The 230,801-nt window shown below is 37.1% G+C and overlaps 3 protein-coding genes and 1 pseudogene across 9 annotated transcripts; 2 read left to right on the top strand and 2 right to left on the bottom strand.

Annotated features, from left to right (window-relative positions):
- The first annotated feature begins 31,653 nt into the window (after positions 1 to 31,653).
- Positions 31,654 to 40,853, top strand: KCNMB3 (potassium calcium-activated channel subfamily M regulatory beta subunit 3). Its single transcript, XM_049709845.1, is given in 6 exon segments — positions 31,654 to 31,715; positions 32,505 to 32,696; positions 34,158 to 34,207; positions 35,987 to 36,052; positions 36,055 to 36,185; positions 40,561 to 40,853. Coding segments are annotated over 6 exon segments (570 nt in total). The 3' UTR covers positions 40,630 to 40,853.
- Positions 40,854 to 45,726: 4,873 nt separating this feature from the next.
- PIK3CA (phosphatidylinositol-4,5-bisphosphate 3-kinase catalytic subunit alpha) lies at positions 45,727 to 151,961 on the bottom strand. Of its 2 annotated transcripts, XM_004270521.4 has the most exons (21): positions 151,824 to 151,961; positions 77,678 to 78,105; positions 76,932 to 77,141; positions 73,700 to 73,950; positions 71,730 to 71,975; positions 70,923 to 71,008; positions 65,993 to 66,098; positions 65,357 to 65,509; positions 65,126 to 65,260; positions 59,772 to 59,896; positions 58,889 to 58,970; positions 57,888 to 58,052; positions 57,574 to 57,677; positions 55,999 to 56,170; positions 53,708 to 53,814; positions 53,070 to 53,191; positions 52,153 to 52,231; positions 48,670 to 48,840; positions 47,945 to 48,062; positions 47,436 to 47,587; positions 45,727 to 46,625 (listed from the first exon to the last, which is right to left on the bottom strand). In XM_004270521.4, the coding sequence occupies exons 2-21, from the start codon at positions 78,027 to 78,029 to the stop codon at positions 46,355 to 46,357; spliced, it is 3,207 nt and encodes a 1,068-aa protein (XP_004270569.1). In that variant the 5' UTR covers positions 78,030 to 78,105; positions 151,824 to 151,961; the 3' UTR covers positions 45,727 to 46,354. The 2 variants fall into 2 exon arrangements, 1 of the variants encoding a protein (XP_004270569.1); XR_004483628.2 differs by lacking the exons at positions 45,727 to 46,625; positions 47,436 to 47,587; positions 47,945 to 48,062 and adding an exon at positions 51,204 to 51,857 and having other exon boundaries at positions 48,726 to 48,840.
- LOC117201610 (uncharacterized) lies at positions 91,055 to 91,153 on the bottom strand (annotated as a pseudogene).
- A 39,519-nt stretch (positions 151,962 to 191,480) lies between the features above and the next one.
- ZMAT3 (zinc finger matrin-type 3) lies at positions 191,481 to 224,177 on the top strand. Of its 6 annotated transcripts, none has more exons than XM_004270522.3 (6): positions 192,181 to 192,319; positions 195,834 to 196,160; positions 211,635 to 211,754; positions 214,462 to 214,628; positions 214,745 to 214,845; positions 216,777 to 224,177. In XM_004270522.3, exons 2-6 carry the CDS (start codon positions 195,891 to 195,893, stop codon positions 216,986 to 216,988), a joined length of 870 nt encoding a protein of 289 aa, XP_004270570.1. In that variant the 5' UTR covers positions 192,181 to 192,319; positions 195,834 to 195,890; the 3' UTR covers positions 216,989 to 224,177. The 6 variants fall into 6 exon arrangements, 4 of the variants coding, with proteins under 4 accessions (XP_033285383.1, XP_004270570.1, XP_033285382.1 ...); XM_033429491.2 differs by lacking the exon at positions 192,181 to 192,319 and adding an exon at positions 192,495 to 192,584 and having other exon boundaries at positions 216,780 to 224,177; XM_033429487.2 differs by lacking the exon at positions 192,181 to 192,319 and adding an exon at positions 192,495 to 192,584.
- The last annotated feature ends 6,624 nt before the right edge of the window (positions 224,178 to 230,801 follow it).

The following is a 230,801-nucleotide window of genomic DNA, read 5'->3' as shown; positions in this document are numbered from 1 at the left end:
TCAAGTCCGTTCTCTAGGAGGTCTGCGTCTTTATTCCTGCCTTACCCCTAGGTTCTTCATGACATTTTTTTTCCTTAAATTTCATATATATGTGTTAGCATACGGTACTTGTCTTTTTCTTTCTGACTTACTTCACTCTGTATGACAGACTCTAGGTCTATCCACCTCATTACAAATAGCTCAATTTCGTTTCTTTTTATGGCTGAGTAATATTCCATTGTATATATGTGCCACATCTTCTTTATCCATTCATCCGATGATGGGCACTTAGGTTGTTTCCATCTCTGGGCTATTGTAAATAGAGCTGCAATGAACATTTTGGTACATGACTCTTTTTGAATTTTGGTTTTCTCAGGGTATATGCCCAGTAGTGGGATTGCTGGGTCATATGGTAGTTCTATTTGTAGTTTTTTAAGGAACCTCCATACTGTTCTCCATAGTGGCTGAACCAATTCACATTCCCACCAGCAGTGCAAGAGTTTTCCCTTTTCTCCACACCCTCTCCAGCATTTATTGTTTCTAGATTTTTTGATGATGGCCATTCTGACTGGTGTGAGATGATATCTCTTGGGTTTGTTTTTGTAGGTCCTTTTCTTCTCTTGTGTTTCCCACTTAGAGAAGTTCCTTTAGCATTTGTTGTAGAACTAGTTTGGTGGTGCTGAATTCTCTTAACTTTTGCTTGTCTGTAAAGCTTTTGATTTCTCCATCGAATCTGAATGAGATCCTTCCCAGGTAGAGTAATCTTGGCTGTAGAGTCTTCCCTTTCATCACTAAGTATATCATGCCACTCTCTTCTGGCTTGTAGAGTTTCTGCTGAGAAATCAGCTGTTAACCTTATGGGAGTTCCCTTGTATGTTATTTGTCATTTTTCCCTTGCTCCTTTCAATAATTTTTCTTTGTCTTTAAGTTTTGCCAATTTGATTACTATGTGTCTCAGCGTGTTTCCCCTGCGTTTATCCTGTATGGGACTCTCTGCACTTCCTGGACTTGGGTGGCTATTTCCTTTCCCATGTTAGGGAAGTTTTCAACTATAATCTCTTCAAATATTTTCTCGGGTTCTTTCTCCCTCTCTTCTCCTTCTGGGACCCCTATAATGCGAATGTTGTTGTGTTTAATGTTGTCCCGGAGGTCTCTTAGGCTGTCCTCTTTTCTTTTCATTCTTTTTTTGTTTATTCTGTTCCACAGCAGTGAATTACACCTTTCTGTCTTCCAGGTCACTTATCTGTTCTTCTGCCTCAGTTATTCTCCTATTGATTACTTCTAGTGTATTTTTCATTTCAGTTATTGTGTTGTTCATCTCTGTTTGTTTGTTCTTTAATTTTTCTAGATCCTTGTTAGACATTTCTTGCATCTTCTCAATCTTTGCCTCCATTCTTTTTCCGAGGTCCTGGATCATCTTCACTATCATTATTCTGAATTCTTTTTCTGGAAGGTTTCCTATCTCCACTTCATTTAGTTGTTTTTCTGGGGTTTTATCTTGTTCCTTCATCTGGTACATAGCCCTCTGCCTTTTCATCTTGTCTATCTGTGAATATGGTTTTTGTTCCACAGGCTGCATGATTGTAGTTTTTCTTGCTTCTGCTGTCTGCCCTCTAAACGTAATTTTAAGAGAGCTGATGAACTGTCCCTGCAATATAATGACTGATAGTTTCTACATTTGAACATTTTTTCTACCCAAAGGATTAACTTATTGAGAATTTTTTTTAAATAATACTTGAGCTGGTTGTAATTTTGCAAGGCATCATTTCTTAAATAAAAAATGTAATTATAACTTTTGCTAAGCTCTACAGGGGCAGAGTTTTGGGTCTCTTGTATTCACCATTGTTTTTTCTGGAGGCTAGAGCAGTGCCTGTTACATGGCAGGCCCTCAAATATCCATTGAATAAATGGATGAATAGGTGATGGATGTTGAAAGCTGATAGCCTAGTAACAGAAGGAAACAAAGATGATGCTTATTATTATGTGAACACATGCAGGCATACACACTCAGTACTTTAGTTTGACTATATTTATGACTTTACAGGGAAAAAGATGCAAAATTTCTGCCCTTAGAAAGATAATGCATATAAATAACTAACGAGCATGAGAATAGTCATAAAACACAACCAGTAAACTTAAAGGTAAGGTCTTAGTTTTTGAGGGCAAAAACTTTTTCTCCTCTTTTATTTCTTAAGGATCTTCTGACTTAGAAATGCCTAATATAGGCTCTGTACACAGAAGGTTCTCAAATAAGTATGCAAAGGGTAAATGTTGTTTCAACACAGTTTACCTGGAATTAGATTTTTTTTTTTTTTTTTTTTTTTGCGGTACACGAGCCTCTCACTGCTGTGGCCTCTCCCGTCGCGGAGCACAGGCTCCGGACGTGCAGGCTCCGGATTCGCAGGCTCAGCGGCCATGGCTCATGAGCCCAGCCGCTCCGTGGCATGTGCGATCTTCCTGGACTGGGGCACGAACCCGTGACCCCTGCATCGGCAGGCAGACTCTCAACCACTGCGCCACCAGGGAAGCCTTGGAATTAGAATTTAATTCATTGAAAATCAACACATTCTTTGCAGCATTTTTGCTTGTTGGAAATAAGCTCTGAATCAGGATGTGTGTGGGTTAGGCAGCAGCATATTTGTCTTGGTGTTCTTAGTGCATGTCACCTGGGATAGGACTTGGTCATGTTGCATGAATAAATCCTGTGAAGAAGAGTTGAGGGCATTAAGGATGACTAACTTGAGAAGGAGAAGTCTTTGGGGAGCTGGCAAAATTGCTGTCTTTGGATATTGGAAGGCCTAACCTGTAGCAGAAGGAGAGCCAAATGAATACACTATGTGGGTGCTTCCAATAGGCAGATTTTTATTTGTCACATGTCAGCAGAGGAACAACACCATCTTAAAACCAAAACCTGGAAGAGAAAAAAGTTGCATTCCTTTTCTGGTTTTATTTTTTTCCAGGGCATCTTTATGGTATACCTCCTTCCCCCCTATTTTTTATTCCCTTATTTTCTCCAAGGTTCACTGTATGAGTTCCCCGATTCAGCAGGATCAGAAAACTCCAGCTTTCTATCAGCATATCTACTTTCTGGGGAATGATGATTCTCTCTGGGCCATTACATGCATAATTCAAGGCTTAGGATTCCATAGCTACAGTCAGTTAAGAGCAATATATGGTTCTACCTTTGCCCATAAAAATGAGATATAAGACCTGAGGTAAAACATAAATCAATTTTGGGCCTACCTAAACCTCCACAGCATTGCTCCTGATGAGTGTCATATTGCTAAGGACTCCTCACAAATCAGCATGAAAAATTAGTCTCTATACACAGTGCTGTGTCTGTTGCCCTTTGTATTATTTGTGTATTACCTTATTGTTAACATCTATGGTATCTTGGATTAAATATATTAGTTTTACCTCGATTTTTGTTTGGATGATAAAATCTCAGTTATTGGGCTATTACACATCAATCTTTTCTCTTTTAAATTCAGACCTCATCCCTTGTTTGGAAAATGCAAGTAGTTTAAGAGAAGTGTTATGACTTAGAGAGATAGACCCAGAACAGGAATAGAAAGTGTCCCAACCTGAAGTCTGCTTCAGAATCCTTATATAATCTTAGGTAAATGGCCCAACTTCTTAGTATCTCATTTTTCTACCCATAAAATAATGTTAACAAGGGAAATTTACCATATTCTTCCTGTTGAAGAATGAGGTATGCTTAAAGATTCTTGGCATGTAAATATTAAATTGTCCCTGAAAAGAAATAGTGTAAAAATGACTAACTTTGAGTCACTGTCATATTGTTTTTTTGTTTTTATTTTAAATCTTTATTCATACTTCTAGCCTTCTTTACAAATAGGGCTGTGTGGGACCTGGCTTTGGGGTACTCAGTGGCTGATGTTTACAGAGTGAATCATGGTGAAGAAGCAGGAGTCACCATGGTGAACTTGTCCAAGAAGGGAGAGAGCTGGGATGGACATGTGTTAGTTTGAGGGATGACCCCCAAAATGCCAGCAAATCACCTACAGCAGCCCATCAGTTCAACAGTGCCTCACTACCTTGGTGTGGTAGAAAGGTCAGTGTTGAGAAGCTGGGGTTCATTCTGGCTCAACTACTAACTGGCAATAACCCTGAACAAGTCACTTAACCCTTTCTGAGCTTGTTTCTTTGTCTGTAAGTCTAGGGGGATTGGGCTAGATCTATATTGTCCAAAAACAGTAGCTGCCAGCCACATGGGGCTATTGAGCACTTGAAATGTCGCTAATGCAATTGATGAAGAGCCAACATTTTAATTTAATTTAAATGAATTTGAATTTAAATTTAAAAACGGGAGCAGTGTAAAATATTTTTCTCTTAAACACAACATTATAACTTTGGTAGGACTACATTTCACTTAAATGGTTGAAAATGTAGCAGCCTTATTGGGATATGTTGTAAGTGTAAACTACACCATATATCAAAGGCAATATGAAGAAGAGTATAAAATATCTCATGAATAGTTTTCTGAATTGGTTACATGCTGAAATGATAATATTTTGAATATATTAGGTTAAATAAAATATCTTACTTTAAAATTTCACCTGTCTCTTTTTTACTTTTTATAATGTGACTACTAGAAAAATTTGAATTACATATAAAGCTCACTTTTGGATAGTGCTTGGCTAGATGATCTCAATTACATCTTCCGACAATAAAGCCTATTGTTCTAGGTAGTTATTGTGAAAGTTCAGCTCTGAGGGGCTTTGAGCATGAATTTTAAAGTAGAGAGTGTGAATTATAAGGCCACTTGATAGCTGTGTGATTTTGGACAAGTTATTTAACCTCATTGGGCCTCAGTTTCCTCATCTGAGGAACAGAGATAAACACATCTACCTCACAGAGTTGATGAAAGGGTTAAATGAAATAGTCTGTGCAAGGTGCCAGGCAAAGAGCCTGTGACCATGTTGAAATAAATTCTCTCTGATCTTCTTGTCTCTTTGATTGTAATTTTTAATACCCATGAGGACCAAAAGAGGAAACCAGGAAATTGACTCAGAGAAGTTAGAAAAATTTCCAGTAATACACAATGGTATCAGGACTAACATTCAAATCCAGGTTTTTTCCGACCCCAGAGCTTATTCTCCTCATCAGTATGAATAATCAATAATCAAACTAAAACTTGTGATGAATAAATATTGATCAAATAAAACTATTGTATGCCATACATCTGTTATCCTTGACACTTGGGATTGCCCCATTTCCTCAAGCAAGTTTTCTATAGACCTTGCCCTTTTTATGTTTCATCATCCTGTCTGGGGACCTTTCTTGGGAGTTAGGGTGATGGGGTGGCTATGAGGAGCCCATACCAAGTAAGACAATATTGACACCTGCTACAAAGTGTTTTTTCTCACCTGCGTCCTAGAAACGTCCATGGTCCACAGCGATAGCCAGGAAGGGAGGGGGACATGTCTTCTTTCCCAAACAGTCTGAATTATGTCTTCCAACATATCTACTTCCTGATAGCAGGAAGCTTCAAAAGCCTGGAATATAACGAATTAGAAAGACTGTGAGGGCAGAAGGGGAAGGGAAAAATGAGACATGAGCATGTCTGGCTAGAAAGTGGGCCAGTGGATCACATCAAGGATCAGACCTGAACATGGCTGATTCATGGTAACAAAGCTACATGTTTCCCATGACCGCCTAGACCTCTGCTTACTTTGGCTCTTAATAAGACTGGTGCTTGTGCTAAAATTCTCATGTCCCGGTTTCCTCTTTTGGTCCTCATGGGTATTAAAAGTTACAATCAAAGAGACAAGAAGATCAGAGAGAATTTATTTCAACATGGTCACAGGCTCTTTGCCTGGCACCTTGCACAGACTATTTCATTTAACCCTTTCATCAACTCTGTGAGGTAGATGTGTTTATCTCTGTTCCTCAGATGAGGAAACTGAGGCCCAATGAGGTTAAATAACTTGTCCAAAAATCACACAGCTATCAAGTGGCCTTATAATTCACACTCTCTACTTTAAAATTCATGCTCAAAGCCCCTCAGAGCTGAACTTTCACAATAACTACCTAGAACAATAGGATTTATTGTTAGAAGATGTAATTGAGATCATCTAGCCAAGCACTATCCAAAAGTGAGCTTTATATGTAATTCAAATTTTTCTAGTAGTCACATTATAAAAAGTAAAAAAGAGATAGGTGAAATTTTTTAAGTATTTTATTTAACCTAATATATTCAAAATATTATCATTTCAGCATGTAACCAATTCAGAAAACTATTCATGAGATATTTTACACTCTTTTCATATTGTCTTTGAAATATGATATAGTTTACATTTGCAACATATCTCAATAAGGATGCTACATTTTCAACCATTTAAGTGAAATGTAGTCCTACCAAAGTTAGGTGGATAGAGCCACCTCATTACTTGACCAGGTTCCCATGGCCCCTCACCCCTACCTTTATTCCTGCACCTGTCACACGTAGTTATTCCTTTACAGCTCTGTCACTGATTGGAATATGAATGCCTCTGGCAGAGTGGTAAACTCCCAGGGACCCCATTCACACAGTAGCTGGTATGAATGGCACCGCCTAGAGGTGTGCCACATCTAGCCTGAGCAGCCCCTCCGTAGTGCAGGGGCTCTGCCTGGGGATCGGGTGGAGTGGGTAGTTAGCAAATTGGCCCTGTACATTTTTTCCTGGCATCTGGTACATGGTAGGTACTCAACAAATATTTTTTGAATGAATGACACTGGTCTTACAATTTATTTTAAGTTGATTTGATCCATTTTCCTAATATGTGGATCTTTTCATCTAGACAATTATCTTATTATTATGAGATTCCTGCCCCCTCCATCTAGGAAAGTGCCTCAGTTTTAAAGGATTGATGTTATTGATGTTTCTTGTGCATCCAGCAGAACTTCTAGAGAGGTGAGCTCACTGTGGAGGAGCTGGGTGTGTTCAGGCTGCTTGGTGCCGCTGGGGTCTTGACTGCTGGGGTGACTGGGCCTGCAGGACTCATGTGGTCCGTGCTCCACCCACTTTCAATGCTGAGAAACAACTCAGTGACCTTCTGGCCTCATTTTCAATGTCATAGATATGGCTCTGGAAAAGAAACTGAGTTTATATTTTCAGCATATAATAGCATTGAGTTTGGGACACAGCTGCAGCAAAATCAACCAGAAACAGATAAACAATATGTAAACAAAGTGGGGATGAATTTGATCCATTTTCCTAATTTGGAGTGTGGAGCTGGTTGGCTGCGGGGAGATTGTGGGGGGATTATCTGTCTTGGATTCTTCTTATTGCTTGAATTCATACTTCAGCGAGGAGAAGTTTAGCCCAGAATGCTAATGGTACCAGGATGGAAAAGCCTCTCCAGTTCAGGTGGATAGACAGTCACGGGGCACTCACTGTGTGTCAGGCCTGGGGTGGCCGGGACAGTTACTTCCCCCCAGGTCCTTTGATTGCGCACTGCCAGCCTCATGTCCTAGGGGAGAAGAAAACATATCCTTTTTATGGTTTTGAAGAAACTGAGCTGCCCAGACCTGAGTTCACCTGATTTGCTGCTTCCTTTTTTTTAAATACATTTATTTATTTCTTTTTGGCTGCATTGGGTCTTCGTTGCTGCCCACGGGCTTTTTCTAGTTGTGGCGAGCAGGGGCTACTCTTCGTTGCAGTGCACAGGCTTCTCATTGTGGTGGCTTCTCTTGTTGCAGAGCACAGGCTCTAGGCACACGGGCTTCAGTAGTTGTGGCATGTGGGTTCAGTAGTTGTGGCTCACGGGCTCTAGAGAACAGGTTCAGTAGTTTTGGTACACGGGCTTAGTTGCTCTGCGGCGTGTGGAATCTTCCCGGACCAGGGCTCGAACCCGTGTCCCCTGCATTGGCCGGCAGATTCTTAACCACTGCACCACCAGGGAAGTCCCTGATCTGCTTCTTTGTTGTTAAAAAGGAACATAAAGACATGTAGGAAACCCTTTTTTCCTGGCCAAGCCTGCTTTTCAAAATCTCTTGTGCTGCTGCAGACCCCAAAGTCACATATTTGGGTGTCAGGAACTGAATATGGAGTCTTCTTCTCTTGACATTCCTGCTGGGAAAATCCTATCCCCTTCTCTGTGCCCAGGTACCCCAGAGAGTTGTATGTCTCTGCCTGAGTAGAGAGAAGATCACACACATGGAGATGCAAAACAGGAAAATCCATTAATATATTTTAAAAATGCTTCCTGTGATAACAGAATTCATGTTGAGACAAGAAGCTTCACAAATCCTCAGCTTCCCAGAGGACAGAAAACACTTCATGGGGAAAATGGAAAGAAACCCAGTACCAAGTGTTAGGACATGAGGATATGGTTTTCTCTCAAATTTCCCAGGCAGTTTGTGCTGTTGTCTTACGTGTGACCCCTCACTCTACCCATTTCACCTACTTCCCCGACAATGGAAGCATAGCAGGGCACATACCAGGTTTGTGAAATCAAGCTTCTATAATTCTCTTTGTGAGGAGCAAATGGAAATAAATCAAGCTAATTAATATAAGGGTTTGTAAGAACTGACAGGCCATGATGTAAAACACAATTTGGAAAAGGGGAAACAAATCTTTGCATTTGGTGCTTAGGATCCAGTCCAGGATAGTGACATGGGGTTTCCTTTTCAGCTTTCTTCTTTCTTCTTTTTAACTTGGCAGGGAAATGTGGCCTAGATATTTCAGCTTGGATGAACCAGACGGGGTGATCCATGGAGTTGCTGATCATTTTTGCTCCATGTGGCTGCAAAGCCAGGCACCTAATTGTGTGCTCTGGAAATAATCATGGTGTAACACGTCCTTTTAAAAGGGAGGCTGGTTTCCTTGCTGCCAAAATGACGGATGTCTGGTAATTTAACTTTGCCAACATTGGTAGATAGTTATTGGCTTTAATTTATGACTAATAATTGGCACAAAGAAAAAATTTGATTTTCTAGCCTATTTGCTCCTTCATAGATCCTTAGGCATTTAAAGTGGGTGAGTTGATGTGTACTGTTCTCTTCATCATCCTTCCACGTTTCCACGTGACTGGGTCAGGTTTTCTATCAAGGAGAGCAGAGAATAGGAATACTTACTTTAATATTCTGGTGAAACTTTTTCCTTTTACTGAATGGCTTAAAAATTGACTCTTTTTTTCAGAGACAGATGACAGAAACTCAACTCCATCTACCTTGAGCAAAAGAGTGAATTTATTGACTCATATAACAGGAAAATGCAGCCAGCAGTGGATTAGCTTCAGGCACAGCTAGATCTAGGGGTTCAAACATTATCATCCAGGCCATTTCCCTCTCTCTACCTTTTTGTCTGTCCTTGTCTGTTCTATAGGCAGGTTCCCTTCATGTGGTAGGCAAGATGGGTGACAGTAGCCCTAGGCCCATACTCTCCCACTTAGCAACCCCGAGTGAAAATAGAACGTTTCTCTTCCATCGTCCTGACATTGCCCTCAGAGAAAGTGCTCATTTGCTGTGCTTGGGCCATGAGTTCATCTTTGAACTCGTCCTTGTGACCGGGGGTAGGTACACATGAACTGGAGAGTCTGTCCAAACGCTCATCCCTGTGGTGGAAATGGCAGGTCCTAACCCCAGAAAAAGGTCCTTTATGTCTAATTGGCTGTAATTCAGTTACATGGCCAACCCTGAATCACACACCTGACCAAGGGGATGTGGTGCTCTGATTGGCCAGGCCTGAGTCACCTGTGTCAGCTCTGGAGATGGAGACATAGGACAAGAACTGAGAGTGAAGAGGGGCGGGGGTGCCCCAAGGAAATTGGGGCACTGACAGAGGGAGAGCAGAAGTTGGCTAGCTGAAACAAAAACTATGAAGAGACTACTTCAATAACAGCTTGCACTTACTGTCTAAACCTTTGGAGGTTGGATTTGTTTTTTCTGTGACACTATATTGAAACCTAAGGAAACATAAGTTTACCCTGGTTACAAATCCCTATATTTAGAGAGTGTTTTTGATTTTACACAGTTCTTCCCCCAACCCTAATAACAACCCCATGGAGTTTGTAACTATTCCCATTCTACAGGTGAGGAAACTAAGGTACAGAGAAGTTAACTAACCCCACACTACACAACTAGCAACCAGAGGAGCCAGTGCTCAAACCCAGGCTGACCCTACAGCCCTTGCATTTTCCACCCTGCCCTGTGAGAGAGAAAGACGGCTCATAGAAAGCCGTTCCAGTGTGAATACGAGCAGGGCACAGATTCAACAGACAGTTCAGAGGAGCTGTTAGCAGTAGACTCTGGTGACTCACTGATGGTAGGTGGAGGCGGAGGTGGAGGTGAAGGAGAGGAGGTGACTCAGCCTTCAGCTTGGGTGACGGCTGGGGTGATGCTGCTGCCATTAATTTAGATAGAGCTCACAGGCTGAGATGATTCCCAGCTTCTCAGGTACATCCCCCCTCCCCACTTCATTTCTTGAGCCATTCCTGATGACACCCAAGAGATGACCACCTCCCTTTTCCCTGTGCCCTCCCCTATCTTGTGGGGCTCCTTCTTCTAGGCCTGGGATCCAGTGGTCTGGCTAGATTTGGCTTTTACGGTGGTCTAGTGGTCTGGCCTGTATGTCTTCTCTCAGAGTTCTCCAGGACTCAGGCTCCTTTGCTGCCAAAGGGACGCTGAGAGTGAATCCTGGTGATTGGGTGGCCTGAGTTTCAGCACACAATACGCTACCTCAGTTTCCCCTCCTTAGTCTCAGCCCTCCAGCGCTGCTTGAGGACCTGTCCAGTGGCTGAGCCTTGGTGTCCTACTCAACTCTTGCAATCCCCTTCTGTCTGATTTTCTGGCATGTTGGTTACGGCCATACCTCACATGGACAAACATCTCTCAGGGATGATCTATCATCCTGACTCCTGAATATTGGCCGCAGTCTGGATGTCCCAGAGCATTGCTCTGCTGGACTGTCTACCTGGCCGGGGGTCACTGGGCTTACCTCTTCCAAGAGTCTTAGATGCTGCTTCCCCATGTTGGTGTCCTTGCCAGAGGTATTAGTCTATTTCTGTTCCCTTTGCTGATCAGACTCTTCCCACCTTGGAGCTTTTGCCCTGGCTGCCCCACTGTCGGCAGTGCTCTGCTCCCTAGCCTGGTTGGCTTTTCCTTGCCATTCAGATTGAGCTTAAACGTCATGTTCCTATTCAATGTTGCCTGTCCTCTTCCCGTCTCTTTCTAGATCCTCACCCCATTTCTTGTTCCTCATCACACTATATATTTGGAATTCTTTTATTTGGGTCTTTGCTTCTTATCTGTTTCCTCATTAGAATCAAAGCTCCTGGAAGGCAGGGGTCTCCCCTCTTATGCTCACTGTTATATTGGAAGACCTGGAACAGGCCCTGTGATACAGGAGGTGCTCAAGGAACTACTTATGGAATGTTACTGAATGATTCTTGATTGCTGAGCTCATATCATGTCTATACCAGTGGGAGAAGATGTGATGGATTTTGTGTAGGCCAAATTGGAGGACTCCACTTGGAGCTGTCTAACGCTCTCTGCCGGGAACTGTCCACCTGGTCTATCAGGCAGACTCCTGGATTCAGCTTGGAATTGCCCTCTCAGAAACCTTCCCTTGCCCTGACTCCCAAAGCAGTACTAAGGTACCTCTTCTTCCTTGCTCTGGGAGCACCTCTTTCCAACCTTTAATTATCCACCTGTCACACAGCATTGTATACTTGTTTGCTTACCTGTATTCCTCCCCTGTTAGACTGTGACCTTTTTGCCAGCAGGAATTCTGTGGGGTTTGTCTTTGGACCTGGTGTCTCATATAGAGTTACAATTCCATTCCACAGTTATTTGTGTGGGAATATATAAGTTGGTGAGTGTGTTAATAAACTGGATGTAGGAATCTGATATTCAAGAGATAAGTCAGGGTTAGTGATGCAATAATAAAATCAAGTAATTAACAGCCATTTATCCAAAAACAATGTCACTGAAAAACCTTTGAAACTTTGGCCAGTCATGTGCAGAAGAGCTCAAGTCATCATTATTGTGTCAAATTAAGTCCATCTGAGCCATTCTCCAATCACATGCTCCTATTCATAAGCCTAGAATAGAAATTCAGAATTGTGTCCTGACCCACTGGAGGTAACTCCAGAGTCATGGTTGCGACATTCTCAGCTCTTGAACAACTCTATTTTCATCTACCCTGAGTTATAGTCACTAGCTCTTGAGAGTCTCAGCCTCATTAATCATAAAAGCGTCTGTGCAGGGGAGGCACCTACCTCATCCTGCCCACGTGTAGATTAATGACGCAGAACATGAGGGTTAGCTCAGGCTCGTTCTTTTCACTTTTGATTCATTGATGGGCTTATTCTGTACTTGACTCACTGTGTTATCACAGATTTAAGACCTAAAGACATAATTCATTTGGTAATTTTATGTAATGTCACCCCTGAGATGAAATTTTCATTGTGAAAGAAAATTCGTTGTTTATTCACCAACCATTTTTAAGTTGTGTATTGTATCGCAGGCATTGTGCTAGGGTTTGCGGACAAGGATGAGTATGATGCGTCCTTGTCTTTGAGGAGCAGATATTCTGAAGGGCGATGCAAGACAAGAGGGCAGATGCTTTCGGTCTCATTTGGTGAGGGCCACGGTAGGGTAAAGTCTTGGGGGATGAATACAAGCAGGTCAGATAAAGGATAGAGGGCAGGGAGGGAATAGCAAGAACAAAAAACAGAAAAGCATAGACTGGGAGTGGCATGAGACCAAACCAGAACCGTCTGGACCCCGTAAGGCACTTGAATTTTAACCTGTAGACCAGTGTTTTTCAAAACATATTTGAAGGAATACTTGTTCTGTGTGATGATAATTGCTCTTGCATGGTAAAAGGGTTTCCTGGTTAACCAAGTTTGGGGAACACTGATTTAAAGGACAGTATTAATACTGTTCAGTTTTCTGTTTTTCTGTTTTTCTCGAGTGCTGTGCACCATCCTGTGACAGGCGAGGGGGACAGAGGGAAACAATACATACAGTCCCCTGCTCATGGGGCTTGTAGGCCAACGAGGAAGACAGGAATTAAGCAAATGGCTACAAATGATTTCTTAAGTCTATACAAGTAGGAACATCCCAGAAGGGAGTTTGTGTTATAGGATATAAGCTAAGAGGTTAATAAGAACAAGAATTAACATTCTTTTAGCCCATGCTATCAGCCAGACATTGGGCTTTTTTAAAAAATTAATTTATTTATATTTTGGCTGCATTGGGGCTTAGTTGCTGTGCGCAGGCTTTCTCCAGTTGCATCGAGTGGGGGCTACTCTTTGTTGCGGTGCGCAGACTTCTCCTCGCGGTGGCTTTTCTTGTTGCAGAGCACGGGCTCTAGGTGCGTGGGCTCAGTAGTTGTGGATCGTGGGCTCTAGAGTGCAGGCCCAGTAGTTGTGGCGCACAGGCTTAGTTGCTCCATGGCATCTGGGATCTTCCCGGACCAGAGCTTGAACCCGTGTCCCCTGCATTGGCAGGCGGATTCTTAACCACTGCGCCACCAGAGAAGTCCCTGCACTTTCTTAACAAGGAGGACAGTAGTGTTCAATCCTTTCAGACCCAATGTCCCCTTCATAGCAAATATCAATACTTTACTATTCTGAAATGAGATCTATAGATGATATAACCTACCTACATATGTTTAAAAAATATAATGCCCGAACTATATTATATAGAAGAAATTAAAGTTGAGTAAATTCCCATTAAGTATGTAATTCTCCATGCGAATTCTTAGGCATGGCCACATCAGTGGTACAGTGAAGTACACATGCTGACATTTATATGGATAGTCACATTGGATGTGACAGCTGAAAACATAGGCTGATTTGGGTTTTATTATATTGGTAACTCAGATACCACGTGCAGCTTTGCTGATGGTGATATACGTTTCCAAAATGGTGAAGAACTTTTGATGAAGTTCTGAACAAAGCAAATACACATTTCTCTCAATTTTCACAGTAGGTGCATTTTGGAAAATTCAACAAATATTGAAAAATGCAAAAGCCAGTCAAACACAAGATATTTTGTGTTCGTATGTAAAACAGTGTTTGATTTTAGCTCAGATCTTTATTAACAGACTTTTCATCTACATGAATGTCCAGCGGGAACGTGGAAAGTTCCATGGCACTCAGGGCAATTGTTTGTTGTGTGGGACTTGCCTGCAAACTACAGGACATCTGCCACATCTGGCTGTCCACTCCAATCATGGTGACAGCCAAGAAACACCTGACAAGTTTCCAAAATGTCCACCGGGGGTGGCTCTGTCCCCTTTGAGAATCACTGCTGTTTAATATGTGACTATAATTGAACTCTACACTAAGAGAAGCTCACTAAATGCTTGTTGGATAGAATGACTAAGAATCTTGCAGATCCTCACAACCATCATTTTGAACTTTAAGTCCCACCATGGAAAGGCTGTAGATATAAATGGAAGATGTAGATAGGAATAGCCAAATGCTTCAGTCTTGCAAGCCTATCCCAACTGGTTGGAAGTGGTTGCCTTTAACACCATCCACAGAATAATTTCTGAGGTGGTGTCCAGCTTGTTCAGTCATTCAGGAACTATTTCTCGGGCATCTGTGCTAGGCACTGTTCTAGGAGCTGGTGGTACAGTAATGAATAAAACAGACAGACTCAGACCCTCATGGAGCTAAATTTTTCAGCTCACAGGGAATGGACATTAAAGGTGTCTGCAGTGGGATCAGAAGTCCACTAGCCAAAAATTACCTGAACAAGGAGAGTGATCTGTATCTCTACAAACGTAGGAACTCTCCTGGAATTTTAAAAAATTAAGTGTCTCATATAAGTTCATTTTCATATACTTCGTTGTCTTCTCCTCGGAAAGAGAAACAGGAAACAAAACAAAACAAACAACTTTTAGTTAATTGAGAATTCTGATTGAGTTTTTGTTAACAGAGTTATTCTATCATTTTATAGGATGCATTAGAATTAATGACCACATATCACTTGACAAGAAATGAGGGCTTGGTCAAATCAGAAACAAGAATTTATCTAAAAGTAACTAAGACACCCGGACCTATCAAAACTTATGAACATCCTGTCTCTGTGAAGACCTGGTCACCAACATTCCTGGGCAAACCTTGAGAATAAGGCACATGTCCCAAGCCACTGAGTGAGAAGGCAGACTGTTAGTAAAAGCTGGGCTTTGAATCTGATCTCTTCTGGAGTCCTGGACCTGCCCCTTCTTGCTGTGGCTTTGTGATTTGGGTCTCTGTGTCCTCATCTGCAAAATGAGTGAATACTTACCTCCTTGGGTTATGTGACTAAGGGAAATAACGTTCTCAAGGCACTGAGCATGACACCCGGTGCAGCGTTGCTCAGGGTGCCTAAATTGTTATTACTTTTCTAGGAGAAGTAGGTTGAGGGCAGTTGGTTGGGTTCCCTCTTTTCTAGGTGAGCACTGTCACTCAGCAGCTGAGGTGGCCTGTTCTTGCATTATTGTCACTCCAGGAGAGAACTTCTCCTTGCAAACTAACTTATGGTTTCACATACTTTATTGGATCTTAAAGATGGAAAGTACATTAAACATCTGTTCCAATCCTCTCATTGCATAGAGGAATAAGCTGAGTTCCAGAGAGGTCTAGTGATCTGGGACTAGAAACAGGGTTTAGGATCCCAAGGACCAGGCCTCCAAGACCTATTAAACCCATAACATGACCCAGGGTTTTCCAATGTATGAATGTAGGACCACCTGTATTAGGATCACATGAGGAGCTTTTCAAAATGCATGTTCCTGCATGCTACACCCCAACTATTTGATCAGAATCTCTAAAGATGGGGCCTGGGAATCTGTATTGAATAGGTCACACTTGGAATCAAGTACCATTCAAGCAATGATCAGTTACCTTGACTTACATTATTATAAAATATGTCTGTGCCCAGTGCCACCCGGTGAAGACTTGGTCACAGTGGATTTCAAATGGGACCATAAATCAAGGGCTCTTGAACTCTCTAACAATTTCAGCTATTGTTTCTATTAGTTTCTGCTTCAATTATCCAATGAGCTTTTTCTATGCCAGGTTGGACCAGTTCTGTGGCTCTTGTGAGGTTTTGTAACTCAGTGTAGCTCTCTGCTCTTAAAAATGCCCAAGAAGTGAATTAATGCATGTAAAGCCTTAGAACCATGCCTGGCTCGTAGTAAGCACTCAGTAAACGTTAGTCATTAGTATTATCACTCATCAGAGCAGGGAGACCATCTGCAGAGAGGTGACACTGGTTTCTCTGTCATGAGCCTAGGTCATATAGGGTCAGTGGCCATTTGATTAGCACAGATGTCTGGAGTTAGTCATTATGATAAAGGAAAAGGAAGATACCATCTAAGACTCTGTAAATGTGTAGCACAAATTATACTCCCTTATTGTTTGTTTTTCCTGCAAAGAGAACGTAAGATCACATATTATTCTACTTTTGACAGTTTAAATTGCTGCTTGCACCAGCAAAAACTATTCATACCAGGATGATTGTTCAGTTAGAGGTTTATTTATTCTCCTACAAATAACAGAGACAGACAAAGAACATAAGCTGTTGTATACTTTTTAGGTTGTTGTATATGATTTGTACATCTCCATATTTGAAGTTCTCATACAGTTCTCATGATCGTGGAGAATTTCAGCTACCAAAGAATTCGTAGAATTCATATTACCAAAGAATAAGTAGTATGTAATTGAGAGAATATGAAAATGAGTGAGGAAGTGGTTTCTCTAGCCTGGTGAAAGGGAGATGGTTCTTTTTTCCCTTGAGTAAAGCACCTGTTCAGTGCAAAAGAAAAAGTGGAGCCAAGACTCCATGACGCCAGCATTTGGCAGTAACATCCCCTTTCATCTTCAGATCTCACAGCAGTTTATGGGCACTGGTTAAGTTACATCACACTCACACAACTCACACTGAATTTTTATTTACTTTCTTTTTACTAAGGAAAACCAGGGCAGAGAATGTATAAACTGTTACCTGAAGTTACAAAAGTGGGATTTGAACGCAGTACCCAAATCCTCTGGCCCAGAGAGGGAGGGGGCCCAAATGGTGGGCTTGATGGTTGACTCATGGCTTTTGTGGAGTAGGAAGTGATCTCCAGCAGCTCTGAGAGGAAAGAGTAAGCTGGGGACTCAGGGACGGTCTGAGGGACCAAGGGTGGGGATCAGAGATCCTGATGTACAGTGAAAGTCTGTGCACCTGGCGTCTCTTACCACCACACTCCTTCTGGCTTAGCTTGTGTGTTCCTGAATGGATGCATTGGGACTGCAATTCATAGCAATCACTCTAGGTTCTTCTTGAGAGGTAGGCTGTGAGCCTTGAGTGGAGTGTGTGTGTGTCGGGCACTTGTCGTAAGGGTGAGAAGGGAGTGGTCTGCTACTGGTGGACCGAGAGGCCAGTCAGTTACCAAGTGAAGGGGCACCAGGAAGAAAATCAAAGGGTAACAGGTTAAGTTACTCTTTCCCATTTACCATCATGACCCTATGTAAAAAGGAAGAAAAAACCAAGCATAGGCTGGGTCTGAGGTCAATCTCAGATGGCCAACTATGCCAGCTACTTCTAAGACATACCAGACCCAGACTTGTCCAGGACCCAAAATAAATCTGTCTGGACCTATCAGAACTTTTGAATTGGGACTAAAGGTAATTTAAAATAATGCACTTTTTTTTGTTCACACCCTCTTAAAATGAATTTTTAAAGATTCTGCATGAGTATTTTCACTTAGGTGGAACTAGAATTATAAAATGGGAAGTCCCAGTAAAGGCGAGTGCAAATTCAAGTAGGGGGTCTTAGGGGCTCAGAAAGTAACCTATTTCTGAGGTTGAATCAAATACATAAAAATAGCAGAAAACCAATCATTTCTTCAACGAGAGTTACATACCAAATTGCAGGGGAATTTATTAGCACATCTAAATCTGAAAAAGAAGATTTATTATATATTTAAAGGCTGTTTCAAGTAGGAAGCAGAAGGAAAAAATTCTAGTTGGTATCAGTTCTTATTCCAAATTCCATCAGTTCATTAAAAACAAATAATTTACAAAGGAACTAGTCTATAACTCTAATAGAAAATTAATACAAATCATAAGTATATAAATATGTTTTTTTATTAAGTGATATTAATACAGCTGCAAGTAACAGTTAATAAATATGGCTCTATATATATGATGTTTATAGATGAGATCATGCTTACCTTCTTGCTAACACCCATGTTTTGGAAAATGTTAAGATAATACTACCTTTACTAAAAAACATGCAGCAAAAGTAGTCTACCTAACATTCTATCATCGTTTCGGTAAGCTACAATATAATAGTAATTTATGTTCATGATTTCGTGGTATCGAAAGATCCCGCAAATGTCTTTTAGTTATCAAAGAAAGATAAAGTATCATTTGATACAGTTTTTTTAAACTTTGTTATAGTTTTAATGGTGAGTTATTTTATGACCCTTTGAGTCTTGAAAATTTGGGAAATCACATATGGTATAGAAATGAATTCTCTTAATCAGAACATACAATTAACCAGAAAAAATCCATCCTCTGAGCTTGCACTCTAACAGAAAATTTATGAAAAAGGAAACGTGGCCAGGGCAAAACATTTCCTCTTTTTATAAACCTTGAACTGCGTATGTCCTTCGCAAATTATACAGGGTCCCTTGGGCCTCAGAACTTTCCACAAGCGTTTAGGTCTCTATGGCGATGCACCGGCTGCTGAAGCAGAACCCAGGTGATAAGGCAGCGGCAGGCATCGGGCGACCACGGGGAGAAGGTTTGGCTGCAGAAAACCACTTAGGGCCTTGAGCCTTTTGGACGGACCGCCCTGCCTTGCCGGGAATCTGCAGAACCCCCAGACAGGCCAGCCCTAACCCCCCACCTCCCCAGGAGAGCGGGCACCGCACACCACCAGCTGGCAGCTCTGGAGGCGCAGGTGCTTCCGATGGCTGCCTGCGCCGGGGACTGGTGGCTCCCTGGGACCCCACTTCTGTTGATGTTTAAACTTCACCCTTCTGGTGCCCTCAGAGGCTATGGCTCAGGTGGAAGGAGTCCATTTTGCCCAGCCCCCTGGTCTCATGCCGCTGTTCAGCATCCCTATGCAAATTAAACTCCAGGGCGGCTGGAGACGCCAGGGGAGGTAAGTTACCACCAGAATCTCTCAGCTTTCATGGGCATCTCGCTGAACAAGTGGCTAGAAGAAGAGCGGCCATAAGGAGTTTGGAGGTTGAGTTTGGTCTTCATCCTCTGAGGGTGTCCACTTGTCATGCCTCCCAGGGGACCTTGGAGGCTTCCCCAGCAGCACTGATATCCAGGGGTTGCATTCTTTCTTGTTGGCTTCCTCATCTAGGCTGCAAGTTTTTGGAGGCTAGGGATCTTTTTAAACTCCTCTCTGGCTCCCCAGCAGTAGAACATGGCCCAGCACATAGTTGGTGCTCAACAAATGTCTGTTGGTTAAATGAAATTACTGCCAGCATTTGTCACATTGGTGAAATCTGCTTGGGTCTTGGAGTCACAGCCTAGGTTCAAATCCAGCTCCATCACTTAAATAGCTGTATGACTGTGGGCAAGTCACTTAGCCTCTCTTTGCCCCATCCTCTTGTCTGCTGATGGAGATAGTAATGGTCTCTGCATGCCTTAGCATACTCTCTATGTACTACTTTCTATACTATTCCATTTCACATTTTAGCTGTGGTTATTAACCACCAGCCTCTACTATTTAAGGGGGAAGTGAGACAGGTTATCTTGAGGAGCAGGGGAATGCAAAGCAGAGGGGCTGTACTTCTGCCTGCCCCCAGGCGTGGGGCAGTGGGGCATTGAGAAGTGGGCACCAACATGGAGAGAAGAGCAATGCCTGAGGGTGTTTGAGGAATGAGATATTAAAACTTGCCAGCTTACTCCTGGGAGGGTACATTTCACAGCTAAGTTCACTCTATCTGGAAACCTGGATGGTTTGTTAGTGGCTCAAGTGAAGCTGGGAGCTGAGAAAGTGGAAACAGTAAAGATCGTAATGGTCATCACATTGCCCACTCCCATTGTTCTTTAACTACACTCATGAGTCTTTATGTATTTGGGAGAAAGAATGCAGGAGAGTGAGAGGTAGGGGTTTGGACGGAGGTTGGGGCTGGAGGAAGAAGGAACAAACCGCAGAAAGAGATAGAGGCAAAAACATTTCTCTCCTACAAGTGAACTAATGCTTTTGTGAGAAGACAATCAAAGTGAGTCATTGTATGGCAGAAGATCAAATGACAAACATGCAAGGGAACAATTTTTAATGCCCCATTCATAACATAATTAACTAGCTAGCAGAGCAGTTGTGTTCTCCCCAAAGCAATACAGCATCCCATTTTCACTTCTGAAATGCACAGTTGGATCACCCATCTTGCCTCTTGCTGAACTACATGAACCATGTTGACTTTTCTCAACCTCCTTTGCTGTTTCAAAAGAATTTGTTAAATAATTTTGTAATTAAAAAATAGAAGGGTAAAAATAATTACCCAAATCTCTGCAACACAAACAAATTACAGGGAAATATTTATTTAACATACCCAGCGCTTAGAAATTACATACACATGTGAAATGAATGTCAGCTGAATTATCAAGCTTTCATCAACCGCAAAATCCTTCTAAGGAACACTCTGCCCAAGTTACAGTGTTGGAGGAAGAGGCTGCGGGCCTCCACAGGGATCACAGATGAACGTGTTCAAGCTCTTTGAAATTGAGTTTGCCTCACGCTAAGCCAGAAGGCACCTGTAGCAACTGCGGTAGTCAGGGCTGGTGGGAAAGTCAGTTCTGTCTGCAGGGGAGCAACAGGAAGGGGTGGGTAATGCCTTGACTATAATAAAATGCCTCCAGGTAACACATTGGTTAGAAGTGAAGATTATTGCTGGCAAAGAGGAAGGAAAATGCTATTCACTCATCTCACTGGCTGGAGAATAAAATTAGATCACTCTTAAGCACTTTCAGGTCCTTTGATGAAAGGTGCTTGTAAATACCACAAACTTAATTACAGGACTGTTTATGAACTCAGAAAACTGGAAACAACCTCATATTCAACTGTAAGGAAATGGTTAAGGAAATTATGGTATATCCAATTCATAGAATATTATGTAGCCAACAGAAGGGTTACAAAGAATTGCTACCAACATGGGAAAGTGGTTATTATGTTAACTGAAAAATACAAGCTTAAAAAAATATATATATCCAGTGTGTTCTCATTCTATTTAAAACAATATAGACGAGGGGAATAACCCAGTAAGTGAATAATAATTCTCTCTGAGAGGTAGAACTGTAGGTGATTTTTATTCTCTTCTCTAGACTTACCCATATTTTCAAAGTTTCATAAAGTGAGCATACAAAATAAGTTCATTACTGTTACAAATCCTTTGACATTTATTGATGCTTTCTTTATGGCTTAGTTTGTGGTTAGGTCTCAAATATTTCATGTATGTTTGAGAAGATTATGTATTCTGTAGGGGACAATATTCTACCTTTATCATTTAGAAAAACCTTGTTAATTGCTTTGCTCAATTCTATTTCCTTACTGATTTGTCTGGTTGAGCTATCAGTTACTGGGGGAGTATGTAAAAATATGTCAGTCTGATAGCGGATTTTGTCTATTTCTTCCTATCGTTCTGTCAGTGAGGCAATGCTATCAGGTACATATAAATTAGTATCATTATATCTTCCAGGTGAATTGAACCTTAAATCAATGTCATTACCTTCTTTACTTCTAATAATGCTTTTTAACCTTAACGTTCATATCACCTTTTCATAGACTTTGCCTAACAAATTTCAACCTTTCTGTATATCTGTGTGTTTTATTTATTTTTTTAACATCTTTATTGGACTATAATTGCTTTACATTGTTGTGTTAGTTGTTGCTGTATAACAAACAGAATCAGCTATACATATACATATATCCCCATATCTCCTCCCTCTTGAATCTCCCTCTCACTCTCCGTATCCCACCCCTCTAGGTGGTCACAAAGCACCGAGCTGATCTCCCTGTGCTATGCGGCTGCTTCCCACTAGCTATCTATTTTACATTTGGTAGTTATATATGTCAGTGCTACTCTCTCACTTCATCTCAGCTTACCCTTCCCCCTCCCCGTGTCCTCAAGTCCATTCTCTATGTCTGCGTCTTTATTCCTGTCCTGCCCTTAGGTTCTTCAGAACCATTTTTTTTTTCCAGATTCCATATATATATATGTTAGCATATGGTATTTGTTTTTCTCTTTCTGACTTCACTCTGTATGACAAACTCTAGGTCCGTCCACCTCACTATAAATAACTCAGTTTCGCTTCTTTTTATGGCTGAGTAATATTCCACTGTATATATGTGCCACATCTTCTTTATCCATTCGTCTGTCGATGGACACTTAGGTTGCTTCCATGTCCTGGCTATTGGAAATAGTGCTGCAATGAACATTGTGGTACATGACTCTTTTTGAATTATGGTTTTCTCAGGGTATATGCCCAGTAGTGGGATTGCTGAGTCATATGGTAGTTCTATTCTTAGTTTTTTAAGGAACCTCCATACTGTTCTCCATAGTGGCTGCACCAATTCACATTCCCACCAACAGTGTAGGAGGCTTCCCTTTTCTCCACACCCTCTCCAGGATTTATTTTTTGTAGACTTTTTGATGATGGCCATTCTGACCAGTGTGAGGTGATACCTCATTGTAGTTTTGATTTGCATTTCTCTAATAATTAGTGATGTTGAGCATCCTTTCATGTGTTTGTTGGCAATCTGTATATCTTCTTTGGAGAAATGTTTGTTTAGGTATTCTGCCCATTTTTGGATTGGGTTGTTGTTTTTTTTTTTGATATTGAGCTGCATGAGCTGCTTGTATATTTTGGAGATCAATCCTTTGTCAGTTGCTTCATTTGCAGATATTTTCTCCCATTCTGAGGGTTGTTTTTTCATCTTGTGTATGATTTCCTTAGCTGTGCAAAAGCTTTGAAGTTTCATTAGGTCCCATTTGTTTATTTTTGTTTTTATTTCCCTTTCTCTAGGAGGTGGGTCAAAAAGGATCTTGTTGTGATTTATGTCATATTCTGCCTATGTTTTCCGCTAATAGTTTGATAGTGTCTGGCCTTACATTTAGGTCTTTAATCCATTTTGAGTTTATTTTTTTGTAGGGTGTTAAGGAGTTTTCTGATTTCATTCTTTTACATGTAGCTGTCCAGTTTTCCCAGCACCACTTATTGAAGAGGCTGTCTTTTCTCCATTGTATATTTTTGCCTCCTTTATCAAAGATAAGGTGACCATATGTGCGTGGGTTTATCTCTGAGATTTCTATCCTGTTCCATTGATCTATATTTCTGTTTTTGTGCCAGTACCATACTGTCTTGATTACTGTAGCTTTGAATTATAGTCTGAAGTCCAGGAGCCTGATTCTTCCAGCTCCGTTTCTCTTTTTCAAGATTTCTTTGGCTATTTGGGGGTCTTTTGTGTCTCACATACAAATTGTGAAATTTTCTGTTCTAGTTCTCTGAAAAATGCCATTGGTAGTTGATAGGGATTGCATTGAATCTGTAGATTGATTTGGGTAGTATAGTCCTTATCATAAAGTTGATTCTTCCAATCCAAGAGTATGGTATATCTCTTCATCTGTTTGTGTCATCTTTCATTTCTTTCAACAGTGTCTTACAATTTTCTGCATATAGATCTTTTGTCTCCTTAGGTCAGTTTATTCCTAGGTATTTTATTATTTTTGTTGCAGTGGTAAATGAGAGTGTTTCCTTAATTTCTCTTTCAGATTTTTCATCATTAGTGTATAGGAATGCAAGACATTTCTATGCATTAATTTTTTATCCTGCTACTTTACTAAATTCATTGATTAGTCCTAGTAGTTTTCTGGTGGCATCTTTAGGATTCTCTATGTATAGTATCATGTCATCTGCAAACAGTGACAGTTTTACTTCTTCTTTTCCAATTTGGATTCCTTTTATTTCTTTTTCTTCTCTGATTGCTGTGGCTAGAACTTCCAAAACTGTGTTGAATAAGAGTGGTGAGAGTGAGCAACCTTGTCTTGTTCCTGATCTTAGTAGAAATGGTTTCAGTTTTTCACCAGTGAGAATGATGTTGGCTGAGGGTTTGTCATATACGGCCTTTATTATGTTGAGGTAAGTTCCCTCTGTGCCTACTTTCTGGAGGGTTTTTATCACAAATGGTTGTTAAATTTTATTGGAAGCTTTTTCTGCATCTATTGAGATGATCATATGGCTTTTCTCCTTCAGATTGTTAATATGGTTTATCACATTAATTGATTTGCATATATTGAAGAATCCTTGCATTCCTGGGATAAACCCCACTTGATCATGGTGTATGATCCTTTTAATGTGTTGTTGGATTCTGTTTGCTAGTGATTTTTTGAGGATTTTTGCATCTGTGTTCATCAGTGATATGGGCCTGTAGTTTTCTTTCTTTGTGACATCTTTGTCTGGTTTTGGTATCAGGGTGTTGGTGGCCTCGTAGAATGAGTTTGGGAGTGTTCCTCCCTCTGCTATATTTTGGAAGAGTTTGAGAAGGATAGGTGTTAGCTCTTCTCTAAATGATTGATAGTATTCCCCTGTAAAGCCATCTGGTCCTGGGCTTTTGTTTGTTGGAAGATTTTTTTTTAATGAATTAATTTATTTAATTTTTGGCTGCATTGGGTCTTTGTTTCTGTGTGAGGGCTTTCTCTAGTTGCGGCCAGTGGGGGCCACTCTTCATCGCGGTGCGCGGGCCTCTCACTGTCGCGCCCTCTTTTGTTGCGGAGCACAGGCTCCAGACGCGCAGGCTCAGTAGCTGTGGCTCACGGGCTTAGTTGCTCCGCGGCACGTGGGATCTTCCCAGACCAGGGCTCGAACCCGTGTGCCCTGCATTAGCAGGCAGATTCTCAACCACTGCGCCATCAGGGAAGCCCCTGTTGGAAGATTTTTTAATCACAGTTTCAATTTCAGTGCTTGTGATTGGTCTGTTTTTATTTTCTATTTCTTCCTGGTTCAGTCTCAGAAGATTGTGCTTTTCTAAGAATCTGTCCATTTCTTCCAAGTTGTCCATTTTATTGGCATATAATTGCTTGTAGTAATCTCTTATGATTCTTTGCATTTCTGCAGTGTCAGTTGTTACTTCTCCTTTTTCATTTCTAATTCTGTTGATTTGATTCTTCCCCCCTTTTTTCTTAATGAGTCTGGCTAATGGTTTATCAATTTTGTTTATCTTCTCAAAGACCCAGCTTTTAGTTTTATTGATCTTTGCTATTGTTTCCTTTATTTCTTTTTCATTTATTTCTGATCTGATCTTTATGATTTCTTTCCTTCTGCTAACTTTGGGGTTTTTTTTTGTTCTTCTGCAGTAGTTATTTACACTATTTTATTCTCCAGGTCACTTCTCCATTCTTCTGCATCAGTTATTCTGCTATTGATTCCTTCTAGAGAATTTTTAATGTCATTTATTGTGTTGTTCATCATTGTTTGTTTGCTCTTTAGTTCTTCTAGGCCCTTGTTAAACATTTCTTGTATTTTCTCCATTGTATTTCCAAGTTTTTGGATGATCTTTACTATCATTACTCTGAATTCTTCTGCCTATTTCCTCTTCATTTGTTTGGTCTGGTGGGTTTTTACCTTGCTCCTTCATCTGCTATATTTTTCTGTCTTCTCATTTTTTTTAACTTACTGTGTTTGGGGTCTCCTTTTCGCAGGCTGCAGGTTAGTAGTTCCCTTTGTTTTTGGTGTCTGCCCGCAGTGGCTACGGTTGGTTTAGTGGGTTGTGTAGGCTTTCTGGTGGAGGGGACTGGTGCATGTGTTCTGGTGGATAAGGCTGGATATTGTCTTTCTGGTGGGCAGGACCGTGTCTGGTGGTGTGTTTATTATGATTTTAGGCAGGCTCTCTGCTAATGGGTGGAGTTGTGTTCCTGTCTTGCTAGTTGTTTGGCATGCGGTGTCCAGCACTGGAGCCTGCTGGTCATTGAGTGGAGCTGGGTCTTAGCATTGAGACAGAGATCTCTGGGAGAGCTTTCACTGTTTGATATTACGTGGGGCCAGGAGGTCTCTGGTGTTCCAGTGTCCTGAACTCGGCTCTCGCACCTCAGAGGCTCAGGCCTGACACCTGGCAAGAGCACCAAAACCCTGTCAGCCACACGTCCAGGTACGTGGGGAGTTTCTTGCCTTTTGGGAAGTCTGAAGTCTTCTGCCAGCATTCAGTAGGTGTTCTGTAGGCGTTGTTCCACATGTAGATGTATTTTTGATGTATTTATGGAGAGGAAGGTGATCTCCATGTCTTACTCCTCCACCATCTTGAAGATCCTCCCCATCTGTGTGTTTTAGATGTAAAAACATATATTTAAATCCAGTCAGACAGTCTTTATCTTTTAACTGGATCATTTGATCCATTTAGATTTATTGTAATTACAGGTGTACTTAGTTTTATTTTATCATGTTTTTGTGCTTTCTATCTGTCCTGTCTTTTCCATGAGTTTTTCTTTTTCCCCTTCTCCCTTGCTTTCTTTTGGATTGATTTTTTCCCCCTTTCATTCTTTCTCTCTCTACTGGTTTGGAAGTTATATCACCTATTTGTACTCTTTTAGTGGATACTCCAACAATTTTAGCATGCAGACTTGAACTTATCAAAGTGAAATCAATATCTTTATCATCTCCTCAAAAAATATTAGTAATTTAGAACACAGTAACACTGTCACCTCCTATAAGGTACGTGCTCTTATAATGTATTTGTCTTTTCTTTTAATCCCACAAGATGACATCATCACCATCACCATTTTAATTAAAAAAATTTAAATATTTAACTATTGAAGTTTTATTATTATTGTTATTTTGTAAGGTTTGTATCTTTACTTACCTATTTACTCCTGTAATTGCTCTTCATTTTTGACTAAATCTCAGCTCTTCTACCTGGATTGTTTTCCCTCTGCCTGCAGTAAATATTTGACCTTTTTCTTTAGTGAAGGTCTGTTGATGGCAAACTCAGCCTTGTATGTGTCTGAAATGCCTTTATTTCATACTTATTCTTGAGAGACTTTTGCAGAGTATAGAGTTCTGTTTTCTCTCAGCATATTGACAATATTCCTGTCTTCTGGCTTCTTTTCTTGTTATAGAGAAGTAAGGTTTCAGCCTAATTGTCATTCCTTTGAAGTTAATCTGTCTTTTTCTCTGGCTCCTTTTAAGAATTTCTCTTGTCTTGGTGTCTGTGCAATATCTCTGTGATGTATGTAGGTGTGGGTTTCATTTTATTTTATCCCACTTGGCTTCTGGAATCTGTGGACTGGGTCTTCAGCAATTCTGTAATTTTATTGTTTTTTTAAAAATATTGCTTGGCTTTCTTCTCTTCTTTTTCTGGAATTCTGAACAGACTTTATGTTAGAACCTTTCTATCTATCTTCCACACTTCTTAACCTTTCTTCAATATTTTCCATTAAAGAAATCTCTGTATTATACTTTAGCTAAAGTATATTTAGCAATATACTTTATTTATTTTGCAGGTCCATCTATTTACTAATTATCTTTTCAGATGTATCTAATCCAACTGTTAAATCCATCCACTGATTTTTTTATTGAAGTATAATTGATTTACAATGTTTTAGGTATACAGCAAAGTGATTCACATATATATATATATATATATAAAATATATATTATATGTATATATTCTTTTTCAAATTCTTTTCCATTATAAGTTATTACAAGATATTGAATATAGTTCCCTGTGCTCTACAGTAGGTCCTTGTCGTCCACTGAGCTTTTTATGTCAATTATTTCATTTTTCATATCTAGAAATTCTATTTGGTTCTTTTTAATATTGGCTTGGTCATGTTTTAGAGTCTTTTGCTCTTTCTGATATCCAATCCCTCCTTTATTTCTTCAAGCATATTGTAGATATATTTTTATATGTTGTCCAATATCTGAAGTATTTTTTTGGATCTGATTCTGTTGCTTTTTCTCACTCCAAGGTCCTTATTGTGTGCTTTATGACTTTAGAATGAGAGTACATACTCCTTGAAACTTTATAGGATTCCTTCGAGACCTAGGTTGAAGGTGATCTCCTCCAGAGAATATATATCTTTGCTTCTGCCAGCTGCCAGAAGGCACTAACTACTTGAGATAAGATTAAGTGAAATTCTTAGCTTGAGGGTTTTAGATTTCCCAGGTAGTGTGAATTCTGGCTATAAACTCTCTTAAGGAACACCTTAAGGTTATGAAATCTCAGGGGAGATTATAGTTTTCCTCCTGTACTCAGTGTCAGGTTAGAGTAAGGTATTTTCCTTGCAGTCTCCTAGGGAGTTGTGTGTGGGAGGTGGCTACTTCCAATTCAGCCTTACACTGAGTACAAGGTCTTATGGGTCCCAGCTCTCGTGGAGAGCATTACCTCCCACACCTTGGATAGGCCCTGGGCATTGTCTCCTGTCTCTGTGTCTCCCGCCACCCCCAAACTGTGAGACTGAAGCTCAAGGTCACCAAGTTCTTCAAATGTCCTCAAGGTTAAAATTTACTCCAGTCTGCTTTCCCTTCTGGGTTCCTACTTTCACATAGTTTTTGTCCTTTGAGTATTTCAAACTCTTTTTTTAAGTTTTGACCAGAATTTTTATGTTTACAGTTAAAGTGGGTATCTAGTCCATTTTGCTGGAGAAATAGAAGACTATTATTATTACAATAATAAAAGTATAGCTGTGTGGGCTTCCCTGGTGGTGCAGTGGTTAAGAATCCGCCTGCCAATGCAGGGGACATGCGTTCGATCCCTGGTCTGGGAAGATCCCACATGCTGCGGAGCAGCTAAGCCCGTGCGCCACAACTACTGAGCCTGTGCTCTAGAGCCCGCCAGCCACAACTACTGAGCCTGCGCACTACAACTACTGAAGTCTGTGCGCCTAGAGCCTGTGCTCTGCAGCAATGAGAAGCCTGCACACCGCAATGAAGAGTAGCCCCCCCTCCCTGCAATTAGAGAAAGCCCACACGCAGCAACGAAGACCCAACACAGCCAAAAATAAAATAAAAATAAATTTTAAAAATATATAGCTGTGTATTCATTTTTAGCAATTCTTTTGTATTATCTTTCCCTCCAAACATGAAATAACTTCTTCACAAGAGGTCTCTGAGGTTGTCAACTTTTCATGAAGCCTTGAAACAAAGTGGACAGAAATATTAGAAAGATAAAACATAGTCTATTATACTACGAGGTCTGTCTTATTCCTAAATGAGATCAGAATTAAGTTATGTCAGTTATAACTGGGTATGTTAAATCATACAGTTATAACTGGGTATGTTAAATCAATATGTCAGAAATTGCAAAGAGGCCTCATAATCACCCTCTTGGTGCATGGATTTGATGGATATCTGATGATAAACCTCCGGATACTTTACAGTGCAAAGCAACTAAAAGCCCAGTTTCAGAACACGAGGGAAATGCTGGGTGTTGGGTATTGGGAACCTACAAAATATCCAAACCTTCCTTTAGGGCTAAAACTCTTAATCAAGCTATCATATTTGTTGAGAAACTATAAAATATACTGGCTTAACTTTCGTTACATTTTTTATTTGCCTTCCCATTCTCTGAGGGTGGGATGATAGAAGGTAAAATATCAAAGGAGACTAAAAATCCCCAAACCAGGTCCTTGATTCCCAGAGTAGTTTAACGACACTGTTACCATCTCCTGAGAGCAGTGCTTCCCAGACCAGGCTCCTGGAATACCCTGGATCGCCCGACATTGCCTTCGCTCTCTTTGGACTCGAAGATACTGCTAGGGAGAAAGGGAATTGGGGAGAGAAAGGGGGAAGGATGGAGGATAAACTATAAAATATGCTTTTGGAGGAAAATGATTCCCTTGACAGGGTTTTTGCTCACCTTCAGAATTTGGTAAGCTTTTTACACAGCTTGATGGACCCTGAATTTTTACCCTGCATTTGTTTGGCTTAAGATTTCGTTAGGCTTCTTAAAATAGAAGTACCTCCAGGACACAAATGCCTGCTGAACAGGGAATAGCAAATCAGTGACAGTGACCACAGGAAGTTGTGGGACTGTTGCAGATTGGAGAAGACACCCCTGTCCACAGGGGCAGCCTCTACTCGACTTGGCCAGCTGTTCATAGGCAGGAATGTGGACCTTGTGATGTTTTTTCAAAAGTAGAAATCAGGGCTTCCCTGGTGGCGCAGTGGTTAAGAATCTACCTGCCAATGCAGGGGACACGGGTTCAAGCCCTGGTCCGGGAAGATCCCACATGCTGCAGAGCAACTAAGCCCGTGCGCCACAACTACGGAGCCTGCGCTCTAGAGCCCGTGAGCCACAACTACTGAGCCCACGCGCTTAGAACCCATGCTCTGCATCAAGAGAAGCCACCGCAATGAGAAGCCCGCTCACCGCAACAAACAGTAGCCCCGCTCGCCGCAACTAGACTGCGTGCAGCAATGAAGACCCAATGCAGCCAAAAATAAATAAATAAATTTATTTAAAAAAAAGTAGAAATCAGCATCTTTGTGAGAAATTTCATGATTTTTAAAGTGTTAGCAACGAATTCCACATTAAAAAAAAAAAACCACACACACAGAAAAGGCCAAACAGAACACATCTGTGGGCTGGATACTATCCATGGGTCACCAGTTGGCAACCTTTGTTTTGGACTTTGATCCCTGGATGCCCCCTTGTGAAAGAATTTATCACCTCCTTTGCTAGAGCAGAACAGAGAGAGGGAGAGAAGAGGCGTAGGGCCACTTGTGTGGAGCTGTATGAGGACAGAGGAGAGGTGGGCGAGGGAGACGCCTGCAGCGAGGCCCTCACTGTTCTGAACGGACTGGGCCCTGGGCCAGAAAGCCATGTGGTGGATGTGCTGCCTTCTCAACAGCTGGATATGAAAGAACAAGTCAGATCCTACTTCAGGATGCTATTAATTCCAAATGTGAGCTTGCGGAGTCATTCTTTCCATATGGAATTCATAAAAGAATGTAAAAAACATTTTCAGGGGAAATATGCAATTTCCCTGGAAGATAAGTAAGTTTATAACACTATTTACATAAAATGAATGAAAGCTACTTATAGGTAATTCTTTCCTCGTCATTGATTAAACAGATCTCTAAAGACTTAACCCAGGCAACATTCCTTAGTTTTGTTACATGAAAAAAAATTTTATAACACATCATTTGAGCTTGTTTAGATGGACTTTTAACCATGCTCTGAATATAAGATCTCATTGTGTTGCATGAAGCCTGCTTACAACCCTCAGGTGGGCGGCAAATGGTATAATCCCTCCATCCCCCATGGGTTGGTAAATGTTCCCACTTTTTTTTTTTAACATTTGTCAAAAAACGCTTTATGACTGAAATATGACAAATGGCACATATTTAAAGTGTGCCATTTGGTAAGTTTTGACATGTGTGTGTACCAGTGAAGCCATCACACAATCAAGATAAAAAACATATCCATCACCTACTACCATGGAAGTTTCCCTGTGTCCTTTTGCATCTTCCTCCAACCCCCAGGTAACTGCTAATCTGCTTTCTGTCACTAAAGATAAGTTTGCATTTTCTAGAATTTTGTAGGAATGGAATCATACAGCGTGTCCTCTTTTGTTTGGCTTTTTTCACTCAGCGTAATTATTTTGAGGTTCATCATGAGTACTGTGTTTATCAGTTCTCTTGCTGAGTATTATTCCATTTTGTGAATGTAAGAGTTTATACTTGTTGATAAAAATTTGGGTTGTTTTCAGTTTTGGGCTCCTTACAAATGGGGTGCCATGAACGTCGGTGTACAAGTCTTTGTATGATCATACGCTTTCAGTTTGCTTGGTAAATAAATACGTAGGAATGGAACACCTGGGTCATATGGTCCCATATATCTTTAACTTTTTTAGGAAATACCAACTGTTTTCCAAGGTGGTTATACTGTTTCATATGCCCATCAGTAGTGTAGGAGAGTTCCAGTTCCTTCACATCATCTCTAACACTTGGTATTGTCTGTCTTTCTGGTTAAACCCATTCTAGTGGGGGTGAGATGGTATCTCCGTGTGGTTTTAATGTACAAGTTACTAATGAGCATCTTTTTATGTGCTATTTGCTCTTTATATAACTTCTTTGAAGTGGCTGTTGAAATCGTTAACTGGATTGTGTGGCATTACTGAGTTTGAGAGTTCTTTATGTGTTCTGGATTCAAGTCCTTTATCAGATAAATGATTTCCCAGTATTTTCTTCCAGTCTGGGCTTGATTTTCATTCTTTTAACAGTGTCTTTTGAAGAGCAGAAATTTAAAATTTTGATGAAGTCCAATTTACCAGTTTGTTTTCTTTCAGATTGTGCTTGTGTGTTGTATCTAAGAAATATTTGCCTACACCAAGATCATAAAGGATTTGTTTTACGTTTTCTTCTAGAAATGTTAGAATTTAAACTGAGGCTTTTAAAAACAAATAGTTTATTTGTTTAATTTTTAAAATTGAAGTATAATTGACCTACAACCCTATGCTAGTTCCAGGTAGGTGTACAACATAGTGATTCAATATTTCTATATTCCACAGAATAATCACCACTGTTCCCAGTTCTTTATGAGCTTACTGAAATATCTCCTTCCCTCTTCCCACAAAGGACAGCCTTTTCTACCTTGAGGAGGAAGAGAAACATAGACTACAATGACGGAGAACCGCCAGATGTGCACAGGAAGCTGCCATCCAGTGCTGCAGAGGACTGAGCCATGCTGCTAGGGTTTGCAATGATAGGCTTCTCTGTCCTAATGTTCTTCTTGCTTGGAATAACCATCCTAAAGCCCTTCATGCTCAGGTAAGAAACAGAGAGAGGAGACCTAGAATTTCCAGTTCAAATCAGGTGCAAGCACAGTGGTAGAGGAGGGGAGGGGAGGCTGGCTTTGGTTTCTCCAGAATCCCTGTTCCTCTCTCAGTGCTGGGAGGCAACTGGGTGTGGAGGAAGAGGTGGTAAGAAAGTGGAAGATACTCCTTTGCCGCTCCCCTCCTCCAATCTCAAAATTCTTTCAACAATGGTCCACATATTAGATATTTCTGTAGGTAGTAAAGTCTTTCTTTAACATGTAGATATCCCAGGGAAGGGGATGAGCATGAGCTTTTGCATGAGCATAACAAAAGTTTTTTGAGTCTGAGTTTTTTGAGTTTGCTAATAGCTACCTGGCACATGGTATTTGCTCAATAAATATTAGTTTTCTTCCTTTTAAGTAGTTTCCTTAGTAAATACATGTAATAATTTACCATTTATTAAATATATATGTCAAATATATATTTTATCCTATTTAAACCTATAGCAAGTCCATGATGGAAGTATTATTTTATTACTTAACTTTCATTTTATGAATGAGAAAGCTGAGGCTCAGAAAGGCCAAGTAGAATACCCAAGGTCATATAGCCAGTAAAGAATCTGCCTATTCATTCTGATATAAGACTCTTTGCCTCCTGATACTTAACTGAAGTTTGCTGCAGTGAGGAGGATGGGAGTGTTGATTAGGGTTGTAGAGGAGCTGTTTAATTTTGGGGACAGGCTCACACAACATGGGGTACTTTGGAGGAGGGTGGCACTGGGTAGGGGGTAAGCAAGGTATACCTCCCCTTTGGCTAGCCGAAGAGCAACAGAAGGCCCAGGGGGTAGAGGAAGAGGGAGGCCTAGGAGTTCAGTGAAGAAAAAGGTCATAGGAAAGGAACTGTATGGCCTGCTTTTGTTATTCTGATATCAGATTCATCTCCCACCATTCCTGAGTTACCATTGTTAGGGCAATAATATGGAGGTTATCCTCCACTATAGCACACAGTGCCACCATTGGAAGGATTCCAGGGGAATTGTCTCTCTGATATTAGCAGCAGGAGAATCTGTTCTGCTCCTGATCAACCAGTTTGCTTTTATTCAGTGGACACCAGGAATCTTTTATCTGGTTGTGTTTCCTTCATTGCTTTGGCTGCTAGGAAGCTCAGAGCCAAATTTGTGGCCCAGCTTTTATAACTATAGGGGATCTTATGGTCTGGAGGCTACATGTTTGTACCTTACTCTTGCCTTCATTCTAGCTTTCTACCTTCCTTTTCCTGTTACTCCATTTTCCATCTATATATCTATATCTGCATTACATACATCTACATAAGTTCAATAAATGTGTGAGTGTGTGCATGTGTGTGCAGGTCAGATTATTTTTTTTAAATGTGATATATTTGGGAGATGGTTTGAAGTTACCTTCTGTAAGCTAGTACCAAACTGTTACTCATATTTAAAACTTACTTTTCTAAGCATTTCTGGAAATAGTTTGCTGGAAGTAATTAAGGGAATGTTTAAGAGTGGTGAGTTCTCATCTCTCTTGCCTTGTGATCTTGTGCCACCAGAGAATAGTTTTGCTTCATAAAAGATGAAGGTTTTGCTTCATAACAGTTGAGAGGCTTGGGTAGCTCATACCTATCCCCACTCCCTTATACGCTCATTTCTCAATCAAACGATGGAATTTGTCTATTTGTTGACAAATAGACACACAATACTATTGAAAGAACATGCTGAATGTTTCAGCCTTAAATACGTTCCTGGTTCTACCTGAAAGCCTCTGGCCTGGCCCTTGTACATAGGAAAGAATATCCCACTCTCTATATTGGAGCTTCCTGAAATCTTCAAGGAAGGTTCAAATCAAACTCTGTTTGGCACTTGGTTAGGATTTAGAGAGTTTTAAGTTCTAACACAGAAAGGCAGACAACTCTAAATACTTTAAGATGCCTGGTCTAAATAAGTAGAGAAATTAATTTTGTGAAAATCAGGCCAGTGCTAAACCTGTGAAGGAACCTTATTTTCCATTTTTGCATTTTCACTTGCCCAGTATTTTATTCCTCTAAGGCCATATCTAGTGATTTTTTTTTTATGCCCTGGGCCTTGAGATCACATTAAAATGCAGTGTGTCTCAGTTTGTTATGTTAATAAAGAAAAATGATTACATACAGTCCAAGATCTTAATGAGAGTGCAGTCTGAACCTAGCTAAACAATGCTTTTCAAACATTCTGGCTTTAGAATTTGCTAATCTAACTTCTTGTGTTTAAGGCGCAGGGAAATAAACACAAAGACTCACCTAGATGTGAGTGTGAGGATACATGAGGAGGTGGACCTGTGCATTCAATCGGAGCCTTTCCTCTCACTCTCGTTTACTTTATCTTGGACCTGTTCTCTAATTATTTTATACACAAGTGTCCTTTCTCTTCAACACCACCGCGAAGTCTTCATGGGCAGGAATTTTGTCTGCCCCGTCTCATTGCACCTGTGACATTCTGTATATGCAGTCCATGTGTAAATTCTCAAGGAATGTTTAAAATTTAATTCAGTACAACACGTATTGAGCTTATACTGTGTGAGAGGCATTGTGCTTTATGCTTTGAGGAACGTAAAGACGAATAGGATATAGTTTTTGACCTTAAGGAAATTACTAATAGTAAAAACATGGCAAGTTTTCTAATGAGAGATTCCTCATATGATTTGCATTTGCCTCTTTGGAAGTAGAGTGGAATTGTACCTTGTTACCACAACTTTCGGAGGCTATGTTGTCTAAGAGCCGTGTGGTTGGACTTCTTCCAAAGGCACATTTTCACCAGGACAAGCTAGTGGGTGCATCTTGAGATGATGAGGCAGGAGAGAGAAGATTTCTGAGTGTGAATCTTTGTGGTTACGGTATTTAGGATAATATTGCACAAAGTGTGGTTCTCCAAATACCTGCAACTTAAATACTATTAAATATACAGATTCATGGGCCTCAACTTGGATCAACTGAACCCGAATCCCTGGGAGTGAAGTCATAGAACCCACGTTTTAACAAATTCTTCATTCTATGAAACCCACTCAGGTGATTCTGAAGTTTGAAAACCATTGATCTATAGTGAGAAACATGCAAGGAGGGTCATAATTGAGATGGAACTTGGCACTTTGCTGCTGTTTGTCCCATTGCAAGCTTCTCCATGCTCCCAAATCATTAGATGCCTTCTGTAATCATCCTACATTGCTCTGAAATAGATGCCTTGGGTTACCACATTAGAAATATAGGACTAAATTTTCTAGGGGTGAAAATCATTTATTTTTTTCCAAATTGAAGCACTCAAGAGAGAAGAATCTAACTGCACTATCATCCACACGCACATCTTGGACGACTGGATGGACTGTCTTTCACCTGTGGTGTGGACTGCCAATGTCAGGGCAAGTACCCGTGTCTGCAGGTGTTTGTGAAGCTCACCCATTCAGGTCAGAAAGTGCTCCTACATTATAATGAAGAGGCTGTCCAGATAAATTCCAAGGTAGTGTAAAGTTCATGTAATGAAACAGTTCTAATTACAGCAACTTTTCCATGGCAGACTGTCCCTAGCAAGGTGCAGCAGCCATCTCCAGATAAATCTGTTTTCTTCCAGTGAACATTGTGACAATGACCCAATCAGGATAAATGAAGCTAAAAGCATTCTTGGAGGAAAATGGGGTATATAGAAAAGAGAGGTCATATTGGTGTCTGGAATTTAAAGACTGGGCCAATGAACAGAATTATTCATCATTCTTATTTTTGGCAGTCTTATTTTTGGAGGTCCCATTTCCCATCATATCGAAAACGTTAAAATGTACTTACAGTCCACCTTAAATCAAACAAGTAATTTTTCTTATCAAAGAAATTTAAAGATTATCCTTTAAAGGATACTGAACAGGTTCATATGATTTAAAGGGTACATTTTCACATAACTATAAAAGTTGAGCTATATTAGATTAGTTGACATTTTACACTTTGTTGTGTTTACTTAAGCACTAATTTCAATCTGATGAGTTTGGTTTTCTATTTTGGATGCAGTAATCTTTAAGGTCTCATACAGTTTTGTGGCCCTTGGCACAGTGTCGTGAGTGCTTGGTGGATATGGCGATAAACCTCAATGTCTTTATTCCCACATCCTGTTTAGTGCTCAGAAATGGCCATTTCACTATTTGCCCTCCTGGCAACCCTTCCCCATGAGCTATGTAATAGGTTTCATCACCTTCTGAGATTAAAACTCCTCATAGCTTCAGTCTGAAGCGATTTCAGAATTAAAGCTTTTGTTTAAGTGCTTGTTTTCAGAGACAGTGCCCTCACCTTTCTTCCTCCTCCATATTCCTAGTGCTTCTATACACCTAAGTGCTACTGGGATAGAAATGATTTGCTCGACAGTGCTCTGAACATAAAGGAATTCTTTGATCACAAAATGGGACCCCCTTTTCATGCTTCCACACTCCAGACAGCCGATCCGAAGATGTCATTCTCATAAAAAATATGACCAAATGGTTATCTTCCACTGTTTATTTTGGCCTTCATGACTGATAGATGGTGCCCTGATAGTTGGCATGGTGAGATTAACACAATACCTGTCCCTCTTATGTGAAAAATATAGCACTGCACTCAGAGACGAGGTAAGTGCAAAGTTCCTTACATGGCACAGCATCAATTTAAACTGTGGACTGTTGGGAGGAGCAAAGGAAGGAGCAGAGAAATCTTAAGATGGTGGCCAAAGTCCGGGCCTTCAGATACCTGCAATTTCTGCACTTGAGGACCTAATTATGCCTGCTTGCAAACTAACTGCGTAGAAGCAAGGTATGACATTTCATGTGGGAAAGAAAAATCTCATTAAAAAGTCTCATTAGGTATTTATTTATTCTATAAATACATATAAATTCACCATCTTTTTTTTACTCCAAATCTCTCCACATCAGCCGGGAAGCATTTTTTGTTTCCACAGGGCAAAATGAGCTCACAGTCATTGTGCTTCATCTAATATCAGCTCTAGCTAGAACCTGTCATTGTGGAAATAAATGAGGAGGGTTTCTAAGCTATTGAGCACTGAACAGCCAGTCTAGTTCTATGCAACATAGTTCACATTAAAACATTTCTCAAGTCTTAGTGAAGAGCAGTTCATTCACTATAGAAGATAATAATCTGATAATTTCAGAAAATGTGGACCTACTGTTTTACCTCACCATCCATGAGAAAGGAGGAAAGCCGCTGCCTAGGAAGTTCACTAAGCTTAGCCTTATTTGTACTTAACCTTGCCGTGTACCATGTGATTTTTCTTTGAGTGACAAGTTTTTCTAATTATGCTTTCCGTAAGCGCATTTTGTTCTTTGTGTACATTCTGGAGGGAGTGAGAGATAGACTAGAAATGTGTTATGAAGTACGGAGAAGCTGTACTGGATGGAATTTAACATTCATCTCAGGTAATCCGCATCATAGAAAAGTCCCACATGGATAGTCAACAATTGTCCATACTTTAATTAATGAATCAACCATGGTTATTAAATACTGTCACAAGACTCTCCGAACAAGTGCTTTCCAGGTTAAGGTGAATATGAGTTGAAAACAGAGTTCGTTTTGAAACCAGTGTTCCTCAAAGTATCTTTACAATTTTACTAAAAATGTTGTACATCATGGACAATAGAAAGAATGACTTTTGAAACAACTTTTATACGTAGATGTAATCAAAACAGAAACTTTGACTCTAAGCCAATTTAATTCTTTTTAGCAAATAAGTGCAAGTCACACATTATTAAATAAAATGAATAATAGAGCACTATTGACTTCACCAGCAGTGAACAATTTTGGTGTTTTCTCCTCTTTCTAGTGTGGAATAGTGGCGAGAACATGTATCTCAGAGTACAATTTTTTTGAATTTGTAGGCCATAATTACAACTTTTCAGATATGTATCCTTGGGCAATTCAGCTGAACTGTTTGAGCCACTCTTATCTATAAAATGGGGATGATCTCTTCTTTCATGAGGTTATTTTTAGAGAAGAAACAAGGAAGAGTATGTAAAACACCTAGCTTAGTTTCTGGTACGTAGCAGAGGTGCTCAAAAATGTTTGTTAGTAGATAACAAAACTTTTGCTAAGTTTCAGTTTTCAGTCAGCCTTATCCCTCTTCTGGGTATATACCCAAAGGAAATGAAATCAGGATCTCCAAGAAATATCTGCATTCCCATGTTCACTGCAGCTCTATTCACAAGAGCCAAGATATGGAAACAACCTAAGTGTCCATCAACAGATGAATAAATTGTGATATATATATATATGTATATGTGTGTGTGTGTGTGTGTGTATAAATACATGCAATGGAATATTTTTCAGCCTTAAAAAAAAGGAGATCCTGCCATTTGCAACAACATGGATGAACCTGGAGGGCATTGTGCTAAGTAAAATAATTCAGACACAGAAAAGAAAAAACTGCATTTCACTTATATGTAGAATCTAAAAAAGTCAAATACATAGAAAGCAGAGAGCAGAATGCTGGTTACCAGGGGTGGGGAGGTGGGGGAAATTGGGAGATGTTGGTTAAAGGGTACAAACTTTGTTATAAGATGAATAAATCTCGAGATCTAATGTACAGCATGATGACTATAGTTAATAATACTGTATTGAATACTGGAAATTTGCTAAGAGAATAGAGTTTAGGTGCTCTCATCACGCACACACACAAAAGGTAACTATGTGAGGAGATGATACGTTAATTGGCTTGACTGTAGCAATCATTTCACTATGTATATCAAATCATCATATTGTAAACCTTAAGTATACACAATTCTTATTAAAAATAAATTCAAGCGGTCTTGGTACCTTTTGTTGGACAGCTGGGTATAGGGGCTGGGGTAGGGAGCTGCAGGAAAGGATTCCTCCCCACCTTCTCTTGGCTAAATATCATATGCATTTAAGGTCCAGAACATGATGTTTAAAAGGTCGTAATAAATTATTTTGTATGCCAAAGACTTCCCCATAATAAAATATATGTATGCATACACACTTTAAATCATTCTGCAAATTGAGATTCTCTAGATTTCTTAAATTAAGGGCACATATCTATTCCATTTCTTAGTAAGTTTGACACCCATCTAACAATATGCAGTTCTTTGGATTTTTCTTCTAACAAATTCAAAACAGTCTGAAACCTGAAGTGCATGAAAGTGTGAAACCTAAAGTGTTTCAAATACTACAATTTTCCATTTATTTAGTGGCTACTTGGTCCATCTCAGGAAAGAGAGACATTATGCTTGAAGAACAAAGTCAGTTTACAACAATGTTAACTCAAAGTCACTCTAACCATTTGGAAAATAAACAAAATTTTAGCAATTATTTGCTGTGAATTGCTTAGAAGTACTAAATATCAATGCCCATGTGAATTACTGGTCCAAGAAAAGCCCAGACTTACCTTTTGCAAGGTTTATGATAGCTGAATGCAAAACCAGTTTGCTTCTAGCTGAACTTCACTTTTAGGTTCTAGTCATCAACTGACTTGGGAAAAAGTCTGTCCACACATACAAACACATTCATACATGTATGTGTACACATATATTTCTGCTTAAAATACAAGCACATAATTCTTCATGCGTAAAGGAAGTTAATATTTAAACAGGTATTTCTCTAATATTCATCACTTTACTGGGACAGAAAAATTGGCTTTTAAGGCATAATAGTTTCAGGTTTTTATCAACTATACTTAGTCATTATTGACAAGAACTCAAATTCAGCTAAATTTTGATTATTAGCAACACTGGTGTGCTGTTAAGTATTAAAAAGAAATGGCAAAATATAATTATCACAGTTTTTTGTTTAACATATAGTACACTAAGGATGTTTGGACACAAGTCAAAGTAATATTTTTTTTTAATAAACAGCGTGACGTTACAGACTGCAAAGTTAAAGTAAAGCAGACATTGACAGTTTCTGATGAGCATAAACAGTAAGTGCAGTCACAGGCCAAACTTCTTGCCAGGAACAGCAAGACTGGGGAGAGGTCTTAAATTTAGTGACACTGTATTATTCTATATTCTCAGTACAATAACACATGCACTTGCTGTGTCAAATACTTTTTGGGCCATCATTAAAAGAACATTTAAAAACATTTTCCTCCTAACTAATGCAGTATACCACAGGACTCCAACTCATTGAATGACAAAATATAGTGAAATAGATTGCTACAATAAATCGGGCTAAAGAGGGTGATGGGAACTCCTTTTTGAAGCTTCCAAAGTCAACAGTTGATGTATCAGTACTCTAATTTTGGTAGTGCCACATTCCCAAGATGTTACGTTCTAAAAGCATACATTCCTTTAGATTTTATTCAATCCAATAAAGTCTGAGGACTGAGTCACATTGAAACCATTAACTGCATTAGAAACTTTGGTTCCATAGCCAAAAACATTTCTACAAATCAGATGAAGGCCAAGCTGTCCAGTACTCTTAGGAACATAAATCTGATAAGAGGATTTTTCTTATGAAATCAGTGGATAGTGACCACATTTGGAAATTTATACTAGAATTAAGGAGTTTAGCCTTATTAAAGATATTCTGAGAAAATAATAAAACTGTGAAGGTTTTCTGCCTCCTTGCTATCCTAGGATTAACAAAATAAAGAATCACCTAAAAGTATACATGGCTCTTAGCATAACCACAAAATTATTGTAGTGAGAGATTAAATAACGTTTTAGATAGATTCATAAACTTAATTTAATGCTTACAAAATGCATTACCCTCCCCATACTTACCAACATGAGGACTGGAGTCTACTGTTGGTAGTGAAAATCAGCTACCAAACTACACTAATATGTACAGTGGACTGATTTTACTTTTTTCTTCCCTGCTAAAACTCTTAAATGTAGTTGTGTAAAAATTAAGTCGTTAAGATTTTCTTATGGCTCGTAACTATCACTTTATGCTACCTAGCATGGCTGAAATATGAACATATCTAAAACCAAGCAAAAGGAATGGCGCTGCATTGATAAAAAGTGCAAAACCTTACTCAAGTGGAGTACTTGAAGGAAATAAGCTTGTTTAAAAACTAACATCCCAACTTGGGAAACTCCTTATCAATTTTAAACTCTTCTGAATTTTAGAACCTTGATGTTTACACCTTTTATAAAGGATGCCTCTTGACTAGGGCTAGCAAGCACTGTGTATACAAATAGAAATGTCTGCAAATATACACACACCAATTTCACTAATAATAAAGAAAACAAAACTAATTTCAAATGCCGAATTCAAGAAGCCAGTACCATGAACCTCCTGGCACTACTGCCTTTTCCTAATGGTTGGAGCAAAGATTAAATTTTAACACAAATTTTTTCTTAATGTCTCCAATGCCATTAAAAACAAGGCATGCCAACTCTGACTTTATAAATCTAAAATACAGTGCCCTGCAAATTTCTGTCGTATCAGAGCCGGAAGTACTGAATTATTGACTCATCTATTTTTTTTCCTTATTAACCTTCTGAGGTAGAGTTACCCATCCAATTTTATCAGGACCATAGTTATCGTAAGCTAAACACTATATTCTTTTCAGAAAGTGAAAATAACTTTGAAGAGAAAAGAAAAAAGGCTTCCCAGGCCATGGCACATAAGATACATTTACAATTTTTAATGTAATAATTAAAAAATAAAAATGGTTTGTCTTTATATTTTAAAAAACAGCCCAGCTGTATTATTCTCTGTCACCAAGAATTATTGATATTGTCTGAGGATTCTATCAGTGCTAAATTATATCGTTCAGCCTTCACAATCCCATCCTTGATGAAGAGTTAATTCTCTCATGTACGCACAATATACTCTCACAACTTGCAGCCATCTCTTAGTGCCCGATCTGAGCAGGATGGATATGAAGGATGTAATTCATTCAAGCAACTCCTCCCTCCACATTCCCCTCTTCTCAAAAACATCTGAAGTATGAAAGTTGTTTTTGAATGGTAGAAGCACCACAATCCATAACACCACATATGGTCTTTAAACTGAAGTATTTTAGTGATGTCTTGGACATCAAAATCAATTTTTAAGGTGGATTTTGAATGTGTGGGTCCAGCCCAGGTCTGCAGTTTGTGCAGATACAGAAACAAAAGGAACTTATAACATTCAGAAAAAGTTAACTTGCTGATTTTAAAATAATGCTGGAAATTAAATTTCTTCAAAAGTTGGCAAGCATGAGCTACTGGTCATGATATGAATTAAATGGATTTACAAATCATTAAGAAACCCAAGTTTATGTACTGTGAAATTTCCATGGTGCCTTTAAAATAGGCTGCTCATAATTTTTTTAATAAATGCCAAATCACTAGATTTTTGATGGAAAAAAAATACAGATGGACTGTGTTTTACCTATTTGAAAATCACCAATCCATTTAAAATAAAATCCAAGAGGGTATATACATTCTAATCAAGTAATTGATTATTTTCCTGATTAATAAGAACTACACTTTACACAAAATACTTTATCAGCAGCTGTTTTCTTCAAAAAACCAATAGTCATAGTTTCACAGTTGAAAAAGTTACACATTAAAATATTTTACAATTCATTGTATATTCACCAGGTTCCCATTTCCTAAAGGGCTTGTAATATAAAGCAGATTAGAAGGGAAAAACCTCAAAGTTGATTACTTTGACACTAAGTTTTACAGAGGACACTAAGAACCACAAAAAGCTTAGGTTCTATCGTAAAATAGTGACCAAATTCCATTCTTCTTTAAAAAACCCAATTAGAAACATCTTTTTAAAAAACCAAATTCCACAACATGAGTAACAGATTTTAAATTAACAGCATTCTAAAAATCTTCAAAATAAATGATTTTATATAGCTGAGAATGATAAAAAGTTAAAGCATGATTTTCAAATAGTTGATTATTTCTTGCTAGAATGTGCTTAAATTAGTTTTATTTTCTTTAAACCTGATTTTCTTCTTTTCTCCAAAATAGTCATTGAAGGAAATATTGCTCAAGTGACCAAATGAAATTGTTGAGCCAATACTCAGTTATACCACATTCAATGACAAGGATGGTCAGCCACAGAAACTGACCAACTGGAATTGATCTCTGATACTCAAGTACCTGGAAGTAGCTATATTATCACTGACTTGAAACATATCCTAGTCACCCCATGTAGCATTTAATTCAATTTCTGGTTCCTTGCCTTGAGTACTACCTATCCATTTTCCCTTATTTTTAAGGTTGTTTACATAAACTCTGCTTGGATTTGTTTGAAATGTACTTTGCATTTAGCTAGTTCATTTAATGTATATTCTTTATAGAATTTGTCTACATTTCTTCAAACGGAATTAATTTGGTTGTAATAACTTAAAAATAAACGTAAATGATAAAAGTTATGTGGCTTGTGTTTTAATGGTGGAGAGGTCCTAGGGGAAGGGGAACTATCTGGACTGATGTGAAAAATGCAAAAATTGTATAAACTTTGTGCAAGGAAGCTCAAAGCTTTTTTGGCACTCAGTAAAACACAGTTCTCTGTTAAAAACTTCAGATTCCACCATCAAAGCTTCAGATTTGTACCATTTCACTGAGTTTTCCTGTAATTAATCCCTGATATAGAAAATACTGGGATGTTAGTATGTATTAACTGAATAAATCTAAAAGACACTAATTGTTAATCATGAAATTTTAATGTTATGAAATCTGTATCTGCAAAAGAATCTATCTGGTCTCCTGCTTAAAACAAAGTTTAAATTCTTCTTAACTATTCTAAGACAGTTTAGGGAAGTAAGTTCCCTAAATAAGTTCCCAAATTTATTTTTCTTGCTGGCAATATTATGTACATGCTTTAGTGAGGTACCTAAATCTCCAGTAATTATGCCCTTTAAGGGTTCTAAAATAGTCAAATATTAAGAGTATTTGTATTAGAGTCCCGTTCACTATTCAAGACTTCTACTATAGGTAACTGATTTCATAAATGAATATTTTTTAAGTGATGCTGTATAAAATGTGCAGTCTTCATAAAGTTGTACTCCAATAATATGCCTAGTCTAGAAAACTGTCAGTAAATTATTGCACTTTTTCTGGTGTGGCACCTGGACATTTGCTAAAGCTATGTCCTAGGGCATTAATCATTCATTTGAAATACTGAGTAAAATATCAGATTGTAGAGTGATAACTAGCCTTAGCCCCTACATCTTGGGTTAATGTTTTTCAAAATGTTTAAGAATGTATCCTGTGCTCAAATGCAATTTAATAAAGTTGGAGAGTGAGTCCTGACAACTCGGAAATGGGACATGATCTTAAAATGGTTTAAGGCCCTAATTTTATTATGGAGATACTGAATAAATAGGCTAAAAAGGTAAAAAGTTCATGGTTTCTATTCCCCCTATTATAAAGTATTATTCATGAACATACCTTGGTAGAGGGGTTAAGCAATCAGGAAGACAGTCTAAATTGTGTTAATTTTGGTAACTAATTTCATATGGTTGAGGCATTCTCAACTATAAAAGAGGGTGGAAGATGGGGGATTCAAGTGAAAACAGAAGAAAATAAAAGGAAAGAGGAGGAACTTTCATCTGTTTTCCTTAAGTAGTTATACACTAGTCATTGGTATAAATGGGATAGTGCCTGAGCCTCACCCACAGATCAAGAGAAACGCTGACCATGCTGCTACAAACAATAAAAAATTTGGGGTGCAAAACAATGCATGACTATGGGACAGATCATGTAAATAAAGAATATATATTAATGATAGTTTCTATAATATAAATAGCCTTTAATAAAAAAAATAATCTTTTTAATAACATTAATACTCACTTCTATTTTCTGGAAAACATGCATGAAAAATGTATTCAATTCATTGCAAAAGGAGAAAAAAAAATCTAAGGTGAATACTGTACAATTCTGGAGCAAGAATTATTCCTGCTCGTTCTTTCTCTATGATGATTATTTACTTTGTGGGAGCCCAGAATTTCCCTGGGAAATAAGAATCAGATTCTTGTAAATACTGTCCAGAAAAAAAACCCCAAAACACCACCTTATAACAGGTCTCATTTGTGACTGCTTCCCAAACTTTGCAGATAAGACCCCAAATCATCAAAAGGTTTGATTTATTAAAAAGGAAAAGTCTCTGATGAAATCTCAAGAGTCCCTTACACCCCAAGCATTTTTCTTCATCAAACAAGGAGTCAAAAATCCACTTCAAACTATAAATTGAACAGCAATGGAAAAATAAAAATTTTCATTATTTTCCAATCTTAGTGTAATTTAACATCAAACTCCAGTTTACTTGGACCTAATGCAATAATAGATTTTGTTGTGTCCACATTTCAAAACATAAAACATTTGCAAGACAAAAAAAGAACATCATTCTTTTTCCTTCTCCATCATTTCTATATATTTTGGGTTTTTTTTTGTTTTGTTTTGTTTTTTAAAAAAAGATACAAACAATCTTTAAAGTTTACCTTTTTTGGACTTAAGGCATAACATGAAATTGCGCATTATTCTAAAGCTTAATTTTGAAATGAACTATTTTAGTGCTATCGAACCCTGTTTGCGTTTACATTATTTAAATTATATAGTATTTTATTTCTGTTCCTGTTGTAAATTCTAATGCTGTTCATGGATTGTGCAATTCCTATGCAATCAGTCTTTGCCTGTTGACAGTTATTAACAGTGCAGTATAGAATCCAGATACTGAGCTTTCAGTTTCTTAATCATTTCAGTTCAAAGCATGCTGCTTAATTGTGTGGAAGATCCAATCCATTTTTGTTGTCCAGCCACCATGATGTGCATCATTCATTTGTTTCATGAAATATTCCAAAGCCTCCTGCTCAGTTTTATCTAAAGCTAGGGTCTTTCGAATGTATGCAATATCATCAAAAGACTGTAGTTCTGGCATTCCAGAGCCAAGCATCATTGAGAAAAGATTTATGAAGAGATTGGCATGCTGCCGAATAGCTAGATAAGCCTTGTAACACATCTCCTGAAACCTACAAGTAATAAGAACAGTTTGGTTAGTATGGAGTAAAACGTGTTAATACCTTCAGGTCTCTGCTCAAATGTCACAAAGTTAGAGAGGCCTTCTTGGACAAAACTATAAAATACAGCATTCTTCTCCCTACTCCTCTTACCAACACTTTCTGTTCCCTTTACCTGACACCAGAATGTGAACTCTGTGAGTCCATAAGCACTTTGTTTACTCTCTATCATCAGCTCCTAAAAGAATGCCTGGCACATTAGCAATTTAATAAGGATTTATTAAATGTATGAACTGGTCCATACTAAAGCCTCTAGGGATTAGGTTAGGGCCAGGACTGAGTTATAGATAAAAGAGAATTTTATAAAAGGTTTTTAAAAGTACTTTAAGGTTTAAGATAGACTAATGATACCCCATATGGTGGTTAAGAAAAATTATGAATAAACATGGTATTGATGGTTGACTGAATTCCTCAGATTGTATGACTAAAAAGTGTTGTTTGAAGCACTATACATGATTTGTTAATAAAGAGAAGGTGGAATCCAATTTTTAAACGGCAGTGAACAAAAACTTTTAATGTACTATGAAGTTTAAGGATCACTTTCTTTTTAGGCCTTAACTAAATCAATAAATTAAACTGGTTTTTCTTTCCATTTCCTTCACAGCATTACACAATAAATAAATAAAAATAAACACAATAAAATATCCAGTTTATGCTACAATGTTAATAAAACATTTATTTTTAAATTGCTTGAAAAATATCGATTGTTTTGGTAGAGCAGCAAGAATTCTTTATTTTGTGCTTTTGATGTCTTGAACTTACCTCTCAAATTCTCTTGTCTTTGTGCATTCTTGGGCTCCTTTACTAATCACTATTAAGAAATCTTGTGTCAAAACAAATGGCACACGCTCTCGTTTATAACCAAATTTTTTCTTCTTGTGATCCAAAAAGTGTCCAAAATCTATATGAAACAGCTTTCAAAAATAAGAAATTATGTTATAGTTTGACAAATGCAGAAATACAATGTCCTGAATTAGTAAATTTAAGAATGTCGAGGGACTTCCCTGGTGGTCCAGTGGCTAAGACTCCGTGCTCCTAATGCAGGGGACTCGGGTTCGATCCCTGGTCAAGGAACTAGATCCCACATGCCACAACTAAAAGATCCCTCATGCTGCAACTAAAGATCCTGCATGCCACAACTAAAAGATCCCACATGCCGCAATGAAGATCCCGCATGCCACAACTAAGACCCAGTGCAGCCAAATAAATAAGTAAAAAAATAAATATTAAAAAAAAAGAATGTTGACACATTTAAAAGAGGAAGCTATTACTTGTCCATCATCTTTAACCATGATGTTACTATTGTGACGATCTCCAATTCCCAAAATGAAGGTAGCAACACAATATCCAGCACATGAACGTGTAAATAGATCGATGGCTGCATCATATCTACAAAGAAGAAATAAACACCTTTGAGTTAGTATGGAAATACAGAATGATCCAGTCCAAACTGGGAAAAGATGGTCAAAGTTTTTAGTAAAGTCTGTATTAAAACAATGAAAACAATCACTGACATTAGGGGGAGGAAGTAATTATGTTTGAAGATCTGAGGAACTCTGGGATTCTCAAGTGTTCAAAGGTTTTTAAGAAAATTTCTAGATATTCTCTGACCAAAGCATAATTCTTATTATAGTGAAAAAATACTTATGTCATTAAAATAAATTTTTTCTAATCATTTTAACAATGAATTAGGAGTAAAATTTTTAATTTTAATTAATTTAACCTTAGCTTTTAAAAAAAGAATAAGCACTAAGAAAAACACATTTTAGATTCTTAAGGTGAATGTACAGGATTTCACCAAATTATAAGCAATTCTGATCATTTAAACTCAATAACCTCAAATATTTCAAAGGTTGAACATATCTTTTTCCAATGTAAATACAGTTTTTTTTTTTCTTTTCTGGTCTAACTCAAAGAAATATACACAACCATTAAAAATCTTGTCTATCAGATACAAACTTATACTAGCATAGAAAGAAAAGAATAATAAACTCACATTTCTCCCTTGTTCTTGTCTTTGAGCCACTGATGTAGTGTGTGGCTGTTGAACTGCAGGGCACCTTTCAGGCCTCCTTTACACTGAATTTGCATAATAGTGTGAGAATTTCTCACCACCTCAATAAGTCCCACACAGTCACCAATGGACAGACAACCATAAGGTAACATTCTGAAAAAGGAACAAGACTGCAGTTAAATGATGGGATTTTAAAACAGCAAATATTTTATCTTTTTTTTAATGTGAAGATCTAATTGGTTTTATTAGGAGATTGATGAATCGAGCATCATTCCATCTAGCAACTCGAAGGGCGCTCCCTAAAATAGCAAGGCTAATACAGGAATATTCTATTTGCAAATTTTTCATGCATGACCTTTACTCCTTTAACCTAGTTTTACTTTTCTTTTATTACAACATGACAAATATTCCTAGAAAAATCAAATTATCTGCCATCATTTATTATAACCTCCAACTGTGAAAGCATTTAATTGTATATGAGAAAAGCATGAAGAAAATTATTGTGGCTATTCAAAGTTTATAAACATTTATGACTTTAAAAATAATGGGTGAATTTAAAGATGTTTAACTGACATCTAAACAATACCTTAGGGTAGCAGTTCTCAAGTTTTTGGTTTCAGGACTCCTTTAAACTCTTAAAAATTATCAAGGATACCAAAAAGCTTTTATTTATTTGGGTTATATCTATTGACATTAGACATTAAAATGGAGAAAATTTTAAAATTAAAATATTCATTAATTCATTTAAAGTAATATTTATACTCATTTATATAAAAAATACTATCTTTTACAAAACAAAAACCCTAAAAACAAACAAAAAAAACTTAGAAGAGTGACATTGTTTCCCATTTTTTCAAATTTCTTTAATGTCTGGCTTAATAGTATGCAGCTGGCTTCTCATGAATGCTTTTGTATCCAATCTAATGCAATGTTTTGACTGAAGCATATGAAGAAAATCTGGCCTCGCACAGATATGTATTTGGAAAAGGGAGTAATAGCCTTTTTCAGATAATTGTACATATTTTTCTTTCCTACTGTTCCAAAACTTGACAAGAGATAGTTTCTTAAGTTGCAATGTGGAATGTGAAACCATAACAGTAAACTTTTCATACTCTTGTTACATGAAGACCCATTTGTTTATCTTGCCTCTGAATGGAATTTCTACCCATATATGACTTTATAATATCCTATATTGGTCATTTGGAAGATATTAGTTCACTGAGTTATGGAGATCTTCCAAATGTTGATCTCCTTTTCATTATACCAACTAAAAAAAATCACAATTGTTAACATTATCACTGATCTCATCAGAAAAGTCTTTAATTTTGGGGAAGCTCATAGCAGTAGATACAAGGTTTTCAAAATTCTAATTTTTACTTGAAAGCTTAAATTTGATTTTTGACAACAAATACTGTCAGTTGTTCTCCCTGAAGAGTCTCATATTGTTCATTTTCAAGAAAATGTTTACCAAATATCCATGTCTGAATAATCATAGCTTGTCTGTTAGTTATTCTTTAAGTAAAAATGATGTTCCATGATAAAAGCAGTTAGTTTAGCCCACAACTCAAATAACCCACCAATGATTTTTCCTTGATACAACCATACTTTGGTGTGCAGTCGAAGTGCTTTATGGGTATTTCCCATTCATCACATGTAATATTAAAAAGGACATGTAATCAAGGGTAGAGATGTGAGGATTTAAAGAGACAATGGAAAAAAAGCACCTAATATGCCCATTGGCACATAAGTACTGAAGTATGGTTTTTCTTGCTCTCCTGTTCTCATATGCTACTGTCCATTCTTTCCACCTTTCCTGTACTTCCTAAATTCCTAAAAGAGTAACAGTCTAAACTTAGTTTTCTTTTCTCACTTAATTCCTTGTAGCTTAATTTCTATCACTCTACTGACTCAACTCTTCTTAAAGCTAACCATGAATCATCAAATCCAAGGCCTTTTTCATAGTTCTTATAACTCCTGAAGCACCTGATACTGTAAACTGTTTGTGAATCTCTCCCCTTTTCTGGGTTCTGTGAATCACTTACTCTGGTCTTCCTACCCTTTTGACCATTTTCCTTGTGGAATCTTTTCTTCTATCTGCTCTGGTAAATAAAGGAATTTCTTAAGGTGGTACTCCTGAGCATTTTCTCTTAATTTTATTACTGTTGAACATGCTCATAGTTTAAAGCGTTACATAGTCCTACAAGCTTATTATTAAAGATATTAAACTTTATAAAAATTTTAAATTTACTTAAGTTAAATTTACTTAAGTTTAATTTTAAATTTAAATTTACTTAAGTTAAAATTTAAATTTATATTAAATTTATATTTAATATTTATATTAAATATAAATTTAAATTTAAATTTACTTAAGTTAAAAAACGTAACAACTTTCCAAAGATACAACTTACTTTCCAACGATCTAGCTCATTTAACTTTAGATACTTTTTTGTATAGCTCATTTAACTTTAGATACTTTTTTGTATAGCTACTAATTTACAATTAAATATTGTAATTACCAGAGTTACAGACAAAAGTACTTTTGAAGAGGGTGGACTTTGCCTGAATTTGCAAAGGGACAAGTAAAAGAAGGATAAAATATTAGACACAAAAATGACTAGGAGAAGATGTGGCAGGATAGAAAACTTGGAGATGATGCTGATAACTGGGAAGGTTGGGCAGAAACCAACAAAATGGCAAAAACTTTAAGATTAGTTGCTTTCATAAATTTTGCTGAAAAACTGACTCAAGATTAGAGAATTTATAAAGTTTTAGAATTAGAAAACTTATATAATGAAAGAAACCTTCTTTTAAACTCTTTAACTTCTGAATAAAAAATGGGGCCTTTTGTGTCTCTTGTCTCCTATGTCCTGTTCCTAAATACAGTTGGCCCTCTATAACTGAGGATTCTGGATATTCGGATTCAACCAACTGCAGATGGAAAATATTTGGGGAAAAAATCCAGAAAGTTCCAAAAAGAAAAACTTGAATTTGCTGTGCCCTGGCAACTATTTACATAGCCTTTACATTGCACTAGGCATTATAAGTAACCTAGAGATGACAAAGTATACAGGAGGATGTGCACAGCTTATATGCAAATACTACGCCATTTTATATAAGGGACTTGAGCATCCGTGGACTCTGGCATTGGCGGTGGTCCTGGAACCAATCTCCTGCAGATACCAAGGAAAGATTGTTAGTGACCAGTTGCAGAGTCTTTATCAGCTTATTGGAAATAGCTCTTCTTACCTAGCTGAATCTCATTAGCTATTCTAAGCCAAGGAAGAAGAGGACAAATAGAAAGTACCACAGTGTAATCAACTAGTGTTAATTATCACTCCATACATTTATTTATAGATATATGCCTCTATATTGTTTATAATTAATATATTTTACAATTAAAATTTACTAATGGTTTACTTTTTCAGGATAACTTTCAGCATACATGTTGTCTTATTGGTTACCTACCGAAGATCAAGACCTTGATTTTGCCATATATTTTCCATAATGCGAATAATCTGAAGTGTTAGCATATCTTGCCGTAAATCTGAAATTCAAAGAATATGTATACCAACACTTAATGCCACAAGCACAAATTTGAGTATCACTTCATCACAATGTTTTCAAACAGAAAATATACAGAACTATGTTTGCTCTTCAAAATAATCTGTAAGGAAGCAATAATCTTAGTCTTTAACCCATTTCTAAAGTATCTGCATAAACACATCTGTATAACAATGTAGGATAACGTGGCATGTATTTCACAAAAAAATTAAATTAAAATATTTAAATTACTTATTTTTCTGAATCCTTAAACTTGAACATGTTTATATTAAAATATTTGGATTAACAGAATTCAGCGCTGAAAGGTCATTTCCTAATGAAAACCCATCAACGATACATTTGTTTAGTATATAAAAATGTATTCCCCCACAGCCTGTTCTCCAAATAAATTAGGACCTTCTTTTATGATTCCTCAGCAGACTACACTTTTCCTTTGTACCAGGGTTGTAATTTTGTTTTTGTAGTTATTTGTTTAATGTCTCTTTTCCCTGCTAGACTGTAAACTCTATAAGAGGGCAGGGATTCTGTTTTGTGTATTCTTACAACTTCAGGGCCTAGCATGTCAAATATTTATGGAGTGAATGGATACACAGCTGAACAAAATGATTTTCAGGCCTTCTGATTCTAAACCTAGTACTTCTTTCCTTTTCAATAATTATAAATACATATTCTAAAGGTTAAGACATTTGCTTAATATTATATATTTTACCACATGCATATTCCTTAAATGGCTTTCAATAATCTTCAGGGTTCATAAATATCCTGTGTATAAAAATATAACTAAATTCATGCATCATAAGTCCATTAATATTCTTCCTTACCATCCCCATTTTTAAAGATGATCTCATTGTTCTGAAAGAGTAATTCTGACATGATGTCTGGGTTCTCCCAATTCAACCACAGTGGCCTTTTTGCAGAGGACATAATTCGACACTCTTCAAGCCTTTAAAATAGTTGAAAAATTTACTAGGCACCTTAGCTTTGTTATTCTTTGTAGCCTCAATTTATTTTAAAATATATATACTATACAGCTTTTTGAAGTGTTATAACAATTTTAAACTTTCTCCTCAGTTTTATTTATGAATTAATTTCTGAGGTAGTATAAAGAAAAAATACATATTAAGCTTAAAAATTTCTTATAAATGGAATATGAATTTTCCACAAATATAGGGACATCTCATTTGTTTTACAGCTATTACATTCCATTTCTTATCCAATGATACCAGAAATTCTGGCCATAAAAAGTTTTAAATTCTATTATTAAAGTAGTAAAAACTCATTCTGAATAAATGCAGGTCTGAACTTAAGAAAATTTTACTACTCTTATTTTGCAGGGTAGGAAAAGGAGAGAGACAAGCATATATTATTGAACACAATGACATTCTGACTTTTTCAAGACGTTCTCCAGAGAAAGTACTTGTTTAAATGTATCAATAAAACTTCCAATAAAGTACCTTACCTGAGATTTCCCAGCTGATGAGCAGGGTTTAGAGGCGACAGAAAGCCCTGTAGAGCATCCATGAAATCTGGTCGCCGCATTTGCTCAACTAAAAATTTCATCTGTACCTGATAAATGAGCATAATCATGGTTAGAAGTTGATTTGATAAAGGTAAAACTAATTGCTAATCTCTTTTATACACTGGAACCTCATTATTGTGTAGTCTTTGAATCCATATCCTGGATTGGCTGCATTCTAATTAGAAGGGTTTCTATAACACAGAGCTGCACAACTCAGACAGAGAGGTGAGAGTGACAGTACTGTGCACTTTCCTGTGACAAAAGCTCTGCATGCTGACCGAGGCAGTGTTCTGGCTCTAGAGCAGGGCTTGGTCAACTATGGCTTGTAAGTCAGTTGCCAGTTTTTGTAAGTCAAATTGCCTTAGAATATAGTCATGCCCATTCACTTAGATATTGGTGCTTTCACACTAGAATAGCAGAGCTGAGTAGTTACAACAAACTGCATGGCCTACCAAGTCTAAAATATTTACTATCTAGCTTTTTAAGAAAAAGTTTGCTGACCTTTGTTCTAGAGGAAAAACTGTGGAGATATCACATTAGCTTAATAACCTTACTTTTAAGCTTTGCAGAAAACACCACATTCTCTGTTCAATAAAAAAGGTCTAGTGAGTCTAAAAGAAATTGTTGGGAAAAGTCTCATTCTATACTCAAGGTTCTAGTACATAAGTGGAAAGAAACATCCTTTTTTAATCACTTTTTTAATCCACTGTATCACAGCCAATCTGTGATATGAAAACTTCACTTTAGAAGAAATGCTTATATTTACAAATTTAACTAATATCTAATTTCTTTTTTCTTACCTTAGTTACAATATAATAAATTTTATTATTTCAAAGCAGTCTAATTTCTTCTTGCTCACAATTCCAGCAGCAGAAACAATACAATTATTTTCTAATAACCTGTATTTGAACTTACATACCACAATTTCAATAAAATCAACTCAGTCACATACTGTATGACATTTAGATTAACACAGTAACTTTCTTTTAAAGTTGTTTTTTTCTTCAAGCAACATTAATGAAAATGTTGAAAAAATGTATTCAGTACTACTAATTTACATTGTCTGTCCTTTGGGGACTCACTAATAAACTGGGATTTTCTTTTTTCATTTCACTAGAGGTGAGGAATGATCTCACTTTTTACTGTAGGGTGTGTTGGACTGAATAAAGGATAAGGAGTAGGAAAAGGTCATGAAAACCTTTACATTTCATGTTCCTCAGGTACACTAAGCAAGACTGCAGGTGACTCAAGTGTGTGATATATTTACTGTGTGACTAAGAGTCCATTTTAAACTTAGAAATATAGAAACTAATTTCTTTCCACTCATTTTCAGGGTCATTATTAAAAGAAAAGAAATGACACAGAGTAAGGAAAAATCATTTTTAAGACTTAGGGCTGGGACTTCCCTGGTAGCGCAGTGGTTAAGAATCTGCCTGCCAATGCAAGGGTCACAGGTTTGAGCCCTGGTCCAGAAAGATCCCACATGCCACAGTAAAACTAAGCCCATGTGCCACGACCACTGAGCCTGCGTGCCTAGAACCCATGCTTCGCAGCAAGAGAAGCCACAGCAATGAGAAGCCCACACACCACAACGAAGAGTAGCCCCTGCTCGCCACAACTAGAGAAAGCCCGTGCACAGCAACGAAGACCCAACACAGCCAAAAAAAAGACTTAGGGCTAAACAACAAGGTCCTAATGTATAGCACGGGAACTATATTCAATATCCTGTGATAAACCATAATGGAAAAGAATATAAAAAAAGAATATATATATGTATATAACTGAGTCACTTTGCTATACAGCAGAGATTAGCACAATATTGTAAATCAACTATACTTCAATAAAAAAAATAAAAAAAAGACTTAGGGCTATATAAAAGAGAAATGAAGGGAAAGAGGAGGGAACTAACATTTACTGGGCACCTCCCATGTTCTAGGGACTATGAGAGGTGCTTTGCATATCTTGTATGATTTAATTCTCACATCAACCCTATGAGGAAAGTATTATTCCCATTTTACAGATGAGGAAAATGAATCTCAAGAGACTAAATAATGTGTCTAACATTACATTGCTTGGATCCAAATCTTAATCTGCCTAATTCTAAGGCCCTGCATATATACTGGGCATATATACTGGGCTCTCATATACTGGGCTCATATATACCGGGCTCTCAAATAACCCTGCCCCACTGCAATGAAGGAGTCTGAAAAACAAACTGAAGAGTCACATACCTTTTGTGTTTCATCCTTCTTCTCCTGTTTGAGAATGTCAGTTAAGTTAATGAGCTTTTCCATAGCCTCAACCTGCCTATTCAGGTGCTTCAAATACATCCCACATGCACGGCAATAGGACTCCAAAAGCAGGCCAAACCTCTGACTAACTGTTTTATTGTGCATCTCAGATCTAAAAGGTCAGTGGGGGAGAGAGAGAGAGAGAGAGAGAGAGAGAGAGATTTTAATGAGTATACACAATACCTTTTTTAAGAAACCCATTTTCTAAATTCAAAAAATGTTATAATCATGTAACTAATACTAACTAATACAATCATACTAACGAATGACAGGTTTTAAATCATTTAAAACCTATCATTTAGAAGCAAAACAATTAAGAGTTTCAGGTAGTTCCTGGAAATATAAATTTTAAAAAAACTAGATTTTAGGTTTATTTCAACTACTTTTCATTTACTAATCTTAGCACAAAATACATAAACATGAAAAAAGGAAATTAGGCACAAAAATAATACAATGAATAGAGAGGGAGTGAAGAGCTCAGTGAACACTATTTGACTCTTCTGGCATACATGTCCCTTTTCTGTACTGTGTCTGAATTTAAGTTATTCTTAAATTTATTTTATTTATTTATTTTTGGCTGCATTGGGTCTTTGTTGCTGTGCACAGGCTTTCTCTAGTTGTGGAGAGCGGGGGCTACTCTTCATTGCAGTAGGCATGCTTCTTGTTGAGGTGGCTTCTCTTGTTGCAGAGCACGGGCTCTAGACGCATGGGTTTCAGTAGTTGTGGCACGAGAGCTCAGTAGTTGTGGCATGAGGACTCAGCAGTTGTGGCACGAGGGCTCTCGGGCTCTAGAGCGCAGGCTCAGTAGTTGTGGCACACGGGCTTAGTTGCTGCATGGCATGTGGGATCTTCCCGGAGCAGGGATCGAACTGGTGTCCCCTGCATTGGCAGGTGGATTCTTAATCACTGTGCCACCAGGGAAGTCCCTGAATTTAAGTTATTTTAAACCTAGTTTCTAGATTCCATTTTAAATTTATTTTAACATTTAAAAAATCATGTTAATTACAAATCTGTTTCTAAATTTATAAAAAAGTGCATGGTTTATGACCTCTCACTTTGTGTATCAGATATAGCATATTCTGCAAAATATTTTTTATTCTTAATTAGCTTATTTTCTAGTAAGAAACTTGGGATATTTGTCATTATTGTTCTGAATTCCAAGGCAAGATTTTTTGGGGGTGGGGGGATATCTTAATCCACACATATGGTGAAATCAATTGCAACATTAATCTGGACCTAGCAAATTTTACTTTGCTTAAAGTAGAATCAAAATCTTTAAAAATATTTCAGCTCTCATTCTTGTATAAAATTTAGTTTTAATTTTACTGCTTACTTAATGTTAAAGAGAAAAGGCTGAGGGAAGTTCATCACTGGTACAATATACTTTCAGTATGGAAAACTCTTCTAGACAAACAAAAACAACAGTATATAAGTAATACATATTTATACATCAACTGAGAATACAAGTAATATATATATATATAAAGAATTAAATGGGAAAATAATTTGACTTACTTTAAATGCCAAAAGAAAAAGTGCCCAATCCTTTGATTAGTCAATGCTTTTTTGAGTAAAAACCTCACAAGTAGGTTATCCAAATACTGTTCATATTTTAGGACCTATGTGATTAAAAACAAACAAACAAAAATAAAAACAACTCTACATCAATCAAGGTCAGTTTCTGCATGGTTGGATTTAAAGAAAAATTTTTTAGGAAGAAAACAGATACTACTGGTAATAAAACTGACTTTTAAAAATGCATAAACCCAGCTAATACAGTAGGTGTTGGAAGGTGCATGGATTTAGAATACATTATTTTTCTATTTTACCTGTACTAGCTGAATTAGGTACTGAGAAAGTTTGTCATCTGTTAAATATTTTTCTAAGCATCGAACAGCAAAACCTCGAACCATAGGATCTGGGTAATTGCAGTCCAGAAGCTCCATAGCCTGTTCAGGTTTGATTGGAGGCCAATCTTTTACCAAGCAGTACATCTGTGTATGAGTGAGATAATAGATCATATTTAAAAACCAAAGATAGTTGTGAATGAACCCTCTTAAGACATTGTCTTAATTTCTTATTTTAAAATTAGATAAAAGCCCCCCTTATGAATTCAGTGCTTAAAATGTTTAGTTCTAATTAATTTTATCAGTGGAAGTTATGTAAACAGTATTTTTCTCTACTATACAGATCTTCCTCGACTTACAATGGGCTTATGTCTTGATAAGCCTATCATAAGTTGTAAATATTTCAAGTCAAAAATGCACTTAATACACATAATCTACTGAACATCATAGCTTAGCCCAGACTACTTTAAACATGCTCAGAACACTTACTTTAGCCCACAGCTGGGCAAAATCATTTAACACAAAGCCTATTTTATAATAAAGTGTTGAATATCCCATGCAATTTGTTGAACACTGTACTGAAAGTGAAAAGGAGAATGGCTGTATGGGTACAGAATAGTTGTAAGGATACTGGTTGTTTACCCTCATGATCATCCGGCTGACTGGGAGCTCTGGCTCGCTACTGCTGCCCAGTATCAGGAGAGACTATTTTACCACATATTGCTAGCCTGAGAAAAGATCAAAATTCGAAATTTGAAGTATAGTTTCTACTGAATGCATCTCACTTTCTCACCATTGTAAAGTAATAATATCTTAAGGTGAACCATGGTAAGTCGAGGACCATCTGTATTATCATTATTAATTAATTTAAAACATAGTCTATTTCATTTCTTATACTTATGCAGACTTTCTGAGAAAAAACAATTTGAATGACACACCATATTTGTGCAACAGTTATTCAGTAATCTCAAACATGCATTTACCTGAGCTACTTCATCTCTAGAATTCCATTTAACAGACAGAAGCAATTTGGGTAGAATTTCAGGGATAGTTACACAATAGTGTCTGTGTGGAAAAGACAAAACAAAACAAAACAAACATTCTTACATGTTATTCAAAAGGCCTAGATGTCTAAATTTGTGACTATGCAATCTTTAAGAAGTTCCAAACACTTTTAAAACTTCTTACCATTACTAGCCTTCTTTAAAATCAAAACAAACCTGTGTTTAACACTATAGCTGCACATATATGTACATAGATACAGTTATAATGGCATGGAAGACTAAAGGAAAACCCAAATGGAGGACAGGTATTTAGGGAAAATTATGAATTTATGTTATAACACTATATAGCCCCTATTATTCATCTACTTATTCGGCATGAACCATGAGAAGAGTTACCACTTCTACTGTGGTCACTGGACAAAATTTATGTTTAAATGAACTTTCTGCAGAAATGCACTGCAACTGCCTTATTTAAATAAACCAGGGTACACTTACCAAGTTGCAGGATAATTTCTTCAGAAGTGAAAATAAGTATTACTTTAAGGAAGTGTAAGAAAAATGGAAGGAACTCCTAAAAATGAAAATATCTAGACCAATTAAATCACAACTAAATTGATCTAAAACTAAGGATTCAGAATTTTAAAAAAGCCTTCAATCTGCAAGGTTATTACCAATGCAGCATGATTTTCTAGAAATACTGATCGATACCCACAGTTCAAAAAAGGATAATGTTTGTAATTAAAAATCATGTAAATTATGCTTTATTTACTCTAATAGGTAATGGCAGAAGCATGGCAAGATCAGCCAAAGTCAGTTCTTTCTTCTGAAATAGAAGGAACAGAGACTCTATCTTAACACTTACCTGTGGCTCCACAGAAAATCCTTCTCTTGCTCAGTGATTTCAGATAGAGGATCTCGTGTACAAATTGCTCGGAGCTGTTCTTTATCATTTTCTCTTAATTCATTGTCTCTAGCTAGTCTGTTACTCTGTAAAATAAAGTAATATCTTATATAATTTTCTTTGCCATACCCCCCCTCGATTCATGAGTGATCTGCAAAAAAAGAAAATTAATTTTCAATAAACTTTACATTGCTTATTAACTGTTAAAAAACAGTTTATTCTCATTGCAAGACTTTATTTTCAGGGATGGGGAGAACAAACTTCAGACAGTTATTTGTGGAACAAATCCAATAATTTACTTGGTTAACATTACCACCAACCAAAGAACAGTTAAGTGCCAAAATCAATCAGGGATAAGGCTAGATTTGGATACTAGGGGGTGGTAGTGAACAATTTACTTCTCTTCCTGATGAGGACCCTTCCTAGTATCCTATTAACTAATCTGCTAATGTTTCTGGAATAAGACAGAAAATTAAAAAGTAAAATAATAAAATAAAAATATAAATTCTTTCATAATCCTTCCCTGAAAATATCCTTATAATCACTTGCAAGGCTTTCTAATTTTAAAAGTAAAAATAAGGGAAAAAAGGAGAAAAAAAAAACATCCACATTAAAACACTGCACATTGAATGTTTGGAAACGAAAAAGAAAATACCATAACTTTTGGTGTAATTCCAATATTCCAGGTAATGTATTTATTCCCTTTAAATACAAATTTATTAACCGCATAGTGAATAATTATGAATGCATATTAATGTATCATGCAAAACACACACCCCTTAGGATGAGTTACACATATTCCGATTGGCTAAAAATGAAAGCAGACATCCATGCTACTTGGTTTTTATACATTTAAATATTGTTAATTTATCCAACAGCATAAAGAAATATTACTGGCACATATTCACTCAACAAATCTTTATTAATACATGTACTGTGAACCTTGTCCTGTTCTTACTGTTGGGCTCAGAAAATAGTAAAACACCCTGTATTAACAGAGCCTCTATTACAGTGGGAAATTAAATGAACAAATAAAAATACTGGAGTAGATATAGATAAGATACTCTGGGTGTTGTGACAGAGAAGGACTGAGTGGCTACTTTAGACTGGGTGTTCAGGAATGGCCTTTGAGAAGGTAATATTAATTTGTGATCCAAATGACAAGAACGAACCATCCACACTAAGACCAGGGAAAGACTACTGCAGATGAAGGAAACAGTGAAAGTGCCCCAAGGAAAGAATGAGTTTGGTGTGAAGGAGGAACAGGAAGAAGACCAGGGCGTCTGAAGTCCAGTAGATGTGGGAGAGGAGTGACAGGAGGTCATGTTCAGAGAATGTAAAATTTGCAGGTCAGGGTAAAAGGTCTGGATTTTACTTTTAGCAAAGCTATTTCAAGGATGAATACTATTACTTGATTTACCTTTTATAAATATTATTCTGGTTGCTTTGGGGAAAGCAGGAGACCAGTTAGGAGGCTACTGCAATAGTCCAGGTAAGAGAATACTTAACCCTCAACTCATCAGAAAAAGTAGTCATTAAAACTTATCATCTGGGTTCCAATGGACTCTTAGTTCTTTTACTTACTGATTTTTGTTTATATTTTTAATACAAAATAATTTAAAGAAGAATAAAGTGATGGTGAAAAACAATTTTATTAGACATCCTAATAAGAATATAAACACAGTAAAACCAAATTTATAATCCAAAATGGGCAACATACGTTGAATGCAACAAACTTGCTCATCAACTGTCATGTGTGAGCCTGAATATATCCATCTTGTGAATACTGATTCCAGATTTCAAATACATATCTAATAACTTCTAGTTTATCATTACTTCTGGTATTTCTTCTCACATTTGCATTGTCAAAATACTTTTGAAAACTTTGATGACTCATAATTTTATTGAAGAAAGGACAACCATCTTCTTTGCTTCATAACTGCAAAACATTTCTATTTTTTGTACTTACAGATATCAGAATAATCAATCCAAGGATTTAAAAAATTTCTACATCACCTTTTTCCTTCCAGTCATTTTTATACATAACTGCCTGCAGCATTTATCTACTTACTAAGTAAATTCTGATGCACAACATCATAAAAGATGGAAAGAATACTGCAAAAGATGAAGTGTGGGCTGGGTTCTTGCTAAGAAATACTGTGTGATAAAGTCATTCCTGCAGAATGACTAACTGATGTTAGTCATTTTTTGTCCTTGGAGATATACTGTTCACTCATCGTTTCCTGAGTTTGAGAAAAATTCATCTAGGATATTGTCATCTGATATTTCACTTACATGAACAATTTTAACATCATCATTCAAGCCTGGAATAGTGTGGTTCTCAACTGGGGTGATTCTGTCTCCTCTAAGAGGAACCTTTGATACTGTTTGGACACATTTTTGATCATCACAGCTTGTGGCGGTGGTGGTGCTGGCATCTAGAGGGTGGAGGCCAGGGACGCTGCTAAACATCCTGTAATGCACACAACAGGCCCTACAACAAAGGAGTTTTTGGCCCCAAATGTCAGCAATGTCAAGGCTGAGAAACTTTGCTTTAAAGTGCTATTATCTGTCTCTTTGTATTCATACTCTGATTTGCTAATAATTATGAAATATTTTCCTCTGTCAATTTTCTTCTCTTTGGCATTATCAGTGGAAAGGGAAAAATTCTGAATTATTAACAGTATTCAATTAAAGCCTAAAAAATAACAGCAACAAAACACTACAAAGATGGTGTTTGTAGACTTCTTTATACATCTGGAAAGATGATGCAAAACGCTGGGCTATGCAATAAGAAGACTGAAGGATGATGTACTAGTGATGATTTATCTCACTACTGTATCATCCTTCTAGGCTATTTTATCCTTTTATATTTTTATATTATTTTAGTCTTTTTTTTAGCATAGTTGGAATTAATGAATAATGATGAAATAGTAAAATGTTTTAAGATATTGGAAAACTAAGATCCTATTATTGTTTCTAAGAGTTATAAAAGTTTTCAATAGATCCAAAGGTAACTGAAAGATAGAGTCAGTTTTATTCTATTATAAAAATAAACAAGGACTTCCCTGGTGGTGCAGTGGTTATGAATCTGCCTGCCAATGCAGGGGACACGGGTTCGAGCCCTGGTCTGGGAGGATCCCACATGCCGTGGAGCAACTAAGCCTGTGTGCCACAACTACTGAGCCCGCATGCCACATCTACTGAAACCCACGTGCCTAGAGCCCGTGCTCCACAAGAGAAGCCACTGCAATGAGAAGCCCACGCACCGCAATGAAGAGTAGCCCCCGCTCACCGCAACTAGAGAAAGCCAGCACGCAGCAACAAAGACCCAACGCAGCCTAAATATAAATAAAATTAAAAAAAACAAAAACAATGGATAAGGGTTCCAATTTCTCCACATCCTCACCAACACTTGTTATTAAAAAAAAAAAAAGTTTTTCATTTTTCTTTTTGAAATAAAAAAAATTCTTCTAAGGAAGAAAAAGTCATAAAGTATCAATCCTTACAGAGTTAGAACTGCTCAAAAAGGAAACTCAAAAGCTAAAATTGGCTCCAACAAGCCCTGATGGCAAACTGAGTTCAATGGCTGAATGTATGAATAAAATAGGAAATAAATGAGTTTCCAAGTATGTGACTTGACTCTTGTAATTCAGTTAGTTTAAAGGTATAAATAATTGGATAGGGTTATGGACATTTTATGGAAATGCTCATCAGTATTTTACCCCCAATTTCAAAAGTAAGGAATTCCTGTCTAGTTAGAATGGTTAAGAGTAAAAGACAATACTAATTAAACAGTGACACTGGATAACTTATTTAAACTCCTTAAGCCTTTTCCTTACTGGTAAAATACGAATTATAATAGCACCTACCCTCATAGAGACTGCTTTTAAGATTAAATGAGGTAATACGTGAAAAGTAATTGGTATGGCATTTGGTATATGGTAAGCACTTAATAAATGTTAGGTATATTCAAAGAATTAAACTTACAGAGTAGGGTTTTTCAAGAAAGAGAATCCCTTTTTAACGTCAAAAAAGCTAATTGTTCCTTCCGTAAATGACAGAATTCAGTAATGATTTTAAATTAATTTCTACTTAACAAAATATCTTCTACATAGTTCTGAAAGTACACAAGCAGGAAGATTATTATTACTATTATTATTATTCTGTTTACAAAAGGGATTGGTAAACTCCTTACTGAGAATACAACTAATAAAGTTAAACTAATAAAGTTCCTAAGCATAGAATTCCAGGCTACCCCAGGGTGCTACTATTACTGTTACTGGGGGTAGGCCTATCTCAAGACCCACATTCATTGAATGGTCTATCTATAACCTTTAATTAGGCCAAAGAAAATGGTGATAAATTAGAAAACTGGGGAAAGAGACAGCAAAGAACAAAAATACCTCTTCTCTCAGTACTGACACTTTTGCCCTTGAGAAATAAGGGAGAGTTTATGATCTTATTTATTTTTTTAACATCTTTATTGGAGTAGCATTGCTTTACAATGGTGTGTTAGTTTCTGCTGTATAACAAAGTGAATCAGCTATACATAAACATATATCCCCATATCTCCTCCCTCTTGTGTCTCCCTCCCACCCTCCCTATCCCAGCCCTCTAGGTGGACACAAAGCACCGAGGAGAGTTTATGATCTTTGAACGCAGTTATACTGCGGTTCAAAAGTTACAGCCAAGATCAGACAAATAGATCAATATTTAAACTCCATTTTATATATATTCTTTTCTAGCATGTCTGGACTATACTGGTATGCTATTTCCTCTGCTCCCTTGCTCAACTAACAACATACTTATACCTTGATTTCAAGTTCAAGGTTATTATCCCAGAGAGGTCTTTCCTGAACCCAAAATACATTAGCCTTTCTCCCCAAAGTCCTATGTTAGTCATTCTTGACATACTATTGTTTCCTTCATGGCACTCACCATGATTTATGATCTTATATTTCTGCTTTTACCAGTTTCAGGCCTATTTTCACCATTAGACTGTATAATCAGTGGAGGTCTCTTTAGGTCACAACTTTATTACCTGGTACCTATCGTATAATAAATATATACATATAGTCAGTATTCAATAAATATTTGTCAAATGAGGCAGGCTAAACTAAGAAATGGCAGAGCTGCAGTAAAAATATTAGCATACAGTATTTTATTTTATTGCAATACTGTTCTAGAGCCTGAAGTATCTATTTGAGTGTGACTAAAACACATGAAACCTTCTCTATACAAAGAGTAACAGTATGTAGCCAAAAGCACTGATTATGACTGATACTTAAGGAAGACTCAGTGATTTGCCTTACCAGTCCTGCATGGGAATAACTAAATCCTGCTTCTCGGGATACAGACCAATTGGCATGCTCTTCAATCACTGACATATCTGGAAACTTTACCACACTGCTGAACCAGTCAAACTCCAACTCTAAACATGGAGTTTCCTAAGAGATGGAATAAAAGTTATTATACATATTACATTTGACTGTCACACACACAAAAAAGAAAAAAAATCTTATTTATGATAATAAAAAGCTTACTTTATTTGGATTTGATCCAGTAACACCAATAGGGTTCAGCAAATCTTCTAGTCCATGAGGTACTGGCCAAAGATTCAAAGCCATTTTTCCAGATACTAGAGTATCTGTGTAATCAAACAAGTTTATATTTCCCCAGGCCAATGGACAATGTTCCTTAACAAAACAGAAAAATGTTCACTACTCTGTAGATTAAATTATAAAATGCATTTCAAAATATTGATACTCTTCTTTCCCAGAAAGGAGAAATCAACAACTGTCTTTTTCATGGTATCTATTAACAAGTCACATTAATTTTTTCAAAGTATAAATAGTTTCTTTCCTTTTTCCCATTTGAAATTACATGTATTTTTTAATTATAAATAGGAACTATGAACCAAAGCAAGCAAGACAGATATTTGTATGTAGTCACTCTGCAAGTTTAAAAATTTTATCAGTATGAACTCAGGACATATTCATCATAAAATAAATTCTGGAAGCTCTATCAAGCTATTCTTCTTTAAATAAATATATTATTTTAAAATGCTTATTAATTTTTTAAACAAAGAAAAAATAATATCCATTTCTTGAAAAAGTTCAATCAGCAGTATAATTAGGAGTTTTTAGAGGTGAATGATTGTTCCTTTTGAAATACTTTACCTCTTTAGCACCCTTTCGGCCTTTAACAGAACAAATAGAAAGGCAAAGTCGAGCAGCACGAGGAAGATCAGGAATGTATATATCGTAATTCAGCCATTCATTCCACCTATGAAAAATTAAGAAAAAAATAATTTACCAAAAAAGACTTTATCTAGAGTATATAAATGACCCCTACAAATCATCAAGAAAAAGATAAATCAAATGAAAACCAAGCCAGAGATTGACTGGAACAAAGACTTCACAAGGTCATATTTAAATGGCTAATACACATGAAAAAGTAGCCAATATCAGGACTTCCCTGGTGGTCCAGTGGTAAAGAATCTGCCTTACAATGCGGGGGACGTGGGTTTGAACCCTGGTCAGGGAACTAAGATCCCACATGCCGCAGGGCAACTAAGCCCGCAGCCACAACTACTGAGCTCACGTGCCCTGAAGCCTGCGCGCCACAACTAGAGAAGAGAAAACCCTCACGACACAACTAGAGAGAAGCCTGTGCGCTACAACTAAGACCTGCAGCCAAAAATAAGTAAGTAAATAAATAAATGTTTTAAAAAAAGTAGTCAATATGTCATTCAAAAAATGCAAAATAAAAGATATCACTATAAAAAAGAATGGCTAAAACTATAAAGACTGATGATACTAAGGGGTGGTAAGGAGGTGCAGTAACAGGAAATCTCATACATGCTAGGGGAGGTGTAATTTGTACAACCAATTTGGAAAGCATAATCGATTAAAACTGAACCATGACTCAGCTCCACCTCTAGGTATAAAACCACAGAAATGTATGCATTTTTGCACAGAATGTTAATAGAATTATTTACAGTATCCCCAAACTTCAAAAAAATTCAAATGACCAACAGTAGAATAAATGGTAGTATATTCATATAATATATATGCCATATATAATGGCACACTATATATCAACAGAAATGAACACCAGTTATTTACAATATGGATGAAATATTACAAACATAATATTGAGTGAAAGAAGCTAGACACAAAAGAATATCTACTCCTTCAGTCCATTTATATAAAATTCAGGAACAACCAAAACTAACCAATAGTGTTAGAAATCAAGATAGTAGTTATCTTTGGGGAGGAGAGAAGATTAATGGATTGGGAAGTAGTGTGAGGAGGGGTTTTTGGAATGCTGGTAAATGTTCTAATTCTTGACCAGCACAGTGGCTATATAGGTATTCTCACCTTGTGATAATTCACTGAACTGTGCAATTATGATTTATGCATTTGTGCTATATTTCAGTAAAAATAAAAAACAAATTAGCTTATAGAAGAGGCAAAGAGAAAAGGGAAACTAAGTAAGATAAAATTAGATTTCCTGTTATGATTAAAATTATATTTAATTACTTTTATATATGATGTAGTTTCATCCAGAAGAGCCCATTAATTTAAATAAGTCAGTATGTAAATAAAATAAAGGATACGTAAGGAGAAAGTATGTAAATTTTAGAGTAACTAACTACTTCACAAGAGGTAATAAAACTTGACATTCATAATAAGGAAAGCATAAGAAGCTACTACAACAAGTGATGATAAAAATTATTCAAATTTTTATGATAAATTCCCTTCAATTTATTGGATGTTACATGCGAAATTATGTCTATATTTGGTAAACATACTGGTAAAGAGCGAAGTATAATAAGTAGTAGTTTGTTTTTTTTTTTAATTAAAATCATTATAGTAATGGCTAAAAGCTTGGACTCAGAAGTCAGACTACCTGGAGTAAAGTCTTGTTTCTACTATTTTACTATATGTGTAACCCTCACTTTGTGTAACCCTCGCTTTGTCTGTTTTTTCATGTGTGAAATGGGACTAATAATATTACCTACTCTCAGAGAGTTGTTTTGAAGATTAAATGAGATAACATAAGTAAAGCACTTAGAACAGTAACTGGTCCATGTTAAAAGCTCAAGTGCTAGATATTAACTTTGAAAACTTTTCAAATGGCTTCTTTATAATTCTGTTCTGTTTTCTGATTATAAATAAAACAAGACTTAATTAACAAAACAGTATAAGAATTCTACTTTTAATTAGTCAGACTAAGTTATAAAACCATCAGTAAAATAAGTTCTATTTATTCTAGTATCTTTGCTTGAGTGTGGTCAAAGATAAAAAGAAATATGTTGTCCTTTTATACAGAGAAGACATTTAAAATGCGGGAACTTAGCTAGAAGGAAATCGAAAGGGAAAGGAGACAACAAATGCAGGGAAAAGAAATACTGTGAGATTTGATAAGTCCAGAGTAATTCAAGAAAAATTAGAAGATGTATCTCAAATGTACCTAGTACTTTTTACTACTCTGAAATTTTTAGAATTGCTCATAATTAGTGAGAAATTTTCTACACACTTTCTAAGAGAACTGTGTCTTATTAATGTATTTCAGTATTATGTTAACCGAATAAAGCATGCTCCTTTCACACACACACCCCACCCATACCCAATTAGGTTCTTTATTTTGGCAATGGTTTTATATATATATTTCAAATTGATTTTGACATTGGGAGATAACTGGTAACATTTATAAGAAATTTATTTAGTATATAGAAAGAACAGATTTAGAACAATCACTTAATCTCAGTAAGAATTTTAAAGATTCTTTCTAATAACTTAATACACTTTTACCTCTGATCTTTTCTGTAAATGCAGAAAAGTTTTAAAATTTTTTTTTTGATTTTTGATTTTTTGATTTTTTTTTCATTTTAACATCTTTATTGGAGTATAATTGCTTTACAATGGTATGTTAGTTTCAGCTTCACAACAAAATGAATCAGTTATATATATACATATGTTCCCATATCTCTTCCCACTTGCGTCTCCCTCCCTCCCACCCTCCCTATCCCACCCCTCCAGGCAGTCACAAAGCACCGAGCTGATCTCCCTGTACTATGCGGCTGCTTCCCACTAGCTATCTACCTTACGTTTGGTAGTGTATATGTGTCCATGCCTCTCTCTCGCTTTGTCACAGTTTACCCTTCCCCATCCCCATATCCTCAAGTCCGTTCTCTAGTAAGTCTGTCTTTATTCCTGTTTCACCCCTAGGTTCTTCATGACATTTTTTTTTCTTAAATTCCATATATATGTGTTAGCATACGGTATTTGTCTCTCTCTTTCTGACTTACTTCACTCTGTATGACAGACTCTAGGTCTATCCACCTCATTACAAATAGCTCAATTTCGTTTCTTTTTATGGCTGAGTAATATTCCATTGTATATATGTGCCACATCTTCTTTATCCATTCATCCGATGATGGACACTTAGGTTGTTTCCATCTCCAGGCTATTGTAAATAGAGCTGCAATGAACATTTTGGTACATGACTCTTTTTGAATTATGGTTTTCTCAGGGTATATGCCCAGTAGTGGGATTGCTGGGTCATATGGTAGTTCTATTTGTAGTTTTTTAAGGAACCTCCATACTGTTCTATATAGCGGCTGTACCAACTCACATTCCCACCAGCAGTGCAAGAGTGTTCCCTTTTCTCCACACCCTCTCCAGCATTTATTGTTTCTAGATTTTTTGATGATGGCCATTCTGACTGGTAAAATTTACTTAAATCTTTATACTACTACCACAGGGATTTTACCTTACAGATATTCTTAAAGGAAAGACAATAAAATGTAAGTCCTTTATGAATAGCTATTTTAAGATATTAAAATTTTAACAGTTTAATCTTATATTATTAAATAAATTTACCTTTTACTTTTCTAAAGCCTGTTTATTCTTGGTACTTGAAAGAACTAGGATAAATCTACCCAACTGTATTTTGTGGTCTTTGCTTGGGGCTTGTTGAATTCCTTAGATTGTTGGTTTTATAGTTTTCACCAAATTTGGAAAATTTTGGCTATAATTTCCTCAAATATTGTTTTTCTGCTCCTTGCACAACCACCCACCTAACCTGTGACAGATATGCTGTGTGAGTGGAAAATAAACATTTGTTGTTCTAACAAAAAATTCAGAAGATTCTGGTATGGTCTGTTGCCACAGCATAACTTCTAACCCGAATGATGTATTGATACTTTCTGACCTATGATGGTTCAGGCAGGGCAGGGAACTATTTCCCTTCCTCCTGGTAGAGAAGGCTACCATCTCTTTGAACTTTACGTGGGCTCTCTCACCTCTATCAATTTAATTACAACACCATAACTTTTTCTTGACTCTCCTAGAACTCAGTCTGAATTGATTATGAAATTTACTTCTGGAAGATCCACTAGTTAGCTCTATTGCTAGTCTAAAAAATCCATCTTTAACATTTAATTCCAATTTGAGTTCTCTTAAAATATTACTATTAATTTCAAGAATAAACTTTTATCCCCAAATGATTCTATACAGAGAAGCAAAGAAATGGCAGGATGTCAAGCTGTTGAATTATACTACCTTTTATTTCTTCATTTTATCTAGGCAGTAATCATTTAAAAATGTTCCCAATAACATCCCCTCCCACTAAGAAACTGGTTTGTGCCCCAAGATTCTTTATTTGAATGTCATAAATATGTATTCTTGGGAGTACTGTAAAGAAAACTGCCTCAGAGTAGTCCAGCTCTAAAGTTGTTTGCCAACTCTCACTTCTTAATGGAAATGCAAATGGAGATAAAAAAGGAATAAAATGCTAGGTTTATGGATCTAATGTAAGGAATAATCAGCACAAAACTATAACCACATTCTGTTCTCTCCTTGACACAATGAGAAGAGAGGATCAGAAAAACCCTTCCGATAACGTTTTAGGGAGAATCAATAAAGTGATCCTGTGATTGATACTCATTAGACGGAATGTCCTCATGTTCTATATGTAAATGTCTGGTAATTATATATGACTTGTATAAAACTAATGATGTAAACTATACTACTTTTATTTATTATACTGCTAAACACTAATATGACTTTTGGAAATATAAACTCATATATACTTCCTTACCTGGGATTGGAACAAGGTACTCTTTGAGTGTTCACATTATCACATAAGGGTTCTCCTCCATGGTAGATACCTGTTCGAACATAGATCTAAGGAAAATAAAAAGTTATGTGTATACACATACATATATATATATATATGTATATATACACACGCACACATACATACTAGACCAGACCAATATTAAACATTATCAAAACAATGTAACTGATAAGAATGAGAGAATCAACTAAAGTTTCTGTTCAGATGTAGCTTTTCTTTTCTCTTTTTCTTCACATGTATAGTAAATTAATACTGATGCAGATTCTTCACCAAAATGTACTGCTGCCTTCAGGTGGACTTACACTATTAAAAATCAAGATAGGCCCACAATCCCTTTAGGCCAGGTATGTAATTCAGAGTTTTTCATATTTTAGAAAGATAAATTGGTACATATACTAAATATTACTTAGTACTCTTGGCAGTTAAAGCAGCACTCCATAAAGAAATTAATATTTCTGCAATAAAACATTTGGATATTTACACTAAGTGGGATAAATAAAGACTGTAAAAAACCTCGCTTCAGGTTAGGTCAGGTTTTCCTGCCAAATGAATTCTGTAAAAGTTTGGTTTTAAGAGCTTAGAATTATGGGTATTAGAATTATTAAAATTAGGGATATTAGAATTACAGAAAATGATTATAAGCTGAGGTAGATGTTTTCTAGCCAGCTGAAAACATACTGCAGGTCAACAGATTATTATATACTTCAATAAAAAAGATTTATATAAAATAATTTATATACAATAATAAACATCAACACTTGACCTTACCTTGTCAATGTCTCGAATATTTACATTCACATAGGTTGCACAAAGAATTTTTATCCTAAGTGCACTATTTATAACCCAAAGGGATTTTGTAGATGTTTCTCCATTCATATATGGTGTAGCTGTGGAGATGCGTCTGGAATAAGATGGCATTGTAAAACAGTCCATTGGCAGTTGAGAGTAGAGGCTTTCTTTAGCCATCAGCATCAAATTGGGCATCCTCCCAAGCATTATACAGCTTCTTATATACTGTAAGAGATTAAGGTGGGAGGAGAGAAGGCATTTCTTGTAAGGTTTTTCATTTTAAAGGCAACATATAAGAGTACTATGAGAATTTACATACTAATCTGCAAAGGTAATTTAAAAAATCAAACATTATAGACACATTTCTTAGCAGTTGCTATATTTATAACATTTTAAAAACTAACATTTGGGAGTTAGGTTTTAGCACAGATAAACCAAACACATCTTGGAATATAAATTGTATAAAAGAAAAGAAAAACAAAGGTCAGCTTTTTAGACTGTAGTTCTACCTTTAACTGGAAGGAAAAAGAAAGAAAAGAAAAAAGGAATTAAAAATAAGGATAAGAAGATACTCATTATGAAAACACTAGATATTAGAATTACAGAAAAGGACTATAAGCTGAGGTAGATGTTTTCTAGCCAACTGAAAACATACTGCAGGTGCTTGTTAAAGGAAAAGCAACATCATTTAGGAAGCCTCTGCCATTCAATCTATTAAGTCATACTGATGTCAAATCCAAGAGCTGCTGCCCACTTGTTCTTCTGTCCCAACATTTCTTGAGAAATATTTGTTTTGTTAAAAAAAAAACAGAACAAAAAAACCCAAAAACCACAAAGAGAGGAGACTAATAAAATTATGGAATATGTTTTAAAAAATATTAAAATGCATTGGTTTGAACTCTGAAATGGTAGTTAGGATAGATTTTCAAGCAACTGTACACATATTACAAAAACCTATTTTCTTACCCATAAGCCCTACTATACTGTAAGCAACCTAAAAGCCAGAACCATGTCTTGCTTGGTATTGTAAATCAGCACTTGACATATGCTTGGTACAAATACAGTTGCTTCTTATAGGTATTTATTTAATGAATAGAAATAGAGAGTAGGGAAGTATTTATAGTACACCTTTATCAACTATAGATCATGGATTTTTTGAAATGTTTATTTTAATTCCTTCTAGTGCCACTGCTTGGGAGGGGATAAAAATCATTAAATACCCCATATTTGGGGATTACTATAACTGCCAACTTTTTTTTTTTTTGACAAAGAACACATTTACCTTATTGCTTACACTGCCTATTCAAATGAACACAACAAACCCTTTTTAAAAAAAGTAAGGCACATGAAAAGCCTTTTGGGCAAGTTCCATGTTATTTAAAATTCCTATTGGCTATAAAAGTATTTCCACTATAGAACTGGACCTATCCAGAAAAGCACACGATGCATTTTTTGCATGTAGAATACCTGAAGCATTATTATATCTTACCTCATGGCACAATTAAACAGTCACCAAATCAAATGTTTGTATCTGAATAATGACATATCTATTGTTACAATTGTAAAACATTAATCAGCTTACCCATATATGTAGTCAGGTCCCCAAATATTAATTATATAAAATCTAAAAGAATAGCATCTGTCGTCTCAAATTCATCAGTCTCTCAAATTAAATATAGTGTAAAAAATAAACTTATTGATCTATTTACTAATATTAATTATTTAATTTTGGGAATTCCCTGGCAGTCCAGCGGTTAGGACTTGGCACTTTCACTGCTGGAGCGCGGGTTCAGTCCCTGATGGGGGAACTAAGATCCCGTAAGCTGTGCAGCACAGCCAAAAAAAATTTGTTTTTAATTTTCAAAAACTATGTCCTAAATACAGATACCAGTTCCCAATGTGATTACCTTTTAAATTTAAAAGTAAGATCTTTGAAACTTGTTACTCACCTTATACTGACTCAGAGGATATTTTTCTAGGAAGTATTCGTCACATCCACACACTTTTAAAATATACTTGCCCTGATATTCTAAAACACAGAGTTTTAGTTGTTCAGATGATAGCAACATACTTCGAGTTTTTTTCCTGATTGCTTCAGCAATTACTTGTTCTGGCACACAGTCATGGTTGATTTTCAGAGTATACTTCTGCTTGTCATTATTTGGAGAAACTATTACCCAAATCACCACTATTATTTGCCCTATAATAGGAAAATAATATTAGATGCAGTCACCACATATATTTCATTTTTCAAGAGACAAATTTCCAAAAGTATGCACTAACCATAATGACTTATAATCAACCTTAATTAAATACAGGTAAATATCAGGTAGAATGACCAAATCTTCAAATCTGATAGGGCTGCCAAACCATGCCCAAACCTCATGTTTTAAGGCAAGCACACAAAACTGTGACTACTGTGTGTCTCAATTACCTGAGACCAAGCTAATTTCCATTCTAAACTACATGACATACTTCACAGATACAACCCCTGTGAAGAGTGACTTATGATGGCATCAAAGGTTCAATAGTACCTTAAGTAGAAGAGTTTCTGGGAACTGTGGGAAAGAATCATGGAGATTTAAAGAAAGATGCTGAATCAGAATGAGAGAAAAGATGGGGGAGGAAGGGGAAAAAAATAAATTTTCTATTTTTTTTCCTTTTAAGAAGAATAATTAAGCTTTAAGCTGGGGGACCAAAAAAAAAAAAAATAATGAAAATGAAAAGATTAAAACTATGTTAGAGTCGTGTAGGTATCCAGAGTAAAATTCTTTCAAACTTTCTATATGTTGGAAATATTTCATAAATAGTGGGGAAAAATAAAAAGAGCATTCCATTTTAAAAAGTATGCTAAAGTAGAAATGAATTTTTAAAAAATTTCTTTATTTTCTTTATTTATTTTTGGCTGTGCTGGGTCTTTGCTCTGTGTGCAGGCTTTCTCTAGTTGCGGCGAGTGGGAGCCACTCTTCGTTGTGGTGCGCGGGCCTTTCACTGCAGTGGCCCCTCTCATGGAGCACAGACTCCAGGCACACAGGCTTCAGCACTTGCAGCCTGTGGGGCTCAGCAGTTGTGGCCTGTGGGCTCCAGAGCGCAGACTCAGCAGTTGTGGCACGTGGGCCCAGCCACTCTGCAGCATGTGGGATCTTCCCGGACCAGGGCTTGAACCCGTGTCCCCTGCATTGGCAGGCGGATTCTCAACCACTGCACCACCAAGGAAGCCCAGAAATGAACTTTTAATGAAGACCTTATGTTATATAAGCATTAAACTACTTTGAAAAATATGTCTAAAATAGTGATAAGATGTCTTAATTTATTCTACTGAGAGAATATTATATTTAATAGTGTATTAAGTTAACCTATTCTATAACTTTCAATTAAAAACTTCACTTTGTTATTCTGAAAAATACAAATATTTATCTGACACAATATTTTTATTTCTAAAACAATTAGTTTATATATTCTCATGTACACTTAATTCTAGAAATTGATATATTGTCAAAAGTCGACATATATTATCATTCACTATGATCAGAGTTAAATACTGCATCTAACATTAAGATTAGGAAATTTACTTTTTCTTTGCATATAGTAAGAATGTGTGACATTTCCCCAAAATTTCATAAAATATTTCTATTTATACTTATTTTTATTTGTAAAAAGATAATCAGCTATAATTCTGTAACAGTGAATTTCAAACTCAATGCTTTTTTTTTTTCAGTTTTATTCTGAGATAAACAATTCACCAAGGGATCAGCACCATATGCACACATTCATTCAATCAATCACTACTTACTGCACACAAGTTGTGTACCTGAAAAAAAAGACAACCCTCAGAATGGGAGAAAATATTTGCAAATGAATCAACGGACAAAGGATTAATCTCCAAAATATACAAACAGCTCATGTAGCTCAATATCAAAAAAGCAAACAACCCAATCTAAAAATGGGTGGAAGACCTAAATAGACATTTCACCAAAGAAGACATACAGATGGCCAAGAGGCACATGAAAAGATGCTCAACATCACTAATTATTAGAGAAATGCAAATCAAAACTACAATGAGGTATCACCTCACACTGGTTAGAATGGGCATCATCAGAAAATCAACAAACAATAAATGCTGGAGAGGGTGCAGAGAAAAGGGAATCCTCTTGCACTGTTGATACAGCTACTATGGAGAACAGTAGGAAGGTTCCTCAAAAAACTAAAGAAAGAATTACCATATGACCCAGCAATCCCACTACTGGACATATACCCAGAGAAAACAATAATTCAAAAAGACACACGTGCCCCAATGTTCATAGCAGCACTATTTACAATAGCCAGGTCATGGAAGCAACCTAAATGTCCATCGACAGACGAATGGATAAAGAAGATGTGGTATATATATACAATGGAATATTACTCAGCCATAAAAAGGAATGAAATTGGGTCATTTGTAGAGACCTGGATGGACCTAGAGACTGTCATACAGGGTGAAGTAAGTCAGAAAGAGAAAAACAAATATTGTATATTAATGCATATATGCAGAATCTAGAAAAATGGTACCGAAGAACCAGTTTGCAAGGCAGAAATAGAGACACAGATGTAGAGAACAAATGTATGGATGCCAAGGGGGGAAAGTGGGGGATGAGGGTGGGATGAACTGGGAGATTGGGATTGACATATATACACTAATATGTATAAAATAGATAACTAATAAGAACCTGCTGTATAGCACAGGGAACTCCATTTCGCTGTACAGCAGAAACTAACACAACATTGTAAAACAACTATACCCCAATAAAAAATAAGTAAATAAATTCAATTATAAAGAAAATACAGCACACAAAGTATTACACATTTCATGAGGACACACACAAATAAAATAATTCAAGATTTAAAAAAAAAAAGTTGTGTACTTGGCACTCAGCTATATGTTGTCAGTAAAGCATTCCCTGCCTTCAAGAAGCTTATCATCTAGCTAGGATAAAAAGACTGTACGGGGATTCCCTGGTGGCGCAGTGGTTGAGAGTCCGCCTGCCCAAGCATGGGACATGGGTTCGTGCCCTGGTCCGGGAGGATCCCACATGCTGCGGAGCAGCTGGGCCCCCCCCCCAAAAAAAGACTGTACAAAGATATACGCACAGATAAAAGTTTTCACTACAGTGACCAATTATGGTAGATTTACAATTTTCTTACCTTTATCCAATTTATTATATATGTGCTTTGGCAGTTCTGGTGAAGATTCTACATTTGGAGGATAGACATACATTGCTCTACTATGCGGTGAATTGAGATCCCTAAGATCCACAGCTTCTTTACAAACATTGAGAATATTTCTTCGGAAGTCCTGTACTTCTGGATCTTTAACCATATCGAATTCACACACTGGCATGCCAATAGCAAAACCTTAAAAAAATTATATAGAGAATATAACATTCTGTTAAACACACAGTAAGACCATGTTTATTGTAAATAGGGAACTTGGTAGGTATGGAAGATCACAATAAAGAAGTTTCTCTTTGTTAATAAAATTTTTGATGAATACATATAGTAAGAATTGACAAGATCGCAAATACTTTTAACATATAAAATATGATCTGTTTGGCAATTTGGAGCAAAGGTAGCAAACATTATTCATATCAATTATTTTTTAAAAGACAAAACAAAACTGGGATATAACAAATATAAATCGTCCCTACAAATGATACTTCTTAAAGAAAACTTTACAGAATAATACCAAGGTGTTAAAAACAGTTCCTCAGCCTAACAGTCAAAAAAACTTTAGATTTGTCATGATTTTTATTTTGAAATCTATTTATTTAAGATTACAAAGGTAATTAACCAGTTCAGACAAAATATTTTACTAATGAGAAAATAGTTAAGCTTCATAGTTATTTGCATTTAGAATAGAATGACAAGGCCATTTCAAAATTTTATCATACCAATTTCTCGATTGAGGATCTTTTCTTCACGGTTGCCTACTGGTTCAATTACTTTTAAAAAGGGTTGAAAAAGCCGAAGGTCACAAAGTCGTCTTGTTTCATCAAAAAATTCTTCCCTTTCTGCTTCTTGGGTAACACTTACGAAAATGTAAGAAGATTCATCTTGAAGAAGTTGATGGAGAGGGTATTTTCTCGCTTCTTTAAATAGTTCATGCTTTATAGTTATTAATGTAGCCTCACGGAGGCATTCTAAAGTCACTATCATCCCATTTGGTAGTAAACATTCTACTAGGATTCTTGGGGGCATCAAGTGGATGCCCCACAGTTCACCTGATGATGGTCTTGGAGGCATTGTTCTGATCCTTTACAAGTTTTACATATAAAAGTACTTTAAGGAATTAGATGCGTGGCTGTCCCAAAGCAGAAATCTAAACCAAAGAAAGAAAACATATGTTAAAAGAGAAACAACCATCAAAGAATACATTTATGGTATTACTAAATGCAAAAATTCATTTTCTGTAGTTTGAAATGATTAGGGTAAGTAATTACAATTCATCTTAGATTGTTGCTCCTAATTAGGCTAGAAGAACTGATTCCAAAGCAGAAATTAGAAAAAAAAAAAATCACTTGTATTTAATAAATTCATTCAATAAAAAAAAGTTTTATTTGAATGGACTTTTAAAGTCAGTTCTTAACAAGACAGAGCTGGGGCTATGGAGAGAATAAATAGTAAGTTGCAACTGAAACCAAAATTCCCGTAATATATCATTCTTTTCTATTTTATGGAGCAACAGAATTTGGGCTGGAAAGGCTCTTTTAGATCATGGGTCCATTGTTTTTATTTTACAGATGAGTAAAGTAAAGGCTAGAGAAGTCAAATCCTTTTGCTTTTACACCCCTACTTCCACCCTATGGTAACTAGAATTTACATAGCTTAGTCTTTTTTTCTTTCTTAAGAAAGAAAAATCATTGTAATTTCCTTTTTTGTATTGATTATTGTCTAAGTGATATCTTAGACCATATCTAAGTTTTTTTTTTGTTTTGGTTTTTTTCGGTACGCGGGCCTCTCACTGTTGTGGCCTCTCCCGTTGCAGAGCATAGGTTCTGGACGCGCAGGTTCAGCGGCCATGGCTCACGGGCCCAGCTGCTCCGCGGCATGTGGGATCCTTCCGGACCGGGGCACGAACTGGTGTCCCCTGCATCGGCAGGCGGACTCCCAACCACTGCGCCACCAGGGAAGCCCTAAGTATTTTAAGTATAATTAAATTTACTTAAGTATAAAGCTTAAGTATAATAAGCTTTTAAGTATAATTTAGTTATATATTCACTATAATGTAAAGTGTCATCAATGCATTTTCCTTGATATAATGATGAATTTGCAATGATCCATCCCTTTTATCAAATAACCCAGTCCTAATACTTCTGATTGAAATGAACTGATCTACATATCCAATGACTCTTTTTGTCAGTATAATGTTCCAACACACTGTGTTAAGCACTTATATTATTTGGAAAAATATTAAGTATTATTACAATCTGAAGCCCTCATTTATTTTAGATGTCAACAACCTTAGGGGTTCCTTTGGAAGATACTGTCAAAACCCACAAAACAAAATTTTATTTCTTGCTGTTTATATTTTCTTTTATTCAGTAAGCTAAACTGTAAAGATATAAGAAAAAATAAGGTCTGAGATATTAAGAAAATAAAGAAGAAATAAAAGTTAAGCAAGAGGAATGAATCAAAAAAGAGCCCAGATAACTTACGTATTCAATTACTCTATCAGGCACTGTAGACAATAGCTATAAATGACACTTTGTTTATTCACCAAAAATGTATTGATGTTGTCCCCAGGACCATGTTAGGTGCTGGGAATATGATGATAAGTAAGACAGGCATGGCCCTTGCTCTCACAAGACAAAGTCAAGAGTGTGAAGGTTATGTGTATATGGGTGTGGGGTAATAAATTCACAGGTACAAAACAGAAAAAAAATGTTCTCATGAAGTGCCAGGTGCTATAAAAGCACATAGAGTGGTCACCTAACTTAATGGAAGTTGGAGTGGGAAAGTTTTCCATAGGAGGTAACATATAAACTAAATTCTTTAGGGATAAGCTGGAGCTGAACAAACACAGTGAGAAAGAGGTGAGGAGCACGATATATCTAATCCAGAAACCTATCTCTGACTCCTTTATGTCATGCTCACCAACAGCTAATCCATCAACCAATTCTGTTAATTCTATATCCTGAATCTCTTAGTACCTTGGGTCGGGCCACTACTATTTCTTGTCTGGACCACTGCAAAGGCCTAAATGTAAGTCTTACTACATCTACATTTGCCCCCTACAATCCATCTTTCTCCTCACAGGCAGTGCAACCTAGAGACAACAATAGAACCTATTTTGATCAGACATTTCTGCTGTACCCATTCTCAGTTGCAAACAAGTGTTTATGCTTCAGAGTTATAACATATGAAGGAGGTGAGGAGTGGAAATAGGAGAAATTTCAAGCCCTCTCCCTACCTCTGGAAATACAGAAATCAATTGAAAGACAATAAGGAATAAAAAATTATTTTTTAATACCTGAAAATATTTTCTTCAAATTTATAAAAGGGACTCACTGAAGTTATAGGATTTAAAATATAATTATCCTATTTTCTATACTCTTAAAAGAAAATTCATTGGCTAGCAAAAAGACCAGATGGATCAATCTGAGTGCATAATTATAAACTGACTTAAGCTAAGCTTTTTAAAAACATACAAAAAAATCTGAAGAATGCAAGGGAAAATGCCAAATGACTACTTTTAAATGATGATCTGCCTGCACAAAAAAGTTCAAACAAAAACAAAACCAAACCACAAACCACACTAAAACAGCAGCTGTGTTTATAGTTTTCTTTGTTGAATGGCACTAACTGATCTATGTTACGGAATCATGCGGGCAACTATTTTATATATAATAAATAACAACCCCCAGAGTCCCATATGTTTCCTAAGAATTAGCAAAAGAGAAGTCTAGTACAACAGGAGATCACTGATTCTAATCCTTATTCTACTATAGTATATTTATGGGCAATTAACAACTAGTAAATACTCAAGACATGCCCTTCTCATTAAGAGAATAAATGCAATCACAGCTATAAAACACTTGGCGGTCCTGGAAGGCAGGCACTGGTCGACACTCTGGTAGTACTATACAGAAGAGAGAGGAAGCTAACTTTGTCTTCTTCTGCCAGGCCTTATTCTGTTCAAACCACTACCTCAGAGCTCACAAGAACAGAAGTGTAGAAGAGGCAAATGGAGCTAACACTTAGTATTTAGTATGCATCTTGCACTTATGCAGGCAATAACCCTTTTGGTGTAGGTAATAACCATTTTACATATGAGAAAACCGAAGATCAGAGAAGTAAAGTTATTCGCCACCAGTAAATGTTAGATACGGATTTTGAATCCAGGTCTAGATGATTTCAAAGTGTACATTATAACCATGCTGCTATTTGGGCTTCAGTTATGGCAGGAATATTCACTGGTGGTAAATAAGAGAATGGGCTCTGAAGTTACACTGGATTCACATTCTGTCTGCCTTAGTTAATAGTTGTATGGCCTTGAGCAGTTTAATTCATCTCATGGCACCTTATATCACTCCCCACCCCTGCCACCCACTGCCCCAATTTGTTATGTTGGGATAATGGCATATACTTCATCAAACTGTGGTATTAGATGAGGTAATATATGAAAAACATGTAAGCAAAGAGACTGGCACACTGTAAGCACTCAAAAATGTTAAATATTATTAATAAACCTGTTAAGTATACCCATATTATCTTTTCAAGCTATTATGAATTATTCAGGACGAGCATCAGTTAGGGATGGGAAAAAGGAGCTTGGGTTCTTTTACAGAGGGAAGCAAGTAAATAAGGAGCTTCAGCTTCATAAAGCAGCGCCAGTGTCAAGTGCTGAAACTTGAAGGTAGCACTGGTATTGCAAGGCTCACAGATGAGTTTAGAATGTGGCTCAGATGCTGGTACTTTTGCAGCTGCTTCTAGTTCCCCAAACCCCTAGTATCCCCATTTAATTGGTACAGCTATTTATGGCTTAGGTGTGAGGAATCCTCCTTTTTGGAGAAATACTTGCTTGTGCCAGGTTCTAGGTTAAATAGTATGAAAACAATGGTAAATAGATGCTTTCTCTTTGGTTGTTTAGTTTACTGGGGAAAGACAAGACACAGGAACAACTTTAACAATGGAAAATTGTTATAAGACAGAATATGAACTTTGGAAAAGTCACAGGAAATCTCCAACTGCCTGAGGAGGCTAGGGAAGGCATCACAGAGGTAAAGTCTGAGTATTACAGATTAGTAGGGATTTTGCAGAGAAGAGGTGGCTTGGACATGGGAGAGCTAGACGAGGAGGGTGTTTTAGATTGCCACAAGAGTATGTGTGCAAAGTCACAGACCATGAAAGAATGCACCTTTTACCAGCAATACAAGCTGTTTTTATTACTTGAGTATGAAGTGCATGAGAATAGGTAGGATATGTGATAAAGAAGGAGGGGTGAGAGGTAGGCAGGGGCCAGAAAGGTGAGCAGACTCCATTTTAAGGAGTTTAAATTTTATGTAGTACACTCTAAGTAAAACAGAGTCTCTGAAGTATTTTGAACACAAGAATGACATGACATTTTTTTCATGATTTTTAAATTCAGATTTCTTTAAAAAATTGTTTTTAAATATAGGATATAACCAAATAAACATTAAACCAAGGTGTAAAAACTTTATCTTCTCAATTTCCCAAATTTGGAGGAAAATCCCTTAAGTTAAGAAATCAGAGTACGTAACGTTTTAAATAAATGGCCTTTACACTACAGAAAAAATTAAATGTTGATAAAGAAGGTGGAATTATCCAAACTTAAGGGCATAACCTATTTACAAAGAAAAACTTATCTGAAAAGCAGTAGAGGGGGATAAATCACTCTAAGATTAATATTTAAAATATGAATCTATGCAATTTGGAGGTCTGAGGTGACAAAAATGTATTTGTTAAAAAGAAAACACTTTAAGAGTCAAGGAACTACTCTATTGGGCTTTGGAGTTCAGAATGCCAGGACTAAATAGTCACATATTGACAAATCACAATTATTCAGAACTGTTAGGAAATAAATTGGTTTTGCTTATCCTAATTTTTTTTTAAATTTTATTTATTTATTTATTTTTGGCTGTGTTGGGTCTTCATTTCTGTGCGTTGACTTTCTGTAGTTGCGGCGAGCGGGGGCCACCCTTCATCGCGGTGCACAGGCCTCTCACTGTCGCGGCCTCTCTTGTTGCGGAGCACAAGCTCCAGACGCGCAGGCTCAGCAGTTGTGGCTCAGGGGCCTAGTTGCTCCGCGGCACGTGGGATCCTCCCAGACCAGGGCTCGAACCCGTGTCCCCTGCATTGGCAGGCAGATTCTCAACCACTGTGCCACCAGAGAAGCCCTATCCTAATTTTTAAATATATCTAATAATGAGTTATTTCAACTGGGGCAGTTCTGTTTTCCTAAAAGAGTATATATAAATATATTTCACAACTTACCCTTTTCTTGATGAATTACAGTCCTCATTATAAAATGAACACTGTGCTATACGAAAATACAAGATAGCAAAGCTTTTCAGTATTACTGAGGAGTCTGAGGGTATTTCTGACCCTAAAACCAATGATCCCAGGGTGGAGACTGATTTAAAAACGCTCTCATCCCCTGGTTTTCTAGCAGTCAATGGTCACTTCTCAGCTGTGGCCAGACTGCCTTATGAGAGTAGCCTCCTGTTCTTCTGTTATTCATTTCTACTCAGCATCCACATTTGACCATCGTTTTCTAACAGTCTATTAGCTAAAGGCCAACAGACCAAATGATGATATGAGAACCTCTGCTTTATGAGGTTAGAACAAAACATGTAACAGATACCTTGCTGATCAGGGACTTCTGTTTACTTCCTTGTTCTGGTATTAAAATTACTGTTAAAAATTACTGTGCTTGGGCAGGAGGCACTGAAAGTCTTTTTTGTTCTTAGAAGGACTGAACCTGCATTTATGTCTTGGTAGGGGTTGGGTCTGTCTGCATTAGCAGTCCATGCGGGATGGATGAGATTGCTCAGCAGGAGTAAACACACCTTTAAGGACAAAATATGCAGCAGAAATGAACAGTAGAAAATAGTCTCAGACTCTCCACTGTCACTTGACCTTTATAGTGAAAGGCTTCTTACTTCAATGGGCAATTCAGTATTTTGAACACTTAGTGTGCACTTTCAGCCCAAAAAGACAATGACATTTTGACAATTTGTTTTTAACTCCTAAATTGAAAGCCTTTCTCCATTTATATTAAAATGTTATTTCCAGATTTCATCATTTAAGGCAAGGGTTGTCAAACTATGGCCCACAGGCCAAATCCAACTCACCACCTGCTTTTGTAAATAAAGTTTAATTGGAACACAGCCAATAAACCATGTTTACGTATTGTCAACGATGCTTTGGCACTACAACAGTAGAGTTGAGCAGGTGCTACAGAGACCATGTGGCCTGCAAAACCTAAGATATTTACTATCTGGCTTTTTACAGAAAAAGTTTGCTACCTCTGAAAAGGTATCAGAATTACTTGATAGCAACTGGAGAATTTTCTAAATGTACAATGGCTAATAAGTCATCCCAACCCTACCTTTACAACCACAACCCTATACTTTCAATCTAAGTACTTTGAAAACAAAAACAAAGACATTAATTTTAAGCCAGTGAAGTTAAAATCTTGAAATGCTGAAGTATCTCATAAGTCACTTAAATATTTTCAGTGTTAGGAGCTCACTAACTGATGTAGAAGTTTTTGTGAAGCACTTCTAAAGTTATTCCTAAAGGTTGTTATTCCTAAACTTCTTTATTCCAACAGTTCTGCCTTCTCTATCTCTGAACATATTGACAGAGATTAGAATTTTCCCTAGGTCTTTTAATCCCAATTCCTTTAACCATAATTCAGGTGAGACAGTTTGTTGTCATCTTCTTTGCCATCACTGGATGTGTTCTTTTGCTAATAATATTCATCTCAAAATGCAGCAACCAAAATCTAGTACAATACTCTAGAGTCAATATCACCAAGGCAGAGTATAGAAAACTATTAGTTGACTGTGGATTATGAGTCTCTATAAACACTGGCTAAGACAGCAGAGACCTTTTCTAACTTGATTACTTTAAAATATACATAAAGCATATCTTATATATTTTTAATTCAGATTTTAATTTCAGAAGTATATTATGTTTAAAATAGTTGTTTCTAAAATATCAATATTACATCTGCATCAGAAAGTCATTAAAAATAAGAAAGCTATTTTTAAGCGTACACTTGCAAACTTAGGGGATATCTATATGGACTCGATTGCAGCTTAATCACCCCAAACAGCCACAATTTGCTAAAATAAGCACCTTGTATTTTCTAGATATATAGGTCCCACAAATATAGAAGCTGCATAAATGTTGAATGACCAAAGGTTTTACAAACACCATTTTTTTATTTAACTGATACATTTAGCAAATGTTATCTGATTTCACTGACACATTTACAAATGTGTATCTGTTTAGACATATGTTGACATGATATTTTCTACCCTCATTCTCAGATAGGTCAACAGGAAAACATTAAAGTAGTTTTGTGGCTAACTCAGTTGCCACCGCTGCATCCCAGCTGCATCTATTTGCTCATTAAAACTTTTCTGTTTTTTTAAAAAATTACAAATGAACCTTTAGTTTATTTAGAACAAGAGAACAAAAACTTGCCTCTACACTTACTACAGAAATAACATGATTTAAATCTCAATAATTCCATGGTTTGATTAATCTCTTTAATATTTATTTCCAGAGTTAATTACTTCCTTTCTTAATGTTACCCAGCCTCTTATGTATTTCTATAACTGTACCTTAATACATTATTATTATATTATCTACATCCATGTTTGACTTCCTGATAGACTGTGAACTTTTCCAGGATAGGGTCTTTATTTGGGTCACTATAATCCTACAGCATAAATGAGTAAGTAGGAAAACTAATTTGTTGAAATTATCCCAGGGAAAATGTAACAAGGCCCTGAACAAAAGAGTGGTAGCAACAGTAATAAGCAAGAAAAGAGATAGACGAAGATACCTTGTAAAGGAAAATCAAAAGCACTGAGAGATCAATTGGATTTAAGGGATAAGAAACCATTTTAAACAAATTTCACTGCAGTGGTTATGCATGGGAAGCAAGTGTCTTTCAGTACAATTATTCTGAGCCCCAGTTAGGGCCTCTAAAATTCTCTTCCTCTAAGAGTCACTGAGCTGTTGTTGGAGTGAGTCCAAACAGACAGCTGTAATATACACGAGCTCTGGAAGGATGCGTATTATCCATTTCTTTCAAAGTGCTGTCCTTCACTAACCTTTACAAGCAGATCATGAGAAAACAGATTTAACTCATTATTTTAGTGATTCAGACAGACCTTAACAACTTCGGGTTGGAAAATCAAGTTCTCATGACCAGGATATAGAAAATTTAAATTCCTTTAGAAGGTGATGCAATTCATTTTCACTATTAAATTTGTAGTGCTATAAAAAAGGTGTTATGAAAATACATTTCAGAGATTTAATGCATTATATAACATAAGCGTTCCCTAACATGAGGTCCATAGATGGGCTTAGGAAGGGTCTTGCTAATGGATTTTTAAAATAATGACAATTAAGGTCTAGGTCAGCAATGTTTATACTGATGTTTTTTTTTAAAAAATAAATTTATTTTTGGCTGTGTTGGGTTTTCGTTTCTGCACGCGGGCTTTCTCTAGTTGCAGAGAGCGGGGGGTACTCTTTGTTGCGGTGCATGGGCTTCTCATTGCAGTGGCTTCTCTTGTTGCAGAGCATGGGCTTTAGGCATGCGGGCTTCAGTAGTTGTGGGACGCAGCCTCAGTAATTGTGGCTCTTGGGCTCAGCAGTTGTGGCTCGCAGGCTTTAGAGTTCAGACTCAGTAGTTGTGGTGCACGGACTTAGCTGCTCCGCGGCATGTGGGATCTTCCCGGACCAGGGCTCAAACCCGTGTCCCCTGCATTGGCAGGTGGATTCTTAACCACTGCACCACCAGGGAAGTCCCTCTACTGACAGATTTTTGATTATCAATAAATGTGAACAAATGTGTAGCAGAATCAAATGTGGTAAACAGGGACTTCCTTAGTGGTCCAACAGTTAAGAATCCCCCTTCCAATGCAGGGGACATGGGTTCAATTCCTGGTCGGGGAACTAAGATCCCACATGCCATGGGGCAACTAAGTCTGCACTGCAACTACTGAGCCCGTGCACGCTAGAGCCTGCGCGCCACAACTAGAAGAGAAGCCTGAGCGCTGCAACGAAGAGCCCACGTGCCGCAACTAAGACCTGCCGCAGCCAAGTAAATAAATAAAAAAACGCTTAACTAAAAAAAATGTGGTAAACAAACATAAGTCATTAATAAGGTGAAATACAGATTAATAAATATTTGATCTTAGATTAAATTATAATTTTCATATTTTATATAGATACATAAAGAAAACATACCAAATCTCAAAATATAGTCACTAATTTTCCCAATTTGAGCTTATAAAAATTCAAATTTTACTGTGTGATAGGATAAATTAAAATTTCTTAAAATTTAAGCTCAAAGGGGCCTAAATATTAATAGAGGTGAAAATTGGAAGGACAGGATTATGAAGTAAATATAGTTAAACAATGTGGAAAATACAGTAAGAGATATTTCATAGTAGCACACAATTTAATAGGACAAATGATTCCACACTGACAAAGTTTTCCAGAAAATATTTTTCTCATCTTTGTGAGGGAGTCAAGACAGATTATCACAGCTTCATGTAAAACAGGCAGCAGGCAGTCAGAAGTAAACTGTAAATCAGGTAACTCTAGAATTCCCATTCACTTAATGAATAATACTTCAAATAAAAAATACATTAATAGTTTGCCTTGTTTTTCTATTTGTAGAAAAGAGTAGTAAATTCCAATTCTTTGATTCCTCTTTATTAATCAGGCCACCTTGTGACTAATAGCAAGCATTGGTAACACAGGTGGACACGGTTAAGGGTGCCTCCTTCTGCCTAAAGAAACGAACAAAGCTAACCATTCCATAAAGAGAATCTAACCAGGTGACTTAAGCTTTAACATCTTAACACCTGTAACAAATGAATAACCAAGGAACCTGAAAATGTTTTAGAAACCTCTACGTTTTTTCAATTATGGTATTATTCAGTATTTAGTAGCATATATGAAAACAGTCTTATTTTAATGGCAGAGCAGAAATGGTCTAACCTGAGGGTTTTGCTTTGGTTCAGATCACTGCTCGCTCCATCACCCTCAGCTCTGCTGACCCTATGAAGAACTCTGCAATTATTAAGACTTCCCCAGGAGAGGAAATTTCAGTTTCTTTATTTGCACAAAGTGAAAAAAAAAGTTACTACCTCATAGTGATGTTATAAGAATTAAATGAGATAATACATGTAAAAAAATCCTTAGTATAGTGCTTGGAGCATAAAAATTCAATAAAGGTTCCCTCTTCTTATCTATTGGATCAATGCTATCTAGATCCACGTGTCCAGAAAGGGACACAACTTTATTGTTTCAGGCCTATTGTAAGGAGATGAAAGATATTTTTTTAAATGATTTAAAAAATATTTTTGATGCAGAATATTTTATTGATATATTTGATATCTGTACAGATGTCTCTGTCCCCATCTTTGTATTTGTCTCTGTATTCTTACTGAAACATGAAATTCCTAAAGGATGAGGCCTGTTTAACTCAGTCCGTACATTCTCAGCAGAGCATAAGCATCAAATGGTCATCTAACATATTTCAATAATGATAAAACACAAGAGACATAAGACAAAAGCAGCTGGAAATACAGAAATTCTTATTTTAGAATTATGCTATACATAATTTGTAAAATCTACTTCTTTAAGTTTACACATGAGATTCTACTGGTTTTTCTCATTTAAAGAAAAAGGAGGAAAATTGCAATGAATAATAGAAATAAAAATTCAAAGTCATGGTAACAAGTATTTTTGGTTCTTTGGACTGAAAAAAAATAATGACCAGTGAGGGAAAGCAAGAAGTAAAGGGGAATAAAATAGACCATACTATACCGACTTTCTCTTCATGTTAAAATAAATGCCTTTTAATTATATCTGGATTGACTGGAAATAAGCAGTGATGATCGATGATCTTTTGGGGCTAAAAACCAACAACATAGCTCATGTACATTTAGTAAGATACTATTTAGTTCACAGAAGCAATACTTAAAGGAAATTTGGTATAATGTAAAGGGTAATTTTTTAATGAGAAAAAAGATACTTTCCTTGAAAAATGGTTACAAAGTAGTATCTTTTATATACAGAGAGAAACAACTCTATATTTAAGTTTAGCAGCTGTATTTACATTTAAGAATCAAGAGTATACTTCAACACAACAGTGAAAACAGAAGCCTAATTATGCACCTGATTGCCTCCATGAAAATTTAACCAATGTGAGATCAATGAAGAGAACAGCCCAATAAGGAAGCATGGCCTACTACAAAGAAATGCAAAATATGGAGCAGTTCTTGAAATGTTACTCCAATTTCCTGGTAAGCAAAAATTTTAGCTCCCATGGAAGATGAAAAGAAAAGGTCCTGAAAGCTTAATCTCTTAGAAGTCAAAGTTTATAACCAAACTTATTACTGATGATAACCAAAAAGTAGGCCTCACAGTCCTTTCTAATTCCCCTTTACAAATGAGACTCATGTCCCATATATTTCAGAAAGAAAGTCTATTTATTACTATTTATTACTTGGAGTTATATAGATGATGCTAACTACACACTGTTCCTTTCTTGATTGATGGGTTCATTTAAAAAAGTATAAAAGGGATCTACTTTCCAACTTAAAGTCAGTATCAAAATTAATTCTCCCCTCTTTTTCTTTCCAAAGTCTGGGGCTTCACAAAACATAACTTCACTCTTTTTTACACTAATGAAGCTAACACCTATCCGGGACTTGGATGTACTCCTTTGAAGAGACAAAAGAGTACATCATCCAGGGCCCATCTAGATAAATTCATTAAAGAGTTTAAGAATATCTTCAGTAAACATCTTAATTAAATTAAAACATCTAGAAAAAGGTAACACTAGCAATGTGTCTTCTAGCTCACTTGACTTGATTCTTTTAAAGACCTGTAATAAGCTGAAGGCAAGATGTTTCCGTAAGTCATCAGGAATGAGAACTTCTCTTCCTGAAGTTTACAAATGGCTTTTCCTCTTTTATTTTTGTTTCTTTCTGGTTTAGCATAATGCCCTCATAAGCCTTTCCATGGCTTTGAATATCTCAACAGTCATCTTTCAAGTTCTCCTGCTACTATGGGTGAGGGCAGATGAACTTTTGGAAAACATTTGCTTCACACTGTTCTTTGTCTTTTCTTCTCTTTATCAGGAATGAACAGCTACCTTATTTCCTTATGTCAGAGGATGAAGACATAATTTGGTCACTATTGGGACTTCTAGTCAATTACTATTCCTTCTGGTGGCACCTCTCTAGTGTCTAGATGTATTGAAACTTGTCTGCACCCCACTGATTAACCTTATGGTCTTTCCTGACAATGATGAAAAGATGAGTCCTGCATAACAAGTCTTAAGCTATCATTATAAACAAAGTGAAATTTGTGTCAGCTACAGATTTCTCAGTAAAATGAGTTGCTCTATCCTCCTTGTACAGAACAAGTAGTTAGTATCCATAGAGAAAGGAAAAAAACACCCTAAATACCAACACAGTAAATTTTCAGTCTAGTTTGATCCAATAAAGTTGGAGCTAGCAACTCTGACTAGGGGTACTAGCAGACATAATATATTCACCTAATTGCATCCAGATATATTTCATAGAAAGTCTCTTTACTTTGGTAGTATTATTTTCATTTTTTACCAACTTAACATTCCAAATTTTATAGATTGTACTATCTGTCACAAGGCCAAACTTATCTAGGAGAGAGAATGAGGGGCCAATCATAAAGCTTCATTATGGTCTACAGTTTCCAATGGATTTCTCTACTTCCTGAGTTTTATGCAGTGTCATTAAACTTAAGCTATAGTGTCTGTAATTATTATTACATACTACCACACACAAATAATGAACAAAGCATATATTTATATATCATTGCTGTAACTGGCTGCTGCAAGGACAATATTTTCAAAATTGAATGACAAGGTCTGGAATGTGCTGCAATGATCATGGTGGTGATTCTGGGAATACTCACAGGCTAAGAAGAAAGTACAACTGGACTCCACCAATTTCCTTTATGGCAGGAAAACAGCCTGCTGGTGAGTCAAATAAAAACATTAACTTAAAAATATGGAGTACTTCTTGAATGTGTGTATCAGCCTTACACAGGGACCATGCTAGTCTTCTGCTGTCATTCTAATTTTAGTATATTTTCTGTGGAAACAGGTACTATCCAATGAACTTTTACTAAAAATACTAGAAGGGCCTTACCTTTAGCTTCATTCATCCTAAGGCATAGTCCCCAATGGCTGTATTACAAAATTAAGCATCAGTATAATACAGTGTCATGAAAATATATTTTAGTTTTTAATTTAGATTAGACTGGGGAAATCTGGCCGAAGATGTACTGCATAACCTTGGTTATCATATCAATACATAGGTCCCTGACATTTTTGTCTAGTTATTTATCTGTCCTTGCTATTAACCTTTAGTCCCAATATCACAATCTCACCCTTTTCCTTGAACTGGTTACCTTTCTTAGAGGCCATTATAGTAATCTCTTCAAGTATTCTTTCTTTTATGTCATATCTATTGATATATTACTGGCATTCTACGAATAGATACAAAGCATAGAATGCATAGGGCACTCACATTTTACTTCATTAAATTTCACTTAAGATGATCATATAATGTCTATTTTTAATATGCTTATTTCACATGCCAAATTTATTGGCCAAAACAAGCAGTCCCTAGTTTTACTGAACTTAATCAAATAAACCTATAGAGAGCTACTTGAAAATATGTTCCATTTTCTTCAAACTATACTCTAATAAATGTAATAAATGTAATACTGTATTATTTGTTCAATGAGTGCCACCCAAGTCTATCTACAGGTAACAATACAGTTCAAGAGGGATGCTACAACACTGGATGAAAGACATGAAATACAGTAGAAACTTGATTTAAAAATTTTGCTTTTTCAACGATAAAGACCAAACAGTAATATTATATTCTGATGTAACTCCTTGCCATCTGCTCCATTTTCTGGCAATAACAGAATACTTTAGTATTATACTAGTAATAGTGAAAAACTCCCCTGCAAGCAATTATTGACCATATTTAATAGTGATTTATCATACTTCAGTATTTGATATCTGGTAAAAAGGGCTACTTCACTAAAGCAAAATTTGGAGTAATACAGGATAGCTGTCTGGCAAGCAAAGGAATGCAGATGTCCCAGAAGTGCAATCAGAGAGAGGGTAGCTTAACCGCAGCACAAACATCACCTAGTCAAGATGTGAAGAGAAGCAGTCCTACGAATGATAACAAAAACAATGTGTAGTCATGTAAGCATAGGTATTTTTTTAAAAACTCAATTTTTTAGCCAACACAATATGGGTAAGATACTTTAGAATCCATTTAATGATGGAAGAGAAATATTAGTAGATGGGTTTCACTTTGCCTTTTCAAACACTATTCATGTAGACTTGATATAGTACAATGTACCAAGTATCTGGGAAATCATGGTTACTATACCTTAACATGAGAGCAATGAGAATGACAAACTGAAATGGGTGTAACTGTGTATAAACAGCAAAATAAGTGATCAGTAAGTAGAATATTTCCATTTTATCCACTGCTGCTTAATATGTCATCAGTTGATCACCTAAGGCATAAAGTTAAACAATAAATTACCTTATAATTCAATAAGTTAAAGTGCTTCTTTAATACGTATCAACTGAAACTTTAAAACTGGTTACTGAATGTAAGTCATTAAATTATTATCCCAACAACTGCTTCACATATTATGATTCATTAGTTAATTTTGCTGAAATTAAAATAAATGCACAGAGGGAGCCATAAGAAAGTTTGAAAAAGGAAACTTAAAGAGCTAAAATTCTAAACCTTCACTAGGGAGTAGTATCTCAAGAAAGAGAACGATTGCAAAGATTAAAGTGAAGAGATACGGGACAGTTCCTAGGTTGAAGAGAGACACTGTGGGGGACATTAACAGAGACTTTTGTGTATGTGCTCAATAATGGTTATTACAGAAATGGACACATTGGAGAATCCTGATGTGGTGAAAATTCAGCATGAGAGCTTTTATTACGGCACATAAAGAGCACGTTTAAACCTCTATTTCTTAAATTGCAAGATTAAGGTTAAACTAAAACTGGAACATAAACTTTTAACTTATCTAGTCAATACTAATAATCTCTATTATTTGATAGTTGCTTTATGGTCTATGTGATTATAATTTGATACTCTCATACCAATTTTCAGTGATATAAGAAAAGAATGCACAGAAGAAAATAAAGTATCTCCACTGTCTCTACTGGAAGTCAGAAATTTACCTTCTGTCACAAAGTCTTTAAAACAATGAAGTATTTTTTTTAAAAAAGATAAAAGTATGTTCTATTTTTATAGCATAATCAACAAAATCATGATAACTAGCTTATTAGTTTTTATTTTTAATCGACTTTTACATCTCTAGGAATCAGCTAATTAAAGCCTGTGCTTGGTTCCTTTGTTACAAGTGGCCTTACAATACTAGTGTTCTTACCCATCACTAGTCTACTCACAATAGTATCATTAACACTAAGATCCAAATAACAGTGCTGTATTTATGACTGCACTTTAGTTTCCACAAAAGCAAAACTCTGAGAAGAGCATGAGTCATTATCCCCAGGGTAAAAAAAATGTTTCTTTGGTCAGAATATGAAACTTATTACTGAAACTAGTAATTTAGCCTAGAAATTCATTTTCTGAATAAAAGGAACAGAATGTTTCTTTTCTCTATTAGAACACTCCAAAACTAGCACAGCTGTCCATCTGTCTGCTTTTACTACTCCCATATCTGCTGTGTGGTGACAGAAAAGCAACCTTTACTCTAGCTATTTTCAATACTGTTCTTTTGTTCTTCTGTCCTGTCAGGATGTCATTTTCCCAGGACAAAATACAGACACATACACACATGTGTTCACTCACACATTCTCTACTTCTCTCTCGCTATTCAAGCATCTATTGCAAAGTCACTACAATACAGTATACATAGAGAACATTCTAAAAGTGTATATTTCTACAATGGTAAATGTCAAAAAGTTCTCAGGTTCATATGTTATATCTCATGTTAAAATACCTTCAAAATTAAAAACTTAAAATTACAAAGGTAAGGAACTATTAATATTATAAATGATTTAAAGTTTTTCCCCAAAGTTTCCTCAATAAAAAGTCAAAGTAATCTTTCTGTGGTATTTTTCTGGACTCCTTTAATTGTTTCTTTTGTTGGTACCTCTTACTCTGCTTATTACTCAAATGTGCGGATTTTTCATGACATCACCACTCTCTCAATCTCCAAGGTTAGAACCTTTGGAATTCTCAACTCCTCTTGCATGACGTCACTTCCATCCACTAAACTGCCCTCAAATTCATCTTTTTTTTTTTTTGGCCATCTTCTCTATCACTATTAGGCCTTAAAGAGTTCTCACATGGAACAATGACTTGTTTATAATTCAATGAGCATTCATTAAGCAATTGCTTTCTATAAGATGAAATGAAAAGGATTTCTGACAGGTACAGAGGGCACAGCAGGTTAAGTGGGCAGTATAAACTAAGGCAAAAAGCCCTGAAAACATACACTATTTAATTTTTCCGCTTCCCAATTCATTATCCACAGTGTCACTAGAAGTGGCTACCTAAAACACACATCTAATTATACCATTACTCAATTAAAATAATATGATGAATCTCTAGTATCTACAAAACAGCTCAAACTCAAAGCCTCATGAACCATTACAACAATGGTCTGCCTTTACTGTCCCCCTCCTGACCCACACTCCAAACTCTAATCCTATTGGATCAATCTTTTCTCTTCAGTCTTCTTTGCATTTGTAAATAGGGTCCATGATCTTTCTTCAATCTCCATTCCTATTCATTGCCATTTCAATCATTCTTTAAATTCAACCCAAATGCCTTCCCTCTAGTCCCTCACAGTATCATTAAACTTGACTTTCAATTCCAGATGAACTTTAGAATCATTTTGTTAAGTTCAAAAACAGCTCAAAGCAAAACCTGGTCATATTTTGATTAAGAACACCTGATTTATGCTGAGATAGAACTGACATGTTTACAAAATAATCTTCCTATTCAAGTATGTATTTCCACATCTATTTTTCAATGTTCCTCAGTAGTTATTTTAAAATTGAATTATAATTAACATACGATGAACTGCTTATATCGTAAATGTTGTTTGATGATTTTTAATAGCTTTTTACACCTGTGTAACCACCACACAAGACACAGAACATTTCTATTACCCCAGAATGTCCCCTCATGCTCTTTTCCAGTTAACTTCTCTCTATGCCCCAATCACATTTTGATTTCTGTAACTATAGATTAGTATTTCTGGTTCTTGACTTCATGTAAATCAAATCACACAGTATATACTCTTTTGTACTTGGCTTCTTTTCCTTCATTATTTTTGAGATTTATCCATGTTGTTAATGTATCACTAATCAGTTCCTTTAAATCACCAAGTAGCATTCCAAAATATACTACAACTTGTTTATCTATTCTCCAGTTGTTGGAGCTATTCCCAGTTTTGGCTATGGACGTTCTTACATCAGTTTTTATTGTTTTTGTTTTAGTGTTTTTGTTTGGTGAATACTTAGGAGTGAAATGCTGGGTTCTACAGAGTATAGACTGACTGCTTATCCTTAAAAAGTTCTGCTTGCAAAGCTAGCCCTTGGTTAGTGTCTGGGAATTTGGATGTTGGATACTGGGAGGATTTCCACCCCCTAACTGATAAGAGTGGCTCACTGTACCTGAACTGTTCATTGGAAACAATATGGTTTACTTCTAATGCCTGCTTTCCTTCTGAAATTTGGGTATGTGCTGGGCAGAGGGATCAGCCTCTAAAGCTATACTTGTGCAGCACTGAATCTCTAACAAGCTTTCCTGATTGGCTACATTTCACATGTTGTCACAACTCCTTGCTGGGGAAATTAAATGTACCTTGCGTGACTATACTGGGAGAGGACCCTTGGAAGCTTGCACCTGGTCTCCCCTGGGTTTCTCCCAACGAACCTTTTCCGTTTGCTGATTGAGCTTTGTATCCTTTGCTGTAATAAATCACAGCAATGAGTATGACTACATGCTGAGTCCTGTGAGTCCTCCTAGCAAACCATCAAACCTGGTTTTAGTAAACTGACACATAAGGTAAATGTTATGTTTAACTTTATAAGAAACTGTCTACTAGTTCTCCAAAGTGGTTGATCATTTTGTATTCCCATCAGCAATAAAACAGAGTTCCAGCTGGCCTATATCCTCATAACTATTTAGTGGTATCACTTTTTAATTTTAACTATTCTACTGGGTAGGTAGTGATAGCTCTACAAATTAAAACACTATTGTTTTAATTTGCATTTACTAATGACTAATGATGTTGAAAATCTTTTCATGTGTTATTAGCCATTTGTATATCTTCTGTGAAATGTCTATTTGTGTCTTTTACCCATTTTTATTTAGTAGTTGATTTTTTTTTTTTTTGCGGTATGCGGGCCTCTCACTGTTGTGGCCTCTCCTGTTGCAGAGCACAGGCTCTGGACGCATAGGCTCAGCGGCCATGGCTCACGGGCCTAGCCGCTCCGCAGCATGTGGGATCTTCCCAGACCGGGCACGAACCCGTGTCCCCTGCATCGGCAGGTGGACTCTCAACCACTGAGCCACCAGGGAAGCCCCATATAGTTGATTTTTTTAAATGTTGATTTCAGGTTCTTTATATATTCTGGAAATAAGTTTTTTTTTCACTTGTAAGTACTAAGAATATTTTTTTCAATTCTGTGGCATGTCTACTCATCCTCCTGTTGTCTTTTGATGAGCAAAAAATGTTAACTTTGATAGTCCTATTTATCTAATTTTCTTTTATGATTAGTGCTTTTCGTATTCTGTTCAAGAAATTTTTGCCTTCTCAGTAGAATTTTAAAAGATTTCTTTATGTAAGTTCTGTTATGGCTTATTAACAGGTAACGGTTACAGATAACAGATAACTGTTTGCAGATAAGTGATCTTGTTAATTTTGTGAATGGGTTCTTCTTTTCCATTATATAACTGGTTATTGTTCATATAAAGGAAAACTATGGTTTATTTATATATTAATGCTACAATACTGAAAAGTCATACAGAAAAAGATAGAGAAATATGACTAAAAAGTCAAAGATTTTTTGGCAAAAGTACCATAAACCAAATTGTAAGACCATGGGCAAACTGGGAAGATATATTTGCAACATATATGACAAAGGGCTAATTTTTTTTTTTGTAATTTACAAATAGCTCAGACAGGGGAATAAAAAATGGTAAGTCAAGTAAGGAATATTAAATTTAACTGTCTATAGATAATAAGCAAGCCAATTCTCACAGAACCTCAGAAAGGTTCAGGACCAGGGAGGGGAGGAGTCAAGATGGCAGTGTGGAAAGATGCAGAGTTCACATCTCCCGACAACTAGGGCACCTGCTGGATGCTGGTGGGTGACCCCGACGCCCAAGGAGATAGGAAGAACCCCCAAGCAAACCACCCCATGCGGCTTGTGGGATCTTGGTTCACAAGCCAGTGGTCAGGCCGAAGCTCCTGCAGTGGGAGCTCTGAGTCTGAACCACTGGACTAACAGAGAACCTCAGACCCCAGGGAATAGTCATCATCTCAGCACCAAGACCCAGCTCTACCCAACAGCCTACAAACTGCAGTGTTGGAAGCCTCAGGCCAAACAACCAGTAAGACAGGAACACAATCGCACTCATTAAAAAAAGGGAAAAAAAAAATGAGATGGCAAAAAAATATGTCACAGATGAAGGAGCAGGGTAAAAACCTACAAGACCAAATAAATGAAGAGGAAATAGGCAATCTACCTGAAAAATAATTTAGAGTAATGAGAGTAAAGATGATCCAGAATCTCAGAAATAGAATGGAGGCATGGATTGAGAAAATACAAAAAATGTTTAACAAAGATCTAGAAGAACTAAAGAACAAAGAGACAGAGATGAACAGTACAATAACTGAAATGAAAACTACTCTAGAAGGAATCAGTGACATAATTAATGAGGCAGAAGAATGAATAAGTGAGCTGGAAGACAAAATGGTGGAAATAACTGTAAAAGAGCAGAATAAAGAAAAAAGAATGAAAAGAATTGAAGACAATCTCAGAGACCTATGGGACAACACTAAACGCACCAACATTCGAATTACAGGGGTCCCGGAAGCAGAAGAGAAACAGAAGGGGTCTAAGAAAATATTTGAAGAGATTATAGTGGAAAACTTTTCTAACACAGGAAAGGAAAGAGTCATCCAAGTCCAGGAAGCATAGAGAGTCCCATACAGGATAAACCCTAGGAGAAACACACAAAGACACATATTAACCAAACTAACAAAAATTAAATTCCAAGAAAAAATATTAAAAGCAGCAAGGGAAAAGCAAAAAATAACATACAAAGGAAGCCCCATAAGGTTATCAACTGATTTTTCAGCAGAAACTCTGCAGGCCAGAAGGGAGTGGCAGGATATACTTAAAGTGATGAAAGAGAAAAACCTACAACCAAGATTACTCTACCTAGCAAGGAGCTCATTCAGATTTGAAGGAGAAATCAAAAGCTTTTCAGACAAACAAAAGTGATGAGAATTCAGTTCCACCAAATCAGCTTTACAACAAATGCTAAAGAAACTTCTCTAGATGAGAAACACAAGAGAAGAAAAAGACCCACAAAAACAAAACAAAAACAATTAAGAAAATGGTAATAGGAACATACATGTCGATAATAACCTTGAATGGAAATGGATTAAATGCCACAACCAAAAGACACAGACTGCGGGAATGGATACAAAAACAAGACCCATATATATGCTGTCTACAAGAGACCCATGTCAGACCTAGGGATGCATACAGACTGAAATGAAGGGATGGAAAAAGATATTCCATGCAAATGGAAATCAAAAGAGAGCTAGAGTAGCAATAGTCATATCAGATAAAATAGACTTTCAAATAAAGACTGTTACAAAAGATAAGGAAGGACACTACATAATGATCAAGGCATCAATACAAGAAGAAGATATAACAATTACAAATGTTTATGCACCCAACATAGGAGCACCTCAATACATAAGGCAAATGCTAACAAACATGAAAGGGGAAATTGACAGTAACACAATCAGAGTAGGGGACTTTAACACCCCACTTACACCAATGGACAGATCATCCAAACAGAAAATAAATAAGGAAACACAAGCTTTAAATGACACAATAGACCAGATAGATTTAATTGATATTTATAGAACATTCCACCTGAAAGTGGCAGAATACACTTTCTTCTCAAGTGCACATGGAACATTCTCCAGGATAGATCACATCTTGGGTCACAAATCAAGCCTCGGAAAATTTAAGAAAATTGGAATTGTATCAAGCATCTTTTCTGACCACAACGTTATGAGACTGGAAATCAATTACAGGAAAAAAAACTGTAAAAAAGACAAATACATGGAGGTTAAACAGTGTGCTACTAAATAACCAAGAGATCACTGAAGAAATCAAAGAAATTAAAAAATACATAGAAACAAATGACAAGGAAAACACAATGACCTAAAACATGTGATGCAGCAAAAGCAGTTCTAAGAGGGAAGTTTACAGCAATCAATCTCACATCAAGAAACAAGAAAAATCTCAAATAAACAATTTAACCCTACACCTAAAGCAACCAGAGAAAGAAGAAGAAAACCCAAAGTCAGTAGAAGGAAAAATATCATAAAGATCAGAGCAGAAATAAATGCAATAGTAATGAAGAAACAATAGCAAAGGTCAATAAAACTAAAAGCTGGTTTCTTGAGAAGATAAACAAAACTGGTAAACCCTTATCCAGACTCATCAAGAAAAAAAGGGAGAGGACGCAAATCAAGAAAATTAGAAATAAAAAAGGAGGAATCACAACTGACACCGCAGAAATACAAAGGATTATAAGAAACTACCAAAAACAACTATATGCCAATAAAATGGACAACCATGAAGAAAAGGACAAATCTTGGAAAGTTACAATTTTCCAAGACTGAACCAGGAAGAAGTAGAAAATATAAACAGACCTATCACAAGTAATGAAATTGAAACTGTAATTTAAAATCTTCCCAACAAACAGAAGTCCAGGACCAGATGGCTTCACAGGCAAATTCTACCAACCATTCTGAGAAGAGCTAACACCCATCCTTCTCAAACTCTTCCAAAAAACTGCAGAGGAAGGAACACTCCCAAATTCATTCTATGAAGCCACCATCACCCTGATACCAAAACCAGAAAAAAATATCACAAAAAAGAAAATTATAGACCAATATCACTGATGAACATAGATGCAAAATTCCTAAACAAAATACTAGCAAACAGAATCCAACAGCATATTAAAAGGATCATATAGCATGATCAAGTGGGATTTCTCCCAGGGGTGCAAGGATTCTTCATGATACGCAAATCAATCAATGTGATACACCACATCAACAAATTAAGGAATAGAAACCATATATGATTATCTCAATAGACACAGGAAAAGTTTTTGACAAAATTCAACACCCATTTATGATAAAAACTCTCCAGAAATTGTGCATAGAGGGAACCTACCTCAACATAATAAAGGCCATATATGACAAACCCACCGCAAACATCATACTCAATGGTGAAAAACTGAAAGCATTTCCACTAAAATCAGGAACAAGACAAGGATGTCCACTCTCGCCACTCTTATTCAACATATTTCTGGGAAGTCTTAGCCATGGCAATCAGAGAAAAAAAAAAATAAAAGGAATACAAATTAGAAAAGAAGAAGTAAAACTGTCCTGTTTGCAGATGACATGATACTATACATAGAAATTCCTAAAGATGCCACCAGAAAACTACTAGATCTAATCAATGAATTTGGTAAGGTTGCAAGATTCAAAATTAATCCCAGGAATCTCTGGCATTCCTATACCCTAACAACAAAAGATCAGAAACAGAAATTAAGGTAACAATCCCATTTACCATCACAACAAAAAGAATAAAATACCTAGGAATAAACCTACCTAAGGAGGTGGAAGACTTGTACTCAGAAAACTATAAAACACTGATGAAAGTAAGCAAAGATGATATAAACAGGTGGAGAAATATACCATGTTACTGGATTGGAAGAATCAATACTGTGAAAATGACTATACTACCCAAAGCAATCTACAGATTCAATACAATCCCTATCAAGCTACCAATGACATTCTTCACAGAATTAGAACAAAATATTTCACAATTCGTATGGAAACACAAAAGACCCCGAATAGCCAAAGCAATCTTGAGAAAGAAAAACGGAGCTGGAGGAATCAGGCTCCCCAACTTCAAACTATACTAAAAAGCTACAGTAATCAAGACAGTATGGTACTGGCACAAAAACAGAAATACAGATCAATGGTACAGGATAGAAAACCCAGAGATAAACCCACACACATATGGTGATGTAATTTATGACAAAGGAGGCAAGGACATACAATGGAGAACAGACAGCCTCTTCAATAAGTGGTGCTGGGAAAACTGGACAGCTACATGTAAAAGAATGAAATTAGAAGACTCTCTAACACCATAAACAAAAATCAACTCAAAATGGATTAAAGACCTAAATGTAAGACCAGATACTGTAAAACTCTTAGAGGAAAAACACTCTTTGACATAAACCACAGCAAGATCTTTTTTGACCCACCTCCTAGAGTACTGGAAATAAAACAAAAGAAACAAATGGGACCTAATTAAACTTCAAAGCTTTGGCACAGCAAAGGAAACCATAAACAAGACGAAAAGACAACCCTCAGAATGGGAGAAAATATTTGCAAATGAAACAATGGACAAAGGATTAATCTCCAAAATATATAAACAGCTCATGGAGCTCAATATAAAAAAAACAAACAATTCAATTAAGAAATGGGCAGAAGACCTAAATAGACATTTCACCGAGGAAGCCATACAGATGGCCAAGAGGCACATGAAAAGATGCTCAACATCACTAATTATTAGAGAACTGCAAATCAAAACTACAATAAGTTATCACCTCACACTGGTCAGAATGGCCATTATCAAAATATCTACAAACAATAAATGCTGGAAAGCATGTGGGGAAAAGGGAACCCTCTTGCACTGCTGGTGGGAATGTAAATTGATATAGCCACTAAGGAGAACAGTGTGGAGGTTCCTTAAAAAACTAAAAATAGAACTACCATACGACCCAGCAATCCCACTCCTGGGCATATATCCCGAGAAAACCATAATTCAAAAGGAGTCATGTACCACAATGCTCACTGCAGCTCTATTTACAATAGCCAGGACATGGAAGCAACCTAAGTGTCCATCGACAGAGGAATGGATAAAGAAGATGTGGCACATATATACAATGGAATATTACTCATCCATGAAAAGAAACAAAACTGAGTTATTTGTAGTGAGATGGATGGACCCAGAGACTGTCACACAGAGTGAAGTAAGTCAGAAAGAGGAAAACAAGTAATGTATGCTAACACAAATATATGGAATTAAAAAAAGAAAAAGGTACTGATGAACCTAGTGGCAGGGCAGGAATAAAGATGTAGACATAGATAATGGACTTGAGGACACGGGGTGGGAGGGGGAAGCTGGAGTGAAATGAGAGTAGCATTGACATATATACACTACTGAATGTAAAACAGTTAGCTAGTGCGAAGCAGCAGCATAGCACAGAGAGATCAGCTTGGTGCTTTGTGATGACCTAGAAGGATGGGATAAGGAGGGTGGGAGGGAGGCTCAAGAGGGAGGGGATATGTGCATATATGTATGCATATGGCTGATTCACTTTGTTGTACAACAGAAACTAACACAGTACTGTGAGGCAATTATACTCCAATAAAGATCTATTAAAAAAAGAAAGAAAGAAAGGTTCAGGACAAGGAAATACCTGGAACTATTAGAACTTCAGGTCTCCAACTCCTCTTAGTGTAGTCAATGGCTTCCCAATCCTTCGGAAATCAGAAGGCATAGTTTCTGGAAAAACTAAACCCCAAAGTCTTTGGACTTAAATAGACACAGAAATAGCTAAGGGTAAAGTTGTGACTAAAACCAGAGGATTATTTGAAAGTCTAATGAGATTCAAAGCCCCTTTCTTCAGTAAATCTCTAGAACATATAAGTAGCCCCACATAAGAGATGGTAGATTTTTCTCCAGAAAAGAAGCCAAAACTGACTAACATAGAGTAAGATCATGACATTTAAGGATTTCCTACAGCACAGTCCACTAACAGACAAGAGCTCTGCCCTCAAAGTCAGAGCTTTTTATCAGCTTTTAATACTTTTTAAATATGAATGACAGCCAAGGATCTTTATGCTTTTGAGGAAGCCTCCAATATTAAAGACAGAGACCAAAACAAAACAGGAGTGCTGAGAAACAAAGAGAATGATGGGACAGAAGAAAATGTCAAAGAAACTAATTAAAATATTCTCAGATAAGAGAAGATATTGCATCATTAACCAGAAGAGGAACCAGTAAGAAAAAAAGAATCAGAGAATAAGAGCTGAAAAAAAAATTCAATAAAAGTTTAAAGTCAAGGCAATTTTCCAGAAGGCAGAATAAAAAGAAAGAGATGAGTAATAGGGGGGAAAGGTAAAAAACTAGAAAGAGCAATTCAGGAAGTCTAATATCTGACTTGTAGGAATTCCAGAAACAACAATGAAAACAGAAGAGAGAAAATATCAAAAAAGAAAGGCAAGAAAATGTCCAAGAACTGAAAGATGTAAGTCTGCAGAAAGCAAGGACCTACTGAGTGCATAGCACAATAAAGGAAGAGACCCACACCAAGATACAGTGCCATAAAATTTCAGAACACCAGGCCTGAAGGGAAGATAATAATAACTTCTAAAGACACCCCCCCACCCCCCCAACCCCCCACACAAGCCAAATAAAAGATCAGGAGCCAGAATGGCACTAGATCATGCAATAGCAAAACGGGAAGCCAGAATATATTACAGCAGCAATACTTTAAACATTCTGAGTAAAAATGATTTTCAATCTAGAATTCTACACTCACCAAAAGTATCCACATAACTACAGGAGTAGACTATGACATATTCAGGTATGTAAAATCTCAAACAATTTACCCCTCAGTTATCCCTTTTCAGGAAGCCACTAGAGAGTATGGTCTTGTAAATGAGAGGGTACACCATGAAGGTATGGGACATGGGAAATCAAGCCTCCAACACAGGAAGCAGGGGTAGGGAATTTCCAGGATAAGAGCAAAGAGAAGTCATAAGACAACAGCTGTGAAACAGACCTAAAGGGCAGTGAAGATTAAATCAGAAAAATTGAAGGCTCTAGGAAGGTATCTTAGGAAAATAACCAAACTAATTATCCTACAGGTGAAAGTTATTATTACAAAGATGGTTTGAAGCCTCTGGGAAGACAGACTCAGATGCAACCTTAACTAAGCAAAATTTTAAACTGACGTAATTATTTAATTGAAACAGCAACAACAACAAAAGTTGTACAAGAAAAGACATAATCATATGCGCTGTTTGCTTCACTGTTGAACAATACTTTTATGGTCATAATAATGAAAGCACTAAGTATGGTTAATGAAAGCACTAAGTAATAGTTAAATACATCAGGATGACAAGATAAGGTGAAGGAAGGCATTGAGAGTTAAAATCATGTTATAAGAGGAAATCAATGTATGTTAAATATTGGTGGACCAAGAGACAGGAGTATATATACCCCATTATTATAAGGTGGTAAATAGAAAAAGTAGATAAAATAGTTGAAAATGGTTTTTCTGAAGAATGACATGGGACAAGACAGGTTAGGGGGACAGGACAGGAGAAACGAGGGGTAGTAAACTGCTGTTTTTATTAACTTTTCATAGTATTTTTAAAATACATGATTGTATTATTTTTATTTCAGCTTTATTTGAGGTATAACTTAAAATTCAATTCGAGGAGTCTTGGCAAATGTACACAGTTGCGAAAACTACCACCACAATCAAGTTAAAAACACTTCAATTACTCATCACGAAAAGTTTTCTTACTTTACAGTCCATCTCCACTCCTACCCCAGGTCCTCGGTAACTACTAACCTGGTTTCTGTCACAATAGCTTTGCTTATTCTAGAGATTTATATAAATGGAATCATACAGTATGGAATCTTTTGTGTCTAGCTTCTTTCGCTTAGCATGATTTTTTTTTTATCATTTATGTTTAGGTCTAGGATCCATTTCAAATAAATTTTGGGGTTTAGTGTTAAGAATTTAAAAAATTCCTCCATATGGATATCTAGTCATCCTAGCACCATTTTTTGAAAAGATTATTCCTTCCTCCTTGAATTACCTTGGTGTCTTTGTAAAAAATCAATTACATTAAGCATGGTTCTATTTCTAGACTCTCATTTTCCCCCCATCCATCTATATGTAAATCCTTATGCCGATACTGTACTATATTGACTACTGTAGCTTTACAGCAAGTCCAAAAAGTCAGGTACTGTTAAGTCCTCAGATTTCATACTTAAAAAAAATATTTTTTGGCTGCTTTATGTCCTTGCACTTCCATATAAATTTTGGAACCAGTTTTCAATTTCTATGAAAGACTGACAAGATTTTGATTCAAACTGCATTGACTCTATAGATCAATTTCATAAGAACTTCCATCCTAACAATATTCAGTCTTCCAATTCAAGAACATGATGTAACTCTCAATTAATTTAGATCTTCTTTAATTTCTGTCAGCAAAAATTTGTAGTGCACAGGCTTTGCATATCTTGTTAAATTTATTTCTAAGTAATTACATAATGCTAATGTGGTTTTGTTTTTTAATTTCACTTTTGGATTGTTCGTTACTGGTATATAGGAATATAATTAATCCTTGTTAATTATCTTGTATCCTACAGCCTTGCTAAATTGATGCATTAGTTCTATAATTTTTTTAATGCAGATCCCTTAGAACTTTCTACACACGTGCCAGCTGTGAATAAAACAGTTTTACTTCTTCCTTTCTATTCTGTATTGTCCTTTCGTTTCTTTTTCTTATCGCATCAGCTAGGACCTCTAGCATAATGTTGAATAAAAGTGGTGAGAGCAACATCCTTGCCTTGTTCTTGATCTTAATTGGAAAAACAAAATCATTCACCATGAGGTATGATTTTAGTTGTGTTTTCATAGATATTCTTTATCAAGTTGAAAAAGTTGCCTTCATCCCAGTTTGTGTTTGTGTTTGTGTTTATGTTGAATTTTGTCAAATACTTTTTCTGCATCCACTGAGATGATCATACAATTTTTCAACTTTATCTTATTAGCATTATGTATTACACTGAATTGATTTTTGGAAGTTAAACCAGTCTTTCATTGTTGGGATAAATCCCACATGGCCATGATGTATTATCCTTTTCATATATTGCTAGATTTAATATGCTGATATTTTGTTAAGGATTTCTGTGTCTATGTCTATGAAGAATATTCACTGCTAGTTTTCTTTTCTTGTGATGTCTTTCTTTGGCTTTGGTATCCAGGTAATACTGGCCTCATAAAATGAGTTGTGATGTTCTCCTTACGCCTATATTTTCTGAAAATTTGGGTAGGAATTATATTTTTTCTTTTTTCAGTGTTTGACAGAATTACCAATTACGCCACTGGCCTGAATTTTTTTGTTGTTGGAAGGTTTTTAATTACTAACTGAATTTCCTTATTCTATATAGGTCTATTTAGATTTTCTAGTTCTTCTTGAGTCAGTTTTTGGTCATTTATATTTTTCAGGGAATTTGTCCATTTCACCTAAGTTGTCAAACTGGTTGGTGTAAAGTTGTTCATAATATTCTTTTATTATCTTGTTAAGTATCTATGTATCTGTAATAACATCTTTTCTTTTATTCCTAATATTGTTAATTTACATCTTTTTTCTTAATTGTTCTAGTTAAAGGTTTATCAATTTTACTGAATTTTCTAAGAATGAGATTTTCATCTCATTGGCTTTCTCTGTTTTCCACTTACCTGAGTTCTGCTCTGATCTTTATTATTTCCTTTCTTCTATTTACTTTGGGCTTAACTTACTATTTCTTTTCTAGCTTTTTTTTTTTTTTTTTTTTTTTTTGCGATACTCGGGCCTCTCACTGCTGTGGCCCCTCCCGCCGCGGAGCAACAGGCTCCAGACACGCAAGCCCAGCAGCCAAGGCCCACGGGCGCAGCCGCTCCGCGGCACGCGGGATCCTCCCGGACCGGGGCACGAACCCGTGTCCCCCCCATCGGCAGGTGGACCCCCAACCACTGCGCCACCAGGGAAGCCCTCTTTTCTAGTTTTTTAAGGCAAGAGCTTAGATAACTGATTTTACACCTTTCTTCTTTTCTAGTATATAAGTATTTAAAGCTATAAGTTAATTTCTTAGCACTGCTTTAGCTACATACCAAATACTTTGATATGCTGTATTTTTATTTTCATTCAGTTTAAAATATTTTCTTCATTCAGTTAAAAATATTTTCTAACTTCTGTGAATTCTTCTTTCACCCATAGCTTACTTAGAAACACATGATTCAATTTCCCCATATTTGGGAATTTTCCTTATTTCTTTCTGTATTGACTTTTAGTTTAGTTCCTTTAATTTAATTCATACTGCATAATTTCAACACACTGTAATTTCAATCCTTTCATATTTACCAACAAATTTTATGTTTGTGGGCCATTATATGGCTCATCCTGATGAATGTTTCAAATGCACTTTGAATGTGTTGTTGGGTGTGGTATTCTGTAGATGTCAGTTAGGTAAAATTGGTTGATTGCCTTATTCAAGTCTTCTATGTATCCTGTTTTTCTGCCTACTTAATCTACCAATTGTTGAGAGAAGAGCACTGAAGCCTGCAACTCTAAATGTTTAACTGCCTATTTCTATTTTTGATTCTGGCAGTTTTTTACTTCATGGATTTTGTGTCTCTGTTGTCAAGTGCACATATATTTAGAATTTCATATTATGCTGCTGTGTTCATTTTATAATTTATCTCTAGTATTACTCTTTGTTTTAAAATATATTGGCTGATATTAATACAGTTACTCCAGCATTCTTATACTTATTTTCTACGAAGGGGAATCACCCAACCTCTTCACACTGTCATTACTGGAAGATACATTTATTTTGATGATGAAAATTAAAAACTTAAAAGGGGAATACAGGGCTTCCCTGGTGGGGCAGTGGTTGAATAAAAGAATCCGCCTGCCAAGGCAGGGGACACGGGTTCAAGCCCTGGTCCAGGAAGATCCCACATGCGCGGAGCAACTAAGTCCATGCGCCACAACTACTGAGCCTGTGCTCTAGAGCCTGCGAGCCACAACTACTGAAGCCTGAGCACCTAGAGCCCATGCTCCGCAACAAGAGAAGCCACTGCAATGAGAAGCCCACACACCAAAACGAAGAGTAGCCCTCACTCACTGCAACTAGAGAAAGCCAGCACACAACAATGAAGACCCAACACAGCCAAAAATAAAATAAATAAAAATAAATAAATAAATAAGAGGGGAATACAACGACAGACTCAGAAGATATTTGAAAAAAGAATGTTGATTATAATTGTATACTAATAAAACTAAAAACCTGGATTAAAAAGTATTTTACATAAATATATATTCCTATATCCCCTCCCATGTCGCCCCCTAAAATTAACCACGTTATTAACATTGGCTACACTTTGAGGAGCAGGATATGAGTGGGCAGTGAGGACAGAAAGTAAAGTTTGCAAATAATAATTTGTCTTCTCCTTTCATTATACTTGTTTTCTTTCCCTCATTTAACTGTACCAGTATTGTACACCAACACAAAAAAAGGTGAGAAAATAGCTGATTGTTCCTTATGTTATTCATAACACGAATGGAATGTGAATCTTTCATTATTGAGCTTGAGCAAAGCTTCTGGCTTGGGACAGCTATTATTTAATACATCAAGGAACAGCTTTCTATTACTATTTTACTAAAGTGTGTGTGTGTGTGTGTGTGTGTGTGTGTGTGTGTGTGTGTGACAGAGAGAAAGAGAGAGAGAGAGAAAGAGAGGGAGGGAGGGAGAGAAAAGGAAAGAATATGTGTGTTTATAAGTGTTACAGATTTCTTAACATTAAAACGACGCCTGTATTTCTAGAATAAATGCATTTGATTGTGGGGTGTGAGTGCATGTGTACATGTATGTGTATGTTTTAACAAACTTTGAATCTGTTAGCTAATACTTTATTTAGAATAAATACTTGAAATGAGAATGGTCTGTAATTTTCTTTGTGTGTGTGTGTGTGTGTGTGTGTGTGTGTGTGTGGCTCCAGAACAGTTTAACAAATTTTACAATAGCTTTTAACATACTGAATATTTGAAAGAAGAATAATGAGAAGAGACTAGCCTTAATAGACATCAAAGCCTCAGTAACAAAAATAGTATATATAGTATGGGCCTATGTAGACCCAAGGAACAGAAATGAGTTCAGAAATGAACCCAAGTTATTGCTGCAATTTTGTATAGGAAAGAACCCAAAATCTCTAATTAGGGTACTAGGATAAATTACTTAATAAATGGTCCTGGTAGAAGTGACCAGACACTTGGAAGGAAAAAAAAAGTTGAATTTTTACTGCCTTACTTTAAGATATATAAAGAAAACTTTAAAATGTTCCTGAGAAACATAAAGGACTTGAAGAAATGGAAAAAAATACTACATACTTAGTAAAGAAGACTCAAATTCATAAAGATGTCAACTGTCGCTTAAATAATCTGTACACTGAACATGATACCAATAAAGTATCAATATGATTCATATGTATAGAATTAATCATGCTGACTATAATGTAAAAAAAATTAAAATAGCAGGAAACCCGGGAAAAATTGGGGGATGGGAAAAATCAGGGGGAGAGAAGGGTCTAGCCCTACCAGACATTAAAACATATAATAAAACTACAATAATTAAAATGGTAAGATACAGCTTATGAAGAGTCAGATTAATAGAATAGAACAGAAGGGACTTCCCTGGTGGTGCACTGGATAAGAATACACCTGCCAAGGCAGGGGACCCAGGTTCAATCCCTGGTCCAGGAAGATCCCACATGCCACGAAGCAACTAAGCCTGTGCGCCACAACTACTGAGCCAGCACGCCACAACTACTGAAGCCTGCATGCCTAGAGCCCATGCTCTGCAACAAGAGAAACCACTGCAAGGAGAAGCCTGTGCACCGCAACAAAGATTAGCCCCTGCTTGCCACAACTAGAGAAAGCCCGCGTGCAGCTATGAAGACCCAACCCAGCCAAAAATAAATAAAATTAAAAAACAAAGAAGAGAAAATTTAAAAATAGACAAAGAATGTATTATACGATAAAGGTGTCACTTCAAATTAATAGGGAAAAGAATTTGGTACAAGTATCTGGAAACTTGAAAAAAAGTAAGAGTGGGTTCCCAATTTACAACTTACATTAAATAAATTCTACTTAGAATAACAAACATAATGTAAAAATAAAACCATAAAAGTACAAGAAAATATGAGATGATCATTTTTAATATGTGTAAGTTTCTTCTCAGTAAAATAGAGATGCCATAAAAAGAAAAGACTGATAAATGCAACTATATAAGAAACAAAAAATTCCTGTATGTAGGAAAAAAACACCAGAGGCAAAGACAAAAGAAAAAGTAGTAAAAACTATCTGCTATTCATATAACTGACAAAGGGAGAAATCCCTACTGTATAAATAAAACAATATAAAATGGACAAAAGATATGAACTGAGAGTTCATAGAAAAACAAACACAAACAGTTAATAAACTTATGAAAATTACTCATCTTTATTCATAATAAAATGTAAACTAAATGATGAAACACTGGAATTTCAAAATTAAAAAAAAACTGCTAGAACATACAGTGAAAAGACATACATTGAAAACAAGGGGTGGGGGGAGGGGGAAGACATGAGATGTCCAATAACCAAATACTTCTTATTTTAGAATAAGAGAAAAATGGAAGAAAGGAAATTAAAGAAATAAAAGAAAAATATTTCTGGGCTGGAGAGACTTACATATTCAGATTAAAAGGGACCACTGAGCAGAATAGGTGTAAAAAAAAAAAACTATACTAGACAATAAAAGATAAAGATAAGAGCCTAAAGGCTTTCAGAGGGGGAAAAATAGGTAATATGGAAAGGAACGATTATCTGACTGACAACTCTTCTCATCAACAACAATAGGAGTGAAAAATTAGGCAGTAATTAGAATCTGTTGGAAAGTGTTTTGATCCGGAATTTTATACCCAGCAAATTATCATAGGTAAAGAAAATATAAAGTATTTCCATGGGTTTTACCTCCTATGAACCAATTCTAAGGCATGTGAGTTATTACTCAAGCCAACCAAAAATGGAGGTCAAGAAAGAGGAAGATATATGCTAGAGATGGCAGAACTGACTCAGAGGCCAAATCACATAAATAAATAAATCTTATTTATTTAAGAAAAAGCAATCCTAGGGAAAGTTTTACATCAATCATAGAAAGTAATAAGCCCAAACCAGAATGAAATCTGTGTGGCCAAAGTAAAAAGTATTCAGAAAAAAGAATACAACAGCTTCTAAGCAGCAGATAAAGGAACTGAGGAGTCACGAAGTATTAATGGCATGCTGAATAATGTACATGCTTATTTTCACAACAGGAAAAAAAAAAACAGGCAATTTGAAACTTTAGGGGAAAAAACAACAAAAATGTATAATAAAATCATGCTCAAAATATGAAGCAAAACAGCACAATTTTCAGCAACTTGTGGAGTGTATAAAAAGAGTAACCATGTGATCTAAATGCTAAGAATATTCTCTGTGTGGTTCATGATGTTGAACATATAAAGAAATCTAATCCTAGCACTCTACATGGTCATGGAGTGAAACATTTTTAAATAATCATATTAATGTAAATACTACTAGCATAAGCTATTAAAATCCTCCTATAGTCAAAACAGAAGAGGATTTAAGTATGGTCATACTGATAGAATAGAATGTAAAAGTTATCGTTACTTGCCAATATAAGTAACTGTATACATAACGTGCTGTGGAAGAGTGGGACAAAACTTAAAAGGAAAATAGGGTACTAATACCACTGTCTAATGGTGGGATATCAGGAATATTAAAAGTTGATGTGATAGAAAATGGACATTTGAGTATATTAAAAGCAGAAAGTAACGACAAAAACTAAAGAAAGAGAGAATGGAAGGATAGTGAGATGCTGATTAAACAGGTAACAAAATTAACAGTAGCAGGAAATTTTTTAAATGAAATTAAAATGCTCAAATTTACTTTAGTAATCTTCATGTCCAGTGACTATTAAGAAAGGCAATTCTTCAATTTCTCAAATGCTATTATTTACTAATGTATTGTATTTCAGTTTAATTTTGGAGGTTATTATACATTCTTCCTTTCTATAAAATGTTTTGAGACACTGACTGAGGAACTCGGAAATCTTTATAAGATATAACTGTTTTTCAAGTGTTTAGTGTATTTCAAAGTGTGGTACCCTAATTTCCATTTTCTTGATTTCAGTTCCAGAAATATTGGCAGAAAAAGTAAAAAGATGACAGCTGGGTGTAAGGATATTACAAGATGACTCTAATTATCTAAAATGTTTCTTTTAAAAGAACAGTTGCTACTAAATATTTCATTGCTAACATTTGGTTTAAGCCATAGCTAGATGTATTCTATGCCATACTGGATCTGAACTTTGCAGCTGGTCGTTGATTTCCATCAACACATCAAGACTGAAATCTATAGCAAGGCTAAACACAACTAAACTTTGGAAATTGAACTTTAAAAAATACAACGCAAACCCACTTGAATACTTATCTATGTACTATATATGTGTGTATTTATTTATATAGTTTTTTGTCTTAATTACTGCAGAATAAAATGCTAACTACATAAATGTCAGCTGCATTTAATTAAACTATTTGTGGACACCCCATTAGGTACTATAATATGGTTTCTGAAAGGGATACAAAGCATCACAAAGCAGAGGATAGGAGATTGGACGTAACACTGAGAGACAATAGCTTAATATCCAGTAATCAGTTCTTGCCCTAGAGGAATAGATATTATTTATAAATTGTGACATATGATGAAAAAGTTTATTAAAACACCTTCTCCCCCAAACATGATAAAAGATCAACTAATACATAAACAGGAAAAAATGCTTAAAAGGTTGTGTGTGTGTGTGTGTGTGTGTGTAATTTTACAGTGACAGTCTAACTTTCCTGTAAATACTAAAACCAGAAAAGCAGCCAAATATCTTGGGGGCAAATCTCAAGTCTATAGTACTAACAAGCTGGGTAACTGGAAGCAAATATTTAACTTTTTAAGACCTCATTTTTCTCTCTGAAAAGTGGGACTAATCATTCCTCCCCTGCCTTCTTTACTGGACTGTTATTCACATGACAAACATTTATTAAGCAATTATGTGCCAGGCTTATGCTAGAGATACAAGATAAATAAAATGACATCCCTTTGGGACATCCCTGGTGGCGCAGTGGTTAAGAACCCACCTGCCAATGCACGGGACACAGGTTCGATCCCTGGTCCAGGAAGATCCCACATGCCGTGGAGCAACTTAGCCCGTGTGCAACAACTACTGAGCCTGAGCTCTACAGCCCACAAGCCACAGCTACTGAGGCCATGCACCACAACTACTGAAGCCCACATGCCCTAGAGCCTGTGTGCTACAACTACTGAGCCCCCGTACCGCAACTACTGAAGCCTGTGTGCCTAGAGCCCGTGCTCCGCAGCAAGAAAAGCCACTGCAATGAGAAGCCTGCGCACCACGATGAAGAGTAGCCCCTGCTCGCCGCAACTAGAGAAAGCCCACGCACAGCAATGAAGACCCAATGCATCCAATAAATAAATAAATAAATAAATAAAATGACATCTCTGACCTCAAGAGGCTCATAGTCTATTGAGGAAGACAGATATGTAAATAAATAAGCATAACTTAATATGTGTGTGTTGCAATGAGTAGAGGCTATGGAAGTACAAAGGAGGGAGAGGTCTACTCTGCCTAGGAGTGTTGAGCCCAGGAATACTTTACACAGAAGCTGAAGAGAGTGTGCCAGGTCAACAAGTTATTGGGTAGAAGGAACCATAGCAAAAGGAGCTCTGAGTAGGAGGAACAGCATGAGAACAAGCACAGGAGTCCAGAAAGGCCTAGGTGACTCTGAGGCAGTTCAAAATGGCTAGATTGCAAGATGTTCACCAGGGACAGTGTAGAAAATGTGTACGAAAAGTGGGATGGTGCCAAATTGTGAGAATTACAGTAAATGAATGAGACTGCACTTTATTTCGAGGTCAGCGTTCCTTAAAATCTTGTCTTGGGATCACATGCAGGAGGCTCAAGAGCAGAAATCCTTGTTAAAATGCATGTTCCCAGGCCCAGAGCTCCACCTAATCAGAATTTCTAAGCTTTGGGTAATTCATATTTTAACAAGTTCCCCCTGGTGATTCTAATACACCTAAAGGTCAAAAAGCAGCAATGTAGGTCACAAGGAATTACTACGCTTTAAGCAGATCAATTTTGTATTTTAGGGTGATATTTTGGCAGTGTCAATCTCTCCCCTGCTTACTTCCATAAAACCTATTTATTATAGCACATATACGAAATTCTGCTGATTATTTACATGTCTGATAATTCTGGCAGCAGTGTGGAAAGTAAAACAGAGAGGAGTAGAAAAGTGAAGAGACTTGTTGGGATACTTCAGTGACACAGGAAAGGACTAAACTAAGGCAGTGACTATGAGAACAGATAAAGATGAAATCAAGAGGCATTTCGAAGAAAAATATCCAAGATTTGGTGATCAGTTGGATTTGATAGGTCAGAGTCCAAGGTTAACAGAAATTTCTAGCTTAGGCAAGTAGTGATATTATTAACAGAAAAGGATCACATAAAATAGAACCAGGTTCCTTTTTAGAACACTTCCCACACCCTCCTTAACTTAGATGTGGGTTGTATTCATATTTCTTTCAAAGTAAAAGTAACTCATGCTTATTATAGAAGTTCATTCACTTAAATACTGACTGAAGTGTCTATTAAGAACCTGAGACTGTGCTCGAACTACATACTCGAACTACAGGGGTACATGAATGAATGAGGAAAACAAAACAGTGAAAAATGTACCTAAGACAACTATTATTACCATTTTTCGATGTAGTCTCTTACAGATTTTTAATATGCATATTTTTAGTTTACTTCATTGGTTTATATAGTTGTGCTCATATGATTTTGTATCTTGCTTTTTTCACTTCAAAAAATTTCCTCAAATTTTTGTAAATTCTTCATAAACGATAGCCTTCTGACTGCTCATTTCCATGAAAGATATAGCACAGCTTACTTGTATACTTCAGCTGTTTTTAAATTTACATTACTAAGAGACCTTCAAGATGGCGGAGGAGTAAGACCTGGATATCACCTTCCTCCCCACAAATACACCAGAAATACATCTACACATGGAACAACTCCTACAGAACACCTACTGAACGCAGGCAGAAGACCTCAGACTTCTCAAAAGGCAAGAAACCCCCCCACGTACCTGGGTAGGGCAAAAGAAAAAAGGAAAAACAGAGACAAAAGAATATGCATGGGACCTGCATTTCTGGGAAGGAGCCATGAAGGAGGAAAAGTATCCACACACTAGGAAGCCCACTAGGAAGCCCCTTCACTGGTGGAGACAGCAGGTGGCATGGGGGGAAGCTCTGGAGTCACGAAGGAGAGGACGGCAACGGGTGCAGAGGGCAAAGCGGAGAGATTCCCTCACAGAGGATCAGTGCCGACCAGCACTCACCAGCCCAAGAGGCTTGTCTGCTCACCCGCCAGGGCAGGTGGGGGCTGGAAGCTGAGGCTCTGGCTTTGGAGGTCAGATCTCAAGGAGAGGACAGGGGTTGGCTGTATGAACATAGCCTGAAGGGGGCTAGTGCGCCACAGCTAGCCAGGAGGGAGTCCGGGAAAAAGTCTGGACCTGCCTAAGAGGCAAGAGACCATTGTTTAGGGGTGCACAAGGAGAGGGGATTCAGAGCACTACCTAAACGAGCTCCACAGATGGGCACGAGCCACGGCTATCAGTGTGGACCCCAGAGACGGGCATGAAATGCTAAGGCTGCTGCTGCTGCCACCAAGAAGCCTGTGTGCAAGCACAGGTCACTATCCACACCTCCCCTCCCGGGAGCCTGTGCGGCCCGCCACTGCCAGGGTCCCGTGATACAGGGACAACTTCCCCGGGAGAACGCACGGCGCGACTCAGGCTGGTGCAACATCATGCTGGCCTCTGCCGCCGCAGGCACACCCCGCATTCCGTACCCCTCGCTCCCCCAAGCCTGAGTGAGCCATAGCCCCCTAATCAGCTGCTACTTTAACCCCATCCTGTCTGAGTGGGAACAGACACCCTCAGGCGACCTACATGCAGAGGCGGGGCCAAATCCAAAGCTGAACCCCAGGAGCTGTGCAAACAAAGAAGAGAAAGGGAAATCTCTCCCAGCAGCCTCAGGAACAGCAGATTAAATCTAGACAATCAACTTGATGTACCCTGCATCTGTGGAATACCTGAATAGACAACGAATCATCCCAAAATTGAGGCAGGGGACATTGTGTGATTTTGTCTGCATAGCTTTGCTTTTACCATTTGTCCTATGGTTATGTCTGTCTGTTTTCTTAGTATAGTTTTTAGCACTCGTTATCATTGGTGGATTTGTTTTTTGGTTTGGTTGCTCTCTTCTTTCTTTTTTCTTCTATTACTTTCTAATGTTTTTTATTTTAAATAATTTTTTAACTTCTTAATAACTTTATTATCTTTTCTTTCTTTTCTTCCTTCCTTCCTTCCGTTTTTTCCTTCTTTCCTTCTTTCTTTCTTCCTTTTCTTCTGAGCCATGTGGCTGACACACTCTTGGTGCTGCGGCCAGGTGTCAGGCCTCTGCTTATGAGGTGGGAGGGCCGAGTACAGGACATTGGACCAACAGAGACTTCTGGGCTCCACATAATATAAATGGCAAAAGCTCTCCCAGAGATCTCCATCTCAACGCTAAGAGCCAGCTCCACTTAACGACCAGCAAGCTACAGTGCTGGACACCCTATGCCAAGCAACTACCAAGAAAGGAACACAACCCCACCCATTACCAGAGAGGCTGCCTAAAATCATAACAAGGTCACAGACACCCCAAAACACACCAACGGACGTGGTCCTGCCCACCAGAAAGACAAGATCCAGCCTCATCCACCGGAACACAGGAAACAGTCCCCTCCACCAGAAAGCCTACACAACCCACTGAAACACACAACCTTAGCCACTGGGGCAGACACAAAAAACAATGGGAATTATGAACCTGAAGGCTGCAAAAAGGAGACCCCAAACACAGTAAGTTAAGCAAAATGAGAAGACAGAGAAACACAGAGCAGATGAAGGAGCAAGGTAAAAAACCACAAGACCAAACAAATGAAGAGGAAATAGATAGTCTATGTGAAAAAGAATTCAGAGTAATGATAGTAAAGATGATCCAAAACCGTGAAAACACACTGGAGAAAATAGAAGAAACGTTTAACAAGAACCTAGAGGAACTAAACAGCAAACAAACAATGATGAACAACACAAAATATGAAATTAAAAATTCTCTAGGGCTTCCCTGGTGGCGCAATGGTTGAGAGTCCGCCTGCTGATGCAGGGGACATGGGTTCGTGCCCCAGTCCGGGAAGATCCCGCATGCCGCTGAGTGGCTGGGCTCGTGAGCCATGGCTGCTGAGCCTGCACATCCGGAGCCTGTGCTCCGCAACGGGAGAGGCCACAACAGTGAGAGGCCCATGTACCGCAAAAAAAAAAAAAAGAAAGAAAGAAAAAAAAATTCTCTAGAAGGAATCAATAGCAGAATACCTGAGGCAGAAGAACGGAAGAGTAACCGGGAATATAAAATAGTGGAAAATAACTACAGCAAAGCAGAATATAGAAAAAAGAATGAAAAGAATTAAGGACAGTCTCAGAGACCTCTGGGACAACATAAAACGCACCAACATTCATATTATAGGGGTCCCAGAAGAAGAAGAGAAAAAGAAACGGACTGAGAAAATATTTGAAGAGATTATCATTGAAAACTCTCCTAATATGGGAAAGGAAATAGTAAATCAAGTCGAGGAAGTTCAGAGAGTTCCATACAGGATAAATCCAAGGAGAAACACGCCAAGACACATATTAATCAAACTATCAAAAATTAAATACAAAGAAAAAATATTAAAAGCCACAAGGGAAAAGCAACAAATAACATACACATTAAGATTAACAGCAGATCTTTCAGCAGAAACTCTGCAAGCCAGAAGGGAGTGGCAGGACATATTTAAAGTGATGAAAGTGAAAAACCTACAACCAAGATTACTCTACCCAGCAAGGATCTCATTCAGATTCAACAGAGAAATAAAAACCTTTAGAGACGAGCAAAAGCTAAGAGAACTCAGCACCACCAAACCAGCTTTACAACAAATGCTAAAGGAACTTCTATAGACAGGAAACATAAGAGAAGGAAAAGACCTACAATAACAATCCCCAAACAATTAAGAAAATGGTAATACGATCATACATGTCGATAACTACCTTAAATGTAAATGGATTACATGCTCCAACCAAAAGACACAGATTGGCTGAATGGATACAAAAACAAGACCCTTATATATGCTGTCTACAAGAGACCCATTTCAGACCTAGAGACACATACAGACTGAAATTGAGGGGATGGAAAAACATATTCCATACAAATGGAAATCAAAAGAAAGCTGGAGTAGCAATTCTATCAAACAAAATACACTTTAAAATAAAGACTACGACGAGAGGCAAAGAAGGACACTACATAATGAGCAAGGGATCAACCCAAGAAAAAGAAATAACAATTGTAAATATTTATGCACCCAACATAGGAGCACCTGAATACATAAGGCAAATACTAATGACCATTAAAAAGGTAGATCGACAGTAACACAATCATAGTAGGGGACGCTAACACCCCACCTTCACCAATGGCCAGATCATCCAAAATGAAAATAAATAAGGAAACACAAGCTTTAAATGATACATTAAACAAGATGGACTTAATTGATATTTATAGGACATTCCATCCAAAAACCACAGAATACACTTTCATAAGCGCTCATGGAATATTCTCCAGGATAGATCATATCTTGGGTCATAAATCAAGCCTTGGTAAATTTAAGAAAATTGAAATTGTACCAAGTATGTTTTCCGAACACAACGCTATGAGACTAGATATCAATTACAGGAAAAAATCAGTAAAAAATACAAACACATGGAGACTAAACAATATACTACTAAATAACCAAGAGATCACTGAACAAAAAGAAGAGAAAATCAAAAAATACCTACAGACAAATGACAATGAAAACATGATGACCAAAACCTATGGGATGCAGCAAAAGCAGTTCTAAGAGGGAAGTTTATAGCAATACAATCCTACCTCAAGAAACAAGAAACATCTCAAATAAACAAGCTAACCTTACACCTAAAGCAATTAGAGAAAGAAGAAAAAAAAAAACAAACCCAAAGTTAGCAGAAAGAAAAAAATCAGATCAGAAATAAATGAAAAAGAAATGAAGGAAATGATAGCAAAAATCAATAAAACTAAAAGCTGGTTCTTTGAGAAGACTATCAAAATTGATAAACCATTAGCCAGACTCATCAAGAAAAAAAGGGAGAAGACTCAAATCAACAGAATTAGAAATGAAAGAGAAATAACTGAACACTACAGAAATACAAAGGATCATGAGAGATTATTACAAGCAACTCTATGCCAATAAAATGGACAACCTGGAGGAAAGGGACAAATTCTTAAAAAAGCACAAACTTCTGAGACTGAACCAGAAAGCAATAGAAAATATAAACAGACCAATCACATGCACTGAAATTGAGACCATGATTAAAAATCTTCCAACAAACAAAAGCCCAGGACCAAATGGCTTCAGGGGGAATTCTACCAAACATTTAGAGAAGAACTAACACCTATCCATCTCAGACTCTTCCAAAATACAGCAGAGGGAGGAACACTCCCAAACTCATTATACGAGGCCACCATCACCCTGATACCAAAATAAGAAGAAAATGTCTCAAAGAAATAAAACTACAGGCCAACATAACTGATGAACACAGATGCAAAAATCCTCAACAAAATACTAGCAAACAGAATCTAAAAGCATACTAAGAGGATCATACACCATGATCAAGTGGAATTCATCCCAGGAATGCAAGGATTCTTCAATATATGCAGATCAATCAATGTGATAAAACATATTAACAAATTGAAGGAGAAAAACCCTATATGATCATCTCAATAGATGCAGAAAAAGCTTTTGACAAAATTCAACACCCATTGATGACAAAAACCCTCCAGAAAGTAGGCACAGAGGGAACTTACCTCACAGAATAAAGGCCATATATGACAAACCAACAGACAATATCATTCGCAATGGTGGAAGACTGAAACCATTTCCTCGAAGATCAAGAACAAGACAAGGTGGTCCACTCTCACCACTATTATTCAACATACTTCTGGAAGTTCTAGCCACAGGAATCAGAGAAGAAAAAGAAATAAAAGGAATCCAAATAGGAAAAGAAGAAGTAAAGCTGTCACTGCAGATGATATGATACTATACATAGAGAATCCTAAAGATGCTACCAGAAAACTACTAGAGTTAATCAATGAATTCGATAAAGTAGCAAGATACAAAACTAATGCACAGAAATTTCTTGCATTCCTATACAGAAGCAACGAAAAATCTGAAAGAGAAATTAAGGAAACACTCCCATTTACCCTTGCAAGAAAAAACCTAGGAATAAACCTACTAAGGAGACAAAAGACCTGTAAGCAGAAAACTATAAAACACTGATGAAAGAAGTTAAAGAGGATACAAATAGATGAAGAGATATACCATGTTCTTGGACGGGAAGAATCAACACTGTGAAAATGACTATACTACCCAAGGTAATCTTCAGATTCAATGCAATCTCTATCAAACTACCAATGGCATTTTTCACAGAACTAGAACAAAAAATTTCAGTTTGTATGGAAACACAAAAGACCCTGAATAGCCAAAGCAATCTGGAGAAAGAAAAGCAGAGCTGGAGGAATCAGTCTCCTGGACTTCAGACTATACAACAAAGCTACAGTAATCAAGACAGTATGGTACTGGCACAAGAACAGAAATATAGATCAATGGAACAGGATAGAAAGCCCAGAGATAAACCCATGCACATATGATCACCTTATTTTTGATAAAGGAGCCAAGAATATACAATGGAGAACAGACAGCCTCTTCAATAAGTGGTGCTGGCAAAACTGGACAGCTACATGTAAAAGAGTGAAATTAGAACACTCCCTAACACCATACGCAAAAATAAACTGAAAATGGATTAAAGGCCTAAATGTAAGGCCAGACACCATCAAACTCTTAGAGGAAAACATAGGCAGAACACTCTATGACATAAATCACAGCAAGATCCTTTTTGACCCACCTCCTAGAGAAATGGAAATAAAAACAAAAATAAACAAATGGGACCTAATGAAACTTAAAAGCCTTTGCACAGTAAAGGAAACCATAAACAAGACCAATAGACAACCCTCAGAATGGAAGAAAATATTTGCAATTGAAGCAACTGACAAAGGATTAATCTCCAAGATTTACAAGCAGCTCATGCAGCTCAATAACAAAAAACCAAACAACCCAATCCAAAAATGGGCAGAAGACCTAAACAGACATTTCTCCAAAGAAGATATACAGATTGCCAACAAACACATGAAAGAATGCTTAACATCATTAATCATTAGAGAAATGCAAATCAAAACTACAATGAGATATCATCTCACACCAGTCAGAAAAGCCATCATCAAAAAATCTAGAAACAATAAATGCTGGAGAGGGTGTGGAGAAAAGGAAACACTCTTGCACTGTTGGTGGGAATGTAAATTGATACAGCCACTATGGAGAACAGTATGGAGGTTCCTTAAAACACTAAAAATAGAACTACCGTACAACACAGCAATCCCACTCCTGGGCATATACCCTGAGAAAACTATAATTCAAAAAGAGACATGTACCAAAATGTTCATTGCAGCTCTATTTACAATAGCAAGGACATGGAAGCAACCTAAGTGTCCATCATCGTATGAATGGATAAAGAAAATGTGGCATATATATACAATGGAATATTACTCAGCCATAAAAAAAACGAAATTGAGATATTTGTAGTGAGGTGGATGGACCTAGAGTCTGTCATACAGAGTGAAGTAAGTCAGAAACAGAAAAACAAATACCGTATGCTAACACATATATATGGAATCTAAGAAAAAAAAAGGGTCATGAAGAACCTAGGGGTAAGACGGGAATAAAGACACAGACCTACTAGAGAATGGACTTGAGGATATGGGGAGGGGGAAGGGTAAGCTGTGACAAAGTGAGAGAGTGGCATGGACATATATACACTACCAAACGTAAAATAGATAGCTAGTGGGAAGCAGCCGCATAGCACAGGGAGATCAGCTGGGTGCTTTGTGACCACCTAGAGGGGTGGGATAGGGAGGGTGGGAGGGAGACACAAGAGGGAGGAGATATGGGGATATATGTAAAGGTAACTCACTCTGTTATAAAGCAGAAACTCACGCACCATTGTAAAGCAATTATACTCCAATAAAGTTTTTTTAAAAAAATAAAAATAAAATTTATATTATTATTTTAATGACACAAATTTAATTAAGAGATCAAAAGGGATGTTAATTTTAATGGCAAGAAAAAAAAATCGCTGACTTGCTTTCCAGAAGGGTTGAATCAATTTCGACTGCCAATAAAAATACAGAAGCAAGGACATTTCACAGCACCTCAACCAGGAACAACGTGAGAAAAAATTTCTTGCTAATTCAGAAAGTAAAAATATATCACTGTATCTTTTAGTTTCACTTCTTTACCTTTCTGGGAAAAACATTTTCCCATATGTTTTTATTTTTTCTTTAGTTTTTTCAAGTTCTTTGCTCATTCATTTACATAGATCACGGTGTTTTTAGAAGTATTTGTATGAACACCTTAAAACTTAAACATCTCTATATTACATTTTTGCAAATTTATAATCCTGGTTTGCACATCTTTCAGTTTGTTCACTTGTATTGGGAAGTGGAGTAGGAGGGGAGGTGGGAGAAATAGACAGAATAAATGTCAATGTTTTATTTGAGAGTCAAATGTAATAAACTTTCCCATGGCAATTCTTTTATGTTTGAAAGTTATTTCCCCATCCAGATAAATATATTTCTTAAATGAGATTAGCATAAGAATATTTACTCTATTCCACTTCACTCTTCAATTTATCCAGAATTTATTTTGGTACATAAGATGAGCTAAATATCAAATTGATTTTGTTTTTGTAACTATTTAATGCTCTCAAAAACATTTATTGACTGTCTTCCTTTCTCTAATGATTTTTGAACTCCTTTTTTATATTTAGAATGTCTGTTTCTGGGATCTCTATTTCCTTTTACCGACTTTCCTATGAATGCTTTTACCAGTATCCAACTCCTTGATTTACTATAATTTTATAGTATGTTCTGATATCTGATAAGCCTACAGGGTTAGCTCTCTAACACTGTTCTTGATTTTTCACTTAAAAGTTATCCCATTTTATCTGTTTAGTCTCTTTGACAAAATCAAGAATTATCTTGTTAATTTCTCAAACACATATTTTAAAAGTTAGGACTATGTTAAATCTGTAAGTTAACTTGAGAAAAACTGGTATTTGTAATAGTTGGACTTCTCTCATAGGAACATGACATTGTCCTCATTACACCTGTATTCTGTCCATATCCTAATAGTTTTTAGGTTTCTTCACATGGGTTCACACATTTCTTATGAACATAATTTAACCTTTTTCTGTACACTGTTAAAAATGATTTCTTTTCTATTATATTTGCTAAACAATTATTGCTAACATGAAGGAGAACCACTGATTTTAAACTATTTGTCTTAAATCTAGTTACTCTATATTCTTATTAATTCTAGTAATTTCTCAGTTGGTTTTCCTATGAATGCAATTATGTAACACTGAAAATGGGACTGTGCAGCTTCTTTTTCAGTATTTATTCCTCTTCTTTCTAATTCATGTCTTATTTTATTGGTCAGAACTTCCAGAACAATGCTATGTAGTAATATAGTGATAATGGTTTCCAATTTTTTAAAAACTGTTACTTTTTCACCATTAACCATTATTATAGCTTTCAGTTTGATATACTTTTTAAGAAAATTCTCTTTGTTCCTGATTTTGAGACAAAAGGCAATTATTAATTTCTTTTCCATATTTACTGATATGATCTTTATTTCCCTTATTGGATTTATTGATCTATGCATTATAAAATTTCATATTAAGCCATCTTTGCATTCTTAGAATAGTTCCTACTTGGTAATCATAAAATAGACTTAATATACTGTTGAATTACTCTTGCTCCTATTTTATTTAGAGTTGCTATTTTATTTGAATTCTACATTCTTATTTGAGTTCTACATTCTTAAAGTTTGTTTGCATAAGCTCATTTCTGGAACACAGTACCCTGGAAACATCTCTTTCAGTCACTAGCCATCCAGTATCAACTTTTCAGGCTTATAAAACGTAAGTGGCTCATTCAGTGTCACGTAGTTAGCAGGCAGGTTAGATATTCTGGTTCTGATCTAGAATTATAAGCAAATGACCTGTTTCACTGCATCAAACCTTTCCTCCCCCACCACATGGCAGCTCAGCTCTTTCCAGGGACCTAGGGGAAGTTCTCTTTCCCTACACAAATCAGATAGGAATTCAAAAAGTATTTGTACAAAGGGAATCAATATTACATAAGGAGGTGAGAATAACATGTAGATTTGTCACCTTATTTACATTTTCTATCCTTCAGTCTTTCCAGTTCTTTAGGTGAAAGAGCAGAAACCCATTCAGAGTTTTCATAAAATAAATTTTGCCTAGTATAATTGTACTTCCTTTAGCAAATCCATATACATATAAAAGAACAGAAAGGAGAAAGGAAAGAAACATAAATAACAGTTAAGTCTAGTGGTCACATTAGGACCAAATGTGAGATAGTTGTTATTTCTAATATTCTATTTTCTGGATTGTTCTAATATGACTTAAGATTAATCCATCTGGGGAATAAAGCAGATGTTTCAAAAGTGCCTTCAAAATCTGGGCTTAGAAAATGTGATCACCATATATATATTTGTAGTTTTAAAAAAATATGTAGCTGAATGATTAAACTTATTTGCCCATTTATTCAATAAACCTTGTACTTGGTTACATGCTAGACTCTGGGTATATAGTGGCAAACAATACATACATAGTCTGCAGATTTACAGAGTCAACATTTTCCTTGAAAAGAATCTCTTAAATCCCCCATAAATTACAATGTACATTTTTTTTACCACCTTGTATAGAAATATATTTTGTGTAAAGATATAATATATATACAGCAATCTAGAACACAATAAATTTATATATGGAATATATAAAATATATGTCGTATTTAAAATGGTGTGGATTTATGCAGGTGCAGGCATGTACCAGAGAGAACGCACATGCATAAATTCTTGTGGGCACAACTGCAAGGCCACCTTGGAAATCACCACAATTGCTCAACCAATCTAAAACAGCAGTTTTTCTTCCAACACTGGAACAAATTGCTGTTTCTTTAGTTCAGCACTAGAGAATTGGTACTGGAGGCCATGTTGTATGAACATTACATATGTCTGAATAACAGAATCATACTCAACACAGTGAGTTCAGACCTACACACTGAGACCTGTTGAGGTGACAGCAAATGCACATCTTTAATCTCACATCTACTTTAAAGCAAACGCTCAGTAGTGGGATGTGATTGCAATATTTATGATTACTTTTGCCATGTTTTTACTTTTGGCTGAGTATATGTAACTGAATTCTTGTAAATTAAATGTGACGGGACTCCACTGTACTGAATACATGTGGAACTTCAATTTCCTAATCTGAGATGGAGAGGTGATGCGTATTGAAGTGTTACTGTGAAGATTAAGGGATATAACATATACAAAGTCCGTAACCTTCCCCTTTCCCAGATTCGTGAGATTTAAAGTTTGGTTTTGAGGTAACTCAAAAAAAAATATATATATACACACATACATATACACACACATGCACACACACACTAACAGGTACACTTAGAAAATCGAGCAAATTTTCTCCCACATTCTGTCAATAAATTCTTTGTCAGTTCAAGGGCAGTCCACTGTTGTGTTGTTTTGTTTTCATTATGAATATCATCCCCCCACCCAAAAGATACAAAATTCTATACAGTTTTACATGCATAAGAAATGTTTGGGGGCTTCCCTGGTGGCGCAGTGGTTGAGAATCCACCTGCCAATGCAGGGGACACGGGTTCAATCCCTGGTCCGGGATGATCCCACATGCTGTGCAGCAATTAAGTCCGTGTGCCATAACTACTGAGCCTGCACTCTAGAGTCCGCAAGCCACAACCACTGAGCCCGTGCGCCACATCTACAGTGATGAACAACACAATAAATGAAATTAAAAATTCTCCAGAAGGGATCAATAGCAGAATAATTGAGGCAGAAAAACGGCTAAGTGACCTGGAAGATAAAATAGTGGAAATAACTGCTGCAGAGAAGAATTAAGAAAAAGAATGAAAAGAATTGAGGAGTCTCAGAGACCTCTGGGACAACATTAAACGCACCAACATTCGAATTATAGGGGTTCCAGAAGAAGAAGAGAAAAAGAAAGGGACTCAGAAAATATTTGAAGAAATTATAGTTGAAAACTTCCCTAATATGGGAAAGGAAATCGTTAATCAAGTCCAGGAAGCACAGAGAGTCCCATACAGGATAAATCCAAGGAGAAACATGCCAAGATACATATTAATCAAACTGTCAAAAATTAAATACAAAGAAAACATGTTAAAAGTAGCAAGGGAAAAACAACAAATAACACACAAGGGAATCCCCATAAGGTTAACAGCTGATCTTTAAGCAGAAACTCTGCAAGCCAGAAGGGACTGGCAGGACATATTTAAAGTGACGAAGGAGAAAAACCGACAACCAAGATTACTCTACCCAGTAATGATCTCATTCAGATTTGGTAGAGAAATTAACATCTTTACAGCCAAGCAAAAGCTAAGAGAATTCAGCACCACCAAACCAGCTTTACAACACATGCTAAAGGAACTCCTCTAGGCAGCAAACATGAGAAAGAAAAGACCTACAATAATAAACCCAAAAAAATTAAGAAAATGGTAATAGGAACATACATATTGATAATTACCTTAAATGTAAATGGATAAATGCTCCATCCAAAACACACAGACTGGCTGAATGGATACAAAAACAAGACCCATATATATGCTGTCTACAAGAGACCCACTTCAGACCTAGGGACACATACAGACTGAAAGTGAGGGAATGGAAAAAGATACTCCATGCAAATGGAAATCAAAAGAAAGCTGGAGTAGCAATTCTCATATCAGACAAAATAGACTTTAAAATAAAGACTACTACAAGAGACAAAGAAGGACACTACATAATGAGCAAGGGATCAATCCAAGAAGAAGATATAACAATTGTAAATATTTATGCACCCAACATAGGAGCACCTGAATACATAAGGCAAATACTAACAGCCATAAAGGGGAAATCGACAGTAACACAATCATAGTAGGGGACTTTAACCCCCCACTTTTACCAATGGACAGATAATAAAAAATGAAAATAAGGAAACGCAAGCTTTAATTTAAATGACACATTAAACAAGATGGACTTAATTGATATTTATAGGACATTCCATCCAAAAACAACATAATACACATTCTTCTCAAGTGCTTATGGAACATTCTCCAGGATAGATCATATCTTAGGTCACAAATTAAGCCTTGGTAAATTTAAGAAAATTGAAATTGTATCAAGTATCTTTTCTGACCACAGCACTATGAGACTAGATATCAATTACAGGAAAAAAACTGTAAGAAATACAAACACATGAAGACTAAACAACACACTACTTAATAACCAAGAGATCACTGAAGAAATCAAAGAGGAAATAAAAAAATACCTAGAAACAAATGACAATGAAAACACAACGACCCAACCTATGGGATGCAAAAAAAGCAGTTCTAAGACGGAAGTTATATAGCAATACAATCCTACCTTAAGAAACAGGAAACATCTCAAATAAACAAGCTAACCTTACACCTAAAGCAATTAGAGAAAGAAGAAGAAAAAACCCCGAAAGTTAGCAGAAGGGAAGAAAACATAAAGATCAGATCAGAAATAAATGAAAAAGAAATGAAGGAAATGAAAGCAAAGGTCAATAAAACTAAAAGCTGGTCCTTTGAGAAGATAAACAAAATTGATAAACCATTAGCCAGACTTATCAAGGAAAGAAGTGCGAAGACTCAATCAATAGAATTAGAAATGAAAAAGGGAAAAGTAACAACTGACACTGCAGAAATACAAAGGCTTATGAGAGATTATTACAAGCAAGTATATGCCAATAAAAGGGACAACCTGGAAGAAATGGAAAATTCTTAAAAAAGCACAACCTTCTGAGACTGAACCAGGAAGAAATAGAAAATATGAACCAACCCATCACAAGCACTGAAATTGAAACTGTCATTAAAAATCTTCCAACAAACAAAAGCCCAGGACCAGATGGCTTCACAGGCAAATTCTATCCAACATTTAGAGAAGAGCTAACACCTATCCTTCTCAAACTCTTCCAAAATATAGCAGAGGGAGTAACACTCCGAAACTCATTCTACGAGGCCACCATCACCCTGATACCAAAACCAGACAAGGATGTCACAAAGAAAGAAAACTACAGGCCAATACCACTGATGAACATAGATGCAAAGATCCTCAACAAAATACTAGCAAACAGACTCCAACAGCACATTAAAAGGATCATACACTATGATCAAGTGGGGTTTATCCCAGGAATGCAAGGATTCTTCAATATACGCAAATCAATCAACGTGATACACCATATTAACAAACTGAAGGAGAAAAACCATATGATCATCTCAATGGATGCAGAGAAAGCTTTCGACAAATTCAACACCCATTTATGATAAAAACCCTCGAGAAAGTAGGCATAGAGGGAACTTTCCTCAACATAATAAAAGCCATATATGACACACCCACAGCCAACATCGTCCTCAATGGTGAAAAACTGAAAGCATTTCCACTGAGATCAGGAACAAGACAAAGTTGCCCAGTCTCATCACTCTTATTCAACATAGTTTTGGAAGTTTTAGCCACAGCAGTCAGAGAAGAAAAGGAAATAAAAGGAATCCAAATCGGAAAAGAAGTAAAGCTGTCACTGTTTGCAGATGACATGATACTATACATAGAGAATCCTAAAGATGCTACCAGAAAACTACTAGAGCTAATCAATGAATTTGGTAAAGTAGCAGGATACAAAATTAATGCACAGAAATCTCTTGCATTCCTATGCACTAATGATGAAAAATCTGACAGTGAAATCAAGAAAACACTCCCATTTACCATTGCAACAAAAAATAAAATATCTAGGAATAAACCTACCTAAGGAGACAAAAGACATTTATGCAGAAAATTATAAGACACTGATGAAAGAATTTAAACATGACACAAATAGAAAGATATACCATGTTCTTGGATTGGAAGAATCAACATTGTGAAAATGACTCTACTACCCAAAGCAATCTACAGACTCAATGCAGTCCCTATCAAATTACGAATGGCATTTTTCACAGAAGTAGAATACAAAATTTCACAATTTGAATGGAAACACAAAACACCCCGAATAGTCAAAGCAATTGAAAAAGAAAAACGGAGCTGGAGGAATCAGGCTCCCTGACTTCAAACTATACTACAAAGTTAAAGTAATCAAGACAGTATGGTACTGGCACAAAAACAGAAACATAGAACAATGGAACAGGATAGAAAGCCCAGAGATAAACCCATGCACATATGGTCACCTTATCTTTTATAAAAGAGGCAAGAGTATACAGTGGAGAAAAGACAGCCTCTTAAATAAGTGGTGCTGGGAAAACTGGACAGTTACATGTAAAAGAATGAAATTAGAACACTCCCTAACACCATACACAAAAATAAATTCCGAATGGATTAAAAGACCTAAATGTAAGGCCAGACACCATCAAACTCTTAGAGGAAAACCTAGGCAGAACACTCTATGCCATAAATCACAGCAAGATCCTTTTTGACCCACCTCCTAGAGAAATGGAAATAAAACCAAAAAAAACCAAATGGCACTTAATGAAACTTCAAAGCTTTTGCACAGCTAAGGAAACCATAAACAAGACCAATAGACAAACCTCAGCATGGGAGAAAATATTTGCAAATGAAGCAACTGACAAAGGATTAATCTTCAAAACATACAAGCAACTCATGCAGCTCAATATCAAAAAAACAAACAACCCAATCCAAAAATGGGCAGAAGACCGAAATGGACATTTCTCCAAAGAACATATACAGATTGCCAACAAACGCATGAAAGAATGCTCAACATCATTAATCATTATAGAAATGCAAATGAAAACTACAATGAGATATCTTCCCACACCGGTCAGAATGGCCATCATCAAAAAATCTACAAACAATAAATGCTGGAGAGGGTGTGGAGAAAAGGGAACCCTCTTGCACTGTTGGTGGGAACGTAAATTGATACAGCCACTATGGAGAACAGTATAAAGGTTTCTTAAAAAACTAAAAATAGAAGTACCATACGACCCAGCAATCCCACTACTGGGCATATACCCTGAGAAAACCATAATTCAAAAAGAGTTATGTACCACAGTGTTCATTGCAGCTCTATTTACAATAGCCAGGACATGGAAGCAACCTAAGTGTCCATCAACAGATGAATGAATAAAGAAGATGTGGCACATGTATACAATGGAATATTTCTCAGCCATAAAAAGGAACGAAACTGAGTTATTTGTAGTGAGGTGGATGGACCTAGAGACTGTCATACAGAGTGAAGTAAATCAGAAACAGAAAAACAAATACCATACGTTAACACATATATATGGAATCTAAAAAAAAGAAAAGAAACGAAAATGTCAAAAGAACCTAGGGGCAAGACGGAAATAAAGATGCAGACCAACAAGGGAATGGACTTGAGGATACAGGGAGGGGGAAGTGTAAGCTGGGACTAACTGAGAGAGTGGCATGGACATATACACATTACCAAACGTAAAATAGATAGCTAATGGGAAGCAGCCGCATAGCACAGGGAGATCAGGTCGGTGCTTTGTGACCACCTGGAGGGGTGGGATAGGGAGGGTGGGAGGGAGGGAGATGCAAGAGGGAAGAGATATGGGGACATATGTATATGTATAACTGATTCAATTTGTTTTAAAGCAGAAACTAATACACCACTGTAAAGCAATTATACTCCAATAAAGATGTTAAAAAAAACAGAAAAAAAGTGTGTGGGTTTTATTGTTATTATTAACCTGGTACATGAGAGAAATAGACTATGGGATCATCAACTTGAGAAAAATAAGTTACGTTGTATGACCATCAAGGGCAGTCTGGTGAAAACTGTTAAAAAGTAAGAGGTAAGAAAACATAAATTCACATATAGTTAGCAAAAACTTAAATATGAACTAACAGTCTCATTTATATAAGGTGCCAACCACAGTACTGAAACCAGGTACAGTAAGTCCCCTATATACAAACAAGTTCTGTTCCGAGAGTAAGTCCAACAAAGTCAGCCTCGGTACCCAACTAACACAATCAGCTATATAGTATTGTACTGTATTAGGTTTATAATACTTTTCACACAAATAATATGTAAAAAACAAACAAAAAATGAAGAAAACATTTTTAATCTTACAGTACAGTACCTTGAAAAGTACAGTATAGTACCAGCTACATCACCGCTGCTTTTACACTTGCTTCCAGACATCCTGGGCTTGAAATAAAGATACCGTACTGCTGTACTCTATACAGTACTGTACAGTAAAGTACACAAAAGCACAACCACACGCACGTGACAATGTATGCCAGTCACGTGAACTAACTTATGTGATTGGACATGCGAATGCACGTTCTCACATCTGAAAGTTTGCAACTTGAAGGTTCGTGTGTAGGGGACTTACTGTAGATGATGCCATAGAAACTTGCATCAATGATGCCAGGTAGCATCATTAGTGATTAAGGCAAAGACTTAAGAGACTGAACTGATGAAAATATTCAGCATACATGGCTGATTTCCTTATTTTCACGTAACTTGTAAGGTTTACACAATGCCCAGTCAGTGTAAACTAGATAACAAACAGAATGATACACAAAAGAGTTAAATCTGTATTCATTAAGACTTCATAGCAGGTATAATAGAGAAGTGAAATAAAAGCAGCTTTAAAACATGACATGAGAATTCTACAAAAGCCATGTAACATAGCAACTATGTGACAATATGACACAATTACCACTTAGTGCATAAAGAAAGACAGGGAAAGGAAATACCCAGTAGCATGAAACAAGTACTGCTTCAATGGCAGAGTGCTATTAAGACAGCTGCTGGAGGCAAACAGAAGTCCAAGACCAGAGGGCTTCACAGAGGAATTCTACCAAACATATAAAGGAGAGCTAACACCCATCCTTCTCAGACTATTCCAAAAAATTGAAAAGGACAGAAAACCCTCAAATTAATTCTATAAGGCCACCATTACCCTGATACTAAAATCAGACAAAGACACTACAAAAAAAGAAAATTACAGGCCAATATCTCTGAATGAATATAGATGCAAAAATCCTTGACAAAATATTAGCAAACAATTCATCAATATATAAAAAGGATCATATACCATGATCAAGTGGGATTTATTCCAGGGATGCAAAGATGATTCAGTATCTGCAAATCAATGTGAAACACCACATTAACAAAAGGAAGGATAAAAACTACATGATCATCTCAATAGATGCAGAAAAAGCATTTGACAAAATTTGACATCCATTCATGATAAAAACCCTCAGTAAAGTTGGTATAGAGGGAACATATCTCAACATAATAAAGGCCATTTATGACAAACCCACAGCTAATATCATACTCAATGGTGAAATGCTGAAAGTTTTTCCTCTAAAACCAGGAACAAGACAAGGATGCCCACTCTTGCCACTTCTATTTAACACAGTACTGGAAATCCTAGCCACAGAAATCAGACAAGAGAAAGAAATAAAAGGCATCCAAATTAGAAGGGAAGAAGTAAAACTGTCACTATTCGCAGGTGATGTGATACTGTATATAGAAAACCCTAGTCTCCACACCCAAACTATTAGAACTAATAAATGAATTCAGGAAAGCTGCAGGATACAAGATTAGTTTACAGGAATCTGCTGCTTTTTTTATACACTAATAATGAACTACCAGAAACAGAAAGCAAGAAAACAATCCCATTTAAAATCACATCAAAAAGAATAAAATACCTAGGAATACACTTAACCAAGGATGTGAAAGACCTATACTCTGAAAACTCTAAAACACTGATGAAGAACATTTAAGATGACACAAAGAAATGGAAAGATATCTTGTATTCATGGACTAGAAGAATTAATATTGTTAAAATGTCCATACTATCCAAAGCAATCTACAGATTTAAGGCAATCCCTACCAAAATACCCATGACATCTTCCACAGAACTAGAACAAACAATCCTAAAATTTATATGGAAACACAAAAGACCTCAAATAGCCAAACAATCTTGAGAAAAAAGAATAAAGCTGGAGGTATCACATTCCCTGACTTCAGACTACACTACAAAGCTACAGATATCAAAACACTATGGCACTGGCACAAAAACAGATCTTTAGACAGAATAGAGAGCCCAGAAATAAACTCTTGTGCCTATGGTCAATTATTAATCTACAACAAAGGAGGCAAGAATATACAATGGAGAAAAGACAGTCTCTTCAATAAGCGGTGCTGGGAAAACTGGACAGTTGCATGTAAAAGACTGGAATTAGAACATCTTCTCATACCATATACAAAAATAAACTCAAAATAAATTAAAGACCTAAGAAACTCCTAGAAGAAAAAATAAGCAGAACACTTTCTGACATAAATCTTAGCAATGTTTTTTTGGCTCTGTCTCCTAAGGCAAAGGAAACAAAAGCAAAAATAAACAAATGAGACCTAATTAAACTTAAAAGCTTTTACACAGCAAAGGAAACCATCAAGAAAACGAAAAGACAACCTAAAGAATGGGAGAAAATATCAGCAAATGATATGACTGATATGGAGTAATATCCAAAATATATAAAGAGATCACACAACTAAACACCAAAAAAACAAACAACCCAATTAAAAAGTGTGCATTAGACTAAATAGACACTTTCCCAAAGAAGACATACAGACAGCCAACAGGCACACAAAAAGATACTCAAGCTTGCTAATCACCAGAGAAATGTGAATTAAAACCACAATGAGATACCACCTCACTACTGGCAGAATGGCTATCATCAAAAAGACCATAAATAACAAAAGTTGGTGAGGATGTGGAGTAAAGGGAACCCTTGTACACTGTTGGTGGGAATGTTAACTGGTGCTGCCACTGTGGAAAACAGTATGGAGGTTCCTCAAAAAACTAAAAATAGAACTACCATATGATCCAACAATTCCACTCCTAGATATACAGCCAAAGAAAACAAAAACACTAGTTCAAAAAGATACAAGCACCCTAACGTTCATAGCAGCATTATTTACAACTGCCAAGATATGGAAGCAACCTAAGTGTCCACCAACAGATAAACAGATAAAGAAGATGTGGTATATATGTATACAATGGAATATTACTCAGCTATTAAAAAGAATGAAATTTTGCCATCTGCAACAAAACTGATGAACCTCAAGAGTATTATGCTTAGTAAAATAAATCAGACAGAGAAAGACAAATACTGTATGTAATCACTTACATGTGGAATCTAAAAATTAAATGAGTGAATATAACAGAAAAAAAACCACACTCACAAAAATTGAGAACAAACCAGTGGTTACCAGCGGGGAGAGGGAAGTGGAGGGAAAATATAGAGGTGGGAGATTAAGAGGTACAAATTAATAAGTATAAAATAAATAGGCTACAAGGATATGTTGCACAGCATACGGGAGAAAGCCAATATATATATATTTTTTTACATCTTTATTGGAGTATAATTGCTTTACAATGGTGTGTTAGTTTCTGCTTTATAACAAAGTGAATCAGTTATACATATACATATGTTCCCATATCTCTTCCCTCTTGTGTCTCCCTCCCTCCCACCCTCCCTATCCCACCCCTCTAGGTGGTCACAAAGCACCAAGCTGATCTCCCTGTGCTATGTGGCTGCTTCCCACTAGCTATCTATTTTACGTTTGGTAGTGTATATATGTCCATGACACTCTCTCACTTTGTCACAGCTTGCCCTTCCCCCTCCCCAAATCTTCAACTCCATTCTCTAGTAGGTCTGTGTCTTTATTCCTGTCTTACCTCTAGGTTCTTCATGACATTTTTTTCCTTAAATTCCATATATATATGTGTTAGCATACGGTATTTGTCTTTCTGTTTCTGATTTACTTCACTCTGTATGACAGACTCTAGGCCCATCCACCTCATTACAAATAGCTCAATTTCATTTCTTTTTATGGCTGAGTAATATTCCATTGTATACATATGCCACATCTTCTTTATCCATTCATCTGATGGTGGACACTTAGGTTGTTTCCATCTCCAGGCTATTGTAAATAGAGCTGCAATGAACATTTTGGTACATGACTCTTTTTGAATTATGGTTTTCTCAGGGTATATGCCCAGTAGTGGGATTGCTGGGTCATATGGTAGTTCTATTTGTAGATTTTTAAGGAACCTCCACACTGTTCTCCATAGTGGCTGAACCAATTCACATTCCCACCAGCAGTGCAAGAGTGTTCCCTTTTCTCCACATCCTCTCCAGCATTTATTGTTTCTAGATCTTTTGATGATGACCATTCTGACTGGTGTGAGATGATATCTCATTGTAGTTTTGATTTGCATTTCTCTAATGATTAATGATATTGAGCATTCTTTCATGTGTTTGTTGGCAGTCCGTATATCTTCTTTGGAGAAATGTCTATTTATGTCTTCTGCCCATATATGGATTGGGTTGTTTGTTTTTTTGTTATAGAGCTACATGAGCTGCTTATAAAATTTGGAGATTAATCCTTTGTCAGTTGCTTCATTTGCAAATATTTTCTACCATTCTAAGGGTTGTCTTTTGGTCTTGTCTATGGTTTCCTTTGCTGTGCAAAAGCTTTGGAGTTTCATTAGGTCCCATTTGTTTATTTTTGTTTTTATTTCCATTTCTCTAGGAGGTGGGTCAAAAAGGATCTTGCTGTGACTTATGTCATAGAGTGTTCTGCCTATGTTTTCCTCTAAGGGTTTGATAGTTTCTGGCCTTACATTTAGGTCTTTAATCCATTTTGAGCTTATTTTTGTGTATGGTGTTAGGGAGTGATCTAATCTCATACTTTTACATGTACCTGCCCAGTTTTCCCAGCACCACTTACTGAAGAGGCTGTCCTTTCTCCACTGTACATTCCTGCCTTCTTTATCAAAGATAACGTGACCATATATGCGTGGGTTTATCTCTGGGCCTCCTAACCTGTTCCATTGATCTGTATTTCTGTTTTCGTGACACTACCATACTGTTTTGATTACTTTAGCTTTGTAGTATAGTCTGAAGTCAGGGAGCCTGATTACTCCATTTCCGTTTTTCATTCTCATGATTGCTTTGACTATTCAGGGTCTTTTGTGTTTCCATACAAATTGTGAAATTTCTTGCTCTAGTTCTGTGAAAAATGCCAGTGGTAGTTTGATAGGGATTACATTGAATCTGTAGATTCCTTTGGGTAGTAGAGTCATTTTCACAATGTTGATTCTTCCAATCCAAAAACATGGTATATCTCTCCATCTATTTGTACCACCTTTAATTTCTTTCATCAGTGTCTTATAATTTTCTGCATACAGGTCTTTTGTCTCCTTAGGTAGGTTTATTCCTAGGTATTTTATTCTTTTTGTTGCAGTGGTAAATGGGAGTGTTTCCTTAATTTCTCCTTCAGATTTTTCATCATCAGTGTATAGGAATGTGAGAGATTTCTGTGCATTTATTTTGTTTCCTGCTGCTTTACCAAATTCAATGATTAGCTCTAGCAGTTTTCTGGTAGCATCTTTAGGATTCTCTATGCATCATGTCATCTGCAAACAGTGACAGTTTTACTCCTTCTTTTCCAATTTGGATTCCTTTTATTTCTTTATCTTCTCTGATTGATGTGGCTAAAACTTCCAAAACTATGTTGAATAATAGTGGTGAGTGTGGGCACCTTTGTCTTGTTCCTGATCTTAGAAGAAATGGTTTCAGTTTTTCACCATTGAGAACGATGATGTGGGTTTGTCATATATGGCCTTTATTATGTTGAGGTAAGTTCTCTCTATGCCTACTTTCTCGAGGGTTTTTATCATAAATGGGTGTTGAATTTTGTCAACAGCATTTTCTGCAACAATTGAGATGATCATATGGTTTTTCTCCTTCAATTTGTTAATATGGTTTATCACACTGATTAATTTGAGTATATTGAAGTATCCTTGCATTCCTGGGATAAATCCCACTTGATCATGATGTATGATCCTTGTAATGTGCTGTTGAATTCTGTTTGCTAGTGTTTTACTGAGGATTTTTGCATCTATGTTCATCAGTGATATTGGCCTGTAGATTTCTTTCTTTGTGACATCCTTGTCTGGTTTTGGTATCAGGGTGATGGTGGCCTCGTATAATGAGTTTGGGAGTGTTCCTCCCTCTGCTATATTTTGGAAGAGTTTGAGAAGGATAGGCGTTAGTCTTCTCTAAATGTTGGATAGAATTTGCCTGTGAAGCCATCTGGTCCTGGGCTTTTGTTTGTTGGAAGATTTTTAATGACAGTTTCAATTTCAGTGCTTGTGACTGGTCTGTTCATATTTTCTATTTCTTCCAGATTCAGTCTTGGCAGGTTGTACATTTCTAATAATTTGTCCATTTCTTCCAGATTGTCCATTTTATTGGCATAGAGTTGCTTGTAGTAATCTCTCACGATCTTTTGTATTTCTGCAGTGTCATTGTTACTTCTCCTTTTTCATTTCTAATTCTATTGATTTGCGTCTTCTCCCTTTTTTTCTTGATAAGTCTGGCTAATGGTTTATCAACTTTGTTTATCTTCTCAAAGAACCAGTTTTTAGTTTTATTGATCTTTGCTATCATTTCCTTCATTTCTTTTTCATTTACCTCTGATCTGATTTTTATCATTTCTTTCATTCTGCTAACTTTGGGGGTTTTGTCTTCTTTCTTAAATTGCTTTAGGTGCAAGGTTAGGTTGTTTATTCGAGATGTTTCCTCTTTCTTAAGGTAGGATTGTATTGCTATGGAATTCCCTCTTAGAACTGCTTTTGCTGCACCCCATAGGTTTCGGGTTGTCGTGTCTCCATTGTCATTTGTTTCTAGGCATTTTTTGATTTCCTCTTTGCTTTCTTCAGTGATCTCTTGGTTATTAAGTAGTGTATTGTTCAGCCTCCAGGTGTTTGTATTTTTTACAGATCTTTTCCTGTAATTGATATCTAGTCTCATAGCGTTGTGGTCGGAAAAGATACTTGATACAGTTTCAATTTTATTAAATTTAGCAAGGCTTGATTTGTGACCCAAAATATAATCTATCCTGGAGAATGTTCCAAGAGCACTTCAGAAAAATATGTATTCTGTTGTTTTTGGATGGAATGTCCTATAAATATCAATTAAGTCCATCTTGTTTAATGTATCATTTAAAGCTTGTGTTTCCTTATTTATTTTCATTTTGGATGATCTGGCCATTGGTGATAGTGGGGTGTTAAAGTCCCCTACTATGAATGTGTTACTGTCGATTTCCCCTTTTATGGCTGTTAGTATTTGCCTTATGTATTCAGGTGCTCCTATGTTGGGTGCATAAATATTTACAATTGTATCTTCTTCTTGGATTGATCCCTTGATCATTATGTAGTGTCCTTCTTTGTCTCTTGTAATAGTCTTTATTTTAAAGTCTATTTTGTCTGATATAAGAATTGCTACTCCAGCTTTCTTCTGGTTTCCATTTGCATGGAATATCTTTTTCCGTCCCCTTACTTTCAGTCTGTATGTGTCTCTAGGTCTGAAGTGGGTCTCCTGTAGACAGCATATAAATGGGTCTTGTTTTTGTATCCATTCAGCCAATCTGTGTCTTTTGATGGGAGCATTTAGTCCATTTACATTTAAGGTAATTATCGATATGTATATTCCTCTTCCCATTTTCTTAATTGTTTTGGGTTCGTCATTGTAGGTGTTTTCCTTCTCTTGTGTTTCTTGCCTAGAGAAGTTCCTTTCGCATTTGTTTTAGAGCTGGTTTGGTGGTGCTGAACTCTCTCAGCTTTTGCTTGCCTGTAAAGATGTTAATTTCTCCATCAAATCTGAATGAGATCCTTGCTGGGTAGTGTAATCTTGGTTGCAGGTTTTTGTCCTTCATCACTTTAAATATGTCCTGCCAGTCCCTTCTGGCTTGCAGAGTTTCTGCTGAAAGATCAGCTGTTAACCTTATGGGGATTCCCTTGTGTGTTATTTGTTGTTTTTCCCTTGCTGCTTTTAATATGTTTTCTTTGTATTTAATTTTTGACAGTTTGATTAATATGTGTCTTGGCGTATTTCTCCTTGGCTCTATCCTGTATGGGAGTCTCTGTGCTTCCTCGACTTGATTAACTATTTCCTTTCCCATATTAGGGAAGTTTTCAACTATAATCTCTTCAAATATTTTCTCAGTCCCTTTCTTTTTCTCTTCTTCTTCTGGAACCCCTATAATTCGAATGTTGGTGCGTTTAATGTTGTCCCAGAGGTCTCTGAGACTGTCCTCAGTTCTTTTCATTCTTCTTTCTGCTCTACAGTAGTTATTTCCACTATTTTATCTTCCAGGTCACTTATCCGTTCTTCTGCCTCAGTGATTCTGCTATTGATCCCATCTAGAGTATTTTTAATTTCATTTATTTTGTTGTTCATCATTGCTTGTTTCATCTTTAGTTCTTCTAGGTCCTTGTTAAATGTTTCTTGCATTTTCTCTCTTCTATTTCCAAGATTTTGGATCATCTTTACTATTATTATTCTGAATGCTTTTTCAGGTAAACTGCCTATTTCCTCTTCATTTGTTAGGTCTGGTGGGTTTTTATCTTGCTCCTTCATCTGCTGTGTGTTTTTCTGTCTTCTCATTTTTCTTATCTTACTGTGTTTGGGGGTCTCCTTTTTGTAGGCTCCAGGTTTGTAGTTCCCGTTGTTTTTGGTGTCTGTCCCCAGGGGCTAAAGTTGGTTCAGTGGGTTGTGTAGGCTTCCTGGTGGAGGGGACTAGTGCCTGTGTTCTGGTGGATGAGGCTGGATCTTGTCTTTCTGGTGGGCAGGTCCACGTCTGGTGGTGTGTTTTGGGGTGTCTGTGGACTTATTATGATTTTTTAGGCAGCCTCTCTGCTAATGGGTGGGGTTGTGTTCGTGTCTTGCTAGTTGTTTGGCATAGGGTGTCCAGCACTGTAGCTTGCTGGTCGTTGAGTGAAGCTGGGTGCTGGTGTTGAGATGGAGATCTCTGGGAGATTTTCGCCATTTGATATTATGTGGAGCTGGCAGGTCTCTTGTGGACCAGTGTCCTGAAGTTGGCTCTCCCACCTCAGAGGCAAAGCGCTAACTGCTGGCTGCAGCACCAAGAGCCTTTCATCCACACGGCTCAGAATAAAAGGGAGAAAAAGTAGAAAGAAAGAAAGAAAGAAAGAAAAGAAAGAAAGAAAGAAAGAAAGAAAGAAAGAAAGAAAGAAAGAAAGAAAGAAAGAAAGAAAGAAAGAAAGAGGAAGGAAGAAGGGAGAGAGGGAGGTAGTGAGGGAGGGAGGAAGGAAGGAAGGAAGGAAAGAAAGAAAAAGAAAAGATAAAATAAAATAAAGTAAGACAAAATAAAATAGAGATATTAAAATAAAAAATAATTATTACGAAAAAAATTTTTAAGGAAAAAAATAAAATAAAGAACGGACGGATAGAACCCTAGGACAAATGGTGGAAGCAAAGCTATACAGAAAAAATCTCACACAGAAGCATACACATACACATTCACAAAAAGAGGAAAAAGGGAAAAAATAATAAATCTTGCTCTCAAAATCCACCTCCTCAAATTGGGATGATTCGTTGTCTATTCATGTATTCCACAGATTCAGGGTACATCACGTTTATTGTGGAGCTTTAATCCGCTGCTTCTGAGGCTGCTGCGAGAGATTTCCCTTTCTCTTCTTTGTTCACACAGCTCCTTGGGGTCAGCTTTGGATTTGGCCCCGCCTCTGCATGTAGGTCGCCGGAGGGCGTCTTTTCTTCGCTCAGACAGGACGGGGTTAAAGGAGCAGCTGCTTCGGGGGCTCTGGCTCACTCAGGCCGGAGGGAGGGAGGGGTACGGAGTGCAGGGCGAGTTTGCGGCAGCAGAGGCCAGCAGGACGTTGCACCAGCCTGAGGCGCGCCGTGCGTTCTCCCGGGGAAGTTGTCCCTGTATCACGGGACCCTGGCAGTGGCACGCTGCACAGGCTCCCCGGAAGGGGGTGTGGATAGTGACCTGTGCTCGCACACAGGCTTCTTGGTGGCGGCAGCAGCAGCCTTAGCGTCTCATGCCCGTCTCTGGGGTCCGCGCTTTTAGCCGCGGCTCACGCCTGTCTCTGGAGCTACTTTAAGCGGCGCTCTTAATCCCCTCTCCTCGCGCACCAGGAAACAAAGAGGGAAGAAAAAGTCTCTTGCCTCTTGGGCAGGTCCAGACTTTTCCCCGGACTCCCTCCCGGCTAGCCGTGGTGCACTAACCCCCTGCAGGCTGCGTTCAAGCCGCCAACCCCAGTCGTCTCCCTGCGCTCCGACTGAAGCCCGAGCCTCAGGTCCCAGCCCCGCCCGCCCCAGCGGGTGAGCAGACAAGCCTCTCGGGCTGGTGAATGCCGGTCGGCACCGATCCTCGGTGCGGGAATCTCTCCGCTTTGCCCTCCGCACCCCTGTTGCTGTGCTCTCCTCTGTGGCTCCGAAGCTTTTCCCCTCTGCCACCCGCAGTCTCCGCCCACGAAAGGACTTCCTAGTGTGTGGAAACCTTTTCTCCTTCACAGCTCCCTCCCACTGGTGTAAGTCCTGTCCCTATCCTTTTGTCTCTGTTTATTCTTTTTTTTTTGCCCTACCCAGGTACGTGGGGACTTCTTGCCTTTTGGGAGGTCTGAGGTCTTCTGCCAGCTTTCAGTAGGTGTTCTGTAGGAGTTGTTCCACTGTAGATGTATTTCTGGTGTATCTGTGGGGAGGAAGGTGATCTCCGCGGAGGAAGGTGATCTCCACGTCTTACTCTTCCGCCATCTTCCCCGGTGATCTCCACCAATATTTTATTATAACTTTAAATGGGGTATAGTCTAGAAAAATACTGAATCACTATGTTGTATACCTGAAACTAATTTAATATCATAAATCAACCATACTTCAACAAAAAAGAAAAAGGACATCTGAGGATTCTGAGATTCCAGGAGTGGACAGGGAAAAACAATCCATAGGAAGCTCAGACTAGGTGTGAAAAATGTACGTCCATTTACTTAATTCCCTTCTGTCCACTAAACCTTCATTCCGATCATGCTAAATTCCTATATGCTAACTTCTCTTAGGACTAGGTATGAAATAGAATTCAAATTCCCAGAGTGAGAATGAAACTTTAAAAAGTTGTAATAGAACAAAAAGCAAGCAGTAATGTCAAGAACCTTGTTAGAAAGGAACCTTACCGTTCACTCTCCAGAGAAAGGATTCATTAGTAAATCCTCAAAATGTACAGGGTTCAATTCAGTACAAAATGTTAAAGCCCCCAAATAAATCGATGAATATGACATGGTTAGTGCTCTCAAGTAGCATACAGATATTTATTAAGTGCTTACTATGTACTAGGCACTGTTCTAAATGCTTTCATGTATTCGGCATTTAACCTTCATTATAATATTATGATGTAGGTATTGCTATTATCCCTTTTCTACAAATGAGGAAATACGTATTAACCCAGAGAATATTTAACCCAGACAGGTTAAATAATTTGCCCTCAATTACAAAACTAGAAATTTTGACAGTCTTGCTTCAGAGCACATGCTCTTAGTCATTGTGACATATATTTAGGAAAAGAAAATTAAAGAAGCCTACATACACTGACCATATTTTGTGTATTTTCTAAGACTGTTCTGACTTCAAATATTCTGTACTGTTGTCAGATTACTTGCTCCCATTTTGGCTGGGGAAAAAAATTATTTGCAGGAGGAATGTACATAACAAATTTATATATCTGATATTTAGACTCAACAAAACACCATCACATGATACATTTAGCTGTGCTTCAGTCGTTGTTCATTACTACATCATTTAGCTGTATATTAGTAGTGTCTGTGAACAACACATGGCTGTAAAAAGAGCCATTTCACTGCATAGAAATAGTCAAAATTATTCACAGTGATTTTGAGGAAATCTTAAGTCCTACAATATCACTAAGAAATTTGAAAGTTGGTCACTTCTAGTGAAAACAAACTACCAGTCTCCGAACCATAAAATCACTAATATTATAAATTGCTTTGGATTTTACTACCATTGTAATTATCAAGACTAGTACAGAAACTGCTTTAATAAAGTCATGTTCAACTTTTACAACTGGTATATACTTAGAGAAAAAGAGTACGAATATCACTTTCATAAATACTTTAAGATGCTGCCTATCAAGGTCTCAACTGCAAATAATAGCCATTAGATTTTAAGGAAATCTTCATAGGAAAAATAACTTTAAAATGATGTTACTGCTAATACTTCAATAAGTATAAAAATGACAGTGTGAAAATACAATTTTTCCTTTCTTTGCGGTCATATATGATTTGATTTCAGATCGACTTTATAGTTGTGCCTAATTTCAATCTTTTTCCTGACAATTTTTCCCATTAATGCTGCTTTACTTTTGATCACATGCCCCATAAATTTATATTCCAGAAAGGCAGCTTATTTAGCAGAAAACTCCAAGGTTTTTGTACTTGTCAAGAAGTTAACCTCCTAAGGAAAAACCAAAAACACACACACAATTTACTTGCTTTTAGGCTAAAGGCAGTCAATTGTTTCAAAATGCAATAGTACTTTCAGGTCTAGACCTGCAGTAAGTCCATCAGAAAAGTACTTGGAAAAGCATGATCTGTCAAAGAAAAGCCACAGAAATCTGCTTAGCTTGTTGAAAAATGAGTACATACTCAAAATAACTCTAAATAATATCTCATTACCTGAACAGTTTGCTGGTTAAAAACTATTCAAAAGTTGAAGGTAATTTGAACATTCATAGAAACAACAAATCAGTAGCATACACACCATTGCTTTCTGACAAGGACAATTATTTTTGTCATCTTTTCATATATCTGTATATATCTGCAAAATAGAGGATACATCTAGAAAAAAGAGGGTTACTATGCCTCTGGAATTATGTTTCTAAGATTAGAACATATTTTCTGAAAACCATCTAGTGGGATGGGTTACCAAAGGAAAGTATGGAACATATTTTCCTAGAAGTCTTTAACTAAAGTAAAGATGGTTGCCAATGGCTATTAAGGGTGCTGTGACAGGTTTTCTGGCCTTCATAACCCTGGCAACTGGTGTGCAATGGATGATCTACTCTCAATGCCTGTCAGTCGCTTACTGGCAATGCCTTTGCCAGTAACCAAAATGGCCATGCCTGTACAACTTTGATCCTTCAAAGTCACTGAAGGTTTCAGAAACAAAGAAAGAAAATCTTTCCAGTCCATTCTTTTCTGATGGCAGCTTTTCTCTGTCACAGAATTTCACAAAGGGCCTTCAAATATGTGCACATTTATAAAAAGGCAGAAAAAAAGATTTTTGCTTCCGAAGATACAACAAACTGAGATAGGACCATCTTCCCTCTAGGGAGTGGCTTAACTTACTCTTCCCTGAAATCAGAAATAGGCTTTAGGACTTCCCTGGTGGTGCAGTGGTTAAGAATCTGCCTGCCAATGCAGGGGACACGGGTTCAATCCCTGGTCCGGGAAGATCCCACATGCCACGGAGCAACTAAGCCCGTGCACCACATCTACTGAGCCTGTGCTCTAGAGCCCGTGATCGCAACTACTGAAGCCCATGCGCCTAGGGCCTGTGCTCCACAACAAAAGAAGCCACTGCATTGAGAAGCCCATGCACCACAACGAAGAGTAGCCCCTGCTCGCCGCAACTAGAGAAAGCCCATGTGCAGCAACAAAGACCCAACACAGCCAAAAAAATAAATTAAAATATTAAAATAAAAAAAAAGAAAGAAACTTTAAAATGCTAGGAATCTCATAGCATTTTGGAACTGTAAAGAACCTTAGAAATTTTGCAGGTAAAGAAAAGTGCTAAAAGGTAAAGATCTAACGCCAAAGAGCTAGTTAATAGTTCAATATAGAACCTAGATTTTCAGACTCTTGACCCAATGTTCTTTTAGGACACGGCTTCTCCTAATCTATCAATCTTTGTTAAAAATGTCTACAAACATCAGTAGAAATATGCACTAGTTAACAACTTATAGAAATGTGTTTCCTATCTACTTCAAATCTATATTCAGTAAATGATCAACTAAGACTGACACAGCAATTTATATACTTTTCAGATAGTTTAAAATATATAGCTACTAATTGATAGAAAGATATGAAAAGTGTTTTGATTCCCAATTATGATTCTACTGCAAAAATATCACTTACTGATCACCTACTTTTGGGTACTATGCTACGTGCTGAGGATATAAGAATGAACACAAACATGGTCTCCTCCTGTTAAAAAATTTATGCTTAAAATTATCTTCATAATATTGCTTTAAATCTCTACAGTACTTTATAAGATGTATCTCTCCACTGAATCTTACTAACTCTTGGTGAGTATGGCAAGAGAGTTATGATCAGAACAGAATGATTCTATCCTAATGTAGCTTTTTTCACATCACAACACTGACTTATTTGGCTTCCACTACACAAATATTTAAAATCTGAAGTGTAGCAGATAAGTATGGCCTGTAAAAATTCTTACTTTTTTTTTCTTTTTAAATCCCACACTTATTTCAAATGGCAATGCTGGCCCTGATACAGAGACTCCTTTGTAACAATTCCAATTATATACTAAAAGTTACTAAAACTTAACCTCTTATAAATGAGTGCAATTTAGATAAACTGTCAAGCTAACTAGCAAAATGATACAGAAGAAATGAGTGTTTAATTGTCAGACCAAATATGAAATATGTTATTCTTGTACTAGGTATAAATTTAAAATAATGATTAATATGTACACATTTTCCCATGAATAATTTTATGCAATTTGGATCATTTAAATTATGTCATTAATTATATGAATTATTAGCAAGCAACATATTATAATTCCTATTGTATCATTGCAGAAAGAGAGGCAAAGATGTGATACAGTCTGCCTCCTCTCCCCCTTACACAAATACAAAGTAGCAGTTTGGGATTGGAATTTAGTTTTTCAGCCATCCAGACCACAGCACCATAATCCATACTAAAAACAGTTTCACTGTAAGAAATACTAAACTTGAAGAAAAACTCTAAACCACCACTTTTACTATAAATTTATAAACTTTTTGTTGAAGCATTTTAACTTTAAACTCCCCAAACTGTATAGTTGAGGAGAGGGAGAGAGAACATCTAAAAATTCCTTAACCAGCATCAACTGATTCATGTTAATAAAGGATTAAATGTGAATAATATAAATGTCTATAAAACGTTATCAGTATATCTAAGGTTGAATAACCTTTCTGAATGATGGAAATCTCCAGCCTTTAAATCGAATCCTCAGACTCCACTGTGTGTTCCCTCATGCTTCTTTTTTTACACCCTTAAGACTTCAGTTTCTCCTACCCGCTATTTTTAATTTTTATTACAGTACTTTCTCTAAAAAGATAATAAAGTTCACTTTAAACATAAACTTAAGGGAGAACTCAGACAAGTCAATTTGCTTTATACAAAAATAAGACTTGTATCCAGAAACTTCAGCAGAGATACTATTACATTGTATGTAAGGTAACTCTATTACCAAATAAATGAAGGTTAAAATAACCATATAAAATTAAGATACATGGCTCCCAAATAGAGAAAGATATCAATAACTTCAGTCTGCTGATATCTGTAACCACTTCTGATATTGAGAACAATATTCTGAAATTGGTCCTGACCAGAGGTATACTCCCTGTATCTCCTAGAAATTACTAAATAAATGTTCCTGAATTTTAAGGTCTGGCAAACAGAGGTTTCACCAAAATCTCTGGGTCTTCTTTTGTAAATCATCCTTAGTTTTAATCTGTCCATTCTTTTGGAATGGTCAAATCTGATTTTACTTATCTTTGGAGATGGCATAAGGTCATCAGTTTAGATTCTTCCTTCCTCCATATTATGTATTATGGATGTATAGATAGCTTGACACTTGCTATCCTGTCATGGTTCAAACTTCTAGGTATAATTCTTTCCCAAGCAGGTTGACTAACACCTGGATGTTTTGACAGTGGAATAAGGTTCTAAGAAAATGAAACTAAAAGCCACGTGGTTTTTGGTCCCTAGTCATATCTGTAGAGCTAGCAGTCAGCAAAGTGGAAAACAGGATTTATTACATAAACTGTCTTTTTTCTTATCTCAGATAAGTCCAATCATGAGATCTAACACCTTTTAAGGGGAAAGGAAATGAACATGTTTTAAACATCTGATCCAGGACAAAAACTTTCTTGGATCTATATTATCTCATTTAATTCAACAACAACAACAACAAGTCTGTTGAGTAGTAATTACTCCCATTATACACATTAGGAAATCTGTCCAAAGTAATCCTGCCAGTAAGTATAGAAGCCAGGTTTTGATCCAAGCAGGTTCAGATTTTCCAAAGTCAATATTTTTAGTACTCATAGGATTTTAAGGCAAGATCACTGAGTACCATGTAGAACATTCAGTACAATTCCTCTATGTTACAGATGAGGAAACTGAGGCCCCAAAAGATTGAGACTTGCCCAAGGTCACACACTTGTGGTGAGGCTGGGATTTGAATTCATATCTCCTGATTTCCAGCACAGTTCTGTGTATAATTATTTGTGTGTGTGTGTGTGTGTGTGTGTGTTTGAGGTTGAGTATCACTCTTGATATAATTTATATGTAATTTAGAACATCTCAACTGTCTCCAAATAAAATTCATATGTGTGGCAGGTGCAGGGATGTACATATTTAGTGACCAAAAATAATAAATGTGTTTGGCAAGAATAAAAGCTTAATTGGCATTTATAAATTATTACATGTTGTAAAGAAGTCTGTTGTCAATATATTTATTTATTCAGTGAATAACTGCCTATTATGTACTGGCTACTGTGCTTGGCAATGAGAATACAACTGTATATAAGATAGAGACCCTATCCTTCTCATGATTTACATCTTGATGGAGGATACCAACAAATAAATTGGCAATTACCAATGCAGTGAGTCAATGCTATGACAGAGGAGTACAAGATATTATGGGAACAGGAAGCAAGGGCACCTAACCCAGACTAGACTTTTCAAAGGAGTTGATATGAAAGAAGAGTAGGAGTCAGCCAGTTAAGGAAAGGGTATGAAATATGCAAATGTTTCAGGAAAAGCAAACAGCATTTGCACATGAAGCAGGAAAAGGCCAAGTGAGCTGTAGGAGGAGGAGGAAGAGATGAACCTAGAGAGAGAAGCAAGAAACAAATCATATAGGTCTTCGAAAGCAAGGGCTTTACAATCGTGTCTATTAGAATTACCTGGGGAACCTAAAAACAAATAAACAGATGTCTGGGGTCCCTTTCAGACCAATTAAATCAGAAACTCTAGGAATGAGACCCCGGCACTGATATTTTTAAAAAGCTAACTAGATGATTCTAATATGTGGCCAGGATCAAAAACCACTGTTTAAGCTATATGGGAAATTAAACATATACATTTATTACTGCAAATAAGGGAAAAGGTGATCTTAGTATCTCTGGGCCCTAGTTTCTTAACCTATTAAAAAGCAGGCTGGAGCAGGTTAGAGGTAGCATGATAAAATGAAAGAAGTCACAAAGCATTAGTTTTGTCAATGAGTTGTCACCTGACACCTGTCTGACCTTAGATTAAAATGTCATTTCTCAGAGACAGTAATACTGCCTTCTCTACAGGGCTGTTGTGTAGCTCAAGATAAATATATTTAATAAAATAGTTCAATAACTATGCTAATAAAATATAAACCATAGTTTTCCAAGATTTATGCTTCTAAAGTTGCACAATTTTAAAGATTATAAATATTTTCACCAGAGATAAAATCCTTTATGATGCTTAAGAAACACATTTCATTTAAAGAATCACCCCTACCTTGAAGTTCAAGATATTTAAATAATAGAGAACTGATCCTTTTAATACTATTTTAGTTTCTAAAGAGATCAAACGGGATTAAGTTAGCCCTTTGCAAATAAAGAGATCAACAGAGCAAAATGCCCTTTAAATGGTAATAGCTAATGTTAAAAATTCTTTATTCAGTAAAGGGCACTAATAAGGAAAGTTATACACAAAGTAAACTGTTTTAGGAAATGTATGATCTACCTTATCATATATGTATTTAATTTATAAATTTACTTTTTTTTTTAAGGGAATACTTATTTGGGATGGAGAGGATCTTCCCCTGACAGGAAGGAAGCTCTGCCTCAAGAAGGGCTGTTCCATCCAGAGCCAGGCAAAGCCACTGCTCTTTTATAGTCTCACTTTCACATATATCTTGCCCATGAGAATATACACTTTCACGTGGTAATTTGGGGGTTTAAGTACAGCATTTGTATTTAGTGTTATCTCTTTAATGCTCTACCCAATTTACTTAAAATTGAAAAAAAAAAACTTTAGACATATAAAAACACTTCTGCATTTATATGTGGTTCATTTTTAACTCTTCAACTGAAACTGATAGGAATGCCTTTCAAACTTTATATTCATAGTCAATGATAAACTATTAATATTCATTCACCTTCATTTCATGATGCTATTACTATCACGATGTGCTATCACTTCTTTCAATGACCTATTTTGTGATTTTAATAGGAAAGCACTCTATTTTACAATGATGAAAAACCCACAAGAAACTTTTGAAAAAAGTTATGGATGAAATTTAATTTTATCCAAAAACGTGAAATGAGAAAACTTAGAAAACAAAACAAAACACCAACACACACACACACACACACACAGGGCCCTCTTCAGATAATTTTGGCTGATGACACTGCAGAACAGTTAATCTGATAATTAAAATTTTCCAGGACATGTGATGTTTAGATAGAGATCTATGCTGTCAACCAGAATTCAATGCTTCAGTTAAAAAATGTTAAAACTTGAATACACAGACATATTAACAAATTCTTACATTGCAATTGCTTCTGGAGTCCATTAATAAATACGTGTTCTGATTTATACAAATTAAATTAGCAACATGGTATCTTAAGTATTTTGCAGGTCTTTCCTTAACAACACGCAATCCAGCAAATAAACAAATTTTGTACGGTGCAATGTAAGCAAATACCCAGAGAACCCATCTTCTGAGCAGGAAAACATGCGATCAGTACTGCCCACCGTAGTTCAAATGTGGCCGCAGTTAACTACCGACGACTTGAGTTACTAGGAGTTCACCTACCCAAGTTTTCTAGGGGTTCTCCCAGGCCTCACAAACTACGATTCAAAACATCATCTCGCAAACCCATGTCCTGCATGTGCACAAAGGCGCAGTGCTGGAATGAGGAAGCTTCACCAAACAAAATCACAACTCTACTTCACTAAAGGATATGTAGGCTGTTTTTACAGAGCCCCCTCTTGTTGCGCTCCCCTTACCCTTTATATAACTACGTAAACAGCTCCCCAATTACTGACATCCAAGAAAAGAGCTTTCGATTCCTAAGTCTGGTAACTAGCCACCATCACCACTATTCCTTTTGCATCCTAAAATAAACCCCTCAAACCGCGATCAAAACACACTGGCCGAACGTCTGGTGTTGACACAGCCCAATCCTGGGCGCTACCCTACCTTTCCGAGCCACTTAGGAGCTATGAAGCAGGCACCACATAATAGAATTAGTAAAGGCACAAATCACGAGACAACGTCTCAGGTCTATGAATGAAAGATCCAATACGTTTGACTGTCTCGGTTAAGACGAAAACAACAACTTCGAGAGGAAGGGTGGGAGGGGAACAGCAGGGTGGGGGGAGGTTTTCCTTCCAAGCCCCAGCCGGGCGATTTAAACCCAGTAAGAGGCAAACGCAGGGTCGCCGGGCTGGCGGGGCCGGAGTCCTCGGGCGTGACAGCCCCTCAGGAACAGCTCGCGGCTCGGCGCCGGAATCCCTCACGCCGCGGTGCTCGCGGGCCGGGTGGATGTGCAAGGGCGAGGGGGACCGAGCCACCGCGGCCGGGGCGGCGGCCCTGGGCGCACTTCCTCAGTCCTAGCCGCCCCATCCCCAAAAATGGGAGAGGAAGGAAACGAGGAGCGAGGCTGCGGCCAGAGGGAGAAAAGAGGGAGCGGCGAACCCTCGCCTCTGCATCTGGGTGAGGCCAGCAGCAGGCGGGGGAGAGGGAGCGGCGATCGCAGGCGAACTCCGATGCGGGCCGACGCTGAGAGAAACGACCGGCAGGCAGCCCCCGCCCAAGACGAGCACCCACCCGGCCCCATCCCGACCGCGCCCGCTCCCGGCCAGTCCGCGTTCTACTCACGCTTGGGGCTCCTCGAGGCTCCGCGGCTCTAACCGCATTGGGTCCCAGCCCCGCGGGCGGCGGCGGCGGCGGCGGCGCCGAGGGAGAGGTAAGCGGGCGGCACAGCCCCCGCCTCCCGGCCCCTCTCCCCCGCCGCTCCGGAGCTGCCCGGCCGGGCCCGAGCCCTGCCTCGCCGGCGGCCCCAGCCCCAGCGGCCCGGCGGCAGCAGCCCGAGACCTCAGCGGCCGCAGCGGCGGCACCGGAACTGCCGCTTTCTCCTTCTCGTTGCCTCTCCTCGCTAGCCCCAGCCACACGCCCCCGCCCCCGTCTCCTTTCTCTGTCACCCCTGTTTTTTTCCTTTTGTTTCCAGAATAAACTTTATTGGTCTCTTTTTCCGCTCACATCGTGTAAACAAACAACGAACTCTTCCCCACCCCCTCGACTCCCCCTCCTCGGGCAGAGGAGGTTAAGAGCTGAGGAGGGGCCGAGCCTACTATGCCCCGGAAGCAGATGAGCAAATGAAGGGAAGTGAAACTGCGGAGACCAGGAGTGGGAAGTGGGTAAATCGGGTAACAGTGTGCCAGTGCGCTTGCGCTTTGGTGTTGTTCCTGAAGGTGGGGTGGCGTTATGGGTGCTTTTCTGGCGCGCTGGTATTTAATGCTGTTGTCTTTTGCAGTAGTGAGGCTGTTTCGTCATCCTGTGGCGGCATATGTGTCGTACATCTGTTTCTACGAGCGAGAGTTACAGAGAGGAGTATTGGGAGGAAGCGGGTCCATTCACTTTTACGCCCGTAGAGGAAATGAGATTTTCTCTAGTTTAGGGGCGAGGGAAGGGGATGTGGTGGCTAACCGCCTCTGTCAGTGGCTAACCAGAATTGGATATCAATACTAGAAACAAGGCCTTTTACAAAACGTTGCTACGCGTCCTTCTGCCAACGTAAGGTTAAGTTATAGCCCATCCGGAAAGAGGAATGCACTGCCACATCCCACCGCAATTCTTTGACTCACTCGGGGAGACCTTTTGCAGGGGAGACCTTTTGCAATGTCCTTTTTTCCCCCAGATTTGAGTCAGCTTGTAGGATTCATTTCTGACTATTCAGAATACGTGCTTTTTTCGCGTAGCGCCCACGGAGACTGCAGAAAAGCCATTTCGGTTGCAGATTAGATGCAAGGTGTTTTGGTACTGCGTACCATAGAAACCTCTCTTTGCTTGAGAGTAATAGGATCTGTTGCCTTTTGAGATCACAACTGATAAGGATGCGCTTTTCTGCGTGTTTCTCCCCCTAGTGGCCTTTCATTGTATTGAAAAGGCGTAGGAACGGTGATAGTAGAAATCTGTGATACAAGTCCTCAAACTAGGGCTCTCCCTTGAATTTTAAGGAGCAGAGGACTTGGAAGTGACCCACTCTAGAGATGTTACAGTCCAACTTGTCATCCAGAGCAAAAAGCTAACCAATAACCAGTTTTTGCTGGAGCACACATCCATACCCAATCTTAAATAAGATCCATTCCTATATGTGGTCATAGTTTCATTTGACTGTATTTCTGTATTTACTGTGCTTTCTTTTCTTAAGCTCTTGTTTTCATCTCACATTTCAGGGGTCTAAGTTTATAAATATTTTTCTTGAACCAGTGTTTTTCAGCACTTTCAGAACACTGTGTTACTCAAGAGCAGGGAATTAAAAAAAAAAAAAAAAAAAGCAAGCGTAAGGCAGCATTTCCCATATTGTGTTTCCAGGCCCAGAGTTTAGTGAGATATTAATAGATAGTCCTTAGTGAGGAAAAATTATGCTAGGTATATAATTTTTCTAAAATTAATTTTTAATAGAAAAATGCTAATTAAATGATTTTTGTTATGTGATAATCTGCCTTTAAGAAACCATGTGTCACAGCAGAAAATGCCATAACTGGTACTTGAATGTATGATTACTCAGAGGTGCAGGATTAGCATTTACTGCCCAATTCACGATTGACGTATTTGATTTATTTGGTGACCATTGATCTGTCATGTGTTTTATCTTGCTTCCGAAGGTGTTTGCCCTGTAATTCAGTGTTTAGAATATGTTAGGCATCTGTATCAGCAGTCCCCAACCTTTTTGGCACCAGGGATGGGTTTCATGGAAGACAATTTTTCCATGGACTGGGGCAGGGGGGATGGTTTCAGGGTGATGCAAGTGCATAACATTTACTGTGCACTTTATTTCTATTATTATTACATTGCAATATATAATGAAATAATTATACAACTCACCATAATGCAGAATCAGTGGGTGGCTCTGAGCTTGTTTTCTTGCAACTAGATGGTCCCATCTGGGGGTGATGGGAGACAGTGACACCCGAAGTGTGTTGCTTATGTCCAGTCAACTCCGTAATCTTGTTTTGGTTGCTGTCACTGCAGAAAACCCTGTTTCACAAATATAGAATGTTGGAAATGGAAGCAGGCTTTTCAGGCAGTCTCAGGCTATTCTGCCCTGACTTTAAGCCAGAAAGTATGGAAATTTGAAGTTGTCTCAAACATACATTTTTTTCTTTTAATATCTTTATTGGAGTATAATTGCTTTACAATGGTGTGTTAGTTTCTGCTTTATAACAAAGTGAATCAGCTATAAATATACATATACCCCAATATCCCCTCCTTCTTGTGTCTCCCTTCCACCCTCCCTATCCCCCCGCAAGGTGGTCACAAAGCACCGAGCTGATCTTCCTGTGCTATGTGGCTGCTTCCCATTAGCTATCTATTTTACATTTGGTAGTGTATATAAGTCCATACCACTCTCTCACTTCATCCCAGCTTACCCTTCCCCCTCCCTGTGTCCTCAAGTACATTCTCTATGTCTGCATCTTTATTCCTGTCCTGCTTCTACGTTCTTCAGAACCTTTTTTTTTTTTTTAAGATTCCATATATATGGGTTAGCATACAGTATTTGTTTTTCTCTTTCTGACTTACTTCACTCTATATGACAGTCTCTGGGTCCATCCACCTTGCTACAAATAACTCAATTTTGTTTCTTTTTATGGCTGAGTAATATTCCATTGTATATATGTGCCACATCTTCTTTATCCATTCCTCTGTCGATTGTCACTTAGGTTGCTTCCATGACCTAGCAATTGTAAATAGAGCTGCAATGAACATTTTGGTACATGACTCCTTTTGAATTATGGTTTTCTCAGGGTATATGCCCAGTAGTGGGATTGCTGGGTCATATGGTAGTTCTATTTGTAGTTTTTAAAGGAACCTCCATACTGTTCTCCATAGTGGCTGTATCAATTTACACTGCCACCAACATTGCAAGAGGGTTCCCTTTTCTCCACACCCTTTCCAGCATTTATTGTTTGTAGGTTTTTTGATGATGGCCATTCTGACTGCTGCGAGGTGATACCTCATTGTAGTTTTGATTTGCATTTCTCTAATGATTAGTGATGTTGAGCATCCTTTCATGTGTTTGTTGGCAATCTGTATATCTTCTTTGGAGAAATGTCTGTTTAGATCTTCTGCCCTTTTTTGGATTGGGTTTTTTTTTTTTTTGATATTGAGCTACATGAGCTGTTTGTATATTTTGGAGATCAATCCTTTGTCAATTGCTTCATTTGCAAATACTTCCCCCATTCTGAGGGTTGTCCTTTCGTCTTGTTTATGGTTTCCTTTGCTGTGCAAAAGCTTTTAAGTTTCATTAGGTCCCATTTGTTTATTTTTGGTTTTATTTCCATTTCTCTAGGAGGTGGGTCACAAAGGATCTTGCTGTGATTTATGTTATAGAGTGTTCTGCCTATGTTTTCCTCTAAGAGTTTGATAGTGTCTGGCCTTACATTTAGGTCTTTAATCCATTTTGAGTTTATTTTTGTGTTTGGTGTTTGAAGTGTTCTAATTTCATTGTTTTACATGTAGCTGTCCACTTTTCCCAGCACCACTTATTGAAGAGGTTGTCTTTTCTCCATTGTATATTCTTGCCTCCTTTATCAAAGATAAGATGACCATATGTGTGTGGGTTTATTTCTGGGCTTTCTATCCTGTTCCATTGATCTATATTTCTGTTTTTTTTTTTTTTTTTTTTTTTTTGCGATACTTGGGCCTCTCACTGTTGTGGCCTCTCCCGTTGCGGAGCACAGGCTCCGGACGCGCAGGCTCAGTGGCCGTGGCTCACGGGACCAACCGCTCCGCGGCATGTGGGCCCCTCCCGGACCGGGGCACGAACCCGTGTCCCCTGCATCGGCAGGCGGACTCTCAACCACTGCGCCACCAGGGAAGCCCTATATTTCTGTTTTTATGCCAGTAGCATATTCTCTTGACTACTGTAGCTTTGTAGTATAGTCAGGGAGCCAGACCTCCAGCTCCGTTTTTGTTTCTCAAGATCACTTTGGCTATTCGGGGTCTTTTGTGTTTCCATACAAATTGTGAAATTTTTTGTTCTAGGTCTGTGAAAAATGCCATTGGTAGTTTGATAGGGATTGCATTGAATCTGAAGATTGCTTTGGGTAGTAGAGTCATTTTCACAGTGTTCATTCTTCCAATCCAAGAACATGGTATATATATCTCTCCATCTGTTTGTATCATCTTTAATTTCTTTCATCAATGTCTTATAGTTTTCTGCATACAGGTCTTTTGTCTCCTTAGGTAGGTTTATTCCTAGGTGTTTTATTCTATTTGTTACAATGGTAAATGGGAGTGTTTCCTTAATTTCTCTTACAGATTTTTCATCGTTAGTGTATAGGAATGCCAGAGATTTCTGTGCATTAATTTTGTATCCTGTTACTTTACCAAATTCATTGATTAGCTCTAGTAGTTTTCTGGTAGCATCTTTTGGATACTCTATGTGTAGTATCATGTCATCTGCAAACAGTGACAGCTTTACTTCTTTTCCGATTTGGATTCCTTTCATTTCTTTTTCTTCTCTGATTGCTGTGGCTAAAACTTCCAAAACTATGTTGAGTAATAGGGGTGAGAGTGGACATCCTTTTCTTGTTCCTGATTTTAGAGGAAATGTTTTCAGTTTTTCACCATTGGCAATGATGTTGTCTGTGGGTTTGTCATATATGGCCTTTATTATGTTGAGGTAAGTTCCCTCTATGCCTACTTTCTGGATAGTTTTTATCATAAATGGGTGTTGAATTTTGTCAAAAGCTTTTTCTGGTGGGAGGGAAACGCAAGAGGGAGGCGATATGGGGATATATATATATGTATAGTTGATTCACTTTGTTATAATGCAGAAACGAACACACCATTGTAAAACAGTTATACTCCAATAAAGATTTTTTTTTTTAAAAAAAAAAGCTTTTTCTGCATTTTTTGAGATGATCATATGGTTTTTCTCTTTCAATTTGTTAATATAGTTTATCACATTGATTGATTTGCATATATTGAAGAATCCTTGCATTCCTGGGATAAACCCCACTTGATCATGTTTTAGGATCCTTTTAATGTGCTGGTGGATTCTGTTTGCTAGTATTTTGTTGAGGATTCTTGCATCTATGTTCTTCAGTGATGTTGGTCTGTAGTTTTCTTTTTTTGTGACATCTTTGTCTAGTTTTGGTATCGGTGATGCTGGCCTCGTAGAATGAGTTTGGGAGTATTCCTCCCTCTGCTATATTTTGGAAGAGTTTGAGAAGGATAGGTGTTAGCTCTTCTCTAAATGCTTGATAGAATTCGTGGCAGACAGATTCTTAACCAGTGTGCCACCAGGTAAGTCCCAGGAAAGATACTTTAAAGATTTCAGTTCTTTTCCATTTGTTAAGGTTTATTTTGCCCCAGAATATCTTGGTAAATGTCCTATGTGCCCCTATAATACAACATTTCATGTGTGTTATTGGGTGGAATGTTCTATGTTAATCATATGAAGTTGCTTGATAATGTTAGATCTTCTATATCCTTACTGGTTTTCTCCAGTAGTTCTGTCAGTTTCTGGGAGAGGAGCATTGGTGTCTCCAACTATAATTGTGGACTTGTCTATATTTCCTTTCATTCCTGTGTAATTTTGCTTTACGTATCTTGAAACTCTCTTGTTAGCTGTAAACACATTTAGAGTTATGTGTTTTTGATGAATTGCCTCTTTTTATCATTATGTACTGTCTTTGTCCCTTGTAATATCCCTGTTCTGAAATCTATTTTTTCTAATATTAATGTAGTTACTCCACCTTTCTTTAATTAGTATTTGTATGATATATATTTTCCTATCTTTTTATCTATCTATATTGTTATATTTAAAATGGGTTACTTGTAGACAATACTTAGGTCTCTCTTTTTTATTTTTTAATTTTTATTTACTTATTTATTTATTTTTGGCTGCATCGGGTCTTAGTTGTGGCACATAGGCTCTTCATTGCGGCATGCAAGCTTCTCTATAGTTGTGGTGTGCAGACTCAGTAGTTGCAGCGTGCGGTCTTGGTTGCCCTGCTGCATGTGGGATCTTAGTTCCCCGACCAGGGATTGAACCCACTTCCCCTGCATTGGAAGGCGAATTCTTAACCACTGGACCACCAGGGAAGTCCGAGGTATCTGTTTTTTAATCCAGTCTGATGTTCTCTTTTTTTAATCACTGTGTTTAGATTATTTACATTTAATGTAATTATTGATATGATTGCCTTTAGGCCTACTATTTTATTAGTTATTTTCTGTTTGTTCCCTATGTTTTAAAAAAAATTTTTTTGTTCCTACTTTCCTGCCTTCTTGCAGATTATTTGAGTAGTTTAATATTACATTTTAATTAATTTATGTATTATCTTTTTGGTTATATCTTCGTATTTTTTTATAGTTGCTCTATGGCTTACAATATATATACATAAACTTTCACAGTCTACTGAGTGTATTACATCACTTCAAGTAAAATGTGGAAAGACACCTTGCAGACATATAGGTCCCTCTCCCCGCCACTCACTGACCTTTATGGTATAGTTGGTATATGTATTATATTGATATATATGGAAACCCCATTAGACAATTTTATAATTTTTGCTTTCAGCAGTTATACAGGCATACCTTATTTTATCATGTTTCACTTTATTGCACTTTGCAGACATTTCATTCTTTTTGCAGATTGAAGGTTTGTGACAACCCTGAGTCAAACACGTATATTGGTGCCATTTTTACAACAGCTTTTGCTTACTTCATGTCTCTGCGTCACATTTTGGTAATTCTCATGATATTTCAAACTTTTTCAATATTATTATATTTGCTCTGGTGATCTGTGATAAGTGATCTTTCTTGTTGCTACTATGACTTGTTGAAGGCTCAAATAATGGTTAGCATTTTTTAGCAATAAAGTATTTTAAACTTAAGTTATTTACATTTTTTGACATAATGCTATTGCACATTTAATGTACTACAATATAGTGTAAACATAACTTTTATATGCACTGGGAAACCAAAAAAATTATTTGACTTGCTTTATTGTGGTATTTGCTTTATTGAGGTGGTCTGTAACTGAATCTGCAATATCTCTAAGGTATTCCTGTACATATTTTAGAGAACCTAAGTGGAAAAATCTAATATTTAAAATTTACTCATCCATTTTCCATTTCCATTTCTCTTCTTTCATACCTGAAAACCCATGTTTCCTTCTGGTATCATTTCCTTTTAGCCTATAGACTTTCAATTAGTATTTCTTTTAGAGCAAGTCTGTTGTTGACACATTCTCTTAGTTTTCCCTCATTTGAGAATATTTTTATTTTGTTTTTATTCCTAAGGGATATATTCACTGGTCATAGAATTCTGAGTTAACAGGGTTTTTCCCCTATGGCTTTAAAGATGTTCTACTCTCTTCCCTATCTATGATCATTCAAATAGTTTTTTCCCTGTATGTAATTTGTCTTGAAAATTCTCTCTAGATTATTTCAAGTTTTGACATTTTTTGTTCCAATGGTTTGATTATGTGTTGAGGGTTTTTTGTTTGTTTGTTTGTTTTGTTTTTCTTTGAATTTATTCTGTTTGGGTTTGCTGAGGGCCTGAATTTGAAAACTTATGTAATTCACTAAATTTGGGAAGTTTTCAGCAGTTGTTTCTTCATGTATTTTCCTACCCAATTTCCTTCTCCTTTTCTGGGAATCCAATGACGAGAATGTTAAGACATTTTGATATTGTCCTCCGTCTCTCTAAGGCTCTGTTCATTGTTTCAATCTTTTTTCTCTCTCTTGTTTGTATTGGATAATTTCTATTGATCTGTCTTCCATTTCACTTACTTTTATCTTTTATATCCATTTCTGCTTTTGAGCCCACCAAGGGAATTTTAAAATTTCAGATACTGTGTTTTTCAATTTTTAATTTTCTAATTGGCTCTTTTTTATGGTTTCTATTTCTCTGCTAAGAACCTGTATTTTCCCATTCATTTCAAATTTTATCTTTACCTCAGGGAGCATTAGCTACTAATATACCTTGCAGGTATTTTTATGAAGTTCAATTGGGAGAAACAGCTCTTAAGGGAAAAATAATCAGTTTTACTGCATTTAAAAAAATTCAACATTGTTAAAAAAATTTTGCATGTAGACCACAAGAAAGAACAATTTTCTTATACTCAGTAGCTATGGGTAAAACTAATTCTACGGTTGCCAAATATATTTTCAGTGCCATTGTATAGTCTAAGGATTTACATACCATTTTGTTAAAATATTTCTGCCTAAGAAACAACAGGAATATTTGTGTTTGGAACCCCTTATATTAGTTAAATATCAGGGTGTTAGAAGTGTAGGATCATGAGGTTCTAATAGAAGGGACATTTCAATGTTGGGTAAAACAAATCTTTTAATATAGCTAAGTGATTTTCAGTGCACCCTAACTCAGGGATACCTGAATGTTGAAAAACATGTAGTTCATTTTCTTCTTCACTTTGGTGTACGATTCTCATGTGAAACAAAAATTTTACATTGTGCTGCAATAAAAACAAATTGTAGAAGGAGATTTGATTTTGTAGTAAGAGTATCCATTTCAATGACATCATCCCAATAGTTAGTGGGTGTTATATGATAATAAGGCAAAAACTACTGTTCTCATTTAAATGTGGGCAAATGTAATTTTATAAAAGCTGCTTCACTCAAATGTTATTTTTACTCTTTAAAAATAATACATGACAATAGGACTTCCCTGGCGGTCCAGTGGTTAAGACTCTGCACTTCCACTGCAGGGGGCACGGGTTTGATCCCTGGTCTGGGCACTAAGATCCCACATGCCTGCCGTGTGGCATGGCCAAAAACCAAATAAACAAACAAACAAAAATGACATTAAAGAAATGTTTAAAGGAAAAAAAGTCTCCCCAAAGGTAAATGATGGTTATTTTTACTTTGGTGTACATCTTCTAGTCTTTTTTCCCTGATACATATACACACAAAAATTATTTTACAAAATAGTCAAAAATTACAACTACCTTAGATGTCCTTCAATAAATGAATAGTTAAAGAAACTGGTACACCCATGACATATAATACTACTCAGCAGGAAAAAAGAACAAACTGCTGATACACACAACTTGGATGAAGATTGAGATTCATTTTCTTTAGTAAATGACTTATTCTACGTCTTTGCCATTTTTCTAGTCTCTTCACTTACTTGAAATGCCATATTTATCATGTAATAGATTCCTATATACCTCTGAATCTATTTCTGAACTTTACTCGGTTCCATTAATCTCTCTGACTATGCTAGCATGGCAGTATTTGAATCATGGTAGCTTTATTATTCATTTTGATATCTGATAGATCAATTTTGCTCTCATTATTCTCTTCAGAAATGTATTGGCTAGGGACTTCCCTGGTGTCACAGTGGTTAAGACTCCATGCTCCCAATGCAGGGGGCTGGGGTTCGATCCCTGGTCAGGGAACTAGATCCCACATGCATGCCGCAACTAAGGAGCCCACCTGCCGCAACTAAGACCTGGTACAACCAAATAAATAAATAAATAATTTTTAAAAATGTATCAGCTAATCTTTTTGAGAAATTTTAAATTCAGAAAAGTACAAAAAATTATATAACACCCATTTTCCTTATACCCAGAATTAACAATTATCTAGCAGTCTGTTATGTCTGAGTGAAATTTATTGTTTCACATCAAATAAATAAAATATTGCAGTAAAGCTAAGTATTATCTGACCCCATACCCAAGCTGCATTCTAATTCTTTCTTCCCCAGAACCAACCACTATTTTTGATTTGGTATTTTTCCTTCTTAGTTTTATTCTAAAGTTCTGCATTTTCATACTCTACCTACCTATATCTAGGAACAAGAAGTAGTATTATTATTTTAAAATTATTTTAAAAAGTAGTGTTTTGGTACATTTTTTTACTCAACTTTATCTTTTTGAGATCTATCTATGTTGGTATATGTTGATCTAGTTTATTTATTTTAAAGGCCTGGCACACTGTTCTCTCCACTCCCAACTCCTGTATTCACTTGACTTGCTTGCTTACTTCTTTCAAGTCTTTATTCAAATGTCGGTATGGATTTCCCTGACCATCCTTTTAAAAATCACACACACACACTCTCTCCCAGGGCTCCTGTTAGCCCTTCCCAGCTTTGTTTTTCTCCATAGTTCCTATTACCATCAAACATACTATGAACTTCTTTGTTTGTTTATTCTATATCTCCTTCTACAAGAATGTAAACTACATGAAGGCAAGGATTTTTGTGTGTATTAGTAACTGCTATGTTTCCAGTTGTCAGAACAGTGCTTGGCACATAGCAGCCACTCAATAAATATTTATTGAATGAACCAATGCATTTTAGTGATATGCCAATCAATGGTCAAGTTATTTTCAATTTTTCCAGACTACAAGCAATACTGCATCGGATATCCTTGTATGGCTCATGCATGAATGTGAATTTCTAGGTAGTAGCGTGCCCATGTTTTCAATTTTGTTGAACTGCTAAATTGCTTTCCCCAGTTGCTATTCCAATTTACCATCCTACCAGTTGTGACTTTCCCCTTATCTTTTGTAACAATTTATCACGTAAGAATTTTTAACTTTTCTAGTCTGTTGAGTAAAAACTGACGTTCCGGGCTTCCCTGGTGACACAGTGGTTGAGAATCTGCCTGCCAATGCAAGGGACACGGGTTCGAGCCCTGGTCTGGGAAGATCCCACATGCCGCGGAGCAACTAGGCCCGTGAGCTACAACTACTGAGCCTGCGCGTCTGGAGCCTGTACTCTGCAACAAGGGAGGCCACGATAGTGAGAGGCCCACGCACCGCAATGAAGAGTGGCCCCCGCTTGCCGCAACTGGAGAAAGCCCTCGCACAGAAACGAAGACCCAACACAGTCATAAATAAATAAATAAATAAATAAATAAATAAATAAACATGAATATCTGGTAAAAACAAAACCTGACATTCCATTATCAATTTATTTTAACAGTATTACTCATGTGCTTCCTTTTGCTCTTTTTTAAAAAATTTTAACACAGTTAATACATGCACATAGTTAAAAAATATAATACTGAAAAGATTATATAGAAAACAGTAGTTCCCCATTCCTTCTATCCTATAATTTGTATTAAAGCTCTATTTTGCAATTTCTTGATTTAGCTCTTTTACATAGACACATATACATCCTTGCTTCCCCTCCTTTTATAGTCTCAGTGTAATTATAATTTTCAGTTAAGGATCAGTATTTACATTATGACTACATTAATATTGTTAACTTCATAGCCAAGTAGTGTGTGCTTTTCTGTCTTGAAAAGCTTTTAATTTTCCTTAAGAAAATAATTGCATCATGTATCAAATGTGTATTTTTCTATGTACCTATTCTTACTATTTTTTCCAATTATATATCAATTCTGTCATGTGCCTAATACTAGTTCTCTTCATCCAATGCTCAGAAATATCAGCTAGTCTATTAATTCCACTTGTTTTTTCTCAGAGACCCTCATCCTGGAGCCCTTCATCCTCCTGTTCCAGTCCAGAATGGTTACTTCCTAGGCTCCTGCAGTCTGTCGTCTGGGACATCCCTCTGCTATTCCCTATTTTAGAGTCGTTTTCTGGATCCTGTGCTTTCCTCTTCCTTGATTATCTCCTCATTTCAGAGGAGTACTCCTCCAGTAGCTTCCTGAGAAAGGGTGAATGGGAAGTAAATTCTTTGAGATCTCGTATATCTGAAAAGGTTTTCATTGTATTCAAGTGGTTTTCAACCCTGGTTGCATATTGGAATGACATGGGAGAGCCTTAAAAGCAAAAACAAAAGCAAAATCTTCTCAGACCCTGCCTCAAACCAACTAAATGAGAATTCTGATACCAGGATTTAATAGTTCTCCAGGAGATTCTAATGTGGTACTGGGGTTGAAAACCAGATTTTCTCAAACTCAAAGGTTTAGCTGGATGTGGCAGGCCAAATTCTAACATGGTCCTCAAGATTTCCTTTCCCTGATGCATAATACACTTCTGTTAAGTGTGGATGGTACTAGTACATATGATGGGGTATCATTCCATGAATAACTTACTAATAAGTTGACTCTGAGTTAATAAAAAGAGGGATTATCCTGACTGGCTCTTAACGTTATTAGGTGAATCCTTCAAGAAAAGGTGAAACATCAGAGAGATGTTCTCCTGTTGGCCTTGAAGACGAAGCAAATTGCTATGTTGGGAGAAGAGGGAGCCATATGGCAATGACATGAGGGGAAGCCATTAGGAGCTGAGATCAGTCCCAGGCTGACAGCAAGAAAACAAGGTCTTCTGTCATATAGCTTCAAGGAACTGACTTCTGCCAACAACTCAGATGAGATTGGAAGAGGACTTTAAGTTCCAGATGACAGCACAGCTTTAGCTGACACTGCAGCTTTGTAAGACCCTGAACAAGAAACCCAACTACTCTGTGCTCAGACTTCTAACCCACAGAAACTATGAGATAATAAATGGGTGACTGAGATTATGGTAATTTGCTCTATAGCAATAGAAAACTGATAATACAGCTGAGTATAGTATTCTGGGAGGGAAATCATGTTCCCTATGAACTTTAGGAGCATTGCTCCATTGGCTTGTAACTATGTTGCTATCATGAAATTAGATACCATTCTAATCCCCATCTTTCTGGAGCCATTTGTGAGTAAATTTCACAGAACACATCCCTTTACCATTAAATATTCAAGTGTGTATTTCATAAGAACAAAGACATTCACTTAAATAACAACAGTGAAATTATAAAAATCTGGAAATTTAACTTTGTTATAATACTTTTATCCACAGATTTTATTAAAAGTTCACCATTTATCCTAATAATGTCCATTTTAAAAATGACCAGGATCCAATCCAGGGTCACGCACTGCATTCAGTTTCCAAGTTTTTATGTCTCTGTAATATTGAACAGCTCCTCAGACTTTCTTTGTCTTTTATGACATTGACATTTTTGAAAAAAACAGGCCAGTTATTTTGTAGAATGTCCCTCAATTTGGGGTTGTCTGATGTTTTGTCATGCTTAGATTCAGGTTATACATTTTTGGCAGGAATACTGCATAAATGTTGTTGTGTTCTTTTCAATACATTTTATCAGGAGGTACATGATGTCAATTTGCCTTATTATTTGTGATATTAACTTTTTTATTGAAGTATAGTTGATCTACAATGTGTTAATTACTGTTGAACAGCAGTGATTCAGTTATACATACATACATATATATATACACATTCTTTTTTTATATTCTTTTCCATTATGGTTTATCATAGGATATTGAGTATAGTTCTCTGTGCTATACAGTAGGACCTTGTTGTTTATCCATTCTCTATATAAAAGCTCACATCTGCTAACCCCAGCCTCCCACTCCATCCCTCCCCCAACCCCCGCCTCCCCTTGGCAACCACCGTGTAATACTAACTTCGATCACTTGGTTAAAATGGTATCTGTCAAATTGCTCCACTATAACTTACTATTTTTCCTTTTATAGTTAATAAATAAAGTATGTGGAAATTCTTGACTATATAATTATTCTGTTCTCAAATTACTTCACCTACCAGTTTTAGAATTTTTGTCGATTCTTGCCTGACTCAATTGTCACCATTTTAAAATGATCTAAATTAATTGTTGCATTTACTTTTAAAAAATTAATTAATTAATTAATTAACTTTTGGCTGAGTTGGGACTTGTTGCCGCGCGCGGGCTTTCTCTAATTGCGGCGAGTGGGGGCTACTCTGTTGCGGTACGCGGGCTTCTCATTGCAGTGGCTTCTCTTGTTGTGGCTCGCAGGCTCTAGGCTCGTGGGCTTCAGTAGTTGTGGCACACGGGCTTAGTTGCTCTGAGGCATGTGGGATCTTCCCGGACCAGGGCTCGAACCCGTGTCACCTGCATTGGCAGGTGGATTCTTAACCACTGCACCACCAGGAAGTCCACATTTACTTTTAAGTGATCTGTTTTTCTCTCTGAGAGTTCTAAACTCTCTATTCTAAGTGTACCATAATTTTATGATTTTTGGTACTAGGGTTTAATGATACTGGTGTAGTTTTTCTTTATCCATATTCCTGGGTACTCAGTAGATTCTTTTAATCCGGGAATTCTTGTCCTTTGGAAAAACTTACTTTGTTTTCTTTCTTCCATTTTCTTCTTTTGGAATTCTTTTTAGTCATATATTTATACCTCCTGTATCATTCTTCTTTTGGTTTTTGTTAATATTATCTGCACTATAGTCTGTCTCTTTAACCTTTCCTTTGCTGTACCATCTGGAACATATCAATCTGATCCCGCTATTGAATTTTTAGTTTTTATGATTATGTTCCAAAATTTCCAGAGCTATTTCTTATCCTCTGATTGTTACTTAAAATAAAATCCTGTCCTTAAAAAAAAATGTTGTCCCTGTACCCAGCCAATGAGCATAACAAAATGTCTGGATGTTTTCATTTGTATATTTTCTTCCTTCTGGATTGGGGTTCCTTCCCCCTCACTCACTCTCCACCCCTGTTTTGTTTGTTTCAGTATTAAATGTTAGAGACTTTCCTCAAATATTTGGTGACCCAGACTATCCATTTATATTTTAAAATGAGGTACTAAAAAGGCTGAGTGGTAGGCTTCACGGTAGGGTGATTCAGCTGTTAGAATCCCTAGACATTAGTATTAGATGCTAGTATGTAATTGTCCCAGAGCCACTCAGTTTCTTTTTAAAAAAGGATCATCTAGTCTTCTGCTTGTGAGATATGTGTCTGATCATTGGGATTCCTAGGATGAAGGAAGGATCCTGGCTCCTCACTACTCAGAATTCAGGTTTTTACAACGTACTTCTCTCCTGCTCTTTGCTGTGCCTGTTTTGTCTAAGCATAGAGCCTTTCTGATTTCAGTTTCTTCAAAGAGGATAGTGATTTGGCTGTGCTGAATTGAGGAGAGAACCTGTTATTCCAGTCATTTTGCATAAAAACTTTTGACGAATTTCTCTGTTTTCATCCCTGCCTCTCATCCTCACAACTAGGGTTTGACTCACCCGTATTTTGAGCTTGTCAGGGATTCAGTGAGGTAAATCAACATGCTTCTCTTTGATAGGCATCTTACCTTATTGCATCCTCTTCTTTTCTGTTATCATTTCTATTTGTTTTCCATCTTCCCAAAATTTGCTGATATAATTTGCCATTGTCCTCCTTTTCCCTGGGAGTTTATTTATCTCTTTCAAGAATCCATTTAATGTCATTTTTAGGTGGGACTGGAAGAAGAGGAACTAAACATCTACGATCAATGTGCCATCCATTTCTGTCCATTTTAATGTATTTATTCTTCCTGATGAACCTATAATCAGTTTCCATGTTATACTAACTCACCTACCCATCCACACACGGAAATTTATATAAAATTACATTGAATCCATAGGTTAATTTGAGAGGAACTGATATTTCTACGATACTGAATCTTCCATTCTCCATTTATTCAAGGGTTCTTTGATATGTTTCAGTAAATTACTCTCAGGTTGTTCTTATAAAGCTTGTATGTGTCCTGTTTCCTGTAATTGTACTGATAGATATTTCAGTTTTTGATTGCTCTATGGAATAACCCCCTACTCCAACTACCCCCATCACATTTCTAATTGATTATAGAACAGATTTGTATCTTGTACTGATCACTTGGATGAACTGCAAGTTCTGAAAAAGTATAGTTGATATTTTTATGTAAGTGTGTATAAATGTAATTAATAAGTGTGTATCATTTTATAACAAGAATATGAAATGAAAGCTGTTTTATTAAGCTTGGTAAATTTTGTTAATAATTATTACTTTTATTTTCTTGTAGCAGTTAATCTGTGAGACTTTTTTTCTGTTTTCTTTTTATGCAAATAAGCATTATATGTTAGAAGTTCCCTTGATGGAGACCTATTCACAAACTTTCATTTGAGAAGTATTCCATGATCAAATAAATTTGAAAAATGCTGTCTTAAAATACCTGCCAACACTTAGCACGGTGCCAGACACTTAGTAGTAGTTCAACAAGAACTTACTGAGTAAACAAATATATTTAATCTTCCCAACCATCTTCTTTTCTTCAGGCTTATTCTCTAAACTCAGACAGATGGGAAACATTTTCTAAAAACTCTCCAAGGTGAATATTTCATAACATCCCTAGAAACCCATGTTAGTGTTTGACAAATCTCAATGTCAGGAAACTTCCTTACCCTAAGGCTATTTTGCTGTAGTTTAAGTCATTTCCTTTTATTCTTTCTTTAATGCTGTTAGAAAATAGGTTTCCATTCCTTGTGTATAAATCTGAGAAGGTTACATGGAACTAAAATTTAGTTTGAGGTGTGCTTTAGAAATTCTTTTTTCCTCTTTCCACTATGATTCTATAAGATGAGGATAATTCTGCCACCCACAAAAAAAAAGTGGATTTATTTATTTTGTTTATTTACTTATTTAATTTTGGCTGCGTTGGGTCTTTGTTGCTGCGCGCGGGTTTTCTCTAGTTGCAGCGAGCGGGGGCTACTCTTCATTGTGGTGCGTGGGCTTCTCATTGCAGTGTTTTCTCTTGCTGTGGAGCACAGGCTCTAGGCTTGTGGGCTCAGTAGTTGTGGGTCATGGGCTCTAGAGTGCAGGCTCAGTAGTTGTGGTGCACGGGCTTAGTTGCTCTGCGGCATGTGGGACCTTCCCAGACCAGGGCTCAAACCCATGTCCCCTGCATTGGCAGGTGGATCCTTAACCACTGCACCCCAAAAAAGTGAGTTTATTTATAGCAGAATATTGGAAAAATATGTCCAACAATTTTAGAAAAGTGATACTTCAATATGAAAATGTTTACCTTGCTCTCCTCAGAACTCTTTAAACCAATGGTTTCCAAACTTGACTAATTTTTATTTTTTTATTTTTTATAAATTTATTTATTTTATTTATTTATTTTTGGCTGCTTTGGGTCTTCATTGCTGCACGTGGGCTTTCTCTAGTTGCGGCGAGTGGGGGCTACTGTTCGTTGCGGTGTGTGGGCTTCTCATAGCGGTGGCTTCTCTTGTTGCAGAGCACGGGATCTAGGCACACGGCTTCAGTAGTTGTGTCATACAGCCTTCAGTAGTTGTGGCACGCAGCTTCAGTAGTTGTGGCTCACGGGCTTCAGTAGTTGTGGCTCGTGGGCTCTAGAGCACAGGCTCAGTAGTTGTGGAGCACGGGTTTAGTTGTCCCACAGCATGTAGGATCTTCCTGGATCAGGGCTCAAACCCGTGTCCCCTGAATTGGCAGGCAGATTCTCAACCACTACGCCACCAGGGAAGTCCCTTCACTAAGTTTTAAAAACACTTGGGGAACTAAATAGATATAAAGATTTTTGGTCCCATGCAAATGTATTGAATTTGATTACCAGAAGGGTAGTGCTTGGAAACTTGTAATTAAAAAAAAAATCCACTCTGGAAGCTTTTAGGATCTCCTTTTTATTTCTAGTGTTATCATGTTTTGGTTTGGGTCATTTTTCACTCTTTGTGCTAGGCAGTGGGGAAGTTTTTTTTTTTTTTTTTTTTTTTTGGGAAGTTCTTTTAAGAAGTTAGAGATGTGTCCTTCAATTCGGGGAAAATTTTTAATTTAATTATCCCCCCTTTTATTTTCTTTGTTTTCTCTTCTTGAAATTCCAATTATTTGGGAATTTGAGCATCTGGATTAAAACTGTGTTTTTCTTACCATTTTTCTGAGAGTAACCATCTCTGACTTTTTAACTTTACCTTTTAATGTGCCTACTAAATTTTTATTTTGATGGTCATGCTTTGACCATATTTATAATTTCCTAGAGCTATTTTTCTTCTTGTGTGGTGGGTTAAAGCATTTCCACAAATTCTTTGATGCACCCATCTAAAAGTAAAGCCTAATAATCCTCGCTTTGAGTATGGGCTAGACTTAGTGACTTGCTTCTAATGATTATAAAAGAAAGTACAACTGAGAGTGTGTGATTTTTGCATACCAGGTCATAAAGGGCAATATGGCTTTCTTATTGCTCTTTCTTTGGATTACTTGCTCTGGGGGAAGCCAGTTGCCATGTTGTGAGAACACACAATAGTGTTACAGACAGTTCCATGTAGTAAGAAACTAAGGTCTCCTGCCAACAGCTATGTAATAAGTCATGTGAAGGAAGATCTTCCAGCCCCTGTCAAGTCTTCAGAAAACTGCAGCCCCAGCTGACAGCTGGACTGCAATCTCATGAGAGATGCTGAGCCAGACCATGCTGCTAATTTCCTCCCAGATTCATGACCCACAGAAACTGTGTAAGATAGTAAATGTTTGTTGTAAGTTGCTTAGTTGGGGGATAATTTGTCATGCAGCAATAGATAACTAACGTATCTTGCCTCTGAATGTTTCTTTTTATAGCATCCTGTTCTTGTTTCTGATGCCCTATCTTCTCTCATTTCAGAGGACATTAGTAATCTTTATTTGCTTATTTTAAGTTTTCTTTTCCTCACTACATTTCCTCTAATTCCTTTGAATTTTTTTTTTTTTTTTTGGACTCAGGATAGTTGACAAAATACCCAAAGAGATGGAAGGGGGTACAGATTCTGGACATGAGGTCACGGGAGAGGAGGCAAACAGACAGCTAACATCTGCTACAGGAATCAAGAAAAACAAAGTAAAAGGAAAAACTTAAATAGCCAGTAAGAGAAAGAATGTATAAATATATTTTAGAGGTGTTTGTTTGTTTTGCTCTTTGTTTGTTTTGCTCACGATATCATTAACTATCATCAGTACTCAGATTCCTTAATCCACAGCATCTTTGGCAAAGATTTCTAATATAGTGTAGGTGAGAAGTACTCAGTGGTGCCTGTTTACTGTTTTACTTGAATTGAATTCTTCTATTCCTAAAGCTATATGATAGGTAAACCAAGGTGTTATAAGGCTGTGTTAAGAAAACCTGCATATTGTTTGTATAACTAGTGGATTGAGTGTTGAGTTAGTCTGATGGTAGGTTTCAGACAAAACTAAAGGTCAATGGAATCATTGTAGACTCCATCACCTACTGTCTGTCACCTTGAGTATGTTTTTCAAATTTTAAGAGCCTCTTTTGCCAAATGGGAATAATAATAGACACTACCCTGGGGTATTATAAAGATTTAATGAGATAAGTTGCTTAGAAGAGCACTTGGCACCCTGTTCCCTTTTTTCCTCTTATTCTCCATCTGCTTCCCCTTCTTCTCGCCTTTCTTCTTTTCTCATTCTTTTCTTCCTTTTCTGCTTCTCTTTCTCCACCTCATATTTCTCCTTATTACAGGCATATATCATTTTATTGCACTTTGCAGACATTGCATTTTTTACAAATTGAAGATTTGTGGCAACTCTGTGTCGAGCAAGTCTATTGGCGCTATTTTTCCAATAGCATTGGCTCACTCCATGTCTCTGTGTCACATTTTGGTAATTTTTACAATATTTCAAAATTTATTATTATTATTATATTTGTTGTGGTGATCTGTGATCAGTGATCTTTGATGTTACTACTGTAATTGTTTTGGGGCACCACGAACATATAAGACGGCAAACTTAAGGGATAAATGTTGTATGTATGCTGACTGTTCCATGGACTGGCAATTCCCTAGTCTCTCTCCCTCTCCTCAGGCCTCTCTATTCCCTAAGACACAATAATATTGAAATTAGGCCAATTAATAACCCTACAATAACCTCTAAGTGTTCAAGTGAAAGGAAGAGTTGTATGTTTCTCACTCTATATCAAAAGCTAGAAATGATTAAGCTTAGTGAGAGAGGCATGTTTATAGTCAGGATAGGCCAAAAGCTAGGCCTCTTGTGCCAGTTAGCCAAGTTGTGAAAAAGTTCTTGAAGGAAGTTAAAAGTGCTACTCCGGTGACAACATGCATGATAAGAAAGTAAAACAGTCTTATTGCTGATATGCGGAAAGTTTTAGCAGTCTGGATAGAAGATCAAACCAGCCACAACATTCCCTTAAGCCAAAGCTTAATCCAGAGAAAGGCCCTAACTCTCTTCAATTCTATGAAGGCTGAGAGAGGTAAGGAAGCTGCAAAAGAAAAGTTTGAATCTAGAAGAGGTTAAGGATCCACCTCCATAACATAAAAGTGCAAGGTGAAGCCTCAAGTGCTGATGCAGAAGTTATCCAGAAGATCCATGAAGGTGGCTATTCTAAACAGATTTTCAATGTAGATAAAACAGCTTTATATTGGAAGACTATGCCATTTAGGACTTTCATAGCTTGAGAGGAGAAGTCAATGCCTGGCTTCAAAGCTTCAAAGAACACAGTGATTCTCTTGTTAGAGGCTATGCAGCTGGTAACTTTAAGTTGAAGCCAATGCTCATTTACCATTCCCTAAATCCTAGGGCCCTTAAGAATTATGATAAATATACTCTGCCTGTGCTCTCTATGTAGAACAACAAAGCCTGGATGACAGCACATCTGTTTACAACATGGTTTACTGAATATTTTAAGACCACTGTTGTAAACTGCTCTTCAGAAAAAAAGATTTCTTTCAAAATAATACTGCTCATTGACAATGCACCTGATCACCCAAGAGCTCCAATGTAGATGTGCAACAGAGTAATGTTTCCATGTCTGCTAACACAGCATCCATTCTGCAGCCCATGGATTAAGGAGTAATTTCAGCTCATTATTATTTTTTAAAATAAATTTATGTACATATTTTTGGCTGTGTTGGGTCTCTGTTGCTGTGTGCGGGCTTTCTTTAGTTGTAGCAAGTGGGGGCCACTCTTCGTTGACGGTGCGTGGGCTTCTCACTGCGGTGGCTTCTCTTGTTGTGGAGCATGGGCTCTAGGTGCGCGGGCTTTAGTAGTTGTGGTGTTCAGGCTTCAGTAGTTGTGGCTCGCAGGCTCTAGAGCTCAGGCTCAGTAGTTGTGGTGCATGGCCTTAGTTGCTCTGCAGCATGTAGTATCTTCCCAGACCAGGGCTTGAACCCGTGTTCCCTGCATTGGCAGGCGGATTCTTAACCACTGTGCCACCAGGGAAGCGCCCAAGTCTTATTATTTAAGAAATATATTTTTCAGGGACTTCCCTGGTGGCACAGTGGTTAAGAATCTGCTTGCCAATGCAGGGGACATGGTTTTGATCCCTGGTCCAGGAAGATTCCACATGTCTTGGAGCAACTAAGCCCATGCACCACAACTACTGAGCCTGTGCTCTAGAGCCTGCGAGCCACAACTACTGAGCCCACCCACCGCAATTACTGAAGCCCATGGGCTCAAGGGCCCACATGCCTCAACTACTGAGCCTGTGTGCTGCAACTACTGAAACCTGCGTCTAGAGCCCATGCTCCGCAACAAGAGAAGCCACCACAATGAGTAGCCCACGCACCGCCAATGAAGAGTAGCCCCCCACTTGCCACAACTAGAGAAAGCCCGTGTGCACAAACGAAGACCCAATGCAGCCAAAAATAAATAAATAAATCTTTAAAAAAAGAAATATATTTTTTAAAGACTATAGCTGCCATAGATAGTGATTCCTTTGATGGATCTGAGCAAAGTAAACAGGAAATCTTCTGGAAAGGATTTATCATTCTAGATACCATTAAGAACATTTGAGATTCATTGGAAGAGGTCAACATATCAACAGTAGTAGGAGTTCGGAAGAAGTTGATTCTGATCCGTATGGACAACTTTGAGGAGTTCAATACTTTAGAGGAGGATTTAATTGCAAATATGGTGAAAATAGTGAGAAAACTAGAATTAGAAGTGGAGCCTAATAATGTGACTGCATTGCTGCAACGTCATGATAAAACTTTAAGCTTGAGGAGCTGCTTTTTATGGATAAGCAAAGAAAGTGGTTTCTTGAGATGGAATCTACTCCGGGTGAAAATGCTGAGAAGATTGTTGAAATGACAACAAAGAATTTAGAATATTACATAAATTTAGTTGATAAAGCAGTGGCAGGCTTTGAAAGGATTGTCCAAATTTGAAAGAAGTTCTACTGTGGGTAAAATGCTATCAAACAGCACTTCATGCTACAGAGAAATCATTTGTGAAAGGAAGAGTCAATAGACGTGGCACACTTCACTGTTGTCTTATTTTAAGAAATGCCCCAGCCGCCCCAAACTTCAGCGATCACCACCCTGATCAGTCAGCAGCCATCAAAACATCAAGGCAAGACCCTCCACCAGCAAAAAGATTACTACTCACTGAAGGCTCAGATGATGCTTACCAATTTTTAGCAATAAAGTATTTTTAAATTAAGATATATATGCTTTTTTAGACATAATGCTATTGCACTCGTAATATAGCATTACATGTAAACTAAACTTTTATATGTACTGGGAAACCAAGAAGTTCATGTGACTCGCTTTATTGTGATACTCACTTTATTGAGATGATGTAGAACCAAACGTGCAATATCTCGGACATGTGCCTGTATTGGTATTATGTAACAATGTGTCATCATGAACCTTAAATCTGTTTTGGAGGGAATTCTGGTCTATTGACCACTTTTACAAGTCTTATCCATATGGTACCACAACGAATTATAAGATATTGGCACTTACATTTGTTAGTCATAAGCAGACCTCTAACACAGAAGCTTGATTTTCTGTAACACAGCTAAATCACTCAACAAAATTTTACAGAAGTCCTCCTCTGTAAGAGAAGCTGTGCTGGGTGGTGACTATATAAAAATGTGACACACTGCTCATAGTCTAGTGGAGAAGACAGTCAAATATAACACAGAACTCCCCACTATTGTAGGCATTCTTAGGATGCTGTGGGAACTTTGAAGAGTGAGCCCTGATATGCTTATGATAGTCACTGAAGGTCAGGCAAACAGAAAGCACTTGAAAGGGGTGGTGTGCGTGTGTATGTGTGTGTGTGTGTGTGTGTGTGTGTGCGTGTGTGTGTGATGGGGAGTTGGGCATAATTCCAGATATAGAGAACAACATATGAAAAACTACAGAGGTATGAGAGTGCATGTTGTGACTGGAAACTAGTAAGTAACTGAATGTAAAACCTGAGAACCTACTATGTATCAAAGTTATACAGTAAATGGGGAGTCTTCAGACACCAAAACATAGCTTTTTGTACAAGAGCAACAAAGTAAGTCCTCGTGTGGTATCTAAGAATTATAGGATCCGCATAGAGGAAGTACTCCCATAGTACTTTGTAGTAGTCTAAATTTTTGTTTAATAATTTGTTAATGTTTGTTGAATGAAGGAATAAATAAATGGTAAATCTTAAAGAATGTTTATGAGTCAGCCAGGTTTTGTTTTTCTTTCTCAAATATTACCATTATGTCTCTACTCACTCCAGCGCTTCAATATTTATGTGATACTCAAATGTTTTATTTGGCCCTTCTAATTATTTGCTGCCATCTAGTGTAATAAAGTTGATGTTGTAATTTTTCCCCCAGTTTTATTGAAAACTAATGGACATACATCAGTGTTTAAGTTTAAGGCATACAGCATGATGGTTTAATCTAAAATATTGTGAAATAATTACCACAATAAGTTCAGCTAACATCCATCTTCCCATATAAATACAATAAAAAGGAAAGAAAGAAGAAAAAAATCTGCTGTGATGAGAACTCTTAGGATTTATTGTCTAAACAACAGTCCTATTTATTGAACAGCAGTGTTAGCTATAGTCATCCTGTTGTATATTACATCCCTAGGACTTATTTGTCTTACAACTGGAAGTTTGTACATGTTGACCACCTTCCTCCAATTCCCCTTCCCCATACCCTCCACCTATGGTTATCAAAGTCTGATCTCTTTTTCTAGGAGTTTGGGTTTTTCGTTTGTTTGTTTTTTGAAGGTACCACATATAAGTGAGATTGTACAGTATTTGTCTTTCTCTCTCTGACATTTTTCACTTAGTATAATGCCTTCATGGTTCATGCATGTTGTCACAAATTGTAGGATTTCCTCTTTACATATCTCACAACTTCTTTATCCATTCATCCATCAGTGGACACTTAGGCTGTTTCCACATCTTGGCTGTTGTAAATAATGCTGCTATGAATGTGGGGGTGGGCAGGTATCTTTTTGAATTAGTGTCTTTTGTTTTCTTTGGATGTATTCCCAGGAGTGGAATTGCTGGATCATATGGTAGTTCTATTTTTAATTTTTTGAAGGTCCTCCATACTGTTTTGCATAGTGGCTGTCTCAATTTGCAATACCACCAACAGTGGGATGAAAGCTAATTCAGTGAAAGAACCTGATATAAAATTCAAGGAATTGTGGGTACAAAAGGTAACTCATATAATTTTAAAATTAACACTATGAGGTAGTGCAGTGGAATGTGGTGCAATTTGGAATACCCTCTGTCCAAGGTTGCTCTCTCCTGGGTTCATATACTCCACCTGCTGAAAGTTCATTAATGTTTTCCTCTAGATGATTTTTAATGTTTAAAATGATGTGTATCTTATCATTTCTTGATAATTAAAAAAAACCCTAAGTAAATTAAGGTCAGAAAATGCCATTTAATTTATTCTCTGGCTTTAATTTGTCATATGCCTATTACAGTGTCATTCTCTCTTTCTCCCTCCACCCCATCCCCTTTCTTTTTTTTTCTGTGCAGAGGAAAATACTGCTTTGGTTTTTATTTCATTTTTAGAAAACTTGTGGTCCTGAAGGAGAGTTGGCTGGGTAGGTCAGCCATGACATCATCACTAGACTTTCAAGGCAAGTGTAAAATTAAGTTGTTTTTGAAGCCAGTACTTGCTGTGATGGAAGAGACTCTGGAAGGAGAACTTCCTGCCCTTCCAGGCTTAGGGGCCCTTGAAGTTTCCTCTGAGAAGTACCAAATTAGAATTGGAATGATTTATTAGAATATTTTATCTTTCTCCTTTTCCCCAATTCTCTATCCAGTTGTACCATCAACACCACGAATTCCTAAATAGAAGAAACTCTAAGCCGATGCCAGGATACCTGAATTCTAATTCTAGCTCCTGTTGGAAGTGGTGGTGTGACATGAATCAAGACACATGGCCCTTACTGTCCTCTTTTATAAATTCGAGGCTTGAGTTTAGATTTTTGTTTTGTTTTGTTTTTATCTTTCAGTCTCTAAGATACAGTGATTTTTCTTGCTATTTACTTTGCTGAGCTTTGTTTATTCTCCAGTTTTGAGGGGAATGCAAACCTTGATTAGAAAACAATTCCTGAAGGGTGGGGGATTATAGTGAAAGAATTTTTGGAGCAATAAGGAAAGTTAACTGGTTGCCATTCTTCTTTTAAGTCCATCTGCTAAAGGGTAGCAAAATAGTTTCAGACATATCCTCATCCTCACAGTTAAAAAAAAATCCAGAAGATTAAGTCTGAACATGTTTCTATAATTAAAAGGATTCAATATCCAGTATTGGGAAAGATGTATGTTTATAATATGCAGTTTATCACAAAGAAACCTAAAGCTGGGGGCAGAGAAAATGGAATGGAAGGTACAATAAGTACTGGAAGCATGTTTAAATATTCAAAGCACATAGGAGATGTAGAATATCTTGACTCCTCTATGACAAGTTGCAGGCTGTAGCCATCTACTTATATTACTTGTGGAAACTGGAGCTCTTTTTTATGAAGAAATTACTGATTTTCTAAGGTAGTTTATGGAATTGGTCTTATTATTATCTCATAAATAGGATATTAGACTTGAACACATTCTTCAGATAATCTGAAAAAAGAAAGAATTTCACCTTTTTTTAAAAGTGAGGCAATTTTACTTCATTTGGCGATAGCAGCAAGGAACCACTTAACCTTATGAAGAAAAAAAAAAGTTATGTGTCAGATTGAGAGTTTATCACTGTTAAGAACTTTTCCCAGGAGCTTGTATTATGGGAAAGAAGATTCAAGCACTTCTTTCTTTTCTATATTCTGCTTTCAAGCCCCTCTAACCTATTCAAAAACATTTGTTTAGCACCAGTTTCCCACTATTGCAAGGGCCCCTTGTTAAAAACATAAAAAAATTTATTATGCCCATCTCATTGAAATTATATTTTTGTATCTAGTAATTAGAAGATGACACATATATAAAAACCTGCCATAAATTTAGACCACTTTTAATAGAATTTGATTAGTTATGCCTAGCAGTTCTATGCATTTGAAACATAGTACAACAAGTCCCCTACAAGTTGCAAACTTTGAAAGATGCAAACGTGCTTTTTCACGTCCAGTCACATAAGTTAGTTCACATGTCTGGCGTACATTGTTGCGTGCATGCATCCTCTGCAAGTGGTTGTGCTTTTGTGTACTTAGGTTGTGCAGCTTACTAATGAAGACCTGATGGAATTGGAGGCCCAGAGAAAGGACAAAGAGAGACAAGAGGAAGAAGTAACTGAAGAACTGAAGAGATTCACGATGCAGGAAATGGCAAGGGGATTTTCTTTATCTGAGGAGGCACTGTTAGTTTTTGAGGCACAGGACCGAAGCGTAGAACAGTACACAAAGTTTGCAGCAGTCATTCAGAATACAATCCAGTGCTACCATGTCATCTACAACGAGAAAAGGAGCTACTACCCAGACATCACTGGATCGTTTTTTCAAGAGGGTAGATAGAATTGAATCCAGCAAGGAACCAGAACCTGTGCCATCAACGTCAGGCGTGACTGAAAGTGCAGCTCGCCCTCCGTCTCCTATTGCTGACGATCCTTCAGCTCTACCATCTCCCACCTCCCCTCCCTCCTCCAGTCAGTAACTCTTGCCTGCTCACTCGATGCCAGCCCCTGTATGCAAGCTGTTATACTGTACTATTGTACTTTTCAAAGTACTGTACTGTAAGATTAAAAATGATTTCTTTATTTTTGTGTGTTTGTTTTTTATGTGTTCTTTGTGTAAAAAGCATTGTAAGCCTATTACAGTACAGTACTATATAGCCGATTGTGTTAGTTGGGTACCTAGGCTAACTTTGTTGGACTTACATCAAATTGGGCTTACAAACGTGCTCTTGGAATGGAACTCATTCATATGTAGGGGACTTACTGTACATATATTATCTGTAGACATTCTTCAGAATGTAGGTAATGTTAAGTGAGCAAAAGTGTTGTATAATCTCTTGTATTATCTCCAGGGGGAGGGCCTGAGGTGCACGTTGGTTGAGCTCTCTTGTCTGGAGTTTGTGTTATGAAAACAAAGTGTATACTGAAAGTATGTATGTTTTTGTCCCTCAAACATGGCCTTGCCTTGAGATCTGTGCACTGCCCTGCCACTTCCACCACCATCCTTCAATACTTCTCTAGGAGCAGTGGTTTCTGCATTTAGTGGTTTCATGCACAGGGAACATTTAATAAGATGCAACCAAACAAAATCACATAAATATTGGGAGAAATGGGGAAATTGTGTGATTAAAAACATTTAAAAAACCCCACAATACACTATCATTACCATATTCTAAAAGAAGATACATCAAGATTGGAAAGAACATAATCTCAATATAAACAGCCAAATTTAAGTTAAATAAATTTAATTTAATGGAAAATTGACTGCATTGCCCTTATTTTTCTTATTTTCTAGCAGACTGGTGAAATTATCTTTGTGGACTAGTGGTTCCGAATCACTACTCAGAGGATAAAAGCATAACATTCATTTCAAATAGCTTATACTTCTGTTGAATATTTTTATTTTTTCCTATCTAGAACTTACATTCAAATCCTTTAAGAAAGCCTCAGATAATAGCTTTGTTTCTTCCATGTTGAAGAAAGCTTTAAACTTAGGTATAGCATGGAATAGTAACTTCTTAACTTACATCTTGTTATCCTCCTCTGGTTATTTTTCTTCATTTTGTCATAAAAAATACTTTGCCTTATTCCCATAAAAACTATTTGAGGTGGCTTTAGCATATATTGTAATAAGAGTATATAAATAGAAGAGGAAACTGAGGTAAGAGAAAAATAAAAATAAGGAAATAATGTTAGAACACAAAAATACATGCTGAGAGTCCTGTATAAATTTTAGAGGTGAGCCTCATATATGAATCTAGAATTCCTAACAGTCAAAAGAAAGAGGGAAGCAGATTGATAAATGATCTATTACTGTATAACAAATTACCTCAAAACCTAGCTGCTTAAAATAGCAAACATTTATGATCTCTGAGGGTCAGGAATCTAGGAGGGGTGTAGCTTGCTGGTTTTGGCTCCAGGTCTCTCCTAAGGCTGAAGTTAAGATGTCAGCTGCGGCCGCAGGATCCATTTCCAAGATAGTTCATCACATGGCTGTTGACTGAGGCTGATGGTCTTGGTTCTTGGCTGGCTGTTGGCAGAAGGCATTGATTTTTCACCATACCTCTCCACAGGGCTGCCTGGGTGTCCTTATGATATGACAGCTGGATTTCCCAGAGTGACTGATTTAAGCGAGAAGGCAAGAGAGGAAGCCATATTGCCTTCTGTGATCTAGTTTTGGAAATGACACACCATTACTTCTGTAGTATTCTGTTGGTCACACAGACCAACCCTATTATATTGTGAGATGAAACTACACAAGAGTATGATCATTGGGGATCACTGGGGGCCGTCTTGGCAAATGGCTTCACCACAATCCAATTAAAAGATTCAGCATTATTAATTTAAAAAACAAAGCAGTTTTGTGGGAAAAAGAAAATTGTTTCCCATCCCCCCCTCCAGATTGAGATATGAAAGAAATTTAATTTATTTCATGGAACTGCATAAAGAGAACATTATATGAAATCATAGACAAGCTCTCAACAATATATCTAAAAGAGCTCAGGTATGAGTTACATATGAATTTTTTTTTATGTTTCAAAATTTATCATATATATGTTATATGATATTGGGAAGTGAGGCTTTGGGGAGGTAATTAAATTTAGATGAGGTCATGAGGTCATGGGGGGGCGGGGTCTTCACCGTGGGAATTGTGTCCTCATAAGAAGAGACCTAAGAGCGTTCGCTTTCTCTCCTTTTCTCTCTCTCCCTCTCTCTCTCTTTCTGCCACGTGATGGTAGAGCAAGAAGATGGCCATATGCCAATCAGGAAGAGAGTGCTTTCACCAGACACTGAATATGCCAGCACTTTGATCTTGGATTTCCCAGCCTCCAGAACTGCGAGAAATAAATTTCTGTTGTTTAATCTACCCAGGCTATGATATTCTATTGTAGCAACCTGAACTGTCTGGTACCCCTTAATGTAAACTGGTGGCATAGAAACAAAATATCACTAAGTGAAAGCACTGATATGAAAAATCTACACACTCAAAATTGAAAGTGTTCAGATGTACTAGTGTAATACAGAATAATCTTTAGGGAAATTGGAGTGACGTTTCTCAAATTGAGGTAATTCTGTCCCTGGGATTATATATATCAGCGTACTGGGGATACTTAAAACCAAAGAATTAACATGTCTCATCTTTCTGAAGCATTAAATTTATGTGAAGATTTTGGGGGAAAGTTGTGAATTTTTTTTTTTTGCGGTACGTGGGCCTCTCACTGTTGCGGCCTCTCCCGTTGCGGAGCACAGGCTCCGGACGCGCAGGCTCAGCGGCCATGGCTCACGGGCCCAGCCGCTCCGCGGCATGTGGGATCTTCCCGGACCGGGGCACGAACCCGTGTCCCCTGCATCGGCAGGTGGACTCTCAACCACTGCGCCACCAGGGAAGCCCGTGAATATTTTTTATTAAAACATTTTGTCACATAAGTCCACAACAAAAATCAGTAGTTATCTTGTGTTTTTATGTCTTTTACCAGTTTTATGTTTTACATTTGTTCAAGTTTTATATGTTTTAATATTTTTATATACCGGGAATTACTGGGAAATTTGGACTTTTGTATCATTAAGGAAACCTTGTTTATTTGCCCCTTTGTCCCCGCCCAATTGGGTACATTTTTGCTGTGAACCCACTTCCACTCTATTATTCATCCTCTGCCCCCTAGATCTAGACCATGTGATTTATCAGTCACCCTGCCGAGGCTCACACATTTAGCATTTTGAAAAGGTAGCCTCTTTTCAAACCCCTGCATACATTTGTTTGTGTGTTTGTTTATATATGATTTAGATTGTAGAAAATAATTTTCTCACAAATCAGCTCAACTTCCTAACATAATTTCCCATAATTAAATCTTTTGTTTATAAATATGAAACTTAGTTGTACTTTCCTTGGCGGCGAGTTCCCTTGTAATACAAATATACCTGAAATTCTGCTTTAAAAATTACTGTAATGCCTCTCTTTTTCTTCTTAAAAATGTAATATTATACATTTAAAATTATATTTTCAACCAGGGCCACCCATGGGTAGTGGCAAATGAAAATTCTGATGTACAGTATAAGCTTAAAACCTATGAATATGTAAATTATTCATACTCGAATAAAGAAAATAACTGAAATGATCAAAGGTTGTGAGCGAGTGGCATTTTCCCTGAAGACTACCTTATTGGCAGAAAATAAAAGAATTAGCATTACTCCAATCACAGTAGGGAGAGTCAGCAGTAATCAAAAATTGTAGAATGGGGCTTCCCTGGTGGCGCAGTGGTTGAGAATCTGCCTGCCAATGCAGGGGACACGGGTTCAAGCCCTGGTTTGGGAAGATCCCACATGCCGTGGAGCAACTAGTCCCGTGAGCCACAGTTACTGAGCCTGCGCGTCTGGAGCCTGTGCTCCGCAACAAGAGAGCCCGCAACAGTGAGAGGCCCGCGCACCGCGATGAAGAGTGGCCTCCACTTGCCACAACTAGAGAAAGCCCTCGCACAGAAACGAAGAGCCAACACAGCCAAAAATAAATAAATAAATTAGTAAAATTAAAAACAACTAACCAAAAAAAACTATTCCCTTAAAAAAAAAAATTGTAGAATGTACCCAGATGCTAAGCTATGCTAGGTTAACAAATTAACCTCAAAATCTTAGTGGCTTAAGAGTACAGTGGCTATTTTTCACTTGACCAGTCAACTGCGGGTCCAGTTGGTCTGCAGGGCAGCTCTGTTCCAAACAGGGACTCAAGAATCTAGTTTGCTTCCGTATTGTGACTGTTATCTCAAAACCTGGCTTCCAGATTGGAAGATCACATACTGGCTCTTAAAAGCTTTGAGTTAGAAATGACATACATTATTTTCTTTCCCAACCCAAAGCTAGTCACACAGGCTTATCTAACTGCAAGTGTCTAAGGAAATGTGGAGTAGCACATGTATATTTGGTAAGGAGTACAGGACTCTACCATTGGTGCTTCTTCAAGCATGAGTCTTATTATCATGGAGGTGCAAAATAGCTTGAACCTTAGTGTGACTTATGGGGATAAAGTCAGAGTAACTGCATAAAATGACCCATCTTTCAGTGGTTTTTAAAAACCAACCCCACAAATTATGAAGAAAATCACTAAAAGTTTTAAACAAAAATGAAATAATTAAAGCTGCTTTTGAAATTATTTTCAGAATTCTTGTGGACAACGATGCTACTGAATGGGAGAAAGTTTGGAGAAGGTTTGGTACTGCAGATTTAGCTAAAATATGTTTTGCCTCAAAAATTGGTATCCAAGCGGAAACAATTGACCTTTCTGAACTATACTGTTGAAGGACACATTTTTATATGCTCAAAACATGTATGCAAACATGTTGATGACAAACATTATTGATCTAGCTTCTCATTGATTTTTGTTTACTATTGTTTACAGTGAGAATATTTGTGAATTCATATTTATTTGCAAAGTACAAACAAAAATATTTTCAACAAGATGATGAATTTTTAGTGAACAGAATAGAAACTGAAAAAATTAATAAATGTGGTGAAATCTATCACATGTAAAGTTGGGAGGTGCTTATCTCCTGAATTTATTAGCTAATACTGTAGAATTTATTGAGAACATTTCACAGGATGGTAAAAATGATAAATTGTGAATGTTTTTACTGAAAACAATAGTGTTGCTTCAATGAAAAATGAACTTTGAGGGTAAATCTTGAGGATTGAAGAAGAAGGTTGATCATGAGGGTCATGAACCATTTGAGACTGTTAAATATACATGTGATTGAAAATTATAGCTTTAATGGTAAACTCTCACTTTCTTCATTGAACATGTCTTTTGACAAGTAATCCCCAAATTGTAAAATATACTGACCCTGGATTAAGGAGCCTATCAGCCTTTCTTATGTCACTAGTGACGTGTTCTTACAGAATGTCTAACATTAGCCTGATGTTTCTGCTTGCACCCACTTATCTTTGTAGCTGCATTCTGAGTGCCTCCTCTTGATGATTTCCCTTCATAGCTTGAAATGTAGTAAAAGCAAACACATACAAACAAACCTCTTGTTATCCCTACCTACACATTTATGGGGTTCTGGGTCTCCAAAATATTCTTACCTCAAGAGAATAGAGAAAATTGAGAAGAAAGTGAAAATATGTTTGGTAGGAGCTTGCTTGAATCCAATTTTTCAAATTGGTGTTCACTGTTACAGAATTCTGTCAATTTACCACAAGACATGCTTTTACTAAAATTTTCCCTAGCAATGACTAATTCAAAACATTGTTTCTATATTCAAACAAACATATCATAAAGCAGGATACAAGAGTTCTAATAGGCATTTTTTAATTCTGGAGAGCCCCACTGGGTATGCCAAGACTGTCAGATCTACATTGGTTTTTGATTGGTTTCCCTGCCTAGTCCTGCTTTATTCCCTCTAACCTTGACAGATCTCACCCTCCAATAAAACTCTTGCACTCCTAATACTACCTTAGTGTCTGCTTACTCAAGGACCTGAAGTGATGCAGTAAGGCACCAGCAGTGAAGATTATGAATTGGATCATTTGGCTGGCATCCCAAGTGGTATGTGTGGCAAAGATAGTTTCTAGCACAAGATGGCAGCCAAGTTGTTTATACTTTCACCATTGGTGATTTGGGAAAATGTTCTGGTGGAGAATGCCTTGACTGGTACAATAATTCAAGCTTTGGAAAAGTGCCAGGGTGGTAGTGGGTGAACAATGAAAACAATGACATGAAATTTGCTGACTGATAGTAAGTTGCATTGATGCTTTACAGGGGGCTAAAGAAATGTTGAGGGCATTTAACAAACACTTGAAAACTAAGTGAATGTCATAAGACCTCTTTGGTAATTACAAAAGGCCTTTATCTCCTGCAATGAGAGAACAAAAATTGCTGAAAACCATACTCAGTACTTAGTTTGAGTCACTGGTCTTCAAAGACAATTGACTTCTTAGCTAAGGCAGGACTGCTATGTCAAGGTGAGGGCTTTGGTTGGAAAACTTGGGTCCCTGATGTATGGGATGAGGATATTTGTGTGGATAACCTCAAAGATTTTGAATCCCCAGATTCCTCTGAACCGTCAGAGCCTGCAGAGATATCCCGCCCCTCCGTATTAAGAGCTAGTGCTCCTATCTTCTGTGGGAAGACACTACAGAGGACTCTCTTCTGCAAAGCAGTGGAGGCTCCCTCAAGATCTGTCCTTGCTTCCTCTTCTGGCTTCCAGGCCAATAACTAAGATTAAGTCACAACATAACCCCTCCAAGGACATGCTGGACTTGACATGGAAAGAAAGAGACCAACCAAAGGAGCTGCAAAAGTGAGTCAGCATGTACTGACAGGAGCCAGGGAAGGTTCTTGATCAAAGTGACTAAAATTTAAGACTGGATAAGGAAGAGGTTATTGACTTGGGGCCACTTTCTTAGGATATCAGATTTAACATCCTGACAAGGATGCCAGAGGATGGTGCAAACTCAGAGCTAAGATGACTCTTAGAAGCTTGGAGAAAGCAATGGCCCAGGCTGAATGAAATTTAAATGCCTGAACTACCATGGCTGATGGTGGAGGAAGGGATTAAAAGGCTTAGGGATTGGGCATGCCAAAATGTTTATATTATGCACCACCAGAATACCCACCAAGGAATTATAGCCCAAGACCCAGAGGACACATCATTACCAAGACCATCATGAGTGCATAAGTGAGAGGAGAATAACTAACAAGGTCAGTGGTGGCTCTCCTTTGTAGGTTATAACTGATGGAAGGAGAAGTTGTCACAGAGCTTGGCTCATGATAGCAATGGGAACAATGGGACCCCAAAGTTATAGAGGCCAGAGGGTGATGCTTATCTGCCAGAAGCCAGGGGGTTACAATTATTGTAATGTCCAGAGGGGCTGGAATGGCAGCTGTCTTAGTCAGCTTGGGCTTTTATAACAAATACCATACATTCAGTGGCTTACACAGCAGAAATTTATTTCTCACCGTTCTGGAGGCTGAAAGTCAGAGATCAAGGTGCCAGCGCGTGTGGTGGTTTCTGGTGAGGGCCCTCGTCCTGGTTTATAAACAGCAGCCTTCTTGCTGTATCCTCACATGGTAGAGAGAAGAAGCTCTGGTCCCCACCTCTTCTTACAAGAATGCTAATCTCATCATGGAGGTACTACCATCATGATCTCATCTGAATTTAATTACTCCCCAAAGGCTCCACCTCCAAATATCATCACATTGGGGATTAAGGCTTTAAATGTATGGCTTTTGTGGGGACACAAACATTCAGTTCATAGAGGCAGGCTTGAACCACATAACATTGTGAAGATGGTTAACAGAGCATGGCCTCCCTAGAGACAAAAGAGATGAGCAGGAAATGAAGGTGCTGTTTAGTACATATAATCAAAAGAAAGTGGCAATGGATAAGCAGGAAACTGAGGGTTATCTTCCATTAAAAAGTAAAGATGAAAGGTGACATATTATATGAATCCATTTATATGAAATGTCTAGAATAGGCAAATCCATAGAGATAGAAAGTAGATTAGAAGTTGTCAGGGGCTGGTGGGGGGTTGGTGGCATAGAAAATAGTGACAACTACTTAATAGGTACAGATTTTCTTTTTAGAGGTAATAAAATGTTTTGGAATTAGATAGGAGTGATAATTGTACAACATTGTGAATGTGCTAAAAATCACTAAATTGTACACTCTAAAGTGGTTAAAATGATGAATTTTGTGCTATGTAAATCTTACCTTAATTTGAAAAGAGATGATCCCTTGCCCAGACCTGAGTCAGTGTTCAGGTCCACAACCTGCTACATGAAGAGGTAGCTAGATTCCCAGGAGGAAGTTCTCTGAAATACCACAGGAAGTACATGCCCTGATGGTAGCCTCAGTCTTCGCCCAAATGGACCTATGGCCATTTATTCAGGTGACAGTTCTGTTCACTGAGGAAAGGGAACTGTCCAGACATGTTGAAGACTATTAACGCTGCAGGAAATAAGTTGACATTGATAAACAGAAACCCAAAGTGTCATAATGCCCCTATATTAGTCTGCTTGGGTTGCCATAACAAAATACTACAGACTGGATGGATTAAACAACAGAAATATATTTCTCACAGTTCTGGAGGTTGGGAAGTCCAAGATCAAGGTGATGTCAAGGTAGGTTTTTTTTTTTTTTTAATTTATTTATTTATGGCTGTGTTGGGTCCTCGTTTCTGTGTGAGGGCTTTCCCAAGTTGTGGCAAGCTGGGGCCACTCTTCATCGTGGTGTGCGGGCCTCTCACTATCGCGGCCTCTCTTGTTGTGGAGCACAGGCTCCAGACATGCAGGCTCAGTAGTTGGGGCACACAGGCCCAGCTGCTCCGCGGCATGTGGGATCCTCCCAGACCAAGACTCGAACCCGTGTCCCCTGCATCGGCAGGCAGACTTTCAACCACAGCGCCACCAGGGAAGCCCCCAAGGTAGGTTTTATTCTGAGGCCTCTTCTCTTCACTTGTAGGTGGTCACCATCTCCCTGTATGCTCATATGACCTCTTCTGTGTGCACATGTGAAGAGAGAAAGAATGAACTCTCTGTTGTCTCTTCTTATAAGGGCACCAATCCTATTGGATCAAGTCCCCACCCTTATGATCTCACTTAATCTTAATTACTTAATTACTTATGTCCTTACAGAACTCATTTCCAAATAGAGCTACACTGGAGGCTAGGTCTTCAATATATGAATTTTTAAGGAACACCAACATTCAGTCCATAATACGCCCTATTAGTTTGGAAGCACATGGGGGGCAGGTAATGAATGGAGTCTTGATCAAAGTGTGACTTCCCACTGACCCATTAGACTGCAGACCCACCTGGTGTTCATTTTCATGTTGCTAAATTGGGAACGACATTCTTGGTTATGTCAAGCATGTCATAGCCCCATAATGGGTCTTGGTTTGTGAGGTAAGAAATATCATACCAGGGAAAACTAAGGGGAAACCTTTGAAACTTCTCACCCTTACCCCCAGCCAAAACAGTGAATCAAAAACAATGTTGTATCCCAGAGAAGACAGTGGAGTGCGTCCCTTAAATATCTAAAAGATGCAAAGATGATAATCTCGATTTAATCCACCAGACTGGCCTCTGCAGAAGCCATATAGATCCTGCAGAATAACTGTAGACTACCTTGCTGTAATAGCCTCACTGCAGTAGTCATGCTGGGTGTAGTATTTTTGTTAGAACAGATGAATGTGGCTTCAGGTACATTATTTGTGGTCACTGATTTTGGTAAATAAATTCTTTTCCATCCCAGTGAGGAAAGAGGATCATGAACATTTGCATTCACATGAAGTGGATAACAAAACCTTACACCTAATGGAACTAGAAAAAGAAGAACAAACTAAACCAAAAGTTAGTAGAAGGAAAGAAACAATATAGATCAGAACAGAAGTAAATGAAATAGAGACTTAAAAAATAGAAAAGATTAATTTAACTCAGAGCTGATTTTTGAAAAGATAAAACTTAAAAAAAAATTTATTTATTTTTGGCTGCATTGGGTCTTCGTTGCTGTGTGCGGGCTTTCTCTAGTTGCGGCGAGTGGGGGCTACTCTTTGTTGCAGTGCCCGGACTTCTTGTTGCACTGGCTTCTCTTGTTGTGAAGCATGGGCTCTAGGCGTGTGGGCTTCAGTAGTTGTGGCACGTGGGCTCAGTAGTTGTGGCTCGCAGGCTCTAGAGCGCATGCTCAGTAGTTGTGGCACACGGGCTTAGTTGCTCTGCGGCATGTGGGATCTTCTTGGACCAGGGATCAAACCCGTATCCCATGCATTGGCAGGCAGATTCTTAACCACTGTGCCACCAGGGAAGTCCCGAAAAGATAAACAAAATTGATAATGCTTTTGCCAGACTCATCAAGAAAGCAATTAAAAATTAAATAAATAAAATCATAAATGAAAGAGGTTACAACTAACACCACAGAATTACATAAAAGATCACTACAAACAAATACATGCCAATAAAATGGACAATGTAGAAAGAATGGATAAATTCCTAGAAATGCACAATTTCCCAAGACTGAATCAGGAAGAAATAGAAAATATGAATAGACCAATTACCAGTAATGAAATTAAATTAGTAATATAAAAATCTCCAAACAAAAAAGTCCAGGACCAGACAGCTTCACAGATGAATTCTGCCAAACATTTAAAGAAATTCTGTCCTTCTCAGACTATACCAAAAAATTGAAGAGGAAGGAATGCTTCTGAACTTACTCTACAAAGCCAGCTTCACCCTGATACTAAAATCAGTCAAGGACACTGCAAAAAAGCAAAATTATAGGCCAATATCACAGAATGTAGATGCAAAAATCCTCAACAAAATATTAGCAAACCAAATTCAGCAATATGTTAAAAGTATCATGTACCTTGATATAGTGGGATTTATCCTAGGGATGCAAGGATGGCTCAGTATTTGTAAATCAATCAACATGATACACCACATTAACAAAAGGGAGGATAAAAATCACATGATCACTCCACAGATGAAGAAAAAGCATTTGACAAAATTCAATATCCATTTATGATAAAGATCTCTCAGCAAAGTGGGTACAGAGGGCATATACCTCAATATAATAAGGGCCATATATGACAAACCTATAGCCAACATCATATTCAATGGTGAAAAGCTGAAAGCATTTCCTCTAAGATCAGGAACAAGACAAGAATGTCCACTCTTGCCACTTTTATTCAACATAGTATTGGAAACCCTAGCCACAGCCATCAGAGAAGAAAAGGAAATAAAAGGAATCCAAATTGGAAAGGAAGAAGTAAAACTGTCACTGTTTGCAGATGACACAATACTATACATAGAAAATCCTAAAGATGTCACCAGAAAACTACTAGGACTAATCAATGAATTTGGTAAAGTTGCAGGATACAAAATTATTATACAGGAATCTGTTGCAATTTTATATACTAACAACAAACTATCAGAAAGAGAAGTTGAGGATATCAAAAAGGATAAAATGATATCAAAAAGGATAAAATGATATCAAATGGGATATCAAAAAGGATAAAATAAAAGGATAAAATAAAATGCCTAGGAATAAACCTACCTAATGAGGTAAAAGACCTGTACTCAGAAAACTATGACACTGATGAAAGAAATTGAAGATGACACAGACAGATAGAAAGATATACTGTGTTCATGGATTGGAGGAACTAGTACTGTTAAAATGACAATAATACCCCGGGCAATCTATAGATTTAATGCAAGCCCTATCAAAATACCAATGGCATTTTCACAAACTAGAACAAATAATTCTAAAATTTGTATGGAAACACAAAGACCCTGAACAGCCAAAACAATCTTGAGAAAGAAGAACAGAGCTGGAGGTATCATGCTCCCTGTCTTCAGACCATACTACAAAACTACAGTAATCAAAGCAGCATGGTACTGGCATAAAAACAGACAGATCAATGGAACAGGATAGAGAGCCCAGAAATAAACTCATACTTATATAGTCAATTAATCTATGTCAAAAGAGGCAAGAATATACAATGGGGAAAAGACAGCCTCTTCAATAAATGGCGATGGGGAAACTGGACAGTTTCATATGGAAGAATCAAACCAGACTACTTAAAAACAATGTGGCCATTTAAAAACTTGACATATAAAGTATGTATATATAAACAGAAAATTAGTTCAGAAAAACAATTTGTTTTCTACCTAAGTATGATGGATTACTCTCCCCAAATGGCCTGTGTACACTAGCTGTGGGTGTGATTGCTAAACAGTCAATGTATTTATTAAGTCATTTCTAGAAAACAGTCAATTTGGTGTGTTGGTGGTAGCATTGGATGGTGTGTTTCAACGAAAGAAACAGCTTTAATTTCCTGCAGTAGTTTGCCTACTACTAAGGCACATCTTTCTATAAGTAGGTCTCCTTGACATTTTAATTAATGATTAAAAAATAAGTACACAACGTTGTGAATGTACTTAATGGCACTGAACACTTAACATGGTGAAAATGGTAAATTTATGTTATGCATATTTTACGTGCCCCCCCCCGGAAATATTCCTATGGGTTAATTTACAAGTTAACAGAATTTTAGAGCTGGAATTTTCTCAGCTCATCTTTCAATGTCAACCCTGAAAGTGTTGAGGTTGACTATGAGAGGATGTGACATTTTGGCCTTAGCCAGTCTCTTCCTAGTCTTTCCTGTTTTGCAGGCGCTGCTGGTGTGTGTGTGTGTGCGCGCGCGCGCGCGCGCGCTCAAGGGAAGGTCTTCTCTATCCCTTGCCCACTCTGATGCTGGAGAGAGGGCAAGTCTGTCTGTCTGTCTCTGTCTCTCCCTCTCCCTCCGTGTTTTCTTGTGTGATTGGAGACCACTGAGTAGGCAGCCGGACTAGTCTTCCTCCTTCCTGGGGAAAGGTGCAATTTAAAGGTTCTGTCGCAGCAGGTTAAAAGATCCTGGATATTTTGGCCACTCCACTCTGCCGCCTTAGCCGGCAATCAGCGGACTGAGGGTGGGGCTGGAATGAAAAAGGTTTGGATCTCAATGACAGGAGATGAAAGTTGCAAAAACTCTGCCCAGGTTTCTGCTCTGGATCAACTTTCCAGGTTATATGATGAACAGGTCTTAGGACTCGCGGTGGTGCATCCTCCCTCTGACTCGTGCCTTGGTTCGCCGCTCCTGCTCAGCGCCCCTGCGCTCACAGTCCCCGCACCTGCCGGGCGCGCGCCCCACCAGCCCGGGGCTGGAGCCTCCGTCGCCGCTGTAGTTACCGCCGCCACGGGGCCTGCTCCACCAGGCACATGCGCACTGGCGACGCCGGGCCGGCGCCTTCAGTCTCCTCCTCCGCAGCCTCCGGGTTCCGCAGTCACTTCCTGCAGCTGTTTCCCTGTGGGTCCGGTTGGACTGACTTTTGACAGTCAGCCTTTAGCTGCGGAGGGGGCTCGGCGGGACCAGCGAGAAAGTTGCGGGGAGGGAGGCGGAGTTGAACCGGGCCGAGCGGAGTGCGTAGGACCGAGGGCGGCGGGCGTCCCGGGCAGACGCGGCGCCCAGACTCCCGGAGCGTTCTGGGGGTTCCGGTAAGTGCGGGCGATCGCGAGCCTCGGGGCATTTAGGACGAGCACAGGAGCGACGGGACTAGGAGTTCCTTTCCGGTGCGGTCTTTCCACCTGCCCTCCACGTGACAGACTTGCGCTGCTTTTATTTATCTGTTTGTTTATAAGCATTTCACGTGTACTGTTTGGATCATTTTAGGCGTGCAGCTGCCTTGGCCCTCGCGCTTGCCCCCGCCCCGTGGGAGACTGGGGATTCCATGTTTCGTGATGGCATCCTTATGGGATTGAGGTGCGTGTGTATGTGTATGTATGTGTGTGCGCGCTCGTGTGTATGCATGCACATTTTAAGAATGTAAGGTATATGTGGGCGATGCTGAAGTATATGTAGCTTTGATTCAAATAACGTGAAAGGTTCCCTGGGATTAGGAACCGTCATAGCTGAGCCTAGAGAACATTCGCCAATCCACCAAGGCCTCTTTTCCCCCAGATTCTTCCGTTCTTTTGGGTCTTCCTTATGTGATATACCTTACCTCAACTGATTATTTTTCTATTTTCCTCTCTCTCATTCCTTCTCGCTGCGTTCTGATGACCTTTGAATAACGCTCACCGTCTTTCCCTCGTTTCCAGAATTCCCAATTACAGACTTCCCTAGTTTGCTGAGGTGCCAGTAACCTGTTCCTTTATTGTGTTCCCTTTCCTAAGAAGATTTCTCCAAATGAGAAAGTGGTTGTCTTTAATACAGTAAGTGAAGAGTAGGCCCCAGTCCGATCATGAAAACTATGCTATATGATCATTCGTTTTCTTTAAATAGGGTACACTGAAGCTTTGATTTTCTTTATTGCCCCTCAACCCCTTCCAAACCGGGATATTAACCACCATAAATCCTTCCTTTATGCCACTTCAAGCATCAAATTGAATGGCTTTTATGATCCAAGGAATATTTTATTTACATCAGCTATCAAGTTAGTTTCTTTTAATCTAATGCAGTAGTTGAGCAGATCTGAGTCGCAAGTGCTTTGAGTCTCTTTATATTCCACCATTCCTGCTTTCACTGAAGGCTTCGTTTTAGTATTTCTTTTAGTTTTTTATTTTCCGCTATTTTTTTTTTTTTTTTTTGCAAGTATAGAAATACCTGATGTAATTGTCATGCACAGACGCTTTTGGGGGGAGTTGACATCGTTTCGATTGTTAAATATTACAAGAAAGAATTTTGGACTATCTAGCTATTCTTTAAACATTATAAAGGTAAGATGCAATAATGGGTAAGTCTGTACTTGGTGAGAATTTTTTCTTCAATTCAGGGGATTTTTATCAGGCCTTTATTTTGATGGAAGCCTGTAGACAACACTGGGGGAGACACATGCTGGTATTTCCTCAAGTGGGAGTAAACTTTCATAAAACAAGTCCAGACATGTCTAGGCATTTGGTAGCATTTGATTTTCTGTTTATATTGCTGATTTCCTTTATCCAGATGTTTTGACACCCTCCTCCACCATTTCTCTTCTGAGCTGACAGCTTGTCGTTGGCAATTTGGTATCAGTATGTCTCTGTACAGGTGGTATGTGTAGTTTTTTAATATTATGAATTATTATAATTAGGTAGTTGAACTTAAAAAAAGTGGTCTTTGTCTCCTTAGTTTCCCTTTTCAAAATATCTGTATCTGCTTTCTGAATGTCTTTGACTTAATTGAGAGAAATAATATGGTTATAGAGACCCTGACTTTTTAAATGTTCTAAATCTGTATTGCTTTTTAAAAAAATATTCTCAGAGAAATGGACAGCATACTTCTGCTTGAGAATAAAATAATATTGTTGTATTTCTAAATATTATGTTTAATGAGAAGTATTGTTAAGTACTATGACTAATAATTTATGTACTTTGTCCTTTACTATATTATTTTCCCATTGCACTGATGTCCTTTGCTGCCCCAAGACCCTGAATTTAGTATAAAAGCTGTTACTTGGTTGCAATTTCCATGTGTATATACTTATTAAATGTGGTAAAAGAGACTTTTAACTTTTCAAAATGTTCTTGGTTAATTTTAGTAAATCTATTATTGTCATAAAATGTACACATTTCTATTGCAGATGGAAAATTTCAGCAGCTTAAAATAGCCATATTGACCAAGAAAAGAGGTTTTAATAGTATTGAGAGTGAAAAGAATAGAGGAGTTTGAAATAAGGATTTTAATTTGGGTTAATTAGAATTGTGGGAACTCAAAGTGCATACTGTGGTTCATTTTGAGATACTCAGGGTTAGAAGTTGCCATCTGGGTGGGAGACCAGAGAAATCATAGATAAAATTGAAGTGGGATTGGAACATACTGGGTCTTTTCTGAGGGAAACAGAATAGAGACTATCAGTTATTTAATAAGAAGGGGAAAGCAAGTAGTCGAAAGACTGAGGAACTAGCATTATATTGGGGCTTGTGGTAGTGTGATTCAGTATGCCATTGGACATTTACTTGATACACTATTTCATGTAGGTAATTTACCTCTAGAGGGAGAGAAAATACTCTGATTTTATAGTGGACTCATGAATACCATCTAAGGCTATATGAGGTGGGGTCTTAAACTCAAGCTTACGGGGAGCAGGCAAGTAATATGAATATAGGCAGCAGGCTGAGTGCAGACTGAGGTGGCCTAGAGAAGGCAAGCTTGGCTACCCCGGGACAGTGCCTGTCAGCACTAACTAGCTAATTGTTGCCCATGTAGGACCATGGGCCAAGTATTGCCAGATCACCCTTTTATCAAGGGGAGCCACAAATCTTTTTTTTATTTTTAAATGTTGACTTTAATTCAATTTAAAAATGAAAGCAAAACAAAACACTGTATATTCCAAGCAGAGCGCATCTGTGGCTGCATGTGGCGTATAGGTTGTCTGCTTGCAGCCTCTGCTCTGAGGAGTCATTGGCTCAATTATTTAAATATTACTAGTTGATCAGAAGGTACACTTTTATTTATTTTTGTCACATGGTAACTCAGATTTTTTCCTAGAGTTCCGTGATATTTTAGCTAGTTCTAGAAGTGCTGGCAGTAATCTGAGCAGTGACACTCTTTACTTCATTCTTTTTGATATCATTTGGATAGAAAGACTAGTTTGCATGGAAAGGAGATATTTGCTAAGGTTCTTTGCTGGTGGTGGTGTTTTTTTTGTCTATGCATGATTATCGTCAGGAGTGTTTAAGTGTGCCTGAGGGAAGGGGTCTGGACTGGGTGACCTTTGATGTCCATTTCAGCCATGTGATTTTTAGATTTAATTAGCCACGGATGCAATACTGTTAATAATGTTCCTGGGCCAGAGGGACTGCATTTGGAGCTGTGCCAAGCAAAATCAAGCCAGATCTATAAAGCTGTTCTCAGTGGAAGAGCACTGTGTCAGTGTGGATTAACACACAGGGGCAGTCTGCTGGATGAGGTAAAAGGAAAGGAGTCCTAAAGATGGTTTGGAGAAGTAGAGGAAGGGGCAGATGGTGTGGTCAATTTACACGTCATATTGCAGAGGACACATTTTTAAGTATTTTTTTGCTGTTGATTCAGATTTGAAGACCCGACTTCTCGTCACCCACTGGATTATGCCCAAGTCTTTCCTACCCAATGATCCTCTTGCAACACGCTGGGCTTCCTCCGCCTAAGCGGCCCTCATCCTCTCCTCCTATGTCAGTGGCCGCCAGGTCTACAGGAACCTTGCCGCTTCCGCCGCAGAAGCCTTTTGGGCAGGAGGCTTCCTTGCCTCTGGCCGGGGAAGAAGAGTTACCTAAGGGAGGGGAGCAAGACACTGCCCTGGAGGAGCTATGTAAGCCCCTGTACTGCAAACTCTGCAATGTCACCTTGAACTCAGCACAGCAAGCCCAGGCTCATTATCAGGTAAGGGAAGAAGAGAAAACTCAGGCATTTAGTGGGAGAACATTTCAGGGCTCTGCCCAATTCAGAGTTGTCTCTGAAATGACCAGTTGTGCCTGGAATAATAAGATGGCTAAGTATTAGTTTGTTTGGCTAAAAACACAATGTTCCTACTTTAAAAAAAAGCATCACTTTTCATAGGATGGCATCTCTCTCAACCTCCTACACTTAGCTGTGTGGCATTTGATAGCTTACCAGTTGTTAAATGTAAATCGTCTATGCGCGTTTGAACCTGTGATCCTAAGGAGAACAGCTGTTTGAAACATGGTGTACCAAACTCAATCCAGTGTCAAAATTGTTTAGAAGAATTAGTTTTATAAATATTCTCTTCTAGCTAATATAGTTTGTATCAGTTCAGGGTATTCTCTGTCTATGAATCTTATGCTTTTCCTGGTGACCTCTGTCACTGCTAAGGAAAACACAGGTATCTTTCTGTAGCGAGAATAAAATGACATTGCAGTATTGAACCCTGTTCTTCATTTTTAATAATCATACTCTGACTCCTTTTAGCCTTTAGTATGAGCTGTTACTTATTTCTAAGATGTAAAGCTTCCACCTCCATGTAGAATAACTAGTGGAAAGGACAATTTTAAAGGGTGTTATTACCGAAGAACAAATGGAAAATTAAATTTTGGCTAGAAAGAGAGTACAGTATTTCTTTTTATTCTAGATTGTTTTCTGTATATAAAATTATATCCTTTTTTTGAGAAAAGAGCTCAAAGAAGCAATTGAGGCCAAATGCCATTGAATGAAAGTGTATCTTCGGGGTCATCATTGATTTGACTATTCTCTGCATGAATATCTAAAATAATAAGACAGTATGGTAGAAAGATGACTGTTACAAAGATGTTTCTTCTATTGTGCCTCTACAACTTTCTCCAACTTAAAGCTTTTATTTACTCTGTGTGCAGGTCTTTTTTGTTTTGTTTTGATCTTGAAGAGTGATAATTGTGTCACTTTGTGATTGTACATCAGAAACATTTTGGTGGTGAATTGTTTTCTCTGGGATTTAGGGGAAAACATGATATGTTACTTCTCTGGAGTTCCTGTTGTTTGGGTTTGTTTTGCCCTCTGGTGCAAAAAGTTGAGTTGATTATCACCCAGATCTTGACACATGTCATTATTGGTTCATAAAGGCCTCTTCTGGTTTTAGTTTACATTTTTTTCCTTTTCCCCAACCCCTACTCTCATTCTCTCTGTGTGCCACTCTCCACGACGATGGTTTGATACAGGGTCTTCCTTTGCCTGTTTTGCCATTCGGTTGGAGTCTGTTAGGATGGATGATCTGTCTCAAATCCAAGACACAGTGCTAATTTTTGTCTTCATTTGTTCCTGTGGAATATTCGGTTTTATGGCCTACGACTCACTATGAAAAATCAAGCCTGGGTTCTAAAGTTTTGATTTTTAGCTGTGTAAAGCCCCTAGTAAACCATTAACTTGGGAGCAAGCCCACTTGTGTGTCATACAAACATATAATTACTCTTTACAGAAGAGTTGTTTACTTTTATGAGGGAAGACGTTCGGGCAATGTGTAATTTTAATATGTGTGCATGGATTGTGCATACACCTCCTGCCTTTTTTTCTCCTAATATCACTTTGTGACTTTATAGACAGTGATGGATGCTTTTGGTTATACATGGAGAGAATTCAGTTTGAGCAGGGTCATTGGATTCTAAAGCTTAAACTAAACAAGAAAGAGAATCAACATTTATTTAGATTTTTTCTTTTCTTCTACATTTGTGTGTGTGTACGCTCTGAACTTTTTAGCTGATGAGTAATATATACTTAATTTCAGCTCCCTCAGTGATACATTGAATATATAAATTAGAAAATATAAGAAAATGGAAGTAAATTTTAGATAAATTTCTCAATAATCAGAATTTTTAAGTGGAAAAGTTGGAGGAAAGGACAGCCTGTCATAGAAACAATTTAAGCAGCCAAAAACTAAGGAAGGTTAGAGTAGAGAAGAAGCAAGCAGGTATCAAGAGAATGGAACCTAATGGAAAATGAAAAGTTTGGGTGTAATAAAAGCCTATTCCTAAGAGCTTAGAAGCAAAGATTTGAATGAAACCAATGTCACTGGTAATTCTTAAAGAAGAAGAAGTTTTCTGCAGAGGAACAAAGCAAAGCAGTTCGTGGATACAAGTAACAGAGCAATTTCATTAGGGTAGCATAGACAAAAGCTAATTTAGACGTGAAATCTGGATTTCAACGAGATAGAAATGTCAAGATGAGAGAGTGTGGATCAAAGAGTAAATCAGAATAATAAACAATCAGAACATGAACACAACCTAGAGGTGGATGAACCAACATAGAAGGAAAGCATAGAAATGTTAGCCTGAAAGATGCATCAGAGACTACACCAAGGGTACATGAATAGGCTGTGATTTTAAAAGGCTGCTAAAGACAGGAGTAAGACTAATGAGTAAGTCTTATTGCGAACCAGAAATAGGCAGAATGGCAATGATTGTAGACTAATAAAGCTAATGGCTGGTGAGATGGTGGGAGTAAAGTTTTGTTTCAACTCTAAACGCCTGCTTTGTAATTTTTAATACAGAGTGATACCAAGACTACAAATTCATTATTTCAATTATGTGTGAGATAAAAGGGGTCAGTGGTAGCTTATTTATAAGCTAGAAACACATTCATGTGAGGTAATAAATCACAGTTGATTACACTACTCAAAATGTTTTAGTTAGTTGATGCCATTGTTGAAATCTCAAAGTTTCAAATTGCCCAGGGTATTGTAAACAACCCTTAGTCTGGTTTGAGTGGTGTTACACTAGAGTCTGACTGTATCATGTTCCAGTAATCCAGGACACACAATGGAAACTGCTCAATAAATACTTCCCTTTAAGCTCACTGCGATCTTTCCCTGCCATCCTTGTGTTCTTAAGTTGGGGCTGCCTTAGCAATGACCCATGCGTATCAGTGATCATCACAGATTTAGTTTTATTCCCAGGACTTTTTAACCCAGTCAGCTTGCTTCAAAATACCCTTAGCTGTTGTTTAATTTTTAATGAGGGTGCATATTTTTGTGGTCTCAAAATTATGGTTTTAGTTATAATTTAAAGTAAAACCTTTGGAGGAAAAACATGTCTTCATTTTATTAAAATTCGTCTGCAGGCTTCAGGTTACTTAGGGTAAGCCTGTCATGGAGTAACATAACACTGTTTCAGCAGCATAAATGCCTAGAGGAAGAACTACTTTAGGATGGAAGGTCATTAACAGAAATTTAAAAAGCAAAAAGCATGGATAAATTTTGCCAAAGCATCTACATTTTAAAATAAAGTCAACCATTTTTTTTTGTAAATTCCTGTACTCTTTTGAAAAAGAACTAGTTACTCAAGGTAAATTTTAAAAATCTGTCATAAACATAGATTTCTATTTGTAATATTTAGTAGCTAAATAATAACCTATCATAGTAATCAGGTTAATTTGAAAGAGAAATAGGGACTTCCCTGGTGGCGCAGTAGTTAAGAATCCGCCTGCCAGTGCAGGGGACACAGGTTCGAGCCCTGGTCCTGGAAGATCCCACATTGCTGTGGAGCAACTAAGCCTGTGCGCCACAACTACTGAGCCTGTGCTCCAGAACCTGCAAGCCACAACTGCTGAGCCCGCGTGCCACAACTGCTGAAGCCTGCGTGCCTAGAGCCTGTGTTGTGCAACAAAGACAAGCCACTGCAATGAGAAGCCCGCGCACCTCAATGAAGAGTAGGCCCCACTCGCCACAACTAGAGAAAGCCCGCGCACAGCAACAAAGACCCAATGCAGCCAAAATATATAAAAAAAAAAGAAAGAAAGAGAGATAGAACACAGGAGGAAAAAGTAGCTCTAGAATTGTGATACTGAAAGTAGTGATCTTAATTCATAATACAGAGAATACATCTGATGTTATCCCCAAATTTAAAGTACTGATTTTGGCACATACATTTTCACATTGATCACCCAGCTTTGGATAGCATAATCTCTAATTTCAGCTAATTTTTATGTTTTCAAAAATTTCCTATCTGATTGTTTTTCATATGAGCTTGCAGTGTACTGAGAATGGTCAAAATACACTTCATCAGTGGATGAAGAAGCTCTTTGTGATCCTGTTAGCTGGATCTCACCGCCTTTCCGTCTCCCAAACTGAATCCATCCTCATTTCTTTGTATTTCAGAAGAATAGATATCCCTTCTTCTGTACAAGGCTGATTCCTCATCCTGTACTCTGGATTTCATCACCTGTCGTCTCTTCTTTACCTTAGTCAAATTAAAAACATGCTCAGGTTTTTTTCCCCATGTAAATAAAAATAGCAACAACAACCTTCCCTTTCTTTTTAATTCTTCTTGTTAGCAACCTTTCTTTTCTTCTCTCCTGTCCTTAGAGTTCTGCTGGGTATACTTGTCCTCTTCAGGTCTTCATTTCCCAGCCCACCATACTCTGGTTTCCATGCCAATATTCTCATGAAATGGTCTTTTCAAGGTCATCCGTGATTTTACAGGCCAGATCTAGCTTTCTCACTTGACCTCTTTGTAGCATTTGCACTGGTAACAGCTTTCTCCTTAAAACATTAAAAGATATTTTTCGCAAAATAATGCCTATAGAACAAAGTACTTATAATGAAAAGCAGTAATCACCTGTTCACCCTTCCTTATCCATCCCCTACCTTTTCTTTCTTCTCCATTCTTCTTTCTACCTCCCATCTTGGGTTGGCTGTAGTTTTATTTTGACACTATCAAGGTTTATCACATTTCTGTTTATTCTATAATCAAATTAAGTTTCCCATGCTTCATATTTGCAGGTTGATTCCGACCTTTGAAAATTGATATTTAGCTTTTGCATTATTAACAGTAGGGAAATATTCACTGCAAAGCTGTTTCTTTCTCTTTGTTTCCAATGTCATGATTCTATGCTACTTAAAAGAGGTGTTCAGATCGGTAGCCCTTTCTTTTAAGTCACCAGTTACTCAAAATCATGTCCATTTTAGTTTGCTTCATATGTGGATTATAACTTTGAAATAGCTTTTTGTTTTTCTTTGAGTTTCTCACACTTTTAAAAAATATACAGAGAAGAATCTTATGCCTTAAAAAAATCTACTAGTTTCTTAATCTTTCTGTTTATTGTTTACAGTCCGTTTCACTTATCTTCATGAAACCCACTGATTTCCTGTTCTAATTTGGACTAGATATTTTACATTTGGATCATGACTTCATTGTGTAGATTTTTGTATTCCCTATAGTTTTTCATTGCTTTTCTTTTCTCCTTTCTTTTTCTTACATAATGTATTTTTATCATATCCTCATTTTCCCTTCCAGCTCTTGATCACTCTGTCTATTGTGTGGGATCCTTCCCCCTGCCCCGTCTTCTGGATCCCTCTATCTTCTTGCTCCAGTCTCAACTGGTTGCCCTCTGGCTTTGCTGCACAGCTGTTAATTTTGAACTTCTCTTCATTACTCTATGGCTTAGGCTACTATTTCTAAATATACATGTTTTCTTTTCTTTTTTTAATCTTGTTTTGTTGGAGTACATCTTCACCTTACTTGAAGGAAGAAAGGATAAATATAAATTTATATTACAACACATCTCTCTCTTTAAAGTGAGGGAGGGACTTCCCTCGAGGTCCACTGGTTAAGACTTCACCTTCCAATGCAGGGGGTGTGGGTTTGATCCCTGGTTGGGTAGCTAAGATCCCACATGCCTTGTGGCCAAAAAACCAAAACATAAAACAGAAACAGTACTGTAACAAGTTCAATAAAGACTTTAAAAATGGTCCACATCAAAAAAAATCTTCAAAAAAAAATAAAATAAAAAAGTGATGGAGTGATGAATGGGAAATAAATTTTTCTGAGCCTTTGTGTTTCTAAAAATGTCTGTATTATATCTTCATATTTGACAGTTCAGTTCCAGGCTGAAAATTATTTTCCTAAGCATGTTAAAGGCTATACTGCATTTTTTTGTGTTTGTGTGTGTTTTGTTTTGTTTTTTGTCTTCCTAGTGTTGCTGAAGAGAAATCTTATTCAGATTCTTATTCTCTTGTGGGTGACCCACTTTAACTTGGACGTTTTTTTTCTGGAAGTTTTTAGGCTTTCCTTTTTATCCTTGGTATCTGAAATTTCACAATGATAGATGTGTCTAGGTCTGGGTCTTTATTCATTTGTCACTGTCAGCACTAGTGGATCCTTTCAGTTTGCATACTCCTGTTTCTCTTGAACTCTGGGGAATTTTCTTTGGTACTATTTCCTTGATAATATTCTTCTCTATATTTTCTGTCTTTTTTTTTTTCCCGGTAATTCTGTTAGCTCTATCTTGGATTAGCTGGATTGATTCTTCATACTTCTTATCTCTTCTCTCTTATTTCTTTAATTTCTGAGAGATATTCTTAAATTCTAATGCTATGTTGAATTTTTTTTTATTTTGACAATCATATCTTTAATTTTTAAGGATCTTTTGATTTCTTATTATTTTCTTTTCTAGCATCTGTTTTATAGGATATTAGTTAAGAACATGAAATCATGGACTTTGGGGTTAAGCTAGTGTTCAAGTTGTAGTCTTACTACTTACTAGATGTATGATATTGGAAATATTTCCTCATTTCTCTATGCCTCATGAAGATGATGATGATAATGATGATACTTATAATACCTGCAAGTTAGTATGTTTAAGGCATTTAGAACAGTTCCTGGTACCTGAGTTAGTCTTTAATTGTGTTTAGTTGTCCTAAGGTGCAGTGGAGCATGTTGGTATGGGCTCTGGAACAAGCGTATTCCCAGCTCTGGCATTTACTTATGGCTTTGGGCAAGTTTTATTTTATTTTATTAACTTTTTAATTTGAGTAACTTTTAACTTACAAAACACTTCTAAAAAATTTCTGAATGCACCTCATCAGATTCTCCAAATTTAATATTTTATGTAACTGCAGTGTAATTAGCAAAATCAGGAAATCAACACTGATAACAACAATATTATCTAATCCACAGACTGTTTACATTTCACCAATTGTCTACTAATGTACTTTTTCTGATTCCAGGATCCAATCCAGGATAAAATTTTGCATGTAGTTGTTATGTATTCTTTAATCTGGATGGGTTAAGTTTTCCTGTGCTTTTTACCATCTTGCAATTTTTGAAGAGTTGTTTTGTAGAATGTCCCAATTTGGGTTTGTTTGTTGTTTTCTCATGCTTAAATTCAGGTTATGTGGTTTTTTGGACAGGAATACCATAGAACCAAGGTTGTGTCCTTCCCAGTTCCTCATTTTGGGAAGGACATGATGTGAATATTTTGCATCACTGGTGCTGATAACTTTGATCACTGGTTAATGTGGTGCCTGCCAGGGTTCTCCTTTGTAAAGTTATTATTTTTCTTCTCATGTTTAATAAGTATCATATGAGGGGATACTTTGAGACTACGTGAATATTTCTCATTATATTTTTACTCAGTGATTTTAGCATCTATTGATGATTCTTCCCTGCAACGATTATTACTGTGGTGTTTGCCAAATGGTGATTTTTCTGTTTTAATCATTCTTTCTACATTTATAGTTAGAATTTTACTTTAAAGAAGAACTTTTTTCTTCTTAATTAGTTAATTAATTAATGAATATCACTATGGATTATGGATTCTTATTTTATTCCAGGGATATAAACACTTACTGTAATTTATTTTGATGTTTTAACTGTCTCACATTTGACCAGTGTGTGTGTCCCTTCAGGCTGCTGCTTATGTTCTTTTGATATGTCTCCATAATTTTTTGCATAGTTCCTTACTTTCTGACAATACAAAATATTCCAGTATTTTGTTGTACTTCCCCATGCCAACCATTTCTTCAAGGAGCCAGGTTTCTTTTATTGGAGAATGGTATTTAGAAACCAAAATCTAAGTGTTAGGTGTGCCCTTTGGTACTGGAGTGTCATTGCTTCTAGATCTTCTAATGACAGAGCTAGTAATATATATGTATGTATACATACATTTGTATTTATCTATACGTACACATATTGAAAACTGAGTTCAGGCTGATGCTTAAAATTTCAATACAACATGACAGTGTTCATTCCAGCTTTCCACCTTATCTTAATGTTTAACTCCTTTCTTTGATAGTGAGAAACCTGGACTTTCATTATTCACAACACAGACACACACTCATTCACTCACAGTACACATAAAGTAGTTCAGGGATTGATAATCTATGTCCTTTTGAAAAACAAGCCTACTAATGAGAAGAAAATATTTGTGCATTGTTCTTTTTGTCTTTAGCATTACAGTGTGTAGTTAAAATACTGTTTTACAAAGTTACTTAGTTTACAAAGGTGCTACCTGCTAGGTTTGTCCTTTGTAAAGTTACTGGTTTTCTTTTTGTGCTTAGTAAGTATCATGGGGGAGATACTTTGAGACTATGTGAATATGTGAATAGTTTTTTTCTTCCCTCTGCCTTCAGTGCGGTTATGGTATTTATTTTTTCATATAGTTAGGCTTATTTCTGTTTGTATGTATTTCATTTCGGGTCTTCCCCAATTCTTGTTGGCTTTGATTCTTTTTCTAAGTCTGTAAAATGTTAACATAGTTCTAAAAGTCAGAATCATACATAAAGGTATATTTAGAAAAGTGTCACACCATACCATCCTTTGTAGTCCATTTTCATTTTCTTATTGTTTATACTATTTAAAATGATTTTACCAGCCTGTTTGGTTATTTAATGTTTTAATGTCTGGTTTGTCAGTTTTTAATGGTATCCCGACAGTTGCCTATTGCAGAATCAATAGCTTATTCTACTTTCCTCTTTCCTTTTTCTTCCCATTTTTTGTTGCATTATTTCCATTGTATCATAATGTATGATATTTGAACATTGATCTTTCACCCTCATCTTCACCTTTTATTTAGTCTTTGAAACAATTAGACATATGAAAATACTTACCATCAGCCTTTTTGCTGAAGTTTTCCCAGTCATTTCTTTGTTGAATGAAGCTCTAATAGGTTTCTGAAGAGTGACTTTTAAGTATTGAATTCCTAAGGTCTTATATATTTAAAACTGTTTTTCTATAGTCTTGACACTTGATATAGGAAGAGTTGGCTGGACATAAAATCCTTGTTTCACACTTTATTTTTTAAAAAATGCTGCTCCATTATTGCCTTGTTTTGCATATTGTGGATGCCATTCTAATTCTTTTGCCTTTGTAAGTTATTTGATCTTTTTGCCTGGAGAGCTTGAGGACTTTTTTCTTTTTCTTTGAAGTCTCATACCTTTTAAAAGATCTACCCCAGATTTGACTGTTCTGGGTCAATTTTCCCAGATACCTAGTATGCATTTTCAGTATGTAGATTCAGATCTTCATTTACTTTTGGACAATTTTAGACAATTTTGGACAATTATAGTTTCAAATATTAGTTTTTCTTTTTTTTTTTTGGCCATGCTGAGTGGCATGTGGGATCTTAGTTCCCCACCCAGGGACTGAACCTGCACCCCCGGCACTGGAAGTGTGGAGTCTTAACCACTGGACCGCCAGGGAAGTCCCTCAAATATTAGTTCTGTTTGATTGTTTTGCTTTTCTTCTTCAGGGACTCCAGTTTTACATAAGTTATTCCTTCTTTACTTGTCTTCATTTCCATTGCTTCCTCTCTGACCCATTAAAATTTTTTCTTTGTATCATTTTTATTTTCTTGACTGCTTTTCTGTCTTTCTTCAATGCCTCTTATTACATTTTCGTTTGAGTCTATTCTTTGACACTTGTATTTACTCCTCATTTTTGGCATAATTATCTTTTTCTTTCCTGGGTTTAATTTTCCTTCTTTTCATTTCTCATTACGTTTTGCCCATTTTTCTTTGTACATTTTGAATTCCTGATTCAAGGTGATTTTTTATATCCTCAAAGTTTTGTTTGAATACTGTATTTAATTCAGTTTGGAGTGTTGTTTTCTTCTGTTTTTTTTTTTTTTTTTTTGTGGTACGCGGGCCTCTCACTGTTGTGGCCTCTCCCGTTGTGGAGCACAGGCTCCGGATGTGCAGGCTCAGCGGCCATGGCTCACGGGCCCAGCTGCTTCGCGGCATGTGGGATCTTCCCAGACCTGGGCACAAACCCATGTCCCCTGCATCGGCAGGCGGACTCTCAACCACTGCGCCACCAGGGAAGCCCTGTTTTTTTTTTTTTGAGGGGTGGTTCATTTGCTGAGATGTATTGCTTTTTTTGGTAGTAACTTTGTATAGAATTGATTTGTTTTTGTCTATTCATTATGTGGATTTTGGGTAGTTTATGAGATTCTTAATTCAATGGCAACCTCTTCTATCACTGTATCAAAGTCCAGTTCTTTAATAATTTGTGAGGTGTTTTTTTTTTTTTTTTTTTTACGGTGGTCAGGAGAGTGTTTGCATGTCCTCTGATTTTTGCTTTGTTCTGTTTTGTCCTGAAGGACGCTAACTTTTCCTGTTTTGCTTCTTTTCCCTTTCACCTGCCAGTTGCCAAAGGGTGCCTCTCCCTTCCTTTTTGCCTTTTTTCTCCTCTAGAAGCCACTTTGAAGATAACCACTTCAGATCATGTGTACATTTAAGTCCCTCTCCAGCAGTCAGTGACTGGAACATGTTTTAGTATTTATAAAATTAAGGGATTTACTTTTTCTGGTAGTGGTTATAAAGCAATTTTAGGCCTGCTGCTAGCTTCCTCTTTTCTCTGTCCTTCAGTTTTTGCTGGACTGCTCTTACTTACTGTGAAGGCTTGTGGCAGGAGCATGAGTGATTACTCACTGGGATTTGATGTTTTTTCTTTTTCACTTACAGTTATTTTGGAGTCTGGACATTCTGTGGCTTCTAGTTGTATGGAGGACATGGTTTTTGTGCAGTTTTATTTGTTTTTCTTATTGTTCTATATTGTTCATAGAGGATATATGTAGAATTGCAAATCTGGGCAGCCTCTACCTAGCTATCTGAAAGCTCTTGGGCAAATTTTTAACTCTCTGAACTTAGTTTCCTCATATGTAAAATAGGGATAATAATTATACCTACTTGATAGGGATTTTGTGAAGGTTAAATGAGATAATATTTATGAAGTGTTTATAATACTGCCTGTAACATAAGTGCTCAAAATTGTTAATTGCCATTATTATCATTATGTATGGATGCAATATCTGCTCGAATACTACTGTGGATACTGCTTTGGAAATAAAATGCTTGGCACTATCTGAAGTTGATCCCTCCTGTAGTCCTGGGTACCTCATCTTCTTCTGCCTTTTTATGGACTGTGCTTCTATAGCTATGCTTTAGCTCCTGCATCATCTGTTCTTTTGTTTTTATTGACTTCCTCCTGTTGTCATGCAAAGAAGCCTAAGCCATCTTAAAAAAAATCTTCTGTTGACCCATTTCCCCTTCTAACTCTGTACCCTATTTCTCTGCTCCCTGTCATGGTAGAACTCTTCTATATAGCTGCCTATATGGGTTGTCTCCATTTTCACATCTCCCATTCTCTCTCTAAGCCACTTCATATGACCTTTTATCCCCTGCTCCTCTACTGAAGTGGTTCTTACCAAAGTTATTCTTGACCTGTGTCTTTTCAAATCCAAGTATTACTTCTCTGTCCTGACCTGGTGAACCACTCCTTTTTTTGTTATTGGTGTTTTAAAATCATTTTCAAGTCCCTCAGACATAAAAAGTATTTAAAATAATATAATGAACATGTGTATTTGCCATCTAGCTTCAAGAGTGAAAATTATCAATTCAATTGAAGCTGTGTCCTTTCCCAACAGTAGATGCTCCTATGCTCCCAGATGTAGCCACTATACTAAGTTGGTATTTATTGTTCATGCCCCCCACTTTTTTGTACTTTTGCTACATATGTATCTTCCTATAAAAAAATGTAGTGGTTTTCATATTTTAACCCCCAGATTAAAATGATTACTCTTACATATCTTCTTTTCCAACATGTTCTTTTTATTCAGCATTTTGTTATGAGAATCATTTATGTTGACACGCATGGCCTAAGATGTGTACTTTCACTACAGTATAGTGTTACATTGTATGAACAGTTTATCCATTATCCTGTAGTTGGACACTTAAGTTGTTTCCACTTTTCAGTGGTTACAAACCGTCAAGTTGTTTCCACTTTTCAGTGGTTACAAACCGTCCTTCTGGGAACATTTATTATAGATACCTCCTTATATGTGTGTTTCTGTTTTGTAATACCTGGAAGTAAAAGTTCCTGGGTTAATAGTGTATATACCTAGATTCTTCTTTTGAAACACCTTGTTCTAGACTTCCACAATGCCACACTTCGCTGGTTTTCATTTTACTTCAAAACCAGGCATTCTCAATCTCATTTTTCTGGATCCTCATTCTCTACTGCACTATATTGTATCATCCTAGGGCTTTGTCTTTGGCTCTCTTCTCTGTCTTCACACTTCCCATGATATTTATCAAATGTGATCCAGTCATGTAACTGCTTTGCTTAAAGTCATTCAGAGGCCCCCCTACTGCCTCTAAAGTCTGAGTTCTGTATCATGGACAAAACCATGAATAATTAGCTCCCTGTGTATATCAATTCCTACCTCTTTTCCAAAGGATCCTGAAGACCATCTCTCCAGCAGACTGGGCCTTTGCTCACACTATTTCCTCTTTCCCAATTTTCTTTCCCCTCACTCCTTACCTGCCTAGTAAACTTGCTCATTTTAAAAGATAACTCACACGTCCCCTTTTCAGGGAAGCTTTCCCGGACACACTCAGGCAGAAGTAAGCCATTCCTTCTCTGTGTTCTCCTAAGCAGTTTGTTCCTTATCTCCACTATAATAGTGATTCATTTATCCAACAAATATTTACTGATTGCCTGCTATATGTTAGAAACTGTTCTAGAAATTGGAGCTATACAAGACAGACAAGGCCCTTATTTTCAAGGAGTCTACATTCCAGAGGGTAGGAAAGAGAAAAATATAAGCAAACATTATTTCAGATAGTGATAAGTAGCACTATGATAAAGTGAGAGCAGACAGTGTGGCGGTGTGATGGAGAGTGTGTGTGGGGAGTGGGTTTGGGTGATGGGGGTGACACCTCAGGTTGAGTGAGATGCTGTTTGAGTTGAGACCTGAAAGATAAGAAGGAGCCAGCCATGTAGAGATTGGAAAGAAGAACATTCTAGGCAGAAGGAATAGCGAGTACACAGGCCCTAGAGTCCATGTGTTTGGCATGTTTAAGGAACAGCATGATGGGCCGTGAGGCAGGAACGTGATGAGGAGGAAGGGGTGCTGTGTGAAATCAAGTCCGAGAATAGACAGGACCAGATCAAATAGGACTTACAGGTAAGAGTTGTGGATTTTAGTTTATGTGTACAGGGAGGCCATCAGAATATTTTAAGTGAGAGGTGACAAGATGTGACTTATGTCTAGAATTGCCAGTATGGCTTCTATGAGGAGAATGCTAGGGGGATGAGAGGGTAGAGCAGAGACCATTAGGAGGTGCTGCCTACTACAAGTGCAAAAAGTTGGTAGCTTAGATTCCTGTGGCATTTGAGTGTCCATGGAAAGAAATGGAATGACTTAGGAAATATATTCTGGAGGTAGGCTGACAAGACTTGCTGATGGACTGCATGTGTTGGCTTTAAGGAGGAATGGACTCAAGAAAAGGACCCCTGGGCTTTTCTTGAGTAACTGGGTGGAGAGTAGTGCCATTTACTGACATGTGGATGAATAGTGGTGGTGGCACGGATGAGAAAGTTCTGTGGTGGGGAGGGAACCCAAATCTATGTTTTAGATGTTTTAAGTTGGATATGCCTCTTAAGAATGCAATGTGTGGATCGCACGAAGGCAGTTGGGTATATGGCTCTGAAGGTCAGGGATTGTCTTAGTCTCTTGGGGCTGCTATAAAATTACATAGGCTGGGTGGCTTAGACGACAAACATTTATTTCTCACAGTTCTAAAGGCTGGAAGTCTGAGATCAGAGAGCTAGCATGCGTGGGTTCTGGCAAAGTCCTCTTCCAGATTGCAGACAGGCTTATATCCTTATATGTGAGGACATAAGGAGATCTCCTTATATCCTTACATGGTGGAAAGAGGGCCGGGGAGCTCTCTGGCCTCTTCTTTAAAGGGCACTAATTAGGCTCTACCCTCATGACCCAATTACCTCCCAAAGGTCCCACCTCCAGATACCATCCCATTGGGATTAGATTTCAAAATAGGAATTTTGGAGGGACACAAGCAATTAGCTCATAACAGGGATGGATATAGGTAATTTTGGGAGTCACCAACTTATTGATTATATTTTAAAGCTGGGAAACTGGGTAAAATAACCTAGAGTTTGTGTATAGATAGAGATAAAAGAGGGCTGAGGGTAGTGCATTGGACGCTGCAGCATTTAGAGGATGAGAGGCAGGGAGGTAAGAGGTAGTCATAGAAGACAATAGAAGGAGGGAGTATGAATAGTATGGTGCTTCTTAGAGTTAGAGCATAATGACGGCACAGACGTGACTGTTGTATTTGACTCCTGGAGATCACTGTGACCATGGTAAAAGCACCTTTACAGCATTCCAGTGGCCAAAAGTGGAACTTAGCTCATTCCTTTAACTGCTTATGTATCTGTCTCCTCCTCTAGACCATATGCTAGTCCTATTTATTTCTAGGGCTAGGCATGTAGTAGATGGTGAATAAATATTTGTCTACAGGTTTGGATTTTACAGTGCAGTTTAAAGAGTAATACATGGTTTTACCCTCATTTAGAATGCTTTCAGACCGCTGACCCTTCCCACCAGTTTGTATCAGCTCAGCCATAAACTTGTGAATAATAAATTAAACGAAACATGATGAGAGAGGAAAGCCATTTTAATAGAGGTTCACAGTGTATCCTGAAGCCATCATGCTGTACTGAAAAAGGGCCTTGCTTTGGATTCAGAAGGCCTGCCTCAAGGCAGGCCCCATTGCTAGGCCTCCTGAAGGTGTTGGGGGCAAGTTCCCCACACTCCCTGGATTGCAGTTTCTCAGCTGTCATATGTGGATAACATTAACAAATTCCTCTTACAGGATTTTTGTGAGTGGCAAATGAGCTAATGCATATGAGAGTTCTTTGTAAGTAAAAAGATGCTCTGTAAGTGCTATTTTTGTAAAAGTAATTGGATTATCCATTTCATTACTGACTTACAAAGTAGATTAGATCAGAGTGTCATAAAATTCATATTTAGGCGGTGGCATATGAATGGCAACAAGTTGGGAGAGGACACAGATCTGGAAAATGTGGTACTTTTCCAGAAATATATAGGAAATTAATGTCTTTTGGCTTTGTTCTCTTATCGTTCCCAGATAAACTTAATCATTCTGTTAGAATCAAAGAGTAGTAGACTCTTCTACTTTAAGATGTAAAAATCAAATCTAGCTAGTGGTCTGTTTATCCCACTGTTGCATATCTCTGAAAGAATAAAATTTATTTATTAATAAATACATTAACTCAATTTGACAAATTTTCCTCACAGTGATTTCTCATTTCATGTTACTTCTAGGGTAAAAATCATGGTAAGAAACTCCGAAATTACTATGCAGCAAACAGCTGTCCTCCTCCTGCCAGAATGAGCAATGCAGTGGAACCTGTGGCTACTCCAGCTGTTCCAGTCCCTCCACAGGTGAGACACGTGTGTCAAGGTGGGCACTGTCCTATGCACAGATGGTCATGAGTAAAATTTGTTGTCTATGTGCCCATCAAGGTACAGTTGAGCAAATATTCCTAAAAGGTCCTACTTAGTGCTTTTAACTCCTTGAACTCCGTGGTGCTGGATTTAATGCATGCAAAAATCCATGAATCCCAAGATTTCTCATTGGCTTTGGTTACAGTGCATGAAATGATGAAACAAAATTATTTCATGAGTCTTTCTCTATGCAGTTCTCAAAATTCTGGGTTAAATGGCCCTGAATGTCTAGGCGAAGCCCTGAATGAGAGATTTTTAAACATTTATATCTCTATCGCAGTTAATCCCATTGACTTTATATTTTGCCTTCCAGCAAGATCAGTTTCTTGAGGCTGCCCTTTTCTTACCTCCATGAAGGGAGCCTGTATAAACTCTTTCTGGACTTTGGTATCGTGACACACACTTGAGAGCCAAGTTCCTTTCACTCTTTGGGAGATAGATCAGGTGCTTTGAGGCAAGATATTCCCGTACTTTAGTAGCCTCTGAAGTATGGATGCTACTCTGTCTTTGAAGTATTATTTTTCTATAGGTCATAAATAATAATAAATAATAATCACTTTAATTGGGTACTTACTATGCCAGGTACTCTGCTAAGCACTTTTCATGCATTACTTCATTCAGAGCTGGGCCTAGGGTGAGATGAGGGATGCACTTGACTTAGGCACAGAATTTAAGAGGGAGCCAAAATACTCAGTAATCAAGATAAATAATGTGATATTTAAAAAATTCAAAATTAACATGAAAAAGTCAATGGTGAACAAAATGTCAAAAACTTAAAGACAGGATAAGTGTTATTAATTTTCCTTTTGCCTTAGGCAGCAATGTGGCTTGGCATGGCACTGTTGCTGATCCTGTCTTTATTTAAAATTTTGATTTTTGTTTTGTTCCTCATTGATTTTTTTGCAATAAGTTTGATTGATAAAAATATTCCATTAAGTATTTTTCTTTTATTCTATTTATTTATTTTTGTCTGCGTTGGGTCTTCGTTGCCGCACGCGGGCTTTCTCTAGTTGCAGCGAGCGGGGTCTACTCTTTGTTGCGGTGTGCAGGCTTCTCATTGCGGTGGCCTCTCATTGCAGAGCACGGCTCTAGGCACGCGGGCTTCAGTAGCTGTGGCTCATGGGCTCAGTAGTTGAGGCTCGTGGGCTCTAGAGCGCAGGCTCAGTAGTTGTGGTGCTCAGGCTTAGCTGCTCCACGGCATGTGTGATCTTCGCGGACTAGGGCTCGAACCCATGTCCCCTGCAGTGGCAGGCGGATTCTTAACTGCTGTGCCACAAGGGAAACCCCCCATTAAGTATTTTTAATCCTGATTGCTGAGTTTTTTGATGCTCCCTTAAATTGTGTGCCCATGGCAAGTGCCTCTCTTGCCTCATTCTTGGCCTGGGTCCTGACTTCTTTTAATGCTTGCAACGAGTCAGAGGTATTGACCTTATTTCTCAAAGTATGATCCATGAGCCAGCAGCATTGGTTTCACCCGGAAGTTTATTAAAAGCCCAGGTAAACTAAGTAACTTGTCCGTCGTGTTACAAATTTTATAAAGTGGTGGAGCAAATGATTTCTCTTGACCTTAGACCTCTACTCCTAAACACCATGGTATAATTTTACTTTTCTGAGTGTCAGTTTTTCAGTACTTACAGTGTGGATAGCAATATCAGCTATTCATGTCCTCATGAGTTTGTGGGGAAAATGAGATATGTTAAAAAGAGAATCAGAGGACAGGAAAATACCCAGAGAGATCTTCAGGCTGAGTAGTTGTCACAGTGCTAATACCTGAAGGCTGCTCTAAAAATGGACAGCTGATTCCTGTTAGGGACTGTTTTCAACTGGCTCCACCCTCCTGGGCAAACAGCCTTCTTTCATAGCATAGCCCTTTGTGATTTTTGAAAACAGTTATCCTGTCCCCAGAAAAATCTTCCCTTCCAGGTGAAACAGTGCTATTTCCTTCAGCTGGTCCTGATATGATATGCTTTCCAGATTCTTTATTGTATATTTTATTCTTCTTTAGCCAAAATCTAATGTGTCATGTTTTGTTAACCCAGCAATACTTACTGAGTTCATACTGTTTTCCAGGCACTGTGTTAGGTTTCCCTTAACTCATTGTTTCCCAACCTGAATACAATTGTCTGGATCTGCTGGTTATTTCCCCCCTAATTATATTATATCTGTAGCTAATTTATAGACTCTGAGGACAGGGGCTCATTTTTTAAATACATGTATGTATATCACTTTTGCATTAGGTAGCAAGCCCTATAAACAGTAGGCATTCAGTAAATACTTGTTGATGAATTCTGGGAGGACTTCGTTCTTTCTGGTAATGTGATTTTAAGCCTTACCTGTACTGCCCTAAATCTTCCATATTGGGTTTTTAAACTTCTTTTCTAAAATTTCTTCAATGGAGATAGCAATGAGGCACTCATCAGTTTGGTACACAGGTGATTGTAATGCAAAACCACGATTGTCTCCCAGCCATTTTTTCTTTTTTTCTTTCTGGAATGAATTATTTCCTGTCCTTATAAAGCTGAGTGTTCGTGGTCATGCCATAACGTTCGGTTATTTTTCAACTCTTAGAAGGAAGGAACTTTGAGGAGAAGAAGAGAATAAAGTGCACATTTTTAAACCTTGTTTCTCGTGTCTTTGCTGTCAGATGAGCTCCTTTAAGCCAGGAGGCAGAGTGATTCTGGCCACAGAGAATGATTACTGTAAGCTCTGTGATGCCTCCTTCAGTTCTCCGGCTGTGGCCCAGGCTCACTATCAAGGGAAGAATCATGCCAAGAGGCTGCGGCTGGCGGAAGCTCAGAGTAACTCATTCTCGTAGGTATTGCTGTTTTCTCTTAGGCCAGCGTGTTATGTGAGACTGTCTCTAGAGAGAAAAGAGTTGAAAGGGATCCTTGTTTAGAAGTCTCACTCTTAAAATTTCTCTTCTCCAGAGAATCCTCAGAGGTTGGTCAACGGCGGACCCGGAAAGAAGGGAATGAATATAAGATGATGCCTAATAGGAGAAATATGTATGCAGTACAGAATAATTCAGGTATTCTGTGGATTTCCACATACCTTCCCTACATTCTGCAAATGGTCTCCTCTATTTTTATTTCCTTTAATGGTAATAGATAGCCCTGAGAATTTGGGGTTAGCTGTTGTTTTGTGGAATTGGTCTAGTGGTTTTTCAAGCTGGTGTTTATTTCAGGTCTTATTTATTTATTTCCTATTTAGAGTATTATTTATTTTGATTTTAAACCAAGTCTATGTTTTAAGGTCTCGTATAGTACCTTTATGTTTCTTCTGGTATTTGTCAGCTGAGACATTTAAATGCGTTATAAAAATGGGCTGTTTGGTTTAAAGTTGCACCATATTAAATCCCCATTTATTGGGGAAAATAAAAATTATAGCAGTGGTGTTCAACCAGGATAGTGACTCAGATTATCTGGGGAGTTTTTATAAAATACACATGGCTGAACCATGACTTAGAGATTTTCAATCAGTAAATTTAGAGTGGTACTCAGACATATGTGTGTTTTGAAAATGCTTCCTCAGTGATTCTGATATATACCTTCAGTTCAGAATTACTAGTTTTTAGGAATATTTCCTGCATTTTCTGATTACCTTCAGTAGGGAGAGTAGGACTGAGCAGTCCCTCATCCTTTCCCTACCCCAGCCTCCAATGCATACATATATGAGCAGAGGTCACTCATGTGAACAGTAAAACAAACAACAACAACAAAAAGCTAATTGGAAAGGCAAGAGAAGCATAGAAAGAAGGGACATATAGAAAGCACAATATAATAAGATTAATGAAAATCTACACATATATCAGTAATTGCAATAAATGTAAACTTACTAAAGTCCCAGTTAAAAGACAAAGATTTTAAGATTAGGTAAAAAATATTCAGCTGAAATGAAGGAAGCTGAGGTAGGTCTCTTAATATTAGATTAAAAAAACTTTAGGATAGAAGGTGGTTTAGACTTATGTTCTCTGATCAGAGTACAATTAAATGAGATGTCAATAATAAAAATATAAAAAAGCAAACAAAATTTTTATGTGTTTGGAAGTTTTTAAACATTTCTAAATAACTCATGGGCCAAAGAAAAAATCATACTGGTGATGGAGAATTCTTAGACCCAGATAGTAATAAAAATACATCAATATTTGTAGCATGCAGTTAAAGTAACATTTTGAGAAAAGCCTTAAATGTTTATTATTATAGTAGAAAGGAAAAGCAGAAAATAATTGAGCTAATGGTCCAACTTAAGAAGTCAGTTACGTAAAGAAAAAAATTATCAATAATTCCACCATTTTTGTATACATCATTCCAATTCTTTGTGTATGTTACTTCTGTAAAATGGAAATGTAATCATATTTTGTGATATTTTTATTTTACTTAATAGCATATTATAATCAAATATTGTTACTAAAGAGTTTTCTATAACCTTGTTTTTAGTGATTGTATAGTTTTTCATTGCATTCATTACCATGATTTTTCGAGTTATATTTTTGGATCTTTCCTTTCCCCTCACCCTCCCAAAAAAGCTTTTATAAACTCTGATGAAATAAATGTCCTTGCTCATAAATCTCTATGCAAAAATTCTCAACATTTTCTTAGTATAATTCTTAGAATTTTTGGATTAAAGAATTAGCATAATTATACAGATTTTTATATAATGCTTGGAAATGAAAGTATTTTTAAAATTATATTTACTTTTTAGAGACATTGCCATTTAGAGTTTGGGTCTGGCTCTACAGTAACATTTCTGACGATAGTTGGAGGAATCATTTTAGCTTTTTAGGTTGAACCTGTATAAAATTGTAATTTAAAACACCCATTAACTTTACATTCTTTTAAAGCTAGGAATCTGTGAATTTTATACTTTGAGCTTAGAATTACAAATTACGGTGATAATTGGTCAGACCACCATTCACTTAGTATGCTAAAGTGAGTACATTACTTTTGCCTCTTGCTTTAGCAGGTCCTTACTTCAATCCCCGCTCTCGGCAGAGAATTCCACGTGATCTGGCCATGTGCGTTACTCCAAGTGGCCAGTTTTACTGCTCCATGTGTAATGTTGGGGCCGGCGAAGAAATGGAATTCCGGCAGCATTTAGAGAGCAAGCAACATAAAAGCAAGGTGTCTGAACAGCGGTACAGGAATGAGATGGAGAATCTGGGATATGTATAGTGATTGTCATATTCAGATAGAGCAGCTTGTCCTGCCTGTTGTTTGCCTTCTGTCAACATGTTCTGCTTTGTGGTTCTTTTGATATGAGTACATTCCTCTGCTTAATGTTAATACACCTAACCTGCAGTGGTACCACAAGGTGTCAAAACTGGGGAAGGAAGAGAACATGCTTAAGTCATGATGCTTTTTCAGGTCAGTTGTGTTGAGCTGCTTAAAGCCTGTGACCTACCTACCCCATGAGAAATAACTTTTTATCTTGACCAAGTTCTGGTCAACTAGTAGCCTGACCACTTAGAGCTTTAGCTATTTAAAAACTTCATCTTTTTCTGCAATTTTAGTGTTACGTACTGCTAAATAAATAATTTTATTGAGTTCTTGCTTCAGATCATAGTAAAAACAGGTAAGCAAAGATTTTAGTTTCCCAAGGCTTCTTTGGAATCACCATCTCAACTCAATGCATTGTCAGTAGGATATACTATGTAAAACTGCATTAGAGTCCTTCCCAGGACAGTTTTTCTCTTTATCATGTCCTCCAATGATTGAAATGCAGGTTTTCTTGGATTCAGACAGTTCTAATGTGCTTGTGTACTTCCAAACAGTGAAACTTCATTTCCAGTTGTGAATTTCACAAATTTAAATTCACCTTCTTCCCACCTCTTTTCTTCCCCCAGTTGAATTAGCTTATCCAATAAGCTCATTTTCATGCCCCAGCTATGTTGTGGGTTTTCCAAGCCTCACATTTGAATATCCAATGAGTTTAGAATAGATGTGACTTAAAAAAAATATATACGTTTTTTTCAGTTAGTTTTAGGAAATGAAATGTGTTTGATATTTCAATTTAGAGTTACTTGATGATAATAACATGTACTTATATGATGGTCTCAACTGTAAGTTCAGATCCCTTGATGTTTGTTTTGGTAGATTTTTTAGGTAAACAGATCCTTATGTTTTACTTACATTCTTCTTTGTCTTGCTAGTTTGTTGACTGTCCTGAAAAATACCACACCTTTACTATTTCTGAGGTAGAGAAGAATTGTTTTAAAAAGTTAATCAAATTTTAGTATCATCATTTCCAATAGAAAAATACCTGAACTTTGGTATTATTCTTTATAATCTAGCTTCCTTGAAGATAATAAAAATATATTATAGATTACTTTCATATCTGATAATTTCAACAGCATTATTATTTTTGTTCTTTGTTTTTAAAATGAGAAGCTCTAGTGTTATATCTAGATTAAATAATGGAGGATTCTACGAACTTTCATTAACCATATTTTACATATTTACTATATTTACATGGATAAGACTGGTGCTCATCCATACTTCTTTTGAAAGGCCATGTTCACCAGGTAGTTTATATTGAGCAGTATCTGTGTACTATGGTAAATTCACTTTTGATTGCTTATATTATTAATTAAAAATAAAACTCCTATTTTTCCTTGAAAATTCTGTAGGCAAGGAGATGAGAAGAAGGAAAATTATAATCATCATTCCTCTCCTTTAGTACTTCTGAACAATTTTTAAATACTAGACCCATATTTAAAATTAAGTTTTGTGATTAGTCTCTGGTACACCACCAAGTTGCCCTTCTGTTGAAGTGGTGGTTTTTTTAAAAGTAAAATTGCTTAGTAATTTTATTTTCTCCCAGAAACAAAAGAATGAAATAATGTTCTGTTGAGGTTCTATGTAGACCTGTGACTCTTAGTATAATAACCCTTTTTGTAGTAATCTATAAAGTATAATTGATTATTTTAGGGCAATTTAGAGCTTATCTTATTGGTCAGTAGGTTACTCATTTTGCTGCTAAGTATAATTTTTTGGTAGATTTTAATATGACAGTTCTGGCCACATGGTTCTGTGATTATTTAAAGATCTCATTTTTTCCCCTCTCTGTATGTGTGACTATATATATGTATACACATGTATAGGTATGTGTGTGTGTATATATATGTATTTATATATATACACACACATATATGTATAAAACTATGTACATATAGCTTTATGTGATACCATAGAGAAGATTTCATTGAATCCTTAAATAACAGTAAAAGATTGTGGATAAAAATTTACATTTTATAAAAGTGGCATTCATCCACTTTCGGTTTTTCCTTTGCAAATAAAATTAAAGGAAGGATTCCCTCTACTCTCCCCACGTAACAATTTCATTATATATATTTAACAGCAGTGGACTTAAGGCCTTAATGTTTTTCCTGGCCTTGCATATTCAGGTTTCTCATCTCTCAGTGCCCTTAATGGATGTTATGAATCCATAAACTCATTTTCTTTTAAAGAAAAAAGTTAGATTTGTAGTGTTAATTCTTACTTGTTATATTTCTTTGCACTAAAAAAGAGTGATGTGTTTGTTTTATATGACACTTTAGATACCATATTGCCTACAATAGCTGGGTTTGCTCCTTAATTTCCAAACTCTAGGAAGTTGATAAATAACTTCTATGATCATTTATAAAGGTTACATACACGTCCAAAAAAAATCACACATCTCTGTGACAGTGGGTTATGTTTTGAGCTTGTTACCTTGCAATATTCTCCTGTGTTCCATAGGTGAAACAAAGTGTGACAAAGGTGTCAGAAAGGAAATGCCTAAATAAATACATCCCTTCATGGTACAATTTCTCATACTCATGCATTCCTTACAGACAGTGGGTTTTTTTCCCCTGTCAAAGAAGGCTGTTGTTACTACTGCAGTCAGTGATACGTGATCTCATTTGGTTTCATTTAGTGAAATCGAGTCCTGCTCTTTATTGTGCTTTAGAATTTGCACTCTGTGCTCCCCAGGAATCATGTTAGTATCTTTTTATATTCTGTATATAAGGATGGACAGAGGCCTAACCAATGGAAAACCTTTAGTCAAGTAAGTAGATTCCAGTAATCATCTGCAAGAAGAACTCAGAGCATCAACGTCTCTTTTCTCTGTGAATATCTTTGTGTAAGTTGTCATTCAAAAATCAGTGTTCGAAGATAACAATTAGAAACTCTTCTAAGATATCGAGGGCAAGAAGTTGTGAAGGAAAAATTTTGGTGTTCCAATTAAAAGATTGGATTGCTTATGCCTTCGAAGTGTTTTTTCAAAAATGTTAAGCTACAGAACCGAGTGTGCCATGTAATCCTTTGGACCCCACATTGAAAACACTGTGTTGGTCTTGTCTTTGTGTATCACGTACTACAGCTTGTAAATATGTGCATGTTGTTTATGACGTTTGTCTGCCTGTCTCTTATTGCACGGAATTCCGCAAGGTGAATACTTGTTTTATACGATTCATTTAGAAAAAGTTCTGCCTCCAACTCCTCCTCCCTATTGCCCCTTTTCATTAGTTGGTAAACTTAGAAAACCATTTAGAGTTTTTGAAACCCTGAGATTGAATGAAGAACCATGGCTATCAGAGATCATCCCCATGTCCCTCTTACTTAAACAACTAAAAGGAAAGCATGAGATCTTCCACTTTATTTTACAGAGCTGTCCTCCAGTACTGGTGTGCTTGCTTGTAGCTACACTATCTACACTTTGAACAAGGATAAAAGGATATATGTATATATCTATATCTGGTTAAATCTTCCTCTGTAGATAGATTAGTGGTGGGATTAATGATTCCTTCACTCCTGAATTGGCTGGGATTATGAGCAACGACAGTTTGAGGACTATCCAGTGACCCATGTGAAACGAGTCTTGCTTGTGTCAGGGGAGACAGGTAACTGTTCTGCATAATATCCTCTACAGAGAGGCCTAGGAGTGATGGATTTGGAACCTAATCTGTTTTGTTTCCTCAGTGTCAGAACATAGGCTGGAAGTACCTTCTAAAAAAACTTGTTGGGACATGTACTAAAGACAACAGAGCTGCTTTAGAGATAGAGAAATGTTTTGTCAGCATAGGCAAAAGTTTAATGCAGGCTTTTGAACAGATATTTTAAAAATACTCCACCTTACCAACTTTTTTTTTTTTAACCAGCAAAATCACCCTTCAGGAGCTTCAGGCATAATAAAGAATGTTTTGTTGTTGCTTTAGTTTTTTGGTGGTGGACCCCTGCCATTGTGAGCTATTACTGTCAATCTAACTGAATGGACAAATAGCTGTGTAAATAGCTTCTCATATGATATTTCTACTGATAGCTGTTTGACTTTGCCTTCTTGTTATGAATGGGAGGATCATTTATCAACTCCCTTTCTGGGTAGCTACCAAAAAAAAACCGGCTTATGGTACCATGTGACCCTGTCTTTGATAAGCCCAGAATATGAGTGCCTTTAGCAAGTTTTAGCATTTCACAGAGAGAAGAGATGATAGAATTATTGCCATTAATCACGATTCATAAAACAGGAGCTTGGAATAACAAAGCTTTATGCGCATTCTGTGTTCTACATCTTTTTTTTTTCTTTATGCAATCTCAATTTGATATTGAGTAAGACTGTATCATTATTGATCAGGAACCATACATCCTGAAAATGAATCCAGTTGTCCCAGGCTGGCAACAGTCATTGATTTTTGTTTTTCGCCTTGATCTGTGTTACATTTATATTTAGTGAAAGTGTGGTGGATTGGGAGAGCTTGATATTGAAGTCTGGAAAAACTTTATTCCAGTGTCTTTTTCAAACTTATCTAATACTGTAGAGAGGATAGAATTATGTATTTGCAAATGAAGTGTGTGAAGAGACTGTCTTCACAATACTTATTAATTGTGCTAGTTCGTCTCTACATTAAAAACAGGCATCTTCACAAATCAGGTTCAAGGTGTTTTAAAGCAAAATTTTCCTTGCTTCAATTAATTTAAAATTTTAAATTGCCTGAGTACTTTGAGTCTTTAAAACACACTGCTAAATTAATTTTATTGTAGAAATATTAACATTTTTCTTGACATTTTATTATGAAAAATTTTAAACATAGAGTTGAAGAATTTTACGATACACTACCACTAGATTCTACCATCAACATTTTCCAGTACTTGTATTACTGCATATCTGTCTATCCCTCTATTTATCCATCAAACAATGGAGTTTTAAAAAAATACACATTTTAATGTAAATTTCAGACATTTCCCTTAAACACTTTAGCATAGGTGGCATTAACTGTAGTTTAATATTTGTCTGCATATTAACATCTTTTAAAAAGCTGTGTATGAAGTTGAAAACCTGAGCCAATTAACATATGTCCTTTTCTCCTGTGGACTTTAGCCTTCCACTTTCAGTTTCTGTATGTGTTTAGAGTGAGGGAAGACGACTCCTTTTCAAACTGAAGTTTTCTGGTGTTGGTCGTTTTAAATGCTAATTGTCATACATTTTAAAGCTTCATGACAAGAACTTTTTCTTTACCCCTCCTCTTATGATGTATTTTTGCTGAACTATGCAGCTTCTTTAGAAAACTGTAAGTTACTGATTGGGGTTTATTAAATCAGCTATACCTCATTTCAATCTACTGCTGCTTTTCTCCGTGGTATCACTTCTTTTACTACTTTCACATGTTCTACCAGAAAGTAGAGAGGAGTAAAGAGTCAACCCCATAGACTATTAGCTGTTTTAATCAACTCTACAGGAACAGATTGAGTAGTTTAGAAAGTGGAACCATTAATTTATCTAAAGCCTTTGACTTCCCTGAGAATTGTAATTGCCCGTGCTTTCTCTTAGCCATAATTAGCAGGATTAAAAATGATTGTACTGTACAATGAGTTGTTGAAATTGTGAGCCTTAGTAACCATCTTCAGCTTTACTCTAGTACTGTTTAGGAAAAAGTTTTGACATATGCCTTTATTTTTATGCCAATTTTTTTGTGGACAAAATCAGAAGAATTTAAGTGACTTATTGCAGGTCATGAAGATTCAGCGGGTAAGTCAGAACTGAAACGTCAGTATTCCTGATGCATGTTCTTGTGCTTGCTTGATAAAATTCATGGCTTTCAAAATAACACTTCCTTTGGGGCCCTTAAAATGAAAATATGTATTTTTACTAATTAGACTTTCACTTTTAGACATTTCACAGTTCTTTGAACTTCAAGATTTTTCCATGGTCAGAGTTCCTCATTAAGTCAATGCAACTGCTAAAAATCTCACTAACAATACAGGTTTTATCAGATTTCCTTTTGCATTATATAACTTTCTTGATTCATTCATAACTCTTTCTATGTAAGTGCTTAAGTGACCCCCTCACTAGTGAAAATAAATGTTCTATATCGCTGATTATATGTATATTCTCTACATGATATATTTTTTTAAGGAAAAGTAACCCCATGTGTCTGGATGAACGATATTACCCTAGGGCAAAGCACATATAAAGCAGTTTATTTCTACTCTGAAAAATCTGGCATTTATGGGAACAAAACTCTTTTAGAGTGGCTGGTCATTGTTTTGCCTTCTTTTGGTACTTGAGCATATTTCTGTGGTTTTGTAAATTAGTGTGTCGTTTTGTAAGAATTTCATGTTATTCTGTATTAATTGGTGTTCACCTTGTGGTATCCTCGGCTGCCGTAATAATTTACTTTGGGTATGGTGTGTCTGCTTTGAAATGCCTTACTAGAGTATGTCAGACTCTGCTCTAAAGCATTTCATGTATCTGCTAGGACAATAAGTTGCCTCTCTTGGATGTATGCTCTAGATCCAGAAGCAAAACTGATTTTGCTTTCACTGTTAATGTTGCATTTTAGCGCAGTCATTGTTTTAAATTAGAGAATAAAATCGTGGAAAACCAAGGAGGCTTTAGAACCCTTCATTTAATGGCATGGCAAACTTTTAAAACTGCTTTTACTGTTTCACTAGGACAAGGTCTCTGGTAAAGGATATAGCTAAAAAATGCCAGCCAAAACTGTATGAAATTGGGATTGTTTCCTACAATTTTCCCTAAATGTCATACAGGGGTTTAACATCTGTATATGCTGTATATGCTATGTGCCAGTCACCACTTTGGAAATCTGTTTGTGTTCTGAGGCTACATAAATGACAAAAGTGTCATGGGATTAAAACCACTCAGCTGTGAATTGTGAAACTGAAATTGCTCTTTTGGTTTTATTTTCTTCAGCATATTGGATAGAGAAATCTGAAAGTTATTTAAAATTTACACTGCTTATGTTGATGGCTCATTTTGGCTGTGTATACTCACTTATGTATTGATTTCTGATAAAGGCTTGACATTATTATAACAGTCATTTTGCGTTCAATTTAATAAAAGAATTTCTGAGTCTTGTCTGCACATCATTTGCTTATGAGTTGGAGATCAAGGAAAGAAGGTACATTGTCAGCACTGAGGTGCTGAGGTGTTATTTTTGATGCAGATGGTTGATGGCTGTGGATTCATCAGTCTGCATGTACTCCACCACCTGCTTCTTGAACTCATGCAGAGTATTGTCAGCTACTTGGGCTTGCAGTAGAATTGACCCAGCTGCCCACACTACCTACCCCTTTCCCCCATCACTGGAGTTCACCTGGGACTGGAGCGAGTTCTCAATTTTATTGATGTATTTTAAAGTTTATCTTTCCTTCAAATTCTGAGAAAAAGTTGCTTAGCGGGACCATAACTGCTGCTTCTGGAAATAAACACATATTAAAAGGCGTATATGCCCGCTAATCTTTTGTGTATTTCACATATAAAATACTCTTGCAAATATAATCAGCTTATATAAACAATATATTACTGGGGTATGGTCTTTTAAGCACCCTGGTTAACTGTATGCAACGTGCTTTTGAACTTGAATGCTTATTTTAAAAAGAAGATTATAGGCCTGGAAGGTGCTGTTATGGTTTTTTTAATTGGGATGCAAGACACATACGCTTACTGTCGTGGGAAAAATTCTTGTGTCTGCACAGAAAAAATGTTTCTGAATGAAGTGAACAGATTGCATTGAATCTGTCTGTGTGTTGTAAAATACTCAAGGCATCGTCACATTTTATTAAATCATCTATAGGAGATTTTTAGCTTAAAAGAAAGCCACGATAATGGGCATAAAAACAGAGTTTCAAACCACTTGAGCTTGTCAGATTTTCTTTCTTCAGGCATTTCTGAGGCTTATGTGTTTGCTGAAAATCTATTCAAGGTCAAGCATGGGGTGTTATCTTTTAAAATTGCCTGTATGGCAAAGACTAACACTGAACTTTCCCAGTCTGTTATAAATTGATACAAGATTGTTAAGATCATAAATAGATCTTTTTGTGACAAGTTTTAAGATTTTTATCATCTGAGTTGAAACTTAACCCACCAAGTTTTATTCCTATTAGTGAGACATTCATAAACTGTTGAAAATTGGGAACCTAGAAAAAGATAAAGACAGGTAACTATTTTGAAGTATAAATATTATTTAATAGAGATGTGATTATGAGTTCTTACCCTGTATCAGAAAACAAAAGTCACCTGAAAATACACTCCATAGTGTGTGTGTGTGTGTGTGTGTGTGTGTGTGTGTGTGAGAGAGAGAGAGAGAGAGATGTGTGTTGGGGGGAGTAGATGGAAAGATGGAAATATGTTTAAGATGATCAAATACTTGTAGTGAAGTATGTCCAAAGGAACAGACGGAAATTTGCCACTGGAAGAAATATGCTCCACCACAGGCAGTCTATAACTTCTGCTTGGCATTTTGGATAAGTTTTTAAGTATGTAATTGGAGCTTCAAATGTGTTTTGGCTGGCAGCCATCCCTCCAGACAGGAACAAGATGTCTTTCATATTAGCCTCAATTTTTTAATCTTTGCTGATGATAGAGGCTCTTCTCTATCCTTGTTTTCTGGAAACGGTTTACCAGGTTATGGACTTTGACGAAAGGTATATAGTGCCACCCTGTGGACTCTTTAAATCTTGCAGTTAGCAGTTGGAATGTGGTTGGTACACTACCTTTGAAGCAGGATCTTTGCCTAAAAAACACCTAGTGGTGGAAAGGACTTTTTATCCGTAAATAAAGCAAAGGCAGATATGTCTTTGGGAGATATTGAGGAGTGTATTCTTTTACAGTTTTATCTGCTAAAGTGTGCAGAGTGGGAAAAGTGGCAGATCTGGATTCAGGATACATATGTATGTATATGTCTGTATATATAGGCATATGTGTCTATGATTTTTTTGTGATGTTTTAAAAATGTCTATTTTTGCTTTAAAGAATCCATTATCCATACATTTTTGGGTATGTGAACAACAAGCATGGAAACTACATTAAAATGATGGTCAACAAAAGTCCCAAACTAGAAGGAAAGGACTAGAAAAATCTTTCATCAAAGAAGATCGTTGAAAATTTAAAAATTATATACAGGGACAAATGTTAACAGACGTGTAAATCATGCTGACAATATACAAACTAAACTAGGTAATACTGAGGTTTTCTCAAACATAATTTATTTTGGAGAACATAATGTTTTCTGCCTCAGTAAGCTAGCAGTACATAAAGAGACATTTTTAAGTCTTTTATTAAATATTTCAAACGTTTAGAAAAGTACATACTAAGATAACTGGTTCCAGTTCTGTTACCTGTGTGCTCTTGGGCATGTCACTTAACCTTTTTAACATTCAGTTACTCAGAATTGGGGTGTGAATTCTAGTTATTTATTTTCATCCCTCTTAGTAGTATGGATAGTTTAGAGAATTGATCATTTAAAACTCAGTTAACTGAGTTTTTTGAATAGATAAGTCTTGATCTCACGCTTCCCTGTTTCCTTCCCCAGAGGTGATCACAGTTACCAGTTTATTAGCTATTTTCCCAGAGATATTCTATGCAATATGAATGGTGGCATTTCATACACTTTTTCCAGTGACCAATGTGCCTTGGCAGTCATTCTATACCAACACATGTGGATCTCATTCTTTTTGACAGTGTGGTGTTCCCTTGTATAATTTCCAAAATTTCTTTTGTTGGTCCTCTACTGATGGATGTATATATTCTTGTGATTTGTTTAAGTTTAAAAACCTTTAAAAATCGTAGTAAAATATACATAACAAAATGTATCATTTTAACCATTTTTAAGTCTACAGTTCAGTGGCATTAAGTATATTCACACTGTTGTACAACTATCACCACCCTCCAACTCCAGAACTGTTTTCTTCTTCCTAAACTGAAACTATGTAACTCATTAAAAAATGCTCTTTCCCGCCCCCCCACCCCATCCCGAGCATGGCAACCATCATTCTACTTTCTGTCTTTATGAATTTGACTATTCTAGGTACCGCATGTAAGTGGAATCATACAGTATTTGTCTTCTTGTGATTGTCTTATTTCATTTAGCATGATGTCCTCAAAGGTTCATCCAAGTTGTAGCATGTGTCAGAATTCCTTTCCTGTATAGGCCAAATAATATTTCATTGTATGTATATACTGCATTTTGTTTATCCATTCATCTGGACATTTGGACAAATGTTGATGGACATTTGGGCTGCTTCTACCTTTTGGCTATTGTGAATAATGCTGCTATGAACATGGGTGTACAAAAATTTTAAACTTTTAAAAATTATGAATTATTTCATATATGCAATATAGAGGAAAACCAAACAGACATACATATACTCATCACAAAGCTTGCCAGCACTATCAAATCTTAACATTTTGCCATATGTTATTCTGATAGTTTGAAGTACAGGTTCAGCTGAAGCCCACTGTGCACATTTTTCCAATTCTAATCTCATCTCTCCCCAGATAAACCCACATCTTGAACTTGGTATTTATTATTCCACGTACATTACTATATTAATATCACATGTATCATAAACAATATATAATATTGTTTATGCTTTCAAAATTAATATAAATGGCATCACAATATACAGATATCTGTATTTTTCTTTTTTCTCATCATTGTTTTTGAGATTTATCGATATACATTTAGCTATAATTTATTCATTTTAAATACTATATAGTGTCCCACTGTCTGAATTCATCCTTCTGTTGATGAACGTCTAGGTGGTTTTTCAATATTTCCTTTTTAGAAACAATACTGCAATGGATTTTATAAATTTATCTCAACAGACTCTAGAAACTGGATCCTTGCTTCATCACCTCAGAACTTGTTACAAATGCAGCATCCCAGACTCCACTCCAGACCTCCTGAATTAGAACCTATCTTTATGCAAGATCCCCAGGGGATTTGTAGGCATATTAAAGTTTGATCAGTTGTCCTCAAACAGTCCCACAGTTGAATCCCCTGGGGACTTAAAGCCAACAGCAATAACAATAACAGCAAACTTATGCCTGGGTCATTCCCCAGAGATTTTGATTTAATTGCTTTAGGACGTGCCTGAGTCTCCAGAGACTTCTAAAGCTTCTTAGGTGATTATAATATGTAGCCAAGATTTAGAATGACTGCTTGGACCAAAACAGCCGTGGCTGCATTGTGTGTGTCGCTGGGCTTTTACTGGGATGGCTCTTTCGAAAGGACAGTTTTACCAACAAGGGGCTAGAGCAGGCAGGTAGATATTATGATGGAATTTCTATTGCAGGAAATTTTCAAAACACTTGAGCAAATGCTTTGTCCTATTTTAAGTACAATTAGTTCTTAGTCCATAGAGCTTAATTTGCTTAACTCACACTTGTAAGGCACTAACTATATATCAGATAATCTTCGAAAGAGCACTTTGTTAATGTTATCTCTCTTAAAATTTGTTGCAAAATTTCCTTTCCACTTAAGAAAACTTTGGAATTTTGAGTGAAAAAGTGCAGTTTGACAGAAAGTCAGAATACGTTAGTCCTAAGGAAGATCGCACTGCAGGATGCTGAGGTTCTGTGCTTTGTGTTCAGCGGGCTGTGAAGCACTCTGTTTTCAGCATCCAGTCTGGGGCTCTTCCTGGGGGAAGCTGCCACCCACTTACTGGACAGGGCATAGGATTTGAGTGCATAAAAACTGCCGCTTCCCAAAGAAATAGAACTTGGGACGTTGTCCCTTTAGTGATGTGGGCTTTTCTGCCCAACACTAAAATTGGAAAAATTTCTGACCTTCAGTGGAGTCTTGGGAATTCACCTATCCAGTTACGCTGCATTTTTGCAAATAAGTTGTAGAACAGAGCATTAAATCACAACTGGATCAGCTTTTTGAAGTGTATTTATGTGACCTGAAGGAACTTTCTCAAAAATTTGTTTTTTCCCATTACTTAAGTTCATGTTTAATCACGTAAGTAGACATACAAATATTTTCACTGTCAAATATTCCAACACTTTTGAAAAGGGAAAATGCTCCTTAAAATCCCCGTTTCCCCAACCCCACTTTTCCCTTCCTAGAGGTAACTCGTACTACCAGCATAATGTGCATCCTTCCAAACCTATTTCACTGTATCTCTAAGTATGTATCTTTTATGTTTTACTGGAGAAGTTTTCTAAGCCCTTTACTTTTAGTGTCTGTTATAGTGCTTCTTATTTAACCATATGTTCTCATCTCTAGCCCAGATTTGCTAAATTCTTCCATGTGTGACACTAGATATGAATTTATTCACCCCCGTTACAGCTTAAAAATACACGCTAGAGAATTAAAACAAGTGACCACAGCTGAAGAGTTCACTGCTGTAGCAGAATTGTATTTTAAAAGGCAAGCAACGACACCTTAGTTGTATGTTTCCTGTTTTGGATGGATAAAACTATAAGGCAAAGCCTTTCCCTGGGACAAGAACTGTGCCTCTATTTCTGCGTGAGGACCCACTGTCGCTTTCCTCTAGTGCCAGTGGCTCGCAGTCAGCAGCCTGGGGGATTTTCGTTTGCTGAGTGTGATGCTGTTTTTCCTCTGTTCCCTTCCTCCACCTGTGTATGAGGATGATGAAATTTGTTCCTTAGGAATTCTCTTTGATTGCTGGAGCACGGTATCCACCCAATGGGTTCATAAGCAAAGGCCTTAGGAAATGCTCATTGTGTTCTGCAGATGGGCACTCTCAGAATGGCTGTTGCCTGATGCCGCCATATATTTCATCCACATGCCCTCCTGCCAAGTCCTTCTTAGTGGACCAGGAAAGAAAATGAGCAGCTTCGTGTTTCTTTGCGTGTGATCACCATTTTATCACTTGGTAGCTGGCGAGGAAAACAGGAATTCATCTTTGGGTTCAAGGACTCTACAGAGTCACTACCAGTTAGAAAAACTGTGGCCTGTGCTGGATTTCAAGAGAGATTTATGTGCTACCTTGTAATTGCCCTATCACAGGTGGTTGCCACTTTTGGAATTCATAGACTGATGCCCTGAAGAGTAAGAGCCAAGCATCTGAGGAAGGAGCCTAAGTCAAATCTGGCCGTGTCATTCTTTGCCTTTAAAACCTTCACTGCTTCCCTGTTGTCATATAATTAAATCAAAGTCTTTTTAAAGTAGAGCTCACAAACCAGCAGCCTAAGGCTGAACTTGTCTTGCAGATATATTTTCTCTAGCCCCACAGTGTTTTAGAAAAATTAGAATTAGTTCCTAAGAGACTAAAGCCAATGGATTTACCATAAAAATTTGGATTTCTGGCCATATTGGGCAGCATTTCTGTATAAGTCAGATGATGATGTGTGAGCTGTGGCTACACTTTTTGGATGGGGCATGAGCTCTCCACTTTGCAAAAACAGCCGGGCCTCCACCCTTTATTGGACTCCTCTGGGGCTTCTGGAACTACAAGCCTGCTCTCTGCCCCGCAGCTCCTCTGCTGCTGCAGGATGGAAAGCAGGAAGGAACTCTAACCTTTCTGTTATAGGTGCAAACCTGTGAGCGTCAAGGTGTTAATAACCTATGTGGCAGCCCTTTGGTAATGAGGATCAAGAGCCAGCTGATAAATGCTCCCTATTTTTATGTCTTGGGGGAATAATTCCAAGCTGTGTTCCATGTAGTAATTCTCCATAGCTCCTGGAGAGTCCCCAGTGGAACGGAGCTGCAGTTTTCCACCGCAGTAACCAGATCAC

Source organism: Orcinus orca, chromosome 5, assembly GCF_937001465.1.
Source record: "Orcinus orca chromosome 5, mOrcOrc1.1, whole genome shotgun sequence".
NCBI lineage: Eukaryota > Metazoa > Chordata > Mammalia > Artiodactyla > Delphinidae > Orcinus > Orcinus orca.
The sequence above is the reverse complement of the archived record's forward strand: the minus strand, read 5'-3'. Positions and strand labels throughout refer to the sequence as shown.

Coding starts and splice junctions, on each gene's coding strand:
- ZMAT3 (XM_004270522.3), top strand. CDS start 195,891: ATGATCCTCTTGCAACACGCTGGGCTTCCTCCGCCTAAGCGGCCCTCA. Junction 214,629..214,744: donor GCTCAGAGTAACTCATTCTC/GTAGGTATTGCT, acceptor TCTCTTCTCCAG/AGAATCCTCAGAGGTTGGTC. Junction 214,846..216,776: donor TGCAGTACAGAATAATTCAG/GTATTCTGTGGA, acceptor CTCTTGCTTTAG/CAGGTCCTTACTTCAATCCC.
- PIK3CA (XM_004270521.4), bottom strand. CDS start 78,029: ATGCCTCCAAGACCATCATCAGGTGAACTGTGGGGCATCCACTTGATG. Junction 71,976..73,699: donor ATCCTCTGAGTCAGTATAAG/GTGAGTAACAAG, acceptor AATCTCTTACAG/TATATAAGAAGCTGTATAAT. Junction 48,841..52,152: donor AATCAAGGTCTTGATCTTCG/GTAGGTAACCAA, acceptor TTCCTTTTTCAG/AATGTTACCTTATGGTTGTC.